The sequence below is a fragment of the Cygnus atratus genome, chromosome 1 (genome assembly GCF_013377495.2).
Source record: "Cygnus atratus isolate AKBS03 ecotype Queensland, Australia chromosome 1, CAtr_DNAZoo_HiC_assembly, whole genome shotgun sequence".
Classification (NCBI taxonomy): Eukaryota; Metazoa; Chordata; class Aves; order Anseriformes; family Anatidae; genus Cygnus; species Cygnus atratus.
This window is the reverse complement of record NC_066362.1, coordinates 176898061-177186418: the sequence shown is the minus strand read 5'-3', so window position 1 is coordinate 177186418 and position 288358 is coordinate 176898061. Positions and strand designations below refer to the sequence as shown.

Here is a 288358-nt window from a genome sequence, read left to right as displayed (position 1 = left end):
TCAAATGGACTATCTGTCCTCAGAACTATGCTTTATTGGCAGCTTCACCTGATACAGAAGGACTAAGAGTTCATGCCTGGCCTTAAAAATATCTGCTTGAAAGTTTTCTGAGGAAAGTGAAAAACTCTGCCAGGCTGGTGGCTTGGGTTCCTGCTCTACTAACAGCAACTTTGCACTAGCACATTTAATTTAAACCACTCTGCTAGCATCCTCTGTCATGGTAAATTAGGTTATTTTCAATTATTTTCGCTAGATGAATTTTCCGGCTGCTGATTGGAACAACCAAGGGGACACGAGCTAGGGCCAGTGTAAAAGAAGGTGCAGGGATGCTGAGGTGGGTCTTGCAGGAAGAGCTGAGATAGGACAAAGGACCCATACATTTGCTTCTCTTAGGGTTCCCACACCACATTGCTAGGGTCTCTGGTGCCCTCACAGCCTGCTGGGGTGCAAAAGGTCCTGATAAAAGCTCATTGCCTTTCTTCTGAGCTATGAAACTGCTTTCTCCTCCTGCAACTGTTGACCTCAATGGCCTGATCCCATAGCCACATGCAATCAGTCTTTTTGGAGATGAGAATGTCTGTCCCTCTGTCTCCCTTTCCTCCTACTCAGCCAGCCTTTCACTACAGCTGCTGCCCGGGAAGGATGGGTGAGTGCACCTAGGTAGGCTCTGCCATTGGGTGTGAAGTTGAGGCTGAAGCTGGGGTTGAAGCAAGGCCTTCCACTCTTGCTCAGGAAGACACAAGTAGGGAAAAGCTCTCCGGTAGCATACGGTGGCATGGACAGCAGGCTCCAGCTATCCACACCAGCACAACACAAGATGAGACAGGGCAATGTATGCTGCGATGTTTGCTCATAGGAGAGAAAGGTTGGGATCTAGCTGCTAGGGATCAGCCCTAAGTACCCGCACGCCTGTCATCATTTTGCTTTAGTGATAAAATACACATTTATAAATCTTCCCTTGGATTGCCTGAGTGAAAAATATGCATTAAGGCTTCGATAGGATTTTCAGCTACTGCTGTGTGCGCTACAAATGATGCCAGTGCAGGGCCCAGAGCTGAACTGGACACAGTAGTAAGAAAGTTGGAATTTGGCTACTGTAATTATTTGTGGCAGCTAAAATCTATGTAATAGTTTGTGGACTCCTTAATACAGTTGATGACTCTCTATAAAAGAGATCTTGAAAGAAAATGATTATCTTAAATTATAGGAAACTAATGGAAGTGCAAGATAATAAGAAAAAAGGAAAAGCAGTTCTGAATCACAGAAGCTCCATAGGAAAAGAAAAGAAGAATCTCTCTCTTCAGACCTAGCAAAAGCACTGGCCAGCCTGAGTGTTAACTGCGGAAGGGCAAGAGGTTGTGCTTCCTCAGAGGGGGAAAAGAAAGAAAAATATCAGCTGCAACTCTGCAGTTGTGTTTTAATTCCTCTCACCTGGTTGAGATCCACATACATACCTCTATTTGTACAAAAAGTCCAAAAAAACTCATATCAATGAAAGTATAGAAGTGCACCTGGACCAAGACATGGCCCACAGCTTCCATTTAACATGCTAAGTAGCTTCTTCATCATCTCCCCATTTAGCGAGTTTAAAAAACATGCTATACTGTGTCCTGGCATTAGCAGATGCCTGCCGGCATCAGAGATTTAATTTGTTGGAGTCAAAAAGCACTAATAAATAACTGACTTTCATTGCCCGAGCCTCAAGGTAACAGGGTTTGTTCATATTTTCAAGGCATCTTTACATAGCTTAAACATTTTTTTTTTGGAGAGTTCTTTCAAATAAAAATAATACAAAGCTATAAACCATGAACCGAAAGGTCTCTGAAAGAAAACATAGAGCCCCACGGACTGCTTGCCTGAGCAGGGAGATGAGCTGCAAGTGACTGCCCGTCCTCCTGACAGCACGCCAGGACTGGCTGTGCATCACAGGGCGGAAAACGTAACAGGAGACACGGGGAGGATGTCATGTACCGCAGACAGGGCACAGGGTTTTTAGTGGTTAAGATGACAACAAATGCGCACCTCTGTCATCAGTCCCTAGTAGAAAGCCATATCCATGGAGAAATTTAGAGAAACCAAAAAGGTCCTCAAAAACAACTGAGGTTTTGTTTTTTGAATAATGATAATGTACTGAGGAAATCCATTATCCTATTTCTGGTTTGTTGTTCAGACTCCCAGCCAACAGCGCACCATACTCAGTGAATATATACATTCTAATGACATGACAGGGCAGGACACAGATGTTACGAGTTTGTCACACAGTCCCGCATGGTTTGGCTTAAACAGCATATAATCACCAACTAGAGAAGCATTTGCAACTTTAACGAGTGCCAGGCCAGCATCTACTAATTGCTGCAAAATAATTGCAGAGGACAACAAGAGAGAGGAGTAAGAGACGGAGGGAAAGGTTTGGGGGAAGAGTCCAAGGGACAGAAAAACTGAATTCAAAACAATTCAAGTTGAAATCATGTAGCAATTTAATTCTGTTAAAGTGCAACTGTGACTAATTTGATTAATTTAAGGGTGAAGGCAGAGTTTTAACTTAAATACTGTCAAAGACCATCCACTGCTCTTCTCTAGGGATGGCCAGTGAGTAGGAAACCTGAAAGATTAGGTTTAACACTTCGCCTCTTCCCAAGAGAACCCCAAGGTGCAGATGGGTTTTTTCTGAATCACTGTTCTTGTCCTTCTTTGCTTGTTTCCTTTTGCAGCCAAAGTTTTCTGAGATTTCCAAAATTTGGGCATTTTAATGTAGCTACCTTGCCTCTCATGGCCACCCAGCATGTGACACCCTAAGCAGTGCTTTTAAAGATGGTAACTACTGAATTTGATTGTGCTTTCCTTTAAATTCTTGGTCTCTGGTCAGTCTTGAGTCCTTCAAATATTTATGCAGTGAAAATTGGAGGCCCCTGTTGTCAATTGATCTTTTTGTGAATAATCCAGGACTACACAACATGTTAAATTAGACACACTCAGAAGAGTTTGATTAGAAAACAAAGATGAATTATCGGTATAATACAAGTAGGGATTCACTTGTATTTGTGGCTGGATTTACAAAGATGATTGAATTTTGCAACATTTCAATGCTAGATTCCCAGTTCTTCTGTACAATTTAGTGTCTTAACAGATAAAAGAAGGAAGAACAGGTGCCTGATTTGGGATCTGAGGTCTGTGTCCTCACTGTACAAATCTAAGCTCCCTTTATAGAAGATTTTCCCTACAGAAAACCTCTGAGGGATGTCCAAAAGAGCATTGTACAGCAAGCCAACTCTTCGGCACTGTGGATGCTTGGGTCTCGCTGCTCAAGCTCCTTCTCCAGCCCTTTTCCATTTGGCAGCATAGACATACCCTTAGATTACATTCATGATCTATGGAAATGGACAGGAATGACCAGAAGCCAATTCAAACTTTGAGAAAGTTGCCTTGTCTTCTAGAGATGCCTCTGTCTATCCCTTGGGAATAGTGAGAGCCAAAGTAATTTGGTGACAAAATAACCGGTCAGTTATGACAGAAAAGAACAAGCTGAGATTCCCGTGGCATTTTCTAAATTATTTTTCATAAATATTTGAAGAGCCATTACATATTTGTGAAGATATTAAAAAAGTCAGCAACATTTCAAGCACTTTGGGATATTTTAGCATATATGATATTACAACCAGAAATACATTATTTGTTTTACATTATTATCTGTTTCTAAGAGTTTCTAATGATATATGTGTATATATATATATATGTATATATGTGTGTGTATATATATATATATATATATATATATGTAATATTGGTAACAAAACCTACATTGTGAATAAGCAAAATAAACAGTTTTTTCAACAATATATGAGCAGAAATGTCTTCATGCATACAGTTTCAATACAACTTATGAACACAGCTGAACAAGAAGGAATTTCTGTCCGGTGAGAAAACTGGGTATGTCTAAATCTCTTTGCCCTTCCAAATGAAACATGAAAATTGTGTCTTAGGGAAGTTACAGTTCAGGCATCTATGTATGCTATTGGGTTAGACTATAGCTCCCTGCTGTGCGACAGCCACAGACATCTGTGGTGCATCTCACAGAGAAGACAAACTGTGGCGTGCCATGAGCCTTGAATGATAACTGGAAAGCTCTGCTCTTTGAAAACAGTGAGGCTCCAGGACCTCAAATAATCCTTTTAGCATTTCAGAGGACTGGTGAATGAACTTTATTGACATTAATTTAATCAAATTGCTTTAATTTGTGTTCTGTTAAGCAACCTGCCAGTCATCCTGGTTTCTCCTAACCTGAAACAACAAATTTTACATATTGATGGAAACACTTCAGGAAAAAAAAAATGAACCATTTTCCTGTGGTAAATTTTGATTTTTACAAGAACCACATTTTCCGTTTTCAAGACTGAATTTCCAAGCAACTCTTAACTATGGCTAACAAACATATCCATAATCAGCAGGAACCACTGGTTAGCAATCGGAAAGAAATCTCAGGTTCAAAACAAACACCGTGGGTTTGCAACCTTCTGTGGTTTCATCATAGGTATCACGATAACCAGCCTTTTTCCCCTGACACCAAACAACATGAATCCATTCACTGTCTCAAAATCTTACAAAGAAAACAAAAATGTGAGAGCTGAAAGCTCAACCACCAGCAAGCAAATAAAAACAACATAAAACACATTATTTGTACGTCTCTCTGGTTGGGGTCCTGACTCATGAGTGTCGAAAGTTTGGAGTTGCCAAAACTACTTTTGTTTGTCACTAATAACCACTCATCCCAAGGAACATGTGGTTTATTGTTTCATGCCAGGCCTTCGATGCTTAAGGGCTTGAGGTTCCTTGGTGAGACAACCTCTCATAGCTCCAAGACATGTTCTTCCGCATTATCGGAATACTTTATTATTTTTTTAAGCACCAAATGTAAAATCAATAGGTCTTTCCCTTGATAGACATTATGATTTTTTTAAGAGTAACTTTGCTAGCCACAGAAGTTTTGCAATATTTTGAGACCACTGATAACTGAGCAGGATGGAAAAGAACACAAGTACATCCAAGTCTACTGTTTGTTTTTAATTACTTTCTCTGCTATGGCTAGAGACTTCTGGAATTGTCCTCTTGGTGGAAATAAAGTGAAGCACTTGGGCTTTTCTATCAAAATACTTAGCTGAGTCATAAGGGTTGGGGAAAAAGTAACACAGGATGAGCTGACAGTTACATTGAATTGCCTGGTAACCAAAGGTACGTTTTTCAAAAGTGCCCAGATAAGTTCCATTTTCTAACAAAATTTCATTCTCTACCCTCTTCCTGCTAGAACAGCCCCAAGACTGGTCAACTAGCTTTTCTATTACAAACAGATACTGGTTGTCTATAAATAGCACCTGCCCCAGGAGAAGGCAATGCAGAGTTTGTCTATGGTAGCCAGTATAACAAGTAACTCTCAGAAGACAAGACTCCAGCCCTTTTTCCACTTCATAATATCTCTGCAAGCAAGTCCACTTCATGGAATCACAGAATAGTTTGGGTTGGAAGGGACCTCAAAAACCACCCAGTTCCACCCTCCTGCCATGGGCAGGGACACCTCCCACCAGACCAGGTTGCCCAAAGCCCCATCCAGCCTGGCCTTGAACACCTCCAGGGATGGGGCAGACACAGCTTCTCTGGGCAGCCTGTCCCAACACCTCACCACCCTCTGAGTGAAGAATTTCCTCCTAACATCTAATCTAAATCTCCTCCTCTTTCAGTTTAAAGCCATTATCCCTTGTCCTATCACTACATGCCCTTGTAAAAAGTCCCCCTCCAGCTTTCTTGTAGGCCCCCTTCAGGTACTGGAAGGTTTCTCTAAGGTTTCCCCAGAGCTTTCTCTTCTCTAGGCTAAATAACCCCAACTATCTCAACCTGTCTTCATAGGAGACACTTCAACACTCTGATCCTCTTTGTGGCCCTCCTCTGGACCCGCTCTAACAGGTTCATGTCTTTTTTATGCTTGGGTAGTACTACAGGTGGGATCTCATGACAGCAGAGCAGAGGGGGAGAATCACCTCCCTCATCCTGCTGGCCATGATTCTTTTGATGTAGCCCAGGATACAGTTGGCTTTCTGGTCTGCACAGGCACACCGCCGGCTCATCTTCAGTTTTTCATCCACTAGTATCCCAAGTCCTTTGCCACAGGGCTTCTCTCTACCCACTCGTTGCTAGCCTGTATTCATGTTTGGGATTGCCCCAACACAGATTGCACTTGGCCGTGTTGAACTTCATGAGGTTCACACAGGCCCACCTCTCAAGCCTGCCCAGGTCCTTCTGGATGGCACCCCTTCCCTCCAGCATGCCAACCACACCACTCAGCTTGGTATCATCCACAAAGTGCTGAGTCTGTTCACAATCCTACTGTCTATGTCACCAACAAAGATGTTAAATGATACAGGTCCCAACAGACCCCTGAGGAACACCACTTGTCACTGGTTTCTATTTGGACATCGAGCTGTTGACCACACCTCTTTTTGTGCGACCACCCAGCCAATTCCTTATCCACTGAGTGGTCCGTCCATCAAGTCCACATCTCTCCAATGTGGAAACAAGGATGTCACATGGGACAGTGTCAAATGTGCTGGCCATTATCCATGTTCATTCCCTCTTCCCAATTTCTTTCAGGAACATGGTCAACTCCTAACTCCAAAATTATTCCTACAAGCAGGTAATATAGAGAGACATTTAGTGCAAATTTCTTATGGGACTGAGCAATTGAACCAAAGGGTCGGACTTCCTTTAGGTGTGGGCATTCATCTCTACTAATATTAAACTACTACTCTACAAACATGAACATATGAGATAGTAATTCACACTCCTCCAGAGTCAAAAGAAAAGAATAGGTGTGCCTAGTGCCCAATTCATTTGACCTATTTTCAAATGTCTACATTAGGATGAGACAAATCATGCCCTAGAAGAGACCACTTTTTCCTTCACTAACTACTATATGGAGCTTGTGGCAAGTAACTCCAACATATGCTGCGTCCCTCCAGCAAGGTGAACCCCTCCTTATGTGTCTACATTTCTCACATTCAGCATTTTAGCTCTTGTAAGACTTTCCTTTCTAAGACAGAAATCTTCTATCACATTCCAGGTTTTAGTCAGGACCTCAGCTACGGCCCAAATTTGTGCTGCAGTTCCATACCGGAGAGGAAAAGGCTCCAAAACCCTACCAAATTCACTAGGGAGGCCAAATTCATCCTTTCAGAAGACCATTCAGATGCCTTCTGCTTTTTCATACTCTTTTCTTGGTATGTCTACCGACTACTTGGCCTGTCTCATCTGAGGGGACTTAAAACCCCAGGGTCTTGCAGTCCAAGAGGTGGTCCTTATTGCCACACTCTATAGTAAAATTAGACTTAACAGTTTTAACCAAAGCTCATCTACTTGCTGTAAAATATCCCAGGACTCATGGCATGAGCAATAGAAATAATAAATAAGAGCAAGCAGACTAACCCCATAAACTGGTATCTTCCCTAAAGACAGGGAATGTCTTGGCCTCTCCTCTAGGCATGCTTAAGCAATTTTACACTTCCATTTAAGCTGCTTTAGACAAAAATGCATGAACCATTGTGATAGGGCTGCCAAAAGGGGGTCTCCAGCCTACTTCTGAAAATGCAACTTAAATGCTTTGGAAAATGTCATTCCCTGTCCCTTCTAGCAAAAAGATCTTGGCCTGACTATTCATCTGGCTGCAGCTTTACTTTTGTCATCTATGCCAAAGCAAATTAAGGGGAAACGTTATAAGAAAATAAAAACATTTATCAGCAGAACAGGTGTTTCAGGCTCTCTTCCCTTCAGAAGTTCACTGCAGAAATTTTCAATGGGAACGTCTGTCTGAAGAGACCTCCTGGCAGATCCTCAGCCTGTCCATCAACCGTCTCAAGCTGCCTTCATACCTGAGGACAAATGCTAAACTGACAGAGACTGGCAGAGATAGTCAACAGTATCCCTTGGGCTGGGATATGTCTGCCTTCCTCTAACAGGCTGATAATTCAATCTTCAGCACTAACCAGTGCATGCTACTATATTGTCAAATACTGGTATTTATACACAGGGTAAGGACGTAGTCCTGCACATTTCTGGAAAGCAATAAAGAAGTGCTATAAAATTAGCATCAAGCAGAAGGAAAAGATCCTGTCTACATAAACACGCTGCTTGTAAATTCTTCTAATATATATATTCATAAAATAAATCTAATGGCACCTCTGTATGGTTATTTCTCACTAAGAACTTCAAAAGAGACAATAATCCAGTAAGAATTCATAGCTTTTTTTCTTGGGTTTCTTGCCCATTAATGTACCAAAGTGGTCATTCCCTAAACATGCATGCATTTTGACAAATGCATTTTACTGTCCTCTCTTACAGATGTGAGATGTAGGAGGACAGATCAAATATTTCCAAAATTTCTGTAAAAAAAATTACCTCACTATTAATTAGGAAACACACTGGATGTCTCCATGTCAACCATACATGAGTCATCTTGTCAGATGCAATGACATTTAAGGAAGCTCTGGATAAGAATATCAAGATATTGAATTGAATATAAGAATATCAAATTATGATTCATGGAATAATAAGCTGTGTCATCTTCATTCTGATATGTTCTTGGTAACAGTCAACAACAGAGGTGTCATCCTCTCATAAGATTCTTGTAATTGCAAAAATCTTCCTCTATTTACATAAGGCCATGAGTCTTAAAGATTTTTCCAATAACTAAGAATGACCTGACAGCTTAAGTAATTGTCTAATTAAAACTTAGTAGTACCAAATTTTTTTGCATCCAATTTTGTCTTTGAAATACATAGAATACGACCATCTGTGATGTCTACTCAAACTCATCTCAAGTAACTCCAAAGCTTTGTGAAACTGTGAACTTGAAAATTCTGTGTTTATCTTCTTTCTCTCCTTCTAAAAAAAAAAAAAAAAAAAAAAACTACTAAAATCTGAAAAACTGGTGACACTGCACGCATTATCTAAAGAGCTAAAACCTGTGGACTCCCAAGCTTACTTCTATATGGTCTATATTGTAGTTAGATATGCAGAACCATGTTTACCCCATGTGCACATCTTCAGCTGGAATTAAGCCTGGGTATTTGCGCATTCATAGCAATATAGCAATTCTGGTGTCTAAGCATAAGCCTATGCTAATGACCAATCTGAAGAACAGAGATCAGACAGAGGTAAGCAAAATGATGCCATGTTTGATGACAATAATTGTTGCAATGTAACTGAAACAAGCATGTTCATCTTTGAAAGTCCATTATAGGGTTTTACTAGGCCTGTAGTTTTAACTTAAAACATATATCTGTACTTTTGGTGCTGGTTCTGCAAACTACAACTTTTACTTCTTTCATCGCCCTCCAGCTGGAGTTGTGCATGTACAAGTTAAAAGATCCATACTTTTCTCTGATGGTTTGTTAGTTAGCATTACACCTTACAGCAAAACTGTCTGGTTTCATTTTTGCATTACAACTCTTAACGTGTTATATTGTCTGGGTTTTTTTGTTGTTTGCTTGTTTTTCTTTCTTTTGCAGTCACTTAGATTTCCAGAGCTTCAACACCTTCCTGTCATACCAGTAATCTCCGCCTTTTTAGCATCCCATACCCCCGCCATTTGGCGCTCAGAGGCCCTATTAGGTGTGCCACTGGTGCCTGTGGGTAACCTCACCCACCTCTCAGCCAACTGCTCTTCGCGCTCCCTTGCAACACTAACCAAACCGGAAAATCCCCGTTGCAGAAACCCACCTGTGTCATCTTCACAGCTGGGTAAACGCGCATTTTCTTCTAAGTCTGGCATCGAAATCACCTCAGCCATAACATTCATAATAATTTCCTGTAATCTGGAGTTGCCACTCTTGATGCGGTGAAAGGAAGGATGACGGGGTTTTAAAGCAGGGATTTTAAAGGGAAACTTTATATGCAGTTGCGAGCCAGATTTTAGTGTTGTTTTGAGAGCAGAGTGATTAAAAGGAAGAGCAAAAGCACGTAAAGAACTAAAAGTAGGTCAATTTTAAGAGGATATGTGTTACCTGAACATTGTTTATAGGATCTTGCTGAAACTGAGTCTCTCTGGTACTGTTTGGTACAGCAAATTTCTTTAAGGTCAAGCAGACTGTATATAATCAGGGGTGGGAGGCAAGTGGAAGACACAAGATCACTTAAGGCTGCCCAGATACTGAAAATAAAGATGGTTCTTCCTCACAAACACAGTTCACATACAAGGATTTGATAGGAAGGGTTTGTTTCTTTACCTTAGACTTCCAAGGTGTATGTTCATCCTTAACGTAAGAGATATGTACTTTTGAAACTTTCTTCCGATTAAGAGATCACAACTCCAAGGAAAAATCTTGAGTACAGACATTATTTCTATAGACTTTTAGAGTCTAACTTTGTGTAATTCCTCTCCTGAAATGGCTTTTGTAATTATCATTGGTTCATGCAAAGCTTAAAGTTGAAGCTGAAGAACTGGTGTAAACCCATATACAAGGTAGAGAGGTAAAGAAAAAGAGAATAATTTAAAACAATAAAGGCCGGACCGGATGTACTCACTCATCACTAGACACATTACATGATTAATCACTTGTCCTCACTGTAACAACGAAGCCAGGAAATCCACAAAACCTCAGTATGTGTGTAATAGTGCATTTCTAGCTAACAAATTACAGCTATCAAGCTACAGAAAGAAGCATGCACTACATTTACTATAATTTAACATACTGGCCTTCCCTGAAAACCTGGCAAGGTTTGCTAGGATGCAAGCCCATCAAACTCTATATTTCAAGGAGGGTAAACATTTTAGTGCTTAGCATTTACATGAAATTCAGCCAAAAGACCACGATGGCTCTGGGCAATTTGAACAAAGCAGCTCATCGTGAAGGTGCTTTTGATGGTCCAGCTAAGCCAGCACATCCACCGCTAACCATAAAAAACAGAGCAAATGTTACAAACAGGTTGTGGTGGCGTTACCTGGAGCCAAAGCATGAGGCTGGCCGCATTTCATGTCAAACCACTGACCAGCTCTTCTGCCGCTTGGAAAGTATGGCTGACATCCGATTGCAGGCCGCCCTGCGAGGTTCACCAAACCACCAGCAGTAAAGTGGTTACACTGCTTTCTTCAAAACATTTCTGTGGCTTTCTTAAGAACACTGTATTTGCCAGGTGAGCAGCACAGCCTGGATGGGTTTATCTCTTTGTCGCCATTACCTGTGCTTTACTACCATTTCAGGGCCCCCCTGCTACTCAATCCTGTAAAAAGTGTACGAAGAACCATTCTCTGGAGGGGCTGCAAGCATCCAAACTAATTTTTAGCCTAACAAGGAACATTTTCAGTCTGAACTCCCATGCAACAAGCAGGAGTTATTTATATAACTAGTTATTTATATAATACACCTAATACACCTAGTTATTTATATAACTCTGCTGTAAGTACTTTTGATTTCAAACATAACTTAAATAGCATTTTCACCTTTTAAGCTGCAATTCTGTGGTAATCCATAACCAGTTTATGGGCTCTTAATGGGAGAGGACTGCAATCCTGAAATGCTTACTTCAGCTCTTCACAAGAGGTAGTTAATTAGCTGTTGAATTAACTACTTGCACCCCAATTAATCCATGACCAACTCCTAACATGCCTGTTAGCAAACATCTGCTGCACATCAGCTTGTGCTCCTGTACTGTTTCCCTGGTGCATCAATCAAATTCAGCTTGGGAGGAGACTCCTTTAAGTGGAGAAGAGAGGGATACAATTCCCACTGGCTGACTGCACAAAGGTATTGGTCAACTTCACAGAAGGCAAAACTAAGAAGCATAAGAGAGAAGACTCGCTCAAAAGATTTTTCCAGGGCCCCATGTCAGAGCTGAATAAGGAAATCCCTTAATCCAGCCAAAGCACAATGTTACAGGCATCATTCATCTTACTGCAGTCTTTACTGTTCTGGCTTTTATGCCAACGTTATGCCTTGGGAAACGATACAAAAATAATAATATTATATGGAACTTCAGATCCTTGTATTTCTTCTGCTGTCTCTGGAAATTCCTAGGCTTTCTGGCCATATAGCCAGTGTTTGTGCTACCTTGAAGGTAATTCATGATCTAGAACAGAAGGAGAGAGACATTTCATCCTTATCACCCACCACAGAATCATTTCCAAAACTGAGTCAGGTCCTTGTCGTAACAATGTGACCAGCTTCAAATTCCTGAGGGCTTTTCCACATGTAATCAGTTTGGGACTATCTCTGACTGATTTATGGATTTGTCGGAAGAGGGACACAATTTTCAAGCTCTATTAAAAGAGAAAAGAAATGGAAATTGTAAAATACTCATTTCATTATATTTCAGAGCATAAGTAAAATGCTAACTGTTGTAGGATACGGCAAAAACTCTTTAGAATGAGCTTAGGATCATTGTTCCACTTTATATAGAGGCAAAAACAAGGAACCTCGAAGGGCACAGGTCAAAAAGGCCTCGAAGGCCTCAGGTCAAAACAAGGCATGAGCAGAGCTAGGTACCAAACTCAAGTTCACAAGCAAACTGACAATAAAGCCCTCCAAGTCTCACATACCTTGTCTTTCTCTCCTCCTACACAGCAAGCCGGAAGGATTTTCATCATTTATGTGACCGATTTTTTCTGGTTGCATTTACTGTGCAGAGGGGAGGGCAGGCGGTTTGCTTTTTCCTGGCTGCTGTGCTCAGACTGCCTCTTCCCAGAGGAGAATTAACTTTCACTGAGGGTATCAGACCATCTTCAGGGTTGGAGCAGTTTCCAGAGTACACAGCCTGAGGTAGGGCAACCCTTACGAGCAGCAGAGAGCAGCATCGAAGCCAAGTCAGAGAAGAGAAAGACAGAAATTGCAGGAATCAGGTCCCAGGGTACCTTGTGGGGTCGGTCACTGCAATCCATAACCCGCTGGTGAAAGTTGCTAGACTGGGAAGGACTGGAGAAAGTCCTGCCCAGCAAGGACACCACAAACAAGAAGAAATCTGTGAAACCTTTACTCTTCTCAACATCACCAGATTGTTGAAATTGCTAAAAAATAAATGCAAACAGAAGTTGGATTTATAACTTGCCTGTATTTGAAAATTGGACTTCCAAATGGAAGACTGCTGGTAGGAAATTAAGTTCAAATTAACTGAGCTGCCAGAGTTAAGACTACGTTATGACCATGGACCATTCTCTTTCTTTTCCTCTTTGTTAATTAGACACAATTAGATGAGCTTTAGCTACCGTGCACTTCCAGTCTAGTTATCTAAAAAAGGTTTGTGTTTTAAGAAAGAAAATTAAAAGTGAATGGTGGTAACGAACAACCTTCTCATTGCTGATGTGTATTCAGATTAAGGGTTATATCCCTAATTAATCTAAAACACTCAGCCAGTGTAATTTGGATGACTTCAGCAATAAGGACTTCTTTACGTACTTATATTTTCTCTTTAAGTCAAGGCCAACTGAAACAAAAACACAAAGAAAAACAAAGTAAATCAAATTTTAAAACACATACTACAAGACTGGCATATACCATAAACAGTGGCATTCCTACACTTTTAAAAGAAAAAAATCTCACAGAATACTTTGAAACAGAAATCACCATTAATCCTTCTCTAAAACTGTGACTCTAAGAGCCTCCCAAGAGCATTTTGATCATGCTGATGAGGGCCCTCCAGACTCCTGGGGGAATTTCCAACACCCACCTCTTTATTTTCTCAGGCAGTCACAGGAAAAGAGGTTTTGCTGAAGATGCCAGCGCGTACTAGGCTAGTCAGGATGTCTTAGACTTAACCCTTTCAGGACCCCGACCACCCTGAAGATACGATCTTCACATTGTGCTTTACAGCATTAACTTGGCTTATGTCCCAAGGCTCTAAGATAACAGCATCAAAAAATGTTTTTTTCCTGTTGCTACAAAAATGTTAGCTAAACAACTCACAGTCCTGCAACAGTTAGCCTGGAACCTCTCTTATCCTCAGTGCCTTATAACTCCAATACATTCAGTTAACTCTAATTCTTCTCTGATATATATATGTATAGTATAATATACTGTACAGGGTTCTGCTTAAAAGGAGACCTGAGTGTTAACATTTCTCTGGAAATAATTTCTCTAAACAATTAGGTTGTGATGAGCTTCTTCCAGTTTGTTTTCCATAGAGTCACCTTCCATTTTCCAAAAGACTCATCATGCATCTCCTCTAAATCTGTGACTTTCGGGGTAAGGAAATGCTTCTCTTTTTGGTTTCTGTCAAGCATGGGACAGAAGCATTGTTGTAGGAACATGAGTAGTATTTCTGATTTTGTGTGGTTAATTAGTCCAGTTGCAACTTCTGCTCATAGAACAAAATTACAGGGCAATAATTATAAACACACATTCTTCTCAGAAACAGACACATCAAGAGTTGCGTCTGCTGTTTGTTATAAAACATTATCGTTTAAACTGAGGCGTGAGGTAGGTGGGTGAGACAACTTTTGCCAGTTTTCCAAAGGAATGCATTTTGCCCTGCACCTGGAGGCTGTTGTTATGCAGCACACTGAATATACATCCATGTGAGTAACGTAGGACATTAGATTTACACTATACTCCAGTATCAGCTTAAAAGTTGCTTTCAGATCAGCACAAAATCCACGGGTTTTGCAAGCAACAAGTTGGGTTCCAAACCAAAGCAACCACAGATTACTTTCCTACAGGAGTGAAAAACTCAGCCAAAAGCAAGTTTAGCTCTTCTTCACTGCTCGATGATTTCTGGTAGGCAGCCCTATTCCACAGCATCCCAGCTAAGGCTCTCCTTGCTGGTTTGTAACCACTTCCGCCGGCCAAGAATGAGAAGGCCAGAAGTCACATCAGGACAGCAGAGTAGGGTCAGGAGAAAAGCAGAGCACAACAGCCATAGTACAAGACTGGACGAGGGTCAGAAATAAGTAGAGGCCAGCTACAGCCACAAGGAAAGTGTGGGAGGAGACTTGGACGTTATAGGAGGTGGAGACTACAAAACAGGAGATGGGTAGTAGTGGGCTACAGGTAGATGGCAGAAAAAAAAAATACCCCTTTTCTTTCTGGGTATGTCTCATTCCTGCCCAAAGCACTGAAACTTTGGGAACCCAAGTCAAGTGACCCAGTAGGTGTGTTTTTCTTTTGACCATTCTCAATTAAAACCAAAAACACCCACATACACACACACAAAGCTCCTTCACAGGCCTAGAGGCAGCAGTGGTCACTTTTGCAGGACTGAAGGCAAGACAGATTATACATTTTGACTACATTTCAGTCATTGTAATTCCCATGGAAAGGTGATGGACTAGATAGCCAGTACCTTGACCACAGACATGGTCTCATACTTGTCATGGTTAGTTCCCCTGCCTCGAGCAGTCACACGCTTCGTGGTTTGCCTTAACGGCAGGAGAAGAGACACTTGATTAATCTGGTGTTCAATAAATAACCACTAAGGCTCAGGGCACATTTCTGCAGCCTTGGTGTGACTCACTTTCCATAGCCACCTTCCAATCAGAGGCTTGGAGCAGTAACCACCAAGAAATTCAGTCACACCAAAAGCTCAGGCTGTAGAGCTAGAGGAAGGTACGAGCAAAGGCAGCAGGAGAAGGGAGTAGTGCACATATTGGGCAAAGACTATGGATTAGCTGGAGACTCAACTCTCTATTTAATAGACCAGGGTTAAACAAAGTGCATGGATACTGTTCTGTGGTTGAATAAAGCCGGCCAGAGCCAGACTGCTGAAAGAAAAATAAAGTCCAGGCAGGAAGAAAAAAGCGCAGACTAATCTTCAACATGAGTATCCTCTTCTTTCCCTTCACAAAAATCTCTTTTTTTGTTCCCAAATTTGCCACCCATCTTTTGTGTGTGTGTGTGTGTTTTTGTTTTTTGGCTGCACAGTATTTTAAGTTAAACGTTTACTTGATTAACGTGTATTTTCTACACAGTTGAACCTGAGCCATTACTTAAAGACAAAAATCTTCCAAACACATATGGCAATGAAATAAAAGAAAGCTCCTTTTGGAATTAATCTTGTAAATACTGCACAAACTTCCTTTGAAGAACCATAGCAAAAAATACAGAATCATGGACAGCTGTGCATGCTTACTGGTTTAAAAGTAACTTCAGCAAAAGATTCCTTATTCCTGAAATGAAACCCTGCTGGAAATTTAGATTTTTAACGTGTAAAACAAAAAAAACCAACCAACCAAAAAAAAAACAAAACATTTTCGCCCATTTGCAGTAATAGCATCTTTAAAACTGTATCAGTGCACAACTTCGGTCAAAACTATTATTTTGGGGGTACGTGACAATATATTCTTCAGTAAGTTTCATAAGATATCAAAACATTTGAGGATTTTGAATAAGCCTATGAAACCTTGCATTTCATACATCACATTCATTAACAGGGCATTCCTGCATTTATCAACAAGATTCCAAAGCTGGCTTTTACACTCATTCTCCAAATCCTGTACAATGTGCCAAAGACCAATCTCAGCTCACATGGAAATATCAAACCAACCTCCCTGGCCTAGCTTTCAGGCAGGATGAGATCGAGGTAAGATTGGATATTGCACCCTACTTACATTGAGATATTACATTTGATTTCTTGCCTAATATCTCCTAACATAATCCATGCAACTGTACTTAATATGACTGGAACTTTGCGCTTACCTTTCAACCCAAAGATGGTAAAACAGCATTCTCATATTCCTCCTGGACAGCAATTTAATTCTGTAAGAAGTATGCCATCTACTGATGCACTAGCACTATTTACTATGCCGTTCGTTCTTCAAGTGCCTTCACATAACCACTGACCAAGACCAATCTTAGCTACGTTAGCTGAAAAGTAATAATGAATTTACAAGGAATGACAGATCTCTTGAAGCCAGTGAAATGTTTTATTTTAAGCCACTGCTAAAACGAGAACAAATTTAGTGCAACCTGGAGTTCATAATCTGAAAACTGAATATAGTTATTAAAATGGCAAAACTCATCACCATTATACAGTACAAGACCTTCATATTCATTGAGTACAGTTACATAAACATTTATAGTTATTCAAACTGCTTTTGGTATACAATTGCATCACTAACTGGGCTGTGAATTACCTTAACACTGCACAAATAAGCAGCAGTTCCAGCAAATTATAATAAATTGTAGTATTAAATACTATTCAGACATTACAACAGAACAAAAGCCCTCTAAAACTACAACCCCAGCTATACAACAGGAATGTACAAAGATGGTATAAAATAAAGTGTCTACAGTGGCTGGGCTTTGTACTTGCCTCTTCAGAGCTCAAGTAAAGCAAATGCTTGACAGTAGTGGCTCTTGCTGAAAAGCCGGAATTCTTGCACTAAAATCATTCCTTAATCTTTGCAAATCACCTGTGTAAAACTAATTTTTTGCGCTGGTGACAGTGTTTAGTACTTACTGTGTTCCCATCTCCAACGATATGTGGCTCTTTATAGAAAAGGTCCCAGACAAGTAGTATTTGAAAATGTTTAAAATCTGGTACCGTTCTGGGGAGACCTAATTAGTCTCGGAATGTGGGTTGCTGGGTTTGTGTGTTGTTTTTTTTTTTTTTAATTTTATTATTTTTTAAAAAGTTTATACAATCTTTTTTAACTCAAGAACGAACATACTATGCAAACTATATTCAAGTATGTGGTATTGACTCCTTTTTCACATCCTCATTTTGAGACAGTAGATCTTTAAGCTTAGCATGTGGATTTGTCTTGTTTTCTATATTTAGGCTTTATGCATACTTTTGTATTATTTATGTACTCCACTCTGAATGTTTAAATTTATGTTAAATATGGCCACTTCTATTTGCTAATTTATAGAGGGATGATTTTCAAAGTGCTTTTTCTATAGTATCTTATAAAACATCAAAAGTTCTATTTTTCAGAACACCAAATGTATTTAATGAAGTGTTTAAGAGAGAGTGCCTTATGGAACAGTAACACCATTGTATGTTTTCTTTAAAATTAAATTACTATGTCAGGTTTCCCATACAGAAAAATGCAAGAGGAAAGAAACTATACTTCATTATGTGTTTATAAAGTACATTTGTCTGGTTTAAATGGACCAAAACGTGGTCCTCTATGTTCTTACAGTTTTCATTTACACTTCTGTATTTGTGGTCAGGAGTTTTAAATGAACTTAGTAATAGCATTAAGACTCACTTTAGCAAAGAACAGCTGTGTCACTAATATGACAGACAGCGCCAGTTATACACAATCAGAGTAAGGTTTCCCCAACGGTTATTAAAATGATTCAATTATAATAATTTAGCAAGGCTGTTTTAATGCTTTTTCCAATTTCAGTAGCCAAGAAAGAAGTCAAGGCATCCAGAATACGAGTTTAAAACAATTTGTGTAGAAAATTGTGGGGGTTTTTTTGAAAGTAAAAAATGAAGTATTTTGTAACTTCTCATGTAATTTGGAAGCTGTTACTTTCCTTGCAGGCTAATAAATCAACTTCTTCATTAACACCAATCAATAGAGTTATGCAATGTATTTGATCCAGTCTGAAAAGATGACTCAATTTACAACTATTTTTAGTGCAACTATTGTCTAATTAAGTTCTGGAATAGTTTTAAGTTTTCAAATTTGCACAATCTTCTTCTACCTTTTCACCAGAAAAGGCAATTAAAAAGAAAAACTTCACCAACTTTATAAAATCCAACATACTCAATAAATCAATTAAAAGATGGCTGCTCCTGTTTTTTGTTTGTTTAAGTCCACCTGGACAGCTTTGTACATTTACAATGTCTTCAATACAATTCTCAGCTTGGCTTTTTGAACAAGTACAGAAACACTGTACTAGCCCTATTGTATCCTCACGTCATGAAATTTCACTTCAGTTGGAATACCAAAACCCAGAGCAAAAGTTAGTCCAGAGGAACTCTTTTTTTTTGTATTTGATCTTCTTGACATTTCGAATTTCAAGTTAAATTGATGCAAGTACATTAAAAGGGAAGATGTTACAGCCAGAGAATGGCTCCAAATTTTTGTCTAGAACAAAGCTGAAAGTCAACATTGTCAAAGGCTACACCTGGAAAAAAAGAAAAAGGAAAAGGAAAATTTGGGGGAGGGGGAAGAAACAAAGAAATAAATGTGCACAACCGTTCAAGTGTATTTGTCATTAGTCCCATCTTCCACATATAAAAATTAAAACAGCTTTCCCCTCTGTGCTCTAGAGAAAACAGATTCCTGTCACTTAACATCAATTACCTATAACAAGGAAAAAGAGCACAATTTTTTGTTGTTTTTTTTTTTTTTGGTCTTTGTCATATGACATATATAGATCTTTCAATCAGTGAAATGATACATGAAGTGAGGTAATAAACTATACAAATAACATGGAATTTTAAGTTAGCAGTAAAAATTTACATTGCAAGTTCATATAGGTGAGATCTAATACATATACAGATACATACACATACCTATGCGTGTGCGCGCGCGCACATGTGTGAACACACATTTGCTTAATATAAGTCTTTAACTCAGTTTGAAAGGTAAACTCTGAGATCCAAGACAGGGTCCCTTTTGAAATCCAGATGACAAATGAAGACTAAAACAAACCAGGTCTCTATAAAAAGACCTTCAATGACTAGCGGAATACCTTCCTGACACACAAAAACATTGCAAGAAAAGTGCTCTTGAGACTACCAGTGTGACACCTTAGAGTAATTTAGCAGAGCAGGAGGAATCAGTTGTCCACATTGCACTAAAATTCATGAACAGATTTAGAGACTTCATTTCTTTTCATTTAGGATCCAACCCTGAAACTCACACAACATACCAACAGTGTATTTCCCTGTGACAAAGCCATTAAGATTCTGTTGCTCATCCAAAACAAGCAAAACTCCATGATTCTCTTGCAAGTGATTTGAATTTTGAGGTGGCAGCCTTGTAATTACTAGCATGTGTCTTTTTCTAAACAAAGGATGTATAAACAAACAAAACCCAAAAAGCACTTCCAAACCACAGGATAAAGATCCAGATTTTCCTTCAGATAGGAATGCAAGTCAGCAGCACTAGTAAGAAACACGATTAGATTTGCTAAAACGACTTGATTAACAGTGCCTTGAAAAAAATCAGCAAAGGTAGTTAAGAAAAATGAAAAATCATTTTTCAACAAATTTCTCCTTTATGTTTTAATTAGCCTTCCTTGCTAACATTTAAGTGCTCAAAATGTAACAAGTCTCTTCATTACTGACAAGAAAACTCATATATGGAAGGTAAGAGATAAAGAATTAGACTCGTCAAATAGATGACCAAAATTCTCAGAGGAAAAAGATTCTATGTGCCACTTTTAACATATCTGTGTGTGAGGCTGTCCTGGTTTTGGCTTGGATAGAGTTAATTTTCTTCACAGAGTTTCACAGGGTGCTATGTTTTGGATTTGTGATGAAAACAATGTTGATAACACACTGATGTTTTTGTTGTTGCAGAGCAGTGCTTACACAGAGCCCAGAACTTTTCAGCCCCTCTTGCTGCCCTGACAGTGAGCAGGCTGGGGATGCACAAGGAGCTGGGAGAGGACACAGCCAGGACAGCTGACCCCAACTGGCCAGAGGGATATTCCATGCTATATAGATGACATAACGCTCAGGAATAAAGCTGGGGGAAAGGCAGCAAGGGGGAGATTTGGAGTCATGGCGTTTGTCCTCCCAAGCAACTATTACACATGATGGAACCCTGCTTTGTTGGAAACGGCTGAACACCTGCCTGCTGATGGGTACTACTGAATTCCTTATTTTGCTTTGTTTGCGAGTGCAACTTTACTTTACTTTTTAAGCTGTCTTTATTTCAGCCCACAAGTTCTCACACTTTCACCTTTCCAATTCTCCCCACCATCCCGCTGAGGGGGAAGTGAGCAAGCAGCTGTGGGGTGCTTATCTGCCTACTGGGGTTAAACCACAACAGAGACCAACAAACAAATTCTTCAGACTCAAAATTAATGTCTGTTGAAGTGTTCGCATACAAGAAGCTTCAGGAAGAAATTTAACAATTCAAACTTGATTGGCAAGATTCGGGAAACTTTGCCGAAGTTTTTATGAAATTATGCTCAGCTGCCCACTCTGCCCTTCCACCACAAGTTATCAGTTCTCTGGTCAACAAAAGGGAACATGTATTTGCACCTCAATTTCAGAGCAGACTCTCACATCTTTATATGCAGTTAAACCTGATAAAGGCAGCTATGAAGCCAGACTGTACTAAAGGTCTGCTTGGACAAGTCGCAATTTTCCTCCTGGTAATTCTGCCCTTGGGCACTAAACACCTGGCCAAGATTGGTAATTTTTACCGTTGTCTGCAGTAGGATTTTTTGGAACAGATTTTTCTAGAATATAGTCCTACTGCAAATACAGCACACACAAACGGGAAAGAGAGCTATCCTGGTACAGCAGGAATCCTGAATATCATGCCTGAGACTGTCTCCTCTGAACTACTGTCATGGACAAGGTATTTTTTCATAACTATTTCAATGGTCTGAACACAGCAGTAAATACAAGTTATGCATGGGTGGACAATATCGATTATGGACTGAATAAACATACCATGTGCACAGTATCACAAAGCACAGCACAGCTATTTTGACTTTCACCTCAGTCTTTTAAATGCTGACAATTACCTGAACATTCATTAATTGGATTTTACATTACATATCTGTGTTCTTCCTATCTCCTTTTCAAAGAGGAATGAAGCGAAGAGCGTTGCATCTTTGTACTTCTTCAGGCATTTTCCAGTAGCCACCCAGCCAAAGACTTATTTAGAGCTTGCTCTCCATCAGACGCCTTCTCTATCATTTCACAGTACTTCAACACTGCTTGCAAGAGATCTCCCACTTTCCAATCCCTTTCTCGCAGTCTTCTGGAAAGCTAAAGGGGGACAGGGAACACAAAATATTTTGACCAGCACATCCTGATCAGCAGTTACAAAAGTTATTCTTGAAACATTAGCTCATAAGAGATCAGTTGTAACAAGTTAATCATTATTCCCACATCTATAAAAACAAAAACTTCCTCAAGGATCAAGCACTTTTCTTTTGGGCAGTTTTCACTAAAATTTCTTCTGGAGGGAGTGACATTTTCAAATGATGTGGTGCCACAGGTATGAGGGCTGTGGTTCATCAAGACTGCAGAAAACAGGAAATTCTGAACACAAGATTAAGAAATTTGCCACCCCTCCCATGCCAATAACGCACATATAAAAAGACAAAACTCAGTCTTAATAAAAGGATGTGGATTTTCCTTTCACAACATATAGTGTGGTTTGGGTGGTACAGATGCTACCCTCAACGGAAACAGCGTCTTCAGAGCTGGGAAATTATAGCATCTTAGGGAAGAGGAAAAGGTGAGGGTTATGTTAAACTACCACTTGGGAACAGAGATCAGCGGAGCTGAAAACATTTTTTTCACCCAGGAATCCAAGCAAGAAACTTCCTTTACTGATGTGTCAAGATTAGCTATGTATGGAAGAAAGCCAATACTAAGACACAATGAATTTGTCAGTTTGCCTAGAAGCAAAAAAATCTTTTAGTTTAAAATATATATATTCTTGGTAGCTTTCAGCATAACCATCAGTGCTGCGTTTAATAAAGACAATTTAGACATTCACCTTACTTATTCTTTGGAACAGTAGGATTTTATTGCTTTTTATAGTCCTTACTATGATATTCTATAAATTACGTTTTCAAAAGTCATAAACAGTAGTCAGTGATATAGCTTCCACAGCTACCAAATGAAATATTCATAGTGTTGTTTTCTTCTTTTCTCCAAGACCTGTCAGACTGAAATATGTAAATTCTAGGAAAGAAGTGAAGACGACGACAACTTCTCCCTGGTTCTTCACCTAGGTGATATTCCGACCGCAACAAGGCAGGTGATGGAACTGGCAGGAATAGTGTGGACAGTGAACATTTTAGTCTGTATTTTTAGTTATACATGCTTTTAGGACTGGCTTGCGTACAAAACAGTTAGCTTCCTGAGCAAGCATTAATTTGAATGAGCAAAAAAGACCCCTCTAATCTTGAATTTATCCTGAAAACAAACTTTTTTCAGTTAAAAAACGCATTCTACATATAAATTCTTTATATAAAAAGAGACTGAACTCTGACATTATTTCTGTGAATTATTTGTAAAAATTAAAATACAGCACAGGAAACAAGAGTTTAATAGTCTACAATGGGCAATTTTATAAATGGTTTATAAAAGGATAGTGATTTTTCTTATGCCAGAGAGGTTTGGCTAAAGTCCAAAGACCTCCTTAAGCAAATACAGCATAAAGTTTCTGCCTAAAGAAAAAGATATCATCATGGTAAGATGAGAGCTGGCACATGACTTCGCTTATCTTTCTGTTTTAATTGAAATCAAAGTTTAATCCCACTATTTCTTTTTGACTGATGTTTCCTACTGTCACACAAATGAAACAACTGAGTTTACTCAAAATGGACACCAGAAATCCTACAACAGCTAGATACACTCTGATTAAAAATTGTGTGTTTTCGAGGCACTTGCATATCCATGCTGTTGAGGCTTCCTAAAAGGAAAAAAGAGACCGATCTACTCTAATTTACCAGCTTCTTGTGATAGCTCCTAACCAATGTATTTTGTTTCACACACAGGTAATTAACTTTTCTGCCTTATTGAGCATAATATGAACCCTTAAGAGTTCATATCCAGTTTCAGCTAGTAATACCTTGCCTGATATATACTAGTAGTACTTTTATCTTTCACACAGCCACATCACATCAGTGGCTCAATTATCCTGCTCTAATCAAACGTATGGCTTTCTTCCCTTCCAGAATCCCTCAACTGTTTATGGTGAAAATTATTTTCAATGTCATCTAAAAAGTTCAGGCTCATTCCTTATATAACTGAGGTACCTTACCAAAACAGCTATGAGATGATCAAAAAATCCCATAGCTGGGAAAGAGATTGCATGTAGAGGTCAGTTTAGTTTTCTGCTGGGCTGCAGTGCCCTCTGGAGGTGCCTGTCTAGCTTTACTAGTGACAGAACTGAGAATGACTACTAATTTAAGAACCTCAATTTGGGTCAAAGATCACCAGGATCAGCCTGGGACTAACTATAAGACTTCTTATATTGTACTGCTAAATATCTCATTTTTATTATTATAATCCTGAAAGAACAGAGGGACCTTTCTAAAGGACCTTCTTATTAAAGTTACAAGCGCCCTTTCAGAAAGTTTTCATTATTCGAATTTATAAGCTGACCAATCTTTTAAATACACTTTAATTTCAAAAACTGATCAAGTGATGTTGTATGCATCCTACTCTTTCCTATAACAGACTATTCAGAGACAGTGCTCTGAGAATTCTGTACTTTCCTTCAAACCCTACAAAACAGTGAAAGATGCTGAGCCTGACTGACAATAACAGGCGGTGTTCTGGGGTTTGGCAATTCAGCCCAGACATAAACAAGTCTGTAGACAGACTGTGATACACATTACAACTGGGAAATGGGACGGAATAAAAGCCAGGTAATCTTTCTCTGCCCCAAAAAGGAAAATCAGTATTTCAATTCATTTTAACATAACTGCAGTTGGAGAACTAAAAATTAATATGTAAAACTAAGTGAATCAATTATTAAAAAAAACAAACATTTTCAGGATTGCACTACTGCCTGCCTGAAGATCCTATGTTTTTACTTTTTAAGGGTTAATTCAGTATCATTTTATTACTTGTGTCAGGTAACAGAATATTACTTTTTTTTTTTATTTTTTTTTTTAAAGTAGTATACACACAGCAGACGCTTATTTTCCAGAGCGCTCTTTTCAGTATATTCTCTTATTAGGGTAGCTAGAATGGTTTCCAGATACACAACAAGCTACTAGTAGTATCTTTCCTAGGTGTTTTTAGAGGTTAGTTCAAATAGTGACTTGGCAGATTACAAAGTTACAATGCTAAGAGCTTGCAGAAGAATTAGAAATAGTTCTAAGCCAAACATGCCAACCTCCAGAAAAGGAGCATAGGGGATGTATTTCACCTTGCCCAAAAATATTTCCCAGATTTCTGGGTTATTTTAAATAAGAATACAAAAGTTGGGCAGATTAGAACCTCATGAAGATCAGCAAGGAGAAGTGCAGAGCCCTGCAGCTGGGGAGGAACAACCCAGGCACCAGGACAGGCTGGGAGCCACCCAGCTGGGAAGCAGCTCTGCAGCGAAGGACCTGGGTGGGGGTCCCTGGTGGACACCAAGCTCAGCGTGAGCCAGCAATGAGCCCTTGCTACAAAGAAGGCTGATGGCATCCTGGGCTGACTTAGGCTAACTATTGCCAGCAGGTCGAGAGAGGTGAACATTCCCCTCTATTCACCACTGGTGAGGGCCCCCCTGCAAGCTCCAGCCCACCCACTAAGATACAGATACATGGACATTCTGTAAGAAGTTCAACAGCCACCAAGATGAATAAAGGGCTGGAGTATCTATTCTGTGAGGACAGGCTGAGGGAGTTGGGACCATTCAGCCTGGAAAAGACAGGACTGGGGGTGGATCTATAAATCCCTGAATGGAGGGTGCAAAGGGGCCGCCTCCAGGCTCTTTTCAGTGGTGCCCAGTGGCAGGACAAGAGGCAACAAGCACAAAACTGGCAGACAGCAGGTTCCCTCTGAACATCAGGAAGCACTTCTGTGCTGTGCAGGTGACAGAGCACTTGCACAGGTTGCCCAGAGAGGTTGTAGAGCCTCCCTCCTTGGAGATCTTCAAAAGCCACCTGGATGTGGTCCTGTGTACCCTGCTCTGGGTGTCCCTGCTTGAGCAGAGGGGAAGTCGGACCAGAAAGCCTCCAGAAGTCCCTGACAACCTCAGCCCTGATGTGGTTCTGTGCCTTAGCACTCCCAGGATCACATGCATATACCACACAGTTACATACACAAAAAAGAAAGCCAGCATTATTTTCTGGACTTTCTACAGCTAGAAAGGGAGAAGCCAGTCTTAGGAAAAAATTATTAAATACATACTAATGGCATCATGTTAACTTTTCCACACAGTACCAGGTCACAAAATAAAAATAGTTGGTAAGTTATCATTCCCATCAACCTCATGCAGGTGTTGTCTCTAATGCTGTTTAGTTAGCCTTTCAGTAGCTGGGCAAAGTTGAATTAATTCCTTGGTAGAAGATTAAAAAAATAGGTAATACATAGCAAATGCTGGATTATCATGCACAGTTTGGTTTGTTATCACATGAAGGAATAAATTTTATGATTCATAGGAATACAAAGTTTCTATCACACTTGTGATGGAAATATTCTCAGGTCAGTAGGTATGCCAAAATTTTGGCCTTTTCCTAAGAAATGCAAATTCCTGAAGCTTCTCTAATTCTTTTACCTTCAGCTTTCTCTTTGGTCACATAAAATTCAATCTCTAAAACCAAAACAAAGGCACCTAAAATGAAACAGTCTTACTGAGCCTTCTTAATAGCTTTGATTGCACCTGCTTCCAGAATAAAAACATACATAGTACTTAATTAGAATCTAAATTTCATTCTGGTAAGAAAATGTGCATTTGCTGGCATAAAACCTGAGACAGCACATCAGAACATAACATTACAGATCTATTTGCATAAGCAAATTCTCAGAAATGAGAAGTTTCAAAATAGAAGTTTCAATTTATAGTCATTTAAACGCTAAGTTTAAAAAAGTGCTTGAAAAAGTATATTTTTGAGTGAACTAAAATGCTCTAATTGTACCTTCCTCAGAGTAAGCCAAGGAAAACAACTTGTGAAACAAGATAACTCAGCTTTGATTAATGCTGTTTTATTTACGGTACATGCACAGACTAAACAGCCTGTTCCACTTTGACCTATCAGGATTTAAATAATGATTTTCCTCACCAGCAAATGCCTTGTTGTTTTTGATTGGAAAAGCTCAATGATTGATGTAGCAAATAAAAACGAAGCAAATCCTGCTTTCACCACCTCTCACCTCTCCCCCAGTGTCCACCAAACCAAAGTACTTACAAGGACAAATTCTCCTGCAGCAGTGTCATGAAAGTGAAGATCGGACACGTCTGTTTCAGAAGCTGCCAGCCACTGGAGTGTTGCTCTGAGCTGGGGGTCCACTAGATTTGGTTCCAGATCAATATTTACTATGGCTAAAGTCTTTTTTACTTGCTCCAAACCTAACATTAAAAATAAAGTCATTAAATCTACAGGTTCAAATTGTTTCAAAAAGTCTCTGTAGTTCATTGATTAGACTATTATCTGAAATACATTAATACAGACAGACAGTATGAAGGGCAAAATTTTACAACTGAATACAAACATATGAGTATTAAAAGGAATCTAAGCTTTAATGCATGTTCCAAATGACAAGGAACTGAATTTAATACAGCCTTTCAAACTGAACAGTAGTAGTCTCACATCCTTCAGTTATTTCAGTTCTCCAGCTGCTGTTTTTGCTCTGCCTTCATCTAATAAATTTTCTAGTTTGCATTTCACAACTCCTTCCTGGATAAAGCTAATCAGATTGCCTGAGTTTTTCCAAACTATAGTGCTGTTCTAACTGTTTCAACCAAGTTCATACCGTTGAAGTACATGCGGTATTCACTCCTAACCAGGGAAGTTAAGCAAAGTAACTGTCAACATAACTGTGTTTTTGGTGAATAACAACGCATTTGTCTAGGAGTCCCAAAATCTAATACATTTATAGGAGAAAGAAACACTTAAAAATTAATGATACTTACTCCATGGGAAGCACTGCAGTAACATATCACTAGGAAATTTTGATACGTTTCTTAGTTTTATAAAATAAATGTACATTTGAGAATGACAAGACTTTGTGTCAAATCATTTGAGAAACAAGATACAGTCAGCTCTGAAAAAGCCAGACCTTCTAGGTACTGGCATGATTAGATATCGAGCCCTATTTTACCCAAGCAATTTGATCATTTGAGATGCCTTTTTTTTTTTTTAATTAGTCAGGAACAAAAAAAAAAGCAATAGTATACTGACAGCCTAGATGAAACCTACAGAACAGAAAATATTAATTGTAATTAATTTTTGAGGATAGAGACACTCAATGATTCAGTTAAATCTCCTTAGTACCTCACAGGAAGATCTAATTTACAGAAAAAAGTCAAGAAACATGGTTTAAATCAGTACAGTCTTCCAGAAGCTTAAAATACACATATAATCACACACCTTTCTGCTTATGTCATAATCATTTGAAGACATGCAATGTGACTCAACAACCTCTGTAAACAGGTGGCAGAGGTTTCTTGAAACCATTTCATCCTCCGACTATACCAAAAACAATGAAAACCTCTGTAATAATTTACTTTAACATCAGCCTCATACTGAGAAACCAAAACACAGAAGGCACTGTGTATTCACTTGAGTTAACAACCTTTTGCACTTAATCTGAGACTGGAACCAGTGCAAAGTTCTAAGAACAAAGAAGCTGTAACAGGAATCCGGACAGACCCTATTTTGTATTTCACTACGAAAAAGATTCAATACATTTGCTAGAATGCCTAGTTTTTTGCATTGTTTCTCATAAACATTTTTCAAAGCTTAATATGGCCAGTTTGAATGACTTTTTCAATGTCTCAAACAGTCGTGCAGATGCATTGCCACCACTCCTCATCATATATTTCACAAAGAAGATATGCTATGCATATAAATTTACACTTTCAAGAAAGCAATCAATGTTCACTACCATACATTAAATATGTGTTATCTGAAAATGAGAGACTAGCATTTCTCAAAGGCTGAATTAACAAGTGCGTTAACAAGTGTTTGTGGAGTATTAGTCTACGAATATATTCCAACGCTTGACTGACATGTAATACGATCAATATGGATAATAGGGTTGTAATTTTGTTTTAAAGATTACAAAAGCAAAGAATAAACAAAAATAACTGATGTCAAGTGCACAGGCTAAGAACAGCAGTGTATGCTGGAATTGACATTACCTTCTACAGCATCCTTGGTGTCTTCATCCTTATCGTCCGTTCCATCACTGTATTTTTAAAATATAACAAAAATATTAATATATATGCACAATAAAGATAGTCAATCTTAAGATTGTAATGAAGGTTAAACAGTAAAGGACAGGAAGATCATAGAAGAATTAAGAAATGACGATGAAAAGAAGCTTTGCTTCTCACACCATTTCACGTTGGAAATAGATTTGTCATCGAGTTCATGAGATTTGCTCTTAGGGGAAAAGAGGAAAGGAGAAACATGAGAAGAGACCTTTTAAAATAAGATGAAAACTTGTTGATTTTAATTAAGTAGGACAGTTTAGTTTTGCTTCGTATGCAAAAAAGTTGAGCCATCTTATATCACAGGTATGAACAGCTATAGGTTATTCAAAGCTGCTGCATGGTAAGTGTTCTACAAAAATCATTCACCAAGCAATTTTGAAAGTTTCCACAAGGTAAAGGAAAAACAGAAATCCTGTAGGAAGCAAGCTCTAGTTTGCATGAAAAAGTAAATCTAAAAATTTGTAAAACCGCAAGCAAAAACATGCATAAATGGGACCTTTCATTTTGCAAGCAGAACACATTCATCAGTTTTGCACAGCAACACTTAACCATTCAGTATGGATTAATGAAAAAAATCATATAGTGATTAAGTGAGAGGAGAGTAAATAATGTATAAGCATTAAAAAATGTGCCATATTCTTATTTTCCAAAAATGATGATTACATGCATTAATTATGAGGAACCCATCTGGTTTATGTTTCTCAACTCAACCAACCTGTCTGATGTTGGAAAGGATAAATTCTCGTCATATATATCTCCTTCTAAACCAAGACTGCTCCAGCTACTGCTGTTACCATTACTGCCAGGAGAAGAAGAGAACACAGCTGAACTAGAAAAGAACAATAGCTCAGACTAGAACCTTTGCTTTCCTCAGAGCTGTTTTGACAAGACATTTAACACAAGAGCACTGAAGCTTCCTAAACAGGTTTGCTGGAACTTCAGAACAGCAATTTGCATACCAATGCAAAACTGGTAAGTTTCTGTACACAGGTGAAAGTATTAATTTTGTACTCATTAACTTTCCAGATCAGTGCTAACAGTAATTCTGTCCTCAGGCCTAAGCACACTGTTTGTCATTTATACAAGCTCAAAAAATTCAGTGCTATTACTCATAGGAATATGGATTACAAATATAATATTTGTTTAAAGGCTAGCTAAAAGTTCCTGATATTATATATTGTGAAGAAAACTGCACAAATTAAATCCTTCTGTCTCATTCCAAAAGCCCAGCAGTGATCTCCAACAGCTGGACGAGAAGGAATTCTTAGAATAAATCAAAAAAATGTTTTTTAAAAAAATGAATTCTGAATACTGGTCTTTAAGCTAAATTTTTATTTTTGTTTTATAAATCAATAAAACTAAGACTGAAAAGATTACTTCACTCACAGTTCACAAGCATACTGCATTTATTCCATGACTACATTCAAGTCAATGCAAAGAACTGAAAAAATTTACAGTGTCTTTACACTGGTGTATTTTAGATGCTACAGTTAACAATTTGCTAGCCCTGTGCTCATGTACAAGATTGTGTTACTCATAGGATTATATCTCCTGCTTCCCAGTTTCATACCTCCCCTTAAGCATGTCTGGAAGTCTTCCAAGGATAAGATTGAGACCACCAGCATGTTGTAAAAAGTATGAATTATCTACTGTAGATGATATGACCAGTCACATTGCAATTCCAGGGAACTGCTGGAAGATGCTTTCTTCCAGCTCAATTTTGTGAACCTGCTAAAACTCTTTCTTCCCACTCATCCCACTCACAGCAAATAATCAAATTTAAAACAAGAAATGGTGGAAAGGAACATTTCAAGAGCCAGATACTAATTTCTTTCACGAAGCTGTCAGTAACAGCATCACCTATCAGTGTTTTTGCTTCCCCGTGTGCCTGTTTAGATACTCACTTCCACATAGTAACAGCAGGTTAGCAAGCTTGCAATATGAACACACCCTAACTGAGGGGAAAAAATAAAGAAAATTGAAGAGCAGAAGCTTCCAAATAAACCAAATTGGTCCTAGAACTGCAAGCCAACCTATTAAAATGCACAATTAAAAAAAAAAAGCACTAAAGGCAGTTACCAAGACTCTGCAATTACCGGTTTGATTTGCATGGAAAATGCAAATCTGGTCAAAAGAACATTTTTCAAGCTACTGTACTAAGAGTACCACAGTAAAAATTAATATTGATTTTGTTTCTTAATTACATATATAGAAAAGAGATTTAACACAATCCACTGGTATCAATGCTTTGCACTCGGGCTCTTTCTTTGAGGGTTTTAGCTGCTTAGCAGAAGTGGAAATAAAAGCTGTCCCAGTTCTCAGACTAAAGGAAAAAGTATTTTCAACCTAACAGAATGACCTCACGCACAGTACTATTCTGATTAGATACATTAATCTATTTTACAGAGGTCAAACTTGGTCTGAAATTACATTGTATTTAACCAGGAGATTATGATCGTATGGTTATGTACAGCAACATATGAAGGTTGTGGTGTTTTGTTGTTGGCTTTTTTTTGTAATGTGACCTTTAGTTCAGCATCTTACAACAAAATAAGTCTTGAAGATAAAGATCTGCAATGACAGAACAAGCAATAAACAGAAAAAGGCATTATAATGCTTCTATAATGCTTCATGCTGCTCTTCAAAATGAACCAGCATAAGAAGTACCAGAAAGAAAAGCTTTCAGTTATATATACAGATAAATATTCACACACACCCTATATACAGCATCATATATACTCAGTTTCATCTGCTTCAAGATTCTGTATTATGCGCATACAGCCAAAGGCTAGAGACGTCTGCTCTGACGTATAACCTCATCTGGATGCACTGATTCATCCTCTGGAAAAGCCTATGCCTATACCTGTATGTTAACTAAACAATAGTCTTGAGCTTTCTCCTATTTCTAACCTTAAGCTGCCAACATTAGACATGCAAAGTAGATGATACAAACTTTCCTTCTTGCTTCCATTCAAATAAAGCTTCTTTCCAAGCTGTCTTGCTCCCTTGCTTACAGTTAGCTTAATCCTCTGTGGGGTGCAGAAGCACAATTTTTATATTGACCTGAGACCCAGAGAGCACGGACCTTGCCAACAGAGCTCCTACAAAAAATGTCTTTTTCCCCCCCCTCCGAGAGAAGTAAAGCAAAGCAAGTTAAATTGAACCGGACTGCTGCAGATTGTACTGGGTTGTTTTCTGAGAAGTCTGAGCCTGTCTTCCACAAATTTCGAACTACCATTAATGGAATTTGTAAGTTTATTATGAAGGTAATTTAGAAAATGTTAGCTAAAGGAGTCTCAAGCACCAGTATCCCTTGAATATTGCAAATGGCCTCAAAAATATTGAGGGAAAAGGCAAGTCCTCTGCACAAATAAAACTTGCTTCCTGTTCACTATGCTACTCAATTGTAATATATTGGCACTACAAACAAATCAGTCTAAAGCTACCTAGTACCTCAAGGATGGCACAAGATCGAGGACAGCTTCTTAGATACAAGAAAACAACTTGCATTAAGAAATGTTCCCTTTGCCAAGAGAGCAAAGCTAACTGAAGTAATTTAAATATTTCAAATTGACATGGGTTACATATAATCAGCATAATATTTTAAAATAGACGGCCCTGACCACACACACACAAAAAACACACTTTCAACTATTGTAACCGCATGATGGATGGATATGTTATTTTCCTGTTTAATAAAACAGTTAAAAAAAGAGTAAAAGCAGTAAATCCTCATAACTGCCTGTAGTGGGTTTATGTGGCAAGGTTTTGGTAGCAGGGGGCCATAGGGGTGGCTTCTGTGAGAAGAATCCAGAAGCTGCCCCATGTTTGGTAAGGGCCCCACTGCTGACCAGAGCTGAGCCAATAAGTGATGTTGTTTGCGCCCCTGTGAGAGCATATTTAAGACAGGGAAAAAAAAAAAAAACGCTGCGCCACACAGCAGCTGGGAGAGTCAGAGGAGTGAGGAACAGCCTTGCAGGCACCAAGGTCAGTGAAGAAGGAGGGGGAGAGGTGCTCCAGGCGCCAGAGCAGAAGTCCCCTGCGGCCTGTGGTGAGGACCATGGTGAAGCAGGCTGTCCCCCTGCAGCCCATGCAGTACCATGGTGGAGCAGGGTTCCACGCTGCAGCCTGTGGAGGAGACCATGTTGGAGCAGGTGGACCTGCACCGACAGAGACTGCGGCCTGTGGAAGACCCCTGCCGGAGCAGATTCCGGGCCGGACCTGTAGCCCGTGGAGAGGAGCCCACGCAGGAGCAGGTGACCTGGCAGGAGCTGCTGCCCGTGGGGGATCCAGGTTGGAGCAGTTTGCCCCCGAGGGATGGACCCCGTGGTACGGACCCATATCTGGAGCAGTTCTTGAAGAGCTGCTGCCTGTGGACAGCCCACGCCGGATCAGTTCAGCAAGGACTGCATCCCGTGGGAGGATGCAGGGGACATCACACACAGGGGACGAGAGTGACCGAGAAGGAGCGGTGGAGAAGAAGTGCTATGGACTGACCACAACCCCTGTTCCCCTGCGCCGCTTGGGGGAGGAGGTGGAAGAGGGTGGATGGGGGGGAAGGTGCTTTTAGTTTCTTTCCTTTGTTTCTCACTTCTCTAGCTTGTTAGTAATAGGCAGTAAATCTTACTATCTCCCTATGCTGAGTCTGTTTTGCCCGTCACAATAATTACTGTGCGATCTCCTCGTCCTAATCTCAACCCTTGAGCCCTTTTCATCATATTTTCTCCCTGTTCCTCTTTGAGGAGGGGGAGTGAGAGAGCGGTTGTGGTGGAGCTCGGCTGCCCACCCGGTTAAAACCACCACACTGCCACACAATTCCTTATTTCCTGAGAAGATTATCAAGATACTAGTGTTCCACAAATGGTATTATTAGTGAAGCTTGGTTTGTTACAGAAGGTCTCCCCCTCCATGTTTTTTTTTTGCTCAGGGCAATAACCCCAGATCCTCTCATATCCACCTGCTAAAACCTACTCACACAAACATATGCATGCTGTTAACAATCCACGGCAGATTTTCAAAAACTAGTGGGTCAATTTGTGCATGCCTGTTTCTTCTGCCAACACCTTGCTATCCAAATTATGTCCCCCCACTTCCTCAAGTTAAACGCCAGAGTAGGTCATTCTTCTCCTAATGAACAGATATTCTTTAAAGTTGTAGAAATTAAATTCTTTTAATTTAAAGATGTTTTGGGAATGATAATAAAAACACGATGGGTACTAAAGGTCCAGAGTATTTTTTTGTACTTTTTTCCCCCCACCATTATTTAACCGATATCTATTCTGTTTCTAACTGCCAATACACTAGATCTTTTCTTCCTTACGGTCTGAATCCTATGACGTAAGTCAAATTTTTACTCATTCAACAGAAAATGCATTATTAAAATAACTTTAAGGCAATGTATTCTTTCATAAAACTATTTAGTTGTATGAGTGATAAGTTTTAGCATTGGTTTGATTACAGTATTTGGTTAAGCAAAACAAAAATACTACAAACATTTGAGTAGTTTCACTTTAGTACCAAATATTCTGGTTTTTTTGTTTGTTTTTTTAAAAAAAACCCTCTCCCATTTCTGCTGTTCTTCAAGAGAACACCTGGACATTCTATGTAAATGATATATACCTCATGCAAAACTGAACTTACTCATTCCTCATACCTTGCCTACGCAAAAGCTAGGGCCACAACTCACTATAGTTTCCTCTGGGAACAGATGTTGCAGATTTTTCAAGTTCTTGTTTTAATTTAGCTGGCTACCAACGAGCCATGGAAGTACAGAAGAAGCTCTTGTGGAAAAAGTTACTATCTCAAACAGGTAAGTTCCAATAATATGCACCTGTAAGTTCCTAGTTAGTAACACATCAATGCACAAGCAACATCAGTTACAATAGCTTAAGACGTCAACCCCTAAAAATACCTGTTTAAAATCCTCATGCAAACTAAGAGCACATTTCTTCTTTTCAAGAATAGATGAATTTACATAAAGCACATTAATTTTTAATTTCAGACCACAATAAACAACACTACTTTCAAGTTATACTTTATACGTGGTGACTGTTTTTAAAATACCTGCATCTTTTGCTAATACTTAAGCTACACACAGTGTTATTTGATGCAACACCCTGACACAAGTGAAAACGCATATTCTACGTATTCTACCCTCCATATAGTACTAACAGTCATGAACAAGAAGAAAAAACATTTGGTAAGAAAACACAGATTCAAACATATTAGAGTCATTTTTAACATAAAAGCTATTATTGAAGACAAAATAAGATCTTTTCCTTCACCCCCCTGGAGAAGACCACTTGGTACCATGTTACATGATGCCAAGATAAATGTTTAACTGTGCGAATATATTTATAGTTACCTGTCACTGAGATGAAGAAAACTGCTGCTCTCATCAAGATGTTCATCTTCAAAACTTAGATTGGACCAACTGCCAGTGCTATCATCACCGATACTAAGGCTCATCTGCTGGCTAACAATAGATTCAACAGAGTGAAATCCTTCTCTTCCAGCAGAGCTAAACAAAAATTTAAGACAAAAACATCACTACCTTTCATGCCAATCCGTGTTAATTCATTTACAGAAATTTAACACTATTTCAAAGACACTAAATTCCAAGGAGAATGAAAATAAAAGGGTGTAAGAGTATCCATTAATTTGTATCCTGTTCTCAAAGTAAGAAATGAAGCAATTAAATGAATCTGAAACTTCGACAGGCTTAGATCAGGGATTGCTATTTGTAACTCCTTTACTAGAAGGCAGAGGGAATGGCACACATAATTATCTCATTCTGAAGATTATTTGCTATAAAGCATTGAATAGTTTTACCATTTAGGCATTTTAGTCTTACAGACTGTAGATCAAGGTATGCTTTTCAAGCAGAAGAATTAACATTTTTTGGAATTGCTCACCATAGGACTGTTCAACTCTTTCCCCTCCTTGCTTTCATTGCTACCAGCAAGGTGGTCTGTTACTGTGGGCAAAATGCTTAAGAACACAATGATATTTAACAGGTTAGAATTGTTTTATTTCTGAAAAAGGGTCTTTCCACAGATAAAGATTTGTCTTCCTGTTTCAAGCATGTGCAGCAACACATGACTTCTTCCTCCCTCGGGAAATAAATTTACATTTTTAATCCAAAAAAAAAAAAAAACAACAATCAAGCAGGTATGTTCAATAAAGGTAGCCATTATAAGATCCTTCAAAAGACCCAGTTTGATAACTTTAGAGAAGTTTGAACTCCTTAGAACGAAGTTATAATATGAAAACATACAGTTATGATCTAATCTTCATGTGTAAACCGTGGTTATAGAGATGTAGATGAAGTGGTAGAAAGCTCAAGAAAAATGACCATCCTACTATCGCCACAGTCAGCGGTCACTGTAACATTCACAACTTAAAAAGCCAGCCCTAATCACATCACCGTCAATGCTTCGCTCCAGTAAACATGAATTTTTGCAGGCAAAGATATAACTCAGAGTAGTTTGACTGTTTGAATCACAGCCCATCTGGGCAACACGAAAGGTGACATTTCAAGAAACATCAATGGGTGATGCTGTAAGAAGCATTTGTAAATTTTGTCATGTTAAAACCTTAACATCTTCTCCTTGTCACAGATATTACAACAAACAATATTTATTCAAACCCTGCACTTTAGATGCTCTTGTCATATTCTAACTAAAAGTTTCAAGTAATATTTTTAAGAAGTGATTCAAAACCCAAGTGCCATCTCTGATACTGTGGGTATTAGAAAAAACATACTACTACTGTTACACACTGATTAAGGTTCCAAACTCCTCATATGCAGCACCACACTACACAGTTTATTAGCATTTCTAAACTACTGGAATTTCTAATTAAATACTTTCACTAAAACATCATAAAAATTAAAACAGAGTTTGTTTTCTGCAAAAGCTCTGTCCATCACTACTCCCAAAGAACAAAAACTTTCATTGCTGTTTACAGGCAGAAGCTTAGCATGAGTTTCATATCAAACCTTGAAAAAAATGAATTCAGATCCACTGCAGTCTTTAGCCATTGAACGTATGAAGGTCTATTTTATTATTCATCATGATGTCCCTCTAGAAACTGAAAGAAAAATCCTTTGCCACTGTGAGGAACTCTGCACCCCCTATCCCCTACAAAGTAGGAAAATAAGTGTTACGATGAACTGGAATAACCAACAAGGTAAAAATTGCTCCTGGACCCAAAAGGTAGATTTCCAGTCATTCTGATCCCTGCAGTTTAAGAAAGAGTTGCTGTTTGCCCTAAAGTTAGCAAAGGCTAATTTACCATTTCCACACTAAACATACAAAAATCTGAAACTCAGTTTCTTCTCTACTTTATTACTGTTTTATAAGTGTCTTAAGATTTTTTTTTCTTCCAATAATAAGGATACTATTTTAACAGTCATAAGCAAAGTAAACCCTTTGTACTTTAAAGCAATGTCCAGTCTGGACAGTACCAAAAGTTGGTTCTACTGATAATCCAAAATAAATTACATTTATTTTTCAGTACAGAAGATGAAATACAGGTAGGGAACAAATTTGGATTCAGTCATGGCTTATACAGCAAGAAACCCTGTAAGGTCTACTATTCTCTACTGTAGGTAAAAAATAACAGCATTTCAAGTTGAAATATTAAGTTCCAATGATTAGTTAGCTACTGGAACATATGCATACTGATATACATAGAAACCTTGGTTTAAAGCTCCCACAGGCGGAAAAAGACTTTTCTACCTATGAATCATTTATATATCACTGTAAGAATAAAAAGAAAGTACTCTGAACATAAAATTTGTACTTAGGAATTTTTTCTTCTAGAAATACATTATGTCTGCATTAACAATCCTCTTTTTTTCTGGTACAGAATGCATCAAGAAAAAATTATTATTACCTTATGTTAACTGCCTGACCAATATTAGTCATAGCTGAGGTCATTATTTCAGTAGTAAGGCTTTCAGCAAAACTGACTCCATCTTGTCCAAAACCACTGTCAGCTGTCACGCTTGTGTAACTCAGCTCTCCCTCTGCTTTCTCAGCAGCCGCAGGAGCCACCTTGTCAGGAAACACTGTCTTCTGTTCTACATCAACGTGAATTTTGGGAATATCAAGATGAAAGACTCTTGGTTTTTGGCAGACACCACCCAATCTAGGTTGAAGGAAATGCCTCACGGGAATGGAGGAACTCTGCGCAGGTAAGTGATGAGATGCACTTTCGGTACAGTACTGATGTTCCTTCATACTGCAGCATCTACAGACAGTTCCAGAAAAAGGAGACAGTTTGTCCGTATAGGAAAGCCTATCTCCATTTTTTCTGTTTTCAGCCACCTGGAGAACAGCAGATTCTAAACTCATTTCTAGAGTATCATCTGCTACCTTCCTAGCATATTGTTCTATAGCTTGAATTATGCCTTCACGGTAGCCATTTTCATTTAAACTGCCCGTACTATGATACAGTTTACGACTGGGGGAGAAAGGAAGAAGTGTTCTAGAAACTCTTGTTTTAATAAGATCTCCTGTGACTTCCTCAAGTTCAGTCTTTTCATATAGACAGGAATCTGTCAGAGATTTTGGTAAACATGCTCCTGAAATTTTCAATTTCTTCCTGACATCACTAGTTATGTTGCAAGCAAGGGATTCTGAAAAGCGTAACAATTCCGCGCAATCTGTTCTCTGCGTGCTGATACTCCTTTCGTAAGTTTGCTCTTCACAGTGATGAATGCTGCTTTTCACTTGCTGTGCTGCATCTTTATTCACTGTTTTGATCAGCTCCAGTTTACCATTTACCTGTACATTTTGCCCGGGAAATGTCATTCTGTTGCATCTCAATTTCGTTTTACGAGCAGCTTGCCGTAGGCCTGACTTGATGGACCTGTAAGCAAGTCTGCTAGCATACTGATCCATCAACAGCTCAGGGTTACCACCTTCCCTTTTCAAAATACGAATAATATGATCTGCATATTCATCCGTCACACTTTCACAGCTTGGGTACTTGGAAGTCAAACCCATCGTGCCTGAACCTTGTGGTAAAGAAAGTACAGAGGAATCTCTCTCACCAAGACACTGGTCCCTCACCGGACCACACCACTCCTTTGAACTAGAATCTTTATCGTCTTTTCTCACATAAAGACAATCCACTTGACAGTTAACCCGCTTCAACCTCAGCAGTTTACAATGCCTTGATTTCACCATTTTCTTGGCTTCGCTGATTACTTTTCCTGCCATATCACCTGCATAATTCCATAAAGAGCTGCATGTTTCTTCTGGGGCGTTTATAAAGGCAGGATATCCACATATTTTGTTTTGCGTACTTAACTGAACCTGTCTATCAGCTTCTCTTTCATTTGTTTTATCATCTAAATGGGAAGCAGCCATTTCAGTTGCTACTGAAATTATCTGACTAGCTAAGTTATCTGCATACTGAATAGTTTTTTCTGCATGTTCCTCATTCTCAATGACCTTTTCAGAATGATCTTCATCTTCACTACTTTCTACTTCTTCAGAAAGTGACCGCATGAGTTTCAGCATAAACTCCTCCTTTTCCAAAGAGCTGTGTTCAGTTTCAGACAAACCTGCAACAGACGGATTGTATGGTGTAGAAGGTGGCGTCGCGGGTGCAAATTCCTTTGCTAATTCTCCCTTGAGTTTCTTTGACAGTTTTCTCAGGTTTCTTTCTGAACTAGCTTGACACGGTATTAAAGGAGTTGGTGGGGGCGTGTCAGGCATTACACTGGTATTTCCATCTTTGATACTTGACTTATCAGCCATCTGCAAAGCATCTTCACTGCCAAACATCACTGAAGAAAAGCTATTTGCACGTGGAAAGCAATCAGCTTGCCTGTAAGTCAAAGGTCCTGATGGTGGTTTTTGAATATCGTGATTTTTTGAGTGCTTGTTTAAGAGTGTCATTGAGCAGCTTCCTGCATCAGTAAAGTCCTCTAGAACATGCCTAGCAAAAGTCACAGTGGAACAAGGCAGTGGCGATTTTGAAAACCTGTGTCCTTTTTGTTCCTGCCAACAGTCTTTAGGTTCTGAAACGCACTGAACAGAATTAGCTGGAGTAAGAAGAAATTTAGAGGGATTATTCAAAGGCATCTGTTGTTGTTCAACAACTATAGAAACATTACTTGGTTTCTCAGCATCTTGCTTCTTTATCACACATTGTTCTTTTCTACTGGTATCTGCATAAGTCTGTGAGCCCACGTTACGTGCAGAATTCTCACCAGTGTTGCATAACACAGTTTTACTTTCATCCACAGATTGTTTTATGATATATTTGGCCAAGTGATCTGCAAACATATTATTGGGGACATCTTCACCAGTACATTGCACATATGTTTTTTTATCTACTATTTTTCTTGACAAAAACTCTGTGTACTCTTCTACTGCTTTTGTTACCCGAGATGAGGTTATGGCTTCATAAGCCTCATTTACTATCATATCTACCATAGTTCCAGAGAAACTATTAATGCTTTTTGACCCACTCGTTAATTCTGAATTACTGCCTATTCCAGACATGTTAGTCACTTGTTTGGTATTGTTTAATGGATTATTTTCAGTACTTTGATTCTGATCTGAAGTTAGGTATATATTTCTGAAAGAAGAGACTTCCTCTTCTCTCTTTCTGCTTGTGAAAAATGGATGAGAGCAGTCTTTGTATACTTTCATGTTGTTATCAGAATTCAGAGCAGTGCATACTTTTGCTTTATAAGCATCAGAGGAAAACTGATGTTGACAAAGAGCTCTTCCAGCTAAGGGCACAGGTACTGAACTTACAACACCGGAGGTACAAAACAGTGCTTGTTGTACTGTGTATTCTTTCTTGAAATCTTGGATTGGATTCAGTGCTACCCTGTCATTAAAATCAGGCAAAAACATGGAAGTCCGTGTTGACTCTAACATACTTTCTGCACTCACATATTTAATGTTGTCCATGGAAACACTGATGGCTGCTTGTGTCGTGAAGGTCACATCAACCTGGGATAGCTCAATAAAAGCCTCCTGAATGACAGATTCAGACAGATCTCTGGCATAAGATCTTACTACTTTGTCTTCATAATCAAATGAAGAAGGCTGTGCAACTGTAGGTGTCGAGGGGTATGAAAACTGGCATACTTCCATGATTCCTTCAAATACAAGTTCTTCGGCAAGGTCTGCGGCAAACCGTGCAACGGTATTGGTAAATATTTGCTTCTTCACATGCCGCAGTTCTTTCAAAGCACCAGTTATAGCTTCGCTCACCAAAAAGTTTGCTAGCCCGTTAATGGCACGCTCCTTCAGGGAGATTGCTCTACGTCTTCCAATCTCATAGAAAGCCATTTGAAAGACCGAAGAAGTCAACCTAGCAGCCAAGTGACAAAGTGCATTGGTGCATGAAGAAACACCTTTTTGCAGGTCCTTAAAAGCACTGCCAAAACTTTTTTCAACTAATTCAGTTGCAAATTTTTGAATGCTATCTCGAATTATTGATGATTTATGCTTAGATTTTGCTTGTTTATCTGGCTCCTTGCTAGTTTTAATTTTGAGATCTGTAGCTTGACCTTCTTCTTTCATAGCAATCCTGTTGCATTTGGAATCATTTCCTGCACGTATTTGTTCTGATGAAGAGTCAGAATGAAAAACAGAACCCAGTATTTCAAATGAAACACTATCAGCATATTCTGAATAAGTATTATAAAGTGCATCAGGGTGGTTTTGACCTGTCTCATCTCCGCCAAGATTCATACGACATAAGCATTCAGAAGAACCACAGCTCCCTAGCGGACTGAAAGCCGATGATCTAATAGGGCTGAACAAGCCTCCGTTCTCTTCCCCTGATGTTTTAACTGGGCGAGGGGAATCTGGGACATCAAAAACGCTGCTGTACGGTGATTCTGGTTTGCGAGGAGTTGGTTTCTTTACATTGGCTGGGAGAGCAGGACGATCAAACTTGAATTTCTGAGGATTCATTGTAATGCTTGTAGAACACAGTTTTTCATGGGCAGCCCTCCTTTTCTGGGGGGGATTCCCTAGGATGGGATCCCTAATGGCTTTACCAGACTTTTCCAGGGTTTGTTCTAATTCATCAAACTGATCAAAACTATCAAAAAATTCACTAACTTCTGAGTCTGAATCCTCTATACCATCTTTCACTACTGGAATTTTTGGCAGCTGGAGCTTTGCCTTCAAGCTCTTCTGATATCCTTCTTCATCTAAGAAGATAATGGGGCTTGGGCTGGAGCAATCCGACTCAGAGGATTCAGCTGGAGAAGAGGAAAACAATGTTTTACATAAGAAATTAACACCTTGATCAGAAGGATTATATGGCTTATAGAAACTCCTTTGTATCCAGGGATCAGAAATTGAGGTTGTAACTGAATTTTTTACTGAAGACAGTTCCTTAAGTCCAAAAATATCAATCAAAGCAGAAGATCTTGCAGATGACTTTCGACGTACAGAACCCACAGAGATCTTTGAGTCAACAGCTTCTAAACATTGAGCAGGGATGGTCTGTGAAGCAGCATCTCGATGGTTTCGAGAAGTAAAGCTGCATGTACCTGAAAAGGAAAAAACAACAGCTTCAAAAACAAGAATTTATACAGAAAAGCAGAACACTTTGGACAGATTTTGATAGCAATGGCTGGACTTACTATTGTTACAATACACCAACTCATCTTTCATAATTAAAGCAATATTTTTTTCCAAATCATATTATACTAACGACTGAAATTCATGTATTTCTTTTTTTAGAACAAGGTAGAACAAGATGCTATTTTATCTGCATATCAGATATGGAGGCTAGAATTTTTGGTTTATGAATTGATAAACTGTTGTGAAAAGAACAGTCTCAAAAATTCAATTTACAGTTGCATTACACCCCTTTACAAAATGCAAATGTAAAAAAACACTATTTATTTACACTTATTTTCTCATAACATCCTGACAGCCTAAATTGCAATTAACAATTCCTACAAGTCAACAGCATGCAAGAACTTACCAACACTTTGCATCTTTGAAGGCTCATCTTCATCTAACTGCTCAAAAGCAGTGACAAAATCATCCTCAATTGAAGAGACTGATTGATTAGTATCATCATCTTCTGTACAGGATGTCTCTGGTCGATGTTTTTGCAATGACTTTTTTTCAACTGCGTATCTTACACCTGTGGTATACTTGCTTAGCAAAGTAAATACATAATCTGCTTTGATCCTTGGGAATGCAGGAGACAGTCGCATCACACAAAGCACTTCAGGAAGCTGATTCTTGAAAAAGAGCAACAAGAAAACCAATATAACAATCTTTGAATAATTTCAACTGTAGGAATAACAATGGATTCCCTCAACACATTTTATGAACAGTAAACAATTTACAAGTATTTTAAAAGATAAAAAAAAATGTGTAAAGTGATATTTAAAATCATTTAGCATTTTAATGACCTCTATATTCTGAGTAAGTCATTGCAATAAGACAAAAGAGGTTGTATAATACAACCCTGATAATATGCAGTCATGAATCTATTTAAAGAACACACGTGTTAAAAAATCCATAAAGACAGAATTTCAAAGCGTGTTTGTGCTTAACATTATTTCAGTTTATAGATTATTTGTTTCAATATATAAAAAAAACTTGTACGCAACATGATTTAATTTACCATGCAAGGCAACATTGCATAAAGTTGCTTTAACAACGTGTGACTGGAAAAGAAAAGAACCCACTGAGTTTTATGAAGACCTGACACTAATAATTTCTTGGCATCTCTGTTTCAAGGAGGGAAGTCTGGAGAAGATGGAAGGCATATCAGAACAGAGCAGAGATGGGCAATTTGACAAGCTTCACCTTCTTTCCAAATTGGCAGTAAAAGGGACTATACTTGAGCAAAAGGACTGGATCAGCATCATAATATGTTAGATATTTTGAGTTAGTAATACAGGTACTTAACTGTACATGAGAACAAGTTTATTTTGAGATTTTCTAACACACATTTTAAACAAAAACCACAGAAATGTAACGTTAATACTATCGTGGCCCAAAAATACAAACAAAACAAGGTGTGATATTATTAAACTCTTTAAGAGGCCAAACAATGCCCCTTTAAGGCAATTCTGTACTTCAGACATGCAAGACAACAAAATATTTACCTGATGTTTTGTGACACAAGGTTTTGCCAAGGTCTTCCTAACATCTTTTAGAAAAACAACCTCATTTTCTTTCAGTTTGCACAACTGAAGCGATTTCAGAACATCTGGAAGATCTGCAGAAACAGCTGCCAACTCCTGATTTTAATGTATGAAAATATTGAGAACAAAAAGTGAAAAAAATTAAGTGAAAAGTAATGAAGAGGTTTTGATCTCACATCCCCCCCCCAAATATTAACAGCAGCTACTTTTGGTAAAGCTTCTCTTTTATCCACTATTTATTACCCTATTCTTTACTTACTCTCCTGAGCTCTGATATAAAACTCTTTTCCACAAATAATTCAATCCACAAATCTTTAACTCACTCTTCTACCAAAAGAAGAATTTCCACTGCTTCTCATGGGACAGAAAAGGTTTAAACGTCACAAAGAAGAATCTTGGAAGCACCAAAAAGCAACTGCACATTGTACAAAGTACCCAGCTACATACAGAAGACTGATCTCACCTAATAACTGTTCTCAGTGGATCTCTACATGCTCTTAGCATGCTTTATTGGAATGGTACTATAGCCCCCTATTATAGGAAAAGGAACATTGGCTTTTTCTTTTTCAGCATTATCTCAGATAACTTTATATTTATTGAAAACACAGAAAAGGCCTGTGAAAGATTTATGATTTTTTTTTAAAGCAATCTAAACACTATGCATCTATATTGTATGAAGCAAGTCTTCATAAACCTACTCAGCCTAATTTTTCTATAAATGTCATCTAACTCTATACAATCAAATAACTCTCACCCATACTTGGGTGAATATTTAGCAGGACTATAATTTTATTAATTAGCAACAAAGGTACAATTCTGAACACAAACGGATTCATACGTTTCTATTGTTTAATAGATGTTTTAAACATCAGCAAACCATTACAGCAATCCCTACTGAGATCTAGACAAAGCGTGGAGTAGTACTACAAACATGTTATGGTGTTATACTGACATACAAGTTGCACAAGAGAAATCAATCCTTAACTTCTTAAAATTGTATGACAACCCCACAAATTGGCTACGCTTCCCTCTTTAAATATTTCCTCATCTAAGTCTCCAGAAATAATAGCAATTGCATGGCTAGCAGTCAATTCAGAGAACTTCTAGCTTTGCACACTGTGACTGCACTACATTAATAAGCACAAATATTAAGAAGGTCACATACAGTTTTTAACAAAACAAACAAACTACAATTTAAGTATGCCATTTCAGACCATTCCAACACAAAGACTGCTTCAGGCTGTATTTAAAATAGATATAGAAACACTAGTGATGACATTAAAATAATTATATTCAACCTCTCAACAATGTTTAAAACTGTTATGCTTTTAAATGCTGAATGCAAATATATTTCATTTCTCAAAAATCAAAACTCCTCTATCCCACAAACTGTGTACTACTTAGAAGAAAGCACCAGTGCTGAAGAACATTGTTTTCCAATCCAGACAGACATACCATACCTGCAAACGTGCAGTACCCATCTCTTCAGCAAAACCTATAAATGTAATCTGTAGAATAAACACATGAACAATATTAAAGAAACAGAACAAAACTTTGTAGATTTCCTATAGAAATTTAAAAGTTTAGCAGATTTCATCATAAAGCTTCATTCTACCACCACAAAAACCATACGTTTGGGTAGCATAACTTGCCTGAACAGTAGTGCAGAGTCTTACATATAAACAGTAACACTGTAATATTTGACTTGTAGATATCAGCTCAGACTAAAGGGCACATACAACATACAAAACCCACTACATAGAAAATTTTCTAATGGCCTATTGGCTGGTATAAATTTATCAACACATATATGTCCCATTCAGTCTGTTAAAATAAACATGATTTTGCAAAGATCAGCGCTTTAGGCTGGACACGTATAAACCAGTTCCGATCTGAAATCTGTCCATGCTAACAAACTACAACACATTTGGATATACTGAAGAGAGCACAGCGCTAACACCTAGACTATTTACCACGTAAACTGGTTATCCTCAGGCCAAAAGACAGCAGATGTGTTTTAATCCACTTGTTTGCACACAATATCCAAGTAGACAAACCCCTAAAGTAAAAGGATTAAAATATTCAACCTCAAAAAAAACTCGTCAGACTCAAGAACCTGGTATATGTCAGAAATGTCAACTGTACCTCTGGTTTTTGGGCTTGTAGACAGGGGTGATATTTTATTACACTCTCCTTCTATTCTGCCTACAGGCATCTTGTATCATTCAACACTAACAGATCAAAGGCAGCAAATATTTTGTATTATCTTCATTCTTCAGTGCCAGCTCATGATCTATGTTACATACACCTATTCAAACTTTGTTTCCAATGTCAGATTTCCTCAGTTCTCATTTAATATTTCCCTTATGACTCATCAATAGGGTAACTGCATACTACTAAAAAACCCAAAGCATTTATTTTCAAAGCAAGGTTGTAATAACTGGTACACAAAGATTAAATGCTTCCACTGATGTTTGCAGTTAAATGTGATATGGCTTGGATTCAATTATTTTAGAGCACTACGCAATAGAATGGATTTTTCATATTCAAGTCACAGCTCACGTAGAATCACAGAATGATTTGGGTTGGAAGGGACCCTAAAGATCATCTAATTCCAACCCCCTGCCATGGGCAGGGACACCTCCCACCAGACCAGGTTGCCCAAAGCCCCATCCAGCCTGGCCTTGAACACCCCCAGGGATGGGGCAGCCACAACTTCTCACATTAAATTTGTGACACCTACTCCCTGTTTATATAAAGTAGTCAAATGGTTCTCGCATCTAAAATTAGCAAAGAACACCTCTGTGCTTATCATCACTTACTGTTTCAGCAACTTGCCTGTGCGTATATAGAAACTATGAAAGAACGAGGAAAAGAAATGGCTGAAAAACAATTGCTTTGTAGTGTATTTGAGTTTCGAATAAGCGGTACGTTTTGTCACACATTGAAATGATAAGCCTCATTTCAAATTGAAATCTTACTAAAATACTAAAAATTCTGACTTGTTTATTTCAGGTGGTGTCATGTTAGGAAACTACTTTGCCCCCAGAAAGCATCTTCCTGTTTACATCCACTCATCCTTATTTCAGTTATGACAAAATCCTAAATGAAACGCTTTGTAGTAACATTCCAAAGAGCTCTTGGCAAATTACATTTCTCCAGCACCACATTCACTGTGCTAACTATGAAACAATCCTTTTCAATTGATACATCCTTCAGCTCCGACTTTTTTTTTTTTTTATCCATACAGTATCTGCAAGACACCTTTCAATTCCTTCGTCTTTTACCTGCACAATACCTACAATATGAACTGAATTCCTCCACAGAAGAGGCATAAGAGAATACCAAGCAATTTAAGGACTTAGAGGAAAACCAGTTCTCTGAAGATATTTTGGGAGGCTTTAGGGTCTGCTGATGCTCGTACACCCATTTGATGCTGGTACACCATTTCTTAGCGAGTGTATGCTCTTTTGTCTTCTTACATGTCCTTTCCTCTTCCTCAAAATAGTAATTCCAATCCCTTCCCTCTCCCACAGAATACTTCATTGTGCAAGACAGGGCAGCATGCAGGAGCTACAGCTTTGCACAGATGAGGACTAACAGGTCAGTATGAACACTGATTAGCCAGCAAACTGCCATCAGAGACCACACCACTGCTGAGTCTGCCTATTTCTGCCTCAGTGACAACATTAATTTAGATTTATTATGTCTAAACTCCAGTTTTCACAGAAACATAATCACCTTTAAGATCGCAAACATGTCTGAAAATAGCGCAGCCATTCAGAAGTTGTTGGGAGTAGGCCAGGGAGATCGAAGGGCCAACAATCAGTAAGACAAGCCTATGTTTTAAACTATATGTGACACTAGATTTGAAGGTTATCAAAATCCATGGGCACAGAGGTGCTTGACTGAAATGGCACAGGAAGCCTAAACCTGGTTTTCATACGTCTAAGCAATTACCTTCACAGTCCTAATAATTTCTTTTAGCAATATTCTGTATATAGATGTCTTTCTCTGTATTTTTATAAGAAAAAACACCTGTTCTGTGGTCCTTCTATCGACCCTCTTACATTTCAACCACAGGGCTCTTAATTGTTTGAGCTAATAAGGTAACTAAATATAGGAAGCTATCTTTGTCCATAGGGACCATCGTTATAGGCACATCAACTGTTGCCGGCTGTTTGCTGTTCAGCAATTTTTGCTAAAAAAAAAAAGTGGGGGGATGGGGGGGGGTGGAGGGTTCATCTTTCACAAGAATAGCTCCTTGCCCGCTCCCCAAACACTTGATCCAGTCACCAACCTCACTATCCAGCCAGTTCCCAACACTCTGGAGACACCCAGGCAATCCTCCCTCCCCTCTGCTGGTCACACAATCTGCGTCTTCCCTTTCTCCTGCTACTCCTTATCTAACTACCAGTCTTCCTTAATGATTTTCTGAGCTTTTTTTGCTTCATTTCCACTTCTCTCTGACCAGTTCAGGTCACCATCCCCTTCCATAAGCTCCTTTGTCAAGCCTGTCAACTACTCAGTAGCCTTCTAAAGCTCTTAATACGAGATACACAGTACATGTTGCTTCTTAGCTTTTTAATTTTCCCTTAGAGCAGCTTCTTCAGTCTTATAACTCAAACAGTTCTAGTCATCCTCCTCACAGCTCAAGATTTACCTGTATAGCCCTGATTTCTGTCCAGGCCTACTGTTTTTTATTGTTGTTTGTTCATTTGTTTTTTAACCCTTTTTCCACCACCAGACCTTGTTTAATTTTTGGCCTAAATATTCATATACGAGAAGCCCTGACCCACTTTACTGGATCCACTTTTAGTGCGGATATTCACAAGGTAAATATGAGTAATCCGCAAACGTTTATCTTCAGACCTGGATCAAAATGCTCCGCTACTTTTGTTAGGGTACTGTCCATACAACCTGATCACAGTAGTGCTCACAAATGCAGTACACCCAGTTACACAACTCTTACAAAGTCCACACGTTTTATTATTTAGTTTCACAATTCCCACAAAGCAGAGAAACGTCATCTTGAAATGTCACAGCTGTTTTCAACGCTACAGCGGCTGAATTCAAGAATGACAATTTGGGGTAGAGAGTTACCAGCCAGTAAGTTGCAATACTGCTCACATTTGCTATTCCCATTCTGCTGCAAGCTATATAATCTTCTACCATAACCAAAAATATATATATAAATAGTAAGGTTAAGCCAAACCTCAATAAAATGATCTTGTTCTTCCCGATTTACACATTCATCTGCTGATATACTGCATAACTCTTTCCTGCTGTGTAGCAGTGACTTCATAGACTGCAGAACACCTTCACCAAAACTCTGAAAAAGAATGGAAAAGAAAGGACAAATGTATTTTCAGTTTTCAATACAGGGTCTATCCCTTACACTCCCATAGTTTTCCTTACTATAAGTATTGTTTCAAACAATTTTGTATATAAACCACCACTAAAATTTTAACCACTAAATTCCACATCTTGAGTTTAAACAGATAAGGTCTTTTCTTCAAGAAAATTTTATTGCAAAATAAGTTGTCTGTATTTAAAAAAAAATAATAATAATAATATGGTGAGAACACGTAGACTTGGGAAAAAGAAACAGATGAATCCAAGAAGAAACCCAAGCCCCACCCATTCCATTCCTTGGAGCCTGTACATGGAACTTTCCATCAGCTTTTCCTTAAAGAGAATGAAAAGCAAGTTTAGCCAAGAAATGTTATAGAGGTGGCTTCACCAGTCAGAGTGGAAGAAAACAAACTAAAGAATTCAAGAACCACCCTACACATTCTTCTTCTCCATTCTGTGAAAAAATAAAGAACTTAATTCTATGTAATTATTTCTTTTAACATTTATTTAAATGTATGGTGACATGCAAGCATGACTAAAAAAGGTTTGAAAATCTAGGAATTTCTCCCAGTGTAACAAAATGCAGCAAAACAGAAGCGTTATTATCACTGCTATCTGAAATCAAATAAAACAAGATGACAGAAAAACTGAAGGTGTCCTCAGCTTGTAAGAAAACCAACCTACAATACCCTCTCACTTTTATTTTTTGAAAGTCAGCCACCTTTTTTCTTCAATTTTGTTTTTAAAATTGTCTTTTCTAGCAAGTAGAAAGGTTAAGAAGTGAAAATAAGACCACAATGTGGTTATAAATTGTCGATCTAGTTATTTATTCTCCATATGATTGCCCTGATAAAAATTAAGTGAGAAATGCATCAAGTTTACAAGTTATTTCAAACCTGCATAGCTTCGTAAACAACAGTATAAGTACTAGAAAGCGAAATTTAGTCAGAGAAGGCTTTGCATTTCTGACAATCCCACAACAAATGCAATCCCTTTATGGTAAAAACTGATCTTAGGTATCAAAATTAAACCTCAGGAAAGATGAATCTGCTCTGAAAAAAACAAAAACAGTGTTATACACTACCGCACTAGAAGCCCAATTAGCACGGCCAGTGTTACCACGCTTGTGTTCATCGTAATGCAAAACTAGGAAAGCATTTCTAGAATGGATAGACAAAAGCAAAATTCAGGATCCCTGAAATTACCAAAACATATTTCAGAACATTAGCAAACAAGGCTAGGACAGCAATGGCCAAGTGACATTAAAGCAGTCAAAACAGGCATTTTTATGGAAAAGTAAGAGATGGCAATGCAACCAAAGTACTTTGGAGTGCATTTAAGGCAGTTTGGGGGTCATTTGAAATAAATTTTAAATTGATTCAAATAATTCTGACTTCCATCTACTCCTTTGTCTCCCTATGTTTAGCTGCAATTTTCCTCTCACAACGTTGCATAAATATCTCCATACTTTCCAAAATATGCAGACAATATGCAGACTCTGACTCTAACTCATCCAGATTTACAGGTGGCTGCAATGCCAATACTGCTCAGAGACTCTCCCGCAATAGATCTAGAAGCACTAACTCTCTCCCCCACTCATCCCACAGAAAAGTAATTTCTGAAGTCAAACCAACATGTTGAAATGTCTCATTTTCAGCTTATACAATAACTTAATCAGTCACAGCACTCAAAACATTAATAAAAAAGTCAAACATGACCTGCTAATTCTCTGCAGGCCAGAAGTAATCCAGTCTGACAAGTGCTGAAGATTATTCTCTAGTTACTGGGTTTTCTAAGGCTACAAAGTATCAACATACATCTTAATTATATGTAAGTATTTTCTTCCTTAGTAAGTTTAATATTTTGAAAGGAAAGGCAGGATGGAAAACTGAACAAAAGTATGGCATTAATAATTACTATAGTTCAAGTTACTAAACTCAGATGCTTGGAGAATGCTAGGCTGAAGTACATAAGAAAGAAATGTGCAACAATCTGAAAAAAAATCTCCCTCAGGTCTGGAAGAACTGTCAAACAATACTACATGAAGGTCTGGCAGACCCCCCGCTACTAAACCCTTGCCAGGCAAACCCAATACACACACTGACAGAGGCCCTACATGACTGAAGAGATACAATATACTGACTTCAGAAGGAGTGGAAGGAGGTGATGTGTGTTTTTAAGATCATATGAATGAATATAAAAGAGCTTAGAACATGGAAAGAATAAACAGATATGGAAATTACCAGGCAGAAGATAGATCTCACCTACCTCGACCACATTATCTTCCATAGTTTACTGACACTGAACCAAAGGGAGAGTTAAAAAACGGAGAGCTTGTAGAAGAGCTGCTTCTGGAAAAGAACAGGCCTAGCCAGAGCCAGCAAAGGGGTTTTTTGATAGGATAACAGATGTGGGCCAGTAACCAAAAATCAACTTCTTCCAACTTGAGACTGAGGTCAAGTATCATCAGCATGAATAAGTGTTAAAAAAAAAAAAAAAAAAAAAGAGTAAATGTACAGACGAACGTGGTAACTCAAAGCAAGCAGGTATCATCAATTAAGAAGAGAGGTGGCATATACAGGAAGAAATTCCTCAAGGTAATAATAGTTTGAAATGTAAACGTATGAAGCACAAGGTTATGTCCTCAAAAACTAATAGCAAGCATTTAAATAGAATTCTGAATTCACAAGCTGGGAAGCAAGAGACCTGACTTTATCTTTTGATCATGATATAGCAGTGAACAATCAATATGATGCAGCACTGAAAATAGCAAACGTGACCCTTGCAGCATCCTTTACCAGAACTGACATCATTCCAGTCCTCTGTGATTGCACATACCATATCATCCACACGTAAAAAGAAGATTAACTTGCAACAAGCACAAAAAGGAGGACTATGAAGGATAATCACTGGAATGCAGAGGCTTTCATACAAAAGCACACTAAAACCTTGGCTTACAGTTTCCAAAAAATCGAAGTTAACAGAGAACAGACTTATGACTGTACATACACCACGACGGTGAACATCAGCAAAAGGAAAAAAAAAAATACTACTCAAGCTGAATACTGACACCTATGAACAGGTGTAAATTTGCTGTGAATAGTTTCAGTGTGAAATTCATAAAGTTTTTAATCATTACAGCAGTGTGGTTCAAAAAGGCTTAAAATCAGTAGTAGGGGATTTTGGAGTTTTTTTTTTGTCTGTTTTGGTTTTGTGTTTTTGTTTTAATCTCCCCTCATTAACAGTGAGACTGTATTTGAAAACTTCTTCATATTACCACAACTCTGCTTTTAACAGCAGAGGACTGGACTCAATTTCAGGGAAAACCTCTTATCCAAGAGGCACTGAAAGCAAGTTCCCTCAACTCCGGCCTGTGAGACACTCGGCTGAATTAAAAATTGAAAATCTGATAGTCTCAGGGACTCGCTGATCAGCGTAGGTAAAGACAAGGTCATCTTCAGCAGAAAGATGTTAATTTGTTCTTCTAAGTAGTACAACTACTACCAACATGCATCTACACATGGGCAAAAAAACAAGCTACCTAGAAAGCTCTACTTGCTAGGTCTGTATACTCCTTCCTCACAGCAATCTCGAATTCAGATGTCTGACAGGAAACCCTATTTCAATAGCAGGTTTGAAATCTGCGTTCACTAAGTTATAGTAGGGGAAAATACAAATATCCTAAATTGCATGCAGAGCAAGACAGACCTCAACAATCAAAAATCCTTATCACTTCTCCAGCTTAAAAGAACAATGCAGAGTTTTGCATTGTTCCCTTTGTAGACCACAAATCAAGAAGTCATTAGCTACAGATCCTTCACTGTATGACTAGCATACAGTTTCTACCAGTAAACTCAGTAACTGTTTTATACAACTGCCTCCTAAAAATTTCGAGCAACCAAACAAGCCTGCAAGATGTCTGTAACATTGGAAAAAACAACTTTGGCAAGGCTACCAGAAGGAAATTTCCAGGAACACTAACGGTATCAGAAAAAAAAATCTCATTTTTTCTTCCATTATTTGCCAAGAAATCAAGTCCAATGCTGGCAAGTAACGTTTACTCTGCTCTTAAGTAACAAAAGAGCTCTTCTTGACTTCTGCTGCTGTAAGATTTAAACGGGCTTATTATTTTGAAGTCACTTTGTAAAAATGGAAACCTGAACTTTCAGTGTGCATACCACAACCATGCACTGACTTCTACAGCTACTTTAACATTTCCTTTTGAAGTATTATGAAGACAGGACTCAGACTGCAAGCTGTGAATCAACAGCAGATGAAATACAGTGCAATTCTGACCACCCTACTGCCTGGCTCTGTGAGAAAGAACGGAAGCTCTCCACCATTTCTTAAGTAGCTACCCCTCAGGGAAAAATCAAGAGGAGACCGCTACAAATCAAAACACCAGAGTCAGTCTGAATGAAAACAGAGTTCTGTGAGACACCTGGGAAGGGCGGAATTCATGTCGCTGGAACCACACAGTCCTGACTGCTTAATGGCAATTCATAGAACTAGCATTTTAGGCAACCGTTATTATCTGTGAGGAATCACTAGTCACTGTCATTATTAGAGAGATGTTTCTGCAACGCGAAGGCCTAAAAACCTAGGGGATTTTTGTCTGTTTTTATGTTGGGGCTGTGCATGTTTAAATTGAAGAGGAAACAAAAAGGGCAGATTAAAAACATCCTCTAAAACTCACTCTATGCTCAAGCGTAAAATGACCTGAACGTTGTTAAACAAATAATTTAACTGTAGTTTATTCGTAAACCTGTAAAAAAAAGTTGTATATACATTGTGTCTTAAAGTGAAAGAATATCACCCATAATTAGAAATTGATTAATGCATGGCAGTTACCAGAAACTGGAACAAGTGATTCTCTGCCTGGCAATTCCGTAATGCTCGTATTTGCTCTCAAGCTGTTCCTACAGGACCTATACTACATACCCGGACTTTAAAAAAAAAAAAAAAAAAAAAAAGAAAAACCTGTTTTATGGAACAAAACAATGCAGTTTCCAGGTGACAAAATTTTTTCTTGCTCAGTTTCTCTTCTTTAGCACCGTACACAGTTTTAAGTCAAAAGTCAAGGAAGATCCAGAAAAATACTCATCTGCATTCAACTACTTTGAGAAATATCATTGGATAAATCAATTTGTTCCTTCAGGATAAACTGCCGTGTAATACTTTCATTTGAGGAAGCTGTAGGTTATTTCTCTAAACTGAAGGGACAAAATAAAAAGAATAAATAAATACTGTTCAAAAAATAATCTTTCACAAGTGTTAGGCAGACTTTACTTTTCACCAAAGCACCACCCAGAAGTTCACGTAAACAATAAAGATAAGCCAGGACGGAAACAAAGGTCTAAAGATACTACAGTAAGCCCGAACACAGATTTCACACAACAGTTTTCAATGAACACTATGTGTTTATATTTTAATTTGTTACATATAAATGTCAACCAACACTCAAAATAAAAGAGTTATATTCCATAAACAAGGCAAATTTTAACATATAAATACACCACAGTTATATCACATCACCTCAAAACAAAAAAGGAAGACGAGGCAAAAGCCTTCTTCCAATTATTCTTTCTCACAGTTCTACTATGCTAAATATGCCAATGCATAAAGCAAGGACAGTTTTTTGCCTCTTTGAAACATTAGTCTACCGAAGTTAAAACTTAAAAAGCAACAAACACAAACAAAAAATCCTTAGCGTTCACTTTGTTTATTATTAGACTGCTGCAAAAAAGATGCAAAATCTATGAATTTTTTTTTTTTTAAATGAGTTACCTTTTTCACAGACGTTCTTGGTTTCATTCGACTGCCCTGAGCCCTTGCGTACGTATCCATGATTTTACCAATCTTAGTATCCAATGAAAGTCAGCTCAAAATACCTACAAAAACATTTACACTTGATTATTTTTATGGTTCCCCACTTAGTTAGTAATACAATTTGAAAATGCAAGTAGACAAAACAAGAGCCTATAGAAAGAAAATACATTTTGAAACTAAGATGAAGCAGCACACCATCCAGATCGTTGCCCTTGGAAAATATACCGCCTTAACTTAAAATGATGCAGAAAATGTAAAATTAATGGTAACAATAACCCCCCACACACATATTACTGCTAGTTCATAAATGTTTATTTAACTACATTTCAGTGGTGCCTTGGTGGAAGACAACATTACGTGAAATACTGTTTCACTATCATTGAGCCTTGGGCGAAGCTCATCAGCAGGCTCTTGTACCACACAAGGCACCAGAACAACGCTTCAGCAATCCGGAGGGGAAACATGTAGCTCTTACCCACTCGACCAACTGGCCTGATTATCTCTGTCACCTACGGACAAACAGTACACGACCCCTGTTTAGGATAACACACATCCACAGGCTTCTCACACTGCCCTGAGCAGTCCTGCCTCAGCTGGCAAAACTCAGGGGACCAAGGGCGCATTCACCAGTGCTTCATCATGATCGGTCAGAAGAGCTTCTGCTTACGCCAGCTACCCTTACTGATCTCAAGCCCAATTCCAACAACAAATACATGGATCTGGGAATGAAATCTAAACAGGTTTCACAATTTTCTCTGTTTAATTCACAGCAATATAAAGAAACAAAATAATCTAATTTCACTCATCCCTATATCCCCCCAAAACAGTGATGAATAAAAGGCATTAATGAAAACAGAAAGCGTATGCTGGCCTTTTAAGTCATATAAAAGTTTTGACACTTCATCTTTCTCAATGGTCACAGAATTTAGCCAAGAAAAGACTCCTGGTAAAACAAACCAGGTAAGGAGCATATCAAATTGATTGCAAAATAAAAAATAAATACATATCAATACATCAGAGCATAGGTCTCCTTTGCACAGCTAACCAGCTTGATTTTCTTGACATCACCTCAAGCTCACACATACACTCTTTATACAGGAACAAGCATGGGTTTGTCCTTGAGTAGGTGTAATTTAAATAAGAAAAGTAGTACTGACATAAAGTTATCATATTCTTCATCTTCTCTCCCCCATCAGCAACTATAAAAACAAAGCCTCCTCACAGGTATAATAATAATGATGATTGCAGATATCTATTCACATTCCACCTTGATTTCTGCTTTCCTTCATAAAGATGAACTTGCCGGAATCTTCAAAAAAAAGTTACACCTACATAAACTGCACCATTTCCATTCCTGGAGCACAGTATCTCACTTAACTAGCTCTCTCTCAAGTTTGGAAAATTAAGACAACGACATGAAACAGATAGGCAGACAGAATATATATATATAATCTGTATATAATAAAATCAAATAAATTAAATTACAGAAAACTTCTGTGGATAGAAGATTAAAACCATAATGATGCTTCTGTTTAGACTTGCATGTTAAAAAAAAATGCCACGAAATAATAACAAGCAAGGAAAAGAAGCCCACCTTCCTTGTCCCTGCTGCTCTACCTGAAGTGGCTAACCCACTCACTGGGTTAATCTCATCACACCAGGGAACCACTCTTAACACATCCTTGCGCTCAGAACAGCCATCTCTGGGACAGCTGGTTTCTCACCTAGGCTCGAGTACTACCGCTCCAGCTCTGCCATCCACAGACCGACCATTCCCTGCAGCAATTATAACAACGCCCGACACAAAAGTCACGGAGCTGACTTCATAACCACGCGGGTTCCAACAGCGTCTAGTCAGGTACAGCGCTCCGCAGCTTCACCACCTTCAGACAGCAGGTTAAGCACTATCCTAGGGTGTCAGCGAGCACACACTGGAGACCCACGCGCCCACGCTGAACCCCCTGCAGCATCACATACCTCGTGGAACTGGCAGCCTTGTAAAGCACCATGCAAAGATGCTGGAGAATAACTCTACTGGCTTACCCCTGGTGGTGGTTTTACTCGGGTGCGCGGCTGAGCTCCACCACAACCGCTCTCTCACTCCCCCTTCCTCAAAGGGGAACGGGGAGAAAATACGATGAAAAGGGCTCAAGGGTTGAGATTAGGACAGGGAGATCACACAGTAATTATCGTGACAGGCAAAACAGACTCAGCATAGGGAGATAGTAAGATTTACTGCCTATTACTAACAAGCTAGAGAAGTGAGAAACAAAGGAAAGAAACTAAAAGCACCTTCCCCCCCATCCACCCTCTTCCACCTCCTCCCCCCGAGTGGCGCAGGGGAACGGAGGAATGGGGGTTACGGTCAGTCTATAGCGCTTCTTCTCTGCTGCTCCTTCTCAGTCACTCTCGTCCCCTGTGCTGTTGGGTCCCTCCCACAGGATGCAGTCCTTGCTGAACTGATGCGACGTGGGCTGCCCACAGGCAGCAGCTCTTCAAGAACTGCTCCAGATATGGGTCCGTACCACGGGGTCCATCCCTCGGGGGCAAACTGCTCCAACCTGGATCCCCCACGGGCAGCAGCTCCTGCCAGGTCACCTGCTCCTGCGTGGGCTCCTCTCCACGGGCTACAGGTCCGGCCTGGAATCTGCTCCGGCAGGGGTCTTCCACAGGCCGCAGGGGACTTCTGCTCCGGCGCCTGGAGGTCCACCTGCTCCACCCTGGTCCACGTAAACCCACTACACCCCTGCCTCAACTCGACACCATAGCCATTTCTTCTTGTCTGCATCCTGCCCTATACAGGTTCCCTCCACCACCTACGGTATCCCAGGTCTGTCACTCATTTCAGAGAAATCTCAGGAGTCCTGCTTGTCCAGGAATACAACACAGAACAAAAATTGAAGATGAATAAAATTATTATCTGTTTTTACAGTACCCAAACTTTCAAACTAACTGGAAAGGAAGCAAAAATACTGACAAACAAGACAGCCTGGAAATAGTTTGTACCTTGTTTAAATTAAAACCCAACATTTATGGTAACTTTTACTTCTTCATACTGTATTTGACTATTAGATTACATTTCCTCCTACTGTAAGCTCAACAAAAAAGGGGAATAAATGGCACAAATACCAGATGGAAGAGGAACAAAACTTTACTGGTACTGAAAAGCTATCAGCATTCATTAAACAAACACGGGAATAACTGATAAAAGCATCTCTGTCTTTCTAGCAAGTTTTATTATGTTTTCTTTAGCAAATCATTGGCAAAATGATTTTAAGCTTTCTCATCAAACCACATAATGAGCATTCAGCTAGCTTTCCCAATCTTGTTTGAGTGCCTGTAACTGGCAAAATTCAGGAGTGAAATCAGCTTAAGTGCATTCAAGAGGAATTTTGCCATGAACTCTAACTCTTTATACAAATTTATCCCACACAACTTCACTGAAAGTCAGCGTGCACTGACAATCATTAGCAAACGAAAAGGAAATCTTTTTTGTCAGTAAGCACAAGCGTGCGGAGCAAATCTTTTAAGTAGCTATATGGACATGTACACATGTCTATGTTGCATGGACGTGTACACGTGCACGTCTATGTTACAGGTATACAAGGGCTTGAGGCATTTGAACTGTACATGCAATAAATCTGAACTATACACACTAAGTTCTTATTAACGTAAGTTTCCTTTATGCTTTTTTATTTCTCTTTTCTAATAATTTATCACTTTCATTAATTGGGTTGGCAGTCTTGAAACAGCCTATTTATAAAAATGACAGACTGTCTTGACCACAGCCACATCCACACTAAGCAGGGTAGGTAAATACACCTCTGTTAGAAGTGCTGTATTCTTCTGTTCTTGCTTGAATCTGTGTCATTTTTTTCCCCCCTATTTCATATAGATATGACATGGATACCAAGCTTCACCAACTTCAAGAGAATCCTTCCTTTTCTCTGGCTAGATCACTGTTAAAAATCATTGCCCTTGCCTTTCCCCAGGACTGGACCTGAATTCTCAAAATACAGCCTTGGAAAAAAAACATTACTCTGGGTACCAGAAATATCCATTAGTCTAGATTTCGGGGGGACCGTGCAATTAAGTTTCTGTACTTTATTCTGTCACGTGTTTCATGCATAACTAAACCATTTAAGGGGGGTGATGTTGTTTTCCAAGCAGCAGCATTTTTTTTAAGCGAACTTACTCCCTCTTAGAAAGACCTTCACCAGAGAACACCTTGTTTAGCAGGCATTTTTTTCATTTTATAATCACACCAAATGATTAACAGGAAGAGGGAACAATCTAATTCACATTATTATGCTTCCACACTGAGTAACACGTTCCATCAATGTACTTTTTCAACTGCCCACAGATTTTAAAGAATCCACAAGGGGTAAGAAATTACGAAATTACATCAACCAAGATGGCATAATTCAATTATCACGCCTCAAAAACTCACCTTGCCTGCGGGCCTAGAAATCCACCTGGACAAATGGAACCAAACCCTCTCTAAAAACACTTGATTTCCAAAGGATTTATTATTGGCAGTATTGATGCCTTGATTCAATCGGACAATTCTGAAATAACCTTGCCAACATGAAGTGATGTAAGGCTGTTTCCTAGTGTAAGCGAACAGAATGGGGTTATTTAAGAAATATTGATTTTAATACCACTGATCCCGTCCAGGTACAACAGGAAGCTTTATTTTTCGATGCCTCTCTCTGGTAACATCACAGAGCTTCAATAACCCCGTTATAATACCAGATCTATAGTTCATAGTTACCTTATTTTCCATTCGATACGCAAGAGAACCAGCGAGCCCTACAGAAACCGCTTCAGGTGTAATAAAACCCCCCAAAATCCCCTCAGCGAGAGAGCCGGGAAACCCAACAAGCAGCACTCGCCGCTCCCCCTCCCACCTGTGGCAGCGGGCGAGGAGGAGGAGGGGAGCGGCCGGCCCGTACCTCTCGGTCTCCCTCGGCGCCCGCCGCCATTTCGCCTCCTCCAGCGCCGGCCCCGCCGCCGCCGCCGCCGCCGCCGCCACCACCGTCACGGCCGCGCGGCCCCGCCCCCCGCGCGCGACGCTCTCGCGACGCTTCCCCCTCCCCCACCCCCCCAGCCTCACCGGGGAGTCGGGCGGGGGTCACGTGGGGCTCCCTCCGCCTTCCCCATTGGCTGCGGTCGGGAACCTCGGGGGGAGGGAGGGGCTGTGAGGGGGCGCGCGCCGCCTCCGGCCCTGGGGGCCGTTACGGCTCTTACCCGCCCGTAGGGGGCGGGGCTGTGCCCGGTGAGGAGGCGGCGGGGTGCTAATCTCCTGCCGAGAGGGCACTAATGGGGAAGTTCCTCAAGCAGTACACAATGGTTAATGTTCCTCGAACAATGCACAATGGTTAATCCGACACTAATGACGCTGCCCCTCCCCGAAAGACTCCCAGTGCCCAGCCAGGTTTAGCTGAGGCTTGGCGTACCAGGGTGTCACTGTGTCTACAGTGGCAAGTTGGTTGTGACAACCTCTGGAAGACGTGAAGGAAACAGTCCCCAAACTTGTTCTCAGCAAGAATCCAAAACTTAGACAGTGGCAGGAGGTGGAAAAGAAAATATTAATTAAAAAAAAAAGAATAGCCCTGTAGCTTTTTTATTGAGGATTTCAAAGTGTGACTTACAGACAGACAGAGACTGCCTTGAGTTCTTATCATCTGCATTTCTTTCTTCTTTCCAGCACCATCTGAGCCCTATGGAAAGGCTGTGGGAATTTTTGCTAGTAGATCTCCATAGCTTTTCCACATAATTCCTGTTTCTACTTTTACTTAAGCTGTTACCTTCCTATTTAGTCCTTGATAACAGGCCATTTCTGGGTTGTATAATCGTTTTAGACACTTTAGAAGTCAGAGGATACATATTCAATTACTCATTTTGCTAACAGATAGAGAAACTACATTTTAATTTACCCTGAAAACTAACAAGCTATGGGGCAAAGCTGCAAGCCATGCACAAACGAGGAGGATAAAAGAAACAAAGAACTACTGGTTCTAAAGTATGTCACAGTGTTAGCTAAGTGGGACAAATAAAAGGTCTCATATTCCCAGCAACTGCACATCCCTATGGGGTGGGGAAAAAGTAAATGAATAATTGAATCAAATTTAACTCAAGTTTGTCATCATTTCAATGTCCATGGAGACCATCCTGGTTTGGAAATGTATTCTTTTGAGTAAAGAAATTGTAACAGTTTTGCAGATCTTTGGTTAACCCAAAAACACCTCTTTTTGACCAACTCCTACAATCCAAATACCCTTCAGTTTTCATGAAAACTAAACGGTCTGTAAGAGGGGTTTGTTGTTCTTCATATATCAAGACTTACAGTTGGTAAACATTTACCAAAACAAAATAGATCTGGAAGTAATGTAAACATGAGAAAGCAGGCTTTAAAAATAAATTCAAGCTTTTCATTCCCTTTGTTCTATAATTCCCCTTAGACTATTCAGAATAATGAGTTCCTATGGCTTCCTGCCAAACCCTTAAAAAAAATCAAGATTTACCCTCATCAGGAAACTATGAAACAAAACCCGCAGCACACCATTGTTTGTCAGAAAAAAAATGTTTTTTATACAATAATAAAAATTGAGATAGCTTTGAAATTATCTTTTCTTTTTTTCAACTGATTTAAGGTCTGCCTATGTAAATGCACAGAAAACTTGGCTGGTCAGCCAACGCTTCTTAAATGTAGATTAATTACAAAGAAATAGAGTATTTCTGGGCTCCAATATTTTGTGTCCTGTACAGCACATTTTGTACGGCTTAGTTTTATGTTTTTCAGAGCTGGGCCTCCCCAGCTGGGGCCTGTCCCATTGCCCCCAGCCAGGAGGAAGGGCAAGCTGGGAACAGCCCCAGCCCAGAGCATCAGGCTCTTCTGTGGGGACAGAAATGGGTCGAGGCCATGCAGGATGTCAGTCCATACCTGGGAGACAGGATCAGGCCTGGGGAGGGGAATCACAGCCAGCCACAGCCCCAGGACATCAGCCCACAGGTTAGGATCAGGCCCAGAAAGGAACTAGCATCAGGTGAAGCTGGCTGGAGAGAGCAATGCATCTGTAGTGTCTTCTGTCTGCTCTTCCTGTATCAACAATGTGTATCTGTAGAATGTTTTTGTCAGAAATATTATGTCATTGGCACTATCCTAAGTCACCATCTAAACCTGTCTTTTAAGCTTGATATTTTCAAGATCACTGGCTTGGAGCGACTTTTTGAAGGATCGTCTCAGACTGACTTGTATGTCATCCTGCAAAGGTATTCAAGGTGAGTTTTGTAAAAGGAGATGAAGGATTAGTTGGTGATTTTACGGTAGTTTTTCATCTGTTTTCTAACTAGTTCCTTACTAAGATTTCTTCCTCTGTACATGACTTCTACACAGCTGCATAATTGTATCAGTGGCTTGTTAGTTTTTGTTGTTGTTTGTTTGTTTTTGGATGATACTACCTGTAAAACATGCCCCTCTATAACTAAAGCTTTTTTAAGTCCAGGCAAGACATTAAATTACATCCTATAAACTATGCTGATGTAATTAATAATAAGAAGAATTTCTTTCTCAAAGGCAGATAGATAATTTATAGTCTTGCTATTCCTGCTTTAATTTGAGATAGACGCACTTTTAGTCTGAAAACCTGGGTAAGCCTTTCCACTGATGCCCTTGCAGTAGGCTGGGAAGGATCTGCCGTTCTTGATACTATTCTCAAAAAAAATAATAAAATAAAATCCAAGGCTTATTTAATGTGAACTAATGATATAATTTCATGAATGATTTTGGGTGGCTTATCTGTTTATAACATAAGTTTCTGCTTCCCAGCCCAGCTACCTACCTGCTTTTACATCTGAACTGCTTCTGGACTGTGCCAGCATGAATATTTGTGAAATCAAGCAGTAAATGAGATTGAACTGAGAAGACTAAAAAACAACCTGCTTTCCTTCCTTTTTGCTGATCCAGTTCACCAACATAATAAATGTGTCAGCATCGCACTGGGGATAGCACAGAGATGACCACGTACAGAAACAGCTTAAATTGTCTTGTTCTGCCACCAAGTGCATACCCATGTGATGACTTGCATTGCCCTTTAAACCCTGCTCGATGTCGCCTTGAAAACACTCTTGACACACCTACCAACTCCAAAACTGGAACTCTTCATCTGAGTGCGTTGTTTCATTACTCATCCTGTCAGGAATCTTTCACGTGTGCTGTGCCATGGCATTTGTCTCTGACAAATGGTTCAGTTTCGGGCATTATGGCATAATGGTTTCTTTAGGCTGTCTCACTAATCTGTTGTTTCCAGTGACATCTCTGAGAAGTAATTTTTATTTGCATGTTTTTAGATTTTTTTTGTCTTTTTTTTTTCAGTGAAACTAATAATCTTTATATAAGTATGTTGCACTATTATTATTTTTTTTCTTTCGCAGGAGTTTGATCTGTAACTTACATAAATCATCTCCCAAAACAATTTGCATGAAAGACATAATCCACAGACTATATTCAGAATTCATCACTCAGTTCACCAGTTATGTCCTGCTGACAAATGGCTTCTCAGAGCCAACCTATTAGGCCTTTTAATACAAAATGGAAAGCGTTGCAAAATAACTTTATAAAGAGATGTATTGTGCTGCATAAAGACAGCTTCAGATGCTATGAGATTCTTATCCAAGAACTCTCCAGAGTCACATCCTTTCTGTGCATTGTGTTTACTTAAAGGATGCGATAACACCGTCACTACGTTACACAAGGGTGTACAATAATAACGAGAGCTGGCTGGGAAGTGAAATTTTTATTCTACAGGAAATTCCAGCTTGTCAATATTTTGTTTCATCGAGCACTGCAACAAAACACGTTGGCTCTGCAGCCTTTCTGGCAAAAATGGAACAATCTATTTCTTTGCCAGCTGACATGCCTGTGGAGCCAAGAAACCAACTGAGCAGTCGGCGTATTGCCAGGGAGAGAGAGGGCCAGTCAGCTGAGCTAAAGTAAACAGCCAGCTTGGGTGGACTTCTGTCCAGCTGCCACAGCCATGTCATGGCTTTAGCTTCTCTCAAAAGTTGTGATGGAACCAGTACTATCCAACTTTTCCAGTGCCAATCTGTTCAATCAGAAAGTGCATAAACACCCTCCCAAAAACTGACTGCTGTCAGAAAGGAATGAAACTGTACTTCCCTTTGGATTCCTTATGGACTTCTTCAGCTTTGTCTTGTGATTTATGCACCTGTTGTTTGTTTGCTCGTTTGTTTTCCCCACTAGTGTGAGTTTATGACATCAACAAATCTTTCCTTAGAGATCACAGATGATACTTGAGCCCAGAAGGGAGTTTTTAGGGTGTCCTTCATTGCTAGTTTTGTGACTATTGTTATTCAAATGTTGTTATGTGCCAGGAGTACCTAATAATATCTGTTTGCATATGCCCACTATCCAGAAGGTACTGTTATGATAGACCATTAGATTGAAATCAACTCATGTCTGTTATCAAATATATGTCTCAATGTCTTCAGTCTATATTTATGGATGAATCTAAGTTACTATGAGCTTGTCAAAGTGCAGTCAAGAGGCAAATACATCTGAACTAGGTAAAAGATTGTGATCTTTACACCATACTGTGTAATTGGTAATGTCAAGGTCAACACTAATACAGAGAGCCCTCTTCATTTTCTGAACCAGCAGTGCATAAGTGCTAAGTTTGCTGAAGACAGCCTTAGAAATTATTGCAGAATCCTGGAATTGTTGAAATTACCTTTCTCTTTCAATGTTTTTGGAAAAGGTATTGGAAAAGTTTGTTAACAAGTACATCTTTGCCTTCCTGCAGTTTAAGATTATAGTATCATCATAGAAGTCATAAGCCGCTTTTTAAAATGTTTATATCATCTCTGTTTGAGAATAAATCTGATCATTTTTAAAATCTGCAGATACTGTATACGCTGCAAGAAGGTTTCTACAAGAAATCTCTCAGTTATTGCCAACCACTTGCTGCATATATTTGCTCTTTAAAGCCAAGAGATGTCATATACCATCATTATTTCAGCTGTGGTAACACCAGGGGATAATGAATTCCCTTGTAAAAGTTTAGGGATAATTAAATTTTCTGCAACTTCATCTATTTAAGTAGTCTCTTACACTCCTGCTGTGAAATCAGGGGAACAACAGATTTTTTGCTGAGCTACATTTCAAATCTTGTTCCTTCTACTTGTAAATAAACCTGACTCTTATTTTTGTGTCCTCTCATCCAACTACAGTGGAGGTGCTACAGCATTCTTGATGAATCCTATCCTGTTACCATCTGGTTTCCAAATTATTTTTATGGTGGTTGCTTTGCTTTTCATTGACCTTTGTCCTTTGTCTTTCCTATGCATGTCCCACTTTATTGCTGTTTTTACAGAGTATATGCTCAAACTGGAAATAATTTGTGTTGTGAGCCTTTTCCCACACTGAAGATAGTCTAATGTGCAGTTCATGGTGTATTTTCTTCTTCATTCCTGGTGGATTTGTTATGCAGTTTGCTGTGCACTGCTGCAACATATGTTAAAATGTGCTCTTTCTCTCAGCTGGTACAATAACTTCAGCATAAGTTTAAGGTTTAAGTCAGTCTCAGCCAATATGCCCATTTGGATTGCCCAATTTTATATTCCACGCACAAATAACTGCTGCTGTGAATCATTTAAGTCTCTCTGATTCTTAACTTCCTCAATTGTACCACGTACTCAGAAATTATTTCATTTCCTCCCTCGTTCGATACATAAAAGAAGAAATGCTCTTTAAACATCAGTGCATTTAAATGCATTTTACCGTCTTCTCTGTCAAAATATTGAAGGGAAACTGACAAGTTCTCACACTGATTGGTGACACCTTTTCAGCAATAATAGGAGTATTGGTAGCTTCTCAAAAAATCATTTTCACTTCTCTTAAAAAAAAAAAGAAACTAGGAGTGACAAGGAAGAAATCAGACAGTCTAGGAGTGTCACGACTAGGAGTGTCAGACTAAGACAGACTAGGAGTGTCACGCTCCTGCATGTATGTGGTTGTATAAAAGCTCATCATGATGCAAAGAATCCCTAAACCCTTATGCCACGGAAAGGCAATTATTATCCCAACGGCTGCCGTTGTGAAGAATGGCCACTGAAAGCTCTGGTCCAAGGACCTCTTTGCAAATCATGGTTTTGAGACTGAAAATCTTGGCCAGAATGAGACAAAGAATAGAAATGCCTGAAAGAAATACTGTTAGTTGTTCCCTACTGTAGTAAGATTCCTGAGTGACTGTTTCTGAGCTACGTTTACTGAATGCTATGTCATTTTCCCAATGAAGATTTCCCAGGAAAATTTCTGAGCTCAGAAATGCTACATTTACACAGCCTATTTAGAGCCAAATACATTTAATTTTTCAACTGTCACAGGAGCAGATCAGAGCAGAAATGTGGAATGTAAACAAGACTGAAATGTATTTCCAGAACAAATCTAGTTTACCTACAGAATTGGAGTGATGGTTACCGCATGTACTCCTGATATCTAAATATAGCTTTATCGTACACAGTAACTGTGGGCTAAAAACTCTAAGGAAGACAGGATCTGAAGTCTATTGTGCCAGTGATGCAATGGGCAGGGTAATGTTAAACTATGCCAAAGTAAATAGGAATGATTTTAAAATTTTCTGCATCTAGAGACATAAAGATAATGACCACAGTAATGTCTATAATATTCTGTCATTGAGTCAAGGTGCAGCTTGACAAAGAGCAAAGAAGCAGCTCCATGATTTTAGTTTGGCCAGGAAGACTGCAGGTGAATGGAACAAACTAGAATCTAAGAACAAGTCTCTGCATTTCTTTGTTGCTAAAATGTGATATGCAGAAAATAGAGTATCAGCTGCAGAGCAGCAAAAATATTCAGAAGCATTTTCAGTAGTTTCTCTTATTGCTCAGTTGACTGTGACAGTAAATTGAGTTTTCTGAGATTCAGAAATAGTGTAAAATTATACATCCTAGTAAGGCCATTTGTTGTTATATTGGACATTGTACCAATGATGTATTAGTCATTCTTTTAATTTAAAAAATATTTTCTAAAAAAATGTTTTTCATTGGTTGAAAGGGGAATAAGCAATTATCTCTTTGGTCATTTGCAAGAAACTGTGTTAGGAATATTTGGAAATGTAAACAATAATAATCATAAAAGTATATTAAAATCAAATTGTTTGAACTTTAACAGTGTATCATCATCTTCATCTGATAAGACACTGTTCTATCTATAAGTGAATAGAAAATGAGAAATGGTATTTGCTTTCAAATGATTGCCCAGGCCACATGCTGCATAATAAAACAGATGTGCTATAGATAAGTCATACTTTGATCCTGAAAGCTGTGTTGTAAAAAGTATTGCATCATTTTTTTCCTTATCTGCAGAAAAGTTTCCAGAATTACCAGCAGCTTTTCCTTTCATTGGCTTTGAAGATGTGGAAATATTGAGGCTTGTCCCTGCAAGATGGTTATCAGGAAAGACTGCAGTCAGAAGGTTTCCTAATAATTTTCCTGCTACTAAAAGTGAAATAAGGATTGACAAATTGCAATTTTGGGGGTTTTAGGGGCAATAAAGTTGTGGTACAGGAAACAAATTAGTGGCTGAAGCCTCTATAATACTCGTGTTTATTCCCCTTTATGCTAAAAAGTATACAGTAGTCATAAACAGAATTATGTGATCCTTCATGAGGATTGTATATTTGTATAATAAAGTCATTGTATATTTGTATAATAAAGTCACTGAAAGGTAAGTTATAATAATGTACAGATGATGGATTCTGTAGTAATATAACATTTAAATGCATCATACTGAAGGAGGAAAAAAAAAAGAAAAGAAAAGAAAAAAGAAATGGATTTCATTTCTCCTACAGGCCTAACTTTACCATTTTTATATCTGAAAGCAAAGTTATGTTGATCTAATTTAGTTACTTCATTGGAAAAATTATGTTGATTTTCCAGGGCTTTGAAAACATTTTTTGTTTCTGAAAATTGATTGATAAGAATAGCTTGTGTGAAGAATGTTGAGAACATCAAGGTTTGGGAAGAATCACTGCAGAGTTTGCACACATCCTTTGTCAGGAAATAGCCGAATGTTTTGTCTTCGGATCCTAATTCTGTCAGGCTCTGGCAAGGCAGGTTTGCCTGAAGATATACTTTCTCATCCTGCCTCCTTCGTCATGCACAGAAAGGAAACCCTTTGGAGCATTGCAGTTCCTCCTATTCTGGCTGGCTGATTTTCCTTATCACAGAAAATAGAGGATATTTAATGAGGTATAGCATTAGAACACACAAGTGCAGTCCTCGTAGTTGGTATATGGTGCAGGAAGAGCCAAACCTGAGAAATGGAAAATGTGCCAGGATCCATTGTAGAGATTATAGCCTTGTTTGCTTGTTTGTTTGTTTTTAATTCAGGGCATTTATTTTGTCCCCTTGTACCTAAGATGTCCAAGGAAAGGATAATTTTCTACATAGCTGCACTTGAAAAGAGAGAAGAAACCTAATCTGTATTGATTGTGTTAAGGCTGAGTTTCTAGGCAAAATGAATGTCAGTTTTATAGCTGACAAGTTTTAAGATGTCATTTAAAAATTCGAATTGCAGTTATTTCTGTAACAGTGTTCTCTGTAGCAATCCTGAAGTGCTCTATGGCTCTTTGTAAAATGTCTTGATTCATGATTCTATGATTCTATAATTAGAAAGAAAAACCTAACTTAAAATATTAATGTGCTGTGTGTACATAAAGACTGACATTTCTTGGACTACATTCATTACATAAAAATCTCTCTGACATTCAGCTGAAGTGTGATCGTGCACACCTCTTTTTTCATTCAACAGTCTTTCACCATTCAAAATTAATGAGGAGTGAACCCAAGTCAAAAGTAAAATTCTGCAAAAGGGAAAAAAAATGAGGAGCACTGTTACAGAACTGATGTCTATCTATGCACATACTATTTTACCAAGGACAAAATATTCAGTCAATTTCATATAACAGATTTCCTTTGACATAGCTGACAAACAGCTGCACAAAGTATGCATGCAGTACTATATCATACAGATCATCTTGCCACATCTCTCTTGAAGAACAGTCTTCTTTACAATTCAGAATGTTTCTGTAATTTTCTGAAATTTATGACCAAAAGAAGCTCATTTAGACTTGATCTCCTATTAAATTTCCTATCACAGCAGAAATGGCATCATCTCCATGTCAGATCCAAGAACCCAGTCTATACACCAGTAATTAACAAAAGACGTGTTAAATGAAGGTGCAATAAGTCCATTATTTGATTTAGGTCAAATATAGAAAGCATTTGTTTATAACTTCTGACATTTAATCTTTTTTTTTGAAGCATTACACTCTGAGACATAGGATTTCTACAAATGTTCTTGTTAGTAATATGGATCTGATCCCCTAACTAGTGGTTGTGTTGTTTTTTTGTTTGTTTTGTTGTTGCTTAAGTAAAACTGCTTAAGTAAGTTGCTTAAGTAAGTTTTGTTGTTGTTTAAGTAAAAGCTTTGCACTTCTTCAAAAGCCAGCCAGAATGAGGAATTTCTGATCTTTCACAAAATGGAAACAGAATTGTACCGGAAATGCTGAACTTATGAAAAAAAGGAGAATGTTGTCAAATGCATTGGCAGCCACATAGGGCTGACTTTAGCTATGCTATACCATGTGCAAGGCTGAATAGTTCAGTATTTACAGTTCTTACACATGCATTAAAAAAAAATAATAATAACAACTCACCTCTCGCTTGAGATCACTGAGATAATTTTGCTAAGGTGGAGAAGATTTATCCAATGCGAAAATCGGATTGACCATTACCAGAATTCAGACACACCATGGAAAGGACCATGGGATCTTTAATGACCACAAATGGTTGGTTTTTTTTCTGCTTCTGTCTCACTGGGAGGAGGAAGGAAAGCTCCAGCAAAATGCTGGCTTGAAGTCTCTTCCCTGGACACTGGTTACAACAGTAACTATCATCAGCAACTAATCAGGCAGCTACAGAATTAGCAACATCATTTCAAGCTGTGCTTTTCACCTTTCTTTGGAGATGTCACATTCCAGTATGGAAACTGCTTAGCTCATGATTTTTTAATAGCACTTGTAAAGGACTGGGACCTTCTTCCTCGCCTCTAATAGCAGCTCGGTGACATTCTGGAGAAGAAGGAGTTGTCAGTGTTTCTGCTGTAATTTGATTTAGCTCATTAACCCAGCAGATCCCTAGCGCGTTGTTATGGTCATTGCCTGTTCTTGACCATGTTAGGGAGTTACACTAGTTGGCAAAGAGGCCTGACAGAAAACAGTGCTGGGGCTCAGAAAATAGCAGAGAGCAAGGCAGGGAACGGGCAAGATCCGCTGATGTGAAATCACAACCCAAAATGTCTGCTCTTTAAATTTTGTTATAACATAACTCATAGTATGTGTTGAAAAGAAGCGAGCAGCTTCGTGGTTTAAATGGAGTGCAAAACAATGAGTAAAACAAGCTGTTTGCAGTGGGTTTTTCACTGTGATGTAGCTCTGTAGGCACTAGGTGGCCTACTTTTAAAGGAAATTACAAATCACCTCTAGTTAAGTAGGCAAGAGAAGATTAAAAAGTGCAATTTGCTCAAGTTATGTAAGTATTTTATAAATCATGTTATTCTGTGAAGACTTCAGGGAATATTAGTTGCTATTTATTGCAGTGCAGTGGAATCACAGAATATTGTACTCCATAAATATTAGAGGTGATTTATCAGACTGTTTAGACACAGGATCAAGTTAATAAATGAAAATATCTGTATGCAGGCTCTTGCTGTACCTTAGTTTAAATTTCTTTCATAGAGGATGAAGTTGAATTACTTCTAACTTGCTGTGACAGATGCAGAGTTACCACAACTCAGCTGAGGTGGTTTCCTGTGACATAATCATAAGCATGATCCATTGGAGACCATATTTACAACTCAACAAACAGCAATGACAGCAATTAAGGAAGAATTCTGTACACTAAAACAACATCATTTGTATTTTCAGAGGTGTATTTCCCCATTCCCGGACTCCATACAATAAAAAGTCTTCAACTCCTCTGTAAAAGGATACTCATATGCTTGAAGGAAGAGTCACCACCAATGTTGGTATTAGACACCTTCAAAGCTACCGATGGGCAAAGGAGAAGGGAAGGTGGGAAATGCAGCTGCCCTGCAAAGTGTGGTGTTGTCAACTGTCTTTTTGCTCCAGTTTTATTTTTGACTGTCAGAAAGGAAGCATGAGAGAAAAAGTAAAGATGTGATTCAAAAAGAGAAACTGCATTTTGGCTGAGGTACGTGAATGTCTTCTGGAAAAGCCCACAGAATGCATCCTACTAGGAGATGTAACTTGTGTACCTCTAAAAGAGAGTATTTTCTACTCTAGGGCAGTTAAAAAAAAAAAAAAATCATTGCAAAGAAACAATTCACCTTTTTTTTGTAGATGTCTTGAACCACCAAGTATATATATATTTTCTTCAGTGAATATCAAAAGCAGACCAAGCTCTGATGAAATAGTAAAGGACTCTAACAAGAAGTTGCAGCAGAATCATTATACATCCCTCATGTTCAAGGATGTGGTAGGTACCAGGTAGGTACTCATGCTCAAGGCAAGGCTGCAGCAGATTCTAGCATGTCATGGACCTTAACACTCTCATTTTTATCTGTTTAATATAGGAGCTGGGAACCTGACAGCAGCAACAAGTGAGTCTGGCAGCTGCAATAGGTACGTTAACAGGTTGGTGAAATGTCATGTAACAGCTTTCCAGGGGTGCTTCCTGGGGTTTCTCCCAGACAGACCTCTACCACCAACACAGAGATAGCTTAAGCCAAGTTCCTTAGCCAAGTTCCTACAAGTCATGCAGCAAGTAGGTCTACTGAGGCTAGGTGTTCTCCTTAAATTAATGAGAAATATTTTCTCTTTCCGCTTCCCCAGGAGTTAGTCTGGATATCAAAAACTAGGTACTAGATTAACAGATATAAAAGAATCACAAAGGTTGATGTTACAGATTTTTCTCCATTTAATCCATCAAGGGAAAAAATCTTTAATAATATTCTAGATAGACTGGCCACCTAAGAAAACACAGGACATTGAATCTTGTTTTCAAAATACATACATTTCGAGACAGGATTTATGTTGAGTAAATAAGATGACCTATTGTTTATCCTGCTGGCAAATAATATGGGTTAATTTAACTTCTATTTAAAATAATGTGCTTCATCAAACCTTAACTGAGCTTAGTCAGCCATTAGCTATGGTTCTTATTGACTGAGAAATAAATGGTGATTGATTGTCCTGACATAATTAACGGTTATTGTATTTTTCAGGAATTTAGGCTCATTTGCCCAGGCTACTCTTTCTATAGTGTTTGGAAGATTTAATTAATATTCCTATCAATATTTTAAATAGGCTTAAGATTCTGGGAATTACATAGTAATCATTTTCATGGCTGAGTGGCCACAGGGAGATGCAATTATATTGAAAGTGTAATACTGAAGACATTTGATTTGTAAAGCACTATTTACCTTCCTAATACAATTTAGGGAAGGTTTTGTACTAAAACTGTAAAACTTACACTGTTCATTCCTAGGTGCTGTGGTGGAGCAGGGCTGGCACAAGTATTGTCTACTCCATCTCCCCTTGTTTAGCTAATTCCTTTATAAATTCTTTAAGAAACATATTTGATTTTTATTCATATATAAACTTATTTATTTTCTTCTGGTAAGAAAACAAATGACAGATGTGACTAACTGCCATCTGGAAAAATGTTTTCAGATTTCAACTGGATTTTATGAGGCAGTCAATGCTGTCTGATGCTCTTCTATCTCTTATGTCCAGTATTCCATATGTGCGAACATTTCCTTGGGTTTATGGCATTCTCCTCGAAACTTGAACTATGGATCAAATGTGGGTTTGACCCCAGAACTCACCTGCTCCTTTCAGTGTTTGTAAAAGCTGGGAAAGGCTGGCTAGAAAGCATTACCTACTGAGCTCTTTTTACAGATATTCTGAAGTCACTTGTGAACCTACTGTGCTTAAATTTGCAGCTTCCCCTAGTCCAAACAGCATTTTGGAAACAGCTCCATGACATCTTCAACCACTTCCAAACTTTCTTCCTTCTTGTTCATCTGAAAATATTCACCTAATGTTTCTGATTGATTGACTGAATACACGCTTTTAGACAAACAGTTATCAGGGAAGTAAGTCATCAAGCATAAATTAGAAGGACATACTCTGATACTGTGTGAGATTCACCAGCTGCTTGCAGGCTCCTGTGCAAAAACTTGCTGACTCGACCTCCAGAGAACTGAATGCTCCCACAGAGGGTCAAAGAAGCTGATCCCAGAAAATCTCAGCAAAGCGAAGTTCCCTCAGCATGTGAGAAAACATGCTGTTTGTTACAGTATTAGCAGGTTATTATTACCAGGGACAGTGTGTTAGGGATTCAGAGGTGTTAAATGTTTGATTTTTTACTAATGAACTGAGTTACTCAGAGGACAGCATGATTGCCAGGAGAATGTATATCTGCTGTCACACTGAAGTAGACAGTCAGCAGATAGATTTTTTTTGGAATGAAATTGAAGAAAGGAAATTGCACTTGGCAAACTTAAATTGGGAAATGACAGTAGGTACCTGAGAACAACTGAAAGCTTTGAGACATGGGAGAAGCAAATAACAGCTAAAGGTCAGAGTGGAGGCATGAGTTCAGAGGGGTAACTGCAGGCACAGCTCTGGGCTGCTACCAGAAAAAAAAAAAAAAAAAAAAAAAAAAAAGGAAATGGAAAGTAAAGCCCCAGCAGAAATCCTGGCGTTTCAGGATGTCCCATTTCATCACTGTGAAATCTGTGAGCCTCTCCCCCTGTAAAAATAAGATGAACTTCCGTGTAGATCCTCTTAGTTCTTATCTAAAAGAAGAGGACCTGGGTCAGCTGCTGCTCTCACTCACATGTTGTGCACTTGGCTGGGTCAGAAAATACTGCATCTCCTTTATGTTCTCATGCCTAGCATACAAGTTTGATCCATGAAGTCTTCCTGCCGTTAGATGACTGTGGGGTGAACAAGGCCATAGTTCTCTCGCCCTGGATTATTTTATTTCCTAAACGTGTGCTTATAAATATGATCTGAATTGCAATTATGTAATTCAAAACCAACTTGTAGTAACTCCAAAGGAAACAGTACGACTCAACCAGACAGTTTGGGCTAACACCATACTCCTACCTCTGTTTCCAGGACAAGGGCAGATTTTAATCTAAACACAGACTTCCAGTGGCTTGAATGGCATCATCTTAAAATAGCTTTCTTTTCCACTTTTTACCACATGCATCTATGTGCATGACTAACAGACTAATGTGAAGTGAGGGAGCTGTTGATGATAGCTGCTCAGTTTTCCTTCTGTAGCCTGTCACTCCATGCCCACTAAAACTCTTCAAAAAGAATCATAGAATCATTTAGGTTGGAAAAGACCCTTAAGATCATCAAAGCCAACCACCACCTTACACTATGAAGTCCACTGCTAAACCATGTCCCTAAGCACCACATCCATACACCTCTTAAATACATTGAGGGATGGCAACACCACCACTTCCCTCAGCTGCTCCTCATAAGTCTCAATTTCTGGTCCCTTCACCAGCTTTATTGCACTTGTCTGCACACACCTGAACAGTTCGATATTCTTCTTGTAGTGAGGGGCCCAAATATGAACACAATATTTGAGGTGCAGTCTCATCAGTGCTGCACACAAAGGGACAATCACTTCCCTAGTCGATTTCTGATGCAGACCAGGATATCATTGGTCTTCTTGGCCACCTGGACATACTGAGGGCTCATGTTAAACCAGTTGTTGACCAGCAGTCCCAGGTCCTTTTTTGTTGGGCAGCTTCCCAGATGCACTTGCCCAAGCCACTGCGTTAGGTAGTTGACCCACATGCAGCACCTGACATTTAGCCTTGCTGAATGCTGTACAAGTGGATGCGGACCATTGATCTAACCTATTCAGATTCCTCTGCAGAGCTCTACTACCCTCAAGCAGATCAACAGTCACAGCTAACTCGGTGTCACCTGCAAACCTCCTGAGGGTGCGCTTGATCCCCTCATCCAGATCATTGATAAAGATACTGAAGAGAAGTGGCCCCAGTACTGAGCCCTGAGGGACTCCACTAGTGACCGGCCTCCAGCTGGATTTAACGCCATTCACCACGACTCTTTGGGCGCAGCCATGCAGCCAGTTTTTACTCAGTGAACAGTGCATCCAAGCCATTAGCAGCCAGTTTCTCCAGGTGAATGCTGTGGCAAACAGTATCAAATCCTCTGCTAAAATCCAAGTAAACAACTCCCACAGCCTTTCCATCATCTACTAAGCATGACATCTTATCACAGAAGGGGATCAGGTTAGTCAGGCAGGACCTGCCTTTGATAAACCCATGCCGACTGGGCTTGATCAGCTGGTTGCCCTGTATGCACTGTGTGCTGGCAGTCAAGATGATCTGCTTCATGATATTCCGTGGCATCAAGGGAATCTCTATTTGATTTCACGTTTTAGACAAGACATCTATATGGCCCTTTTTGATAAATTTTCCAGGCAAGAATTCTATTAGATTTGCTTCTAGGAGTTTCATGCCTTCAGGAGTTCTGATTTAAACTCTGACATGTCTATCACCTCTTGTTTTCAGAGGTGATAGACATGTCAGATAAATTCTGTCATAGGGGTTAAAAGCCCAATTTCAAAGAATTTATCATCAGGTATTCAGTGTCATTGGCATTAACAAATTGATTAAACACAAGTACTAAAATATACATTGTGGTAGGGAGTTCATCCATTTAACCAGAATCTTTTTAATGTAATTAAAAACTTCCTTAAGTACATATCCCAAGTTAAAGTTTATAACAAAACCACTTTTTCAACACTTTGAATTCTTAGTCACATAAATCTAACATACAGACACGATGAACTACATGAAACCTATTTGTGTTGTATCTTATTGCCAGAAGTAATTCTAGAGAATTCATGGTGTCAATGCACCATCATGTTCAGTCTCCTCATACAGTGCAGACACACCCCAGAAGCATCCCCTACTTTAGCTTATTGGCTATTTTTCCTAATACAGCCTGTCATTTAGTCCATGGCTGTGATTATTACAACCAACCATTTAGGATTTATTAAAGAAATGGAATACACACAAAACACCCCTAAAATTAAAGTACAAGCTTTGATCCTACAAGATTTATAAGCACCTGGAGTCCACTGTTTGCTAAAACCGCCAGCTCTGACCTTTAAACAATACGGGTTATCCATAAAAATGCCTCTCACATATACACTCACATCAGGACAACAGGAACCTGGCTCCCTAATCAACTGGCTTGAGCTCACGTACACTGTACTTTGTCTTCTGCATATGCCATTGATCGTTGTTACTTTCACATCACGTCTTGTGTTAAGTGCTAGCCTAGTAGCTCACTGACCCACAACACAGCAGATGATCATTGCCTGCAGAATTGCCCTCTGTCTTCAGCTCTTGGCGTGGAATCAGCTCCAGTGACTGTTTACCTGGGTTGGAGTTATAGAGGTTCAGCATATACTACCAGGAAAAAATGTGTTTGTTTTACTGCCACTGACCTTGGAGAAATGCATATTACGTTTTAACGACTGTTGTTACTATGGATGCAAGTGTAAATCTATTTTTACAGTTAATACGCTGTATGCCGGCAAGACCTAGCGGAAGATCCCTGCAATGTAAACACCTACATGCACAGTGACCTACTTACTAGTTACATTGGGACTCGCACGTAGCCATATAAAGGATTTTCAAAAGCTGCATTCAAAGCCTGCAATTTAAAACAATTTTAGTGCAATGTTTGGCAGACTGAATAGAAATGATGCTTGATAGTCATTCATCCACATTTTATTTAGCTTTAACATACAGAGCTTTCTTTTAAATTACAAAGGCTTACAGTGTGCCAAGAACTTAATATTGTATTGATTTCAATGGGGAATTTTGTTTTAGATTTGATGACATTGCTACCAGCCCACATTTTGAGTGGATAACATCTAAAATTCAGTGTAATGGTGTTGAAGGATCTCCATCAATTTCCAGACACAGAAAGAATTCAAGGACTTACATACATCGAATGTATTCTGTTTATTTGAGAAGGAAGATCTCATATGAGTGCCCATTATACAAGGCATCTCTTATCATGTACAATAAAATCAACCATTGCTTCCAGCAGAATACAAAAATACACATCTCAGTGACTTCCATACAATAATAAATATGTAATCATGCATTCAACAATAAAAAGGCACGGAAAACTGGTCACTTAGTAGTCATAAAAATTACTAACTATATTAACAAAGCCACCCAAATTATCTGTACAAGGAAATGTAACAATATATTCCAAAGGTGAAAACACATAAAACATCTTTAAAATAGTATATGCAATAAATACCTCAATTGTTTTAATATATTAAAAATAAAACTGTGCCATTGTAAACAGTATGTAAACAAACAAAATTCACTGTTCCTTACCATTATTACAAGTAAATAAAGCCAAAAGTTACACCCCTGCTCTGTTAGATATACTTCATTGGCAAGTTTTGTCAGGCAGTTTAAAGTTTTACTCTTTTCTGCAGCAAACAGAGCCCACTATGTGTGTAATTGTAAGTACAATAGCAATTGCTAAGCTTCAAAACTGACTACCCAGAATGTAGTAGGTCATTAAACAGCCAGAACTGAAACCAGAAAAAGCAATTTTTTTTTTCAGTGTTATGGACAAATTAACTTATTTATACTGCATACAACAGTGTCAGTAAAACTTAGCCACTCATAGACCACCACTCATCTATAGGTCTCGGGGGCTGTTCAGGCTGGTAAGCACCCTTCCTGCTCCAGGCAGAGCCAGCAAGGCATTCCAAGGGTAACCAACTTGCCCCCGGTCCTACCAACCTAGCATCAGGAAACCAAAAGCAGAACCCTGACCTCCAGCCCCTGCCTCCTCATTTCCTCTGATATCCTGTACTCGTCATGGCCTTTCAGACAAATAACATCGAGTCCTGAACCCCATTCCTGATTACAATTACAGAAAGACAATGCACATGCAAAAGGAAAGCTATCTGCTCACTTGGGCACCCACCTGCTCCCACTAATAACCATGGAGACTGACCACAGAGGGAGCACAATGGGAGCTTTTATCCCAAATCTGCAATCAGATCCCCATTACCAGACCGGCGAGCCCAGGCAGAGCCCTGTGTAGCCTTCGTAAGCCACTGCTGATCATTCTTCTGAGGTTTCTATAGCCAACAGAGACAAAATCCTGGAATGTTCAACCAGTGTGCATACTTCCTTCCTTATTAGCAAGGGGAAGAGTGTGAATTGGAATATTATCCTTTCTTAAACAAAGTTACAGCAAAAGAAGCCTAGGGGTGGGCATTCTATACAGATGTCTTCAGAAAGAGCCTCACAGGGGAATAAGGCTGGCTCCCTACTTCTTCAGCTTCTGATAACATTTGATAACATTGTTGATAACTACCTCATTTTGCAAGTCTTACTGTATCCCCAGGATGGCTACCTACAATGAATGCAAACTTACCTGTTCCAGACACATATATTTCAAAGTGCACAATAGCTCTTGTTTGAAAACAAAATTTTTAGCCTCAGATGAAAAAAAAATAATAATAATTTGTATTTATTAGGCTGTTACACAGCCTTCTGTCTCTTTACAGGAAGAATATACTTGGAGCACACAGAATTAAAAGATACCCTGGAAGGGGATTTAGGAAGCACTGCATTACAGTATTTTTCCTCCCTGGTGCTAGAAGAACTGATCCTTCTGTCTCTTAATAAGTGCTTTCTTTAATGTCAAGCAGTTGTCTGACTTACCCTACCACTTAATATTTGCATAATTGTATTCACTCATGAAATATTAAAAGAATAATTCTACAGACTGGCTCTGAAGATACCTCCATGTCTTGATTAGAAGTTTAAAACACTATATAATATAGGGTTGGGTTGTTTTTTTGTTTGTTTAGATAAGGTACTTTTGGACAAGGTTCTTTATGTTTCATTCCAGATCAACAGAGCCAGGTGAACTGTATAAATAATTCTTCACCTTCACTTACTACACTGCATGCCATCTTTGTGGAGAAAGATATGAAAAATGATCTATTTTTTGAAGATTCTATATTAAATCTTACAAAATTATTTTAGAAGCTATTTTCTTAGACACATTCAAGGACCAGAACAATGAAAAAGTCTGTACATTCAATGAGCCATGTATTCCCACCTGTGTTGTATTTTGCAGGTTCTGTAAAAAAATCCGAATAGCAACTGCAGATTTCACATTGGGAAAAATAAATACATTTCAGTCATTCAAAAAAAAAAATCACAGTAGGAAAATAGCCAGTAAACAATAGATTCAGAGCGGTTTAATCTTGGCCCCAGTGAGATCAATAGGAGTTTTGCCAAGGATTTCAACAAAGCCAAAATTTCACCCAGAATCTTGTACAATTCTTTAGCTGACAACAATCATAAACATCCTGCCACTCCATTGTATAAGTTAAATATTAATAAGCATCTGTAAACATCCTGCAATTCATCTGATATAAAAATATTATAATAAAAACAATGCATCATCTCAAGCATTGTATATATATTTAAGTTTTTTGGCTCTACACACAAGTTGTTGTCATTATACTGGGCGAAACCAGGGTATATATATATATACATATATATGTACAGGTGTGCGTGCACACGCTACCAACTAGATACTGCATATATACACACATGCACATGCAAATACTGGCAAGAGAACAACATTCATAGGTATGGCATTCAGAAGTCTACCAATGATCAGTCTGATGACGACTTTCATGTGAAGAACAATTTCTACCTATCCAAATCTCTTGTAGGCTTACACGTCAATGCTAAAACTAAAATACACGAGCAATCTCAAAGGGGGACTAAAGTGCTGTTTGAAGCCAAGCACACGTGTAAGTGCCAACAGTCTGTGGCCTTAGTCTGCATATTTGCAAAGACAACGAATTTCCCTGGGGGTAAGCAGGACCAAGGGGAAATGAACAGCAGAAGCTACTGAGCACACAGCTTGGACAAGATGACCTCCACAGCTCCTTTACAACCTAAACTATCCTTTGATTCTGTGATTTTTATTTTTTTTTCCACCTGACTAGAACAGTACAAACTACATTATGTATTTTCATCTTCTAATCGATGAAAGCGGAAAAAAAAGCAGAAAAGCAGAAATTGCTTATTTCAGCTTTTTGCTTCAGAATACATTCAGAGCCAAACATATGAGCTATGTAGAAAACTATAGTGTCACATCTCTGAATGGGATGCATCCAGCAACATTTACATGTGGACTTTATGCATTTACTCAAGCAAATAAGTGAATGTTATTGCAGAACTAATGGCTGCACTTGGCTGGAATACTACTTTAAGAGACAAGCCTGGCTAATAAGAGAAACCTCATGTTGTGCTAGGATCCTCTCAGTACCTCTGGAAGACCCTTAGAAGAAATTAGCTTTTTGAAAATGCCAGAACACCCACAGCAATTCCATAGCACTCAGATTTAAAGATAACCTACTCTGGACATCCTATGGAAACTTTCTACCCTTCCCAAGTGAAGAATACCAATGAATTTATTCTGAAAAAATAACTGTCAGTGGAGAGAGATAAAGCAAGTGCTTACTTATACTCTGAATTTTACTGGTATTTAAGACACTATATGTTTATTCTTTGGATTTTACTGGTATTTAAGACACTGTTTATTAAGATAGTTGATATGTATGTGAGTTATGGTACAACATAAAGAATATTGAAATACCTACTTCAATAGAGAGAGATGGCATCTTGTGAGAGGACAGTGCCACTGGAAACCTTCTGGGCGAGTGTCTCCACATCTATGTACTCATCATAAACATTCACAAATCATCTGAGAAGAAGCTCTGATATCTTAAAAATCTCACTAAGACCCCCCCATGTCATATCTTGTCAGCACATGTATTCTCCCTCATAGAAGAAACAAAACCAAGCAGCTTCTAAGAGTTTTCCTCAAACTCTATATTCACATAATAATTGACCACAGCTGCAATGAGAAGCAGTCCCACGCCAAGCTTACTGCAACTAATGCAGGGAGGGAGAAAAACATAGTATTACCTATAACCCTTTCCCTGTTAAAGTCATTATCAGCTTATTAATAACTAAAAAGTTTCCAATCTAATTATTCTAGTTGACTAAAAGTAGGATTTACAATGCTAATTCTCTTCAAATGTTCATAGTAGGGATTTCGGGCATTGTGGAGGTCTTTATTTGGTAAAAAATAAATAAATAAAATGGCTTTAAGCTTTGTACCATATTTTACTTTCAGTTTCTTTTCAATCCTATCACTAATCTTTCAGTCATACTACAATATTTTTCCGAAGTATTTGTTCTGTAGAATTATCACTTGCATACCTGTCCTACTAGTAGCTATCGTAAATTCTAGTAGTTTCAAAAATCTGACAGAATTGATGAAGTTACCCAAGCACTTCTCTTTCAAAGGGCATTCAAGTAGATAGTGTTAATTGTTAGCGCGATGGCAAACTAAATCACGCTTTCAGCAGGGATTGCAGGAGTACAACCTGGAGGATTTTAGCTCACCGTGGCTATAGGAGACTTAGAGGCCTGAAGCCTTGGTTAGTCTAGGAGACCTCCTGGAGCATCCTACAGATCTTTCCTAGCCTGCCTGTCCAGCTATTCTGAATGGAAAGTGGGGGAGACGTGTGAGGGTCTCATCTTGCCAAGCAGCTGGGAAGTTATCCAGTCACAGGAGCTGGGAAGCAGTGCGGGAACATGAGTACAGACACGACCTGTGTTAAATACAAATTACACACCAGCTTCTTCTGCCCTTGCTAATATAAGCAAAAGGTTACATGAACATGAACTCAAAATCCCACCCAAATGCTTACATAAAAAGTGTGTGTCAACTGGGAAACAATGTCTTCAACTATTTGAATGAGATTTTTATCGTTCTACCATGTGAATATATGAATTTTCTCTTGGCTGCTCTGAAGGTGGTAGCTCTTTAAGCACTGCAGCTAAATTCATTACAGTTTGTCCCAGGTCGGTAATTGCCAGCATTTTGCTAGTTTGCTAAAGTGTTAACAGTGCTAATATATATATACATACATACATATATATATATACACACACACACTTTTACAGATAATGAAAGGATCATGTTTTGAGTTTAGTTCTACATATTTAAAAAAAAATTCAAATGATTTTTTTTGATTATAATATTGCGGGCAATCAATTTAAGCCTACAAAAGTTACTGTGAATGGTGGTATTAACTCCAACTGGCAGCAGGAATACTCCTGGAACAATCCAGATGGTTTCCAAATGGAATACAATTTCTGAGAAACAGACTGGGCTTCTGTATGGCAGAAATGAGCATTTCAAGTACATAAGCTAACCATTAACAGAGCTATTAAACCTAATGCAACAGTAGTAGAAAAGAACTAGAAAATTTTTTTTTCCTTTTTGTAGAAAAGATCAAGTTCCACACTATGCTCTATATATAAATACATGAATTTATACAACCAGTAAAGATCTTCTATTGATAATTACCACATGATGCTTTATCAATCCTACTGACACTCATTCAGCTCTGAAGAGGCAGCAGACAGATTTAAAGTCCTGTCCAAACTCCTCTGCTTCCTTGAGTCATCAAAAACTCCTCCTTTTACCTAAGACAGCAATACAGTCATTTACAGTTCCTGCAAACATCAAATCTTTGCAGTTAGCATAAGCAGCATCAAACCTTGATGATATGAAAATCATACCACAAAACATACAATCTATGAAAACAATCAAAAAATGGGAGAGCCCATGGTATAAATGCAACACTCAGGACATGGCAGTTGAGAGGTATGTTGGGGTGAAAAAATAAAAACAAAATTAATACAGTTTTCTGGGGCTCTCACTGACATAAGTGACAAGATGATTTCCTGGTTGTACACTAAATATATTGCTCCAGCTCAGTTATCCTCAACAACATACATTGCTTGCAACTTTAACTTTCACAAATACACTTTACACTGCTAATTATTAGTTACCAGAACTCTCAAACTTGTATTCAAGAACTTAATACTCAGGGGCACAGATAGAGCAATGGAGAAAAAGCAGCAAACATTAGTAATGCAATCATTAATAGCAAGCATCAAGCAAAACGGAATCACTGTGGGTTTTGTTGTTGTTGTTGTTTTTCTTGTATGTCCTTTGTGAAATTATCTATATATAATATGTAGTTTTAAATTTATTTTAAAAGTAACACTGCTGTACTTCCTCTCCTAGTTGGTTTAAATATTACTTTTCCATTACATGTGAAGGTTTCCTGTCTAGATGCAACGAAAAATGCTGATTATTTTAGCCTTGCAACAAGATCAGTGCATTATCAGGGCATAATGAAATTTTCATTAAGTGAATGAGCATCACTGAGTTCAACTAAAAAGTAAAACCTGTCAGGTTTTGTATTTCTCTACAAAAAGAAAAAAAAAAAGGAATATATGAAATGGGACATTATAAAAAATAAAATAAAATAAAATAAATAAATTCCTCTTACTTGAATTACAATTACAAACATTACAGCCTGAATTTCCTTGGGCAGGGATGGAGATAGAAAGATGTTTTCTATTTATTATTTATAGGGCCAAGGATATTTACTCCAGTCCCAAAGTAAGAAAATACTGGATTAAAATTGTCTGGGAAGGTTTTTGATCACATGCTTTATCTTTTACTGTTCTTCCAGAGGTTTAAAATATTTTTCTTTGAAAGAAATAGGTGTTTAGGAGAAAAAATAATGGTTAGGGAGAAATACACAAAAACGTATCATAAAGAAAATTTGCAGTTGCCATCACAGTAAAAAAATCATTTTTGAACAAGTTTTTTTCTTTAAAGTATTGTAAAAAAATAAATAAAACCATGATCTTGCCTTACTTCATTCAGTTTCTAAAAAGATAAAAAGAAGGCGTTACGTATTACAAAGGCAATACATGCATCACCCAAATCAGAGGCTGCTATAACAATTGAACACAAGAAGCTGGAAAAAAAATCTACTTGAAAATGACAAAACAAACACGTGCTAAGCGATCTACTGTCATTTAAAAACCTTCTCTTCCACTTTCTGAAGCATAGCACATTAATCTACATGAATACCATCCACTTCAAAAAATGTTGATTGCTTGGCATTGCCTTCACAGATTTTAAGGTATGCTGACTGACCACAGAGGTTAAGTATATCGGACTATTGGGAGAAGAAAAATTAATCCAGTAAACACTATACAGTGTTTTTTGTCTTCATGAATCTAGCATGTTGAAGCAGGCTCCACAAAAGCTACTGGGATTAACTAGTTTTCTAGAAAATTAACTACTTCTAGGGAATTGGCTTATCTTATTTGTATTGAAATATTAGGAAGTATGCTTTAAAGCCCTTTAAACATTGGGATTAAATTATAAAGAATTCTGTTTGCTAACATACAATCTATGTATGTCTTTCAGGTCTAGGAGCTGAGATTTTGACAGTGCTAAGGAAAAAAACAATACTTGGAAATCTGCAATAATCATGAGATAGTTAACACTGTGTTAACACGTCACATAAAACAGTTATAACCCATGACCTCAGTAGCAAAATCCCATAAAATATTTTGAGCCTCCTTATCAAATGCATTTGGAATTGATATTCAAAACTATTCTAAGGCATAGAGCTGCATAAAATGTGCTCTCCTGGGCATACAGATCATGCTATTAAATATAGCATAACTGATGATTAAAATACTTTTTCTATTTGCACATTTAAAAAAAAACCTTTGCTTTAGGACAATCAAAGTTGAATTCTTTGGTGGTCACTTAAAAAAATGGAATTTTGCAAAGACAAGTTGTCCTATACTGAGGTAATCTAAGAGTGTCATAAGAAAATCGCATTACAAAACAACACTTGGTCATGTTCCCTGCCTAAAAGCACCTCTGATTTTTTAATATACTCATTTTGGCCTCTATAGCCATCATCATGTTGCCTTAAGATATCCTGCTCTATAGCCCATCTTACCACATTGCATATAGCAAGACTGAAAGTTGTGGAGAGGGTGAATCCTACAATCAGGAAAGCAAAGAAAGTTCTTTTATGAATTACATCCTTGACTTCACCAGGAATACTAACTACATTGTCTACCATAACATCGACATATTAGAATGCTGCTGCACATTAAAATATATCACAGCTTACAGAGAAAGAAAAAAAAAAAGAGAGAAAAGGAAATACTACTTGTGAAGACTTGACAGATGCCATCTGAACATCATTAAAGGGGTCAACGTCAAGTACATTAAAAAATATATCTTTCCATTGTTTGCATAACTTTCCATTGTTTACATATGCTTTTAATACAACAGCATGAAAATAATGTCACTTGACAAGCAGCTTTTGTGTTGTTTTTTACTGAAAACCTAATGGAACATAGCCCTTTACTTTTGTTTGTTGACCAGAACAATCGATTATGTCCACAAAGCTCCCAGAGTGGTGCTGGTTTAACCTACAGCAGCAAGAGCACATAGTACTCCAACTCGATATAAACGAAGACTGTTTTACTGCTTTTTAACATCGCTTGTGATAAAACAATGAAGGGAACACATCTGATTTTCCAAGGGATGATTCCCATCATCCTCATGAGAAAAGGATGACAAAGCCAGGATGTGGTACGTGACGTTGTCCCCTTTAAATGGAGAAAAGCTTTTGACCAAACAAATGAAACCTTACTCTATTGTCTACTAGGAAAACAGAAATACATATTAGCATACTCCTTAACCTGTAAGAATCAACAAAGATACTTCATAAAGCATAAGTCAAGTGTTCCTCTGGTGGGAATGCCACGTTGATCAGAACAGCAAGGAGACAAAGGTTCTGGGCGAGTTCTCTGGCATGTGATGCAATATCATCTCATCTCAAACATTTAAGTATTTTTTTTGTGTCTTAACCCCTAGATATATTTCATATTTATATAAAATATAAAGCACATTATTTTTCTACTGGATTAATACTTTGTGAGAAATTAACCAGGAAATTCAATTATGAAGCTATGTTTTGTTTAAGTAAACTGTAAATAACCTTATAAACTCTAGTCTAATGCAATTACTAAACAAAGATGTTTTTCATTTTTTAACCTGTTTACACTCATAGATTATTGGCTTGCATGTGATTCATCTTTGCATGCATAGTGTAAAACTTTAGAGTTTTTAAATTTTTTTTATGATCTACTGATGTAGGAGTGCTGACAAGAAACAAATTGATGTCTTTGTAAAGAAATGCATACATAGAAATTTTTAAATTAATAGTAAATTAGTAATGAGTAAAAGCTTTTACCCCACAAAAATCAAATCAGATGCTACATTTTAACACTTTTCTTACTTATGATAAATACTTTAAATTTTCCCATAAAAATTTTCATTAATCTTTCAACCTGCTTTTAGAACAATAGAATAAATAAAACCATTAGTTCCTACAAGTTCAAATAAGCTACAGATGTTTAAGATAACTGAATAACTACATTAAATGCACCATGAGAAAATTCTTTATAATTTTCCATGCAGGAAGCCAATTGATATTTTTGTGAGGTACCGGTCTTTCAAAAATACTCATAAGTTAGTTACCTGATACACCTTCTGTACATGGTATATTTAAAAATCTAACTGTACAGTGTTTCAATCATATATAATGCATATAATTTGCTGAATATGGCACAAATGCTAAGTTTCCACACCCACACATCCTTTGCCATAGAACACATTTAGGAATAACACAACACTGAAGAATAGAAAAGTGCCTGAAACCAAAAAAAGGACACTCAAGTAGTAATAAATTAAATTTCATTCAAACCGATATAAAAGTTGTTCAAGTGTTTAAAGTATCAGAAGTGTCATGCAACGGAATGACAGACAATTCAGGCAGGCACACCATGCATTACAGTTTGCATTCATGGTATAACAAGGTATCTTTCCCCGTCCTGCGTGGCCCGTGAGTGCGAGGTACCTGAGGTGTTGCTAGACTTGCGTGTTGAACCTCGAAAGTGGCCACCTCTCAGTCTCCTGCACGGGAGCTTTTATGGAAGCCATGCCTGGAAAGGACTACCAGACAACCTCATGCTGTATGGTGGCATCTTGCTGCGTCGTAAAGAGAGGCATACTGAGCTGCATGTAAGCAAAGCGATCATTTCTCGATTATGTTTTCCAGTCAGTGCAGTTCACCATCAACCAACTGATTTACCAAAATGTGCTTATCTGAACTGGCCAAGTTTGAACACCAAGAAAATGCCTTCATGGAACGTATAACCTTTTCCTTTTTTTTCTTTTTTTTTCTTTTTTTTTTTTGGCACAAATCCTTTTTTGCTCTTGCAACAAGCTGTTCACCGTACAATCATTCAGAGACACTAGCCTGTACAAATACACCAGTGCTTATTCTTCCATACAGTATACAAAGACAGCTAAGTGCCTGCAACAGCTCTGCTTCTCCAGCAACTTTCCCTCTCTCTCTCAGGAAAGTACCAGCATAATTACACGTCAGACAAAGGGGTGTTCTTGCCGAGCTCTTTAATTCCCTGGAGAATTCGCTTCATATGACCCACTTTCGTTATCCCCAGGTCCTACAGAAATTAAGAAAAAAGAAAAAAAAAAAAGAGAGAGAGAAAAAAAAGAAAAAGAAGAAAGTTTATTTACAAAAATGAAAAAAAGGCAACAATTATGATCTAGCCATGCAACAGATGTCTAGAAATGTGCTAACTGCAATCAGCATTAACTGGAAAAGATTCTATGGCACTAGCAAGTGTTGCTTAACAAAAACAATCCAACAACATCAAATGCTTAGAGCATACAATGAATCCCTCTCTGTCTGGCAGATGGAAAAATACTTACCTGCAACAATCATAACCGAAAGCACTGCAATATCTTTCAAAAACATATTTTGCTTGACTTCTAAGTACAAATCCTTTCACAGTTTCTGGAGAAAAAGAACAATCTCCCCCTCCTCTCTAATACAGCAATCAAATGCTCAGTAGGATGTGATAGATTGGAGCTTCTGTCCAGCAATGTCACTTGATCTGTGGCCCTATGATGCCTGTCTTAATCAACAAGCACACACATTCCCAGTTTCTCAAGGGAAAGTGGAAATAACATCTACAGGCATGTAGGACAACTTCCCTTTAGAGAGCAATAGAAAACGTAAGCATTTGTTTTTCATTCTAAAAAGGTTCAGTCTCCTAATGTGGATATCCATGATGACTAGAGAGCTGGGAGAAATATTCTCAGAGAGATGACAGTCACATCCCAAAGGAAAATATAAAAAGAAGAAATGCAAATCTCTTTGTAGCCACCACTGAAGCAATCATATCAGTTGAAATATTTCTAATACTGTTTTTTTTGGACCCAGCTCTGTGTGAGTGACAACAGACAAGAAATTTTTGCAGTAAAACTCTTCCAGCATTACTAACAGCTTTAACAACATCCTTTTTCAATTTTTACTGGTCCAATGGTCAGAGGAGCAGAATGGGATGCCCAGCTGTGCTAATGATCCCCAACTGCACTAATGAATTTTCATCTCTGTTTGGTGGAAATCTTCTTCTGTTATCTGTAAAATCCAGCTTTGAAAAACTCTAAAATCCTTGTGTTGGTCATGCCGTGCAAGTGGCATACTCAAATAGCAGTCCTTTGTAGAATAAACATTATATAAATACATTGTGATTAAGTAAAAGTCTTAGCAAAATTTGCTATCTATTCCTCTGAAATAAGAATCCTTTCATTTTAGTAGGAAAATGTTCCATTATGAAGACATAGAAAAGAGTGGAATTAAGCAGCTTGAAATAATTATTTTTATACAGATTGAAAAATGAAACCATATATAACATTCTGTGCACACTTTTCACAAAGGCTACATCTACCTTTCTACAGCCACAGAAACCTCAGAAAATCTGCACTGCATATTATTTGAAAGTGTTAGTATGAAATTCATTTGTCATTTCTCCAAAACAAGAAGGAGTTGGTAAGATGGGCATGAATTATTTTAGAGTAAATGCACGGATTGAAGAGGTGGATTAATTTTCAGAGTCAAGATTGAATTCTGGTTATGTCAGAAATGAAAAAAATGGCTAGTTTTCAGTAGAAAACCAATAATACTACAATACATCACCATCTTTTACTGAACTTTGGTACAAAAATGTCAACTTTTCAGTGAACTTTTCAGTTCACAATGTGCTCAAGAAAGTCCCCAAACCAAGTGCTATTCATAAACCTATCAGAAAAAAAAATGATTCTTTTCACATCGTATTTATATTTATATTATATTATATATATGTTTATATTTATATCTTGTTATATCTTTATATCTTGTTTTTTGCATTTATATCTTGTTTCCGTTAATGAGTGGTCATCTAAGACTAAAAAAAAAAAAAAAAAAAAAAAAGTAATACTAATTTTTAAGTTAAGAGACTTGATGTGGGCAGACTGGTTAAACTCATCCAACAATGTTATTAACCTTTTTCATTATAGGTTTGTACTTGGAAAATCTTTTCTTATTTATGTCAAACTTAATTTTCCAATTAAACAAAATTATGCATGACTATTGAAACTACTGAAATATACCAGATGCTCTGTGGCAGAAATTCTACCTAAAAAAAACCCTGTATGATACTTTCCAAACCATGAGAAATCATGTGTTAAACTTTAAGAACTTCCTTTTTTTTTCAGAAACATTTTTCATGAGTAGAACTGCTGGAAAAGCAACATAGTGAGGTACTGTCAGACTTCAAAGATAAGAAGAAAGAATCATATTAGGAAAGTCCCAAAAAACTTTGCCACTTTTTCCACCAACCTTTATAAATTATCATCAACACTAAAATTTTAGTTTTAATTCCATCCTGAGTGATATTCAGAGACTTACTGAAATCCTGGGGACCCTTTTGTTAAATCCTACCACACTATAAATACATAAATAATCATGCTTATGTAGCAGCCTGGTTTGAAGGAAATTAAGAGTTATACATTTCTGACAATAGATACTATCTAGTATTCCCAGTTTACTACTGGAAAGTCTGCAGAAGTTCTCTCATCTCAGACTAAAAGGCAAGATGTAGCAGTAGGCTGCTACAGCAGCCTACCATGCATCATTCCCAAGATTATCTCCAAAGATCTCAGTTTTGAAGACAAGACTATAGCCGGAGTTTGAGGAAGAAAACAGCCTTTTTTTTTTTTCTTTTTCTTTTTTTTTCCTTTTCCCAACTATGGCCTTAAAACTACAGGATCACCTCTCCTTATGCTCTCCCTACAAACTTTGGCATTTTTATGCCTTCAGCAGATAAGACTCAAAAAAAAAATAGGGCAAGAAGAAGATGATGAAAATTCTTGCAACAACTTTCAGGAGTTCTTCATCTGCATTACACAACTGTGATTAGCCCCATCTGCTTAGCCAACAATACGTTTATTTGAGGTTCGCCCCACGGATTTTGCTAAAATGTACCACGAGTGTAAAACTACCACGTAATTTATATAAACATTCCTTAATACTAACATCTTCCAGATTAGAAATCTACGCCACTTGCATTCCCAGTGTCAAAAGAAATCACGCATGCCTGAAGTCTAGCAAATCTTACAAACCAATTTCCATGCAAGACCTTTTCCAAAATGCACTACTACTAAAGACAGAGATGAAATGTCAGTCCTCAGCACAGATTTCAGCTTAACACTCACTCCTCCTTAAGCTGGCAAGAGACATGGAAAACCTTCAAGGAAACCAAGGTTGCTCTGGAGTTCTAAGGAGACATCACCCTAGTCCTACCAAATGTGTTGCAGTTCCAGTTATTGCCAAGTTACATGTATAGGGGCAAGCTTGTCAGTGCTAAGTACAACAGCATTTATTTCAGAAAAATCAGAGTCTAGTTTTCAGTTAGTTGCCTTGTTAAAGAAGGTTAAAGAAAATCACAGCAAGCCTTCTTTCTGTAGTTTCTACAGCACCGCTCACAATTGACTAGCCAAACTTCCATCAAGGGAAAGAAAATCACATGGATGTAAAAGTCTAAGATTCCCTTAACTAAAATCAAGCATAGGATGCCGGAGAAAGGGTATTACTGGACAGGTTGGATGGAGATAGGTATCTGGTTCCTCCTGGAGATGTCCTCCATTTGCCATCTACCATTAAAAAAGAGCTAACTCAGAATAGGATCCACAAGCTATGCAGCAATGTAACAACAGTCTTGGGACCGGTGCTGTTTAATATGTTTATCAGTGACACAGACAATGGGATTGAGTGCACCCTCAGCAAGTTTCCAGATGACACCAAGCTGAGTGGTGCAGTTGATACAAAAGAAAGAAGGGATGCCATCCAGAGGGACCTGGGCGGGCTGGAGAAGTGGGCCCACGTGAACCCAGTGAGGTTCAACAAGGCCAAGTGCAAGGTGCTGCACCTGGGTTGGGGCAATCCCAGCCATGAGCACAGACTGGGAGAAGAGCTCACTGAGAGCAGCCCTGAGGAGAAGGACTTGGGGTTCTGGTGGACAAAAAGCTGGACAGGAGCCAGCAGTGTGTGCCTGCAGCCCAGCAGGCCAACTGCGTCCTGGGCTGCACCGCCAGAGGGGTGGGCAGCAGGGGAGGGAGGGGATCGTGCCCCTCTGCTCTGCCCTCGTGAGGCCCCACCTGGAGTGCTGCATCCAGGGCTGGGCCCAGCACAAGGAGGGTGTGGGGCTGTGAGAGCAGGGCCAGAGGAGGGCCATGAGGGTGGTCAGGGGGCTGGAGCACCTATCCTAGGAAGAAAGGCTGAGAGAGCTGGGGATGTGCAACCTGGAGAAGAGAAGGCTCCGGGGAGACCTCATGGCGGCCTTTAAGTACTTCAAGGGGGCTTGAAAAAAGATGGAGAGCAACTTTTTGCTTGTGCAGACAATGACAGGACAAGGGGGAATGGTGTTAAACTAAATAATGGGAGATTTAGATTAGGCGTTAGGAGGAAATTCTTTGCTCAGAGAGTGGTGAGACCCTGGCACAGGTTGCCCAGAGAAGCTGTGGATGCCCCATCCCTGGAGGTGTTCAAGGCCAGGCTGGATGGGGCTTTGGGCAACCTGGTCTGGTGGGAGGTGTCCCTGCCCATGGCAGGGGGTTGGAACTGGGTGATCTTTAAGGTTTCTTCCAACTCAAACCATTCTGTGATTCTCCGACCCTGTGATCTAGTTCTTCATCTAGTTCAGTGATGCATGCAAAGGAAGAGAGTTTCATCAAATCCTTCTCCTTACTGCTTTTTATCTCTACTTTTGACCATAGAAAAGTGGGCCCAGAGGATTCAATTAAAATCACAGAATCACTGAATTGAAAATGGGCAACTGTTTTTCCTGTTGTACACCTGAGATGTCATAGAGGTAACTATAGCACATGGATTAAGAGACTGTGAATCAATGACTATGCCATTTAGTCTGGCAGAAGCACAAGCCTTGCACTGGAGGAGAAGCTCTAGACAGATTATCGCTCACAAAAGCACTGAAGACTCATCTGCACATCTCAATAGCCAAACACAGGACAAATTAGCAGGGCAGCTTGTGATGTGTTCCTCATTTTCTATGTATCACACTATACATCTTGACACCAGCTCAGGTCACTGGGCAGAAAACTGCAGGGTCCCTGAGCCATCCTTAATTATCTACCTGCAGAGATCAGGCCCCAGATGTAATGAACAAGATGAGTGGTCAACTCTGCTATTTAAATTTAGTGTTGCTACATGGAGTGCAAACCACACTTAGCCAAAAGCCTGGCCTACCTTACAAAAAGCACTACTTTGGAAGTTTTCAGCTCTGATAACAACCAGAAGGGACAATTTTAGTGCAAGACTTCTGCTAGCCCAGATATGCAGAGCAATTAAAACCTGCATAAATGATTCAACACAGTCGAAGTCTTTCTCTGTGTAGGCTCTAAGACAGATATTTCAGGGTGTTAGCCTTTGTGATGGGGTTTTCTTTAGGCTGAATCCACATCTGTCCTAGCAACAGAGAGAACAGGTTGATGATTACACTGCTGCAGTTATTTACTTGGTTGAAGTGCCAGTCTTCTGAGTATGCAGTCAAATTGGTACCTATTAGGGGCCTCAAACCATGCCTAGTTTAGCACTGGTCTTACTGACCATCTTTGGCAGTTGAACTTGATGATCTTTGTAGGTCCCTCTCAGCTGAACTGTTCTATTTATTCCAACAAATTTGGCATCTTATTTTTATTAAGATTCTTAACATTTTAGCAAAACTTTTTGTTATATGTTGCAGAATCTCCCAGTCAAGCTTTAAATTTGTTCAGTGACGATTCAGAACAAGAACTTGCAAAATCCATCATTGGAATGTTGTGGTGGGTTGCCTGGGAAGTTGCTTACATGGAGGGACTGCACTATCCTGAAAGAAAGGAATTTAACTTCCATGGAAAGAAGCTTAGGCGATCTAATAACAAATAACACACAACAGCTAAAGACATCCTATCAGATGCATCTATCTTGAGCAGCTACTGTAACAGTCACACAATGTAAGCACTACATTATAGTTTAAGGATTTCAAACTATGTAAGAAACTTTATGAAAAATCGAACATGTATATGAAAGTATTGCCCATATCAGGAGACTACTGCACTGTGGCTAGAGCAATGACCTGCACTCTAAACATAAATGTTTGTGATTTATACAATATCCTATTTCCTCTCTTACGTGCTAAAAGCAGTTGCAAAACACATTATCAAGAACTCATTACTACAGAGTTCCTGGAAAAAACTAATGTAATGAATCCCCAAAGATGTAGCCTCTATTACATATAATGGATGCTCTTAAGTCATTCTTGAAAAAAACCAGCGAGCTCAAATAACAATCTCATACTGCTACGTAACATTTCTCCCTGCAAAACTTACAATCTGACCTCAGAGGAAGAAAGTTTTAGGATATTTGAGACAGTCAGAAAGACAAAATAAAATGTTCTTTTTTAAGTCTATATAGTTAAAATCAGGCAGAGATTGGCTGGGGATGAGAAAACCTACTGTGAAAGTCTACTTTGACATAAAAACACCAATACCATTTAAGTTCAACACCACAGTTTATTAAGCTGCTCATCTCTCTCATATCAACTTTATCCAGTATACATACAACAAATCACTGGAAGCAGGTGAGCTGCTTGCAGCTGCTGACCTTGCAGGAGATATATTCAAAATTATTATCACCAGCTTAATAAACTGATCCATACCGATCCTGTTTAATGGAAACAGTTATCTCTTGAAGATAACATTATATTACACTGATGTCAGTAAGATATCAAACATGCTTTTCCTATGCCTTCTGACATAAACTATAATGCTATCATTCTACATAAGGTGCAAAAAAGGAAATTTCTGATAACACAGATATTTTTGGAAGCGAGTACAATTCAGCACTTAAGAAATTCAGGCCAAAGGACAGCGCATATTAGTTTATTGCATATCTGCACAGTGTAAGCCAAGCTACAAGCACATAACAAGTGCAGGGAAAGAAGAAAAGTTGGTTGTTGTTTTGTCAAAGAAAATGGTCAATAGCAGAAAAGTAGCACAAAGGAAATACCTTAAGATCTCGCCTTTCCAGATGTAAAAGCTCAGAGCCTCGGATGTCATGGCTGATGAAGATTTCTTTGTACTCTCCCAAACTGAGCAGATCCAGCCAAGCAGCAACTTCATCTGTGCCCCATTTTTGAACTACCAAAGTTAAGAGCAAAACCCCCTTAATTTCTACATGCTCAAATGCATTACAAGCAAAGGTTAGGCCAAAGAGAGTGGAAAACAGAGTAGAATTGCCGTGCTAGCAAAGGGAAAGGTTAGAGGTGTCATCTCCAGAAAAAACGACAATTTCCTTTATACATGCAGGTTACAGGTTAGCAGTTAACATGAGAAAGTATCTAAACAAAGTTGGGGTTCTTTGCTTTGCAGCCATGCTTTCAGCTTTACTACAGTTTCTTCAGTAAAGCCTTTAAAACCTCATGTCCCAACAAATTCACATTAAACCATCTTAGGATCAGTGACGCAAAGTCTAATGTTCTACTTTATACCATTAATTTATTAGTAGTCATCCAGGAAGAGGAGAAGCCTTCAAAAACTAATCAACATGTAAAATTAATATATAAACCATACCTCAGATATAGCAATGGCAGCAAGCAAGTCCAGTTTTAATCAACAGTTTCTAGTATTAATTAATGCTACAAGTATTCTTTAAACTATTGTGTTACATGGGTCATTAATAAGCTCTCTGTAAAACATTGTTCTCTAAGGTTAGTTGCCCACATTAGTCCTAATAAGAGCACATTTATTGAAAAAAAAAAATAAAAAGCTATGCTACTTATTGCTATAATTTTGCAACTTCGTTCAATGCTGCTTTAGTTTTAAAGTGAAGTCAATCTGAAGTCTAATCTGAAACTAAAGTCTAATCAACAATGGCAAGATTTTGCAGATTGTCCATTAAAAACACAAAGATGTAGAAACAGTTTTAGGGCCATCTGATCACTGATTAACTCCTGGACATAATATTAAGGAAGTAAGTTCATGGATAATGGTGGGAAGAGAGGAGAGTGGAGTTTGTTCAAATTCTACTAATTAAAATATCAATATTGACTATCGTGGCTTTTTGTTTGACTTGCCTAAATCACTGAACTTGAAAACCACCTGAAATTTAAGACTAACTGGTTAATTAAACGAGTGTGATAAAGGTATTGCACAGCTTCTGAAACTAACTTGAAAAACCTGAACTGGAGCTTCACAGGGAAATTGTGGGTCTACATATGGCTTGTATTGCTATGAGTTAATCAACTGCAACCACCAGCAAAGACACAGGTCCTGTTTCATGATAAAACAGTAGCTATCTATATATTTTTGCAGTAGTTCTTTGGTTCACCTGGAAGTCATGGGGTCCTACTGAATGCTTTCTAGACGCATTAAAGGAATGTTCATCCTAATGAAGATGCCAACTAGTTCAGTTGCCTCTCAATTTATCAGGGTCAGGACTTTACTCTTAAGTAGAGCATATAATTGCAACTCTTACTGAAAATACGAAACAAACAAACAAAAAAAACCAACCAGCCCACAGACAAACACAAAATCACATTTTCCCCAAATGTTATTATTTTTCTTGTAATTTCAAAACACATACCAGGCTGAGGGCTGGTCTTATGCTTCTGAATTTTTTCTTTTTTAAACTTTGGCACTATGCGAAACACTGTACTTCTGTTGTTTCTTTTAGCATAATCCAAAGGAGGATCCTGCATGAAAGAAAGACATAGTTACCTTTAATTAACAGAAAACAACAGTTAAATTACATACTTCAAATGGTTTTACTTCTGTAAAGAATTATGTAAGGATTTAACTCCATACAAGTTTAATTTGCTAAATAACCATCTGAAGCCTTTTAAAATCATAAGAGGGAACAGAACGCAAAAAAATGCCCTAAGCTTTGAGGCTTGCTCACAGCAGACAGAAATGATCTAGCATCATTACTGGAATTGCCTCTCCACATTATGAGTCTAACTTACTCTTCCCTCTTAAAAATAAAGTTTAATTAGAAAGTATTAATCAAACTCACCTCATCATCATTTGGTTGAAAAACATAATAAAGCCAAGGTATCTCAGCAAGTTTTCTCAACTCTGTCTCCACGCTGTGCAAAGCATCAGACAGCAGCTCTTCATGGGGAGCTTCTAACTGCTGTTTATAAATAGGCCAGAAAAATAGTACTTTTAGATTTGTTACCATATAACTTTTTATATCCGGATATGTTGTTACCACACACAAACAGATGACTACATTTCAGCAAATGTAAATGAACGGTGAAAATAAATATTCTTACCAACTTAAATTTTCCTTCAGAGGCATTTCAGACCACCCTGACATGACATTTAGTATAGACCCATTCACCACACTCATGAGCCTTCATAGAACAGAAGTTATCTGATAACACCAACACTAGACCACAACATTGGAAATGGTAATTTCCAGCACAAGTGAGTAAAAAACTGACCAGAAGGACAATAGCCTGGAAAGTCTTTGTATGAAATGTGATGTTAAAAAAAAAAAAAAAAAAAGTAGATGGTAGTAAGCCCAAGTTATTATTTGCAGATTTCTTTATATGATAGAACACTCATACGTGGTCAGGTAAGAGGAAATGGATCTTGTGCCATGGATCTCTAAGACATGCTTGCATCATGGATCTCTAAGACACTCAAGGATCTCTTGGAATGGATTTCCAAGGCATTCCATTCCCAAAGACATCCCATTCCCAAAGGCATTCCAGTGGTGATACGAGATCTGAACTACCCCTTCTTAATAGGTGAGACGTGGAGCCACTTCAGCCACTGCTACTGGCTGAAGGTGTGAAGGAACAGGCACCAGGCATGGAAGGGGAACAGGACTGCAGCCTCTGAGGGGAGACAAAAAGCCAAAGTGAAAGCCAAAGAGGAAATGAAAGTATAAAAAGCTTGGGACTTACTGACCTATAGGAATTTGGCTCTATCAACACTTTGAGAATCCTATGGATGTATCAGTTTTCCTCCGAACCTTGGTCAGAAAACCACGTTCTGCAGCTGTTGTGTGAGTGAAATTTGTGTGGAAAGGATAAGGCAAACAGCTCATCCAAGGCAAAGCTGTTTTGGGCTTATCTGGGGTTGCTGAAGCACCATTTTGAGATAAAGTGTTGAATACTGGAACGAGTTGTCTGGAATCACTAAGTAAGCAATCTGAACATCCATTTTTCTCTTTGAAGTAAAAGTAGGCCCAAAGCAGTTCAGAATATCTTTTTGAAAAGATCTAATGAAGTTATGTACAAATTAATATATTTTTAAAATGGATTTGTAAGAGCATCTTTGATCTCCAGTGCCGGAAAAAGATTTTGACTTTTTAGGTTTTTGGAGATAAATTACAAGTCCCCACTAATTTATCCTACCTAACAGAAACTTTTTTCTTTTCCTTCAATAGTTTGCTTATATTACCACTTTTCAGAGCAGAAACCATCATTAGTAAGATATCACTGTTTAGTATAGTTACATTGGAAGTATTAGTTCCTCCTTGCTATAGTGTTCTTTTTCTCTTCTGAAGTCCATAGAACCTGGGGAGAGAATTCAATCCCTATAAGCAGACTGACCTTTCTTTTGCCTTACATTTTTTTGAGTTTGAATGTTTAGATGATTTTGAGGATGACCCACTTGTCTTTGAGGAAGTTACAAATTTTCTTGTGTTTTCATTTTTAAAAATTATTTATGAAGTCTTGTATTTTTATATAAATGACTGAAGTTCTCTCTCAATAAGCACTTATCTAATTGCTTGATTCTCACAGGGAAATGTTTTGCTTAGGGCCAAGAAACTCTCACTCGATGGTGAGAAAGTTTATGCATTAGAAATATTACTCAGAAAAAAAAAAGGAAAAAAAAATAAAAACAACCTACGGTGCAATTCTGGTAAAGGAGTCATCAAATTTAGGGTAAATTCTCCTGCTAGAACATCTAGAAAAAGCTTCTTATATCCAGGTTGAAAATTAGCACTACAAATTAGATGTTTAAAATAAAGGATTTTTCAGTTTCTTCCCAAATGAAATTTTTCATATGATGATATTTGATTTCAGTGAGTTCAGATCCTTTCATTCAACTGAAATGAATGTTGTACTTATCCCTTAGTATATTCTAAAATAGTGCTCTGTTCCAAATTGGAAATGCTTTTAAAAAAGTAAAAAGCGAAACGGTGCATTCATCTACCTGGAGGTCTTTAAAATCTTTGACCCGGTCCCAATGACATCCTTTTCTCTAAATTGGTGAGATATGGATTTGAAGGGTGGACAAGGAATAGGCTGAATGGCTGTAGTCAGAGTTGCAGTCAACAGCTCAATGCCCAGGTGGAGGCCAGTGATGAGTGGTGTCCCTCAGGGGGCTACCTTAGGACTGGTGCTGTTCAGTATCTTTATCACATGGGTGACAGGCAGACAATGTTAAGCAGACAATGACAGGACAAGGGGGAATGGTTTTAAACAACATAATGGGAGATTTAGATTAGATGTTAGGAGGAAAGTCTTCACTCAGAGGGTGGTGAGGCACTGGAACAGGTTGTCCAGAGAAGTTGTGGATGCTCCACACCTGGAATTGTTTAAGGCCAAGTTCGAAAACACTCTGGGCAACCTAATGTAGTGGGTGGTATCCCCACAGATAGCAGTATCCCACAGTAGTAGAGGGGTTTGAACTAGATGATCTTTAAGGTCCCTTCCAACCCAAGCCATTTTAATGATTTGGTAGATATCTGGACAAAACATAACTACATTTCTTTTTTTTTTCCAAACCGTATTCCAGCCATAACTATCTGTGAGATTCCACAAATCAGCTAATCAGCTTCGTTGTCCCATCTTTTCATTTAACTAAAAATGGTATTTATATCTAATTCACCCTTTGATGTCACCCAGCTAATACTGTCATATGAAATTGGTTAATGTTATCTTAGAGGAGGTGGCAAGAATCACAGTCTCCTTGTGTCTGCATTTACATTTCTTGTCTCCTTATAATGGAAATACTCAGAGCTGGTAAACAGCAACCAGAGAAAAAGCTTACCAAGTAGCATATGCAAGGGAGGCATCAATTGACAGCTATAGGGAGCTTTGATCACAGATGAGAGGGTGGGGGATTATTGAAAAAAAAAAAAAAAAGATATTAAAGAAAGAATGTCTATCTGTCACGGGAGAAAGACTGGAGAACAGTGTATGATAGAACAGCAGAAGATAGATCAAGCAACACCTTACACTTCATCTGTTTCTAATCAAAGTGAGGAACCAACATACATGTAGCTTTGGCATTTATAAAATATGTGTCAATAAGGCTACAACAGTGCCTTGTTATTGTAACTGTGGAATACTATTCTGAGTAAGAAAAGTAAGAATGCTGTCAAATGAGTGTAATGGACATTTCTGGAAGATACCTAGGTAACTTCCAAACGACCTTTTTATTAAAAAAATATCTGTGATGTAGACCCATGAAGACATATGCATAGACCATAATGAGAAACAGAAATAAAATATGCAAAAATCAGACACAGACAAATGAATCAAATTACATTTAGGAGTTTGAACACTGGATCAGCTCAACAACACAATGAGAGGTAATGTTTCAGTTGGAAAGTTTCCATAATAACATTATTCCTAGATTGTCTTGATAAATTACACTAGTCCTAGTATTGCATCAGCAACTTAAACTTTTTCCTCTAATTCCTCTTCCCAAACTATTTTAAAAAATAAACAATTTCCTCTATTGATTCCTCATTCAATCTCAAATGGGGAATTAGTAATAGCTATCTGGAGAAAAAAAAAAAAAAAAAAAGAAAAACACCAGTAGATATTTTTCCCATGTCTTGAACAAAATCAACTAATGAATATTTTTCCCTTTCAAAACTTCATAAAATAGATCATATGAGCCTAATCTTTAACTATTTTATTAAATGGGGAGGTGCTCTTGACTCTCTGGACAGACAAGAGACCTTGCAGAGGGATCTAGATAGACTGGAACATTGAACAATCATCAACAGCATCAAGTTCGGCAAAGTAGGGTGATGGCTGGACCAGATGATCTTGGAGGTCTTTTCCAACCCTAATGATTCTATGATTGGAAAATGTGAGATTCTGCACCTGAGCAGACGAATGCTGGACATAGATACAGACTGGGAGACGAGTGGCTGGAAAGAAGCTGTGCAGAAGCTGGGCTTGCTGGTCGACAGTTGGCTTAACACGAGCCAGCAGTGTGCCCTGGCAAACCAGGAGGGCAAAAACGGTCAAAAGAGGTTATTATCCCACAGTAATTGGCATTGTCACAGCCTCACCTTGAATATTGTGTGCAGTTCTTGGCTACACAATATTAAAAGGGTGTTAGGGTCCTTGAATGTCCAAAGGAAGGCAACAAAGCTGGTAAAAGGGCTGGAAGGCATGAGCTGTGCCGAGAGTCTGAGGACACCTGGGGTGTCTAGTCTGGAGAAAAAGAGGCTAAGAGGCAAGATCATTGCTCCCTACAACTTCCTGAGGAGGGGAGATGGAGAGGTAGGTGCCCATCTCTTCTCTCCAGTAGCCAATGATAGGACGTGGGAACAGCACAAAGCTGCACCAGGGGAGGTTCAGACTAGACATTAGGAAACATTTATTTACTGTGAGGGTGATCAGACACTGGAACAGGCTTCCTAGAGAGGTGGTTAATGTCCCATGCCTGTCAGTGTTCAAGAACCATTTGGATAATGCCCTTAATAACATGCTTTAACTCTCGGTTAGCCCTGAAGTGGTCAGGCCTTCATGGCCTTTGTAGGTCCCTTCCAACTAACCTATTCTATTGTATTTCTAGAACTTAAGTGGTTATTATCCTTTAGGCCATATACTAACGCTTGTTACTGTAGAATGGACTTGTACCATTTTTCACATGTAAAAAGGTATCCGAACCTGCCCCAATATGTTTCACACCTGAACTCGGACAAATTGGAATATCCCTATTGATATCCATTTTTAATTATAACATTCAAATCAACAGTAAGGTACCGGTACATCTGTTTCTGAATCCAAAGAAAATATATCTGTTCCTACTGAGTAATCTTGTTACTGTAAAACTGGACCAGCATAGAAAACCTGACATCTTTCTTCTCTTCACAATTTCAGATAAATGAATTTTCTAATTATGTATCCAACTACAGCAATTCTTAAGTAGTCTTCTTCATTTTAGGGACAGAAACACTAGCCAAAAGAGATGAAGCAAAGTCTTTAAGTACCATCAGAGGTCTCTTGAACACTTACCAGTTAAAGGTTATAAAATAACTCTTCCTAGGTATTAGAACAAGGGTGAGATTTACTTTACCAAATTAGATCTGTAGAAGGTGAATGTATGAGTCTGAATAGCTGTCACCCCCGGTTCTATTTAAACTCTGAAAATAGTCCATAATAGAACTCCAGAAATTTTCTTAAATGCTAAACCTCCAGAAGATGATTTATCTTTTTCTAAGATAAGTCTCCAAGACATCTGGGGGTCAATCAGCCTCAACAGATATATTTATTTCTCTCCACTGACTACTGAAAAAAACAGCCCAGGCAATGACTTTTAGATATGTCAAGTGAGGGAAGATGGACACCAACCTAGGACAAGAATTTGTAACTCATTCTGCTTCCAGCCACAAATGCAGTGTACTATCTTCCATCCGGCCTTACAGAGCTGCTTATAGCACATCTTAAATTCTGTGTTAGTATTCTAAATCAAAGAACAGATCACATCAAGCATGAGGGAATAAAATAATGTATTTTGTCATCTTACCAAAGGAACTCTTCCTACTAGCAGGGATTCAGTTTCATTATGTAAGGCCTTCACATTGACAGCTATCTCCATGGCAGTGTTTCTGGTAAGGCTCTGGGGAATAAGAAGCATAAAAATTATTTGATAGGATGCTACTTGGTCTGAGAATAAGTACTTTGGGCTTACAGCATATACTGTGTATTCTTCTAGGAGAAATACATCAATTTAGCTCTACATTGACAACTTCTTCAGCACTGAGATCACAAAAAAAAAAAAAAGAAAAATATACTATTTATTTATTGTCTTTTCCCCAACTTTATTAAATATGATCTTATACAATCCTAAAGGTCCAGTGATAAGACACCTGTGAGAAGAATCCATGACTTTTATGGATGGCAAAGGCCAACAGAGAAGTTGTAGGCCTCTTTTAACAAACCATTGACACAAATCATTCACCTTAATCTTAGCAGAAGTAAACTGCTAGTCATATTTTAAGGAGCACAGGTTAACAAACATATTTACCACAGGTAAGCTTAGGTCAGTTAAAATTATATAGATAGACTCTACCTAATTAATCATCTTTGGCTCCAACCCCTGAAAACACACAGATTGCCTAGTAAGAAGAGAGACTTAGTGTCCCTTCTCCCCTCTCTGCATTCTCTGCATAACGTTTGGATAACAATTAAGTGTGAAAATTTCTATGAAAACATTCACGAGAATTAACCTGTGTGTAGTAATATAATTTGTTGAGCCTTCAACATGCCTCTACTCTGTGTCTGGAGATATGCCTACACTGTCGTCTGCAAGTAGATGCCATCTTACTTTGGCTATTGTTTTTGCTATTTGCTGACACGAGTTTGATTTACGTGTGCTCAGAACTACAAGAGCACACCATCTTGCTTGACTAATATACACATTGCTGCATCACTTCAGGATGAATGCCCCTCACTGTGGATTTCTACTGCAGATGGACTGAATTCTCGACTGCTTCCAAAAGACAACAGACATACTTTCACCATGCCCCTCATCCAATCTTCCTTTTGGTTACTCCCACACCACAACAAAACTCAGATGTTCCACATATTCAGTCATTAACGTCCCTTTCCAACATCCAGTAACCACAAAAGGGAACATAAACTGGGGGGGACAATGATGAATGCAGAAACTACATCATCTATTTTCTCAGATATCACATTGATCTAAGATCAGGAGGGGACTTTTCTTCCTCTTCCGAAGGAAGACAGTTTTTCTAACTCATATTCCCAGTATTATTAAGAAATTTCAGAATCTTTGAGCATTATCTCTCCCATATTTATCAGCTATGGGTTGTTTCCTTAAGCATGTGAAGAGCTGAGACTTCCTGCAGCTGTGCAGACCAGCACCTTCAGAATTGGAAGCAACCTTCCTTTTATTTTCACCTTAGAAAAAGTGACAAAAAAGGGGAGTCAATACAGCTCTGTTCGTCTGTTAAGCAATTTCATTTTAAACTTGAGTATGTGTATGTATATCTAGGAGTCTTGTTTATAAAAACTTTAAGAATTATCACCCAACTTGTTGCAATATGGGAGCAGGGAGTACAATGCAGATCGTATGTCACAACCTTATGTCCACAGATATTATAATGCATTTACTTATACATAAATGTCTGTTCTTCCTTTACCTCAGGAAACCTTGGGTTGGCTTTATTTAATGCATGTGAACATGCATTAACAGCATGAGCAAGCTCCTGCTCCAAGAGGCCATGTATTTTTGCAGCTTCACAGATTCTACAAAAACAGGAAAAAGAGAAAAATATTTCTTACCTCCTACAAAGAGTAATTCTTAACACTACACAATATTATCATGTGAGAAAATATAAAAAGTTCACAAAACATTTAAGAAACATAGTCCTTTAAAACAAAAGTTCTAATATAAGCATCGCTTTAAGCAACACAGAAACTCACATAAATGATATCCATAATACAGAAGATTTATTCTGCTATGAAACAGAGACACATTATCTGCCTTAGAACACAAATGTTATGCAAGACTTGTACCAAAAAAAATGTGGGGCTATTAACTCAAACAAACCACAAAGGAAAACTCTCACATATTAAGATAACTCGTCATGAAATTATCTTAAAATTATCTTAAAAAATATTAATGTATTCCACAAAGCATATCACAAAAAGCTTGAGAACTCCTTTAGACATGACATTCAAATTGTGTGCGATCATTAGAGATTATCTGAAGTCCAGTTGTAATTATAACCTCAGGACCATCTGCAGAACAGTAAAGAAGTTTTAAGCTGCCTCAGCTACATTTCCCTCCAGGTAAACTATAATCTAAACCATTTTTTATGTCTACTTAAGTCACCAGCACAATACAAAAAGCATTGAAGAACTACAAATAATTGTAGTTCTTGTGCTGCTAAACAGGGACTCCAAGAATTACTTTTGATTACTTTTCTCCTATCAAGACAGGCTGAGAGAGCTGGGATTGTTCAGCCTGGAGAAGAGAAGGCTCTGGGGAGACCTTACAATGGCCTTCCAGTACCTAATGGGAGCCTACAGGAAAGTTGGGGAGGGACTCTTTGTCAGGCAGTGGAGCGACAGGACAAGGAGTAGTGGATTTAAACTAAAAAGTGGTAGATTCAGATTAGATATAAGGAAGAAATTCTTTACTCAGAGAGTGGTGAGGCCCTGGAACAGAATATTAACAGAATTTAATCTGGCAATGTGGGTTCATTGAATGTTGTTTTGTTAATTGTTTGCTTCTGATATACTTTAAGAAAACTTTCTTATTTACTGAAAAGTGCTCGTCTTTTTTTTTAAAACATGAATAACAAGATTTTATGGAGAAATAAAAATGGATGAGGAAGCAGTGACGGTGGAACTGAAAGTCAAGAAAATAAAAGATTTGGATGGTCAGAGGCTGCTGGAACAGGAAAATATTTTATATACTCATAAAAAACCTACAAAGATTCAAACACCTGAGAATGATCTGTCCACAGTTATGAGACATGAGCAATGTAGATGCCTATACTTGCTGTAGTCTCTCCTGTTATACCCAATGGAGAGAAATTCCAGGACAGAGGCACCTGTTGTAGAAGGTGCAACTAAAAACAGATTCAGATGCATGGAGTTCTAACATATCTGTTAATTGACTAGCCAGGTAATGTATCTTCACTGTTGACTTCTAAAGTAGATTTCCAACGTGTTTATTTGTTTTTTCTTTTTCCCCAAAAAACACATTTTTAGTTTTGATTAAAAAAAATAAATAAATCAAGTCTCTCCACAAAAAAACTTCCCAGTTTTGTGTTTCCATTGCTTCTTCAAAAAGTCAGTTTTCACAAGACAATAAATTCTGAAGTGACATATATTAACAAGCTAAGCCTTAAAAATAGTTAAAAATAGTAATAGAAATAATAAATAAAAATAAATCAAAAGACTGATAAGAGTGGTAACTAAACATTAAACAAAAGACAGGGAAAAAAGGTGTGGCCAGCAGGTAAGGGAGGGGATTGTGCCCCTCTGCTCTGCCCTTGTGAGGCCCCACCTGGAGTGCTGCGTCCAGGGCTGGGCCCAGCACAAGGAGGGTGTGGGGCTGTGAGAGCGGGGCCAGAGGAGGCCCACCAAGATGGTCAGAGGGCTGGAGCACCTCTCCTGTGAAAAAAGGCTGAGAGAGCTGGGGACATTCAGCCTGGAGAAGGCTCCGGGGAGACCTCATTGCAGCTTTTCAGTAGTTGAAGGGGGCTTAAAAAAAGATGAAGATCAACTTTTTCCTTGTGCAGACAGTGACAGGACAAGGGGGAACAGTTTTAAACTAAAAGAGGGAAGATTTAGATTAGATGTTAGGAGGAAAGTCTTCACTGTGAGAGTGGTAAGGCACTGGCACAGGTTGCCCAGAGAAGTTGTGGCTGCCCCATCCCTGGAGGTGTTCAAGGCCAGGCTGGATGGGGCTTTGGGCAACCTGGTCTGGTGGGAGGTGTCCCTGCCTATGGCAGCGGGGGGTGGAATTGGATGATCTCTAAGGTCCCTTCCAACCCAAGCCATTCTATGATTCTGTGAAAATACACACTACTAAATCTATGTATGCACTCATATGAATAACTCAGTCTTAGTGTATAGGTTACCAATCCAAACTTACTAATTCTATTGTACCTGGTAATAAGTTCTTCTGCAGCTTGTGAACAAAGCTGTATCTGAGTGACTTCTTCTTCTGTAGCCAACTCAACAGCCTGTTGAGGGTACAAGGGAGATCGAATGACAGGTTTGCAGGAATCATACTTCTGTTTGTCTTCCCAAGACTTCAGGGTGTTTTCAAAGGCCTGATCAAAATGAATTATACAGTCAGTTCACAGCACTTGTGATATTTTTGTCGATATATGTAAAAGTTTATGGAATGACACACAATTTTATATAAATAGTACTAGCTCTCTAAATAATGAAGTGACATTTATTTGTTTAAAACTTAGTATAGAGAATAATCTGATTCTCTATAAAATAGAGAAGATAATAATTCCGTTCTGAAAGATATCTCTCTCCCTCTTATTCTCAACAAATGTCTTCCAAAATTGTAAGAATATGAAGGCAATAATAATGTAAGCATATTTTGCGAGGACAGTAGGATCCAAATCTCAAAGTAATAGAAATATCAACCCTAAACAAATGGCAGAAAAAAAAAAGTTAACTTAATAAAATACAATTCCAATGCTATGAATTCCACACTAGATTCAACATCCAGCTAGTGGCCAGAGAACTGAGGGACAATAACGCCTTTTGCATGGTAATCCTAGACAAGCATGAACTCTCTAGTGGCTTTGTGACTAGAGTATGATTGTGTCTCTTCTTTCCGAGACTGTGTTTAGTGGAAGATGGAGAACTAGTAGGACAGAGAGATGAGAGAAATCTGCACAAATTATGCCGAAAAATAGACATTATAGAACTTCACTATATCTGCAACTTGTTAAAATTTCCAGTATATGATTGTGTATATATATACATCTAGTGCCTCAAAGAAAAAAAAAAAAGAAAAAAAAGAAAAAAAAGAAAAAAAGAAAAAAAAGAAAAAAAAAAGAAAAAAAGAAGAAAATTTTGAGCATTCTTCCTCTTAGTATATATTAAATAAGAACATGGGAATAGCACTAAGATAGCTGAAAAAAGCTAGTAAAGAGCTGTGTCACTTATACAAAAGAACAGTTCTCTATCCAGCTTATTACGGAAATTAGATAACTGCAAGTAATTACTTAAGTAATATAAATAGTTATAAAACATTTTTGTAAGCACTATTTTTTCCTGTTGTAACTAAATCAAATTACTACAGAAAACAATTTTAGCAAAGGTATCTTATAACACGCTTTCTTCAACATACTCTGTCTCGTGTTAGCATCTGAGCTCTGTTTTTATGTACAATTTTAATAACTCCCGGGGGCTGGATCCATGCCTCTCCATCGACTTGCACTGGAACCCCTTCATCACCAAGTATGGTGATCTTTACTGACCGACACTGGAAAAGAACAAACATGTTATTTTACAGAGCAATAAATATTAATCAAACTGACGGACCACCTGAAATATGTTGATTACTAGGAGCTGTGGCTTTCCTCCAGATTTGCCTCAAGGGTGAAGCGCTTTTATATTTCATCCATCATTTAAGACAATTTGTTACCCGCTAACATTAAAACAATGTCAGTGCTTTAGTAATGTATAGGGCAGTGGTCATCTAGAGTACCACCACTCTCCAGCATCCCAAACTGATGCCAACTATGTCATGTGCTTTCCATCAAGAAACAGACCTGAGCTATCCGGTGGTGTTGCAGTTTGATAACTCTTGAAACTGCCATCTGCATGCTGCCAAATACTGCCACAACTTCTAAGATTTTATCATCAAAAGATGGGGCCCCAAATATCTGAAAGAGAAATAAAATATTCCATTTTCCATAGTACATTTTGTGCTTAGAGTGCATGACCAATGAAGCACAAATTCAGCCTTCTTTTCTGTAGGTTCACTTACAGATTCAATTTCAACATTTAAATGCATCTAAATGCTTTAGAATAACTACATTGTCCCTATAAATATTATACGAATGAGATATCACAGACAGCAGGCAAATGCTATGTTAAAACAGCAATGACAACAGCATTTCAAATATCTGAATGACAGGGCATATCCTTATATATACAAAGGCATGTTCCATGACTAAGAAATGCTTTTCAGTGCAAAATGAAAGGCCAGTTTAAACCTCCACTTGGTTAAGGTACTTAATATCTAAGAGGTTCTCGAAGTTAAGCGGAGCAATGGTGCTTTTTTCTCAGAAGTGCTTATGTTCCTATAATTCTCTGGAAACCAACATCTGATCCACTCTCAGCTTTGATAAATGATGCTTTAATACTGAGGAGAATCTTGTTTGAAGAGTATATAATTATCTGCCATAAACATTAAAAAAAAAAAAGTCTAGCAAATGTCCTTATCCAGCCAAGACTTTGAATTCCCATGAGCTTAGAAAAGTGCATGAAGTGGAGCGTGTGCCATTGCCATCTGGTGTCCTGGAGGAGAACTTGGCCGTGGTGGGGGGAAGTCTTAGACTGGAGTTCAGTTTGTTCAAGGGACCCAGAAGACACTGTAAGCCCTATAAGTCACTTGAAGTCACTTGAAGCCACTGTAAGTCACTTGAAGCTTGATCATTTCATACTGATATGGAATAGGGAGCAGCAAGGGAGAAAAGTCAGCAGGAGGTATCACTCCAGTAAGATTATAATGAGTAAACAGTGGGTAAATTTCTCTGAGTGGTACTCAAACAACCTCACTTGGTGAAGTAAGCTACATTGTACACCAGAGAACAGACGAGAAAATCCTGGAAAGGAGCCCAAAAGACACAACTGCCCCCTGAGAATGGAGGTGCCTCCTTCCTGGAGGTGGAGAATAAGAGGGTGAAGATCCAGGACTGCACAGTCCAGGTAGTGGCTGTGGTGATGGCTTAGTGAGGAAGAGGATGGGAAACAGGGGGAGGAACTTTGGTCCTTGCTGCCCGTCACAAGCCAATGGGAGCCTTCGCCCCAGTGCAGTGAGTGGGGCTTTGACCTGGAGACTGAGGAAGTCATCTCAGGGAAAGGGCTGCACAGCACAGTTGCCATAGTTTGCCCTCAGTTGCCGTAGTTTGCCACAGTTGCAGCACTTGCCCTCAGAGCATCCCAGGATTGCATAGGTGAGACTTGAATAAATCAGTGTCAAAGAATGAAAATGCAATTTTACTAGGCCTAGTGTGTTCTAAACCAAAAGTTTTCACTGATGGATTTTTTTCATTTACCATGGGTAAGTGAACTGCTTGAAAAGATCCAAAACAGAATTTCTGGTTTTCCAAGGTAAAAAGGTATGGACAGTCCCTGATCCAGCTTTAATAACTGACATCTACAGGGATATCTCAGCAGGGGTTAAGAAAAGTAGTTCCAAGACTTCATTTATTTTGTGCTTCCATTTTAGAAAAAGAATGGACAAACCACAGCCTAATCTACTGTGTCTCTCCACAAGTAAAACATATCTGCACTGAAAAACAACCAAGTATATATATAATTGTTTTTTCAAATGAAGCCAAACAAATCCTTACAGATCAATGCTCAGGAAACAATTCCCTCCTTTCCTGTTGCATCTCACCACAGGTCATGTTTCCAGCTTGTCTTTTGGACACCAAAACAACATGCTTAAAGAAGCCCTGCTCAACTCAATGTGCAGCTGCCCTCTTTGGCTCACCAGTAATGTTTCAGAAATACTTGCAGCCATCAAGGCAACATCTTTGTTTAGTCCAGACAAGAAGTGTTTTCAGACCACCACCATCTCTGACCATCGGTCACTCAAGATTGCAGTAAAGCAGTGACTTATGTTCCTAACTTTGTCCAGAGTAAACATGTCACTTTGCTGGCAGTTCTGATCACTAGATGACTAAAAATATCAATAAAACTGCTCCAAGACATACACATTTGCTGTATATGCCAGTATGACAGCTAGGACAGATCTTCTCTCTCAGTCAGGTGGCCCAGGGAGAAAAATAAACTCCCGAATAGGAGCTGAGCAGACATTAGAGATGCTTTCAAGCTATGAATGTGAACATGGAGAATATCAAAACATTAGATATCTGCAACCAAATATAAACATAACTGCCATTCTCCAACATATATCAAAAAAAAAAAAAAGGATATTGAAACATGTTGAAGTACTTGTTCTGACTTTAAAATATGTATAAAAACTGAGCATAGTAAGTCACAAGAAAGCAAAAGCATTTTGGTGCAAAAGTCCTAGATTGTCGAGATTAAAACCATAATCGAATTGGTGAGTACAGTTTTAGGTGAGTCAGACCTCGCAGTAAATCAGGATATTCAGAACTGGGATAGTCTGCAAGCAATTACAATGGTTGTACTGTGCATGAAGTAGACAATACGAAACAGTCTTAGTGCTGCTGTAAGACATTCAGGCATCTGTGTAGTCCAACATTTCTTAGAAGATATGAGGAGGAAGGTAAAAAAAGATATCATTACAAAATTTTTAAGAAGCTCATTGAAAATAATGTTTAAAAACCAGTTACTATCCCCACTAAATTACAAGTCATTAAATTTTCTCAATGACCATCCCTTAGTCCGAAGCTGTTTGTAGAACAGGAGGAAAATTCAAGTATAAACTGTGTGAATGATTATCTTTGTCCATCTTCCTTATTATTAGAATATAACAGAGGAATCTATGCTTTGAGAAACTTTGTTTTACAACTGCTGCAAATAATATGTAGAGAAACTAGTAGTGTCTTTAAAATTATTTTCTAAAAATATTATTTCATAGAGCCGCTTTTTTCTTTTTTAATCATTAAGCCTTATTGTGAAAATTTTGCTGGAATGTAAAGGACATGACAGAAGACAATAGACAATGCGTAACCATGGTATATATTTTCCATTAAAAAAAAATCAAATACAAGACAACACAGTTTAAACTCAAGCAGCCTCCCTGTGAGTAAGAGTTGTTATCCAGACTGTACCATTAAAATTAAACAAGAACAGCAGTTCATGGGATTTATTGTAGGTTTTGCCCAGAAGGTTATTTCTCTTCAGTATTACTCACATCATCTTCCTTGGTTCCACCCCAGAAATTAGTCCCACCAGCATAACTGGGAATGTTTAGCACAGCTATGCCCTGCAGACTTGGAAGGGGGATGTACTGTCCGTCACACTGTAATGGATAAAAGCTCATTCAGTAAATAAATAATGTGATAAAAGTAGTCAGCCGTTTTTAATACACGAAGCCTCAACGGAGCTGGCAGGGGAGGACAGAGTCATTAATAGGTTGACACAAGCCTATTCCACCCACACTGCGAAGCAGCTCTAATACAAACTTTTCCTCCCTAATCTCAGCACCAATTTTTGCAGCGATGACAAAACCTGAGTATCTACAGCAGAGGTCTTCCGTGACTCTTCCAAGAAGTATTTTCACATCCCTACCTGTGAAATTTCTCATGCACTTAAACCATGCTCTCCCTATCAAGGATTAGAAGTCTTTTAGCAATTAAAAAAGCTAAATCCCTGGGTATACACATTAAGCCAGCAAAGTTCATTGATGTTACAAAAAGCTTGATTTGCCCATCCTGTTTCTGCATTCCCAAAGTTGCAATACACTTGTTATTTAGGTAAGCCTATTAAGTGGGGGAAAAAAAAAATAAAAAAAGAATGTTTCTAGCATTGCCACAAGTGTACTTAAATACGAGTGTTGTTAGTACTTGTACAGCTGGCTTCCTGCAGAAATAATTCACTTTCCTTCCAGAAGTGCAAAGGCAAATCTAGGACTCACTGTTATGTTATCTTGGCTGTGGCTAAAATTTGTGGGGTTTTTTGCAGGTAAGAGCTTGGTCCTCTTTATCCTCCAAAAAACATAAGCAACAACTAGTGCTACTCAACACAACCAAGTAATCATGTCAGTCAGGTCAAGCTTACCTTGATTATGACCAGAGTAAATTTACAGTGAAATCACTCTTGATTTACAGCAGTACAACTGCACAGGTCAGCCAAATAATCTCAAACCATTGAACTGGGAGTCAAAAGTACAGTCCTGCAGCAGGGCCACAATGTGTATTTGAAGCAAGTAGGACATGTAAGGTCATAATTGCTGGATTCAGGTGTCACTTTGGGGATCATCAGTTTGCAAGTAAAGTTTTCTTCAAAGAACATTGCTAAATTACTGAGTTACTAGTCCTGTCAAAGTATCTTATAATTATACAAATCATAGAATCATAGAATGGCTTGGGTTGGAAGAGACCTTAAGGATCACCTAATTCTAACCCCCTGCCATGGGCAGGGACACCTCCCACCAGATCAGGTTGCCCAAAGCCCCATCCAGGCTGGCCTTGAACACCTCCAGGGATGGGGCATCCACAGCTTCTCTGGGCAGCCTGTGCCAGTGCCTCACCACCCTCTGGGTGAAGAATTTCCTCCTAGCATCTAATCTAAATCTCCCATTATTTAGTTTAAAGCCATTCCCCCTTGTCCTATCACTCCACTCCCTGACAAAGAATCCCTCCCCAGCTTTCCTGTAGGCCCCCTTTAAGTACTAGAAAGCTGCTGTAAGGTCTCCCCAGAGCCTTCTCTTCTCCAGGCTGAACAACCCCAACTCCCTCAGCCTGTCTTTGTAGGAGAGGTGCTACAGCCCTCTGATCACCCTCACAGCCCTCCTCTGGACTGCCTCTAATAGGTCCATGAGGAAATCTTCAGCAATTGTATCAGGAGGAGAAAGAGATGCAAAGTATTTCTGGAATATGCTTAGCACTTTCTTTTTATGATTTAATCTCAGCAACAAGACACAATTTAACATTTTAATCAAAATATGACAGTATCCAACATGTGCTCTGATATTAATAAATGCTACACAGCCATTTGCATTATAGTAGAGGTTTGCCTCCAATTCCTGAAATTGATCATTTTAATTTTTCAGTGCTGAGCTCCTCATCACAAGTTTTTGCATAAGGCTGATATTATGCAAGGCAACACTAAATATGAAATTTCTACTTGTTGGTTTACTTCCAGATATATTCAAAAATAATTATGGAAAGGTCAGATATGAATGCCTTATTGAATCTTATTTGAATCGTATTCAGATATCCTTAAATTAGAATTCTATCTGCAGCATACATAATGTTCTTTCCTGTCATTATATTCACTAACTACTGTATAATTCCATGATAATTATTCAATCCTTTGATAACAGCAATCTGCCTCTACCATACAAATTCCTCCTAAAGCTCAGTGAAGAGAAAGAGTTCCAGTAAATTAAAATTATTATTTTATCTTATAAAATATCTTCATATACATATCATGAACTTCCATATTAAATACTTAAAATGAAGAAAAAAGAGAAACCATTTAGGTTCTCTTTCAAACTCCAGCCTAGATATTCTTCAGGTGAGCACAGCTGTAACCATCCCATAGTCTTTTTCTGCATTTGGTAACCATTTATATCATCTCCTTTAAGTTCCTAGTATTGTGAAGAAGACTTAGATTTGGTGCTAGAACTTAAAAGAAAAAAAACTCTTTATGTTCAGATAATTACCATTGATTGCATTTGTTGTTGCTGTGGTAATACTTTGGTTTCTCTGTGTGACTTTCTTGAACACCTATTTGAGAAAGTCTCTGTAGGTGTAGCTAAGCTTCTTGTGATGTACACTCAGAATCTCTCCTCTTGTCAGGATTTTTTTCGTAAGACCATCTGTGTGCTCTCTTTATATGTGTAATCAAGCTGTCAGAAAGTTTAAAGTGAACCTGAAGGATTAAGACTCCTTATCCCTTTCCTTCTGTTTAGTGTATGTACATTTCTGTTATTATCCTTAAAACCTGGTCTCCCAATTTAATGTAATAGACATTAAGAATATATTTTATGTATTTTCTATACAATTATTTTTTTAATAAAACAGAACAAAACAGCAATTACAAGAAACGGGAAACCTGATATTTTGGGATATTTAAATACTGATATTTTCTCCAAGAAATCACTTGGGAAATCACCTCTTACATAACGCATTCTTAGACAGTGCATATGAGGACAGGATTTTATCAGCTTAGGCTGACACAAGAACTCTGAAAGGTTTCAAGAGGAACACTGAATTCTTCACTACATAATGCAGAAGCAAAAAACGTCATTCTACCCATGAATAAAAATTACCTCCAGTTGAACTTTTTGTTCTAAGTTCTTGTAAGTTCTCTGCAGCAGCTCTTTTGTGCCAAGAACTCCATACCACATCATGTTTTTTGTCCGACTTCTGAAAATAGAAAAAAAAACAGATTCACATACTGAAATACATATTATTATGTTTTGCATTTATAGGAAAAAGTGAAGAACTTCAAATAAAGACATAAGGAAAATAAAACTTATGGAAATGTCTTGGCTCTGTCACTGACAATTACCTGCACTTTTCAGGGTGCTCTTCTCGCTTGTTATTAAATTCAAGGGAAATTTTTGCATCTAACCCAATTCCAAAATAGTTGTTCATGACACATTTTTCTGAATATCCCTCCCTGTTAGAAGAAGAGATAATTAGGTGCACATTTTTACAGTTCCTGGACACACAGAACTTTGACCAAGATTGTGGTTGGTCTCAGAGCAGATACATCAGCAAGACATCACAAGATGGTTCCTCTGAGCCTCCCTGAGGAAATCTAATGGTAGTTGAAGAGACAGATTGGCTGTTGTCTCCTTCGCAAGTGCAAGCAGCTTCCCATAGGACAAAGAAGAAACTCTAACATACCCCACTATCTCCACCATACCCAAAATAACAGTGGCATACAAGGCAAGATCTGCCTTTGGCACAGCTCTGAGACAGCAGCACCAAAGCAGGATACATTTAGGCACGCTGGCGCTGGATGTTTGGCTGATGCTATTAGCACAGCAGTGCTTTGTTTTAGGGCTTCCATGTAGGGCTACAGCCTACAAGACAGATGATACCCATAAGACTCTGTCATCGCTACACCCTAGGATGCAGAGACAACTTAGGACACAAATTTTCCACTTCACTGTCCCAGTCCTTAGGAGGACACTCTTTGCTGTCCTCCACTTCAATACCCCACTTCAACATATTGCTGGCAGCTTAGCTTGTGTTCAGACCAGCAGTTCAGGCAGGAAAACCCAGTTCTGATGTACTGCTCTCCTTGTCCTCTCACAGCCAGTGTGCAAGGAATAAGTGAGCAGATGTCTTCCATTGTTCCTGCTGCTTGCAAGACAATTCTGCACTAATAATAACTAAGGGTTTATTCTAAAATGGCACAATCCAACGTGTTTTCAGACCTTGAAGTCTACTGAAAAATGATTGCAAAACAGAATTTTATAATGAAAAGAAAATATGACAAGCTTAAAAGGATTAAGTAAAGCAAACTAAAGCAAAACAATAAATTTGAAAAAAAAAATCTTACAGCGAATCTGGATCCGGGTCAATAAATGGTGTAGCACCAAATGGATCGATGTTTGCTAGCAACATTTTACTAATAATTGAACTTCCTGCAATAGAAGCAGCTAGGCCAGCCCTTAAACCTGATAAAAAGAAAACAAACAAACAAGAAAAAATAAACAATTTTGGTTTGTTAAACAGAGAAACATATTGTCATAACATAAACCACAAAATTTTGAGAGAGAAAATATTAATCAAATCCACATATGGAAGGACTGAGTTTCAATCTCAACTTTTACCTATACTGTTTGTCGTTTCAGGTCTCTGGCTCTCCTGAACAGAAAGACAGCTACGCTGAAGTGTGATGGCTAACTTTTCAGGTATCACCACCATAAAAAGAAAAAGAAGAAAATTCAAGATTTCAGGCCAAATTTCACTGGCTGGCAAATGATAACCAAATGAGTTATCCAATATTCAGAAACATTATTAGAGCTTTTTACTCAGTCTAATCTTCATCATCAATCTGATCATAATTTTCTTTTGGTCTTGCCCTTTAGAAGACAACTGTCATAAGATCAACAGTCATGTGGCTGGTTCTGCAACTAGCCAACTATCCTTCAGTGAATGCTTAAATATTCAGCTTGGTACGTACAAGCTGAGTGGAAGGCTCTTGAAGAATTAATGTCTTCAGAAGAAATGAGGGAAGGACAAATATCAAGACAAGATTAGGAGAAAAGCAGAAAAAAAAAGCATAGAACAAGGTAGGAATGTAAAAAAAACAAAATAAAACAAACAAACAAACAAACTAGAGAACAAATTGCAGTTGGGTAGGCCTGGTCCAAAGGAGACTGAAAAATGTAAAGAAAACAGAATGAGTAATATGAAAATAACTGACAGCTTAAGGAAGGTAACTGGCATGGTAAGAAACACACTTATCATTTTCAGAACTGGAAAAGTCATACTTTGATTGACTTAATTTAATTAGTGGAGTGGTCACAGCCTTGCCATGGCTACTTTGACTAATATGGAATTCATGACACAAAACACTGTGTAATGCATGTAAACAAAGAGAAGTACTTTCTACAAGCTTTCACCTGAATTGACCTAAAGAAAAATGTAAGTTCGGTTCCATTATGTTTTAATTATACCAATTAAGTTAATTAAAACAGTGCTTTACTGGAGTCCTCTAATATTAATTGCATTTGGATAGGAAGAAATTTTTTTCCACTGTTTTCACCACACAGCAGCTTTGTGTAGTTTCAGTTATACATTTCCTGAGAGTTATCTATAGACATCTCTTATCCAGAAGGTTGATCCTTACATGGTTCTGTCCACTGGTTAGGAGGAATGATAGAAGATTCTGAATTTTGTTTTTCATCCTCCAGAATCAAACGCAACACTTGCTATATCTGGTGCTGTGCCAAACGATCAGGAATATTTTACATTACTTTGCACTTCCTACTATATGATCCAACACAAAGATGAGTGTATCAGTTTAGACAAATTTGGAACTTTCTATGGCATTTCCAGGTAGAGTCCCTGGCATGATGTAAAAATTGTTATTTGACAGTAAGAAGGGGAACTATTAACATAGTGTAAGGAACAGCAAATTTCAAAATCATAATTACCTGGGCAGATAATCCTAGTGTTAAGCACAGGGAGGTTTTCTTTACCGGCAGCCAAAGCCGGAGCAGAGAACGAGCCTGTCTGGGAATGAATACCTCGACTTGTACGTCGATCTGGAGATCTTGGTGCAGTTTTAACTGTGCAGAAGACATAAAAGTAAGAGCACTAATTAGAGCTATTATGGCAATACCAAATACACATATTTTTTTAAAGTCCTGAAAATATTTCAAACTCATTAGTTTAATCTGTTACCCTTTAGTGAGAAATGTCCTTCCCCTCACAGTATACTTTTTCTTCTAAACACAGGAAAGAAAACTCAGAAATAAAGTTAAGTGACAAGCACAAATAAAAATGAGTGAGTGTGCATGGCATTTAGTGTGAGGATTTCTTAACTTATGCTTCAAGACACTAGCAAGAAAATAAATTATATTCACCTTGAAATGCAATAGTATTTAATACTGCAGTAAGTTTCTGATAAACCTAACACCAGGTTTCACAAAAATGCAGACTTGAGAAAAAAAAAGAAAAACAATTATTAATAAAGGATAAATGTAAATAAATTAATATGAATTTAAACTTAATTTCAACATATGTTTAATTATATATACCTAGGTATATATACCTAGGTGTAATATAGGTATATGAGATATATTATAGAGTTCATTATTATTTATAACAATTTTAATATGAACAGTTGTACTATTCAAAGGCCCAAATTAGGCCACCCGATCAACAGCCAACTATTTACTTTAAGCAACTAAAATTGACACTCTGCCTGCATCAGGTTTCCAAAAACATCAGTCAACACTGACATCTTTATCTACAGCCAAACTGAAAACTGCAAGGGAAGGGAAAGCCATGTTCAGACATTTTTGTCTTCTGTAGTTAGAGAGATCATGGGGGAGATCAGTTTACCATCATCTTTTCCTTTTCACAAAAAGCAGGAATTCCCAAAATAATAGAAATAACTTATTTGTTAAAATTCTACAGAATATGGATCAATAAAACCTTAAGACACATCGCAAAATTTAGTAGCTGATCAAATTGTTGGTGACAAAGGCAGGTAACAGCTCAGGAAAAAGAAGGGGAAGAAAAGGGGCAAGAGAAGATTTTGACAAAAACGAAATACTAGCTTGGTGAGGCCAGTTATCCCCAGGGGCTGCCTCTGTAGGTAATGGAAAAGGACAGGCTTTTCAGAGGGCTGACTTCAGGTGCTTTCCAGTTTCATACTGACTGACAGAATATCCCAGTGCCTACTCCAGCCTAGGGAAGTTAATCTTCATGAAAGTCAGCCCCATCAACAGAATCTGGTGCCCCAGGGAAGAGAGTTTGTGTATCATTGAACACTTTGCCACAGCATTTCCATGCGCATGCAGAAAGCTTTTGCACACAAGATGATCATAGGCAGATATTTCTTGTCTACTTCTGCTCCAAATTATCTCACACGTAAAAATACTTCAACTTAGGACAACTTCAACATTGACCAGGTGAAACCACTCAAAAAACGAAATGATTTCAAGGTGATCTGAAATTTTCCTCTCAACACCTGAAAACTAATTCAGCAAAAAGAAAAGATTAGGACTAGCCCCAAAATTACCACCAGGAAGTGGTGTGAAGGGGAAATATATAACCTTTTTCTTTGTGACAGAAGGGGGACAGATCAGCTTATGTCAATCATGATAACTCAGCCTGAGAGTAATGTAAGTACTCTGTATATTAATAGAAAGAAAATTCACATCAGGAAAATCTAAAGACAAAGGTAATGACATGAACCAGGGGTTATAAATTGTATTCAAATCAGTTCAGGCCATAATTTAGTCATTCACTTTTTTTCCTTTTTTTTTTTTTTTTATAAAAAAAAAAAGGTTATCTAGCATGGAACAGTCAATGAAATGGTAAATTCTTCATCTTCTTGTATCTCAGGAATAAGATTACACATCTTTCTGGATGACTTGCAAGCAGAAATTATTAGACGCAGGACTGAGATGAGTAGGTGAAATATTTTGGGTTGTTTTATATAGGTCTGACCAAGGGGTCTAACAGTGCCTTCTGACCTTAACACCTTTAAACTAGCCTTAGCAATTATCATAAAATGCTGTTGTATTGCATGATAACAATATAGCACAACTATTTGTATATGGGCAAGATAAAACACTGCAATATAATGTTAAAAAAATAAATTAAAATGGCTAGTTAGATCTAACCAGAGTTATTAAACATTTAGATGAAGGTAACTAACATATGGAAAAATATTATTTCTGGTCATTTGATGAATGTAATCTCAGAGGATAAAATATAATATTCAGAACACAATTAACTTCAATTTTTCATAATGCTACTGAAAAATTCACAATGTTATTCATACAGACTGTTCTGTCTGTACTTGGGAACAAGGCAGTTATATTAAATAGGAAAATCAACAGAGCAGCTGCTCTTTATTTGACAGATCAAACTCATGGGGATAACTGCAATAAAGATAAACTTTTGCTGTTCATGCTCTGATAAAAACAACTGAGCCCTAATGAGTAAAACTAATGTTTCATTGTGGATAATTGAATTCATGTTTCATGCTTTCTCCCTAAACACCTATTTCCCATTGACAGCATTAATATACACTTTATTTCACACATTTCAGATGTATGAAGTATAACACGCCTCCCCAATAAGCACAGAAGTTGTATCACCAAGAACCATTTTTTTTATATATATTTATATAAATGTATGTACAAACATATATTTTTATTTTATTTTACATTAATGGCAGTAGGACCGGATTATCCTTAGTGCCAGCATCCTCTGTGAGCTGCTGTTGAAATTGGACAACCAACACACACGGATTTCTATAACAAAGGTTAGAGGAAAGAGAACTATGAAGAGACAACCATTGGACAAAGTCTAAAATCCATTCCTGGAGATAAGGAAATATGAGATTTTGAATCAACAGAAGCCCCAAGGAACTAATGATGCATTTCTAAGGTAGGAGCTATGGACACAAGCACCAACTTCAGTGCAGAGCCTCAAGAAGACATCACATCTTGGCAATTTGGTGTGGCTTTGAGTAATAGAAGGAGAGGCAAATTCCAGATAACTTTGCTGGCAGCTTATTTTGCCACAGGAATTTGCTCACTAAATATCTACAGGTTGACTTTTGCTGTACACCAGCTGGCAGTGCTTCTCCATGACTCTCAGGTTCTCTCCTGAAACCTCACATGCAGTGCAACACTGCCCACTTTGGTAATGTGGCAGACTGAATTTTCCATCCCTAGCAAAAAACAGGTTTCCTGAAATTATTATGCAGCTTGAGACTCTTGAATAACCTTGGTACATGAACACAAAAAGCAGTATTGAAATTTGTGATGGGCAACTTCCAAATACAACCTCTGGCTGGTTCTGCTAGATGCCAAAACCAAGCAGAAGAAGAGGCATCACAGACAAATTGCTCCTTCTTCTTTCACTGCAGCCACTCGTTGGCAGATTTTGTAAATGAAACATGAAAGAGATATTTTTTTCCCTATCATTTGAATGTGGGAATTATTACTATGCTATTTCAGGAGACAAGTGAAAATACTATTCTATAAAAACTATTTCACACACAGCAACCAAACACTATGCAACAAAATAGGCTATTACTTTTATGAAAATGCTTCCTTCCAAGAAAGTTGTTTTGGACTCAGATCACTCAATATTCCAATTGCTTTGTACAATTATTGATACAAATATGAACGTGGGTTACTTTGAATTGCAATTTAAAACCCAGCATGGGCTACGCACACATAAATGCTGTCTTCCTTTTTTGAAAATCACCTACAAAGCCCCACGGTGAGGACACATGATGCTCCTACTGGAAAGCAGAACACCTGGGCATGAATAGCTGATACAGTTCATTTGAACCAGGACAGAGCAGGTAAGGGGCTGTACAGCTTGGAAAGCAAGCATAGCTTGATATAGTGACTTGCTATACAGCAGCCAATAGCCACAAGGAACTAGCTGGACTAACAACTTGGTTTGGGAATGAGGACCCTGGCTCAACAGAGAGTTGCGGCTTGTGCTTAGCAGAAAAAAGAGGGTTTATAATCTTTGGAAAAAAGGGCGGGCCGCTGAGGAGGACTACAAGGATGTAGCGAGGCTGTGCAGGGAGAAAATTAGAAAGGCCAAAGCTCATCTGGAGCTCAACCTGGCTACTGCCGTTAAAGACAACAAAAAATCCTTTTACAAATATATCAGTGCGAAACGGAGGACTAAGGAGAATCTCCATCCTTTACTGGATGCGAGGGGAAACCTAGTTACTAAGGATGAAGAAAAGGCTGAGGTGCTTAATGCCGCCTTTGCCTCAGTCTTTAGCGGCAATACCGGTTGTTCTCTGGATACCCAGTGCCCTGAGCTGGTGGAAGGGGATGGGGAGCAGGATGTGGCCTTTGCTATTCATGAGGAAATGGTTGGTGACCTGCTAAGGAGCTTGGATGTGCGCAAGTCGATGGGGCCGGATGGGATGCACCCGAGGGTACTGAAAGAACTGGCGGAGGAGCTGGCCGAGCCGCTTTCCATCATTTATCGGCAGTCCTGGCTATCGGGGGAGGTCCCAGTTGACTGGCGGCTAGCCAATGTGACGCCCATCTATAAGAAGGGCCGGAGGGCAGACCCGGGTAACTATAGGCCTGTCAGTTTGACCTCAGTGCCAGGAAAGCTCATGGAGCAGATTATCTTGAGGGTCATCACGCGGCACTTGCAGGGCGAGCAGGCGATCAGGCCCAGTCAGCATGGGTTTATGAAAGGCAGGTCCTGCTTGACGAACCTGATCTCCTTCTATGACAAAGTGACGCGCTTGGTGGATGAGGGAAGGGCTGTGGATGTGGTTTACCTTGACCTCAGTAAGGCTTTTGACACCGTTCCCCACAACATTCTCCTCAAGAAACTGGCTGCTCGGGGCTTGGACTGGCGTACGCTTCGCTGGGTTAGAAACTGGCTGGATAGCCAGGCCCAGAGAGTTGTGGTGAATGGAGTCAAATCTGGTTGGAGGCTGGTCACAAGTGGTGTCCCCCAGGGCTCGGTACTGGGGCCGGTCCTCTTTAATATCTTTATCGATGATCTGGATGAGGGCGTCCAGTGCACCCTCAGTAAGTTTGCAGATGACACCAAGCTAAGTGCGTGTGTCGATCTGCTCGAGGGCAGGAAGGCTCTGCAGGAGGATCTGGATAGGCTGGAGCGATGGGCTGAGGTCAACTGTATGAAGTTCAACAAGGCCAAGTGCCGGGTCCTGCACCTGGGGCGCAACAACCCCAAGCAGAGCTACAGGCTGGGAGATGAGTGGTTGGAAAGCTGCCTGGCCGAGAAGGACCTGGGAGTATTGGTTGATAGTCGGCTGAATATGAGCCAGCAGTGTGCTCAGGTGGCCAAGAAGGCCAACAGCATCCTGGCCTGTATAAGAAGCAGTGTGGCCAGCAGGTCTAGGGAGGTGATTGTCCCCCTGTACTCGGCTCTGGTGAGGCCACACCTCGAGTACTGTGTTCAGTTTTGGGCCCCTCGCTACAGGAAGGACATGGACGTGCTCGAGCGAGTCCAGAGAAGGGCGACCAAGCTGGTGAGGGGTCTGGAGAACAAGTCTTACGAGGAGCGGCTGAGGGAGCTGGGCTTGTTCAGCCTGGAGAAGAGGAGGCTCAGGGGCGACCTTATCGCTCTCTACAGTTACCTTAAAGGAAGCTGTAGTGAGGTGGGGGTTGGTCTGTTCTCCCACGTGCCTGGTGACAGGACGAGGGGGAATGGGCGAAAGTTGCGACAGGGGAGTTTTAGGTTGGATGTTAGGAAGTACTTCTTTACCGAAAGGGTTATTAAGCATTGGAACGGGCTGCCCAGGGAGGTGGTGGAGTCGCCATCCCTGGAGGTCTTTAAAAGACGTTTAGATGTAGAGCTTAGTGATATGGTTTAGTGGAGTACTTAGTGTTAGGTCAGAGGTTGGACTCGATGATCTTGAGGTCTCTTCCAACCTAGAAATCTGTGTCTGTGTCTGTGCCTGTGTCTGACCCAAGGTTTTTTTTTTTTTTTAAGGAAAAGGAGCCCTAGTAACTTCCACACAATCACTGAATGGTTAAGGTTGGAAGGGACCTTTGGAGGTCTTCTGGTCTAACCCCCCTGCTCAAGCAGGGACAGCTAGAGCAGGTTGCTGAGGATCATGTCCAAGTGGCTTTTGAAGATCTCCAAGGAGGGAGGCTCCACAACCTCTTTGGGCAACCTGTGCCACTGCTCCATCACCAATACAGTAAAGAAGTGCTTCCTGATGTTCAGATGGAAACTTCTTTCCCTTTTTGAAGATAGGAGTGACATTTACTTTCCTTCAGTCTTCAGGCACTTCTCCGATTTGCCATAACTGAGCAAAGACTATAGAGAGTTGCCTCATAATCCCATCTGCCAGCTCCCTCAGCATCTCTGGGTGCATCCCATCAGGGCCCATGGACTTGCGAATGTTCGGTTTGCTCAAGTGTTCTCTGACCCGATCCTCTTCCACCAAAGGCACATCTTCCTTGCCCCAGCCTTTCAGCTAGGCCTCTGGGACCTGCGATTCCTGAAGGCCAGTCTTGCTGGTAAAGGCTGAGGCAAAGAAGTGATTCAGTGCCTCGGCCTTTTCAGTGTCTTGGGTAACCAGGTCCCCCGTTTCCTTCAGGAGAGGGCCCACATTTCCAATAGTCTTCCTTTTGTCACTGAGGTACTTGTAAAAGCCCTTCTTTGACAGTGGTCCTCTGCCTATGGAAGAAGCTGTGAAAGTTGCAAAAGTGTAGGTACTTAAAGATGATAGCACAGGCTACCTAGAAAGATTAATAAGATCAGGCTATTTTTCTTCATTTTCCTGATTCTTTGGCCAGTCCATTTCTAAATGACTTAACTTAGTTAATTTCTGAAGGTATTTTGTAATGGGTATTGCTGAACTATTTACGTCTGCTCCTCTGAAGGAGGATCCAGACAGTAATAAGTCATTTAATAAAAATGAAATTAAATTCTTCACTTGTTATAATTTAAACTACCTTTTAACATCCATAACCATCCTAGCCTTGGTGCCTGGAGCTGCTCAACAAACACAACAGGAACAGTGTTCCATGTTATCTTTTTTTTTTTAGTTTTCTAATTGAAATTGAACGAATGCAGAAACTCTACTATTATTTTTTAATGGTTCAATCTTGAGCAAAAGATGCATGAAGAAGAGGTGGTGACTGTAATATTACTTGCCACACAAGCCAGAAGGTTGGACACACCAAGGACGTTAAAGACTTGGTTTCATATCTCTGCTTTGGATTAGACAACTAGAGGGAATGACCTTCATACTTCCACTTCTCAGGAGGCTTCCATGTTTCTATTATATTCTTTCCTGCTTTAAGCTGTTCTACTTCATATAAAATACTTAAATATGCATTCTCTCAGTTCCAAAAAACTCTGTTTCAAGGTTAGTTCCCAGCTGAGAATCGCAGTTTTGTTGTCAGTACAATGAATAAGTATGTCAGTTTTGCACAATTTGAAGCACTTTCAACAGAAATGACCGACAGAAATTCCTGTAATATGCCCTAAAATGCCTGTGACTGAGACATGCTATTGCCACTCTTCTGTAGGTTCTAGTCGTGCCTCAGGTTCATATAAGAAGACAAGTACAAACGCTGGATTAAATGCAGGCACCTCTCTCCCCAACAAGTAACCTTTTCAGCTTCGCAAATGTGTTCCAAAAGACTGTTCATCTTCTCTGGCATTTTTCCTTCAACTGTTATTTATCCAAATCTAAAAGTTTGCGACTAGCTTCCGGTGTAACAACATGCCAGTATCTGGCAAATAACATATTCATGGAAAAATATTCTCTCAGACGAATTAGAAAGGACGATCACAGCTGTAAGCTTTCACACAAGTTCTATTCTCCTACTGCATGCAATGCAAGGCATTCCAACAACCAGAAACATTTTATAAACAAAGAAGATATTTTTCAGAAAGTGATATAAAAACAATAGAAATAATCAAACTGGTTTTAATTATGCAACCAACTATGCTGGTTTTGTAGGAAGACTACATAATTTAAAATGATTTTATTACTAATTTACTCACTTGACTGGGACTCATATTCCTTTGTATCTTCGTCTTTTTCCTCTTCTTTGGATTCATCCAATTCTTTGCTATATTCTACAGGGGACTGGTTCACTTGTTCTTCACTATGAGCATTCTGCTCATCCACAACTGCTTATTTAAAAAAAAATGACAGAAAGGTTAATGATCTTTAATGAAAATCTGAATAAATGGAATATGAGCTTCTTTTTTCCATAGCTTTAAGTTTTAAAACATTAAAAAAATATGGTTCTATTGCCATTTCAGTGGAAAAGATTCTAGTAATTGCCTTTGCCTATTGATGTTTTTCTGCCAGAAATTTTCATTTTGTGGAGAATAATAGTTACCAAAGAAACACACTTGTATATGGGCACACACATGCACAAATATATAATCATATATACAGATTGTCATCAGCATCTAAACCAAAACACATTTCTTGTCTTTGCAACTTGTAATAGGCATATGATTTTATCGATGTAAGAATTCAGAAATCAAGTTTAATTATTAAAATTCATGGAGGGGAAGGGAGGGGAGGGGAGGGGAGGAAAAAGCATCATAATCAGTAAAGATGAATGCGCACCTTTTTCTGCTTGTTCAATGATCTGCCTCACAGCCTTCTTCAAGCTGTTTGCCCGGAGCATTAACTGTTCTCTTGGTTTGAAGAGTTTCTGGGTGGAAGACTTTGCAACACACTCTGCTAATTGCTCTTTACTTTCAGACAAGGATTCCTCACTTGAAAACTCCTCTCCTTCTTCTTCCACAATGTGGGGAGTGATGCCTGGGAGAATAGGAGCAGCCTGGGCTTCTGTGTGAAGAGCTTGGAGCAACAGGTCTAGCTTCTCATTTAACTCTGAACACTAAGACAAAGTGGAAGAGAACATACATACACCAAATAGCAGTGAACGTCAACATTTTGAGGAAATTAAGTACCATGTTATAGGGACGGATCTAAATTCTCCATGTGGTATGATTTAAAGTTGTATCTACATGTCTACGTAATTGTGTAAAATCCAAACTCAGGTTCAACATTTTGTATATCAAATTATGAGTCAGTTTGCATGATTTTTTGTAGACAGACCCTGCAACACCCAGCCAGTTTGCAGCAATTATAACCACAAAAGCTACACTCTAAAATAACACATTGTGCTAAACTCAGCCTGCCTCTTAATTAGGGTGCGGATTAGATCTTACTCCTCTTTGGAAGTCCAACACTACAGACAGAACTACCACAGATTTCTCCATACCAAGCAATATAACAAGTTATGGACGTTCAGTACTCAAATTTGGACAAATGATGGGGACATGCCCAGCAGTTAGACTGAGAATACATACTATTGTTTTTTTTTTTTGTTGTTGTTGTTGTTTTGTACACACCTGTACATTTAAGCAAGTGAATTGGCACTGAGCAAACACTGTCAAACATCTCTACCCCTCACCAAGCAGTACCTCTCTGTAAGTACACTGGAAAAGAGGGAATTTGCTGTGCTTAAAAGAAAGGAAACCAATACTGTTTTGCCCTGGCACACTGAAAAAGAAGATACATTTTCTAAAACATACACAGAATAGTACAGAAACGAGACTCACGAAGTAATTACCATTTGGCAAGTACATTTCCTGACTCTGGGATTATTAGTGATTTTGTTCTTTTCTTTTCTTTTCAGCTCTTATAAGCTTTGTGCCTCAAACCAGATCCCTTCTGTCTTTTTCAATGTTTTTGCAACATGATCTCTACAATTTGCATCTTAATCTGTTATTTTTAACATTATAACTTCTCTTCCCTTCATTCTCCCAGCATACTCTTGGTCCACTGTTTTTCTGTAGGTAACTTAATCCACTTCAGACAAAAAGTAAGAATCCTAATGCAAAATATTTCCATTTTTCTCTATGTATGTTATTGTGTGTTTTATGAAGGCAAAAAAAAAAAAGTAACTAAAATTTATAGAGATCTTACATTGAAAAGATGTTTTGGAAATAACTGTTCTATGCACTAAGAGAAGAATTTTACAGTCACTGGCTGAAATGTAAGCCAAGCTGGGTGTCTTGAAGCCATTTGAAAATTAAACACCCATAGAAACCAAAACCAAAACAAACAAAAACAAACAAACAACCCACACCTTTAACCCTGAGAATAGTCATAGTCTTACTTTAATGGCCATGGCATCAGCTTCATCTGCATTTTCCACTGGTTTTTCGTAAGTCTTCCCTATTTTAGCAACAAAGTCCTTTACAGTTTCACATAATATTCTTGGCAATAATAGGAGAGAGGAGAAATCAAATGAGATAAAATAAATATGTTTTGAATATTGAATTCTTATGGCAATTGATTTATATGCATACTGTTAAACACCATTCATGTTTTGAACTGTTTTCATACTTGCAAAGTAAATGATACTCTTCTCCAAAGCTTGCAAAATCAAAGTGATAAAACAAAACCTTTCTCCCTTTATATTTAAGCCTTTGCACACATTGTATTTAAGTCAGTTTCTTATTTCTAAGAACTGAAATGAACATGACTAATATTATCAATTCCCATGCTTGTAAACCTTCCATACCAGAGTTGTTATCAAACTTGCATTCACTTTATTAACTTCAAACAGTCTTGCAAACTCCCATCTGAAGATGAAGCCTAGAATCCATGGAGAAAATCTAATGACTTTAATGGAGTACTTCTGAGATGAAAACGGATGGCCACACACATCCTGCCGCCCAGCTCATACTGGTGAACCACAGCTGACCCGGAGGCATGTCTACATAAACTACAGGGGCTGAAATGAATTTTCATTGTGTAAATCAGAGACAGACTTGGTTCTTATTACCTACACTGCAGACAGACTGCAACCTTACTAACAGTGTGGATAATTGGTTAGTACTGTTCATTTGGTTGAAATTTACTTTACATAATCTAAATAGTGAGATTTGACAAGATACAGACAGTTTATAATTTGGAGCAATAATAAAATTCTGCAGTTTAATTTTCAACATGCACTATGTATGATTTTTAAATGAAATTTTATTAACTTAATTAACAATAAAATTTTATTAACTTAAGCAGAAGGAAAAAAAATGTAATGGCAGATGTATTTTTGAAGATTCTAGGAGGAAGTACACACAGAATACTTCTGATTTCAGATGATATCCATGATTTGTAGAGCAATTCTCTCTAATTTTTAAGTGTTCCAGGTTGCAGAAAAAACACCCTGTTGTCTGAGACCACTGTTTATTGAATTGATACAGACAGCTATAGCAAAGCGACCAATTTGAAATTCTGCTTCTCAATGGTGAAGTTGTTTGTCCTCTTAATTATACAGATATGCATAAAACAAAACAAAAAAAATGTAACATGAAGTAAGTCACATATTTGCATTAGTAACAGTTTCATATTTAAGCTGCATGCTGATTTTGAGTGTATTAAAATAACTTTATATAATTTTTTTTTAAACACTAACATGTTTAGTATTAAGATATCCATTACAATTGTACCATATAGAACTTTTGCAAAGAAAACATCCACTCAAAAGCATATAAATCGACATGTATTAAGCCAAACCAGCTGGGCCAACCACGAGAAAATTGGGCTTATACAGAAGGTTATTATGGCTGTAACGTTTCACAGGGATTCATCCCATACATTGTACATTAAAACAACCAACTCACTTGGCAGATGATATGACAACTGAGTGCTGATCAGAATTGAGAATTTTTGCAAGATGAGCAGCAACTGAATCCTCATAAGCAGATATCTGAAAACAGAGAGGAAAGAAGATTTCCATTTCCACACTTTTCAGCATTTTAACACCAACCAGTGAGTTAAAACACCTCCAAAAATAGCAGGATTTCCATGGCATAACTACAGCAAGGGCAAGCAGCTGGCAGTGCTGCTCCTATCTGCATACTATATTTTATATACCAAATTTTTAATATTCAAAATAACACTGTATCTGATAACTTGATTGACAACTCTTTTTCTCCTGTAGATGAAAGAGTAATTTATTTCTAGGCTAAAAATAGCCCATGAGATAGAAACAATCTACCTTCTTTTCAGATTTATAACATACTATATTATTATAATTTAATTCCCCTTTTTTCCAAAACAAGCAATTTTTCCCTGAAACTAAGCAACTTGTCTAAGAAGAAGTCAAATATCTGTGGTTATAATCTTGAATTTTCTTTTTACTGTCAAATAGCAACTTACTCCCCACAGTAGCCCTACTGACAAAGGCTGCAAAGTCTTTGATGTTATCAAAGACAATCCTTTAAAGGTTAATACTTATTTTTTTTTACAAAACTGTTTGAGAGAACAAAATCTGTGCATTTTCCTTCTCACCCACAAGAGTTAAATTCTGTAATGCTAAAGAAAAGATTCAGAATGGATCAGAATCACATCCTCACACACTACTATATCCTGCCTCAAAATAGGCATGGATCCAGATCTCATTTTTAAGAGAAAATTCCAACCACATTCCAGAGTTAAAGCTACAAATAACTCCAGTTCTGAAACCTTTTGATGGCTTCCTTTAAGAATCTCTTAAAATCTCATAGTGTGTTTTTTGCCCTTGATATGTATAGATATATGTCTCTTTTTTTATATTTACCAGGCAGATATATCAATCTTTTTTTTTCTTTTTTTTTTTTCCTCCTGAAAACCAGCCTTAGTTGTAGAATCAAGGGAGGAAAAACAATACCTAAACACCTAATCTCTAAGAATGAACATACTGATGTTTAAACAACAGTAGTCTTCTGTACCAAACCAAGTGAAAGAATTCTCTTGAAACTCAAGGAAAGAGAAGGAAAAGGATTGGATGTATATTTTTATTTGCTTTTTGAACCACTTTTTAATACATTACTTACTGTAAAGGTTAATCATTATTTTCTTAAATATCATAAATCAATAAATTATGCAAAAAACATTAAAATAGGAAACAAACAGGGTACTCAAAAGAAAACACCTTTCTCCAATTCAGATTAATAGATTGCAGAACCAATCTTCCAACAAGAGGTTTTGGATAACCATTTACTTTTATTTTCAGGAGGGGCTAAACATAATTTCAAAGCCGGAACAAATGAGAACATGTATTTTTTTTCTTTTTTTGTACTTTACGAGATAAAGATACGCTTGTAAATGTTAAGAGTCTTGCAACACTAGAGAAGATAAAGCCTCAAATCCACATTGCTGACACTGTAAACAACCCACAACCACATTAGAATCACAGCCAGTAGGACCCCAGTCTTTTTGCATCTCTATATCCAGCAAGCTGTCAAAGGTTATAACCTCCCTGCCAATTAAAACAGCCTGAATCATTAAATTATTCACGAACTTGCTGATTAATTATTGCTTCTCAAGTAATTTTGAGCTAAAGTTGATATGCATTAAATTTCTCAGGAATATATTATTTTGTCATTTTTAATCAGTCTTTCTATGCCAATTAATTTGATTAAAGCATCTCGCTCTCCCTCAAAATCGAATCCTCATCAGATAGTACAAACACAAATCTAGTTTTAAAGATATACCAAGCTTTTCTTTGAGGTCGCACATGATTTCAAGCTCTCCAAAAGAACAAAGAGAACATTAGGTGGTATTGCCTGATCTAACTCACTTGTACAAGCTCTCTCTTTCTTACAACATTTTCTTTCTTTCAGAATAACAATCACTGCCTTCAAAATGTTTTTCTCAAAGCTTACTCCAAATTCAAGGTAAGTAGAAAACATTTTGCTTTTTCAGTACATGTCTACAGGAAGAAAATTTTTTTGACTGCTCTGCTGAGGACTCCGTTGCTTTGTTCTTTTTTCGCAAATAATACAGAACTAAAAACCCTAATTATTTGATACACACGCAGTGCAGATATGAATTCAATTGAGTTAGCAGATCAGAAAATATCTTTCTATTTTTTTACACAAGTACTTCAATTATATTTCAAATATTGCCATCCCAACAGCTCAAAGTTAAGTACACGAAGAAAAAATAATAATAATCAAAAGTAAAACTTCACCTGGCATTCCTCTGACTCTTCTTCTGCAGTGACTGAAGGAATAGAAGGCTTTGCTGGTAATTTCAGTTCGTATGACATTATACTCCACCTAAAAGGAACATAACAGCTTTTATGTTTCCAGATTATTGGAGTATTATCTTTTCTCCAACATATCAACAAAAAGCAAATTCATTGTCACACCACAGAACAACTTCTTAAACAAACAAACAAACAAAAACTTACATTTTAGTTATAAGCTGAATGAACAAGGGTGAAATATTTAAAACCAATGACAATTTATTATTCTTATTTTTTGTTAGTGATTTGATAATAAATCTTATTTGTGAAGAAATCATGGGACATTCAATGAACCTAATGGAGACTCCAGGAAATGAAAGAATTCATGCAAAATAACCATGGAAGTCAAAAGAAAATATATATAGCTCCTGCAGAAAAGGCTCTAACTTATCATCAGCTTTTCATCTCAACTATGGGGTGAAGGCATGAGAACAAAGCAAATGGTGAAGTATTTTCATTGACATATGTACTTTTTCCCCCTGGTAAAGGACAGTACTCTACAGCATGGGTAGTATGAAACTACTAATATCAACATCCTTCTAAGCATGCTGAAAAAAAAAAAAAGAAATCACTGCAGATGGCCTTGGGAGCCAATCTACTTAAGTTAGAGCAAAAAAAATGACACTAAGCATTTTCAGTACAGAAGACACACATGACTTAATCTATGTACACTCCAGAATGCCCAGGCCAATGATTATTTCTAAAGATAAGTTACAAGCACTTTATATATTTTGCTGTAAAATGATCTAATAGCCTGCAGAACTGTTTAAAATAAAAAATGACTTGATTCTCTATTTAATTAAAAATAAATAAATAAGCAATTGTTTGATAAGACTCAAGTTTTTTGTAGCTAGAATAAGAACAGAAATACCCATGCAGGAAACTAACTGAGCAAAAGATACCAAACACACATATGTGTACTCATCCCAAAAGCAGAGCATTACATCTCCATTAGAATGACACGACCACCAGCTTCTCAGACCTTTTTTTAAATCAGGATTGTTCCTTTGCTTTATAGATGGAAATAGATAGCCTGGAATTACCATACAAAACCAGGAGTGGGAAGATCACTTTTTTTTGACTAAGAAAATGCCACAACAAATAGAAATAGCAGCACTGGATCAAGCCAAAGATCTTCTTAGCCCAGCTTCTTCTCTACCGCTGCAATGCCTCAGGCATACAAGAGTGAAGGCGCATCATGCGAATTGTCCTCACACCCAAGGAAACAAAGCTCAGGTATTTCCAAAATAAAGATGCTACCTTTAATAGTATTTAATAGCATGCAGGGAGTTGGTAAAACTGCCCACAATGGTTTTGAATCTATGCAATTTCTTAATGCTTATAAATTCTACTAACAGACAGTTGTGCAGCTTCATCAGCTATATAAAAAAAAGTCTCTTTTTGTTCATCTTTGGGCAAAACACTTTCAAGTCTCATCAGCCACCCTCCTCCCTGACTTTTCGATTTGAAACAGACAGTGAAGATCTGTCCCAATTACTGTTTCAACCTCCCTCATCGTTAGTATCTGTACCCTCATATAGACAAGGACTTTTCAACATGGTCCTGGGCAACCTCGGTGTCCCTGCTTGAGCAGAAGACCAGAAGGACCAGAAGACCTCCAGAGGTCCCTTCTGACCTTAACCATTCTGTGCTTCTGTGATTAAGTTTCCATCCATTAAGATGGATTTAGACCATCAGAAAACCAAACAAATATAATTTGAATCTCATGGTAAATCAGGTATATACACATTTCAGTTTACCTGTCTAACATTTTCGTACTGGCTCGTTCCAATTTCTCCAAAATCTGAGGAAGTTGTGTATCATCATCACAGGATCCTCCCCAACCAAGGACACGAGCAAGGTCATTTCCAGTACCAAGGGGTAACACTCCTAACTGACACTGAAACACAACACAGGAGCAAATCTACTATTGAAAACTAGAAAGAAAAAGTGCAAACTATTACAAATGCTTGTTATTTCAAGCAACCAATGTCAATTACATAGCTGATGTCTAAAGCCTGTAAATCAAAATGTGTAATCAAGGTAAAACTTACCCTGTTTACTTCCCAGAAAATTTTCATTTAACAGAACTGCTGAGTTTGGTCCATATAAACATGAGAATGAACAAAGTTAAGGAAGATCAAGCATACAAAAGTATAGTGAAGGAAATAAGTATACACACTTGCCTGTTTGTGCAAGCTGAGTTTATCAATTTCTGACAACACCCAACCCACGCTTCCATCTCCACCACATACAAGAATCCGGAAGTTGTCGAACTTCTGAAATAACCGCAAACTGGAGAGAAAATGTGGCCTGTTAGAATCAGCTATGTTTGTTACTGACAGACCAATTATACTAATGAGCAACCATTAAATGAAAATAGGGTACATGGCACCTTTATGTTGAGTCTTGTATTGTTCTGAGGTATGTGGATACAACCAACTACTGTAATAAACATATCTGCATCCCATCTATCACTGACCACTTCTACTAACATTTCTGATAAATAACATGCAGAGTTTTACTTTAAAAAATTCCCTTGATATTGTTTTCAGGATTTTATTATTATTATTCAAAAAATTTCTGAGCTTTGAAATGACAACTGCTCTGTGCTTCCCACTTAGGTCAGAAGCACAAGGCACCACCAGGAATTTTTCACAAGAAAAGGTTACGACACGACAACAGGATGTGCTCCACAATACAGGTGGGCTTTTGCCAACTTGTGACTAACGAAATGCAAGGACAGTTCGAGGCAATTATTACACACAAGGTGATGACAACAATGTAAAACAAAGAATACCGTATTTTATATTAGATCCTTAAAGCAGTATCCTGCTCTCACTTCCTATGGCTCATTCTGTTCTACAAAATACAATACTCTTCACCAGTACAGAAAACGGGGACAAGAAAGATAGAACAAGCAGAAAGGCGAGACACAGAGGAAAGGGGAATGAGATATGAGGAAACAGCCAAGAGGTAAAAACAACAGGGATTTAAACTTAAAATAAATAAATAAATAAATAAATAAATAATAATAATAAAGAATTTGAAAGTGTTAAGTTTTAAAATAATAAAAATAAAGATGTTTATTTTTAATGCATGTTATTTTCCAGAACATGTATAATCTCAGAACTGTTTCTAAAAAGCAACATATTAAGATCACAAATTTTAGATGCGTTCAGATTTTTCTAAAGAAAATAACGTCTCTTGTACATGATAGGTAGATACCTATTCAGAACAAAAGATGCAGATATTAGAGAAAAAAATACAGATACCAGAATTTCTACTACCCCTGACAAAAGGGAGAAAGGCCCCTAGAAATATACTCTCTCCAATGAGTGCAACTATGCTTTTTAGGTCAACTAGAAAAAAAAGAAAACATCATTCAATCTGATAGAATAACTGCTAAGGACCTCTCTTTGGAAACTGATAGAGAAAAAATATTTAAAAGCAACCAATCTGACCTACAATTACTGTGCAAATCCAAAGTGAATGTCTTGAATCATACTAATTTCAGATAAAACTATATGAAGCAAGAGAGCTTTCAAACAGGCATATTTTTTCAGATTGTCTCTCAAAAACTCTCTCCAGTTAAGACAAGCCTTCCTTAGTTTTATGTGATTATAATTACATGTACATAATGTTAGCTGAAGGGGACTTAGATTAATCTCAAATTTAAATCATAATGGATTATAATGAAAAGAATATTACAACTTAGAGTTAATACATTTCCGTAACACAGTACTAACTATAAAAACCCATAGCTGTATTCCCCTATATTTGTATTATTTGCCCACTGCTTTAACTTATTTTTTTTCATTTACTATGTCTCAATTTTTATCATGCAAGCAAAATACTGCATCTTTAAGATTACCAAAATTGTGTTTCCAGTTGGTGTTACTGATATTAATAGGGCACTTAACCATAAGGCTACATCTGAGTAGAATTACGTTAGCTAACAGAAAAATGTGCATGAATTTAATCTTCATGAATGTGCAAAGATGATTGGGTTGTGGCCACCACTCTGCAAATTTCACCCCTCTCTCCAATGATCTACTTCTAGATTTTGTAGAATGCCTGATTGTTTTAATTGTGGTCTTACTCCAAATTTCGTGAGATGCTCATCTTCATGACCACTCACATATGTTGCCTAAATCATATTTTGATTTTACAATGAAACAAGTTTAAGTATATTCACGATCACCCATTGCAGAAGAGTTTTTCTAAAATGAAAATGTTATCCTGAAATCCCTTCAACCACCAGAATTCATACTAAGACTGTTATCTATTTCAAATTTTAAATAGGAAGATATTGGTGACAGAATTATAGCAATGAGGGGACAATACAATACTGTACTTTGCACTATATTCCCTTGCAGAAAGGATTGCTTGAGATTTCCGAGGTCATTACCCTAAGTGAGGTCCTCCATTCATTAAATCGAACACCTGAGCTGGATTTAACGACTGTTTGAATCGACGAAGAAACTTTACTCCCTGATTGTCTCCACTCTTTGAGTTAACAAAAACTAAAAGAGGACTGGCACAGGATGGCGGGCATGTGGCTTTCCAGAAACCTGTGAACATAGTTAGAAAGAATGAAATAAATAAGGCTTTCTAATATGAACAACACAAAAAGAAATCATGGGAAAGAGGAAGAAAGGAATGAAAGACAAAAGGAGTACATCTTATCATGCATTACATAAACACTAAACTGAAAAGTAGCCCTTTAAGGAAAACATAATTGCTCAAAATTTACCAGTTCATTTTTCTCTCAAGTATTTTCAGGGCCTAGATTTAGTAAAATCCTGAAGACAATAGCTTTATTGTTTTTCTACAGTGAACAAGGTTAGCTTTTTAGAATACTGCTCAAATCTCTTCTTCACAGATTATCACATAATTAAATACAAATTTCAGCTGGAAATGTTTGTTTTTTAATCTGATTTTTCTTTAACCTTACTGGGTTGAACTTGCTTATCCAAGACTGAACGTTCTACGAATAAGTTATCATACTCAGTTGCTCTTTACATGAGATTTTTTTTTCAGGCTTAAGTTATACTATTGAATATAATAGAATTATTGAACAACAGACCTTCAGTTGTGATCCAAAGCTCATTAACGTCAATGAAGGTCTTAACTGATTATAGCAGGCTCTCTATAAGGCCCTCAGTAAATAGCACTAATGGACACTGCTGTCGGTAACATTACCACTTCATGAAAGTAGTGCTTTCTCATCAAAACCTGACATCATAAGTATAGGTGTTGACATTTACCTCAGGCAATATTAAAATAATTATGCCATTTTTATTGCCTAGAACAAATAGTAAAACTACATATAAAAATTGGTTTTAAAGGATGCTACTACAATTCCACATTATAATAATGCATAATTTAAAATAAGGTTTGTTTAATTTATTCAAGTGTGAGGAAAAATAATTTCACATATGAAACAATCTTCTTAGCATGAATGAGAGATAGCAGCATGATGCTCTGGTCTGAGACACCAAAGAGCAAGTAAATAGAAAAGACCAAATATATACAGTATAAACAATGACTTTTATTAGCTGCATACAATAAAAGTCATTAAACTGTGTTAAAGTTGTTGGTCTACATTTGTCATCAACAGGAACTATAAAAAGAAAGCTGTTAGATTTCGTGATAGTCCATATTAATTCCACTCCCTGCCTTCAAATAAAGTCTCCCACTGCTCACGTACCTCTATCCTGAGCCACAAAAGAGCATGTCTGAGTTGTGAACATTTGCTGGGTTTCTTTATCAGTGTGTTGCAGGATTCTTACACTGCTTATATTTAAAAGAAATTCAGAGAGACTGTATAACCAATTCTGCTCTTTAGCCTGGTAAGACAGCTTTTGGATCTGAGCCATTCAGCTAGCTTACTTTAGCCAGCATTTAGCATAAAGCAAAGTTATCCAGAATTTGAGAGCTCATTCTGCAAGTGATGCATGTCAGGCAGACATCAGACCACTTTGTCTAAAGACTCTGATCATTCAGTTGAAAAGTTTCCAAGAGTCATAAATAAAAATGGGAAAAAAAATAATCTAGTGGGGTAACTTTCAAAAGCATTTAAAAAATCTTGTTGGTTAAATAGCCCTCTAAAAAGCTATATGGAAAATTCTACTATTCTCTAAATTTGAAGACTGCATTTGCCTGTTTAGCTGAGGGATTTTACGCTTGTTTAGTAATACAGATATCACTAGACACTGCAAGTCCAGAGCTACCACTGAACACACTACAATACTACGTACCATCAGAGTCTATACTGTTTAGTGCTGTTGGAGGTATGATCGATACCTTACATTGGCCGAGTGGACATTTACGAGGATACAGATCTTTACAGGCAGTGTGAACCTAAAAAAGAAAGAAAAAATGATTTCCCTACCCTACAGTGGAATTTCTGCGTCAAACTATAACTTATACAATATCTATGTAATAACAACACATTTAACATTTAGGTGTAGATTGAAGAGTGGAACTGCACAAAAACATATGAACATTCAACCACAGAGGCTGGTTACTTGTTCCACAAGATCTAACTTTGGAGAACTTCATCTTTGGCTACCCCTATAGCAGGTGTGAATTGTCCTTTCAAGGGAATCACTTACCTCCATCCCCTGTCAAGGTATGACCAAATTCCCAGCAGCCAGCATCTGTGCTGAGGGGAGAAGGCACCCTGTACACATGCAAAGCTACAGTTCTATACTTGCCCAGTCCACCTGGATACTCAGGAAGATCTACTGCAGGAAAGCTAGCATACCTATCAAGCTAGACAAACCAGCTGAAGGTACAGCTAGTGTCCCATAAACTATGTGTTGTATTGGCCTCTTCCATAGTTACTAGAAAACCAGACACATGCAGAGGGTGCTGCACTTCACCTAAATTTCAGATCACCTGGATTTGAAATTCATCACTGGAGATTTCAATAACTTTCCGCTGCCTACACACAGAGATTTAGACATCTATATGCTGAAAGCCTCAACCATAAAAAGTCTGCTGGCTTTCCACTTCTATACTCCAGCATATATACGCTAACATATACTCTAGCATTCTTTTTAGACAAGCTAAAAAAAATAAAGAATAAAATATATTTTGGGGAAAGAGCAATTGTGCATTACAGAATTTCAATGAGCAACCTACGGACCATACTGAAGAAGAGAACTTCATGAGTCCTGCAGTAATATTTTTAAAGATGAATGCAAATTATCCATTATAAAAGAGACAAGAAAGTTAACATATGATTATCAAGCATATAGAACAGGCAGCAGAATCTTCAGTTATCAGTTAGGAGAAGGCAGAGAAACCACGTTGGATGTCAACACCTTTTAAAGAAAAGCTGCATCTGTGGGTGTATTAAAAATTAAACAAAGCAAGTACGACAGTCATGAGAAATGATTAACATTAGAGAGACCTGAGTTTGCACAAGCTGCCTGCTCCTACTTAATCCAAAAGCAAGGTTATGAAATGAAAAAGAAAAAAAAAATGGCAAGGTATAAAGCTGGCAGAATCTTAGGCACTTGGATGCAGGTTCATTGCACCTACCATAGCTTTACACCAAAGGCACTTCCAATCTTGCAGGCGTAAAACACTGCCACAGGTCTTGTCGCAGACTGCACATTTGGCACTGACAGGCAAATTACCCTCTAACCACTGGTGAGGCATAGCTACCTGTGAAGAAGTAGTCATAAAAGTTAAACACTCAGAAATAGAAATTACAGGCTTTTGTGTCTCAATTACAGGTAGATTTTAACTGCTTCCCATAGCTCTTCCCTTTGATCAAAAAAGCAGGTACAGCAAACTAGCATGAGTGACACCGATTCTTGCAAGGCAATGGCTATCAAGATATGCTATGGTGCTGTTTCACACGCTAGGCAGAAAATGTGACATCTGAAGAAAGGATAGACATCTCACTCAACTATTCATGACACTGTGGTAGCAACTAACCACAAAACAGCACGACAGTTAAATCTAGAGACTCCCTAAAATACATAAGTACCCATTCACTTAATGCTGACTACTTAGCACAAACCAATCAAAATAACTAAAACTCAGAATGGGCAGGACAGCAGAGTATATCTGTGGCTTTATGTACCACCTCAGTCATCCACAACTGATATGTCACAGCTCTATACGCAGTCCCTAAACTGAGTACGAAGCTTTTCTTAGTGCACTCACTGTAATAATTTAAAGAGAATAGCTATCAATAAGGAGGACACAAAACAGATTGTCAAAAGAACTCAGTAATGGCATAAAATACCACTTTTGCATAAGAGCAATCAGAAATTCTCGGAGCAATTCTCCAGCTTCAGAGTTTCTCTGCGTATGGTCTTTGAAATCTTGTACCACAGGGACAATCAAGAGCCCACAAATACTAAACTTGTCTTGTAAGATAGAAACATAACTTTTTGTTTTAAATACCATGTTAATCTTTGAAAAGCGTTCAGGAATACATACCATTAACTTCAACAGGTCTCATGACAACATTTCTATGCTTAGCCATTTTTTTCCATTAAGAAGAAACAGCTGTTTGAAAGTACTGTAAATAAAAGTAGTACTTACACCATCTTCATCTTCAATGATATCTTTTCCAATGGAGGCTAATGTAGTCCACTTGCAGTTATTTGTTGCTCTGACAGCACATCTTTTATGTGCTTTAAACTTACACACTGCAATACACACATAAACATGTAAACTATGTTATTTGTTGTATTTCGGTGATACATATCTTAGAAAAATAAATATATTCCATAAAACAGCCAAGCACTTGTTACTTAGTGTTGCACACAAACTAACTAAAAGCAAATTCAGCTTATAATCACTCCAGTTTAAAATCAGTGAACTGGATTTAGGGGCAACAGATCCTGCATGCAGCCTTTGCAGTTTTTCATACACTCTTTGAAAGAGTTCAGCATTTGCAAACCTTCGGGGCTTGAGTATCTCTGCAACCTTACAGCTGAATGATTAGCCAGGCTAAGAGCATCTGCTAGAAAAATGGTTAGAAAACTCAGCAGCTGAGAAATACCGTTTTGTTTGCTTAGCTGTAGCCCATGTTAACTGTGTCCTCAAATTCACATCACTCCCCATTTTTCAAGTGCAATGCAATGTATAATATACCTCTAATATGCCTTTATGCTTTTGCATTTTCTATTCCTACAGTGACACAACTCAGATATCTGGTTTAAATTTACAGGATGCAATGGGAGAGTGTTTTAGAGATGAGTTTTGCTTCAGGAGCTCTGCTTCTTTGGTTAAAGTATCCCTTTTACACACTGTACTATGTTGGTTTTCCCAGACTCTGAGAAAGTGAAGGATTAGGTGATGATATATTTATTCAGGCAACTAGTGGTTACAGTATTTTCCGAGAGGTTACAGTAAGTGAGGAAGAGCCTGACTTCTTACAGGATTATTTATGAAAAAATGCAGTAATCATAATAATCAACACAGACGTCTAATACAGGCAATCTAATAACTATTTGTATTTTGTTCGATTTAATTAGTATTACTATTTAATTATACCACTCTAAACCAAGCAGACTGACGCATACAACTGTGGGTATTTCTGTTATTGAAAGTGCATGAGATCATTCTATTTGGAGTGCATTATATAAATTATTTTGGCAAAGATCATTAAAGGTTTATGAGAACTAGCCAGCAGACCAGAAATGGTAGTCTTTTTTTCGAACAAATATTTGACAGGAAACTATCAAAAGGTTTGGCTCATCGCTTGTCCGCCGTTAAAAACATTAAGCCATGGTAGAAAAGGTCTTGTGAATCATAAATTTCTCATTTTAATTCCACTGATCCATTGCCAGATCAATTTAAAAAGTGAACAGAAACTATGGAAGCAACATTTGACAGCCATTATCTGTATTCTGGGAGATGTGTGACAGCATGTGTTTAGTTCAAAGAAAGAAAAGGAAACAGAAAAAGGAGTATTGCTGCTTTACAGCAACTCCCCTGGTCATTTCAAAAAGCAGTGTTCACAGACTCAACGTGTGCAAATATCCCATATTCCTCAACTAACAGGATAGGCTCGCATTTTCAAAATAGCTCAGCATCATGTTGTTGTGAGTTTGCCAATGCAAGCTGGTTCCACATGTCTAAAAACTCAGCTGTCAGAGAAGCATAGAAACAGAAGCTGTATTTTCAAATGTGTTGGGCCTTGAGCAGTTTTGCCACTTGAATGTTTTGGAGAAGACATGCAATCAAATTCAGCCTTGAACTCAAAAATGATATGCATTTGTCTTTGCTGTGCAGATCAAAATAGAACACATCAAGAATGAGGGGCAGTAGAAAAATCCAAATGACTAAGGCATGCAAAAATAACAGAATTTTAAAATCCTCTTGACCTTCAAATAGATCTCAGTGCCCTGTATTCACCTTCTGCCCTCTCAGCCACAAAAGGATGTGAAGACCTGCAGCAAGCCACATTATGGACAATATTCTGGCAAGAGACAGCTAAAGTTCGCTTTGTGGGCACAATATAATTTAACAAATCTCAAACTAGACTTTCTGTAAGTCACCCCCTGCAGCCCCAATATCATCTAACAACAATTCAAATTATTTTGAGCATTGAACAAACATTACTAGAAACAACGATCTTAAGACACAAATGGAATTTTCCATCAAAACACACAGTGGAACAGAAAAGAGCGGTATAAGGGAAATTTTAAGTCAAATCTCAACCTTAGTTACCACTAGCCCCTAACGTCTTTTGTCTCAGATGATATTGGATTCCATTCACAAATTTGTCTGATATCTGAAATCTTTTGGAAATATGCAAACATGTTGCTAAGCCACTACTTTGCCAATGAAATTTAAATTATGAGAAAAGAAAAAAAAAAAAAAACAGCCAATCCAAATCTAGACTATTTGTAGAACATTATTTTAAATTTTAATTTCCTGTGTAAATGTTTCTAGCTGGAATATAAAGTTGATCTCTCTGAAAGCCAACCAACAGAATGACTTAATTAGCAAACAGTTGTCACAGTTACACCAACATCTGCTGTCAGAGAGTGATTAAATCTGCTGCTATTATTATCTATAATGGAGAAAAGTCAACATTATAGAATGTCATCAAATAAGCTCTTGCATTCAAAATATAGATCTTTGCTATAAAATACTTCTGCCTCAAAGGCCTTTCATTCTATCCACCCATCAATACGACTACGTTGGGGAAAAGACATTGAGTGTCCTGCCAACCTTACCACTCTAACACCTATTTTATGAGTACTGTCTTCTGCGTTCTTCAAAGAACAAGACACTGAGGCTGTTCTTTTCCAACTTTAAAGGCCAAATCCAAAGTTCTGAAACTGATCTGACGACCCCTGAGTTTACGTTGTCCAGATAGAAGGATTTGTCTTGGGGTATTCCAAGAAACCTGCTGTTTTGTTTCCAAGAATACTATCACACATAGGATTGACAAACCACAGTGAAAATGGAGTGACTTGAATGAAAACAGCAACCTAACTTCACTCCAATTTGCAGTCTATGCCTATGTTTTATAGGATAAAATTCAGTAGTTTCTTGGTAGCTTTTAGTATTTTCATTTCAGTAACTAAGTTGATTTATACTTCAGAGTGCTAAAAATACTTGTATTACAAAGATAAGGACTACAAAATCAAGTTAGTCATGCAACTTTAATTAGTTTCTGTATGCATGTGTGAAATCTTCAGTTACTTGATAATGCTCTTTTTGAGAAGAGGACCCTCATTGCCTCATGAATGGGTGGTTCTTGATAAGTATGCACCTGTGCCGTACTCTGATTCATAGTAATTTTCAACAGCTATTTGCCTCATTTACCAAAAGCTAGTGAAATACTGCTTTTTAGACACAAATATTCATTTCTTCCTGGTCTTTTTTTTTTTTTTTAATTATTGTGTTCAGCATGACAATTTTTGAAAAAATGCACCTTTGTTTTCTCTGTACTGGGCAAATGGGCAAATATGGGTTTGATTTAACACCCATTTTAACAAAGGGGTAAGTGAAGCATACAGAGATAAAGGACAATGTTGTCCACTAATTTGGGGTATCAAAAAGGCAACGAAGACCTGTTCATTCAATACTAGATATCTTGTATCAGTCTCTTCAAAATGCAGCTTCAGCTGAGTTCAGCAGTTATAGAACACTCAGCACTTCCATGATATAGGCCCCAGATTATCAATCTAGGTGCCCAGAAAACAAACAAGTAACTACGGATTTGATCAGAAATATCAGTTAAATGGTTTTCCCAGGATTGCAAAGGGGTACAGTGTGATACAAAGTCCCAGAACACAGTTTTCTATAGTCTAATTTAACTACAAACATCCTTTCTCTTCCAAGTGGCTTCACTCACTATTCATTCTCCAGTCTTTGAAAAAAATGTGACAAAAGTCCTGGAGACAATGAGTACCCAACCAATGTATGTGCAATGCCCTGGGCAATGGGTAAGAGGATGAGAGTTTTGTGTGAAAAAAAAAAAAAAAAAAAAAAAGCAGTTGTAATGAAAAAAGATCAAGTGCACAAAGTGCATTTGCTGAGACAATTTAACCCTAGTATTTTCTTATTGCTTGACTTTATGATCCTAAACTGTTCTTTCAACATTGTTTTGTCTGTGCAATTCATCACAGTAGAGAGCATCTCATTTAAACTGCAATTTCCATCTTATTAGGAATACTCAGTCATCAAGACTCAGTCATGATAACGAAAACACAACATAGAGAAATACATCTTCGAGAATAATCAAAAAGGCTGCATTCACTGTCAATGACTTGGATAGAAATGCAGTATTAATACAGAGAAATTGAGGCTAAAGAGCTTTGAAAGAGCTTCTGTAGATAGCAATCTGTAGATCTTTAGGATTCTTTGTCTAAATATTCAATATATCTCCATATTTCCTGACAACCTCTTGATTCCTGAGCATATAGCAAGCTAAATTCCGAATAAGAGAAATATCTGAGGAGCATAAAGAACAAAAGCCTTACTTTATTCAGCTTGCTTGTGAAAATTTCCAAAGCAAGATAAAAATATGTAATTTCTCTGTCCTACTAAAGACTGTGGATGAATGTAGGGGAGATCATTCCTTTAGAGTTAGCTAGAGGAAAATCTTCATTTATCAACACCACACACAAAAACCACTTAAAAAGTACATTATCTTTTGAGAAGACACAGAAGAAGAAACCAGTGGGGGGAATAGCACTGCACAATTGCATACAATTAACTTTTTTAAAAGTCAACTGCTTTTTGAGCAGTAAAAAGAATGCAGCATGGTTTGATATGTATTTATGCCTTCATTTTGACATTTCATATTGATTCTTTGACTTCTAAAGAGATGCAAGTTCACACTATAGTCTTTCCCCTAGTAAAGGCATTAACATGCCCCCTTTTCCAACACTAGCTTTCACAAAACTTACAGAAGTATCCTCAGGGTGCCTGTATTTAATTTGGTCAACCTTTGCCAAAGGTTACTGGCAGAGAAGAGGCCCCCAAAAAGAAGGCACCCAGCTTACTCTCAAAATAAATGAGGCTCGTGCTATCAGGCTAAAAAAACTGTTGTGTAGTACTATTGGAGACCAGCAGGTCTAAGAGAATAAAATATTACGAGTGATCTTCTAAAGTATTGTGAGCTGCAGAATGTCAGCAAAGGGATTTATTTTTATTTTTGCCTACAGCTAGCAGTCCAGAATCAGACCACAAAGAGTACAAAGGCTCTAAGCTACTTTCAAGATAACTTGGTGTGCCAGTAACCCAAACCACTGAAAGGAGGAAGAGTTCCAATATCTCCTGAGAAGAAGCCTCTCATGCTGCTTAATACATGAGATAATAGAGAAGCTTGGGATCAACGACCACACAAATAATTGAATTTAGTATAGATATAAATGGATTCCCAGAGTAAAGCAGCACTAGAGGCTTCAGATGTCAGGCATGAATATTTAAACATTTTTTTTAAAGCTGCAATGAGAAAAAGTAGAACAGAACATGTCTGGGGAATGTGAAGACTCCATACCTACACTGCATCATCTCTTAAAACAGTATATATTGCTAACTCAGGGTAAGTCAAAAAATAGATGGTAAAATGCATTAGAAGTGCAAATGACAGAAGCAAGTAAATATGAACCCAGTCACATAAGAATTTCAGAGAAAGAACTTGTATCAAACCAATATACACTTTTTACATGAAGAAATTCAGGATGGTTACTGTGGCTTTTACAGAATGGCGGAAGAAGTAAGAGTATTTCAATACAAAAGTCAACCTGCAACTGGTTTAGATTAGATGCATAATTAAGGCACTCCTTTTATTTTTTTAAAAATACTGAAAAGAAAAGAAAAGAAAAGAAAAGAAAAGAAAAGAAAAGAAAAGAAAAGAAAAGAAAAGAAAAGAAAAGAAAAGAGAAAATACGTGTAAGCTAGCAGCTAAAGAGTAAGAGGAGGCGAACTTCTTTACAGGTAAATGAACATCATAATATCTACGTTTAAACCAATCCAGGTCATATATGTTTATGAAACTGTGACAGAGGAAGCTAATCCTGTCTACCATTAATAGTAATTTGTAAAAAAAAAAAATGGTGAAAGATCAATTGGCACCAGAGACGTGGATAAAAGTAGCATTAGTTTATAATAAATTATGCAGGAAGTTGACAAAGTCCAAATCTGGAAATTAAGGAAACTACCTTCATGTAAATTTAACGCCAACTCCTTGAAAATTAAAACCTTACTTAGAAGCACTGCAACCATACCTAGAAGGAAAAGAGCTTTTCCTTTCCTTTGCCTGAGCAAATATAACTGTATTTGAACATAGATGCAATAAAACTGCATTTTAGTTAAGCACATGACACTTCCATCTGCCAATATCAGGCACTGAAAATACCGTGTCCAAGTGACTTATACACAGTGGAAAACATATACCAGAGAAGTTGGATGTAAATATGCTACCTTAATTCCTATGAAGTGGGTTTGCCCTGTTCCTTGACAATTGCACTATTAGCTACTTTAAAAGCACAGGTAATACAGGACGGTGAGTTAATGCCTCTTTTGCAGGACTTCCTTAATACACATTATCATACACAGACCTTCAGCATCATAACAGCATTGATAAGAGAAATGCATTTGCAGTTGGGTAACATGCATCCAGAACTGAAGTCTTGAATGGTGTCAGTAAAAGTAACTCTTATCTGGACAGTTAGCTATTTTGTAATTAAATATTTCATACATAAGCAATAAAGTGATACCTGTGTCTAAATTTCTTATATATCATAAGGTCACAATAAGACTTTTCTTCTTTATTCTAACACAAGCAGACTTGTTACTGCTTTTTCACAGAACTCACACTAGAAAATACATAAGCTGCTTCAGGTTTATCACAAATATTTATTTGCAAAAGATCATTTCTCCAGATAAGCTAAATGCTGAAGTTTTAGACGTCTCCTTTTTGTTTCTGATGGATTTCATCTGTTTTTTTCATCCATCCAAATGCAAAGGCATTTAAATCCCCATTCCCTCAATGAATGACAGAATCTTTAAAGCAAGAAAACTCTCAGCAGCAAAGTGTTAATAATTTTTATAGACTTGGGGCAGAAAGTATCAGTATGACTTCTTTTTTTCTGAGGAATGCTGATTCTGCAAACAAGTAAGACTATTTTGTTACGCATCTGCATTTTTCAAGTACATATCAAAGAAATCCTGTCTTTCCTTGCAAGCCCTCCACTCCGGCAAGCACATTCCAAACCTAGTAGCTGCTTCAGAATGAAACATTTTTACTGAACTGAGTTAGAAAAAGGCACCCAGAGCACGAAGAAGGCGAGCCATATCATTAGCAGTCACTCTCTCCAAGAGAAAGCCACTCACGTGAACAGATTTCTCCCTTCAGGCTTTTTTCCTTACTCATTATTTTCAGAATCATTACTTGCCTTAAACTGTCAGTAATTTATACACAGCATTATAAACAGGGGGAAGAAAGCGTTTATTTTACCTTCACAAGACAGGCCGTGAGAAGTGACTCCAGAGAGGCTCTCTCTACACACGTTACAGAAGGTAGGTCGGGCATGGGAGCAGGCGTACCAGTTATGCATCCCTGAGAAATGTTCCACATTAAACTGTGCGGTCTAGTAAAGGAGAAGTTAAGACAAATTTGCAAGTACAGAACACAGCTACGGTGACTGAAATTACCTATGGTTCCACATTACAGGGGGACAGTGCAATGTTCATGAAAAGCATTTTCAAAAGGATACTCAGCTTGCTTTCCCTCCAAACTTCTAAACAAAAGTATCATAAAAAGCTTTCATTCTGCTAGTAAAGCTCTTAACATGAAGCTTCATTCTGATATCAAATACGCTTTTCACACTTAAAAGGGTGGACTACTCTAGTTCTGTGTCCTGTAGCTTGATCTGTTGAGCTAGAACAGGTTGCACCAACAGGGTTATCAACTTACCTCATAGTGTTCCCTGGACTGTACGGACTTTAAAGAGCTTATCCAGTCCTCCATTTCTTTTCTGTTCTCAGCACACAATATTAGCCTCCTAAATGGAGTGATTATCTGGAAAAGATTTGCACTCTGATGATTCCAAATAGTAAAGCTCATGATAGAATACAGTATTTAATGTAAACTGTGAGATGAAGCTAAAGGAAAAAACATCCTAGACCACAAGTTATTCAATGTTTAAAAGTAACATTTTCTTTAATACACTACCAACAATGAAAAAGTTTGCTTTTCCTTCTGCAGTTCCCAAGATTCAAATTGGGCTTCAATACAGTTTTTTACAATGTACATTGATTATGCCTCCTTCACGGCTCTTTGTTGATGCACTAAGGCTTAAATACTCAAGCAGAAGACACTGAAACCAGTAAAAGAAATGTTCTAGAAATTACTAATTTGCTATGATTGCAATCCTAGTTCATAACAGCATTATAGCAACCGCAAGATCCATTCAAATTACTATAAACAAACAAACAAAAACCTCCAAGTCTTAAAAACTACAAAAGCTTTCACCATATTTCTCTAACTTATATATTGACATTACATTTACAGAGTTTTACACATATATACATTTAAACACGAACTTTCTGTATAAAGTCTCAGTCTAGGAACACAAACAAATCTTTATAGGAAGACATGGAAAACAAAAGTAAACAGCTGAAAACAAATCCTACAGTCCTTCTAGAGCAGCTGAAGGAATTCCTGAAGCAAGTTGATGCTGAGGAGTTTTCAGTGGTCTGGATTTAGATTCTAGAAATCTGAAAATGCTTTACCTAGGAGGTTCAGAGAGTGGACGCTGTTTCCCCCTTTCCCTCACTAGTAGAAAAATAATTAAAATAACAGTAAAGCACCAGAAACTATCAGCTAACTCCCACTGAAATTATTTTGAGCAATGCACTAAAATAGATGAAGCAGTTACTTTCACAGCAAAGAATTTAAAACAAAATAACTACAAGAAATTACAGGGAAATTATTTGTGATTTTTTTTGGAGGAAGTCTGAAAAAAATAAAATTAAATCTTTATCACTCATATATAAATCCATTGCATTGCATGTACCACCCACACCTGCTTATTGCTTAAATAAAACAAAGAAAGGACCAAGAAAGGACCACCAAAAAACATCAGCTCTGAATATTTTTTAAATGCTACAGGCTAGATATTAAAACATTTGCACAATATTAGTAAGCACTTATCTACATCTGCATTTACTTACCTAGTCTCTGCTGTAAATAGTCTCTAGCCTTGATTTGTCCTACCCGCTTCTTCATTAAACTGAGCTGCACTTTAACATATCTCAGAGGCAACGTAACTGAAGTGCAGCAAGCTGCAAGTCACATGGAGGAGAGGCAAAAACCCTTTGGGCTTGCCTTTCTTTTTTTTTTTTTTTTTTTTGATGTACGCACTTCACATCGAAGTGAATAGTTTCTCTGTTTTCTATTTCCCTCAATCATGCTTAAGCTTTTTAATAAGGTTTATTAGTAGCTATCCATGACTCTTCCTAAAGAACAGTTAATGCAAAGAGCAATGCTTCTCTCATTAGTTTGGAGCCAAACAGACGCTTTATTACTTCAAAATGTTTTTCTAGGCCAGGTCATCAAATGAAGCCCAGAAAAGCCATTAAATCATAATATAACCCTGGCTCCAACAACAATCAGCATTCTGCAGGAATTTCCAGGTTTCAGTAGACTCAGAAATCTTATTTGCACAAAAACACCCAACCAGATTATTTCCTATTAGCTAGCATGACATTATAACATGGATTAAGTAAGGGCAAAGTCCACCCAAAATCCTGCACTTCACGTCTGTCCTTCCTCCCTGCTCATTACTGATTCTAACCTGTAACGAGATGCTGTGAAATGCCACTAAGCAACAACTGCCGCATTTACTGCTGAAGACTCTTAGAAATCTTGATCTTGATAAATGTAACATTTATTTTTATTACTCATTTCTTTAATATTACCAACCACAGAAATCCCCTGCCCATTCTCTCACTCTCCCCTCCCAAAATCAAGACCTTGGGTTGTTACCTATGCTGAATTATCTAGTGCCAGCTGAGATGCCCTTTGGTAATCCAAGGCATCTGCACAGGGCTGGTAGACACAATAGAGGGCCATAGCACCTAGAGAAGTAGGTATGAAAAAGGCAGGTGGGACACCCAAGGGCATCCCTAAAGGTCCTACACACAAATGTACAGGCAACCAAATCATGTCACCAAACACTGCTAACTAATGCATACAAACATACCAGAAATTCCTATATCCCATTATATATATATATATAATATTATATTATATATTATAATATTATAATATTAATGGGAGCGGGCCCATTATATATATAATAATACATATATATAATATTATGTTATCTGTTGAGAGTATTTCAGCAGCCTAAGAGTTAAATTATATACTGATGATGGCACGAATGTAGGATTACTTATCAGTGCTATAAAAATAAAAATGAAATTTGGAAGATACATTTCTGTAAATATACAGCATCTATATAATTGATGATTAATCTACATATTCCCTTTAAATTACATGTTTCTAACAACTTCAAGAAGGAATATGATACATAAAAGAAGACAAAATGCATTATATGCAAAAATACTGATAATTCCAAGGGGGAGGGGAGAGAGAGAAAGAATCTAAGCAGTCCATTTAGGTTTTCATCCATTTCAGACTCTACAAAATCATGGAGAAGATGTATTATTAGATAGTTCATGTAACATAAGAACTCAGGGAATCAAGGAACTGATTATCAAACAAAAAGAAGTGTTTTTTATCTAAATGTAACACATCATTAAGATTTGAAAGTATTCCCAAAGGCTGCTTAGAAGACCAAAAGTATAAATGTCTAAGAAGGTATTTGACAAATTCATCAAGAACAGATGCATCATATACTGTAAAACAGTATCCCAAACCTTCAGCTTAGGAAGTCCTTAAAGTCCAACAGCTACTGAATATTATGAAATTATGCAAGAGGAAGAATCACTATACATGTCCTATGTCCTAAACTCCTTTCATGAATATCTGCTACTGCTGCTATATGACTCCAATTCAGCATACATTTATGAGCTTTACAGTAACTCAGTATAGCTGTTCTTGGTTGTCCTAAACTGAGAATAATTTCCTTGATCATCTTATCTGTGTTTACACAAAAGGCAGGCTTTCTGTGCGAGCCTCATGAAGTTCAACAAGGCCAAGTGCAAGGTGCTGCATATGGGTCAGGACAATCCCAAGCCCAAATACAGGCTGGGCAGAGAATGGATTGAGAGCAGCCCTGAGGACCTGGGGGTGTTGGCTGATGAGAAGCTCACCATGAGCTGGCAATGTGCACCTGTAGCCCGAAAAGCCAGCCGTATCCTGCGCTGCACCAAAACAGCGTGGCCAGCAGGTTGAGGGAGGTGATTGTCCCCCTTTGCTCTGCTCTCGTGAGACCCCATCTGGAGCACTGTGTTCAGCTCTGGGGCCCCTGGCACAAGAAGGATGTGGACCTATTAGAGCGAGTCCAGAGGAGGGTCATGAAGATGATCAGAGGGCAAGAGGTAATGACCTTAAACTACAAAAGGGTAGGTTTAGATTAGATATGAGGAAGAAATTCTTCACTCAGAGAGTGGTGAGACCCTGGCACAGGTTGCCCAGAGAAGCTGTGGCTGCCCCATCCCTGGAGGTGTTCAAGGCCAGGCTGGATCGGGCTTTGGGCAACCTGGTCTGGTGGGAGGTGTCCGTGCTCAGGGCAGGGGGTTTGGAACTGGGTGATCTTTAAGGTCCCTTCCAACCCAAACCATTCTGTGATTCTTATTAATGCTCACAGAATGTTATGATAAATTAACCTCAGTGATATGTTTAGAGTGCATTTATTAAAGACAGTTAAACTTGCAAGCAGATATGATCAAAATTTAAATGCTTTTAATTGTCCTTAGAACTAATTTCTAACCATGTAAATTGGATTTTGCTCGTTATCTCATCTCATTGCATGTACCCATATTCAGATTCTTGTAGTCAGTATCTTTTCTTCTATTACATATCTCATTTTTTTTCCTTTATTACTGCTCACTGCCCCAAATATGACTATTTATATATCACTCTGAATATGCTAAACTCTCAATAGACAAGAAGAAATCATAAAATGCAATGACAAAGAAGTATCACAGGAACCACTGGAAGACCACTGAGGGAACATAAGAATGAGAAAATTCTTAAATCTTAGGGGGAGTCAGGTGCTAATGGTTCACACGCTGACAAAGCAGCAGACAAATCTAAAAGGACGAAGCAGCAGACAAAAGGCCTTAAAAATAAATAAATCAAGCAGATTTAATTTAGAAGATTAAGTTGCACTGAAAATTTTCACCCTTGCCAAGTAGCCAGGAAGAAGTCATTGCTGATTTTGGAAGAGTGAGATACCAAAGCCAGATACTGCAGTATATTGGAAAGTAATGAAATTGAGGTAGTGGGAATAAAAAACACTTTTAACGCAGTAGGGATAGAGAGAACATGCACAGTCTCAAAAGTCAATGGGAAACAATGCAAATCCTAAAACATCAGAGAGAATAAAAAATGTCTGAATAGCAAGAAAGGTGGTCCACTGTTGCAATAATGTTCCTGTCATGTTCAGGAAAATAACGGGCTTTTTCAGTGGGGGAATGAAGGAGAGAAGAGGACATTTTTCGGTCTGTCACAATACAACGTCTTGCCATAAACTGGGATTTTCACACATGTTGAAACTAAAATAATCTGGTTCTAAAAAAATATAAATACTTGTATACATATACATATACAGATGTACATCCAGAAATTATTTTGATGAAAACGACAGAGTCAAGTTTTGGGCCACTACTGCAATTTTTATTTCAAAGAGCACTTATTAGGAAAAAGCTTAAAACCTTGAAGAGAAATAAAATTACCATTAATTTCACTGCAAATTTGAAAGCAACTTTTGCTTTCATGGGGGCTAACTTTACCAACAACATTCTATATAAATATAAACCCATTGGGTTGAAGGCATAACTTTTAAAATTAAATCATTAAGAACCAAAGTTCAGTTAGAGCACATTTTCTAGATGTCAACATTTTATCACATCAGCAGTATTTCAGAAGATACAGGTCCTACAGTTTGGTGGCTAAAGTTCACGGTTCCTTTATGTGGAAGTCCTGTGCACTACAAAGGGTGTTGATTTAGTCAGGTTACAGGCTGGCAATGTGATGAATTCATTCTCTTTACTGCAATACAGGAACAAAGATGCTGCCATAAACATCTCCCTTGCACATTTACGAGGTAAAATACTTAATCTGTCTTCCAAACAATCACTGTTCATCTTACCAGCAAGTCAAAGCAAGGTAAATCAAAAATAAATTAATGCCAGGGTATTTCAACTAAGCAGTCTTTTATAGACAACAGCAGTTATTGATAGGTACTTCAACTAATATAAATATTATGCGCTGTCTCGAATACTTATACATTATCAAAAAGAAAACAGCAGCGTAAAATTGCAAAATCAATGCTGTCAACAATACAGTAAAATGGTGGCTTCTTTGTGGATGTTCTGGAATACACCTTTTCTGCTTCCCTTCTCATTGTAACTACATCAAAACCAAATTCTTATGGTTTTTGTGCACACATGAACGTCCCTAAAACCACAATTCACCATTAAAAACTGCATTAATTATTTGGAAAAAAAAAGATATTTCACAGCAATATTGTAATTTGCTATCAAAAACAAAGCCAAAACATCAATTCAAAGAAAAATGCACACACTACATTTGCTAATCAAGAAAATAATGGTCTGCATTCAGCAGCAATAGAGCAGCTATTGTAAAGCACCCCACTTCCTGCAACATGATATTTGCATTAAAGTAACTTGTGCTGCTCTGAACTATTATCAGGCATTAGACTAATAGCACTTAGTATGACAGATCTTGAATTGGCTTAGTAATGTAGAAACATCACTTAGAAGCGGGTGGGGAAATGGTTTTCCTGTTCTTTGAACAGATATTTTTAAAATATCTTTCTGGAACAAATGAAGAGAGGGCAATATAACAAGAGAGCACTCCCCACCTTTCCTGTTAGGGACAGCACCTAACATCTGGGGCGTGTACATAAGAGAATCAATGCTTTGTAACTTATCTGTCCTGTAAGAAGTTGGGGAGTGAGTTCTGGCAAATAATACTGTGGCAGGATAGCAGTCCTCCCTTGCTATCTGTTTGCCCCTTCATTTTCTTGTCCTCATGGAAATGAGGACCCCACCACATTCACAAGGACCTTGGAGGATGGATGAATGCATCTTTGTCATAGACATGGGTGTAGGCTGCTTGGGTCATTGATGCATATGAATCTACCTGAACCTGTCTGCAAAAATCACAAAGATTAACAGTTGGGTACTTTTATTTTTTTTGTGTTAAGAATACTAAATAAATTATACAGAGCTATCACTACCAAACATGTAACTAGTGCTTTACAGTGAATAGTCAGTATTATTTTTCAAGACAAGCCAGACAAAAGTATAAATTACCACACAGAGGGAGTTGAGAACTTAAAAGCAAGGTGAGTAATAAATGGCTATTGTATTTGCCTGAGAACAATACAGAATTTATTATCAGACCAATTAGTTCTGTCTACTCCACTAAAATGTTGCTTCCCTCTTTTTGCTGGCATTCTCCCATTTCACTGTTGCCATTCTCACAAGTAACAAAACAATGTGTGTTTTTGGCCCCCATGGTAAGAATTTTGATTCTTAGGAGAGGGAAGGAAAGGTCCCATGATGCATATCCCACACCAGCACACCAGGACAAATGGGCTGAACTAAAAGGCAGGACCCACGTACAAGGTCTGCACTGATTTCACTTTGCAGTCGAATCCAGGCCAGGCAACTTAGGTGTCTTTGGTGGACCACATCCCTAGCAAAAATGAAGGAGCATCTCCCAGAATATGAAGGACAAGAAGATGACACAGAGTCACCTTCAGCATGTATTCACCAACAGGAAGTCATGCTTGACCAACCTGATAACCTTCTATGATGAAATGACTGTCTAAGGTGGATGAAGGGAAAGAGGTGGATATTACTTAACTTCAGTAAGGCTTTCAGCACTATCCCATAAGCTCCTCATATAAAAATTGATGCAGTATGGGCTGGATGAGGGCACAATAAGGTAGATTGAAAACTAGCTCCCAGAGAGAGTTGTGGTCTATGTCACAAAGTTTAATTGGAGGCCAGTAACTAGCAGTGCACCCCAGGGGTCAATAGTCAGGTCCAGTCCTGTTCACCATCTTCATTCATGATCTAGACCATGGGGCAGCGTACCCTCAGCAAGTCTGCAGATGACACAAAACTGGGGGGAGTAGTGCATACAGCAAAAGGTAGAGCTGCTATCCAGAGGCACCTCGAAGGGGGAAGAGAAATGGGCTGACAGGAACCTCATGGACAAGAAGCGCATTGTTCTGTACCTTGGGAGAAATAATCCCAGGCATCAGCAAATGCTGCGGGCAGTCCATTTGTAAAAGAGCTTTGCAGAAAAGGAACAGGAGTCAATGACATGTCCTTGTGGCAAAGGTGTCCAGCAGTATCCTGGACTGTGTTAGACAAACTATTGCCAGCAGGGAGGTGATCCTTCCCATCTACTCAGCACTGGTGAGGCCACACCTGGAGTACTGGGTCCAGTCCTGGGTACTCCAGTACAAGAGAGACACAAACATGCTGTAGAGAATCCAACAAAGGGCCACCAAGATGATCAGAGGGATGGAGCACCTCTCCTATGAAGAGAGGCTGAGAGAGCTGGGAGTGCTCAGCCTAGAGAAGAGGAGGCTTGGGGGGGATCTTATCAATGTCTGAATGAGGGTGCAGAGAAGACGGAGCCAGGCTTTTTTCAGTGGTGCCCCATGACAGGATAAGATGCGGTAGGCACAAACTGAAACACAAAAGGCTCCATCTGAACATCAGCAAACACTTCTGTTTTTTACTCTGCAGGTGCATGAGCACAGGTCCAGGTTGCTCAGAGAGGTTGAGGAGTCTCCCTCTTTGAAAATATTCAAAAGCCACTTGTACGCTGTCCTGGACAGCCAGCTCTAGATGGCCCTGCTTGAGTAGCAGGGTTGGCCCAGGTGATTTCCTTCCAACCTCAGCTCTGCTGTCATTCTGTGAAAACAGAATCCAGGTAAATCAAGAAATCCAGCTACAACATGTCCTGTCGGGAACAATAAAACAGATGCACAAAGTAACCAGCAAAGATGAGTTTGTCAGAAACCAACAGTTTCTCTGTTTTGACCTCATGTATCCAACATAAACCAACTGTAAAAATAAAAATATCATTCCTTCAGAAGTACAAGCTTATAGCAAGACATTTACAAGAACCAGCGTAGGAAAGCGTCATCAATTTGGACTGGAGAATCAGAAATTTATCTTAAATCAGTACTTAAATATAGTAAAAACAACCAACCATTCTTGTAAACGTAAACTGGAAACTGCTATATATAGTTCAAGGCCTGCAAGTTCTTTGAAGTTTTTACATAAAATGTTGTTAAGTCACTTCGCAGGGCTGTGCTCTTAGTGCCTGCCTCACAAGCTCATTACATGTCTAGCAGATGGGACGGCTTCAGTGCTTCAAGGAAGACATTTAGTTATATATTTAATGGCATTAGGTGTAAAGTTAGATAAAATAGAACAGCAGCTGACTGTTTTCTTCTGTAACAACAGACTCCTGTTTAAACATAATCCAGCTGCTTGAAGTTAAGGATCCTTGCTCACTTGAAGCAGGAAATTTATTCAAAGCTTACGCCAACAGCACTGTTTATAAAATTGTTTTGTATACAGGAACTGCACTGAGGGATACTTTTTAAGGTTTATCCAGGTATTTCAACTACTTTTAAAGCAAGAACAGAAAGAAACAACAGAGAACAGCAAAGCTCAAAACTGCAGGAAGAATGTAATCTGGCAATCCTCTTTCGCTAATTCATAGAACAGTGCTTGTACTCCAAATATCCCAGTGGTTCCATTGGTGCCATGCTATGAGTTCAGAGCAGTAAGTAAAAGATTTATTTATTTACTTATATGCAAGTCTACCTATTGTGTTTCACCAATTAGATAAACTCTTTGAAAACTAAAGGAAGAAAAAGAAACTTGCATTTTCTGTGACTTATTTTTTAAAACTTTCTGCTTAAGCTCAAAACTGCGGAAAGCTCCAGGTAAATGTAACCAGAACCAAAATATACAATATAGCCCAGAACATTGACATTTGAACGATCCCATTTTTTTCCTCTTCTGAAAACTGTTCAGCTTTCTTGTAATAGCTCAATCCCAAGTGATTTATCTACGGATTTTAGCCTCACAACTGAAAGGCTTTATTGCTTTTTCATAATGAAACTTAAAGCTTCAGTGTCTCCAGACACTCTAGGGAAAGGGAGACAGTGCATCATTCAGAGATAAGGAGCTTAAAACTTGAAAGCCACACCCAAAGCTACCCAAAGAGCTCTCAGCGTCATTACCTTTTCTTGTCACTGTCAGAGGGCAGGGGAAAATGGGCAAACGCTAAATGGAGGAAAAAACCTAAGTGCATCACAACTGCAAACTAATTGCTTTTGTCTCTCCTTTTTTTTTCCAGCATAATTAATTTGCTATTTCAGTTTTGTTTTGTTTCTAAGCTGCCTGTATATAGAAAAAAAATGGACAAGAAAATTGAACAAAATGGAATAAAAAGCACTTTCCCTTTGTTTCTGTGGTTTGGGTATTGCTCCGGCTAGGAGTAGCAAAAAGCCGACACCATTTAGAGGCTAATCAGTATCTGTATGAAGCAGCAGATAGCTCACAACTAGGGAAAAGCTAAATACATCCAAATAGTTAGCTACCCATTCAAAGCTGAGTCACATTGGTGAGGCTAGGAGAGAACTTGATCTGTTTCCAGCCATACTGCACCTTCCTAAGATATCGAGAGGACCTGATAACTTCAAGGATGTTACTCCAGGACCTCTGTCCACCTTGTACATGACTGCAAATAGGCACATGGGCAACGTCTGGATATGCCATCCCTGGACCTTGAAACTGTGGCATGCACTGCCCCTTGTGAGAAAACCAAAGCCAGAATTTGAAAAGCAATGTTTCTGGGAGTGGTATTCAGCTCACAGATAAGACACTTTAAGTAAAGACATCTACAAATGCATCTGAACTCCCACCATCCCCAGTATGTGCTGGGTAGAGCCATGTTCATACTGAACTTGAACTCAAAGGAAATTTAAGTGTATCCAAACCCAGGAAATTATTACACAACTAAAGGATAAATCTGATGTAAAGTATGCTGAGAGGAAACCTAAGGATAGCACCACACACAGTATATAGCACTTTACTGTTCTTTATTTTTTTCCTTCATGCAGATAATTTCATAATACCATGTCATTAATCTCCCAGGCTAAGAACAAGGCAATGATATTGAATTGTTTCATCTGTCACCCTACAAAACAGTGAGGACAGCTACTCTAAATCTCAGCTGTATGACAGAAAACGAGGTCTGTCTGAAACAGGCAATGCCAACACCTGTGGGATGCCAGTGGGAAAAACAAGTCCCATCATCGGAAGTGTTCAAAGTCAGGTTGGATGTGGCTTTAAACAACCTGATCTAGTGAAAGATGTCCCTGCTCATGGCAGGGGAGCTGGACTGGATGATCTTAAAGGTCCCTAACAACCCAAACAATTCTGTGATCCTATGATTATAAGGCTGTGAAGCAACTGTACTTTCTGGGCAGGCTGTGGAGCAGTAAGCACCTCAAGAAAAAATTTTGCTTCACAGTAGCTGAAACCAGGGGAAACCACCCGAAGTCTGGAAGAAGCCAAAGTCAGTCAGACCCAGGAGTGTCCCAAAACAGGAGCAGCAAGTTGATTTCACCAAACTACAGAAAAAAGAAGGAAAGTAAAGGAGAAACAGCAGAAAGCCCAGGAAAGGTCAACACACCTTTTAGGCCAGCAGAAACTGCCTAAAGAAAAAAATGACCGAGGTCAACATCTCGTATGTTCATTGAGAGTAAACTACAGCAAAATGGATTTTGTAAGCAGGCAGGACAGCATCAGAGAAATCCACTGGCATCCGTAAGCACTTCGGCACTTTATAAATAAAGCTAAAGAACCTGAACTTTGGGCTAGTCATTTTCAACAATTGTCAATACTAAAATTGAATTGGTGTTAGATTATCCAAATAGGAAAAAAATAGTATCAGGATAATTATTCCCAGCTTTGAGACTATCTCTGATTTCCAAAAAGACAGAAGTCTACAGTGTTCAAACCTAAAGAAAAGATGAAATGTTTAAAACTCCTCTGGGAAAATGCTGTTCTCATTTCCTCTTGATGTGGCTTGGGGAAAGTTAAGTATTTCTCCTATTCCCTGAAGAATTCCCTGAAGTTCCCATAGCCCCTGAAGAAAAGCCTCAGCTGGAACTCAGAAAAAAATCTGGGTGGCAAGAAAGGAAGCAAAGTGTGTCCAAGTCTCTAAGAAATTCACACCATCTACCCCGACACACTGCAAAGGTCTGGCAACACATTCTGTTTTAAAAGCCCATAGTTAATATTAAAATTTAATTTTCTAAAATCAATTAGAAGCAGCTAATCTCAACAATGAGCACAGAACTAAGTGACATCAGAAGAAGCAGTGCTGAAATAAACTGCTAAAAAGCAATGTGCCTTCAGGTCTAATTGTAATTTTCAACTTGAAATTCTGCTGAATGGCATGAATTTTTAGTACAACTGGGCAATCTCCCATTAAAACCAGTAAGTGTACAGTAGGATTCAAAGACAAGCAGAACTGTTTTGTGCTTTAAACTGGTTCCGCACAAATTATATACTGCTAAACTTTAAATCCATAGCTAAGATGTAAGATCCACTACAGCCAAAAACATAGATAGGAAACACTTTAAGCAGTACAGTTGCTGCAATGGAGTATATGGTCTCACAAATCTATAAAAAGGAGCTAACTATCTCAAACTAATTGGTGAAAGAAAATATAATCAGCAAATATACATGTTTAGCTTTTCAAAGTCTACCCATATGTACAGCAAATCAAGGGAATCACAGCCAGCTGGATAAATATATTTTCTTTAAAAACTTGTTATATAGAACCCTCTGCTTTCAAGTCAAAATGAATTGATAAATCTGACCAAAACAAGTGGAATTGGGGGAAAAAATCTTCAACTTTTTGGGACAAAATTGTGTTCAGGTTCTAACTTTAATGAAATACCATATGTGTTTGGTTTTTTTCCCCTTTTTTAAATAGGGAAAAATGTTTTGAAACAAAACTTATTGCCTTTAAGTTGAAATAAATTATTTCTGCTCAAAAAAGTTCAAACATCAGGTTGACCCATAATGGTTTTCAGTTCAGTCATTGAACCAAGAAGACTAATTATTTTCATGACCCAATCATGAGATGAGATGACAAGCTAATTGAGAGATGTTTAAAGATAAAAAGGAGTAATAGGTATTTTTAACATGGCAAAAAAATAACAGATAATAAACACCTTATTATTTTGTCACAAAATTTTGTGATGAAATTCTTACAGTAGAAAAGGAGTGTAAAGTAGTGTGGTGATATGGAAATGTTTACAGACAAAAAATTATCTGTAATAATAATTATTACAATGCATACAGCCAAGCAAGGTATTAAACAGACAGTACATTGGCTTAAAAAAAAAATCATTAAAAACTGAGACACACATACCAGAGGGGAAAAAAAACAAACAACAATACACGGAAACAGAAAAATAAGTATTTATGAATCACAGACAGCACCAAATTAACAGGAAAAGGACCTTGGTTTTGTCACACAGGATAAAAAATGCATAATGTGTGGCTGCTGCAGAAAACAGGCAAAACATGGAATCCACAAAGAATGCTAAAGGCTGTAACTTAGAAAATATTCTCAAACCGAAATGTCTTTGACTTGTGTTCACTTGGAAACCTTAGTGTAAAACCGGTCCACTTCCATGAAAATACTGCAGAAAAAGAGCTCGAAGAACAACAAGAATGGATAAGAGTACAGAAGAATATTTACAAAGAATATTTACATCAGAAAACAGGCAAATGAAAAGGAGGCAATAACAAAGATAAAATAAAGAACAGTTTATGGGTTTCTGCTGCCTTTCCCTCATCGTACTAGGTGAGAATTCTTAAAACCCCACTTCCTATCTAAGGAAATATTTTTCCACAGAATAAATGGACTCCCATATGATGTATAGCATCACTAAAACCAAAAAAATCAGCAAAAAAATGATATTAGACATTTCTGCAAGCATATCCAGAGTCACAGTAATCAATGTTATTGGCTGGAATACAAAGTCTCATTTCCAGCCAGTTTCCAATTACTAAGAACTGCAGCAGGCTTTCCAGGACAGCAGATCTGCCCACTGCAGCTCCTGCCCTCTCAAGATGACCATTCTCAGAAGCTGCATATTCAACAAAAAAGATTAGATTCGGAAGGCTGAAAGTCAGAGTCTACATTTTTGGTTGTCTGGATGACAAAGCTCCTATCACAGCTACAGGAGATTTAGTTAATCATCAGTGGAGTCTATAATGAATAGAGTAAATGCAGGAATCTACTTTAAATAGATATCAATCTTATCCTAGATACCTATATTTAGGGGTCTCTAAACCCATCACTGAATCCCAAACTGAAGTTAGGGCAATCTGAATCTCTATCCTGAGTAACATTGAGTACACTAGTTCCCATGTTCCTACAGGACACCTTCCAGAACAATAGTGAAATTGTTTCTTCTGTTACTCTCAGACACAATTAGATAAGATTTTATCTAGTCAGAATTTTCCCTTTTCTGAATATAAGAAAGTATGAAAGAAAGAAGATATAAGTAAGAAATTGAGTGTCCATGGCTTTTTGTAAAGTCTTAAATGGACTAGAAGTTGGCCTAACCTAAACTAAAGGTCTAACGGCAGCTATACAAAATAATACCTCAAAGCCAGAAATCCTACCTTGAAATTACTCTCTCTTCATATTTATCACAGAAGAGCATATCTGAATTATGTATTTTCAACACCAATTTGGATGGACTAACTACAGGTGCAGCCACAGGGTGCCTGTGCATAACCCAGGACATTTTCCCCATACACGTGTATCAACAATTGAAAGGCAGCATGGTTAACATCTACTGCTTGTTTCTTGTTGATGTGCATTAAAAATTCTTAATTATCTAAAGCAGGACAGAGGCTTAAGCCAAAAGCTAGCCTGTCAAAATCTCTTTTCAAATGACAATTCATAATCACTTTCCTTGCCCTAAAGAACTTCATTAATTGAATATGCCTGTTCAAGAAACATCTTAGTGTTTAAAAATCCCATTCCTTATAGCTTCCAAAACAAAAGCACACCACCAACAGTGCACGTGCCTAAGATCCCCATGCTTGCATGCTGGAGATCATCTATTCAGTCTCATTCAGCCTCAGCCTTGTTAAGGTAACAATAAGGATATTTTTCTAAAGGTGCTTGAGATATTAACAAGTCATCTTCTATCCCTGCAAACGAAAATGCATGAGGATTAAAGCTCTTGACAAAATTGGTCATTGTCCCATCTGCTTTTGTACAATAACATGGGAGACCGATTCATCCTAATCGTGTCCCCAAAGAGGTGGCACGCTGTGCAGCTATGCTCCTCAGGAACTGCAGAGGAAAATAAACAATCCATGGAGGCAGAAGCAAAGTGGAAAAAACATTCAGTAGAGTACTCAAAAACATCACAAGGACTCAATGCCACCCACCCACCCACAAAACTGTATTCACATGGAGAACAGAAGCCCTAGGTAGGCTCCTGATGTGGCTAATGGATAGGGCAAAGCAGATCTTTGATGGGCTCAATTGACTTGTTGAACTGGGTTTCTCTCTTCCCACAGACTTAGGAAACCCACACACAACACACAAGTGAGAAGAATTTGGCCTTCAGAGTAGAATTTAAAGCCTTCTGAAGTCAAGGGACACCGTTTGCTCTATTTCCTCTATTAGTAAGACAGTGGTCTACGCATTCCAGTAATACAAAATGTCTATAACCCATGAGAAGCTGCCCTAGCACAAGCTTGTTCACTAGGAATTATTTGCTAGAAATGAGATTGCTTTTCATTGAAAAGTAATAAAGAATAAAGCAATAAAGAAAAAAATGAAGAAGATAAGCTGTTTTAAATTTAGCAGCTCCTCATTTTAATTAGCAGATATTTATTTATCTCAACTTTCTCCTTAGCCTCTATTTGTTTGTAGTAAGAAAGAAGAAGTAATTCCGGTGAATAAACACTGATATTTAGTTACATAAAATAGTCTACAGGCATGTGCATTACAAATAAACTCAACCTTAAATGTGTGTGTTATGTCTAATTTTAGGACTCGAGCTTTATCCAAAAAACAGCATGGAAAATCTTGACATGCACACCTCTGTCTCCAAACAGACAAACTAGAAGGGGCAAAAGAAGGCAAAACAGTAGCTTCCACAAGCTGAGGGGTGATAAATGGGGGGGGTGGAGGGGGCAGGGAGGAATTAAAGTGAAATGACAAAATGATTTGTAAAAAAAATAAATTCGGTTTAATGAAACTTTTTAAAAATGTGTTTTTCTAGAAATATGGTCACTTGGTGGACATTCCATCTACGGACATTTGTGTTAAAAATACTCTCTATGTGGGCGACAAAGAAACAGGAGGAGGAAGAGCACATTAATTACAGGAGGCAAGACTCAAGGATTTTATTTTTGCCTCTTTAACAAAGAGAATGCTAATAGACCACTTGCAACATAAAGAAAAAAAATGGAATTTTAAAAAGATAATCTGGCCTTTCTTAAAGATGGGAGAAAAAAATAAAAGCATTTTGTTTTATGTATAAGGAGTACTGCTGGGAAGCTAATGCCACCACCCCCTCAAAACCAGTGCAAGCAAGGCCAGAGATGTCTGTCTTTACTGAGTTGTGTTGCTGGGAGACTGAGTTAGGAAAACACAAAGGAAGAAGCCAAAAGATTAAGCGAGATGATGACTATTACCATATTTTACAGTCAAATCAGATGGTACTTCAGCCCAGGAGACCTCTAAACCCAAATAATTTTTCAAAAATGAATTTAGGACTCCTTAGAGAAAGCACTGTTTGTTCTAAATTACCCAGGACATGTAAATAAAGTGTCTCCAAAGCTGCTAAAGCTGTAGCCCTCTAAGCTTCTTTTTCACTACTGTCTTCCCCAGGAATCTTGATACTAATTACAAAACATGTCTTTGGTGAACAGTGGGTGTGCTTACAGGATTCCACATGAACCCAAAACACCAAATGTTTTAAGAAATTGTGAGGGGAAAAAACAAGTAAAAAATAAAAAAAAATACCAAAACCATATTACCTTTCTCCCCCCCAAAAAATTTTCACCAAGATGAATGTCTTCTTTCCTGACTCAGCAATCAGCAACTTTAAGCCAGAGTCTTCTTAATTTTCTTTTTCCCCATAATAGAAACTACAGCAAGGGAAGTGTAGAAGTGTTCAGGGGATGCTGAGTCCTATATCGCTTCTTGGATAAGAAGTGACAGTCGTAACTACCAGGAACCTCAGCCCATGATCTTTGTATGCCTCATTATTCCTTAGCTATCCTGATGCCCACATGACAGCTTTAATTCTGGCTAGGAGACAGACAGAAACAGAGCTCCCCAGCAACAGAAAGGACCTTTTCCAAAGGCGAGCTAGTACATCACACAGTCACCCCTCAGAGACCTTCAGTCAAATTAGTCTCTCATCTCATTAGTAGTCAGTAAAGAAACTGTTATTGACATAACACGCCTGCCCGTCCAGGCCAATGCGAGCACATATTTGACATGCTCTGACAGCTTGGGTAGCTGCCTGGGAAGTACCAGGACAAGGGAGACCTGACAAAGCTTCTAGGAGGCTTGCATTGGACTATCTTGGAGATGAACAATAATAGCACGGTAATTATCACTTAGTTCCAGCAATGCAATTGAACGATAGATAGCAAGACCTGTGTGTAAAACACACTTGTGAACTTAGAAAAACAGGGATTTGTGAAGACCCTTATTTCTTATACCACTATCAGAATCAAGGTACAACTGTGAAGACAGTTCTTCATATGAACTTAGAAACAACTAATGTGAGTATATGATCAGCAGTGTAAAAACCATAAAATACACTTCCATATTACAGAAAACCAAGAATATGATTATAGGAAATTTGAACAGTAACACAATTACATTTGAATCAATTCAGCCTGTCAGTTCAGAGACAAACTACAACATAAAACCAAGCTGAAAGCACTAATACCAAAGCTTGCTAAATTTTTAATGCCTCATATCAGCATCTTTTGAAGTAAATGTTACCTAACCTTCTAAATTCTGCTCAAAAAAAAATAAAAACAAGAATCAGAGACAAAATTATCAATAACTGATGTGATATTGCTGTGATATATTTAGCAATTTTCAAATAGAGGACTTTTTATTTCCAAAGAGAAAAATGAGGCTTTATTCAGAGGATTCGTGATTTTCTTAGTAACAGTCTCCCTACAGCTTTTAAGACCAGTATTATAATGGTTCCATACCGTGAAGCTGTTGTTGACATTTTTTGTGCTTGATTCAGCTACACTGGCATCTGACAGGTCAACTTCATCAAATATTAGAGACTGTGAATGGAAAAGAACACAAAAACATTAAATATAGCCTGAGTCTGCTCTCAAGTATGCTCACATTTGGTCCTTTCATTTCCTCCTGTCCACTCCAATTGGAAAATAAAAACAGAAAAAAAGAGAGGGTGAAAAAATAGAAAACACTGATGAGGTGATAGAACTTTCTATTCCACCGCTAAACACAGTCTTATTTGCTATCTAATCAGATGAGAGTGTAAAACAGTGGTTCCAAAAATACATGCTGCTTTTAAATCTTTTAAGGATTTGTTTTTATTTATTTTTTTTAATAGATGCAGCTTTGGGGTGTCTACTGTGTACCATAAATGCGGTATCAGAAGAAAGAGATTCACACACAGTAACATACAAATATATTAATGAGCTTTAGTATGGAATTCTAAATTCATGAAAGGGAATCTATGATATGGTATCTGTAAGAAAAGAAAATGGAGCTCAAGAGACTGAAGAGATTCCTCTTTCCACTCCTTTGTTTGATGTTCCCATAAGAGAAATACGTATCTTCATTAAACACCCCAGCTTCTGGCGAAGGGTTTCAGCCCGGTTGAACTCACAATGGGTCACAAAGCAAAGGAAAGACCACCTAAAACATCTCACCTTATTTTAGCCATACCTTGCTCTTTCTCCTCTATGCCATGGAAAGGAGAAATAAAAAAAAAAAAAAAAAAAAGTGTGTTGTATGCCGCAGCATACAATCAATGTTTGGGGATTGTGGAAGGATTCAGTGCTGCAGAGTATTTGTGCAACTGCCTACTCACTACTCCTTCTTTTCTCATCTTTATGACACAGATTACATTGCCATTCTCATAGCTCTCGTCTGTCATGTTTATTAAGACTTCGTATAAACTGCTCAGGGTAGCAACAGGCGTAGAAAAGTGTGATAACAGAGGTACTTCAGTGCTGGGATCCCTGAAGAGACATCTTCCTTGATTCACCACAGCCGTACAACTACGTACCACGCAATTACAGTCATGTAATCATAGAAAAAGAGGTTTCTGTGCCTCAGTAATAGTTTTATTAAGAAACCCAAGCTAGAGAAGATGATGGGGACCTGAAGCACCTCACCTACAGCTCCCATCGGTAGCTGCAACACTACAGGATATAGAAAAGTAATGCCCATCACTATGAAACAGCGCAGTCCAAGCTGCCTCAACAAGCCGAAATGTTCTCTCTTCCAGTCTTGAGGGGGAGGGAGGAAATGCCTTTCAGAAAGTAAAGAGGTATTCCCCTCTGCCCACCCCCAAATTTCCCACTAAAAGTTTCAATTGATGGGAAACAGCCTTTCCCCATACAAATCAGTTTTGGCAGAAAATCATCCCATCTTGATTTCGTGTAACCATTTCCATCCCTTTTAGGGCAATATGGGCATTGGACTAGAAGAGCTTTAACGAAATTCAGTTTGTGAGATAACTTCTGAGCATTATCCAATGAGCCAACACCCCCCAAAAAAACAACTATTTAAGACAAACTTATTATTTGTCTGAATAGTCCAAGGGGTTAAAAGAACTGAGATAAACTTGACTTAAAAATAGAAAAATCAAGAGATAGCACCAGACTTCCTTAGATAAAGTTAATTGAGCATACTACATCTTACATACTGTAGTTTTTAGTAAGACAATCACTAATAAATCATTAAATTATCATGATTACAATTATAAATTAAGCAAAATTGAGGTACATGGCACTAGATGTTAGTATTATAGAATTACCTTTGAATCCTTAGCATAGTAAAGGGTACGACCTCGAAGCTTGAAATAACGCTTTTTCCACCTCTGAAAAGAACTGGTTTGCTTCAGTAGTAATCCTTCTTTTATACTTGTCTGAAAAAGATTAAAACACAGTAGACAACGTAAATACGTATCTAAATAGCTAAGTATATAGATCAAAGTTACTGGGTTTTATTATTATTTATGTTACATTTCATCTATTGTATAAATTTCTATTAAGTTGAGACTAATTCTCTGGGCAGCCAGACTCTACATAGCTATTTTTTTTAACAATGCCAATGCTGGCAAAATGCTAATTTTACATATAAAACAAAAAAGCAGTCAAGAGGCTGTGAAGATTACCACAGCGTAATTCAAGTGTTTGGATAGCTACGAAACCACAAAGATTAAAGCAAGCAATGGTTTACGGTAGCACAATGCAAAGAAAAAAAGATAAAAAACAATCTACACAAGGTCATTTCTAGTTCCAGAATCTGATTATACTGAGCAGAAAAACAATCTCCACATGGACCCTAATAGAGCAAGGTACTTAAAGGTGTGTCTAATTCAAGCATGGGAATTATGCCTTTAAAGTAGATCTAGGATGATGCAAGTTTTGCCTGACTTTAAGTACCTCACTGAACCAAGGTCTTCAGCATGCACTCAGCTTACAAATAGGAATAATTATGTTACGGGAAGTGTGAGAACAGTAACTGCTAGGGATATTTTTGCCAGGCAAATATTTCTAGTCAAAAACCTATTTGCCGATCCAAAGCATTCTGCTGCAAACCAAATCCTGCCTACATACAGCCCGTTTTTTGAAATTCAAAAAACACGAATCAGTGTATTTTAAATGTGTACACTGCTTTTGCCAGCATGTGTGGGATTCATCAACCTGATTACATAAATTCTCCACTTAATCTGATGGAATGACAAGACACAGCTTCCTAATTGCATGAATCTTGAAATCCATTTTCTTCAGCTTTGAAGCACAGAAATGATATGAGAAAAAGCAAGTGCATTTGGATATTATATTCCAACATAGTCTCCAATGCATAATATTTCCAATTTGTACTGCAACACTGGGATGCAAATCTTATAATACAATTTCTAGACAATGTGATATAAACATCATTTGTAGTTATTCTAGACCTTTTAAAGGCTTAATCAGACCTGACTTGAAGTTCATAAATATTTTCATCTGTTATCAGATGTACAATTGTCCTTAACTTCAATGCAAGTAATAAAAATACAGAAAAAGCAGAAAGCACTTTAATGTTCCTACCATTTCCTTTAAATGAGAGACATTATTGCTATGAACATCGCACCCTTCATTTAGACATTCCTAACGTAATAAACTCAGAATACAGCCCAACGATGACAAAGCAATTGAATTAATGCTCTCTAAAAAGCAACCCTCTCAGATGAAACACGGTGGATGAAAGTTTTGATTTATCTCACTTTACTTCACATGACAGCGAACCAGAACAACACGTTCGGTCAGCTGTCCTGTTCTAGCTGAGGGGTAGCAATTCCCAGCTGAAAGGGAGTGGAGAGCATGCACAACACACACAACTTCATGATTGCCTGCAATTTTCTGACCAGACCCTATGATAAGCTATTTTTACATGATATAAATAGATTTAATCAGCAATTCAGCCCGAAGCAAGTGCAAGTGCATATTCAAAGCTATTTGTTATAGCCATGCAGCCCTTCTGTTTCGCATTGATTGCTCCTTGAGATTTCCAAAGTTATCGCACAGGATGGGAGTAGATAGCTTGAGTGTTTGTCAAGGTTTGAAAGAAGTAAAACCATAGAAAACCAGTTCCAAAGGAAACAGTACTCCTCATGCATAGCAGGCATTGACTTAGTGGAAAAATTTCCCAAGTGGAAGGAAATCTATGCCCATAGAAACACACTGCAGATACTAGGAGACTCAGAACATACACATCACACTGAATTCCATTTCAGGAATTTTAAAAATCCAATGAAAGAATATAAACCTCTCTAAACCCTGAGTTATTACTTGCTAAACTTTAAAATAATTATTCCATGCCATTTTTAAACCTACACAAGCCATTTCTCCTTATTTCTGCTCACACCTTAGAACACTCCTATCCCTAAAATCAAACCAAGGACTTGAAAATTAAATCCATTTTGCAAGTTAATCCCTTAAAATTAACTCTCTGCAGTTAAATAACCGTACAGGCTCTACAGAATGCGTTTTTGTATCAAAATGTTAGAAAAATAGTAGATTCATAAACATCTTCCCAAAAAACATAAGCACTTCATGAAGCATAAACCTGAATTTCATGTTTTGCCACAAATATGTATTCTGAGCTAAGGTTTAAGCATGTCAAGCAGTCAGTTCCAAAACTGCAGACACCAAACTTGAGCCCAGTATGTTTAATTAGCTTTGTTTAGCCTTTAAAATGTGCAGAAGAGGCCCAGCTGCCAACTGAGTCATTAGCTAATCTGCTAATAACACTTTCCTGCATCTACACACAAGTCACAACACTTACAGGAATTTACAACTGGAAGGGACCTCCCAGGGTACTGAATTTGGGTCTCCGTTATTACATACAGCCAGGTCTTGTAAAGTTTTTTTTTTGAAAACATTCATCAGGATATGGCTACACCTTAAGAAAGCAATCGGTACCTTTTCTCTCTGCAATTAAGACAGTACTCCAAGATCTCACTCTTTGGAGAAACTTTCCTCTAATTAATCTCAGCTGGACATCAAATCTGAAGCATAAGCAATAATCATTGCCAATTATATTAACTACTTTCCTACAGCAATTTAGGAGAAACAAAAAAACGCACATCCCACAATCTTATTTCACACATTTTCAGGATCACCTCTCATCTGCTGACAAAAATCTCCAACCTCCCCATGCAGCCAGTTGTATAATTTAGTAATACAACCTCCCTCCAGATGTATGCGGCTATAATAAAAGCAAAGGTTTAATGGGTACAACAAAGATTTGCAATTAACATAAATAATATCACAATAAAGGTTTCCTTTAGTTATCAAAGAGCTTGACTGTGTTTTCAACACAGGACCAAATTAATCACTAACAATCTTTACTACATTAGCCATTAACAATTAGGAAAATGATTCACGGTATTACAATCACCACACCACAGTACTCCACAGTCATATATTTTCCTAAAGACCTGTAATTAAAAAAATCAGAGCCACATTTTATAAAACTAAGAAGTTGTAAATTTACGTTCAGTGATCCAAAAATTTTGAATTCAACTCTACACCACAAAAATCAGAATGACAAAAATAAATGGGATTTGTGGGCATTTAAATCTCTACAAAATGAGAGGCATCCTCTTCTATATCAGCAGATTTTTAAATATTCTGTATATAACATTTGTAATTTAAAAAACAATTGGTTTTGTTTCAACAAGAATTAACCACACTACCTTACTTCTGACTAATTCAGTTTGTGAAGTCCCACATTTGTGCAAAAATCAAAATTTGTACTTCTGTTGCTCCAAGAAAAACCCAAAGAAAGGGGAAATTTTTCTGATCCTAGAAAAGAATATAGTAAACTACTGATATATGCTTTACTGGCAGCTGCAAATGAAACTAATGAATAATTAATAACAAAACTCTGCCTTCATTTTCAGGTATATAATTGCATGTGCTGCTCAAAATGTGTCATGAGAGTGAAGAAAATGTCAGGAAATTTGTAAAACTGAAGAGAATGAAAATGAGAACAGGAAAGGCCATAAAACAGGCCAGGTCAAATGTAAGCAGGAAATTAAGAGGATAAAGAAGAATTTTAAGACCACCTTGCAACAGATGCTCACGCTGAGACTAAAATGTTCTTTAAATACTTTGAAAGATGAAAGGCAGCCAAGCGGCTGCCAGGATCATTTTTCATCAGAGGCATGAAATGAGTACTAAAGGATGAGAAGATCATACCAAAGAAGCTCAGCAAATTCTTGGCATCTGTCTTTACTGATGAAGATGATGAGATGGTTTCTCATACAACATGATCTTTGTAACATCAGAATAGCTACATCAACATGAAGCACATATATGGGAAATATTAAACTAGTCAAATTGCTAAGTCATGTGGATCAGATGGCACTGACCCAAGAGTCCTGAAGAGCCTGAGAGGACCACTGATACTAAATTCCATTCCTGGTAACACAGTATACTGAGTCCACATGAAAGAATAAGATTGCTGAGCCCATACAAAAAAAAAAAAAAAGGTGGTGGGGTGACATACTTTCAAAAGAAAATATTGCCTTATTACCTGCAGGTGGAGAGAAAGCATGTGGATAAATCAAGACCCAGTGGACTTGGATTTTCAGAAAACCTTTGACAAGGCTTCCTACCAAAGAGTACTGAAAAAATTAACTTAGAATGGAATTAGAAAAAAGGGGCTTTTTATGGACTGAAATTTGCTCAAAGGATAGGAAGCATGAGTATGACTTAGTAGTCACTCTATTGAATGAAAACGTCTTAACAGTAGGGTTCCCAAGGAATCAGGACTGGGACCAGGTATATTCAACTTCATCGGCCCAAAGAAGGATCGCAGAGTAAAATCTTCAGATTTGCAGCAGATATTAAGGTATTTTTTTGAGTAGTCAAATTCTATGTCAGTGTTCATGAATTCAGTGTTCAATCAAGCCAGAAGAGACAACAAAATATTGGGTGTCATCAAGAAAAGTACCAAGTAAAGACCAGCTTAGGAAAGATATAAAGCGGCACTTCTTTATATAGCAGGTAGTGACTTTGTGAAATCTTCTGCCATGAGAGACTGTAGAGGCAGATGGTGTCAGCAATTATAAAAAAAGAATCAGATAAATTCAAAAATGATACCTTCGTATATGGCCCCTTTAATACGCCATGGGGAAGTACCAGGGGAACGGACCACGGAAGAGACAAACTTGTGTGCTGCTCCTAAGCAGCCTTTCCTACACCCTTGTTGATGGAATATGGTCTGACCCCATAGTAAACATTTCTAAGGCTGGATTCTTCCTGCCACATTGAAAGCACCACTTTTGCTTTGAATTCTGATGTTAGTGTTTGTGAGTGTCTCTAAGCCCTCATTTACCAAAATAATTAATATTTTGATTGATGACAGACCAGACCATTAAAGAAGGGGGGGAAAAGACAGCATTTGATGTTGTTTATCTTCCTCCTGTGATGCTTCCCACGAAGTACTGAAATAAAACCATCCCTCTTCCTTTTAGTATCGTGGAGGCTTTGGTACATTTTCAGGCTGCACAGGTATGGCTGTAGGCAGACAGAATCTTCATTATGTTGCAAAGTAAAGTCTCACAGCTCCTATTAACTCAGAGCCCCTTAAGACATTCCAAGTGTTCAGTAGATCAAAATTGACTTCTATTATTAACAAAATGTGACAATCAACCTCTTAATTTTGATTAAAATTATGACCTGAGTATTCCAAGCTTGTGGTTTTCTTGACAATCTCTGCACAGCAGCTTCCATTACTGACACTTATGCTGACAGATATTTCATTAATTTTGTCAAAATAAAAATAGATTTTATCTACAGAGAATAAAAACTTCATAAGCTGCTCAGTGCAAGGTTACATTTTTATTGAGGATTCCTTATCATTAAAAAGAGAGCCTGACATCTGAAAACTAAAACCAAACCAAGAGCTATGTTATACCTATGAATTTATGCAACTAAAAATGGTCAAAATAAAAATTAAATTGAAAACCACTGTGACCATGTTGACTAAAAAACATTGCTTTAATTTCAAGAATATCTTGATAAAAAGATGTACCATCAAGAACTGATCACTCAGTGTAACCTGTGAAGAAATTTCATGGCAACCTAAAGCACCATGCTTGCCTGAACCAAGCTGCCCCAGACTGCTGCTGCTAAACCATCTTCCAAGTTACAAGCAAACACTGTTAGTGACAGACAAATCACAGAAAGTGGCAAGTTGCATATGCTTTGTCTGTTGTTGTTGATGAGAGTTATTCCAGCACATAATAAATAAATAAGAAAAATGAGAAAAAAATAAGAAAAATAAGAAAATGGTTTTCCAAAATCTCAGAGGGAAAGCCAGCCCCACTCCCCACCACACAACTAACCTATGATTAAGCATCACGATTTTTGTGTAATAACAAAATGGTATGTTCCACCAACATTATTCCTATAGCCCATATTTTTGGGGTCATTTATGTGGATGGACTCTAGCATACGTGAAGCTGTAGCACAAACTCAAATAAATGTAATTAAACAGCTTATGCAGTCCCTCAACCGTGTTCTTTCCTCACATTCCCTTCCAGCTGCACCGAGGACACAAATTTTGCCATTACTGCTAAACTGAAAAAATCTGACTTTCAGATTCCTCTACTTGGTATGCGCAGTAAAACATGAAGCAATCTGAAATTGTGGAGAAACTGCCATAATAAAAATATATTGGTATTAAGATGAAATTCAATTAGCAGACTGATTTAAAAATAGAGGTTATAGAATGTATCAAAAATTAGCAGGATATTGCCAGACTAGGATGAAACAGTACACTGAGAATTAAAAACAAAACTAAACAAAACAGAACTATCTTATTTATAAACTTAATACCAGACTGAGAATCACAGAATAAACTTTATTGGCAGTTCAAGTATTTAAACTCCTAACTTCCACCCCTATACCACATGTTGATCTCAGTCTGTGTGCTCGTTAATCACAGAATGAAACAGCTGTAATATACTGAAAGAGGATAAAGCACTTTGTAGGATTGAGATTTGGTGCCAAACATCTAAGGGTCTGGGCTTTATTTCACAACTGATCTAACTTAGAGTAATATTTTACAGCTACTGTTTGGAGCTTCAATAGCCATTCCTTTTAAATTACACATGCCCTGGGCAGAAAGATTTAAAACAACTAAGTTTAACTGTTTTTGAGTCTGAAGAATATAAATGACATGTATTTTAGAGAAAGAAAAAAGAAAAAAAAAGAAAAGGAGATAATACAAAACAAAAAGGCAGGGTACTCAGCTGGCAAGATCTTTTTCTTTACTGGAGTTATGTAGATCTCGGTCTTGGTCTCAGCTAAATGGAAGTGCTCAACACATTGGCCAGTCTGTAAAGTCTATGTAGTATAGTTCCAAAATAAACCATTAGAAAGAAGATGGCTCACACAGCAAAATGAAAAAAAATAAAAATATAAAATAAAAAATCCCATTACATTTCCACAGAGAAGAGCAAACTCTTTCCATAGTTCTATCTAGCGTTAATATGCAAATAACAGTTGATCAATTACTTGAGGAAATTACAAAAGCATCATATAACAAAAATATATTAAACACTGTTACAAACTTCAAGCGATCCTTTCTTGCAAATGAATTACAAGTTAAACTTGTCATAACAAACCTTCTGCGTTTTACTTATTGCAGTTTTAATTTTTTTCCCCTCGGAGAATGTTTAAACAAATTCCAGTGATGATGTCAGACTTCCTAGGAGCTATGCTCAGTAGAAAAGAGCCTACACAAAACAATTTAAAGTTTGTGACACTCTAGGGAAAGCTGGGGAAAAACTCTGTTCTTTCTGGTGGGCATTTTCCACACCTATATCTGACTTTCACCAATCAAGTTAGGAAGGAGAAAAAGTAAAGAAAAAATCACAGGATCAGGAAGTTGTAAACATATAGTTTCAGAAAATCTCAGCATTACATAAATGTGTTCAAAAAGATTGGTCTCTTAGAATCCTTATAATTATTCCCATCTTTGAAGAGATGAAAAATCTACAAATATCATTCCCAGTGTTCATTCTTAAATGTTTTCTAAATTACTAGTTATTTTAGAAAGTGATCAGTCATTGCAGTTGATATCTTACTAAATACTCAAGTCTATACAGACAAATAGCCAACAATTTGACAGATGCTGCAGCCCTGAGACCAACAGATTCCTGATAGGTTTATAATTATAAACCAAGAAGTTTGTTTACTGAATACCCAAGCATTCCTGATTTTTATGCAGTATTTCCTATTGCTGCAGATATAGAGATTATATGTTTTAATCTAATTCAGTGGTTGTGCTGTGTTTCAAGTTTATATTGGCCTCAATTTTGTTTTACTGGATGGCACATAAAATCCTGGATACACATTAATCCTGCTTTGAATTACATTTTCTAGTATTTTTCCATTAACAGTCTTAGATTAATAATCTACTTCTAGAACAGTTACCTCAATAAAACCTTTAATTCCATAATAACTCACGAGCATGGACCTCTTGCTTACCTACAGATCTCTTCAGGCATGGGGAGAAAAACAGTAATATATTATTGAGAAAGTCATCTTTAAGTAAATAGGCTGGGAATATAATTTTAGTGACCGCAGTAAAATCCATAGGTAAGGATCACCTCCCCAGATCTGCTGGTGATCTTTGTAATGCAGCTGGGGAAGCTGCTGGCCTTCTTTGCTGCAAGGACACATTGCAGACTCATGGTCAGCTTGTTGCCCAACACAAGCCCCATGGCCTGTCCTGTGAATTTGCTTTCCAACCCATCAGTCCCCAGATTGTACCAGTGCATGGGGTTATTCCTACCCAGGGGCACAACATAGCAATTACCTTTGCTGAGCTTCTTAAGGTTTCCATTGTCCCGTTTTTTCAGTCTATCCCTCTGAAGGGCAGCACAACCAGCTGCTTATCGTCTACTCCCTATTTTGTATGATCTGAAAACTTGCTGAGGGTACACCCTATATTAACATTCTGGCAATTAGTTAAGATGTTATACTATATTGACCCCAGTAACAACCCCTGGCATATACCATTAGTGACTGACATCCAGCTGGACTTTGTGCCAGTGGTCACAACCCTTTGAACCTGGCAGCTCAGCCAGCTTTCAGTCCACCTCACCATCTATTCATCTAGCCTGTACTTCATAAGTTTGTTTATGAGAGTGTTTTGGGAGTCAGTGTCAAAAGTCTTACTAAATTCAAAGTAAACAGTGTCCACTGCTCTCCCTTCACCCACTGAGCTAGTTGTGTTGCTGTAGAATGCTACCAGGCTGGTTGGGGATGACTTCCCCTTCATAAAACCATGCTGACTACTCCCAATCACCTTCTTGCCCTTCACTCATTTGGAAATGGCTTTCAGGATTACTTTGTTCCATCACCTTCCCAGGGATTGAAGTGAGGCCTGATCCTCCTTCTTGCTCTTCATGACATAAGACTGGTATTTCCTTTCTTCCAGCCCTCAGGAACCTCCCCCAGTGGTTATGACCTTCGAAAGGTGATGGAGAATGGCTTTGCAATACCATCAACCGGTTACCTCTGCACTAGGGGGTATAAACCATCAGTTTCAGTGGGCTGGTGAGCATCCATTTCATTCCAATGTTCCCCAACTTGATCTTTCTCCACCTAAGGTAAGTTCTTATTGCTCCTAGCTTTTGCACTGGTCTCAGGGACCTAGGATTGCTGAAGGCTGGTCTCTTATCAGTGAAGAACAAGGTGAAGAAGTCATGGAGTATCTTGGCTTTCTCCTTGTCCTTTGTTGCCAGGTCCCCTACCTCAATCAGCAGCAGGCACATATTTGCTCCATTCTTCCTTTCGCTGCTGTTGCACTTGCAGACGACCTTCTTGTTGGCCTTCACTTACCTTGCTAGATTCACCTTCAGATGGGCTTTAGTTCTAAAAGTGATTTTTTTTTGTAGCAGAGAGACATCTTTTTGTAAGTTTGCTTTTCTTTTAATTCTTTACAAATGATATTGAGTTACCCCTTGCATAATTTCTCCCAATCAGGAATTTCTTATACAAAAGTCTAGCAGTCTAGACAATGTCTGGAGCCTGATTTGGCACCAAAAATCCCAGTTCCAGTTACTACATTTTACATAATATGGACTTATTAAATTTAGTAGGTAAATATTTTATGGCTTGGTGTATTTTGGAGGAAAATAAAGAACAGTCTGTGATGGAGAATAGAATGAGTGCCAAATGGATTTGCAGTTTACTGTCCAGGCCACAGATAATCCTCTGGTAGGTAGCTTGTTCAATGCACTTCACCTCGAGGAGGTGTTATGCTGATGCATTCACTTGTTTGCACAGCTACATATAAATATTACATGTGTACCTACTGAACCACTGTGCATTCAGGGAACAGATTACTACTGCAAGAGTACTGGTGAATTCCTCCAGACTGCAAAGCACTTTGTAAAGAAGAGGGTCTGAGTTGTTTCTAGCTTTTTCTAGGACTTCCCATGGTAAAATCGTATTTTACTTCACAGTCTTTAGCAGCAACCACAGTGGAAGCAGATCGCTCATATTACACTCAGAGGAGGAAATTCTCTCTTTTGAGACCATGAGATTGGAAAGCAGAAGAATAACATATATCGGATCCTCCCTTCCCCTCTGTTTACTGACAGGAAATACAGGCCTGTAATTACTTGTGAATTCACATTCCCTCTGTGCCCAGGCTCATTCATGTGCATGCTATTTTCTCTCATTCAGAAAACACAGTAAAGCTGCTTCTCCCAAAACACGTCTCTGGAAAGGGGCAGATCAGCACTTCCCAGAGTTTTACACAGCACGGCTCGTGCTCATCTCTCCACCAAGGAGTGCAGCCTCAGGCTCTGATGATGCATTCAAAGCCTTGAGTTGTGAAACCCAACTCAAACCCCACTTCACTCCATGGGAAAATCAGGGGGTGAGGAGTCCTCTCGAAGCATATTCCTTGGCACATGAAGGAGTAGAAGGTGACTGGGAACAGTTGGTATGGATTTATCAAAGGCAAACCATGCCTGAACACTAGCAAATCTTTTTGGAGACCCTACATCATCAAATAACATAGCACCTCCCACTCCAATTGCTAATCAACCACTCTTGCTGCTAAAATATAATACATGGAATAGTTATTCACTTTTCTTCTGTCACTGAGTTAAGCAGTTAAGTATGGACTTTGCCTTTTCAATTTTAAACAGTTTAATGGTAATTTTTTTCCACTTAATTCAAACTGCTATTAAAAAAATAGTCCTAGTATAAAAGCAAGTGAAACTACAAACAGGGAAATAAATGTGCTAGAATAGAGCAATGTGAAACTTTAACTTGAGTATGTGGTGCTGGGTTGTCATTGTTGTTGGGTTGGTTTTTTGTTTTATTTTTTTTCCCATGATTGAGGAAAGAACTTCCATATAAATAAGTTCTTGGTTTTATAAAACCTGTCATTTTACATATCCATTGTGTAAGAGGATTTAGCACCTTGAAGGTAAGAGCATTTATGTGTTTTACAGCGTGCTTGTTTTCAGTTGTTACACAAAAGCTGCTTTTCAGGTGAGCTAAAAAAAGGAAAATTCTATTTCAGCTTTAATAAAACCTCGAACATATTCTTAAATCTTTGTTTAGCAATGTATCTTCTATATCCACTAACAAAATCAGAGACTCATAAAAGACCTAAACGAGGCATACAAAAGATCTTTTAGTCCACACTGTCCTCCAAGGTATACAGATTGGCAAAAACTGTATCAATCATTGTATTCAGGGGTCTCATTTTTTCACTTTAAAATTTTTCCTGTCCCTTTTATTGGTAAAATGGCCACTATCATCCAACATCTGCAGCAGAAGACAGCAACACATGCACGACAGAGGCATTGTATCTCATAACCCTGCATTCACTGCTTCTGTAGAGTTAATCTTCACATGTCCAGCTCCCAACTGCAGAATCCCTAGCCAGAACTATGGGGGTCTAAAATCTGGCTTTTCACATGACCTGACAATCACTACAAAAATATACCATCCTCCTTTCCCTTCTATTAAAATGAGCTCCGCATCTGCCTTTGTCAGCCATACTTAGACTATTCCCACAAGACATTTATCTAAAATGTTCTTAAAGCCCCCAGTTACAGAGATCTTCTACCACTTGTTTCCCCTGGTGTAAACCTCCCTTTTTGCACTTTACACTCCCACAGTACTGTTGCAGGACAATGATATCGACATAAAATGTCAAAAAATTAACTACAAACTCAAAGGTCATTCCTAATTCATAAAGGTCATTCCTAACTCATAGTACTTTGTAAGAAGAACAGAGAGAACAACAATCACTTGATAAGGCAATTGTAATTACTCTTCACTTGGCATGTCCTGATTATCTTCGTTCAAATCACAAACTTTTCAACAAGAGAAAATATTACACACATGCAGTTATTACATGAGTCACAAGGTTGCTTTGCTTTCTTGACCAAATTAATGAATTTAGATACAGGAGTATTTTTAACAAACAAACCAGCCCTGAACAGAGGTGGAGAACTGCAAATGTTTTTCCACTGAGGATATAGGTTATGAAAGTCTTACATCCTGCTGTAATATTAGGTTTAGCATACAGCCCGTGAGGTAGATATGATTATGCTGTATGAACCCTCTCAATGAAGTGTTGTCTTCAAGAGCATTTATGAGCAAGAAACTCTGCTAGCCTCTGGGATGAGGATCGAGTGTCCTATTTATTTCACTGGCCTCTCACATAAAAGTGGAAAGCATGGAAAATATTTTTTAAAAATAGATGTGGTTAATCAGATTTCCTCTTACGTTTCCTGATCACGTTTCTCTGGTATCTACTCTCTTCTACTTAAAATGCTTGTTTTCTCATAATTGCTTGCTTGTGTTTAATATAGGTACCGTAAACTTTTGAGATTCATCCAATTTCTAAGCAATTAAGTACTTGAGGAATGTCTGAGGTCTATCTTTTCCCTGTAATGACAATTTGAGGAGTTTGCCAGACAAACCTTACAAAATCATGCCCGTGCCACCTGGTTCTCCCCCGTGCGGTGACACTCACAGAAGGGAACAGGCAGCCACCCTTGGGGCGCTGTGCAGCATTACAGATTAAGCAGCCATCAATATTCAGTATTTCTGAGCTGAGACAATGTATTATGAGCTTCATTGGCTGAGGCTCAGGCGTGCGTGTTTCAGGACCAGTAATTCAGAGCAGAAAGGCAGGGCAAGTGCTTCTTTGCACTGAAATCACTGAACCCACCAAAACTTCCAAGCCCGAGCAACCCATTTTCTTTGCACACTTGTGCTGGAGGCTGAGTTATGTCAGAACATTCTCCATGCACAAAGTCATAGAAAACAAGCTGAAAAAAAATTAAAAACGTATTAAACAGATCTAAGGTGTATGATGAAAATTTTAAATCTACAGGATGATCTTCAATCTCCTTTCAGCTAGCTAGGCTTCAAAGAAAAGCTTTATAAGTACATGTTAGGCTATCTTAATTACAACAAGAGTAATTCTAGCTATTCCACACATTGGTAATACTTTAAGAAAATATGATTAGTCCAAAATCTCATTTGCACAAAGATACTGTTTATTATTTGGTTCCAGACAGTAGTTAGTTGAAGGTGCTGAAGGCACCTGGATGAGAGAAAGGCTTCAGTAAAGCAAAAGCTCCTACATCAAGAGTAATTTTCAAGTCACCTACACATAACACTCTTCTTTCAGCCAGATTACTGATATGGCCATATACTAGCAAGAAGTCTGGCAATAAAAGTCATTAATACTACTTTTTCTTTTCTTCCTTTTTTTTTTTATTTCCCCTCTTTTTTGTTTTTAATTTTACACCAGAGATCCTCCTCAGGCAGTTAAACCACGTTCACACTTTGCATCCTGCTACTGTAGCCCTGCTGATTCAACTGTGAAAACAGAAGAAAAACTACACTTGTCTTTTTATACATATGATACACTGGCTTCATTCATCTGGGCTGAAATTCCCATCACTAGCAATTCTAGAGACACAGCAGTTAGCACCCCCAAAAAAGGATGTTTCCTACAAGCTACGACAAGCTCAAAATCAGTTGTGCTGATTTAAAAGCGGTTCCATCGATTTATCCCACCAGCTGCAGAGGCCCTCACCATTTTTCTCTAATACCACAGCTCCTAGCCATTTTTTTAGGTTGCTAACTGAAAGGCGATCAATCAGACAAGCTGGTTAACGACATCCAGAGATTTCAAGGGAGCATTTGACCAAGCTTCACTGAGCAGCAGCCTCTAAGTGCGCTCATTTGTTCTAAAGTTGTGCAGAGTACTAGAGGACTATTCATCTAATGAGGTTGTAGTTGCTGCTTTCAAAGTATCGCCACAACTTCAAATTAGTTTTCCATACACAAATATGAGCATACAGCAAATGCATTAGGTGTTTTAACTACAAAACAGAAATTAGTTCTCACCAGAGTTTTCTCTCTGAACTACAGATCAGAATTGCAGAGCCTTCAAAGGCTTTCACTTGTATGTCAAAATGTAGCTCCCTTGCCCTCAGAAGAGGCAGAACCTGTACAAAAGACTGGGCTTATATTTCCTTTCATTAACTGGAGTGGTAAACGGCCGATGGATGAATGTGCTGTCAACATAGTGCCATGGGTGCAGTCACAAACAATGTCCTTAAGCCCCGTTATGCTCCACTGGCAGTCACGGTTTAATTTATATACCTGTTAGTTAATGAAGGTCTTAAAACTCACAAGAGAAGCCCACAGGGGAAAAAGTGCGGACAGGCACTGACAAGCTAATACATGATGAGAATGGCAGGAAGCCTTGAGGTAGGTTGGTTATTGAGATCTAATGGGCTCCTCCATCCTCCCTGTGACCACCCCATCCATCTGGAGCGCTGCACCAAGCCCCAGAAGCCTATTTGATTAATGGGTCCTGCTAGGCACCAGGCTTTTTGCTTTTTATCTGCATTAGGAAGGAGTTTGAGGTTATAATTCAGAAGGCAGGTGATTCCTTCTTCTTTTTTTTTTTTTTTTAAGATTGATGGAATGTCAATATTCATTTTCTATATGCAAAACAAATTTGTCTGTCCAAGTTCAAGACACCGGTCAGTGATGTGTTTTTTACATTTCCAGTACAGACAGTCTATTTTTTCTATACTCCTCTATTTTAAGACCTGGCTTCAATGGAGGGAAGGTTAATGAAAAACATAACTAAAAATATTCTCTCAAATAAAGCACGGAAAATGGAGGGGGGAAGTGTTTTTTTCACAGGTTTTGAGATATTTTTTAAAGACACTTTAGGGTAGTTTTACTTCCTGCTGTTTTAATCACTAAAGTTGAATGCCGAACCTGCTGTACCTTGAAGCATCCCTTTGGTGCTATTTATATTTGGACCAAAAATGGACTGAATACGGTCCAGGGCACAAAACAAGAAGTTACTGCCCCAAAGAGCCTGCAGTTTTAAACAATCAAGGTACAAAAAGGATGCACTATGACCGCCCAAGGAAGAAATACATCAGTTTTTAACTGAGAAACAACTATTTTCATATTACTATTTGAATCCCAAAAGCAGATTAAAGACTTTCAATGGAAACAGACAAGTGGCATGATGTGTGAAATGAGAAAGAGGGTCTTTATAGCAGCATTGGCACACAAGAAAGGACAATATAAAGAAAAAAGGATTATAAAGTCTGGCATCTTTGCCAATACTGAGAAAATCCACACACAAATTAGAAAGGGTCTCCTGCAGTATGAGCTTACATCCTCTGATTTACAGTAACCATTCACATATTTTATGAATAATCAAGCACTGAGAACAACTACACTTTGGAGATTCAGCTTAAATTTGTTAATAACATTTATTGTCATTTGATACACGGTGTCACTGAAATCATACAATTGAGTTTAGCTGTTTAATTTGGAAGCCTTTTCAATGAGCACATAGAATCAATATCAAAACAAACCTTTGTTGAGAGAATGTGCATTAGCATTGTTATGAAGAGATGAGATGTCTTTTTGGATAAGAAAGCTCCAGCTGTATTAAACAGGAGAGTGACATAAAGTATATCTCCATACCTATTCATACACAAAGTAAAATATTCTTGTTCTAAATATATTTGGTAGCTGGTTCCAACCACTTGTCTGAAGAGCCACAAAAAAAAGAATAAATATAATCAATTTTAAAATTACACTAACATTTATCTAGTATGGAAGAGAAATACTCAATGAACAGAGTCCAACTAGAGTACAAGTGGATATGTTAGCAGCAAAAACTGAAAAGAAAAAAGAAAAAAAAAGTGGAAACCACTTCTATTCCAGAAGAGAGGTTTATTAGTACAGATTTTTTTTTTCTGTCTTGTAAGAAAGATTCATCTATTATAGTCTACAAATTAGGATTTGAATAAGAAATGATGACCACCAACGACCCTTTTTTATATTCAGAAGATTGAGGCAGGTTCTTGAAATGGAAGAAAGAGCCCTCTTAACCATGAACCACCCCAGCATACCCTGTGATGCTAAGCTACAGAGACCAGATGGAACAGAGTTACTCTGGGTCTTGATGTTTGGCAAAGACTGCCAATTAAACGATCCTAGAAATGGCTTGCTATAATTGAACCAATGGTGAGGAGGAAGACTACATGGAAGCTATCTGTATGAAGATGTCACAATTTACACGGAACCCACATGTAACTGAGAATATACAATCCCAATACCCAAGTGCCAAGTTTACAAGGCAAGATGCAAAGACAGCTCTACTACCAACACTAATTATAAGGAATTCTGGTTTAGACAGAATTTAGAATTTAGATATTATAGTGCTCATTTTGACTTTAAAGGTATATAATTAGCCTGCATGAATATAATTTAATCCTCTATTGGTTCTAAGAGATATCGTTATGAAGCAATAACACATTATGAGGCTAATGTTTCCTGAAGTGTTTCAACAAATACATCATTATTATTTCTACAAATGTATCACATATTGCAATGATAAAAAATATTAGGTAAAATAAAAAATATTTTTAATTTAGTGTCAGCATTTCACAATCCACATAATTAATACCTGCCTATTATTTCCTAGAAAGAGATGATAAACATGCTTATAATTACTAATTCTGCTTTCTACAATAAATAGACAAGTCACACAGACGAACACTATTTCCACACCTTGCTAGAGGTTATTCTTTCCTTTGAACCAAGCATTTATTTCATTAATGTCTCTTGTGATCATACTTGCTCTTTTACAAAGCAGGATGTCAGGGGCACTTCTAATACATATACTGCTTCTGAGCATAAAAACTACTTTGGAGGTAGATACCAATATTTTAATATTTGTAATATTTTAATGCAACAAAATAGCTGTTGCCAGTGAAATTTCTTGTTAATCTTCTTTAGATATGTTTCATTTTATGTTTTACAGTATATTAAAATGTTTGTATTGATTCTATAGCTGAAATTTCCAGGTGTTATTTCTTTAGGCAATCCATAAAAGTTGTTGGAAAAGCCAGTTCTTATAGCAACTTAAGTGTAACACTGACTCTGTGACAAAATGGTGCGAAACAAAGAACCCATGCTGATTTTTACAATCTCTCAGTAACCTCTATCTAATGTCTTAAACAAATATTTAGACAAAACACAAGCAGCATCCTGCTAAAAATAGTAACTTACTTTTAAATGAGATGAATCCATAGATGAAGCTTTTATTCCGTTTTTTTAAAGTTGAATTCTAGCTCCTGACCACTGGGTGGTAGCAGTGTGATGGCAATGCCCATGCAGTGTTTTCTGACGAGCAGAGCACAGCGACACTAGCACTTGCTTGGCAGTGCATTACTACGGTGGGGTTTGGACATCTTTGATTCTTTATAGCACACATACTTTAACGATAGGGGTGTACATACACGTGGCTGATTGCATTGTCAAAATCTGAGTTATGGGAGAATCAGAAAAGAGGTGGTGTAACCTCCTTCTACAAAAAATTTGCAATGGAAGTGTCACAAATTCACATCTAGTGAAGAATATATGAAAGAGGTTTTGGCAATCATTTACTGAAAACTGACATTTTCGATCACTAAGTTACAAAAGAGTAAACATGTTTTCTAAGAGAAGTTAGTAATTTATCAGTGGTTTTTATAATTATGGCTTTAAATATAGATTTGAATATTATATACATAATAGAGAATGCTTGGTCTTTACTCTTATCAAAAGAAACATTAAGTCCTATTCTCTTTTTCAGTGTAAATAGAGTCAATCTTTTTTTCTGATAGTTACATCGGCCTGTGGTATATTTAACTCGTAAGTCAGTCCTGTGAAAGCCACTTACCTTTTTTTAAGTATATAAATATTTATTAGATTTGTACTGAAAGCAAACACAATAGAGGAGAAAAATGACAAAAGCGGTTACCTGCTATATAAGTAGCTATAAGTACATACAAGATCCTACAGTGCAGCTAAGCATTGTAGCAAATTGGTTGTGCATTATGAGTTGTTCTTATCCAGCTATGATGATTCACAGACTTTATATATATAATCATGTACATTGCAAATATATATTATTTTTACTAATATAACAGTTCAAAGTTTATGTGGTAGTGTTGCTATATGTGGTTAGAGACAAATTTTCAGAAGTATACAGGCAGAAAAAGAAGTCTTTCAGTTGACAAGCCCAGCTGAGCCACAGTCCACTGATTTGTTCCTCTTCAATCTTTCTTTCCTAATGCTACTGCAAGCAATACGTTGCAAAGTCAATAAACACCAGCCTTCCTACAAGCTGTGTACAGGCAGCGTTTGTACTAAAATCTAAATGAGTATTGTTAAGGGCTTGCCCAGACTCGAAAGTGAATGCAGATTATGGGAGTGTTTGACGCTAAAGCGCAATAGCTGGTCCGTAACCCAATGCGCAGTCACTCTTACCCACAAGCGAAAGCATCACATTCCTGCTTTGCTTAATCCCCAGCTCAAGAACTTCTTTGCTGACAGGATGATTCATTAAATCAGCAGCTACATCTGAAATAATTCTTCAGCAGAATGAATTCAGCTCTGACAACCCATGAAAAACACAGGAAGGAGAAACAGAATGGGGCAAGGCGTTTCATGGTAAAAGTAGAAAAAGTTGTGATGGACAAGCGAGGGCTGTATCATCTTCAGCAGTTACTGCAAAACCTGACACAGTTCAAGAGCACGAAACTTCCTTCACCATGCCAGTGCTGTCTGAAGAAGATGAGGTTGCTTTTAAAAAGGAGTTTCAGCTGATTAAATACAATGCCATCTTGCTTTACCAGAATGCTTTTACCTACTATTGTAATACCTAAGGGCTTCCTTTGTTAGCTGATACCCTTCTTCCTAAGCCAAACAAGGCTGGACAGGTTGTGCTGGCAAAACTACTTTGGCAACTAAAATGCCTGTTTTAATCAGGTTTACAATTACCACAATCAAGGGACATTAGAAAAGTTACTCTTGTTTTTACTTTGCATGTTTGCTAAATCTTTTATAATACAGTTGCTTTAATTTTAAAATAGAGAGTCAATTCTTCCTCTTTGTAAAGCTTTCCTCAGAGCAGCAGAGAAAGACATTGCAAAACAGCAATAAAACCAGGAAAAAAAGCAACTTAAAAAAATCAGTGTTTCAGAAATATGGCAAGTATTGAAAAAATGTTGAAATTATTTAAAGTACTTCTGCCCTTTCATTTGCCAGTCAAAGCCTGCAGTCATTAAAAGAAGGTATGGGGGATAGCGTATTTTTAGGCTGAGCTGCTGATACGTAGAAAACTGAAATTACTTGCGTAAAGCCATGGTGAGTCAGCACCAACAGAATAGCAAACCTAAATCCTAATCCCATTCTCAGACTACTGGATTGACTCATTTCCCACATCTAGTTACTCTGTTGGTACTTTATGCAATGTTTCGCTCAAACTATGAAGTTGCTTTTGTAAATGGAATTTTTCATGTTACAGTCTCCCCTTGAAAATCAATCGAGGATTTCATTCCTTTTTTAATGAACTTCTGTGATCTCATTTCCCATGTCATACTGTATATCCTTGCTTAATGCTAGATAAATGAGTCAAGTTCAGCATTCACAGATGACTGATATTAAATAGTTTTAAGGCATCTTAAGAACACATACAGGAATATGTCTCTACAAAACCCCTCAATGATACACTAAATGAGCTACAACTTAGATATCAACATATCTGTAAATATGACACAGAATATTCTTCAGGAATCAGCTGTTCCATATTAAAGAAAAAATTAACATAAGATTTTTTTCACACAAAATGACTTCATCATCTCAAAAAGCCGAAAGGTACTAATAAATGATGCCAAAGGTCCCAAGAAAATTTGCTCTCCCAGTTCTCATGAAAGGTCCCATACAGAAAAAAGCACTTAAGAAGAAGACCAAAAGAAAACCAACATAGCCTGCCACTGAGCACTGAATTTCTAGTTATCTGCTTAAAAAAGAATAGTGTCTAAATCGCACATTGCCTGCAACTGTTATGGACAACGTGGATAAAAAGTCTATGTAAATACCAAGGGCTTCTCCTCTGCACTTCATCTAAATCTGTAAACCTGCAGACAGGAGTAAGAGCTGCTTCCCTTGTCAAAGCTGAAAGCTTTGATGAAGCCAAAGAAAGTGTCATAAATGCAGCTAATCCATCACTGCTCAGCAGAATCCCTGTAGGTCTCAGGACTAGGTGAAGGCAATACAGATTGTTTTTTAGGTATCCAAAGTATTTCCCCAGCAAGGTTAAGGAAGAAACCAAACCTTCACCCTGAAGGGTGACGTGGAATAAGCATTACCTTAAATGTTGGCATTTATCAGCTACATCCCAATTTCAAAATTCTGTTTCATCTCCTCATTCACCAGCAAAACCAAAAGGAAGGGACAGAGAACTTGGTTGTTAATATATTAACTGCTGCACATAGGAAATTGTTGAATTTCTTATCACTCTGTTGCAATTTCCTCATACCTTCCAAGTTTGCAGCAGCACAGACTATCAGTCACATTATGGGAAGTGGGAAAGATGTGACATCCTGCCCAGAGACAGGCATCTCACAAAGACTCCTTAGGCCATGTGTTCTATTTCCAGAGCAAAACTCTGGAAATAGCATCACACACCTGGTTGTGTGAAGCAGTCTGGAGGCTACTGTGAAATGGTTCGTTCATTGACCCTGTTTAAAGAACATCCTTATGGATGTGAAACCCTCTAAAGTACCTGAAAGACAACAATAAAACATTTTTAATATATATATTTTTAAATATCTTTCAAAATATTGAAAGCAAACCTAGTAACTGAGGAAATGTTAAAATAAAAGCAAAGAAGGTTAAGAACACAAACTTCAAACAGAAAAGAGCAGACAGTTGTGATGGTGCCACTACAAGCACTTCCTACAGATCTTTTCACTCCCCTAAAGCTACCAAAGTGAAACTTTCTGTTACCAATTGCTCAAGACTTGAAAAACGGTGCATTAGCTTACTCCTTCAACAAAGCTGTGAACACATGGGTGCTACCCTAGAAGAAAACTATCTGTTCAAATACCAGAAGAAAGAAGAGAAACAAACAAACAAACAAACAAAAAATTAAAAAAAAAAAAATCTACTGACAACTTCCAGCAAGGTTTTTAAGACAGCAGTCTCAAAAACACTGCATTTTAACTGCATGAGAAATATTGCCTCCATAAAGCTGTAATGGCACACACGTCTGTATGACAACAGACTTTCACAGATGCTGTGAAAGTCAGACTGATCTATTAGCAAACTGAATTTTTGCCAACATATCAGTTGTCTGAAAAATTATAAGCTGTACTAGAAAAGAATTAAACAAACTCTACTAGAAAAGCTCTTGGTGTTTTTTGACACAGTTTGTTTAGATTCCTGATGCAAAAATAAGAATAATCATATCCTGACCCCATGCAGACCATGACCAATGCTTCTCTTGGGTTGCATCTAACCAGAGGTTCAGGTTCTGTGAAAAAACACTGGCTGAGCAGATCTGCAAGAGCACGTGTCTAAAACTAATCCTCGAAGGAATCGAGTCTAAAAGGTTGTTATTAACTGTCAAATTAATTCATCAATAGTAAAGAGATGATCAGATTGCATCCTTCAATCACTTCATAATTTTAAAGCTGGACAGAACAAGGAGGTTCACTTAGTTGGAGCTGGTGTCAAAATCCAGGACCTTTACATTTCATTTTCAGGAGAACAATTCAACTACCTGCTGGCCCCAAATCTTTACCAAATACAATGTGTTTAAGATGAGAACATGAAAATAAACTCAGTAAAATTCCAGCACAGACTGTGCTCTTCCACCCTGCTTTCTGACACACAGACAGCAAACACTTCTGAATTAAACAGGAAAACGTGAAGAAGTCAAGAGCACAACAGCAAATAAAGAGAACTATTCTGGCCAGCATCATGCTTTTGGAAACAAAGTCAAGCTTCACGGAGTTAAAGATTGCATTATTTAATACAGTGGTAAAAGTACTCTTGCTCATTAGAAAATATATACCTGTTTTAAAAAATAAAGTTGCTCAGAGCTCCAAATACCATAGACCAGTAAACAGAAGAGTCATCATTCTTGATTGATATATTTACTGGCCGGGCAGGTGTGATTTTTAAACAAGTTTTAAAAAAACCACTTAGTTCCAAACATTTATCTTGGAGTAAAGAAATGAGGTATTTTAGGCAAAGAAGACTGGGATCAAGCTTTCCAAATTCAAAACCCCTCCCCTCTGATTCATTAACTAACCTTGGAAAGCCTTTACCATCTTCCAGCACTCCAGTTTCCCAGGATATAAAGTACAGATAATGCCTCTACCATCAGAGAAGGCGAGGAAGTATTTATTTAGCCTTTGGACACAGTTTGATCTCCGAGCATTTTGCAGTGTGCCAGGTTATTTTCAATGCATCCTGCAATGGATATAAACCAAATGATCACAATTCACACAGAAAGCACGACTTTTTGCTTACTAGAAGCTCTAGCTTTATAGTGATGACCTCCAGAAGCATAAGTATTCTCTTTATACCTTCTCTTTCTATATCTTTCCAACAAAGATTACCGTACTTAAAAAAATTAATAAATAAATAAGACCCACAGTTTACCACAACATGTGAGTTATTCATGTTGGTTAAAAAATATTTAAGATCAAATGTTCTAAAAATGGGAGTATTCATACCACAAGATTGGCCTGTTTCACAAATGCCAATGGAAAATCAGTTTCATGAGCAGAAAAAAATCTGAAAACTTTACGGGAAGTGTGATACTTAAATCTGAGATGCAATAATTTTCAGAATGCAGTGGTGTACAGAATGGACAGAATGCAGAGGTGTACAGTCATCCTTCAATAATTTTAATATTTCACTTGTGCAAAATCTGCATATTCTGGCATATGTGAAGAATCAGGTTTTTTGTACAATTTTTTCTCTATTACCCCAATAAAGCGGGGGATAGTAAAAGTCTTCAAGCATGTAGAGAACAGGTTTTTTTTCTTCCACTGATGTGTCACGTCTCTACCAGTGGAATATACAAATCAGCCTATTCTATTTACTGCCATCAGAAATTTGCATCTCCAGAGCCACAACAAAAATAGGGGTGCGACAGCTTCTTTCCCCAGCAAGCTAAATAACTTTGTCCTGCTTTGCTTCAGTGCTGCTTGATCCAGAGCAGGGCTAAATCTACCATTCACTGCTGAAAGAACACATTTACAGGTTATCCATCCTCCCCTTCTGCGAGTAAAAGCGATGCCGTTTGCAAGGGAAGGGCAGAGGACAGCTTTAAGTAAATCACTTCTTGTGAAGCACTTCTTATGAAGTTTGCTGAAAGTATTTTTCAGTAAAGAAAATCCAAGAAAGGAAAGAATGAGGAGGAAGCCCACTTGAAGCAGTATCACTTTCTTACATTGCTATGTCACTTGTTACAATAATTTGGATTTTTGGTCCCCTAACACTGCTTTGGGGAGTTTTATACAACCATATAGAAGATCTTTGCTCATCTCCCTGCCTATGGCACACAAGGAACCTGAAAAAAAAAATAAAAAATAGGTGCCTACAAATTACGGTCACACTGCAATGCAAAATACACGTGGTAATCACATTCACTGAGCCCTCTCCCATGGCCGGAAAAAAAACAGAGAGAAAAAAAAGATGCAAGTAGTTCCTCTCCTCACGCAAAAAGTAACACGGAACCACTCCCTGTTTTACAAACATTTTTTTTTCTGATTAGTTCAGACGGAGCACACCCAACCTGCAGCCGCTCTCTCCCCGGCAGCATGACCTCCCACAACCTTCCTGGTAGGCTTATGCAACCAGGAAACCAAAAGCAATTCAGCGCGAGTTGGCTAATTGTGACCAATCGGGCCTTTTTAAATTAAAAACAAATAGCTGTCACCCAATTTAGAACCAGCAGTAAAAATTCACTTGAAAAAAAAACAATGAGCACAAAGGCACAGTGCAGATTCAGAAGGCTCTGAACACTCTTCCCATTTTTCAAGCAATGCCACAGAAGCGTTTTACTTGAATTAAATGCTCCTTCCCAGTTGTGATATAGAGACTACTAGTATTCAGTAACCTGTTAGAAATGTCAGGGGATGCCAGGTGTGCATTGCCATCAAAGTTTTAAACATACCTTTCACCCCACATTTGCATTAATCAGATGCATGATGCCAAATTATCACTCTAATAAACCCCCATAAATTGCATTTCATTAGTTCTACTTCAACTTAATAATAACCCTCATTAGAAGACCACTTTAAAATTAATGTTACGGTAGCTTTCTAAGGAAATACAGCCTCTTTGAATATTTACACCCAGACTAAAAGGCTTATGTATAATTCTCGTAAATATGTGTGAACAGAGAGAATAGTTTCCAGTGTTACCAAACGACGGAAGAAGAACATGTTTGCACATTGAAACCTGAGTGTGAGCACCAGTGATGGACATGATGCTTACAGAAATCTTTTCCACTACAAGTATATCTGCATACAGAGGGGCCCCATCTCAAATCTTCTCCTCTGTAGGTGGCATCAGGCTACCAGATTTTTTCTGTCATGCTGATAGAGCATCTTCTCCTGGTGGAAGATGATATTCCTCCTGGTCTTTGTCTGGGATCAACGGGTTCAAACCAATTAACAACAAAGCAGCAGTAGGAATTGGGACAAAAATCACCATCTGTAGACAACTTCATGGGAAGTCTGAGGAACTAGAGACCCTCTCAAAGAGCAGGGTTTTAGGGAAGGGATGGAGGGAAAATCAGAGCCAAAACAGTCCCCATTATATCACACGCACTGACCCAAAAACATGACTTCCAAAAACATGGTTAAAGGAGCAGGTGAGGACAGAGAGTTTTCTACACAGCCAAAGAGAAGAAGCATGAAAAGAAGAAGAAAGGTCGTCATCTAATTGATTCTAGCTAAGTGATCTCACCACAGCAAAAGATAAGCTCTCAGGCAAACAGCTACATTTTGCTATATTTTGCTAAAAATAGCCACTCATCTGAAGCACTGGACTGCTGAAAATGAAAACATACTTTTTGTTTTAAGCATAGGTGACTTCAGATATGAGAAACTTGCCTTCCCCACAGTCTGGTTAACTTTCTGTCTCCATCTGCTGGTACATCACATCGCTGTGGTAGGTAACTGGATATTTTAAAACATTTTTAAAGTCTAAAAGGGTCATGCAGCTGCCATTAGCGCCAGCAGAATTACAGCTGGAAGTTGATGAGAAGACAAGCCCATTAAAAGTTTCACCTCTACAACTGCATCCAGCATCACTCCACGTAGGACACAGTGACGGATGCCTGGAGCTGAAACAGATACACAGAGTGCCCGAACGGTTCATCTTTACCACATTTAAGTAGTGATTTACTGTAAAAAGAGTAATGAACATGCTTTCCTTTGGCCTTAAGAAAAGCTTTCCCTTTCACCATCGTTACTAATTTACTCTTATTTTCTCACACAGCTAAAAATGATTTCAAGAAAATCCTCAAGTTTATACACAGAATTTTCAAATAATAACAAAAGTGAAACTTTTATACACACATACAAAGTAATCGTTTGAAGAGTGATTATAAAGCACCACTGCTCACCACTTTCCCATCACTTTCATACCCGAAGACAAACAGAAATCACTGGCTGATCCCCAAATTGGTCTGTACTCCCACTCAAGCTTGCCGAGATAAAACCTAGGTCATAAACCAGTTCATAAGCCAGCTCCTGATTATGTTAAACTAACCCTAGGCTCATTGCATCTGAGTTTATTGAGTACCTATTTTTGTCATGACCACACTTAGAATAATCATACCGGGTTACAGGAGGACAATACAGACAGGAGGAAAAAAAAAAAAAAAAAAGGAAAAAGAAATCAATATACTCAATAGATCCACATTAATATATCCAAGGTAGCCGCTGTAAGAGATGCCAGCTTGCCGTAAGCTTTCAGTTGAAGCTGCAACTGTGAAGTTACTAAAAATAATTTTTTCCCTCGGAAAATTGATTTTCATTTGCAAGCCAGTCATTGTAGTTTTGCATTAATCCAATTATTTCACTTCAAATTACTAAAAGACAATATAGAAAGATAATTGTTGGGAAATAGATAGGAAGCAAGGCAATTTGTGCTTAATATAGTGAAATAATTGCAAATTAAAAATATAGTTTATCAAAATTTACCTATATTCAGCTTCTTGTCAGGGTATAAGATTTGGTTCAGTAATTTTCATATTAAACAAGAACTGCAGAGAGGGAAGGATTTTTAAAAGTCTCCATCCTTTCAATGTAAGAAGAAAAACATCTGGTAAAGATAATTATACATAATCATTTCTAACAACACCAAGTGACAAAGAAGAAAAACAAACTAATACTGACTCTGTGATCCTGATAGACAAGTAGAGCACCCCTTTTTATATTTTTAAATAAAATGCCTCATTTTAGTTTTCTCTTCAAATATCCAAGGAAGGGTAAAGCCTTTGGAAAGGTAGAATACATTTCATTGAATGCATTCTTCTCAACGCACAGTCCAGAGAGAAGTCCAGAGAGAGAAGGATGCAAAAAACTATTTTCTTCTGTCATTTAATAGCATTTTGAAAGAAACTGAGGAAGGAGGCAGTTGGCTGTTTTTTGTTTGTTTGTTTTAGATCTGGACAGGGTAAATTGCTCGGTGGGTGACCCAATATTTAGCAAAACATGAGCTCAGCCAGTCCATGTGCTGGCTGCCCGCTCTGTCAGCCAGACCCCACCTGCTCAAGCAGTGATGCTCCCTGAACTTTGATTAGGGGAAGGTATTTATGTTCAGAGAGAAAAATATATCTTAGCTGTTCGGGTGTCCTCCCCTGTAGGACCGAGAGAGGGAAACGGGTTGTGGCCACCTCTCACTAACATCCTGGTAACACATCTCTGAATTGGGTCTTGGAGGAAAAGAGGCTTCTGAAGACTAAATGCTTTCCTTGTTAAACGGCGGTTGGAACTGAAAGCCAGGCAAAAACACTTCTTCCATCACAAGTAAAAGCCATGTTACTGAATTTTTGCAATGCAAATTTTTTTCATTTCCATCCTACATACCCAGGAAAAATAACCCGCAAGGAAAACTTGGCTGTATCACATTTATACAGCTCTCAGTATTCAAATCAGATGGTCAACAGCCTTCCACCTTCCCACCTGTGATGGGAAACTTGAAAATTGCCTCTTGCTTCCTACATCTAAATTCAGAGGGCTTTGCTTAGTGTGAGCTATAGGAAAATCAACACAAGAAGGAGTAAAGTTCCATCAATTCCTACTCAACCCAACTGTGTAACCTCTGGTAGTTTCACATTAAAGATGTGTAATGCCAAAACACGTAGAACCTATCTAGGGTCAGATTCTTCAAACCTGACTTCCCCTTCTGCAGATATATCTGAGAGCATAGCAAATTCACATTTTTCATTCGTGACTGCAATATGATAAATACAAAAAAAAAAAAAAAGAAAAGAAAAAAATCACGTTTACTCTGTGTGTTAAAGCATCAGATATCTGGTGGTTTAAGGGAAAATGCAAAAATTTCCAAGTAATTTCTGAAGAGATTCTCACAAGTAATAACCTTAGCAAATAAAGCATTATTCCTGAGTAAGCATAATGACTTGGTAAAATTAATTACTTTCCCTTTTAACCCGTTAGTCATCCAGCTTTCATTCTGGAGGAAGCGCAGAGTTTCATCTGCCTTTGTACTGCAACATTAAACCAACAAAATTGCCAGTGGCAAAATAAACATAATAATACTTCATGTAAGGTTTCCAAGATTCTGGTGGGAGCTCTGTACAGAAGAAGTATTTCTGTACTCTGGGTTACGACATTCTGTTATTTAAATATTAATAAAACAGTGATGTAAACCACATTAGAAAAGAAAACAAATCTTTTCAATTAAGTTTATTTTTAGAACAAGTCCTAGGATTCCGAATACAGCAGCATTTTCTGAACACAGTGTTTTTCCCTTAAGATTTCTAAGTGGCAAGACTCCATAATCTGCTCGGTGGTGGGAGGCGAACTTCTGCAGAAAGAACAGAGGCAGTTTAAAGGGCACCTCCGAACATTTCCAAATGGACAGGCGACGCTCTGAATAGCTGCTACAAACATTGAACGCAATAGCCAGGCAAGGATTAAAAAAAAAGCAAAATTTCAAATTTTTAATGGCATGAAACGCCTAGTTATGAGAATATTTTTCCAAGAGAAGTTAGTAAACTGAACCCTAAGGGATACAACAGAGAATATTAGCTCACAGCTCAAGGGAAACGGGGCTAAGCAGTGCTATAACAAACTTAATTTATTCACCAGACTGATGCAATCTGGCCTCGACCAGATTGTATTGTCACATCTCTACATGGAAAAAAAAATTCAAAAGCTGTTATTTTTAGGGGAAAAAATATTTCTTTAATGTTGCTGGACAAAAGCCAGCAGCACAGGGCTATGTCAAGATGATGGAATAACCCAACCTTACATCTCTAAGCATCACGGTCACAGGAAACAGAGGCCAAGGCTAAAATGTGACCTGTGGTGGGAGGATTTAGTTAAATCTCAGACTTTAAGAGAAGTGATTTCTTTCCAAAAAAAAAAAAAAAAAAGACATAAATAGTTAAGTACATGGGTCATACTATATTTGTTTAGCAACCATAAAACAACCACTTGCACTCTCCATGCCACGCTTCCACGAGGGAGGTGATGTGCAACTCTCTTGCCTGCATCCTCTGGACAGATCAGCCAGAAGCAAGACTGAGCTCTGAACTTTGCTACTCAATCACAGCAAACGCTACCAAGAAACCGCCGCTCATCCCACGGCTGACTGGCAAAGGTTCTGCTGTGGATTTCTTGGAAACTGGATTTTTTCATTCCAATGAAAACACCTGCTGCTGATGGACAGATGGCATTTTAACAGAAGTATTTGTAATGCCTAAAGTTTAATGCCAAACTTTTCAACGGAAGACCTGAAAGGGTCCGCTTGCACACATTTACAAATTCATTTATACCAAGACATAGGAGGAGCAGGAAGCCCTCTGTGTATTTAGGGGGAAAAAAAAAAAAAAGCAGAGTTTGTGCCTAGTATAGGGTTAAGGAGGGAGGCTGGCAGCCAGGAGCAGAAGCCAGGTGCCAGCCCCCCCACTTGTGGACTTTAAGAAAACCATTCCTCCTCCCAGCGCCCCGCTCACTGAACGTGCATCTGCGGGCAAGCACGAACAGAACGTGGCTCGGTCAAGTGAATCATAAATACTGCCCTTGCAAAGAATGTGCAGCATTTGTAAATACTCCAAAAGAAAAGCAATCTGTAACTGGTGATAAAGAGAGGTTTCCTAACAGGCAAACCTCTGTCACTGTTAGGGTCAAGCAGGCAAAATGCCAGGGGCAAAGAGGAAAAAAGGAAAATAATAAAAAAATACCCTCCCCCCCCAAATCCCTAAACACCTCTTAAGTCTATGTTATGCTCATGATTCACAGAATCATGCTTCTGATTAGACTGATGTGCCAAGGTTTTCTTTCTCAAGTGATAAACTGGGAAAATTACTGGTTCCATTTACTGTGTATTGGGAAATCCAATCAGGAAAAACATACCCCAGGACCTATCAGAAGGATTCAGTGTTTAAAACAGAACTTTTATTTTTGTGGGTGTGCCAGTAAAAGGGGGTTTGAGCAAAGAGTTTAATTTTTCACACAGAGGTTATTATATATTTAGGTCCATCACTAATGACCACTTTTTCCAGGAATTCTAGCTGTCCCATACAAAGGTATCTGGAAGCATCACATCAGCAAACAAACAAGGTATTTCAAAAGAATAACAGTAGTAACAGCAATCACATTTAGTAAAGATCAAATACAGGGATAAATGTCAAAAATAATCATAATAAAAGCTTAGTTTTTACTCATAGGAACTATAATAGCAGCAGGATACAGGCTACGTCCTTTACAAGCATAAATCTCTCAAAGGGGAGGGAAAATAGCAGCAGACATCATATTGGACTTCATCATAGGTCTGGAAGAAAAGCAAGCAGCTAACAAACATGGGGAAATACATGAAAGAAGGAGAATTAATACAAAAAACAAATCCCAAAGGCAAAGTTTTTGTAGGCACTCTGAAGAAGTCTGGAACATACTTGAAGAAAAACCTCATTCATGTACATCTGCTTCCTAAATATGAAAAACTTCTTTAGTAAAATCACTGACTCTCAGCCATCAACTAACTTCAAGAAATCCTTGTAGTAATTTTCCACTTAAAACAACTCTGAAAACATAATCTAGCGGATCTGAATTTTATACAAGACTTCAACCTGCAGGTGAGTAATAGCCTGAATAGATGTTAACAAACAAACAAACAAAAACCCACCACAATTACAGTTTCTTGAGTAGAAAAGATTCTGTGACTTGCTTTTCTTTAGGTACATCTAAACACAAAATTTCAAGCAGATCTAGCTCAAGTATTTAATGTGAATAAAGTAAATTATCTCTACCCTAGCGGGAGTGGAGACAGGAGGGGCTCTTGACTGAGCCAGTGCTCAGCTTCAGTGAACACATCAAAACTGTGGGTGCAGACCTAGTCTACTACTTCGCTCTAGTATCTGAGCAAACTTGTGAAAATCGTAAAGCTTCAAGGGGAGGACAAAAGAAGAAATAGTACAGAAGGGTTTAAGTCCACCGTAAAGGTCTTTAGTGCTCCCATTACGATGATGCCTGATTGCTCACCACAGCACGAGAGCAATTAATGGGGACATGAAAAATCAGCGGTTTCATTACAAACTAGGGAACCATTCTGCAAGGCAAAGAGTTTAAGTTCCCAAAGTTTTAGCTGTGTATTGTTCTTTCTAATTTTTACCGTCCATGAGAATGTACCCACTACCTTATTTTTAAATACAACTGATGTAGTTTTGGTTTCACACTTTCAAAAGTACTCTGACTAATAGCACTGCACCCTGTCGATCAGCACTGAAGACAAATTATTACAGATTTTTAATCCTCTTACCCTATATACCACACATTTCTAAAATTTGTGTTCATTAAAACACATTGTCTAACGTGTTTTAATACATGCCCACCTTCTGCTCTCTTCGTCACTGCCTGCAAGTTTTGTATAGGGGGCTAAAGGTCTGTTTTTGTAATTGCTTGGATTGGCCCCCACTTTGCCAGCACTGATCACTCCTGATCCTCTCTCACATCAAAGCATGGTTGGGACTCTCTGAATATCACAGAGATATCTGATCTGGCAGGTGATGTCAACATAAATGTGCACAAAACCCACGCCATACCACCAGGAAGGAGGTTTTCACAGAAGAACAATCACAATCACTTCTATTCAGGAGCATACAAAAGGATGTCTGATGGTCTGGCAGTTTAAACTATTGGCCCACAATGCAAGAAATTGGACCAGATGATCTTGAAGGTCTTTTCCAACCTTAATGGTTCTATAAATCTAATGTTTGCACTCCGTTCCTCAGCTGCAGGGGGCTCAAACCCCCATGTCCCTTTTGAAGACAATAACTTCACCAGAAGCTGCTTAGCCATGAAGCAATGCTGTACTCATCCTGCTGACAACTTAGCACTTTGCAAAAAATAATTAGCAACATCCTAAAGGCTTCTAAAAAGGCAGCACGACTCCATGTGCTGACAGAAACTTTCCCAGAAAGCAGAAGACCAAGGTTCTGACCTCTGCCCCATCAACTGTTCATGCAGTTTATCTTATACAGTCACTGGAAAACTCAGTTATGGGTATGTTTTTTTGTTTGTTGTTGTTTGCCTGTTTCATTTGATGCATCACTCTGTGGATTTAATACTATGATTTTCCAGACATAAATTCTGGAATTACACAATTACATCTTTTGCCACTCAACTCGTAAGTGAAATGAGCAAACTTTTATCCAAAATATGGTTTCTACCTTGGACTGTATCATATCAGAGAAGTGGTGGGACAGTGCTATAGTACCTCCAAAAATGCTACTTGACCTCTATTCAATCCACAAACTTTGACTGAGTCTACAAAAGGAAGCACAGTTTTATTTCCAGAATGAAACAATCAAAATCTGGTTTCATAGATCTATTTAGACCACAAAATCTTGTAAATATTTAGGTTAGCATCTCAGTCTTACATTTGTACCTTTTCAAATCCCCTGTCACTATGGTGCTTACTCTATCAACACATCAATTACCTTAATTGCCAGTACCCCAAAATAACTCTTTTTGAATGTCAGCTGCTATATTTTTCACTCCTTTGCCAACTAATACTCTGGTTTTAGCAAGTCAGTTTACAACTTTTCAGGACTATTTTAATCTCTACGAGTACTTTGGTTGCTGAAATTTTGATTTGTTTAAAACAAACTATCACAGAAAAAAACAACACCCTTCTATCACATTAACGCTCTACTGTCTAGGCTGCAGATTATCCCAAATAGAGGTTTTCACAAGTTACAGTCATTTACTGTGATGGCCTTTGAGAGGATAAAATTCAAGGCACAACAAAAACACATGATATCCTGTGCTATGCATCCAGATACCACTGTCATGAACAACGTATACAGGGAAGTACTTCTGAATACAGCTGCCAAATTGCTTTTCTTCCAGCATGAGTTCTCAACAGGGAGCACAGCTTCTATGTTTTTGCATTGATACAGCAGTCCCAGAAGCAGACGTGGCAACCTGTAATGCATGGATCTGATTCAAGGTCCTCTCAAAGTCAACAGCAAAAATTATTTTGTTTTCTATGAGAGGAGGATTACGTTCTCCAGGAACTCACAGTTCAGCATCTCCTGCAAATACCTTCACACCCCAGGACCTCCATGGCTTTTCATCACAGCATCCTATCGCATTTTCCCCCTTCTTATTTTCAGCTCAACTGTACAAACAGAAAAATCTCCATGGATGTTTGTAATCAAATAGGATGCATATTCCACTTAGATGTAAATTTCAGAGCACTCCAGAATTTTATGCTAACTCAGACACACATGAAGAATTAACCGTCTGTGTTGCCCCATCTGTTCCTACTGTACTTTAGATCAACCCACAAGACAGTTTGGCTTGTTTCATTTTCTTACCACCTAAAGGCAGAATGATTTTGTGTTATGAAAAACAATGCGTGAGACTAAAATCATACATCTTTCTATACTTTGGGATAAGGACTGTTTCAGCCAACAATGCAAACGTTTTCTTTGGCAACTTACTGGTGTTCAGTTTGTGTTCATTAAAATATTTGTAGTCTGCAAGTACTGAATAAAAAGGCAGTTTTATACATTAGACAAATTAATATATGTGAAAATAATTGCATTATAGAAGAATTCTTATTTTTACTCTTTCTTTCAATAAACAGAGATAACAGACCTACAGCAATGCATATGTAATAGCAATTTACATGTGTTAACTCTTAAGAAGTGAAGTAATATCTACCTCCCAAAATACATTACTTCTAAACAGTAAACAACCAAGACTGAAATGCCAATCATAAATAATTAGTAAACACAATTACCCATTACATTTTTATTTCATTAACATTTCTTTCAGAAAAAAATTGGCACTGAAACATGGTGACATTGTTTAGAACAATGAAGTCTTGGCTTTTACTTATACTGTATATAATAAAATGCTTATATATTTATGGAAAATTTATCCTCAATAGAATCAGACCTGATCCAAGAATCCATGTGAATGTCAAGTGTTGATATTCTATGACATTTAGACTTAGAGAACAAAAATTTCAAAACCAGCCTGCACAACCTACATGAAGGTTTCAAATTTTGCATCAAAAACTGACTCCAAGTATAAAAACACATTTTCTGTGTTTCACACATTTGTTTTTCTTTTTAGGTTATATTTACCATACTATGTCTAAAAACAACACTTCTTACAAACTTTCACATCAGCCAATGTGTTAAGAATCAGCTTAGATGTCTTGGTGACTCTTTGCTAATGTCATCTCACAAGAGAGGAGCCTGAGAGATGCAGTGGATAGAATTATACTTTATATCCTGTGTAGTTTCATGTCACAACTGAAAATAAATTAACAAGTACAGAGTTCTTTTGGAATATAGGCAGTATTGAAAAATTATTAGTTTTATAAAACACTGTAAGAAGCCCAGGAAAAACAGAGCTGCAAAGGCATTACTTGTGAATTGGGGATGGGGACTCAATTACCACTTGTCTCAGCCTTCCTGATTGCTGCACTAGGCAACTTTTCACTTTTCTTCTTCACCTTCATTTCACAGTTGGAAATAGCAAAAATACTTTCTTATTCATAGACGAGGGAAAAGAAAAATTTACGCAATACCAAATTACACTGCAGTCTATCAAGTGATCAGAAGTGAACCTTCTATTATTTTAAAAAGCATTCATACAAGATTTCCAGAGAAGTGAAAAGACTGTACAGCATTGCATGATGAATTTAACTGCATTATAGCAGTGTTAAATAGTACGTTGTCCTATTAAGTGTTTTTAATATACATCTTCCAAGAAAGTGGTTTTATAATTATATTTTCTGGAAGCATCCAGAGTCAGTTCAATGCCTGCATAGATGACAACAGCCTCTTAATTTACCTCATTAGCCTACAAATGCAGGAGAGTTGCTTACCTTTACACAAGGGAGAAAGCTCTAACTGGAGACTTTCTAGAGTAGAATACAGAGTTTATTTTTAAATATAAAACCTTTCTCTCTGTATGTTTAAAAATCTTTACACAAAGCAGACAATTTTCATATGAACTGTTTAGATGAAGAGGATGATTTTAGCTGCAGGAATCCTAAAAAGAATGTTTCAAGAGTGTTCAAATTCATACCTGCAAAGTTGCTCTAGTTTAGTCAGGAATTGAAAACAATAACAAAGGCAGGTACTCTAACCTAGGTAACAGAATGAATCTCAGATAGACAGAATCTCAGGTCTGACTTTTAATCAGAGCAAAGCATCAAGATCAAGTATCTCACTTAGGGACGTTCCCAGTAGTACTTATGGCTTAAGTTATAATTATCCACACTTTAAAAGTAAAATAACTCGAGTTAACCTGCAACACAGTGCTCTGAATTTACAATTTTACTATAAAATGTCTGATTTTTTAGACATGTCATTATATCAATTTTAAAGCTGTGTGTATTTTGACACTGAAATACCTTTGCTGACAACTTCAGCAGTGTATGTATAATTGTCCTAAAGCAATGGTTGATTACCTGCCAAGTTTTCCAATTATTACTCCTCATGCTCTTCTGACTACATGGACATTCTGGCTTTTTATCTGAGTATCATAAAATCTAGAGAATTTTTGCACCGTATCAGGTCATCACGGACCCAACATTAGCTTCCTACTTAAGAGTGAGTACACAGTCAGTGAATATTTAGAATAAAGAATTCAGATGCACATGTTATATCCGTTATTAGCTGAGTATCAAAATGGCCTCTTAACCACCGTGCCATTGAGAAGAAGTGTTTTAAGGTCCATCTGCACTCTGTCCTGCTTTGTTCATAAACCTCTGATCACTATGTAGGACCAGAGTACTCAACCATAGCTCTACCTCAGTAGTTTTCAACTTTTTTTACTTGAAGACCCCCAAAAAGCAAGGTACAGACCTCTGAATAGAGGCTTTACACTCTCAGACAATAGGCCTGCCCTTCTCTATGACTTTTTGGAAGCCTGTATCCCCAGACACTAACTAAAAAATGCTGTCTTTTGAGAAACACACTCCAGCAAGTTAGAAGATAACATTCCAGTTTCCAATATAGCTCTTGGGGCTGTGGTATCTATGAGACTATTTACTGTAAAAACATCACAGTGCTCAAACAGTTCATTTTCTGGGAAATTCCCCATCAGTGACAACAACAATAATAAAATTCCTGGATCTTATCACCAAGAAAAACAAGAGACATAAATTCATGAAAGCCATGAATCTGAATTAAAATGCTGGATGATACAACACAATATGAAAGGATGAAACTGTGAGGCAGACCATTCATAAAGCTCACACATCTGGCCTACTTCTTACAGGTCACCAGACAAGTGCAGCGGGATCCAGATTCTATTTTTTTTAATGCAATCAGCTCACGATGTTAGATAATCTTCTGTGAGACAGCAGTTGTGTCACCCTAAAACAGGTGAGTGCAAGTTGAATTGGTCTCTTACTCTCTTTTTTCCCTACAGCCGATGACATTCCTTAATAGCAGGTAAAGCATTGATGAAGAATCAAATGTGTCTAAGAAATTCTTGTGATCTCTGGGTAAGGAGAGAAACTTTCAAGGGTTGGTTTCCCAAAGGAAAGACAAAAAATCAGGTCAGGAGAGACAAAATTGAGAAGAGACAAAAGAACTGAAAATTCTCACAGATGTATTTTGGAAATGGAGGAGTTTGAACAGCAATGCTGGATGATAACAAGAAGGCCATGCAGTTAATGATTATCACATACTTTATATGTATTCTTGCAGTCTTCAGTATTTCAACACACTAGACATGCCCTTTAATGCTCTTCAATCAAGTCCTCTTCTAAGTATTGTAAAATGGCTGAGAACAACAAGAGATTCTCTTTCCTCCCTTAATCCCCTCCCACATTGCTTTAATGCTCATATTTTAACAGTAAGATCTGCCACCATGGATCTTAACAGGTACTGTATTAATATATTGATGTAATCTCATGCAAAGCATTCAGCTTTGCACAATGCACACACCAGCATGGGCTGTGCTGCCAATAAGGCTTCACAGACAAACAAAGCAAGATGTTTCCTGACATGCAATCCTTGGAAAGAGTCCCTCTGACTGCTCAAAACATTCATTAAGCAGCTCATTATGTTACCCATTTATCCCAATACATCCACACGCCTGGATTCCTTGCTCTCAGAAAAGTCTTAACAAAACAAAACAAATCAAAAAAAAAAAAAAAGGTATCCAGAGAAGGCAGGTATTTTTCCTCTCCTTTGAGCTTGGCCATTAGATATCTCAACTCACCTTTTGGTTTCCCAAATGAACATTCCATTCTAACTCTGTAGCTACTCAGAAAATAGCTGCAGCAGCTTTCTTTCACCCATGTGTCCTTCCAAAAAAGACCGCAGAAGCACAATTTTCTTTGTCATTACAAAAGCAAGCTAAGTCATTCAAAAATTTCCACAATGATGTTCATAAAAAAGACATGCCAATGGTGCCAGTACCATCAGCAAAAATGCCTGTATGGTACTCCACCTTGTGAGCAGCAAAGAAAAGTACTCTGAGCAGCACAGACTTCCCCGGTATGGAATTCCCCTGAGTTTCCACCTACCCACTTCAACCTGGTCAACTATTCATCAGAAGAACACAGGAAGTAAACAAGAATTTTGAAGGTGAACAGTTTTATGCTCCTTGCCTTCCTCAGAGAACTAGCAGATAGCCTGCTTCTGGATTTACAAGGCATATTCAGAAAAAACTGTTTCTTATATCTGTGAAAGTCTTCTCATATTTTTAGGATGATCCAGCCACTGCTAGTAGAAAAACTCCGAAGCAGCATCCACCAACAAAGCTGCATACTTGCTGCTCTGGTTCTCATTGCAAAAGTTCATTTAGGACTTGCAGCAGACTGCTTAAAATCAACACTGAGGAAATTAATGTCGGGCAATTTGTCAGCCCTGTTGTTTTTTTACCCACTCTAGGGCCTTCCTCTACCAGACAACATATGTGACATTGATGTCCTGAGCATTTATTGGAGTTTTTAAAAGTTGGAGTTTCATCTAAACAGGGTAACCCCTATTTTGGATGTCGCTGATACATACTAGTTTAAAGGATATCAGTCCTATTCTTCTTTTCAAGCACAAAAGAAAAACAATCTGGGAGTCATATTTGGTTTTAATGGAGGTATACTGAAAAATTAGAGTATATTAGGAATTGGATTTGTTTGATGTGTTGAATTAACTTAGACCAAAATATTCCTACAGTGTTCAAACTGTGCAGCATTCAGAGAATTAACAGATCAAAACTGTGCTGGATGTTGACAGGCTGCAGAGGTGGGCTGACAAAAATCTCATGAAGACCAACAAGGAGAAATACAGAGCCCTGCAACTGGGGAGGAACAAGCCCAGGCACCAGGACAGGCTGGGGGGAACCCAGCTGGAAAGCAGCTCTGCAGAAAAGGGCCCAGGAGTCCTGGTAGACACCAAGTTGAACAGGAGCCAGCAACATACCCTTAACCCTAGGGAGGGTAATGGTATTCTGGGCCACATTAGGCAAAGCATCAGCAGTAGGTCAACAGAGGTGGTCCTTCCCCTCTGCTCAGCAGTGGTGAGGCCATACCTGAAGTACTGTGTCCAGTTCTGGGTTCCCCAGTACAAGAGAGACCAGAACATACCAGAGAGAGTCCAACAAGAGCAATTGAGATGACTGGAGTACCTCTCGGGTGAGGAGAGGCAGGGATATCTGGGACTGCTCAGCCTGGAGAAGAGGAAGGTCAAGGAGGATCTCACCAAGGTCTATAAATACATAAGGGAGGGTGCAAAGAAGATGAAGATGGAACCAGGCTCTTTTCAGTGCTGCGCAGTACCAGGACAAGAGGCAGTGGACACAAACAGGAATGCAAGACATTGCTTGTGAACATCAAGAAGTACTTCACTGTGCGGGTGACGGAGCACTTGAATAGGTTGCCCAGAGAGGTTGCGGAATCTCCCTCCCGGGAGATCTTCAAAAGCCACATGGACATGGTCCTGGGCACCCTGCTCTGGGTGTCCCTGCTTGAGCAGGAGGGTGTTGATCTAGATGACCTCCAGAGGTCTCTTCTAACCTCAACCATTCTGTGACTCTGGTTGAAGCCCTGCCCAACTTCCCCAGGACATATTCCCCTGGGGGCTGCCAATGGATGCTGAGCTAATGCAGTTCTGGGGAGAGTAAAGTGAGAAGGGAAAAAGGCAAAAATCAGGCCAAGCAGTCTTACAGACCTGAGAACACATTCTGAAGTTCCCCAAGCAAAATGTTTGTAAGGTTTTACTGGATTCACCTATCATTTCAAAGACTGATGGAAAAAGAGATGAGCCCAAATTTGACGTTTTCTCTTAAAAGCCTTGACAAATTTTCTTCAAAATACAGTAGAAAATTGAGCTACATTCCAACAACATAGACTGAGTCTACAGAAAGAAACATTAATACGAAGCAGCATATAAGGCTGTTTACAGTTACCTGAACAATGTGTAGATTCCTATAAAAAGCAATCAATTCCTTTCAAGGAGTGACAAGTTTTCTTCCCATATTTTTATCAAAACTTTTTTTTTTTTAACAAACTACTTTTTTTTATGAAAACTTCCCACATTTTTATCAAAATCTCTTCCTGTATTTTTAACAAAACACAAGATTATTTGCATTTGGAGTACAGAGGTGGACTGCATGTGACTACCCTTCCTACATGCTCCAGAATATCATACGAAACACCTCAAGATTTGGTGCTCACCACATTAGTGCTGAACATGAAATAGGAAGTTTCTGTGTTGCAGAGCAAGCACAGTCATTCTGTATCTAAGAACGACACACAACCCTCCAGAATAATTCACACAGCTTGATGTGGGTCAGCTCTGTGTTAAGCCACTGTCTAGCCACCACCCTCACTATGGGAAGGACTTTTACTTTCTTCCAGGGATGAGTTATTTTGAGAACAAGGCAGTAATACATGGCAGCCAAAAAAAATAAAAATAAAAATAAAAATAAAAATACCCTCAGCAGGCTCTGGATACCCATAGTGGGCTGTAAGAGTGACTGCTCTCTCTGAAAAACTTATGCCCTTCTGAGGTGCAGCAAATTTAGCATTGACCCAGAAAAAGGAAAAATAATAATCTAGAAGAAAAGAGGCACTGGTTATTTCTAAAGTCTAGTCCAGAACAATATTTGAAATTAACAAGGGCCTCTTTGTACACGTCATTTGTCACCATTTCATAATATCAGAACTTTGTTAGCATCCTGCAGCAACCCTGATATATAAAACCTTCCTCCCCAAACCTGTACCTAGTAAGTGAGCTCTGACAATGTGTGTCAGATTTACACTACCAACAACCCTCTCTTGCTACTCAAGACCAGACAATTGGAAAGGTCTACTTAGAGTCTACACACTGACACTACCAAGAAATTCAGGTAAAACGGTGTTTTTCAGTGTTCAGCACTATCAAGGTGAAATCCATTACAAGGGAGGCACTCCATATATATACTATGGGCTTGAAGGCATTTGTTTCCAACTCAGTTAGCTACCAGTATCTCCATTTTCAAATATTTGTCTGCCACTACCCTTTTTCATATACTTCTGAGGAAAATCTATTTTAGTGATATTTATCCTAGTTAAAAATAAGTGGGCACTTACTTTTTGGCTGTTTCAACCTCTAATTAAAACCAATTCTACAGCCGGACACAGATACTATGCTAAAAAGAAATAGCCTTGAGCAACACAATTTTCATTGTTAAAGAAAGTGGTTCATAAGCAATTATATCTTGTCAGCTCTAACAGTTAATCTAACCTCTTCAATGACACACAGTTATTTCACACTCAACATCCTGCCACGAACCAGTAATTATGGCCCATACTTGCTATCTCTACTGACACTGATTTCCAGACTACAGAGACATAGGCAAATGAGCTTATAACCTTAAGATAACCAAAGGACACTGAAGAGGTTATTTTTTGCAACATGACATTTATTCCTGAAATTGTTTGACCATTAAACAACAATCATTTCATCGTTTAATCTGATCCTAAAGGAGACTGCCTCAAATGGAAAGCTTTTCCACTGTATCTTTTTTTTTTTATCTGCAGCAAGTCATTAAAACAAAATTAATACATGATGAATATAGTGCAATAAAGGAAAAAAAAATCTGTAGATCTTATTTTGCTCCAGGGAGATTGAGATTTCTCTTGCTGGAGAAGGGGGAGGAGGGAGAATGAATGTTGTCAAGCAGCAGTTGCACAAGTAGGGACTCCAAGCACCTTCTTTCACCTTCCCAGAAATGACTGGCAAGAGACATCAGTTCTCAAAGTTTGTTTGCATCTGACAGAAGTAATGTTAGAACATCGCCAATAACCTTTGAGAAGTCAGGGACTTGGGGAAGTACAGTTCAGAAAAACCTAAGAGAAAAACACTGTCTTTAAAAGAAAAGAGAGAGAGAGAGATTAAAAGAAGAGACAAAAAATAATGACTGAAGTATTTTACTAGTAAAATGTTGAAAAATATGTTAAATCACAGTCATTTTCTCATGTGATAACATAACAAACCTGTGGAGATAGCAAAAGTAACATTTTCTATATCTTTACATCAGCAAGAATTTTGACAATTCCTTATGATGTTCTCATTGAAAGATAAGAAGTTAGTCTTGGGTGGTAGTAAAACTGACTGGGCAACTTTATTTAGGGAAAGTGAAAATAGAAACATGACATTAAACAGGCAATGTGGGTTATTTACAAACTTCATGAGTTTGAAGGCCATAATGGAAAGATATACTCTCATAATAGCAAGTATGAGTGGATATCTGAATAGATTTTTCAATTAAACATTGCAATGTCAATAGTAAGCATAATCAAAATATACTATAGGCTATCGTTCTACAGGTTGGCCTGAGAACACAAAGTATAATCTGTTCCTGTAGAGTCTGCAAATGAATTTAAGCACTTCAGTTAAGCACTAAAAGAAGGGACTGAAGAGATGGCATGATCCTATTTACTTGCTATGCACAGTTGATTGTTAAAAAACAGAGACTTAATATATTACATCAAAAAAATAAGTGGTACATCATCTGTGATTTAAACTGTTTTCTTCAGTGTCCTCTGCTATTTATAGTTGATAACCCAAGCCACCAGACAGCTGATTTTACAAAGAATGATACCTTTAATAGTTACTTAAGGAGGAGATTGCCAAAACTAGTGCATTTTATGTCTGGTCTAGCAATTTTGTTAAAATAGAATATATCTTTTAAAAGTTTTGCTTTATCTTATTGGCTTAAAGTTTATGTACATATATCATGTATATCTAATTTAATGTATGTAACTTCTATCAACAGTAGTCTGAAATCCGTACACTGGAAAAATTAAAGCACCACAAAGAAAGAAAATGTGTTCTCATGGAACAGGTCTTCCAGATCAGTTTGGTCATAAAAACACTTTTTTTTTTTTAAGAGCTTAGGAATTTGAATAAAGTCCACACAGTAGATTATAATTAGTTTAATTTTCTGATGCAGACTTCTATTCAACAGGTCAGGTGTTTAAGGAAATAACGAAAATGTAGAATATTATTGAATAAGAGCAAGCTGTAGGACATCACCCTTATCCAAGACATATTTCATTAATATACTTCTTTTCTCTGGCTCTGCATTTATGTTATCAAAAGTTCCATCCCAAAGAACCAGCTCTCTTGGTTACCAAACTGAAAGACTCAAAACTTTTATAATTCATTTATTATTTCCTTTTTCCTTCACCACATCCACATGTAGCAGTTTGCCAGCTGCCATTCAGTGCCCAGATTTCCATTGAAAGAAAGTTCTAACTCAGCCAAGAAAACCAAAAGAGTTTGGAGGCTGCACAGATGGGAAATCATCAGAAGAAAATCATTAAAGAGAAAGACATTAATTGCTCTCTCAGTTCCTCTTACAATGAGGAACTCTTCAAATGTTCAGTTAAGGTGCCATAAACAAGGACATATCTAAAGAATCAAATCAGATTTTAAATCAGATCAAAAGTCTTTGGTCCTCTCAATAACACTAAAAAAAAAAAAAATCACCAAGGAAATCAAGAGACCTAAAGACAAAATTCTTCTCCCATGGCATCTTCAGGCTCTTGGAACATTCTTGTTGTCCCTATTATGTAGTAAGTTACTGAATTATTTATATACTAATTTAGTCTCATGAACAATAAATGGTGGTTTAGCAGTCAAACAGGTTTGGACATCAATATGCAGTTTCACTGACTGGGAGAACATTCCTCCTCAGTGGGACCAGGACCATGTCCACGCAGCTTTTGAAGATCTCCAAGGAGAGAGAATCCACAACCTCTCTGGGCAGCCTGGGCCAATGCTCAGCTGCCTGCACAGCACAGAAGTGCTTCCTGATGCTCAGGGGAGACTCCTATGTGCCAGTTTGTGCCCATTGCTTCTTGTCCCAGCACTGAACACAACTGAAAAGAGCCTGTCCTATTATTCATCCTATTTGCACCCTCCCTTCAGGTATTTATACACACTGATAAGTTGCCCCTTGAGCATCCTCTTCTCCAGGCTGAGCAGTCCCAGATATCCCAGCCTCTCCTCACAGGAGAGGTGCTCCAGTCCAACGATCATCTTGATTGCCCTTGTTGGACTCTCTCTGGTATGTTCTGGTCTCTCTTATACTGGGGAACCCAGAACTGGACACAGTACTTCAGGTATGGCCTCACCACTGCTAGGCAGAGGGGAAGGACCACCTCTCTTGACCTGCTGGTGATGCTTTGTCTAACGCAGCCCAGAATACCATCAGCCTCCCTAGGGTCAAGGGTATGTTGCTGGCTCCTGTTCAACTTGGTGTCTACCAGGACTCCTGGGCCCTTTTCTGCAGAGCTGCATTCCAGCTGGGTGTCTGTCCCCCTCCCCCAGCCTGTCCTGGTACCTGGGCTTGTTCCTCCCCAGTTGCAGGGCTCTGTATTTCTCCTTGTTGGTCTTCATGAGATTTTTGCCAGCCCACTTCTCTGGCCTGACAAGCTCCCTCTGTAGGGCAGCATGGCCCTGTGGAAAGTCAGCCACTCCCTCATGTTTTGTGTGATCTGCAAATCTGCTGAGGGTGCACTCTACCCCATCAGTCAGATTGCTAATAAAGATCATAGAATCATTTAGGTTGGAAAAGACCTCTAAAATCATCTAGTCCAACCTTTAAACTAGTACTGACAACTCCACCACTAAACCATGCTACTAAGTTCTACATATACATGTTTCTTGAAGACCTCTGGGGATGGTGACTCAACCACTTCCCTGGGCAGCCTATTTCCAGCACTGCACAACCATTTCAGTAAATAAATTTCCCTAATATCCAACCTAAACCTCCCCTGGGGCAATTTGAGGCCATTTCCTCTTGTCTTATCAGATGTTAAACAGGACTGGTCCCAGTAGTGACCCCTGGGGCAATCTGCTCATAACTGGCCTCCAATCAGATGTTGCACCACTGACCACTACACTGGCCATTCAGCCAGTCTTCAGTCCACCTCACTGTCTGCTCATCCAGCCTATACTTCAACACCTTCTCTATGAGGATCTCATGGGGTCAAAGGCCTGGAAGTCCAGGAAGACAATACTCGCTGCTTCCCCTTCATCCATCAGGCTGGTGATTTCATAATAGAAGCTTATCAGGTTGGTCAGGCATGACTTCCTCTTGGTGAATCCATGCTGACTACTCCCGATGATTTTCTCCACCTGCATGTGCCTGGAAAGGGTTTCCAGGATTAACTGTTCTGTCATCTTCCCAGGGATCGAGCTGAGGCTGACCAACCTGTAGTTCCCCAGGTCTTCCTTCTTGTCCTTTTAGCAGATAGGAGTGACATTTGGTTTCCTCTAGTGTTCAAGCACATCTGCTAGCTCCCACAGCACTTGTGGGTGCACCCTACCAGGACACATGGACTTAGGAATGTCCAATTTGCTCAGGTATTCTCTGACCTGATCCTCTTCCACCAAAGGCACATCTTCCTTGCCCCAGCCTTTCAGCCAGGCCTCTGGGACCTGCGATTCCTGAAGGCCAGTCTTGCTGGTAAAGGCTGAGGCAAAAAAGGGATTCAGTACCTCGGCCTTTCCACTGTCTTGGGTAACCAGGTCCCCTGTTTCCTTCAAGAGAGGGTCCACATTTTCCATAGTCTTCTTTTTTTCTTTGAGGTACTTGCAGAAGCTCTTCTTGTTGCCCTTGATGTCCCTGGCCAGATTCAATTATGTCTGGGCTTTAGCTTTCCTAACTTGATTCCTGGCTGCTCAGACAATGTCTCTGTATTCTAATACTAATACTAAACCAGTTAATTACTAATACTGAACTAACTATTCTAATTCTAAATACTATTGCTAAACTAATGACACCAGTCACATTCTCCACAAAACTGGGAGCAACTATGTCAGGATTTTGTGACCAAAAGCTGTTCATTCCTACCAAAATTCCAAGCAAGGAATAAATAGTGCTTTTTCCTGTTGTGTTCTTACCTCAGGTAATGACAGGTAATATCATGTTCTCAAAATAAATAGGAGATGATAAGTCTGTTTAAACATTCACCATATTGTACATAGTATATTAAGCAGCTTGTATAAGGAATACTTTGGTAGATGTACTTTCTTTCATTCCTACAGCTCTCTAGGAACATAACAACAAAAAACACGGGAGTACAGAGAGCTGAACTATAAATAGAAAAATTTCCTACTAAAATTATTACTAGAATTTCTTGGTAAACAGTTTTAGTTGGAAGAAGCCTGAGAGAAAGACTCATATGATCCCCTTGCAAACTGCAAAATTTCCACTTCTGGCCAAACTTTATAGAAAACCAAACAGCAAAGATGCTGCCTGGAATAAGATATCTAATTATACTCCATAACACTTTGCTATTTACACAAAACAACAACAAGCAAAATAAAAAACCACTCCCATTTTTCATGCAGGAAATTAAAAACCCTAATTATGCAATCATCATTATCAACACAAATGTTACTATTTGGAGCAGCAGAAGCATTTTACAATCACAGGGAAAAAGAGGAACAAAGAAACAAATATTTATACTGGCTCTGTCTTTATTTCAAAAATACAATCAGATTACTTGCCGAGGCGACCGGCTCCGGGGCAGACGCGTGCTGCAGCGGAGCGCGGGATCGGGACAGGCAGGGCTATTTTTCGGGCATCGAGCCTACGTGAGGGAGCCTCCAGGCACCGGCAGCCCTCGTGAGGGAGGCTGACGAGGCGTAGGCGGAGCCAGCAGCGTCAGCGACAGCTCCTCCCCCCGGCCGTTCAAAGGCAGCCCTTAGGGAGCGCGAGCGACCAGGAGCGCGGCTCACAGGGCCGGCAAACAGGGAGTGACGCGGGGGGAGTGACGCGGCAGTTAGCGAGGCAGTTAGCGCAGGCAGGGCGGGCAGGAAGGGCGGAGCGCTCACACCCGCCCATAGGGACACCTCCTCTAACGGCACTCTCCCGTCAGCTGGGCTGCAATGGTCTCCACCAGGCACGGTGCCTGCTCTAGGAAGTCAGTACACACCCAGACCGACTGCCCGTCCAAACATGCGGCGGTTCAGGTCTCCGGGTGCGGGGAGTGTCTGAGCCTCTTGCTGCCATCGGCGGGAGGCAGAGGGACTGCTTGCGTGAGGTGCGAGCAGGTGGACGACCTGGTCCGCATGGTGGCGGAACTCAAGGAGGAGGTGCAGAGGTTGAGGGATATCAGGGAGTGCGAGCGGGAGATAGACTGGTGGAGTGACTCCCTGCAGGACCGGAGGGAGACGGACCGGGGTGAGACGCCCCAAAGGGGGGTGGACCCCCTGCCCTGTTGCCATCGGGCAGAGGGAGGGGACCTGCGAGTTGAGGAGGAATGGAGACGGGTCCCCTCTCGACCTCGCAGGAGATGCCCTCCCCTTCCGGCGCTGCCTTCCCAGGTGCCCTTGAACAATAGGTTTGAGGCCCTGGAGCTTGAGATACCGGTGGGTGAGGACGAGGTAGGAAGCCTGCCCAGGAGGATGCCTGAGGTGAGGAAGTTGACTCCATGCCTCAGGACTGCCTCCACCAAGAAAGAAAGAAGGGTGATTGTTGTGGGCGACTCCCTACTCAGGGGAACGGAGGGCCCTATTTGTCGGCCTGACCCCATACATAGGGAAGTCTGCTGCCTCCCTGGGGCCAGGGTCAGAGACGTTACCAGGAAGCTTCCAAACCTGGTTCGCCCCTCTGACTATTACCCGCTTTTGATAGTCCAGGCTGGCAGTGATGATCTTGAAAAGAGAAGCCTCAAGGCTATCAAACAGGACTATAGGGGGCTGGGACGATTGGTGGAGGGAGCGGGAGTGCAGGTGGTGTTTTCGTCTATCCCTACGGGGGGAGGGAGAGGCACGGAGAGGACATGGAAAGCTCACGTGGTTAATAGGTGGCTCAGAGGCTGGTGCCGGCACAGAAATTTTGGGTTTTTTCACCATGGGGAGCTTTACTCGGCACCCGGCCTGATGGCCTCAGATGGGTCCCTATCTCCAAGAGGAAAACGGATCCTAGGCCAGGAGCTGGCGGGGCTCATAGAGAGAGCTTTAAACTAGGCGAGAAGGGGGACGGGGCTCAAACAAGGCTTGTTGGAGCCGTGCCGGGGGAAACAATGGCTAGGCTGGGGAAGAAGGCGATGGCCCAGCTGAAGTGCATCTACGCTAATGCACGCAGCATGGGTAACAAACAGGAGGAGCTGGAAGCCATCGTGCAGCAGGAAGGCTACGACTTGGTTGCCATCACGGAGACGTGGTGGGACCGCTCCCATGACTGGAGTGCTGCAATGCCTGGCTATCGGCTCTTCAGGAGGGACAGGCAGCACAGAGGGGGTGGTGGCGTGGCTCTCTACATTAGAGAATCTTTTGATGTTGTGGAACTCCAGGCTGGGAATGATAAGGTTGAATCCCTGTGGGTTAGGATCTGTGGGAAGGCCGGCAAGGCTAGCGTCCTGGTCGGGGTCTGTTATAGACCGCCGAACCAGGATGAGGAGACGGATGAGGAGTTTTATAGGCAACTGACAGAAGTTGCAAAATCGTCGGCGCTTGTCCTCGTGGGGGACTTCAACTTCCCGGATATATCCTGGAAACACAACACGGCACGGAGAAAGCAGTCTAGGAGGTTTCTGGAGAGCGTGGGAGATAGCTTCCTGACGCAGCTGGTCAGTGAACCCACCAGGGGTGGTGCCCCACTAGACCTTCTCTTCACAAACAGAGAAGGACTGGTGGGAGATGTGGTGGTCGGAAACTGTCTTGGACAGAGTGACCACGAAATGGTAGAGTTCTCTATTCTTGGCGAGGCCAGGAAGGGGACCAGTAAAACTGCTGTATTGGACTTCCGGAGGGCTGACTTTGAGCTGCTCAGGACGCTGGTTGGCCGAGTCCCTTGGGAGGCGGTTCTGAAGGGCAGAGGAGTCCAGGAAGGCTGGGCGCTCCTCAAGAAGGAAATCTTAACGGCACAGGAGCGGTCTGTCCCCACGTGCCCAAAGACGAGCCGGCGTGGAAGAAGACCGGCCTGGCTCAACAGAGAGTTGCGGCTTGTGCTTAGCAGAAAAAAGAGGGTTTATAATCTTTGGAAAAAAGGGCGGGCCGCTGAGGAGGACTACAAGGATGTAGCGAGGCTGTGCAGGGAGAAAATTAGAAAGGCCAAAGCTCATCTGGAGCTCAACCTGGCTACTGCCGTTAAAGACAACAAAAAATCCTTTTACAAATATATCAATGCGAAACGGAGGACTAAGGAGAATCTCCATCCTTTACTGGATGCGAGGGGAAACCTAGTTACTAAGGATGAAGAAAAGGCTGAGGTGCTTAATGCCGCCTTTGCCTCAGTCTTTAGCGGCAATACCGGTTGTTCTCTGGATACCCAGTGCCCTGAGCTGGCGGAAGGGGATGGGGAGCAGGATGTGGCCTTTGCTATTCATGAGGAAATGGTTGGCGACCTGCTAAGGAGCTTGGATGTGCGCAAGTCGATGGGGCCGGATGGGATGCACCCGAGGGTACTGAAAGAACTGGCGGAGGAGCTGGCCGAGCCGCTTTCCATCATTTATCGGCAGTCCTGGCTATCGGGGGAGGTCCCAGTTGACTGGCGGCTAGCCAATGTGACGCCCATCTATAAGAAGGGCCGGAGGGCAGACCCGGGTAACTATAGGCCTGTCAGTTTGACCTCAGTGCCAGGAAAGCTCATGGAGCAGATTATCTTGAGGGTCATCACGCGGCACTTGCAGGGCGAGCAGGCGATCAGGCCCAGTCAGCATGGGTTTATGAAAGGCAGGTCCTGCTTGACGAACCTGATCTCCTTCTATGACAAAGTGACGCGCTTGGTGGATGAGGGAAGGGCTGTGGATGTGGTTTACCTTGACCTCAGTAAGGCTTTTGACACCGTTCCCCACAACATTCTCCTCAAGAAACTGGCTGCTCGGGGCTTGGACTGGCGTACGCTTCGCTGGGTTAGAAACTGGCTGGATAGCCGGGCCCAGAGAGTTGTGGTGAATGGAGTCAAATCTGGTTGGAGGCTGGTCACAAGTGGTGTCCCCCAGGGCTCGGTACTGGGGCCGGTCCTCTTTAATATCTTTATCGATGATCTGGATGAGGGCGTCCAGTGCACCCTCAGTAAGTTTGCAGATGACACCAAGCTAAGTGCGTGTGTCGATCTGCTCGAGGGCAGGAAGGCTCTGCAGGAGGATCTGGATAGGCTGGAGCGATGGGCTGAGGTCAACTGTATGAAGTTCAACAAGGCCAAGTGCCGGGTCCTGCACCTGGGGCGCAACAACCCCAAGCAGAGCTACAGGCTGGGAGATGAGTGGCTGGAAAGCTGCCTGGCCGAGAAGGACCTGGGAGTATTGGTTGATAGTCGGCTGAATATGAGCCAGCAGTGTGCTCAGGTGGCCAAGAAGGCCAACAGCATCCTGGCCTGTATAAGAAGCAGTGTGGCCAGCAGGTCTAGGGAGGTGATTGTCCCCCTGTACTCGGCTCTGGTGAGGCCACACCTCGAGTACTGTGTTCAGTTTTGGGCCCCTCGCTACAGGAAGGACATGGACGTGCTCGAGCGAGTCCAGAGAAGGGCGACCAAGCTGGTGAGGGGTCTGGAGAACAAGTCTTACGAGGAGCGGCTGAGGGAGCTGGGCTTGTTCAGCCTGGAAAAGAGGAGGCTCAGGGGCGACCTTATCGCTCTCTACAGTTACCTTAAAGGAAGCTGTAGTGAGGTGGGGGTTGGTCTGTTCTCCCACGTGCCTGGTGACAGGACGAGGGGGAATGGGCGAAAGTTGCGACAGGGGAGTTTTAGGTTGGATGTTAGGAAGTACTTCTTTACCGAAAGGGTTATTAAGCATTGGAACGGGCTGCCCAGGGAGGTGGTGGAGTCGCCATCCCTGGAGGTCTTTAAAAGACGTTTAGATGTACAGCTTAGTGATATGGTTTAGTGGAGTACTTAGTGTTAGGTCGGAGGTTGGACTCGATGATCTTGAGGTCTCTTCCAACCTAGAAATCTGTGTCTGTGTCTGTGTCTGTGTCTACTTTTATCAAAAACTTTTTAAGTGACCAAGTCAAGCAGTCAAAAGCTAACTAAAATCAGATTAGTTTGGCTCAGCAATCATGATTTAGATCTGTAAAGCATTTATTTTTTTTCAGTCCTGTAAGTACAAAATGACACTATTTATTCTCACTGGAGCCTCACTCAAGTCAGTGAGCAGGACATAAGGTGCTCAAAAAGCAAGAAAATGGTGTATTCATTTTTATCCTGACCATCTGGATATGCCATGCCATCCAGTCTTTATGTTGGGTTCAGAATTATTAATTTCCTTTCAGTAAGACACTTCTCACCATCATGCCATTCAAGTATCAGTCCACGTTATCTTCTTATCTACCCTGTGGATCAGAATATGATACTTTTCTCCTTTTATAAATACAGACAGTGAATCACTGATAGAGCTGAGGGCAGAACTTCAGAACTTGTCACCAGTCACTTCGCAGATCGCTCATTCCTGTGGATCACAAATGTACTTAGCATTTAATGTTCTCATGGACTTCAGAAGTGATAAGAACCCAGTTCTGCCATAAATAGCATCCAAAGCCAGATGACTTACAATTAGTGGCTATACATCCCAAAATGGCTTTAAGTAATCCTTTAAAAGCAAAGAAGAAGCAAGGCTTATACACAGTGTCTCCTGTATATCATTCATCTATCTCCTAAGAACTGCCCACCTGTCCTCGTACTCTTCAGCTTCATTCTCCACACACATGATGATCTGTCAGGTGAGACATGGGACCTACAGACTACAGCCTTCGTAGCTACCTCCTACCCTTGCTGAATGCCTGGAGCACTGTCCATCTTCTGTTTGCCATTTCTTATGAAATAAAAACCTGTCCCTCTTGCAGTTTCTTCTTCCCCAGTGTTACTACTCCCTCCCTCCTTCCCAGTAGTGCACTGTGTGCTGCTGACAGCAGTGTGGGACCAGATTTTGATAAGAATATTTGTGCTCAGGCATTATTTTGACAAGCTGCCAAAATTCTGCAGGCAACAAAAGCAACAAGAGAAAAAAAGAGTATCTGTTTTCAATCTTTTGTAACTGAGCTAAAATAACACTATAGGATTTCAGGCAACAAAGAGAAAGCACTTTTTTGGCTTTGTGGTTATCTCTGCTGAATTCCAAAGACCTGCAGTAAATAATAGAGTTAATAGAATGTTCTTTAAAAAAATAATAGAGTACAAAAAGCTTTTATAATGAAAAGCATTAGACAACCTAACCTAGAATAAAAGGACGTCAACCGCAGACTCTTGGTGCCCTTGAAAAAATAATTAGAAGTGTAGTTCATCAGTCAGCAGCAGTAGCCAGAGACCAGATAAATGCACAAATCTCACATTCACCTCAGAGATATGATACTTCCACATCTGGGCAAAGTTGACCTCATTTCTTCCTTTTCCATCCCACACTCTTCCTGGTCTACAAACTATGTGCAATCAAAATAATGTTGCCTGAGGCTGTATCATTTTTTTCATACGTCCTTTTTCCCAATGATATAGCATGGAAACAAGAGGGAACCAGATTAGAGCTGGAGAGAAGAAAGATCTTCTGCAATGGTAGATACCAAAAGCACAGCCCTTGTCAGAGAAAACCATCACAATTTCGATCTTAAGTATTGAACTACAAAGTAAGCTGTATAAAGAAATCTTCATGGAGGTTTCTGTGGAAAATATCTTACACTGCAGCTTCAAACAACTGTGGGGAAAAAAAAAAAAAAGAAAAAAGTCCCCACACTCTCTAACTTACGACACTGAAATCTCCTTGTTTTGGGGCTCAAAATATTAAACCCAGTGAAAAAGCAGCCCCTCTTTTTCAACAGAACAACATCAGGAATGTTTTAAAAGTTTAAAAATGTAGACTATACAGGATTATGACTAATTTTTTCAAAGTTGAGTGAATGGTTTGGTTTTCACTGATCTTGCCAAATCATCCTTTTAGCATTGTAGCATCCACACAGAGGAGTATTCCTTCAAAACATTCATTATTGAAATGCATTCAACAGGTCTGATTTGGTTCTTAATTGCAGATTAATTGCCCTGAAACATCAATATACCATTAGATTGTCCTAAAACATCCAGCACTGTATTGTTAATGACTGAAAAGGGAAAGTACATCTGCATTCCTCCACACATCCAGTATTCTCTTGGGACCAGGACAAAATGCACATCCTTAGCCTATAAAGTCCTGCTTGAAATTTGAATACTTTTCCCCTACTGTCTGATTAGCTACAGGAATTAAATTATTTTTCTAAGTACAGACAGAAGGCAGTCTCTGTCACAGCTATGTCTTGGACCATTAATGTCTTTGAAAACCACAATCAAGCTCTCAGTTGTCACTAAAATCCAATCTGGGATGTAATAGGAAGTGCAGAGGTGACGCCAGGATGCAGATACAACGTGGGTGTGGAGGACTGCTATATCTCTTCTCCTACATGGTGCCCAGATATATATGCACTAATAGGGGCAAAAGAGAGGACTTGCATGTTCTTTGCCCCCCTTGTAAATCTGCCCCGGCAGAACTGAATGCTATGCAAGAGGAAACCACCTGCTATCCTTCAAATCGAGCACGAGAATAAGTTAGTCAGTGGATTATTCAGTCATGGAAAAGGCGCAGGCTCTTTCTCTAGCATAACACACACAAGAAAAAAAAAAAAAAACTGCCCGAAGTTTAACTGTGCTTTCAGCATGGGCTTAGTAAACACATGGAAGAGTACAGCTGGATCCTCTTTTGGACGGATGGAATGAACTCTATGAAAAAGATGAAGTTGGAAAATGTTATTTCACCCTCTGTCATCACTTCATTAGGTTTCTCCCTATTGTTGGAGGCTAGAAGACTTTTCCCTGTAATGAGTTTCATTTTGTGAGTCATTAGGCTGTTTCCTTCGCAATTCAGAGCCCTATCTGTGATTATACTACACGCTTGGCTTTAGCAATGCAACAAAAACGCTGTGTAAGTGAAGTATTTTTTTTGATACCCTTTTGTTATCCTTGCAGGCTGATGCAGGTAGGAGACACCACTGGGGGTTTCATCTCAGCCAGTTCCTAGCCCACCTGTGCAGACAGTGGGAAAATAGGCTTTTTTACCATTTGATGCACTTTATCCTAAAGCAGGCACCGAAAACAGGTCACACATCAGCCTAAGAGTGTTCCCTTCTCTCCACTGGTTATAAAGTGCAAATGACCTGCTCAATATTAGGTAAGATGAATATTACCTGTCTGTCATTTTTCCTCTCTGTTCTGTTCTAGACTCATTTCTATGTTGTCTTTTTTCCCTGTTACTAAATAGCATAACCTGTACACTTCTCATTTTTCTGTGCACTTCTTTGCCAATTTTCTCTGTGTTACAACTCCAATATATATTTTCTACTACTGGAGACTTATTCTTAACCAAATTTCTGGTGGATTTTCTGCCTGAAAAACACTATCTTAGTTGAAAAACAAAACAAAACAAAACAAAACAAAACAGCAGTAATGAACACAAAAGCTAATTATAAATGTCATGTTTGGATCCAGGGTTTTGGTTACAGGTAAACTTAGGGATTTACTTTGATCAAAGCAGATGAAAGTCAATCCTGACTGCAAGAATCCAAGTGGATGACTTGTTTTTGCAGAATTCTGTCCACATATGAATTGCAAATGACGTTTGGTTATGCACCCAGTGCAGGCATAAGAGTCACTACAAAAGGGGCTGAATAAAGACCTAGGCTCTATCTATTACTATCCACTGTAGTTTTTCATACTCGTGGGATTTTTGCATGTATACATTATTATATCAATATATCCACTCATCTTTTCTTCTAACTTGCCCAGCTGGTTTCTCCCTTTGGAAAGAAATAAGGAATATACTCCATAATCTAAATAGGGAACAGCAGGCTCAAAGCACTTATTTCTCACATTCTGCTTCTTTATTAAAGTGTTTTAAGATTGGGACTCAAGCTGCTGAAATAGTACTTATATATCTTAGCAGTCAGGTCTCAGCAGATTGCCAACAACAGCTGTGAGCTGTTTTCTATCTTAGGCATTTACAGTTTCAGAAGGAAGGACCTATGTTAATTCACACATTTTAGGGTTAATGGAAAATACGGAAAGAGCAAGAAGAGGAAAAGATCATGGTCACCCACAAAAACATACACACACACAATTAGCAGAACTAACTTAGACCTTTCTGAAGAAAGGAGCATTTTATGCTGTTCTATATGAGCTTCAGTACTTAAATTAAATAAATGTGAATTATGGTTAAGAAAAAAATCATTAGCATTTATCTGGCATCTATAAAATATCCACATTGATTATTTCTGAAGAGTTGGAAATCTCAGGTTAACTTGGTCAACAACAACAACAACAACAAACAGATCCACTGATTTCTTACACTTTTTCTTCATTGGAAATATTACACAGGCTGAGCAAATAAGCTGATGGATTGACTATTTAAAGCAACACAATTTAAATCTCTTTTCAAAATGTACAGTCTTCAGTCACATGTCTAATGAAGTCAAGAAAGTCAAATGCTCCTTCTGTTGGAGACATTCAGCCTTTAATCTCATGCTCCAGATCACTTCAGGCAAGTTTATGAAATATGTCATCCTTCCCATACCCTCACAACATAGAAATATGGTTGCATCCTGTAAAGAGAAGGTATGTGTACAGTCAGCATACAAGAGCAATGAGGAGATGCACAAAAAGAGTTACAGACTAGCTTTTTGGACTGTAAAAAACTAGTAAGTTTTGGTAAAAGTTGCATCTAGCAGGATGTTTAAAAATGAAGTGTTTGTTCCTCAAAGTAAATCATTGAAACATTAAAGCAGCATTTTTTAAAAATAGTTTTTTCTATCATTCTAGAATTTACATTTTTATGTCTCTCTCTATTTACAAGCAGCTTCTCTACCCAAACATCAATCTGACATTTAAAAAAAAACATGCATATCAGAGGAATGATATGCAAAATAATCACCGATCATCAGTGAGCAGAAATGAATTTTAAAAATACGCCTGTTTGAATAGATTATTTCAGCAATTTAAACATGCACTCTTCCTAAGGAAAAAATGTCATGTTAATATTATATGGATGACTTTTCTGCAGATGCTACCTATCATTTGTTAGGTTAAAGTATCTGTTGCTTGTATAAATGTAAGATAGAAGAAAGACACAAGACTAATACAGGAGACAACTGAGAAGCAGATCGTTTCTTAAACTCTTGTACCCAAGGACTGTTTTCAAGTTTCCAAAGCAGTTGAAAATTCATATATGAACAGATTTATGGCAAACATTTTAGGCGTCCGAAGTTCTGTTTAATTCATTTTTTGACTACCAATTTCAGATAACACAAATCATTTTTTTCAAGTTTTTAAGTATCTACAAATCCCATGAATTACAACTGATATTGTGGGTCCCTGGGCTTCTAGGGTGTATGAGAGATATAAGAAATTATGTATTGATGAAAGTGTTAACTTGAGCTCTCTCCAAGTAATCACTCTGCTTAGTAACAAACAGCTTTATTGCTTGTTAACTCTTTTCCACTGCTAAAACTGAAGATAACTAGCAATGCAGCCCTACATTGGAAAAAGTCTCTGAGGCAGGAGACCAAGCAGAGGCAGAAAAACTCACTTTCACTTTAATTAAGATGTACTAACTACTAATGGGAAGAAATTTTTACATTGAACTTGTCTGTTTTTAATAGGTTGGTTTTCCTTCTATAGAAAAGAGAAAACGAGGGAGATGTTCAAGTTTAGTTTTCAGTTAATTTTCTACTGGGCTTTAGTATATCTGTCCTCTGCTAAAGAAGTAGAGGTAACAGACTGATGCCTGAACTTTTATGTTAAAATGTTCTAAAGCCTATAGCAAGTAGTAATACCTCCTGATTAAACAAAGTTTTTTAATCCCTAAAAGTTTTCAATTACATTTCAGCAGCACATTTCAATTTAAGTAAGAGATTAAACTGAAAAACAAGTAATACATAAATAATACATAATAATACAAAAAACAAATAATACATAATTTCAAAATTTATGGTTATTAAAGATAAACCTCTTTTTGACCTAAGACTAATATGCCTTAATTGCAATCTCAGTGCATAAAAACCCTGCAGCAAGTTAAAAAGAGAATTATATAGCTCCATTAGCTTTTCAGACAAAATTTAAATTATGGGACAGATATACAGATATAAAGTTGCAAAAACAAGGTGAACCATCTCTAACTACTGCTAAAGGCTTGTGTACTTACAGTTCCTAACATAACATCACAAAAATCAAACAAAAATATGCACATATAAAACCATGTTTTTAAATTTTTCTCTCTAAAAATTATTAGTGTAACAATTAAGCAAACTATGAGCAAAATAAAATTAAATTAGATGATGGAAAATGTACAACAAAAATGATCTTCTCACACTATCCAGAATATATTGCAAAGCAAATTTAAATTTGAAAAAATCCCAAGAGCAATTGATTATAGTGATCAGATCAAGTTTTACATATATTTTTTTAACTTCATGCACAACCAGTTTTGGAGAGGATTGAGGGCTGGAGGTAAAGGTATTGTAAAGGAAAACAGGCATAATGCAAAACTATGAAGAATAGTTAAGGCGGATGGATCATGGTGGAGCACTGCATTAGCAACCAGGCAACTATACTACATTAAAAGTCTTACATTTTCTAACATCGTATGTCATAAAATTATTTGAGATGCCTAAATCAAGCATGAAAAGGAAACATTCTCTTACCAGTCTGATTACTCCACTGACTCCTTCACTGGATCTTTTATATGTATTCATCAGCAGATTGTTTAAGAAAAGGCATTTGCTCTCAGACCCTCTTTAATGGTTTTAATATTTTCTTACAATGAATTGACAGCATCACAGTTCTCACAGTAACGCCATTTAAATCCATGATACTGTTCACTCTTTCCCTACCAGTCTCGAGGGAAAAGTTAGCCCTGTACTCTCAAAGTCTCTTAAGTAACTAGATATGCCCCCAACAAAAAGAACTGGGGGGAAATGAGTTATTACTGAGTACTAAGCAGAAGAATTAATGTACCAAAATACATGCACCTACAAGCAAAACTAAGAAACTTAGGGGGAAGCTCCACTGGTACTAACTTGGTCCTAACCACACACGCACACACAGAAAGCCAAATTAAATTAAATTAAAAGAAAGGACACTGGAAATGGATAATTAGAAAACAACCACGATGCAGAAGATACTGCCAGCTAGCAGCTGGGGTAACTAACAGAATATTGACAGAAAGCAGCCAGCCCTATCCACCAATTACACGTCTGTTTAAAAGCTGCAATGAAGACATGGCCTTTAAAACCAGCATTAATGTCCAAACAATTTTCTTCTCTTTGAGATAAAGCAGGGATGCCACTGCATGCTGATTCACCTCAATGGCTTTTGGGGTGAAAAAACAGTGGGGAAAACACAACATCAAAACTACCTCCAACTGTGCATGTGTCGAAAACTCCTAAAAATTTCCGTGTATGAAAGTTACATACCTAGTGTGTACAGATATACATATGCACACATATATGCATCTGTGTAAAGAGTGTATATGTATAAAAATGTATAAATGCTATGTATGTATATATATAAACAAGATATCAAAAATATGCAGATATATCCAAAAAGTATGTACATTTGTATGCATGTTGTGTATATATTAACACACATATATGTCTGTATATATATTTGTATATGTGTACACAAAATCTCAGATACGTGTTTTACTCAAAATTTGCATCCCAGAAGTAAGATTAAGTTTGCCTGAAGAGAATCAGATATACAGGAAAAAAATTGGACTGTTAGCTGTTACTGCAGTAGAGGACAGTCACCAACTCTTATTTCCAGTCCCCTTTTCCAGATAGCTGCTCCATAGTGACTCTGAAGTGTAGAAATAAAGAGAGCTACTCCACTGTTTTCCTGCCTCCAAAGACCCTGATTAATTCCAAAATCATGGCTTAGAAATTTATGGAAGTGAGTATTTGCAAATCAGTTGAAGCAAAGGAAAACCCTTCCTCTTGTGACTTACTGGGATTACTCATTGGCCTCTGTTTCTCTCTCAATTGCTATACCCTATTACTTTATTCAATTGTTAAATATATTTAAAGCAAAAATTTAAAACCATATATTTAATTAAAAACATATGACAAAAATGTCAAAACTAAAGTGCTTACAAATACAAGGAATATCAGCTTTAAGTATTACTTATGCTTGAAGAAAATGGAGCACTCGGATGCTACCCCTGCATCACACTACTCACCCTATCCTTTAAAATCACCTATTTCTTTGAAAACATTGTCTTTTTATTCCATGTGTCATAAGATGACAACAGTGAACCCTTACTACTCATCACAGACAGTAGGTGGAGGAAGATGAGAAGAAAAAAAAATAGGGTATAAATAAACATATAACTAAAATAAAGGTAAATAACCAGTGGATCTGGGGAAAGGGTACAGTAGTATCAGGTTATCTCAAATTCACTACACGATCTGATGAATTCAGCAGCATTCCCACACCAGAAGTGTGGGAGAAAGAGAAAGAAAGGGAGACAGAAGGGCTACCATCAACATCTCCTAGATGCAGAATTTCACACATCGGTATCGTGCGTTCAGGAAAGTCAAGTGCAGTCTGGGGGCTTAATCTCAGCTCTACCAACTCAGTTGATCTCAGTTTCCACCAACTGCACTGGGACTTACTTGCAAAAGTTGAACAAAAAATTTGCAAGAGAACTGGCAAAACATAACAATGGCTTATTTCTCATCATTTTAACATCTGTTTTCTGAATTAACATGGAAACAGTCATAATTATCAAATCAGAGTAATCACAACAAATAGCAAGAGTTCCCTGTCTCGCTGTATTTCCTAAAAGATATTGGTTTTCAATAGCATCCATTTATCACATTTTTTACAATTTGTAAACACTCTCAATTCTATAACTCTATCCTAAGAGATTTGTTTCTTTTTTTCTTTTTCTTTTTTTTTAATTGATCAGTGCTATCAAATAGTTGAGTTTGGTTCATCAGAATGTCATAAATGGCAAAATGCTTGGACACGACATGAATTTTAAGGTACAGTTACCATATATATGGTCCCATGCATGCAGGTGTTTTCCTTCTGGATGAATAAGCAAACAGTCCTTGGTAATCTGGTTAGGACAGATTTTAAATTTGGAAAAAAAAAAATCACATTAGAAATAAAACATCCCGGTCCCCAAACATCTTCTGCTCAATGTGTAAGTGTTATCTAATCTGCATTTTTTTTCTCAATTTACAAAATAAACTTCCTCATGTTTTATGTCACATGCAAGCTGAAAACGTTCCACTGAAGGCACATATGTCAATATCCTACGAAAAGCTTTCAAAAATAGGTTTCTGAAAGAATGGGGATATTAAAACTGCAGAAAAAAAAATATTTTCTCTTGTTTCTCCAAATCTGTCTGCCTTTATACATGCTGAACTGAACCTAGTGATGAAGAATACTTATATTATCAGGAGTCCTGAAATAAGAAGGTATGCTTATTAAACCATGTATTAAATTAGCAGCAAAATTCAAGATATTGGAAACTACGCCCTTGCCTAAATAGTGTATTATTTTGATGGAAATTTTAACCTCACCATTGCTCAAGTGACAGACCAGTTAAACCAGGCCTTTGTACAAATTTCAGTGCTTGGAATAAATGAAGCAGAAAGATTGGACTCCGTTCCCCTTCCCACACAACTCTTGCTCTCCAAATAATTGTTTGCACTTCCTGGTGCAGTGCCTTTCTGTCAGCGCTCGCCCGGCTGCAATAACCAACAGCGCGAGGTCAGCTCGTGCCTTCCCCTCTTACTCACTTCTAGCCCATTTTATCTACTTTTACCTATTCTTTTTCACAACCCAATTTCAAAACAGATCATTTCCTGATCTGAACATTCATAATTAGATTTAATAATCCAAAAAATTACTTCTACTCATGAGTGGGCAAAAAATGCTATATATAGATGAAAATATTTGGACCAAAAAAAAAAAAAAGGATCAAAAAAAGTGTGCAAAAACCATACGAAGGGGAACTGAAGTATTTGCTCTGACGGTGCAGTTGTACAGGCATCATGAAATCTTAACTTTATTTCCCATTTACCAAATTCACATCACTCGACTGGAGCTCCACCGTTTAAGCCATGCACTTTGGGCTGAGACTGCATGAAAATGAGAGCGATAGAGGAACAGCCAAGGGGGCTTACAGAATCCCTGAGCAAACATCGCGGGTTTTTTCTGACTTGTCTCTGTTTTCCCAAGTTTTCCCAGATTATTTCTGAGCCAGATCATGTTCACCATGCGGGCTGCACAAACCTCCCTTTTCCTCTCCTGATTTCCTTTCTAGTTTTAGAACTACCAGGCTGACGTCGCTCTCCTCTTCTGTTAAAAGGCTGTGTTTATCCCCAGTTTAACATATTTCTTTTTTAGTAAAACTAATCTCCAGCATGCTCAACGGAAGTTTTCCACATGTTCTATTTGGATGAGCGTGTATTAGTTAGTGGTTCCTATTTTTAGCTGTTTTGCCTTACTTTACAGTTTATTTCCTTAAATAGCAATCTGGATATCGACACAGAGCTGCGCAGATGAAAAATAAAACATATTCCCTGTTTCGCATACATTTAGGGACATGGAATTTGGAGTTTATAAATAGGAATATCTGAATTTGAGAAGCAGTGAAATATTGCATCATAACGTTACACTAGGTGTTCTTATTTGATTATTAGGATTTGGTACCTTATACACATTTTTTCATAGGAAATCAATGAATGTAATTTTAGACTTTTTTTCTGGGAAATGATGGAGCTGCAGTAGCTGCTACAGGATTTAATGGTAATCTTAATTACTGTAAACTAATACTATAAACTTTATTCTGAATTCTCTTTAAAGCTGAGGCACCTAACCGTAGGTGGATAGCATCTCCCTCTGGAGGCCTTCAGAGGCATCTTCCTCTCTCTTCTGACAGGGCAGGAGACTTCATCATGCAGCAGGTTGGCTCTGGCATGCAAACCCAGCCTAAGGTGCTCATCTCTCCCTCCCCTTCACAGCCCCTCCTTCCAGTCACTGCTCTGTATTTCACCCCCCAGTCAACTATGCTGATGAAATGATTCAGGTCAAGTTTTTATTTTATTTTAAAGGAGTTATTTTCATCTTTGAAAGCCTCACACCAGTGTAACTAAGAGGGGCAAACGGCAACACAAGACCAAGGATCCACTGAAAGGGACCGTGATGGGAAAAAATACATTTATTAACAGGGTTTCATCATTGAAAGGTAATATGAATGGTGAATAGTATCAGTACGGTTTGACCATACTGGTAGCTTGGATGCAAAATACTGTGATAAAAACACAGGAGAAAAATAGCTTGCAAAACCTCACTCCGAGTCAGAGGAAGGTGTAAAAGGTACAAAGCTCTGTCCACATTAGGGAAAAATGGTAAAGTTTGTGATTAAAACATCCTGTTCGGTGAAGCTGAGAAGAGGCAAAATCAGATGGTATTTTCAAACATGCTAGCAAGTCAGGTAATCTGGTTAGTTAGCAACAGTAGAGTAGGTTCTTTTGCATGGCAGACGTTTCAACCACAGGACCAGGAGGGGAAAAAAAAGATCTCCTTTTTCATACAGTGGACTTTGCTAGTTTTCATAGCTTTGATATGAGTTTGAATTAACCAAAATCCCCTTCTGCAAACAATGAAAAGCATTTACCCATGCTCTTTTTTGGCTGGTTCCTTTCAGGTTTTCCTCTTCTTTTCTTTATCTGCATTTCCATTGCACATCCTAGGAAGGCAATCTTTCCTAGCCACCCAAGCAGCCTAGTGACAACCCTTGCATTTAATCTCCCTCGATCTTTGAGAAATCAGTCATATCATCTATATGATAATATATGTAACAATATACGATAATATTTAATAAACCTGTTCTCCTGTGGGGATGCATCTCTGCTGCCAGCAACTTCCAGAACATACTCACTGACTCCAAACAGCCTTCCCATTTCTACAGTACTTTTTATAGTACTGAAGTTGGAAACTTACTTAGTCATGACTGAGGTTGGATTTTTTTTTTTAATATTATTTTTAGTATTTTACAGCTTTTACTAGAACAATATAATGAAATGAACAGTTTAAGGAAGATATTTTTGATGACAACAATAACAACAGCACCTCTGCTTCACAGCAACGCAGACAGTGCAATACAGATTATAACAGAAACATCAATAAATCAAGTACATGAAATTGTTTAATACTACACAATACTAAAAGTTGCCATTTAGTACATTTACAAGTAACTGAAGTGAAAGACGAAAGCAGCTGTGTGTTCAACAGGCAACCATTACCTTGCTGCTCGGTGCTTTGAAAATAAAGCATTTTAAAATAGCAAATCTACTAATATGCTACTGCATATCAGTAAGCGTTCAGCAACACAGTGTAATGCTCTCCTTGTTAGGTTCTAAATACCTGCTCCTTCAGTGTCAAATAAGTACTTATTTTGGTAAAGAAAGACTCCAAACTATCTGTCTTTTGAGCAAAAAGAGAAAGCTGATCAACTAGCTTTGCCAAAATGCATTTTTTAAAATTGACATTATAATTAAGAAAATTAGTATGAAAGCAGTCACAAACTGCCAAGCATTTGTATTGTATTAACTCATTATGCGAAGTTTTACCTAAAGTGTTCATAACTAATCATTTTCATCTTTACAGTAATGGGGACCAAAATAAACCTAGGATAATATTTTTATGCCTCCAGGAGCAACATGAAGTCAAATTCAATTCCTGCACAGCAATATTCTGGATATTTGCTATTGTCAGTGAACATGAAAATTTTAAGAAGAAAATATTATGAGGAATGGAAAAAGACAGTTTCAAGTAAATGAAACGTATATACCCCAAATTACAGAAAAATTAAACAGACACGCTGCACCGAAGAACCAGGTATCCACTGCATATTACTAAATTAAGCCAGTTGTAGATAAGAGCATATATTACAAAGAGAAAGAGAGGTAGCTGTAGATTAATAAAATTGTAATTAAAATAAAAATGAAACAACAGATAAAGCATACATAGACACAGGACCAGGAAGGTCTGAGAAATACTGAGACCAACGTGATTTCCTCCAATATACTGATGATTAAAAAACAAATCTGTTTTAGAAGAAACAGTACTTATTCCACAAGTTTACTGAAGATATAACTACTACTGCTGAAATTAGCTTGGTTAAAATACATTATTCTTAGATATTTGCCTTTACACAGAAGTCTGTATTTACAGATATACGCTTCAATTTGCAGTCTTAATTTCCTTACAATACTTACTGCTTCACTGATTCCCAAGAACCATGTCTTCTACAAAATCAAGGCTCTAGCCCAAGCCTACCTCCCAGGAGTATCCTCACAAATCTGCTAAGATTTCCAGTATGTACAGTGGATATTATGTCTCTCAAGGTTTTTATATGCCACTACCCTCAGTTATATTTATTACTCCTAGCATAATCTAATATAGAAAGAATTCATCCGATTGGCTAAAGTGCACAGCTGGGCTGGGAGTGAAATGTTTCTATATAAAGCAATATTTTTAGCTTCCAGTTTTGGATGTTCCATGAGCACGAAACTTTGAAGGAAAAGAAAATTTCCATCTACAAGTAAATAATAAGCTGGCCTAAAAGCACTGTCAGTTATTTAAGATATTTTTAAACATCTGCATTTCTTATCAGCATCCGTCGGTTTCAAAGTGAAGAGCAACGGGAGGCTGCACCAGCGTGCAGCTCGAAGCAAGCGGCCTCTCCTTCTGCTCGTCGCTGAAGAGGTGGGGGCTAGAAAGAGGAGAAAGGAGGCACAAAAAGGAAAGCACTCCTGCCCATCTCCCAGTGTGCTTCATCTTCCCACAAAAGCCTCCTTGCACTGGATGACCTCACTCTTACAGGCAATTTAAGGACTGAAGTATGAAAAGCACAAGCGAGGAGGGCAGGAACCTAGAATATAAGGAGGGGGGCAGAAATAATAAAGGGGGGTGGATACAGTGGGACAGGAGACCCAAGTGTGGAAGCACTGTAATGAAAGCTGGGGGAGAAAAAGCATGAAAAACACATGAAGAAGTGCAAATAGAGGAACTTTTAAGGAACAAAAGCCCTCTGTCTTCCAAGGACACCTCATCAGTTGACACCTTGATTAGTCTACATGCTCTAAAACCTTATATAAAAATCTTTAAACTTTTTTTTTTTGAATTCTTTTTCCCCAGTCTAAAGTAGCAGTTGATTGAAGCAGTCTTCTAATAAAGAAAAATCTGGTATTTATATTCTAGCATCAAAGAGCTGCACTTGCCTTTCTTCTCAGGAAAAGTGCCTGATCTACACGTATCATCTATTTACTTATCTATAAGGAAATTTAAACAGCTTAGGTGTTCATTACAAGATGCATTTCTCCTGTTTTGCGAGCATCCTTTTGAAATGCTTATCATACAGTGTTTGCAGTACTGTAAAAATTAGCTGAGCTCCTAAGCCTTGTGCAAATTCAACCCACCACTATACTCAGTGAATTAAAATACAATCCTATTTCCCATGCTATTCTGATTCATACTTTCCATAAAGATATTAACAAAATCAATCACAAAACGCCTGACACTTTGTACTTCTGCAGAACGGTCTTAAACTGGTAGGACTGCCCTATCGAAAGTCATTTTCATGTAGTGGAAAAGGGCATGGGAAAGATTAGATCTGCGCAGCTTAGATTTGCCTTGCACAGTGAGTGAAATCATCAGCAGGACCATTCAGAAAGTTATTTGTGAGTGAATTGTTCTTGTTACCCAAACACACTGCTACCTTGCTCAGGTTTCTCACTGAACTTATTTAAACTACTCTTTGAGTGTAATTAATAGAGCTTCTCACAGATGACCTAAATGCTAGCTATGGCTTGGTAACTCCCTCCCAGCCAAGCCCCAACACAATTGCCCCTTTGGGAGCCCAGCAGCTCACCTCAAACTATCTGAACAAATTATGTACATTACAGCAGAAGAGGATGAATATAACCCCAGAATGACTAACACACAGATGAAAACTACATTACTGGGAAGACAGGTGAAGGGAAGCAGCAATATCCCACAGAAACCTCTGGCATCAACAGCAAACTGCTCCATCAGGCTTTGTGTTAGCAAATCTCATTGTCTATAGACATCATGGGGGCAAAGTAAAAACTGACTAGATAATATGAAGTGATAAAAAAAAGAATAGGGACACACAAAAGATGGGGAGAAATTGGATAAATTGCTTTGCAGAGGCACTTTTTCCCTTCTGCTAATTACACAGGCAGTTTGGATGACAAAGCAGATGACTAACCTTGGTATCAGTGAAATGAAGTGAAATGAATTCCACCTTAACTACTCCTTTTAGAGTTTATTAAAAAGTTATTATATTCACAATATGAAGGTTGGATTTCCCTCTATTATGTCCTGATAACTATGTTTATTTCATATATTTTCTGTAAAACAATTCAGTTGAGCAAAGTAGCTTTTTAATCAATTATTCATATAGCTTTTCCAACTTAATCTATTTTCACTTCAAAAAGCACTATGGTCATATTCAAATTGATGGTTAAAAGCATTTCAGATGACGGATGTCGTCTATATTTATTTGCATCATGAAGTGGTTTCTTAAATGCAAGACATAACAAAAGGAGTATGAATCCTCTAATGAAAGAGATGCTAATATTTGTATTTATGAAATTATAAGTATTTGAAGGTAATAATTCAAAGATTTCTTGAGAAATGCTGCATGAATGTGGTACGTCGGTGTTGCAAACCTACATGGAAAGGTCTAGCTAAAAAATTATATTGATGTCAAAAAGCTAAAAGATCCCTTTTCCTTAAAAAAATAAAATAAATAAATAAGTTTTAGACTGTTTCCATGTTGTCTATAACAAAAGAGATGAAGATCAGTCCATTATCGCCAGACACTTTTCCAGATACATCTGCTGTACCTCAACTCTGAAGTTTATTAGTTTGTGACTTTATTAGGGAAGCCTAGGAGTAAGCAGGTAAATGGAACGTAGTTCATTAGCAGCTATGAACAAAATACACCCTAATTCAGTGTTGCAACATGTAAAGTGAATGGAATTAAGGAAAGCAATTTTAGATAATGAAATTTTAAATACTTTATATTCTATTAAGTTGCTTCCAGACTCCATCAGACAAAAGACAGACAGACAGAATCAGCAACAGAGCTAATTATCCTTCTTTTAGATCTTTCAAGTGAAATAGCCTGTTCTATTGATAAATTGATTCACCAAAACTTATACTAAGGTTTAAAAACAAGTTCGTTGAGCTGCTATATTATGGCTGCATGTCATTTTTTTCTGAGAAAACTTAAGAGAAAACTGGCTTTGATAAAATCGTTGGACACTACAAAGCTGCAAAGTGTAAAACATAAGTGTGGTGCAGTTGTCAAAAATGTGCATCTTATTTTGAGATCATAGATGAGTTTTTGTTTCCATCCAGTCTCCGCAACCATTGACATGTTCACTGGAAAAAAATGCTCAGCACTGCCAAGGTATATTGTTTATTGGCATAGAGACCAAGTACTCAAATGAGTAGTTACATCAGGTATGCATTCAGCATAAACCAAACATCACTCGCAATGAGATGATGTAACAAATTTAAAACTGGAGAAAAAAAAAGGAAAAAAGAAATAGAAAAAAGCTGTGAAATAGAAGCAAGCACAGTGCTCCCAACAACCCCGCAAGGGGAGGAGGGCAGGAATGCAAGACACAGCAATAAAAAAAAAAAACAATTGCGGAGTGGGCTGCTGCTCCTGGAATCATTATTTTTTGACACTGTTGAAGGTTGGCTGACAGATGCTATTAACAGGTGCGGGACCGCCACAGCAGATGCCAGCCGAGCCCTGCTGACTCATTGTGGCAGGTGCTGCCCATCAATTCACCCTGGGGGGGGGGGCAAGGGAAGGTGACCCCTCCAGCCGTGCCACCCATAGCCAGCAAACAGAGAGAAACCTTACGCGTAAACCCAGTGAACCAGCTGTATCCAAAGGTCGCTCTCTGGGATCACCTTCTTGAGCATGGATCTACTCACCGATGTTTTCTGTACATCCTCTTCTAGCCAAGCACATGCGTGCCAGGCAGCGGTCAGAGGAGGCAGGTGCCTGTGGATGTGTAACCAGGACTGCCGACATTTCACAACCCTCACAGAAAAGAACTGCTTCAGAAACTGAAAATAAGCTTGCAAAAAGGATGGCGAGTCCCTGCGCTGGTAAAATAAAATGTTTAGTCCTACCAAGGTTTGTTTGCAAAATCAAAGTTCTCTTAGATGTAGTTACACTCATATAATAGATATGATCTTTTTAAAATTGGTTGCTAAAGCTTTCCACGCTTCCTGAGTGGATAAAAGGGCCATATTCTCATCCTTTACAGTAACTTCCCAGAGTTTGCATAGTCTTTAACCTTTGCTTGCATTTTGACAAGAACAAGCACTCCCATTTACTTCATGCACTAAACCCAAGAGAAGCTGTTCCTGACCCATGATGAAAGCTTCAGGATTTGAATCCCCGAGGCAGACGTCCTAAGGCCTTTCACCAAGAGCTCAGAACAAAACAGAAACTGTCCTGACACCCTTCCCAGCAAAAGGACTTTTAATCTCTCTTCTGTGTAGCAGCTCGGAGGCAAAGGGGACTTCTGTTTATTACATGCCAAAACTCTCCCCCCTTCAGAGGGTTTTTGTCCTGCCTTTAGCTTCTTCCACAAATCATGAGACGAGCTAGGCCTATCCCTGCGCTGAGGGGAAGACAGACGGTTCTTCCACATAATGACTTTTTAACAGCCTCTCCAGATATGTTATTCTCTTTTGGAGAATACATTTCTCTCTAGAAGCAGATCCAAGTGGCCCTTCGGAACTCACGAGTTTGTTACAGCTGCTTCCCTTTGCCTGGAAATTGTGAGGCTTTTCATCCAAGCCTTTACAGTTATAAATTTATGTTGGGTGGTGTGGCAGAAGAACCATCAGCCAGCCAGCCTCCGCCCTCCTTCCCTTGAGGTATGCTTAGCAAAAGACAACAAACAACTCCAAACCCTGAAACTAATACTACATTGTAACATAATTAATGAACTATATCACTATACTATCAGTAGAGAAGATTCAGAACTGCCAGGTGAAATATTTAAGAACTGCCCACAAACCTCTCCCTTATTATCCATGGCCTCAGAAGCCAAGTCCCATCTTTGAACTCTTTTTTGTAGACCAGCGACCAGCAGTTCTCAGTGCTTTCCTCAACTGAGCATGCTCTGAGCTTCTAAAAACTCTCTGCATTTATCTCCTTCCACCACTTCTGCAGCTCCCCTGTTCTGCAAATTCCCAAAAGCTGAAGGTGCGAAGTACCCTTCCCTCCTCCCTTCTCCTTTCCAGACAGCAGGAGGCAGAAAATAGAAGAAAGCTGTCTTTTACCCCACTTCCCACACTCACATTCTCCTGAATAAAAACTATACAACATTTGTACAGTTAACTATGAATAAATCAATTTAAATACTTCTACCATCTGTCATGGTCAGTGTTTCTTGTTTCCTAAAGCAATGAACAACTTGAAAACCTAGAATGAGGTATGGCTGGATCTTCTTGAAGGTCCAGAAACTACTCATGAGAACAGAGTAGAAAGCATGCAGAAGAGGCATTAACATGGATGTTAAGCCTCCCAAAGCAGCAAGCCTCATACCTTCATCTTCACAGCAATCAAAACCTCAGCTCCTATGAAACTGCTGGGTTTTGGCAACCTATGTATTAGCAGGTTGATTAGCCTCATCCTTGAATTCAGATTTCTGTTTAAGAGAAAACAAAGTTACCCATGCCCTTTGTTTTATTCTCCTACTTCAGCTCCATTCATAATAAGAGACCACTTTAACCACCATCAGATTTTCAAGAACAGTCAGCATTAACAACACCCATTTAGGCATGTAAATAAGTCACTTTGGATTTGCTGGATGCTGAGTGCTCTTAAAGAGCTGCCTGATCTACTACTTCTGTGCCACTTACTGTACCATTCACTACGACTGAAGACGGACTGACTGCCCACTACCCAGGAGTAACTTCCATCGTTCTGCACACATGGAAAACAGTTCTGTTGTGTAACAGAAATGAATTTCATAATGATGCACTATTCCTTACAGCTCTGAACTTAAGTGTTTAAATTACACATTTTGTACACACTGAAAATAAAGTGAACTTCCAAAGTACCTTCATTTTTACCATCACAATTCATACTGGGTTGTAGCAGGTGAAACAGAGGCTCACTCTTCTCCCAATGCATGTGAATACACACATTTTAGTTTTGTTCTTTTGGTACTTCCTGATACTAAAGCACTTGGGAGAGGCCACTATTTAATGGCTGAAGGGAATCCGGCCTGATTAAAATTGCACGGCTTTTTCTTGCAGGCATTTCATTAGGAAGGTAAGAACTCATATTCTTCTGAAAACTAAAGAGGAGGCATGGACATTCCCAGTTGTTGTCATGGATACAGCTGCTGAGAAAAATGTCATTGTACCCCTGCAGATAAATGCATGTGCCAACTGCTTTGAATATATGGTGGTAAAACCACTGCAGATGTTAAACATTCTCACGTGGCAAGCAGTTTCCTCTCAAAATATGCACTAAATACAAAGCAAAAGAAGTTATTTTTAAGCATAAAGGTTATGCCATGAAGGAAGAAAAGGCTAGGCAGCTTGAAAAAAAAATGTTGGCACTTTCATAGCTCATGATGTCATGGAGGAAAAAATATTATGGAACAATAGTATGAGTAAAGGATCAAGTGTCAGCCCAACTTTGAGTTATCTGGATTTTGTCAGTGTGTGTTATAACAGTATTGTTAACTACAATAACTATATTTCTTAGGTCAATGGGCGATTAAAAAAAAAAAAACACAACAAAAACAAATAAAGAAAGCAACAAACACACATTGGAAAATTTTGAAACAGGGAAGCTCTGATCTTGATTAGACCATCTCATAGTGTAGGCATTTTTATTTGGACTAGGGCAGTTCCAATCTCTTTCTGCTTCAGTTTTATGTAACTCTTTGCTGACAACAAAAACCTAAGGGGTTGAAAACATGAGACAGCTCTTACTCGTACCATTTTTCACATCCACTGACCTAGGTTGTTCACCTGAAGTGAAGTAAGGCAGTTAACAAGATGCTCCTGGAGTTGCACCATTCAGGTGAGGAAAAAAAATCAAATGACGGCCCTACAGAGAACAGGCAAGATTTTGGATTTTCCTCTCCTCAGACAGGGGAATCATACAACTCCCTTTCCCTCCTCACACAATCCTTCAAATATCACGCTTCTAAATAAGCCCACAGAGAACCATAGCAGGCTGCTCCTACAGCTATTGTTACCTTGAGTAGGTGAAGCAGCGAGGGCTGTTCTAGATGTGGAAAGGTGAGTGCAGTGGTTAGCCACACGAAGACAAAAGAGAAAAGATTTGCTCCCTTCAGCAGCATGGAAGAAATCATCCCAGTCTGAGGAGTTCATTCACCACTGTACAAAGAGTGAAGAAATAAGGAAGTAGGATTGAGTACCCTGCTATAAATCTCTCCTCGTATTTTGGGACAGGCCTGAACAATACAATGCAGTGTTTTGCAGAGATATGTGAGCTATCGCTAAATGAAGTACATTGGAACTGGAAGCAAGATAACTGCTGTAGCATGATGTAACACCCCAGCTAATTAGCTCCTTTGGGAACAAAGCACAACATGGCTATGCTGGATCCAGAAGGCAAGCAAGTTCACTTGGGGCCAGCTAGGGCGCCTCTGTACAGCACCGCTGTCTTCCAGGTAGGTGGGTCCTCAGTATACCAGCTGAAAATAAAGCTGATACAAAAAAAAAAAAAAAAAGGAAAAAAAGAGAAAGAAACGCATAATATGAAGAGGCACATTTTTTTTCATTGAAAAGTAGCTCTGAAGTGCACACTAAAAAAATGAAGCTCTTAACATACAATTACACACTAAAGCTTTGACTGTTTTACCACCATTCAAGGGGTCTCCTGTGTTTGACATGTGGATAGGCAGTGCATGGATCCTGCTTTAGCACAGATTCCTACATGGCTGCTTTCACAACAAGTAATTGCTTGTACCTCAGCCAAGAATATAGCTGTTGACCGTTGGTCTCCCATATCTGATGATCACCATGGCCCAATACCCTGCCCCAGTGTCCACTGATACACGTAAATCCTTTGAACTCATCCAGTTGTTTTAGAAAACAAAAAACACAAGAATAAAAAAAATGAGTTTCGTGTAACAGCTCATTCATGGCCATTCCCACTCCCCACGAGGGCAATCAACAGGCCTCACAGACATGCGACATAACAGCTAAGTGGTACACAGTTAACTAAGGAAAAAATTAAAAGGCTTTTTGAACAGGTGTTCAACAAATCCTGTAGTATCTGTCTCAGCTTAGGAGTTGCAAATTTCCCCTCAGAAATTCACTCATTCACTTATGGAGGGAGGGGGGCAGAATCTAGCCTTTCTGGTTTGGCAGATAAGCTTTAAATATAATCTCGTGTCGTAAGTACAGTCATCAGCCACACAGATAATTACAGCAGGGAAACACATGTTTCAGAACACACGAGGCTTGAAAAATGAAAACTTCATAATTACAGAAGGGTTTCCAGAACCTGCTTCCACATCCCAGCCCTTTGATCCCACTAGCCTACACCACCTTCCACATTTGTCTAGCAGACAATCAGGGAAAAAACTATCCTCAAATTAAAATAGGTTCTCATCCTCAGAAGACAGAAAAGACTGAGAAAATCAACATTTCACTCCTCAAAGAGGGAATGGGTTAGCTGGGTTTCTAAGAAGACAGGCAGTCATGTTTTACTATTTGGGCTCTGATAACAGCAATTAAAAACACACTCTTAAGCGAAACGACATCACAAATTCATGGATACGAACTCACCTGAGGAGAAGTAAGGCAAACAAAGAATAGAGTGCCTCAGGAGCTACAGATTGTGGAAAAATAATGAGCACTTTCATAGGCTGAATGCTGCCCTCCAGGCAACATCTTCCCTTTTAAGATCCACCCACAGAATTAAGCTTGTCCCATAAGCATCAACCAGTCACGTACACTAGCTTCTGGGAGAAAAGCTGTTACAAAGCCATTAGGTCAGGCAATAGCTGACACGGTGCTACAGATGTAAGACCCACAGATCACCTTACCGACCAAGCTGCCCTACAGTACTTTTAGGGGCTTGCATGCATCAGCGAGCACAACCTAGAGGCACTTAAATCCTGTTTCTTGTTTGCTATAAATGTCCTCGGTGTGATCTGCTTACTATGAACACAGAAGGTAAGGTGGGTACTGAGCATAGTGCACAAAGCAGTAAATCACACACAGTCACTCCTACTCCAGTGTTACTCCATATTTCTTCACATCGGGTTTGAGTGGATGAAGTACTACACCCTCCTTGCTGATGCACTGCCCGCACCCTCCTCCACTGGGCTTTCACTTGAGCTTCTGTTGGCCATGATGACAGTGAAGATGCCCTAAAAGCTGATTAAAATAAATAAATAAATAGATTCATTGGCAAATTTATGCCCAAGTCCAGGTGGGGAAAAAAAAAAAAAAAAAAAAAAAACCTTTTGGGTCACTGAAAGAGACAGTCAAGTTAAGCTTTTTACTGTGACATGTAGTTCCAGGTCTCCAAGACACTGCCCAAAAAGCTCTTCCCAAGTTATTTTGCTGTTTGCACACAATCCTCTACCTATGCTTTGATCTTGCTTCAGAAGGAAGCTGTCCCACACGTTACGTTACATTTAAATTGCACTGACGAAATGTGCTGGCTGCCCTCTCCATTCTTCACTCTTCCACGGAAGCTTTTAGGAACACTAAGCATATCCATCCCCATTGTCAAAATCCCAGGATGCTGACATTTCAAATTGTACTCTTCTCTATGCAACTTGTGAAAATAACAAAGAAGACAAAAACCTCCCACCAATGCTCAGACAGCTGCTTGCCTGTGTGCAATAAACCCAGCCCAGGTTGCCAAGAGAGACTGTAATGAGGAGCAGCATTTACTCTTGAATACTCTCAAATGGGCTTTCACTGTATATTAACTCCAAGCAATAAAACATCAAGACTACATTCTTGTTTCAGTTTAGAATTAGGTTTTATAGCCGACATATAAAAGGAGATAGTTGTAATAGACATGCTATGATGTTCTTAACTGGAACAATATAAACAGTGCTTCTATAATAGGCACTACTCTGAACTTTGTCAGGGAACTGCCTGAACTTCAGGCTTCACGCCTGGCACTGCTTTTCCCAAATTTTAAACCTGAAAGAAACATCTGCAAAGATGGGAATAACCGAGCTATATGTAGTGCTGAAATATAGAAGAGAATAAGCAATTCTCACATAGCATGTATAGAAATTCTCACTGTAAGCTCCATTCCCTAGGGTAAAAATTAAGTGTAGATTCTGTCAAATTTAGGAGGCTGTAAAGGAAAGAACAATTCAGCCTATTATACCACTTAACAAGATACTGCTAGTGATTTTCTACCTTTCCACCTAAAAATAAGGTAATTTTGCAATTAAAACAAAAGCAACCATTAAATGTTAGAAATGCTAGAAGTGCCAGAACATTTTTCCTTCTTTATACCTATTGGATGAATAATAAGTTGGTACACCATGTATCTACCTGTAAGTTCTATTACAAGTGTTTCTAAGACAGCAGTACTACAGACTTGCACATATTCTTAGGTTTTAATCATTGATCAAATGTTTCAAGAAAAATTCAGCATGACCTACAACTATTTTTTCCTATGGATATTACATATTAATTTTATTTTAAACATTTCTTGTTCTATAAATTACATTACATACCTCTCCAATGAAAGAAAAACACAGAAAACCTTTTTTTTTTTTTTTTGTACACTACAAAACTCTGTGCACATAATGAATCACAAGCTCAGTATTGCTTAGCACCTTGGGAAGAAGAGCTGGAATCAGTATTTCTCCATAGCCATATGCTGTAGTAAAACCGATTAGTGGTATTAGCAACAACTCAAGACCCACAAAGTTTAAGTGGTTCAAGGTCAAGTAAAAGGGAAGATCAAGTTTGGGCTCAAAGAGAAGACAGACAGCCTTTCAAATAAACTGCATAGCTTGAAAAGTATTATAATCACATTGACGACAAAGTATTTTGCAGAGGGAAAACACTAAAAGTATATCATGGACATGAAGGGCCAAGAAGCCTACTTTCAACAAGTTCCTGTGCCAATTATTTCTTTGCTGCATTTAGATGGATGTGCTATTCTGTACCACACTCATGACATGTGAGTCACCCCTCAGCACTCACAAGAGGTGAAGGATCACCTCTGCTGATGAGACCCAGTGATGTGGGAGGAACTGTGAAGATGGTGCAGCGCTATCCAGACACTCTCCATGGCATTTTTCTGCATCTTGGTCAAACCCTAGGTCATACAGAATGACAAAAAAAGAAAAGAGTAAAAGAAAAAAAAAAGACAAAATATGGAAATAACTTAAGATTTTGTAGTTTCCTCTTGCCAAAAAGGAGTTTAGTTCTCAGCTCCTCTGACTGGATCTTAAATTGTAGTCTTAAAATTTTAACTAAAGCAGCATACAGTCTTATGGCAAATCAGCCAATGCTATTGTAGACAGAAATCTGTCCAGGGAGGTTTAGAAAAATGAGAAAGGTTTTAGAACTTGACATGGCTTCATACCATTGATCTGCATTCACATAGCTTTATCTGTAATGCAAACAAAGTTATTTAAAATACTCCTAATTAGGTACAGTGAGTGTACACTTGCAGTCTGCTGAATAGACAGAAAACCCAGTGTTTCACTCCTATTCTATGTTAGGAAGTATGGGAGGGAAGCAAAGCCACTTTTACCTTCTATGACCTTTCTTAAAGTTGTAGCTTTGAAAAGAAGTAATTTTATTTTTTGCCTCTGGCGGTATTTAAACAAGCCTTTAAATACTGACACATCCTCCTTAGCAGATACAAGTTATCCTTGACACTTGTGTGTAAGGGAGACAGAGAATACCTCATTTAAAACATATCAGGAAACACATTTCAGTGATCTGTAAGACATTATTTGCAAAGAATGACTCTGAGCAACCTAACGTTGTTTTGAAAATGTCTCTCCTTTAAGCATGGGGTTGGGAGTCCAGAAGTCCTTTCCAGCCCAAATAATTATTATGATTCTGTATCAACCCCATAAATATTTTTTCCCTACAAAAAGCCCCTCTCTATAACCTCTCACACCTACACACAGTAATTTAAACTGTGGATTAGCTATAAATAACCTTAGTCTATATTTCAAAGAAAAGGTATAATCATCCTTTATTTTATTACTCAAATAGAAAAATAGAAAATTTCTCGGTCATTTCCAACTCCTTGCTGTGAGACAGCCTCCCAGCGACACAGGTTTATCACGGGCTCAAAGGGTAATTTGAAATAGCAGCCCTTTGTAAAACTGCTGAGGAAGGGTGGGGAAAGAGCAGAACCTATGATGTTAACTCCTTTTATCTCCTCCTCGATGGTGGAGGCACCAACCAAGTGAAAAACTGAGTTGCTTTTTCCCTAAATGGTGTAAGCAAAAAGGAAAAAATATATATATTAGTATGTAGTCATACACACATGCACAGAACTACTGGTTTCTTTATGCAAGAATTAAGATCTCCTGAAGTGTACGTATAATCAGGACTATGCAAAGGTTAAAGAAACTGAAATAAAGATTAGGTATTCTTTCAAAAACCACAGCTATTCACTGCAGTCGCATTTACCTGGTAGCACCAGGTAACATGAGATAATATGCAAAAGTACCAATGGGGTTTTTTTACGTGCAGCTTGACACTGCCAGCACATTTAATAACTTCCTTTTGACAAGAGCCCATCAGAAGTTCTGTACTTATTAATATCTCCTTTTCCTTTGAAATGCTGAGGAAGCAGCAGAACACAGTTTTTCAGTGCAGCATCAGGGACACAGACAGAAACCTGACAGCCCTCTGAAGCCCTGAGTACTTCTCTTTCATGTATTTTATAAAATTAGCAAGTGGGGCAAGGGAGGAAGCTTGCCATCTAGTAGACAGGATAGAAGCACCAGCCCTAATTTGTTTAACTGCTTTTGAGTTTTTGAAACCGTATTTGCTAGTGGATCAGGGTAGCTTGGAGACTACTGGCCTAAGCAGTGAAGTGTCCCAGGTGTAAATTTTACCTTGCCTGCACTGAGTTTTGAGGCACATTGTTCAAATTATTCTCTCTAAAAGAAGTTAAGCAGTGGACTCAGTACAGGTAAAAGTCCCTTCTTTTCCAGAAGCAGGCAAGAAGCTGCACAGAAATGTGTATTAGCCCAGGATTCATTCATAGTTCATTCGTCATAACAAAAAACAAATACAAAACAAACGATACACACCAAAAAAACCACCCTCAAGTTGCAGTTAACTGAGCTACATAAGAAAGCTCTCTGAAATTGTTTCCTCCCCCCCATATAATGCAAACTTCCAGATTACGTGCAAAGTTTGCTCAGACAGGTTAACTCACTCAGGGGGAAGAAAATCAAGTTTAACAACATCAGATAGGACTTTGGGCTTCAAAGCTCTGAAGGGTATTCCTGTTTATTTTGCTTTTAATGAGAAGCTGTGTAATGATAAAAATATTTTTTTTAAATTTCCTTAAAAGCTCTGGTTTAATCAGAAACATTTGCTCTTCATCTCAAACCCAGGTAAATCAGTTTTCCTAGCTCCCCACCACAGGCCTGCACCCTCTCAGAATTCTTCCCAGGCAGAATCCATGGCTTATAAATACATCCAGTTAAGATCCAATATTAGGAATTAGTGTACACACCAAGAACTACATCATATTCTTTCAGTGATGGGATCCTTGACTCACCACAACCCCTTTTACCCTTTTCACTCTCTTTTTTCACTTTGACTCGAACAGAAGGCTGAGACAGAGGCCAGTCAATGTTTGTTAATACAGTAACTCATGAAGCTCCCCACAATATCAGGCAAAAATGGCAATAGCAGCTGAAAAATCAGCAAAAAGGGTGCAGTAGTTATCAAGTCAATAGCTCCCCAGTGAACTGTGTGCTCCCAAGATACATCAGTACCCCTGCAGCAGGCAGCGCGGAGTGAAATGATCCAAAGGAGCAACCTCATATCTGCAGCTTCTGTGAGACTCCATGCCCAGCAAACTTTTGAGGTTTTGGCAGCTCCTGTCTTCATGGGGATGACTGGGAGAAGCCTCGCAGAGTCACAGGCTGCAGGGAAGCCACCCTTCCTCAGCTGCAGTTAGTTCCTGAAGAAACAGTGACAGCAGCAGGAAGGAAAGAAGAGACAGATCAAGCAGTGAGATGTCTCTATGGGAGCATTAAAACAAACACAGAAGTATGTGCCTGTCCTCACAATCAACGCAAAGCATGGACTGGGAGGGAAGAGGTCTGCCTGATGGGCAGCCGGGACCGCTGGTGAGCCACGCTGACGTCCTTGGCTGCTTCCACCAGAGAAAGCCACCCTTCCCACCAAGAGCTGGGAAGATGCTGACCTCCCTCTTGCTCCTGAGCATTTACAGCAGCTATCAGGACTACCAGCTGTCAAACTGAAGACAGCCAAACTGAGTTGCTAAATTTAAGCAACCACACAACGGGACATAACTGACCAGAGCAGCATGACAGCCCTTTAGATCCACTTAAATCTCCACAGGCACGAAAGACCTCGGCAGATCTTCGCAGCACGAAACGATGCCAGAAGTGCAAAACGACACCAACGGCACGGCCAGCTTCCTTCAGCACAAAGAGACCTCGAAAGACCTCGGCACTGGCTGGCCAGGAGCCCTCCCGGTGGCTCCCCACAGAGGGGTTCCTCTTCTTTCCCACCCTGCGGATGCATGGGAGGCTCACCACCAGCGCTACTACTTTGCTCCAAAAACCTATTAGGGTTGCTAAGTGACAATAATGTAACGCTCTCTCACACCATTTACAAAACCCAAACATTTAAAGGCAGGGAAATGAACGGTTCGGAGCATCGTAAATCTCACGCCGCCCATCTAATAAACAAATAAATTCTCATCAAGTAGAAAGTCTTGCCGATTTCATTACAATAATCCTAACTCTCCCAAGGGGCATAGCTCAGTTATCGTGCTTTCAGTATCTAAGCGGTGAAATATTTCCAAACGGGAACATTAGTCAAACGAGGAGAAAAAAAAATAGCTGGAAAAAAAAATTATTTGCTATTTCTTCATACTTGTGCAATATATCAGCATAATTCCTACACGGTAAAAGTTTTATAAGTCAACCATGCTCTGACTTTGCGTACAAAATTTTGATGGCCCACATCCAGCAAGCACTTAAGCACCGGCTTAATTTTAAGAAGTAATTAATCATATAAAAGTGTACAGGACGACTGAAGTATTTCAGTATGTGCTTAACTGTTTTACTAGAATAAATCTCTGATTTCATTTTAAATACCATCTAATGCTGTGTTCTTATTTTTAGCATATCAATGAAATAATATTTATTTGGGGTCAGTGTTAAGCTTGTTTGTTGTGATAAATGCAATGTTTACATTAAGAAAGAATGATTTTTTTATTATTATAATGTGGAGGATGTAAATTATGGATGCCCCCAAGCTAGGCTTTTTGCCATTGCTAGCAAAATGAGTGTTGCGGCTTGAACTTAGTATAATAGAGCTATTGCTACTGCACTGGTATTTAAGTAGCCTGATCCTTGTTTCTTGTTGTTATTTTTTTTAAAGAAGATTTTGGAGAGTGAAACTTACATTTTGTAGATAGGATGAGAAAGTATAAAACAGTAAGGGCAACAAAGCAAACAAAGGTGAAAGCATGAGTTATTTTTTTCATTAAAGACAAGGTCTAGGTATCAGAGCATAAAAATTAAAAAAAATAAGCTAGCCATGTTATCAATAACTTTATAGTATCATATCCACCTGTGTTAGAAATAATAATGAAGACCATTATGTGAAAAAACAGAAGAATCTCAAAAAAATAATGGCCAACTAGACAAAATACAGCTCTTGCGGCTCCTCCACTAGTAGCATCAGTCTAGGTGAGCTACTGAACCACCTTCACAAGACATGAGCCATGTATTAATCATCACTATCAGAAGAGCAAAAAAAAAAAACACCAAAACATGGAAATGAATACAGAAACATTCTTTTATACCCAACACTCCATATTTGAAGCTTCAATGAAACCACATACAAATACACACTTAATATAACCTGCTTGCTGTACTTAGATTTTGAAGCCTCCAGTCTATACATGCTGCTCTGTGGAGCCCTTACAGAAGCATAGTTGGTCAGAGTTCAAAGAAAATGAAAGTAACACCATTGAGAAAAAAAAAAAAAAAAGGAAAAAAAAAAAACTTAGGCCTTTGTAGCTCCAGAGCAAGAACACTGGTCTAAGCTACCTTTTATCGTCTTCAGCTAGTCAAGAGGATTCAATACTTCCTTTCAGATAAAGGCTTTGTGATAGCCAGACAGACTATCCTTTTGATCACTACTTCAATTACAAAATCACTGTAATTCTGTGTGTTCTGTTACCCATATCCAAACTAAACTGGATAGCCCAGCTAGCCATACAGCAGTCCTGTATCATGGATTCTGATGTAATTTTTGGAAACAATTTAAAATGTCCACAAATTATCTATATAGCCTTACATGGATAAAGATCCAGCTATAGAAAAGTCCTTTCTTGATCTCTGGCTCGACTGTTATATGTCTTCAGGACTGTGCATATGAAGCTCACAAGATAAGACACCTCAGAAAAGGATTCCCAGTTGTCATTTATTCTTCAATTAGTCTCTTCTCATGCTTCTTAAAACCAGAAATGCCCTCTAAATTGCAGAATAAGCTCAATGTGTTTCACCTGATCATCTTGAGAGAAAAGCATTCCCCAACTCCTTAGAACAAAACACAAAACAATCCAAATCTCTTATGTTAAAGATGAGTGTGATTATCTTGTCTTTTTTTTCACATTCACAGCTCACCAGCTGGCTGAGGGGAAAAAAAAACAGTATGATTTGTGTTATTTTTCAATACAAAATAGCATTAATCCTTTAATGATTCTAGAAAGAAAAAGAAAAAAAAAAAGCAACATTTTCTTTGAAGACCCTCTTGCAAATATCCACTGAAAAATGTTTCAAGCTTCTGATACTTCACTAGCAATTTAAGCTTTGCCAATACACGCATCACTAAAATGCCTTAGCAGATTTCATTTCAGTTTTATACAAACATGTGTCAGAATTTGGAGTGGTAATGACCACTATGCTTTAAATAGTGTAACTCTTTCCAGGCTAACCCTACTCCCTTCAACAGAGCATGTTCAGTCATTTTTAACTTCCTCAAACTCCCATGGTTTTGGCTGAAACTTTCCATTAATCGACCCTTTTTTTGAAACCTTACGTAGAGATGTATCAAGTACAGGAAGCAACAAATATTGCACACCATTTCACGCTGAAAACTATTTTAATTCTTCCAGGCACTCTCTAGAACTGCATAATACATGTATGTATATGAAAACTTACTTTATTACTCTGTGCTTTAGTATGTGTGTCTGCGTGTATCAGTGGCATGCACTGGTGCCTGATTCCAAATATCTCACTTGGAAATGAGGTTAAAGAACTCCACGATGTAAGGAGGGAATAAAATTTGCCAGAGATTTTGCGACAGTTGTGAAAAACAGTTGGTGGAACACTTGACAAGGATGTATATACAATGCATGCGGTGGACAAGTAATTCAACTGCAGGATGAAAATCATGGGAAATATAATACTGACGACAGATACCCTGCAGCACCCTTCAATCGTTTCAGCAGACGCCGTCAGGTGCCAAGAGGGCGAGGGTGATTGCTATGCACTGGGTCACCTTAGTTCTGCCCCACGCTGTGTAAACACGATGATAAAGTTTAGTGACGCTACTTACGTTACCGCAGTGGCAAAATAAATGGCAAATTACAATGCATTTTGAAGTCATGCGGACTCAGGCAATCCTAATGCACATACAGAACCCACAGGAGGGTTAGATTTGCTACCATGGCATTCTCTTGAGAAATTCTGGTACATAAAATCACATTTCCTTAATCAGAAAGGAATCAACCACTATTTAGCTGAGCAAATCAGGACCTACCAAATAGTAAAAGCTAGATAAAGCAGATTACATTACAGAGAATGACGTTCACGAAGCCTAGCACCAACACCAACAACAGCACTTTACATTTAGGTGAATTAACAAACTATAGCAATTGGAGAGAAATGTATACCAGAAACAAACAGGAAGTGACTACTGGGACTTGGCACTGCGAAATGTCACCATATGGAAGAGTTTAAAAACTTTTTGAAGGCTCAGTTCCTAAATGGCTGGTGTTATCCACTAAGGCCAATAAAAACACAGTGGGAATTTAATTAATTTAGTTTTATTACTCCATAATGATTTAGGATATCTAAAAAAATATATTAAGACCCCAGACAAGTTAATTCTGGTAGCAACTCTTGCAATTGAACTAAATAGCACTGTATCATTTCCACTAATTATAACATAGCCGTACTTCAGAAAAGCTCCCACACTACAGTAATTTCATTATTTCAAACAAACAAGCAAACAAAAACACTTAGGGTGAAGGAGGTGAAGAAAGCATTCTCCCTGATATGCTGCAAGTGTATTTATCTCACTAAATACACCCTATTTTCTTACATTTCCTGATTCATGCTTTCTGCTCCAGAATGTCTGCTTCATCCAAAAATAAACACAGGCCAGATACCCAATCACAGATTCAAGAGCAAAACACGTATCCAGCAGAGCTTTCCCATTAACTGCACATGGACCCATCTCAGTAGGAAGCCAGGTCAGCAATGAAAGTGCTATTCTTCATACCCACTTTTTAGCAGAGAGTACTCAAGACAGGAGTAGGAGCTATAACCATACTCTTCTAACTGCTCTGCTTCCAAGCATCAGGGACCACTTCATCTATTTTCTTGTACTTGCCCCCAAGATGAGCAGGGAGGGGAAAAAAAGTGTCAGCTCTAATTTGAACCTTCCTGTCTCGACAGGTTCCAGCGATAAAGAACTAAAACAAGACCATCTTTTTAAGAAGTGTACTTTGCACTACAGCATTAACTTTAAAGAAATTATAACCTAGCTGATGACAGGCAGAGTTTTCATACTGCAGCCCAAAAAAAAATGAAATCTGTTTCATTTAAGAAAGGCACCAGCACTGTCTTAACCAGCATCTTTAAAACTTAAAAAGACATATTTAATGCAGATGCAAGGAGAACTTTCACAATTTAAATCCCCAATATAACACTGCTTGTACATCATTATATATACTGCTTCAAAATCAACTACAGTTTTCCAACATCCTCATAAAAATAAAACATACATTTCAAAAGCAGTTTTTACCAAGACACTTCTTACATACTAAACATTGAGGTATCGCAGAAGGGAAGAAGTTGTGGGTAGACACAATGAAATCAAGAATTGTTTCAACACTCTCCATTTGGGATTTCAGCTCAAAACTGCTCAGCTTCACAGGGTACTTGCCACCTGTTTATTCTGTTGCACTTCCTCCAGGGAACACGTATGTGCTCCACAGATGCAACAGCTTCCAGGATAAAGTTCAAAGATGCTGGCTTTAATCTTGTAGAAGTGCTAATTAATTTCGGTCCTGGCTCCCCTACTGCTACAGTATCACTCCATAAACACGGATGCAGCTGGAGTGAACAGCTCTTAGATACAAGCAAGGTGTTGTCCCACAGAACAGTTTAGTCCCTTGTGCTGCAACTGATCGTCTCCTCCTTGGTTTTGCAGAAAAAAAAAAAAAAACACGTTGATCTTCAGGTTTTCTGTATAGGGGAAATAAATAATGGCCATATTTTGACACAAGACATGCCTCTAGAAATGTGAGGAATAAGTATAGATAAATTAAAGTACAACAAGAATAGAAGTTACATAAATGTCCAGCCTACCATCCATCCCTTTCTAGCAATGATTTACTGTAAAAACAGTTACACTGAAATCAACCAAGCCATTTGCAGAGGAACTAACTGTTCAATTTGAGCAAGTGGTGGCAAAATTAGACTACAGATTTCTAAGCAGAACAGTAAGCATGCGATTAGCATATCATATACAAGCAATGAACTTCAGTGTAATTACATATTCTTTCTTTCCATTTTCCCATTCTGTTTTTCACCCTCTCCCCACCCCCTTGGCCAAGTAATTAATTGTTTGCACTTAGGAAGAAGAGGGCAAAGCTTCAAAACTCACTTTGAGCGCTACAGGTGTTAGAGATCAACATACCTATTTTTACACCAGGGAAAAGGTTTTGCTCTTCTACATGCTTTTGCTAAATCTTATTATATAGATGCTAAAAAAAAAAATCCACTACTGAAGGGTTCTGTCTGCAAAGAATCACCATATGGTAGCTTTCACAAATGATCAACTGTACCAAAACATCTAAAAATAACATCTTCCTTAAGTAAAATAAAAACAATTACCAGCAGAGACTTTTGGGTACTGTTCTACGCTAAGGAATCAATACCACGTTGCTGAAATGTTTCAAGCAAGTATATAAGCAACCTCCAGAGAAAAATAGTGCTGTGTTAAATGGCCCACGAACATCAATGATAAATGTAATATACATGTTTTGGGTTCTTTCAAAAGTCTATTCTTAGCCGTAAGACAAACCCCATCCATTTAATTAAAACCTTAGCTTACAAACACATTCACAGAGTAAGTGAAGCTTAACAAATCTAATTTGAATGAAAGGGACTAGCTGGGTAAAAGAGCAGTTCCCTGATGTTCCTTGCTCTAGTGGTTTCATGTAACCACTGATCACCAACTACTACAACAGCAAACATACAACACCCTTAAACTAAATGGGAGTTGTCTGTCTAAATATAGCTACTTTTAAATAATGCATCGTGAGTTATAAAATAAAGTGCTACTGAATTATTTAACCCAGATCTCATCTTTAACAAAGATATATCACTTTTAATTAAATGGAAAGTTATTTATAGTCTTGGTTGCATATTATTGTAAATTGCAACCAGTAAAGCAACATTTTACAAAGAGGTACTAACCAGTTATGCCAGTAGCCAGTTTTTCCTATACAAATCCAACTCACAGAAATAGAACTAAGATAAGCAAAATCATCACTTTCAGAGTTGCCTTAAAACTTCAGAAGATGACAGTTTGGCATTCATTCACAGCCCTCAGTTACAGAACATCCCACCAACCCATAACACTTGGCAAGAATTCATCGGGACTTCACGCTCACAAAACTGTTTCAATAACATTCATAATCCCCACGTTTTCTTTACACAAGCTTCAATCTCTAAGAGAGCAAACCCTTGAATACACTTAACACTACTACAGTTGAAAAAGCATCCTGCTCTGTCACTTTTAAAACATTTTGAAGACCGGCACACAGAAGCAGTGTTAAAGATGAAAGTTGGTGCCTGGCTGTGTTTTCAACACAATGTAACAGTTGCATATTATTTACTATAGTAACCCTTCAGCCAGGCCTAACATCTGCAACTGCAAAATTAACATTTAGCAATCAAAGGGGGATGACACGTTGTGTTTAGAAGGTTTCTGGAAAAAATTGCTTTCCACCTTACATAATGGGATAATGCTACTATTAAACAACAAATGTTTCTTGTTTAAAGGTGCCAGCACTTGGGATGCAGTGTGTGAAGCAGGGTGAAAGAACAGCAACAAACCGGCAGGAATCCACGAGCAGAGCCTTAGTGACTGTAACGGGTAAAGGAAATAACACATGACCTGTAGAAATCAAACCCTAAGTGCGATCTGTCTGGGCCTGTATGGAGTCACTCTGCCCCTAAAAACAGGCTCCACTGATACTTAGGAAAAAAACCACCCGTGTTCCTGAGCTAACCCCAACAGGGCACCAAGAGAACGTGGACCACGGGTTGCAGAAGGTTATGGGATCCTCCCGTGCAAGTTAGGTCTCGTAACTTTTCTACTTCTAAGCACGTGTGTGTTAATCTCACGGGGGTGGGGGGGTGGAAAGCGATGTAAGCGTGCCAGCCACCGAAAAGTTAAGCAGGCGACTCCCCCGGGACGTCTTGAGCAGCCCGAGCCAGCCCCAGAGCGCAGCGCCGTGCAACTTTGACAGCTGCTGGGCGCCCTCGCACCTAAAGCCCGGAGGCAGCGCAGCCTCCCCCTGCCTCGCACGGCGGCTTTCAAACCCCTGGCGGGCCGTCCCGTGCCTCCGCCGCCCCTCTCCTGCTCCCAAACCGGGCTGGGACCGGGCTCCGAGGGTGCAGGAGCAGGCGGGCAGGGCGGGATGCCGCCGAGGAAGAGGAGCTGGAGGGAGGCAGCCGCCGCTTCCCCCACACCCCGGAGGCAGGCGGGGCGGCTGCCGGCCGCCTTTTGGCAGGCGGTTTCCCCTCCGGCCCCGCGGCCCCGCCGCCCCGGGGGGCTTCCTGCCAGCCGGGGACAGATGTGGCCAAAACAGCTGGCCGGGGAGGAGGGGAGAGGGAAGGAAGGAAGAGGCGCAGCTGCCTCGCCCCCGCCGCTCCGGGGGGCAGAGGGATGCGCTTGGGATGCGGCGGCCGCCCCCGGGCTGCCCCGAGGCGGACAAAGTGGCCCCCGGGGCGGCGGGGCTCCCCGGCTGCCGCCCCCCTTTACCTTGCTGCGGATCTGCCCCGAGGTGGACACTTTGCGGATGAGTTTTTGGGGGCCCTCGTGCTCCCCGTCGCTGTCCGACGACTCGTCCGCTGCCCCCACCGCCGCTCCCACCGCCGCCGGGTGCTGGGGCTGCTGCTGGATGCCGGCGCCGCTCATCCCCGCCTCGGCCCCGGCCATCTTCCCGGACTCCTGCCGAGAGAGAGCACACGAGCCCGGCTCAGCCAGGGCAGCCGCTGCCGCTCCCCTCCCCGGGGAGGAGGAGGAGGAGGAGGAGGAGGAGGAGGAGGAGGAGGGACGGGAGGGTGGGGAAGGAGGCGGTGCAGAGGGGAGGGGACGGAGGCGGCCGCGGGGACCGAGCCGAGGAAGAGCCGGGCGCCGACAGCCCGGCCGCCATCTTCCGCCGGCCCGGCCCCCCGCGCCCTCACCGCCGCTGCGAGCCCTCAGGGGCGAAGGTGGCGGCGGCCACCGCGTCCGGCCGCCTTCGTGTGGGGGCCGCCGCCGGGCCTCGCCCCCCAGCCCGCAGCCGGGTGGCCCCAGGGCCCCTTTTCCCCCTGGGACACCCCTTGTGGGTGTCCCTCATGGCTCAGGGGTGAGCCGAGGTGGGCTGAGGCACCTGCCCAGGTGTGTGGAGCAGAGGTGTGCCAGAAGGAGAGCAGCTACCTGCTATCACTCTGCCAAGAAGGCAGCAGGCGTAATGGGGATACGTCGCCTCAAAGTGGGATGTGGTGACCATCCTGCCTCCTTGCACGAGTAGAGGGAACCGTCCTGCTCCGAATTTGGGGACAGTATGGGGCAAGCTGCAGGGAGCACAGGCAGCAACCTGGAACGGGGTGTACAGCCTCTGGCACAACGGGCTCCTCATCCGCTCAGTGGCATGGAGGTGTGTGATCTCCACCAGTATCTTTCAAGCATTGGACAAACGCATGGATTGCTTTCCAGTTGTTCCCTCATAACCCTTTAATTTTCTTATTACTTTGTTACAGTTACTGTTGTCTTTAAGAGTAGCCTTTTGGGGGGAATAAACAAAGGGTCACTTTTCCCTTTTCATCTCCAGTCTGGCAGCTCGCACGATCTAGCATTGTCACCACATGTTCTAAATTGTGGGACTTGGAAATTATTGTGGCTTGCATGTAGTCAGTGTTCAAAATAAGCACTTAAATCACAGCAATGCTAAATAAAATACACAGATCTCGAGTGCACGGAGTGGATTAAACATAAGAAAGCAATCAATACTTGCGGCTTCTATATTCCCACAATTCTATTTATATTTCTAGAAAGGGAACTGACATCTCTAATATGCTAGTACAAGTGCCGCAGTACCTAAACACAAAGCAATTGATGAGAAACAAAACCAAAACGTAGAACCTATACTACAGTGCAAACACTTTGCCGCGAGCTTAATATCATACACTGGAACATCCCGTTTCCTTTATTGGGACTCCTATTTATAGCAGGTGAAATTAAATGTTTTCAAGAAGCCTTGCTGGTTTTGTGTCTTGGTTCTGTGTTACTGCATCAGGTACTTCCAACGAGGTCCTACTCCCCTTCTCTATGTAGGATCGCTTCTATTAAGGTATATTTTAGAGTTTTAATAGTATTACTTACATTTATTACTAGAATATAATAGGACCTGAGTCTTACCACTGACATTATAACTCAAACTAGATGAAGTTTTCCTTATGGGTTAATGGTGAAACTAAAGTGTGACTGTCTTGTCTCATTCTTCACCTGAGAGAGAGTTCTCCTTTTTTGAAACCATGAGATCAAACTTTGGCAAGAGCAGGGGTGCAACTGAATTCATTTAGGATGCAGCTCAGAAGAAAGGTTGAGAGAGAAGTTTACAGACACTTGTTCAGTCCATCTACCTTTCTTCCTCTTCTTTCTCCACCTTAACTTCAGGAATAACGAATTGCACCAGAACATGGCTCACTCACTGCAAATACCGGAGCCTTTTGAAGGTAAATGACAATTGAATGTTGCAAGTAGATGACGAGACCGGGTTTGCTAATTAATGCTAATACGTATTGCATAGGACTGAGACTGTGATTTGAGGAACACTTAGTGCTAATAGGATGCCTGCAACACTCACTAGCTCCATTTAATCCAACTGAATTAAGCAGCACTTAGATGAACAACACTATCACTGTTAAATTTGTTCCCATACTAAAACAGCATTTGAAATTATGGTGTATGTGACGGCTGTGTATCTCTTTCATAAGGCTAATATCCTATGCAAAGTTGCATGCAAAATTGTATACAAGTAGACATTTCACCTACCTTCCAAAATTAAGGTGAAAAGGAGAGATATATGTAATTTTGGATTAGTACCTTTGAACTTGGGATGATCATAAAGTTGACCCTATTGGTGACCCCAAATTTGCACCTTTGGGTGATTTTTTTTTTAAACGAATGAATAAAACGTAATTCGAATGCTTTTTCCTTCAATATTTACACCTTGATCCTTCAAACAGTGAGTGGTTTAAGTGTATTTGCAAAAACAGCTTTCCACTGGAGTTTTCTAATAAAAAGTACATGGCACCGCTATTTTCCTGAACAAGACTAATCTGGTTTGTTTTCAAACCAGTTTTACATTTTGTTATGCTGCAAGCTAATTCAAAAACTCATCTCGAATTTTATAAAACATTGGGCAATTCAGCAATGCATGTAAATGCATTATTTTCTCATACAGTAGATAATACACTGGGAAAATAGAAACAAGTTAATAATTTGCATTTTTTAATATAACAGTACCTGCCACACTCAATCGAGTGGTGCTGCAACTGGAGGAGCTGCAGATCTCCTTAAATATCTGTATAGACAGCTCAAATTCTTCCCTCAGATACCTAAAACCTGTTGAATGAATATCTGTAGGTGAAATGGGCAATAAATACAGTTCTCCAGCTTCTGTTCACGTTCTTAAGTAACAACCCTAGCTCCTGCACCGTGCAGGGGGCATCACGTGTCCTTGCCTGTGCTACCCCATTGTCGTGTTCCTCTCCACTGGCTGGAGAAAAAAATTCAGTTACAAGGGGGAGGGCACCAGCCTTTCGCTTCAAAGTGAGTCTCTTTCATCCTATCTTGCTAAACTTCAGAACTGAAGTACTGGAAATGTTCTCTCGTCACTTCATATGGAGAGTTGAGTAGTAACAACCCAAATCTGAAGATGTAGGAAATGTCCCACAAGTACAGTTTGGTTTCTACATATGGTTTCTGCAAGATATGTAGTGGAATTTGTAAAATTCTAGGTGCTAAAATCTGCCAGTGTTTTCAGAGTGCCTCAAAACAGAGAAAACCAAGCAAGTGTGGGGAAAAGTACTCAAGTTATTCACTCACATTAGTGTAGAAAGGTGTTTCTACAAATCTGTGTATTGTCTGTGCACAGGGACAGCTTTAAAGATCTCATTGTTTTCACCAGTTCTGCTTTTCAAAGGCATTAATACATCCTCAGGGTCTAGTTCCAGTCGTTACCCAGGTGAAGTTGCCTGAGATATCCATAGGACTTTGCCTGAATAAGGACTGCCAACTTGACTTCTATCACTTGCATCTCTCAGCAGTGACTTACCCAAGTGATTGATGTCAGACTCAATATGAGAAATAGCATATAGCAGATTTCAGCTCAGGGAATATAGCTGTGAGTACTGTGGTACAAATGGCACCAGTAAAATCCTCTAGACTTCTGTAAGCACTGAATCAGGCTCTTGAAGAATACAGGGCTAGATGTAGCCTTTAAAAACACATGCAATAATTGCACATTATGTCTTTCATTTAACATACTCAGTTTCACGCTTCTTAATGATTTCCTTGAATGTCCTGCCTAAAGCAAATGAAAAGAGTCAAGAAAGGTTGGCATTTAAAGGGAGATTCTCAACTGATACAAAACAGCTCCACTGACATCATTTGGGCTACGGCAATTGATATCAGCAGATGATCTGCCCTTTATATTCAACGAATTCCAAAGTGCTGGGTAAATACATGCACTGTGAGAATGTTTTAACTGAACAGCTTCCAGTGCTGATAATAGCATATGCGTCGCTAAAAAGCATATGCAATGTACAAAAAATCCAAATGCACATACGCTCCAGCTGCACTGGAGATTATAGTTTCTAATGCAGATTAACGCATCACTTGATTCCAGGAACAAAAAATGATTCCAGCTCTAATATTGATTCCTGGTATAATAGGCATATTTACCTCTTTTTCTCTAGGTCACTTTGGCATCTATAAACTGAAGGGCAATATGTTTTTTTTCTCCACCTCAAAAGGTTGTTCTGAGGGGGTCTGGACAAATGATGGTATATGTGCCAGGTTGACAATGCATTACTTACCCTGTTTAAAAGATTTTATTGAATCTTTCCTAATTTTGATGGTTAATGAAAACTATAGTTTTTAACCGGGCTCACCATACTGAGCAAATTAATTTCAGATCTGCCTGTCTGCACTCCCTCTGCAGATCAAGTTAGCTATGTTATTCTTACTTGGCTTCCTTACTTACCAAAGAGGAAGCCAAAATATAACGAAATGTATGCATACCATTGTTGAAGAGAGTAACTACTTTGCTCGTATTACAGCAGTGTCTATGTTTCAGGAGTAGCTGAAACCATTCTGTAACCTCTACGTTACAAAACTGTTTTGTATGCTCCAGACTGAAAAGGTGTAAAACAGCAGAGGTCAGCACAGTAAAGAGCTGCTTTGAAAATGTGTTAGGACGCACCTATGGATTTCAAGGTGAAAGGTAAAGTCAAGACTCAGGTCCCATATAAAATATGAAAGCAGGGTATAGAACTTCGTAACATATATTATGTATATTTTGAGTACAAAACTGAATCTCCCTTTGAAGAGTTCAGGATGATACACTTAAATTTTCTGTTACTTCTATTTAGCTATATCATGGAGGGCCTGATGCAACTCTTACTGAAGTCTGGAGGAGGTTGTCCATTCAAAAGTGAGCCGTGAATTAAGGAGAGGATTTTATAGATGTCTGAAATTTCACACAGACAATTTCAACGTGACATTTTCAAAGGAGAAGTTGCAGCTCCATTTGATGTAGGTCAGTTATTTCTCAGGACAGCTGTAGGAACAGTGCTTCCAAATGACTTTTGACAATTTGCATAGGTAATTACCATGCACAGATTCAAAAACTGCAATCAAAAGTTTCAACTCTCCTGTTGCTCTTTTTCTGTATTTTGAGAGCTAGGGAGAGGTCCGGGCACTTTCTTTTTCTTCATGATGCAGTTCTTCACCTAAATCTCCCTTTGTCCCTATTATAATGAAAAGCACACTTAAAAGCAGATAATCTATACAAAGAAGAATGATGTGGCTTTTGCCACGAAGACTATGTATTTTACCAGCAGGTTACCAGGTAGAGGATTGAGTGCTTTAGCTGAAATTTGAGGCTTGTAAAGGAAATTAGTGCAGTGGTTAACCTTAAAACTGCATTCATGTGTGTACTCTGAACAAATGCAGCAATGAAATGATAAACATGACCCAAATCCTGTCCTTTACTGGGGGAGGGGGAGACTGCGAGCAAGAAAAACAAAAAACAAAAAAGGAAAGAAAAAAGATGTGCTCCTTGTTTATCTGAGCCCTGTGCACAGAAGGAAGCGGGCTTGGATGCTTCAGCCAGGACTCCGCATTTCCAAGCGGAGGGGCTGCAATCCATCTGCCTCCCGAGTTTCATCTGAGTTTCATATGACGGCAGCCAATTTAAATGTCACTGCTTAATAGGATAACGCGTTCGCGGGGAATCAGATTCGCCGCCTTCCTCCCACAGTGTCTTCATCTCTCCAGGCAAAAATCTCAGGTTTGCCTTCGCGTGATCCTTTTGGTGTCAGCTCCATATTACCGGAACACACATACAGCTGTTTTCCCTATCACAGCTGCATCTCCAGCAGCAGCTTCAGGGGCTGAGGACTGCAGAGGGCAGTGAAGGGGGATGTTCAACTTCACAACAAGAATGAGGCCAGTAAAAATGTATTTGGGAGGGCACGGGGCTACGGGGCTACAGATCCTAGTGCAGAAAGGGGTGATCTTAGTTCCCCAGGTTTGGGAGCGAGCAGGCTGGGCCAGCCAAACTGTGGCTCTCCCACAGCTGCGGTTTAAAATTGGGTTTACAAGTAAACCCAGGAGCCCTGGACTCACAGACAGCAAAAAAAAAAAAAGGCACAGCCATCCAAAAGGGAGCTTGGCAGTGGCATGGGTGCATGCTTCACGCCATCTCCCCAAGTTCAGGGCCAGAGACAGCCTAGCCTTGACCTCTCGGATAGCCTGGAATCTCCCGAGTGGCCACCCAAAGACTATTTTCAGCCCTCCCTGCCTGGTGAGTGTGTGCGTGTGTTTGCACAATGGAGAAAAACCCAATGGCGGGACCAGATGACACCGAGAAGGGAAATCTGATTTTATCGCCCACTGAGGATGCCGGTGACATGATTTCCTTCGGGCTGGGAGGAGGGTCTCCGAGTTGCTCAAACAAACCCAAAAGCCTCCCCAGCTCCCTCCCGGCCAGTTTGGGGACCCCCCCCCTTGGTGGCACCCGCTTCGCCTGTGCCCTTCGAGGTGAGGTGACCCCGGGGCACCCCAGCCCGGCTCCACTTCCCCGTAAGCGAGCGCAAGCTCGGCCGATACACGACAATTGTACGATTGCCATGGCCTGGCTGCAAAAATTTAATAATAACGATAATAAAAGAGAATTTTTAAAAGTGTCTCTTTCTGGAAACCTCCTCCCTTTCCCTTCACGGGGTGCTTTTGCCGTGCTAAGGAGGCGGCGAGCGGTGCCCCCCCCCTGCCCCGTTTCCCCCGGTAAAGTTGAGGGAAGGCTCTGGACGCCCCGATGAGCTCCCTGAGCGCCGGCAGGGCTCCGGGCCGGCAGGAGGGAAGACGGGGGAAGCGGGGACAGGGCTGACAGCCCTGCTGAACAATAGGGAAGCGGGCAGGAAGGCGGGTAGGAAATGCCTGTGCGCTGCGAGGCATGCATGTACCTACCAGTTCCTCCCAGGCGGGGCTGCGGGCGCCGTACGGGTGGCCGTGCTCCTCCATCCCCCCCGCAGCAGGTAGCCCAAACCTCGCCGGGGAGAGCCCTTCCCTCCTCCCTCCGCAGCTCCGGCTCCCTGCACGTCCCCACCGCCACTCTTCCTCCTCCTCCCCCCCGCTTTTTCCCCCCTCCTTTCCCCGCTCCTCCCTTTTCTCCCCCGGCCCCCCCTCAGGCCCCAGGCGCCGCCCCGGGCTCCTCGCCCCCTCCCCGGGGAAGAGCCGAGGATTAGGGGCAGGTCGCCTCGGGTGTAAGCCGGTTTGAGGCCGCTCCGGCCGTCGGAGATGGCGACAGCCCCCCCAAGGGGAGCTGGGGGGTGCTGGGTGCCCGGAGCCCTCCGACGGGCCGACCCTCGGACCGCGCCCCCAGCCCAAGGGGGGCCCGGGGACATCATGGGGGGAGGCTGCCGGGGCTGGGGGCAGCCCCTTGGCCATGTAGGATGGAAGGGGACACACATTTTAGCCCCCCATGGGCAGCCCCTTGCCCACGGAGGGGCTCTATGGGCATAGAGGCCAGGGCCAGAGGCATCTGTGGTGGCCCCCGTGCTAAAACAGGCCATGAGGTGGCTGGCACTGCACGCCGCCCGTGTGGGGGGCCACCATGCCTCGTGGAGCAGCAGCATTTCTCTGCCCTCCACCGAGCCTGTTGTTAATACACAGTGTGTACGCTCCTAGACTTCTCAGTTTACTAGTTACCAGCGTACCCTTGAACACCAGCCAATGTATTACGGCTCTTCAAGTGGAGCTCGTACCTCCTACAAACTCAACGCTTTCGCTTATTTCTTTCTTCCCCTCTTTGCAGAAGGCCGGGAGATGTGAAAGAGGAGGATTGCAGAGAAGTTAGGAAATGAAGCTCAGTCACCATCTGAAACGATGCCTTTCCCTCCAGCTTTTCTACATTTCTTTTCATTCCAGCCTGCCCTTTTGAATTTGCAGCTATCAGGCTCAATCACAAAACAGTCTCTGGGTCATCTGCTTGATAAGTGCCAACATCAGAAAAGCAGTCAGAATTCGCAAGAAAGAAGAAAGGAAATTGTATATCGTGTATTTAGAGAAGCATTCATTTTCTTCACGACTTAACAGCTTTTGTACAGAAAATTGGGACGCTGCCACCTGAGCTCTAACTTTTGCAAAATACATTGGCAGTTTAGAAAAAGTAGCATGTGCACTATTGCCAAAAAAAGGTGAAGTGCTATCTGTATTTTACTAAGCCTATAGAAAATCCCATTAATCCTGTGGTGCACCCCTAAGCCAGGCCCAAAGAAGTGCCGCAGTGGTATAGCTCATTTGGGGAAGTGAGATTGCTGCCTTTCTTCCAGCAGTAGAAAAAGGAACTATTTGTGTTGATAATAAGTTTATCAGTGGTCTGTTGATGAACTGCCCTCATTGTAAGACTAACCTCAGAAGGAAGCAAACAAGATGACTTCAAATATGTTGCTTTTTGGAAGACAGCTTTCTAAAGCTGATGGTGAGAAATTGTACATGGTTGTCCAAAGATGATTTGTTCTCCTTCCCTTTACCCCTGAGTGTGAGGTACTGCTAAGGAATGTCATCCTACATGGGGCTGTGTGCTAAGAAGTGGTGTTAAAGTAATATTACCCAGCTCCCCTCCTTTCCTTATGATGTGGTGCAGGATCTCACCTGGTGGTGGTTTGTACCTCTTGACATCTAGTCTCTTTGGCTGTGGCCACACTGAGGGCTTTGAGGCAAAAGTGGCCTAATATTAAGTGTATGTCATCCTAGCACCTTGTAAAAGCATGAAAACTGAAAATTCGTATTTAGGAACACGTCACTTCCAACTTCTTCTTCAGCTCCAGCGCTGTACGTACCCTTCTAACTTGAAGTACAGACAGGTTCTTGCTGTGCCCTCAGCCCCATTTTTGGTTTCATATGCCTGAAAACTTATACATGTGACTAAATAGATAGACAATTGCATTCACCTCATTTCATCCCCTGGTGTTCAAAATTTGGTTTCTATTAGTGGAAAGCTAGTACAGGCCCCCAAAGATTACAACAACCTACTTAAGTTTAAGGTCTTGTTGGATAAGGAAGACAGAAATCAGATCCTACGTGCTCTAAATGAAAGCTGCAATGCAATTTCAGATCAGGCCTGTCCTTTGGGGCTACAAAATGCCAAATTTGGTTTCTGTGACGGGGACAGATTCATGCCTGTTGATGAGCTCTACCCTACATGATTTCCCTTTGTGGAGCTCTGCTCACCAGGTTGAAGAGCCCAGTTTTACCGACGTCTCTGTGCTGCTTGGCTGAACTGGTTGAAAATCACAGGCAAAGTATTTCTCTGAAAAATGTAATTCTGTCAAAGCTGATATGGAATTTGAGGATGAGTGTCAGAATCAGAGAGTTTATATATATATATATTTCAGCAGCAGGCTGCCACATTTACAGGGGGCAAGGGAACTGCAGGCAGGCCCAAGGCAAGGATAAGCTTAGAGAGTAGGTAGAGGAGCAGCCCACTAAAATGAGCTGTGGTCAGCTGGCCCCTTGGAGAAGGGGACAGTGGTCTGGGAGAAGGCTTTACCAGAGGCAGGTCTTCACAACTGGCTTGGGAACAGGCATCAAAACATCTCCAACACAGCCTGGGGGTGTGTTTCATTTCATCCTGACTTTGACTTTGTTCCAAGTTGTGTGCTTATTTTTTCTTCAGGTTTTTCCACTTAGTCTAGACATTTGGGTTTGAATTTCTCAGTAGTCTGCTGTATACGCTGTGTTCAAAGATGCCTCATATCCCTCTGTCTCTTCTGTTCCCTGCCCTTAATGACTCAGTGAAAACTGGTTCAACAAAGTGAATGTTTCATTATTGACATTTTTTACATGAAGTGCATTGAAAATAGCAACACATGCCTTCCTTTTCTAAGCAAAATATTTTGGCTATGTTGGACACACTGAAACATACAGATTCTGATTCAAATGCTTTGTTTAGACATGCACAAGAGAAAGCCTCCACCTCCTTAAATATTTCCATTCCTTGCAGGTGGGAGGTTGAATTGAACCTTCAATTTTTTTCCCTAATTTGATGTAGAAAGACTTTAAAATGATGATTTTTTTTTCTGCATTTTTTTTCTGTATCGTTTGGCCATCATTCCTTTAGCATATACCACATAAAGAGCATATACTAATTGTCATCAATTTAGGCTAACATGAAACTTCCTTCTTTTCTCCACACAGAATATGCAAGCCTACTTTGAGTAAACTCTTCAAGGAAATGTTGTTGCTCATTCTCCTCATAGTAAACATGCCTGTTGGATTTTTTTTTTTCAGTTAAGTAATTTTGCATAACATCTGAAGGTAGGGTTTGATCAACGTGGTAATTGGGTTGTCCCTGCCAGACAGATAGGTGGTAGCAACCCACAGTAGATCATTAAAATGATACATATATTAATAGCAGAGCAAAATGCACATACTTTTCAATCTGGGAACCTTTCAGATAGAGCTAAAGTAACAGAATGGTTTAAGAAACACATTTTAAAATGAGCATATTTTTTTTAATAACATTCATTATTGGCAAAGTCCTGATACCTGCCTTTAAGCCCTCTCCTTTCTGTCTGTGAGGGTGTTTAGACAAAAAGTTGTAGAAGTTCTGGATTTCTCCCAGTTTACAATGTCTGTTGCTTGGGACTGTTTTGCACATGGCACCTGAAAAAATGCTCTTGGCCTACAGTTTTTGTTCACAGACTTTCTCCATGGTGTGCCTTTTCTCTTCATTCTTCTTCTTCTTCTTGCTCTAATTGCTGCTTCTGTGTGTACCTGTATGAGACAGGACACTTTTAAACAATTTCCCAGAGATTCGGGTGTCAAAAGGTGGAATTATTTCTGCAGTTGGCAGAAATGTGTCTATTGCCTTAGCAAAGAGCTTCGCGAAGAAAGAAATCAATGTGAGGAGAAAGCCCTGGGAAAAGTTTTACCAAAGGACCAGCAGAGCTGTAGAGGGATAATCCACCTGCCACTTCCTTGCCTTCCACCAGTTTTTTTTCCACTTCTCAGTATGTTTTCCCAGATGTCAGCATCTCCTGCTTGCTCTGTTTTCCTATTGACTTCATCCAGAGACATCTAGGGAGGGTGAGGTGTTTCTCATTCAGTATTCTTAATCGCATTAGGTGAAGTACTGCCAGCAGGTCAAGGGAGGTGATCCTACCCCTATGCTCAGCATTGGAGTATTGGGCCCAGTTTTGGCCCCCCAGTGCAAGGGAGATGTAATGACCATGCTTCATGGCTGATCATCCATGTTAATAAGGACATTGAAACATTCTTCCAGTTTGTACATGAACTAGCGCTTACTGCCGATGGGTTGTCATCTTCTCTGTAGCCTGCTGGGGATACTTCAGCTGAAACGTGGTTTCCTAGAAAAATGTCACATGGATATCAAAAGCCTTAGTAAATTGATGCACATGGTATATAACCAACCTACAGGTCTGTTGCCTCATCATGGAAAGAAGTTAGGTTATTTGACTTTGTCCTTCAAACAGTTGTATTTGTTATTCCCCTCCATATTGTCTTCTAAGTACTCACATTATAATTTTGGAGAGAGTTGAAGCTTATTGAATGGATCAGTAACTCCTCGGTTCTTCCTTTCTCTCCTTTTTTTTAAAGTTTGACTTCACAAGACAAGAAGAAGTGAACTGACTAAACACAGGCTGTATCTTCCCCTCATCTTTACCTATGAGACAAACACCTCTGACAAGGTTTTGCATTTGTGGTTTCAGAGTTTGAGAAGCCTGGCACAAAATCGAGCATTTGCTTCTTTGAGTTCATTCAGGCTCTGCAGATGGAACTTTCTGATAAACATTTATTCTAAAAGAAAAAGAAAAGAGAAACAGATAGGAAAGCATATGGGTTACTGATGTGATACTTTAAAGTCACATAAAAATTAATAGAGAATTATATTACTTCTGAAGCATTCAGCACAAAAATAAACGTTTTATTTAAACAACCTATAAAACACTAAAGGTTTATAGCAGAAAAATTGAGGAGGGGGGAAAGAACTTTGCCTCCCTCATAACACTTAAAAAGGAAAAAACAGGTGGCAAAATGATTTGTTTGGAAAATGGAAAGAATTTAGCCCACCCAACAACTTGGCACTCAGCGGAGCCATCCCTTTTATCTTTTTATGTGTTCTACCAAGCACAATATTTGGGAGCTTTCCAACTACAGCAAATCAATATGTAAAACTCCTATTTTGGTCAGATCATTTCTTGCAATCCATTATGGTATACATTCAAACAAAAATTTAAACAGATCTTTTTTTTCCCAAAAACAAACAAACAAAAAACCTTTTCTGGTTGTTGAGCAGCGGAGACCCAGGGAGACAGACTTATCCCAGCGGAGGGTTCTTTTGCTAGTATACGTGAGGGGAAGAAGCAGCAAGATGTATGTGAAGTGGCAGGGTGTATAAATGCTGGTGTGAGGTCATCCAGAACAAGTAAGAGGGACTCGTGACCGGGGTCCTGATTTTTTTTAAGGTAAGATAGAGCATAATGAGTCAATATGGTTGTCATTGCAAAAAAAAAAAAAAAAAAAAATTTACTAGAGTTCACAGTCACAGTGCTGTATACTGAAGAGCCTTTTTTTGGCTGGTACAGTGAGGTACGCTTACTTCTAAGCACACAGCTTGTCCCATTTATTTCACTTCCAGCACATGCTGAAAGCACACACTCTCTGTGGGGAGCATTGCAAATTGACAGATTTGAGAAGAGAAACATTTGATGTATAGAGAAAGCATGGAAGGAAGGAAGAGAGACAGCAATGTGAAACAGGAGGATGAAGGATGTGCCTGTTTACTTTTCTAAGATGATACATTTTTCTGACAACAATAATTCCACAAATACCAACATTAAGGAAAACCGATGCTTTTAGTGATTGCGACAAGTATAAGAAGATTAAATTAATTCTTACCATAATTCCTGTGATTTAAATTCAATTAGCTCGGGGACAAATTGCTCCACAAAGTTTTTCATAGATTCTATTAACTTACTTAATGTGGAGTTGAAATTCTGTCATTGCTCTAATAGCATAACCACATTATTTTCAAGGGATCCCATCTGACGGTTTGCACAGCTATTTTTACGTTTTAACAGGGAGAGGATGTCACACAATTTACCAGAAAAGAAAATATGTTCTTGATGCTTTAACCTTGTTTAAGTTTCTTAATTTGCATTTGAAATTTAAAGAAATAGTCTTAATTCATGGAACAACCATGGTGTATGTGAGAGTGCCGAATTAAATGTGGCTAGATACAGACAAGCCTAGTTCAGATAAATTAAAAAAGCAAATAAAAGCATCATTTCTGTGTCTTTTAGATCAATAAAGATCAAATGTACGGGAGTGAATATTAAAAATACTTTTATTAAATACTCATATTAAAAAAAAAAATCCTGAAGTTGACTGTCATCTTGTTATTTACCATGGAAATCATAAGTAAATAATAACATTAATCTTTTTTCTTTTTTTCTAGGGAAAAAAATATTTTACTGTCTTACTGGATATTTGCAGTTAAAATGTTGACATTGATAGCACTACAGTGAGGTGTAATGAATGAGTATGTATTGCTACTAGGGTTTACAGGTGTGATTAGTTTATTACCAGAATTTACCAACCTGTAATATTGCTGCAAAATACATATCCAGGTGTACAAACTTCTTCCTCTTCCTAGTTGTTTTAGGAACAGCCAAATTCTAAGAAAACACAGCCAGGCGGCTTCTTCTCTGATCCAGATTTTGCACTTCCACGAGACTTGCCCTTTGAAGTGACACCAATATTTGGTGGTAAGATTTATTGTGCTTCCTGCACATTTGGGGAAGAAAAGTCAGTGACACAGGCTAATTTCTGAAAAAGTACAGTCCCCCTTATGCTTATTATTGATGTTATCAGTCTCATTTTAAGTACTTGCTATCTGTTAAGCATCTGGAAGAAAGTATAACAGTGAAACAGATGGTCCATTGGCTAACACAGCAACCTGGTGAAGGACATTGACTTCCACTGGTACAAGGAGGTCAGGTAAGATATGTAAGACTTTTCCTACAGTAATGGAAATCCCTCATCACTGGATGGAATAGGAAGCATTGCCTTATAGGTGAGGTCTGCCCAGCATGTGCATGGAGGTCATAAGATGGTGGGGAAGGTGTTTTGGGCCTCCCTGTTGGCTGGGAGCATTGTATAGCTGGTATCCTGAGGAGGGTGGAAGACAGGTCTGTTTGCCTGTAGCATGCATCTCATCTGCCCATCTGTGAAATACCTCAGAAGTTAATTTTTCCTTTGTCAGGAAGGGTGGAACAAGGCACTTGGGGATTAGCAAACACTTTTTGACCAGATGAATAGCAAAAGGGTAAATTAAAGACAAAGCTTGGAGATCCTTTTTGCTTTATGCATTTCTACAGTCTTACAGTGTAGGAATAGGCATATGAGTTGCAACCAACCTCTTTTCCTTCATGAGTTTTGAGAAATTTAGAGGTGTTTTTTCATTCGTTTGTTTGTTTGTTTGTTTGTTTTTCCTTTTGTGACCAGTGGGTAAAGCTATAAGAGAAGGAAATTTTTGTAGTTTCAATGGAAAAGTACCAGCCTGATGAACATAAAAGCTACTGACCAGTTCCTGGTCAACCAGATTTATTAGGTATCAGATTCTAAGATGAAAGCAACTGAATCCCATGGAAACAAGCAGAGAAGAAATAAGAGACGGGCAGGCTTTAACTGACAATATTTGCAGGTGTCAGGAAGACAGAAAAAATAAGGAATTGAAGGTAAATCACAAAAAGGGCAAAACACTGAAATAATTTGAATTGGCTGGTGAGACGAACATAAGCAAACATAGTTCTAAACAGCCAAATGCAGAGCAGTGCACTTAAAAACAAAGTCTGTAGGAAACACTTATCTTTATGGGGATGCCTTAATTTTCAGGTGTCTTCAGGATCATGGTGATTAACCAGGTGTGTAAAAGTTATAGCCAGAATCAAAATGGCAAATTGAATTTCTGAATAGGATTGGATTTATAAGCAGAAGAATCTCTGGTGCTAGTAAGTGAGTTATATTGCCTCTGTGCTTGGTACTCGGGTAAACATTGTTGTGCATCTGATGCTGTTGTCCACAGTTCAAGACAGATGACTATTATTTTGGAAGGGTGCAAGGAAGCACCTGCAAAGCACCTGAAAGGTCAGAAAACATTTTTTATAGTTAAAGACTCAAGAAGTTTGTTTTGATTAACAAAAGAAGTTGAGAAGTGACTTAATTAAAACACACTGTAAGTCTCAAAATAGGAAAGAGGTGAAGGTGTTTCTTCACTCTACGTACAAGCTATCAGAAGCTCTACCTACTATAAGTTTAAAATTAGGTTGAGAAAAAGGACAGATTTTTAAGCATGGATAAATTACTCATTGGAACAACATGTCAAGGTTTGAGATATTCACCAAATTCTTCAATAGTTTAACATTTTTAACAAAAGACTGCGTGTTCTTTTCAAAGATGTTTTATTCAAACTCACCCTGCTTCATGTGTATCTTATAACTTGCTCTACACAGGACTAAATAATCAACCACTGTTCTATGCGTGTAAAATCATATATACCATATATAATGTGTAATCAATCTCTACTGACTAGATAATCACCAGGGAACCTTATGAGTTCATGGAAATATTGTATGTCCTCTGTGGACAAGAAAAAAATATCAATTTTATTAGACCAAATAGGGCCATACAAATATCCTCATCCTGCCCCAAAAGCAATATTTATTTGTCACTGGAGGAGGTTTGGGTCACTATAAAAAATAGCATTAAGAACCCTACAGCTGAGGCACATCATCTGCATCTTCCATCTTGTGCTCCCGATGACATCCTAGATAGTAATGATTGAAACTGTCTATTTATTAGATATGACAGCTTCCACTGATGAGGGTGTTTGTAATTCTAAGAGAAGAGCAGATGCTAAGATGAAATGTCTTCAATTTTCTAACCACAGAGTTGTTGCTTTGGTAGACTACTGAGACAGTGGCTCTGTAATCATTTAATACCAGCTCTATGTGGTTGTACATCATGCAGCAGTACAAATTTGATCAAAATCAGGCAAGAGCATATGATTCTGTTTCTGTTGGTTTAGCCAGAGCACACAGAACAGTATTTATGTTCAATTTTATGCTGGCTTTATGGATTTTATGGCTTCAGGAAGACAGCAGGAAGTTAGAGATGCCTAGACAGAGAATACTTGCTCTATATTAAATCTGCTAGGACAAAATCTTCTCTTCAAAACATTGTTAACCAATTTGTATCACTGGAATGACTCTGTACCAGTGTATTGCATTCTTATGATTACAATACTTCTAAGATCTGACACTAAATGTCCTAAAAAACAGATTTACTGTCTTGTCAAAACACAGCTTGAGAGCCAAGCTGAACTTAGAGTTGAAACAGTGACACCAGAGTAATCTCATTGCGCCTGCTCTCCAACAACAAACAGTACTGCAAAGCCCCGTGATACCTTTAAAATTGCCAATGATTCCTGAAAAGAAAAAAAAAAAAAGTCTCCAGTCAAAACAGGAACACTTTCAGGAAAATAGATGCAGGAAAGGATGGATTACTTTGAAACTCCTGTTTTGTCTCTTTAGATGTAGACCATTATTTGGAAGAGTTTAAATTCCCTCATGTCTGACCTACATTGAGTTCTGGGCTTGGGGAGGGTGCTGTGTGAGCTGGGCATGCCAATTAATTTTAAACATGGTAATAGTTGTAGTAAATGAATGATCTGCAAGAGTGAGTAGCTTCTTTGTCAACTGGATGAATAATTTTGGAAACCATAAAGGTGAGTTGGTCGGAGATTGGGTCACAATGGTTATATTAATTTTCAAAGCTGAAAGGAGGCATAGTGACAAAGATGAACTTTGAAATTAGCTTGGGAGCAAATATTCCATACAAAACAACAATATAGGCATTAGGACTTTCACTATAGGAAAGAGCCATGGTGGGCTGACTTTTAAGGATGAATGCCTTGTACAGCATGGAATTAAAATATCAAAATTTTCCATGGAGGTAGCATGAGAATCAATGACTTCAAGAAGTCCGGACAGACAGCAAACTCGGTCTTTGTGGTGAAAATCTGGAATGACACTACTGATCTTCATGGTGGTAGATGAACTTGCCTGTGTGAAAGCAAGATCAGGATCTACCTCATTACTCTATGTTTTGAAAACGTAGAATGAATTTTTAATACACACACTATAGGGCATGGAGCAGCCAATCCTCCCATACAAGGAAGGGTCACCGGATCTGCTGAATTTCACATGGCTTTGCATATGTGAATCCACAAAGGCTCAAGCCTTTATGAAGAGGCATTAACCACCACGTAGCTAGATCTGTTGCATGCTAATTCCTCAAAGCAGAAAAAAATCACAATATCACAGGGTAGTTTTTGGAGCATCATTTTGAAAACCCATGAAAGCACCACTCAAAAGTATGCAATAAGTCTGATGGTCTTTTTCTTCTTTTACTATGAGGTCACATTCTTGTGTAGTTTTAGAGTTGAGAATTTCTCATACAGCCATACAGTACATAAGACGTATGCGGCCCATTTTTTTGCTTATTTTCATCGCATGTTGAGAAAATACATAGCTAAAAATACTTCAGGATGTTTTCCATGGAATATCATCCATGGCTCCCTCAAGATATTCTTCTTTAACATTCTTTAAGCCACGTGGTATTCAGTATTTCCAATGACAGACTGTCCCTCCAGAAATAAGCTGCGTTAGTTCCTATTATGAGCTGTGCATTGCACACGGTGGAATAATTGCTTTCAAAGAATGTTGAGGCTACAAAAGCAAGCAGTCATAAAGGTAAGAAATACCAAAATTAAGGTAGTCTGTGCAAATTCAATATGGTTGTGCAAATGCCCAGCCTGAGCCAGTCTCATTACATGACAGCCTAGTTTTTCCCTCCTCATTCATTCCAATGACAACATACCTGGTGTTTACCAGATGAAAGCTACTTGATAATTTCTTTTTATTCTTCATGTGTAGTAAGCCTTCTTCATGGCTTGACATGTTACCTTTTACCTTGCGTCCACATGAACTAAAAGTACAGCAGTCAAGCAGTCAGTCAGCCTGAAGGTTGCTTAGCTAACCAGCCATGCTGACTCCAATCCTCTGACCTCTGCATACCTTCCTTCTCTGGTGTGGCAAAGCCATGTACAGAACTTCATGGGACAAGTCACACATATGGATTAACATATCAGTTTTAGGAAATTTCCCTGTTGTGTTTCCAAATGCCTCCTTTCAAACAAGGCCCGAGTATCCCTAATAACGGAAAGCATTATGCAAGCCTGGCCTAGAAATTGCTACCAGCTCTGTTTCTAACTCAAAACTGCCAAAGGAAGGAAAATGTCAACCATACCTCAGCAGTGTCTGTTCAAGAGCCATACACCACTGAACTATTGGGTGGAGCAATTTTCTCTAGGGAAGTATGAAATCATGCTTCGCTATGCACAGAAGCTCTTCAGTGAGAATCCCTCCTTCCATTGTCCTTGGTTTCACAAGACAGAATCCTACAGCGTTGTTCCCAGGAAGAAGCAGACTTTCACCCAACTGCCAGGTCTGCATTTTTTCCAAGAGGAAGCACCTATCTGTACCAGGCTGTAGAGAAAAACCCCACCACCCAAACCATTTGAACATGGAAGAAACCTCTTTCTGTTTGGTAAATAATCGGAAAAAATGGATCTCTGAAAGGGTGCAAAGCATTGCTGCAGCTACTAATGACGCAATGATTGATGACGCCAAGTATTTGAGATACAGTCAATCCCTTTCATCACCTCATTTGTAGGTATACAGATAAATGTTGTAAATCATGTGGCTTGACCTCTTCCTAAAAGTCATACAAATAGCCTATTTTGCATTGGGTTACAACAACAGATTCAGGGATAAATATAATGTTGACACACAGAACTTTGCAGAACTGCCCTAACCTCTTAAAACTGGGAAAACAAACAAAAAAAACAACAACAACAACAACAAAACTCAATCTTACTAGGCTAATGGGAACAAACAAAGCATCATACATCAGAGCAGCCCTCAGGCTCTCTGCTCGGGTTGCAGAAATCTTTCTGACGAGCCTGTTTGGCCTCTGGAAGGGTGCCGGAGCCCTTACTCACACCTTCCAGGAAGGAGTGAAGAAGACAAGCCCTAACAGGCTTCTCCAAATCCAGTGCCTCAGAGAGAGGGGTGGCTTCTCAGGGCAGGGAAGGAGAACTGCCACCTTTGCCTTGAGCCAATGTTTTCTACATTATGTTACCAACAGAGTCTTAGTAATCCTCAGTTTCAGGGATAAGATCGGCTCCCTCCTAGATCACAGGCTAAAAACATGCACAGCCTGCCTAGTGCTGATATCAATTTTACACGTTGAATCGTTGAAGCTGAGGAAGCTGCAGCTGCCAAAAAATGGGAACATTTTTAAATTAAGGCACCACGTGGACCCAGCAAAATTCTTGTTTAGGAAATGAAATGAGGACAAACAGCAAGAGAGGTACTTCATTACTGATTTTAACAAATAACTTTCCCTTAAAAGTGCATCAAGCTCCTTTTTTGTTTGTTTGTTTGTTTGTTTCTCTCTCTCTTTCTCTCTCTCTCTAATTCAGCTGCTATGCTGAGTGTAGAAGGGAGAAGTCCAAGACCTCAATCCTGCTTTCAAAGCTGGTTCACACCATAGGTGTTCATGGAGAGATCAGCTCCAGCACAGCAAGAACTATGGTGACCCACCAGTTCCTGCTTCACAATGGGAAAGAAGACTTTGGCAACTCTTCACCTTCTGTGCTTGAGTAGAGTGGCATCTCCTTCCACACTTCTTTTTGCTTACATGTAGCCAGTGGTTTTGAATTCCCAGGAGCAAACTCTACGTCCAAGCTGTTGAGAGTTGTCACAGGGAATGTAACTACAAAGTTATTCAGCTATATTCATCCATTATGGGGAGGGAAGAGGAAGTAATAAGGAGATGTATGGTGGTGGAACTGAGCAGCAGAAAGATGACATTTCAAAGGAGTGAAAATGCAAATAGGAATCTAATGAAGGCTAGTAATAGGGCTGAAGAGAGGAGGAGTGTATATACTCAACAGTCATCGAGCTGTCTATTCACATTAGAGTTGCAGTTGTTTTCTATATGCCTGTGCACAGCCTTCCCATCGGCAGAAGTGAAAAGAGTATATAGGTTTCTTCTTCACATATACCCTTCTAATTTACTCAGGCACACTGATTACATATTCCTTTCCACCTCAGATAAGCAAGGGGATACAAGAAGACAGAGATAAATGAGAATGTAAGACACACTCTTTCACACTCTTACAATCATCAGGCTAAATGTATAATTTCTGCAGCTCCATGGAAGGCAGTGAAGCTGAAATTAGTTCTTCATGCATGGATTATGGTATTGCATAGTAATTTTTAGGAATCTGTAAAGTGCAGTATGAATGGTTTATGCTCAGTCCTAAGGGTGAGGTGTTTTATTTGTTTACTTCAGCTAGGTCACAGTTATATTAAAAGCTCAAGGAAATATTTTTTTGAAAGTCTCAGTATAAATGAGAGAATTATTTTGAAAGGAAGGGTCAAAAAGAGTTGCAGAGTCCTAAGAGTCAAAAAGTCAGTTGAAGAAAGCAGAAAAAAAAGTCTAGAAAAACACAGTAGAGGTGAGTAAACCTAGAAACTGCAGAAAATAAAAAAATGTATCCATTTTTATTTGTTAAAGCCAGGGGGAAATTAGAGAGACATGAAAGGCAGCAGAAGCACCATGACAGACAAATTTCTGATGGACAATGGGCAATCCAAACTTGGTATTTTGTGTTCTTTCTTTGCCTATGTTTAGCATTCATCCATTTGCTTTTGCTGTACATCACATCCACATCCACACAAACTCAGATGGACTGAATTCTTAGATTTTCTTCCTGAAGGAATAGAAAGTTCATTGAGGTGGAGGAGAGTTGGAAGTCAGTAACCTTTAATATAGAACAGACTCCAAGACCAGGTTGTTTCATAAAAAGGAAACAAAGCAAAGAAATCTGAAAAATCAGATTAGCAGGATAGAAACATAAACATCAAATGCAATAATAACTGATTTAAATTAAACGCAAGTACCTAACCAGGCTAAACCTTTCAGTCACAATCTGTTGTATTAGTGCTCAGATACGCAGACTAGAGAATTCTGTTGTTTCTGGTTCTTAAGGAATAAATGTCACTTTGTGTCTGCTGACTGCATCATGTCAATAAATCCATCTGCTGCCTTTCACGCATGTAGAATGCATTTACATCCCCTCCAAGCCATGTTCATTGGCTGGCTTGATATAATTAAATGGGCTGCATGGCATTTTCAGATCCTGTTGAATCCAAACTATCAATTTAAGTACGTATATTTCAGTCTCTCCCAGCTACAAGAGGAAAGGGGAGCACAAATAGCAATAGTCCTAAAGTGTGTTCCTTGCTGTTATATGTTGTCAGATATGATGGTAAGGTATTTGACAAATAATAAATGAAGATAGCAGCTAATTTCAACAAGTCCAGCCAATTCTAATTGAGTTTAGGAAAACCCTTTATCAGTGTTCTTGGTAGTGCCTCTGTGGACTGAAGGGAGTACAGAGAATAAGTTATATCTCTTCCCATTAAATGAATATAACACCTTTATTAAATGGCAATATGTTAGCTTGTCAAAACTCATCATCCTCATGCTGCGCAATAAAACATTCCTTAATGTAATGCAGCACTATGTTGTTACCTAGCTCACCTAGAAGGAAAATTCCACATAAACTGTTTGGTGCCATCTGTTGCTTTGCCTCAGCAAGTTTTTCCTTTAGGAAATAACCCCTCTGAGATATTTAGTTGACATCATCTTTGGAAAAAGTCTGAATAAACCTCTTGCACTGAACCAATCTTAACATACTGATTTTTTTTTCCTGCAAGTCAACCAGCTATACATAGAGATTGTCTCATCTTATTAAAGACTAAAACTAAACAGAATTAGCAGTCTTCTATTTTGCTCCCACAAATAGTATGGTTTCTTTTCATTAGTTCGTGTGCACAAGTCTTTTTTCTGAGTAACTCTATTTCTAAAGTATCTACACAACTGCATTTCTGACTTGCTAATCCATTACTTACATCAGGTTGTTTGGCATAGAAGTAGAATGAAAAATTAAGAAGAGATAGGAAGAGAGAATGTTTCAGAGAGAAAATGAGCTTTTCTCAATTAGGCAAATAAGAGCAATCTAGATAAATTTGTGCTACATGACTGAAGTTTAGCCTCGCTGTTCACATTTTTTTTGCTAGATTTGACATATGCCTCACAAGAAACTGTGGTTGTTGAGAAAGAGAAAAAGCAAAGAGACTGCAACCTACTATTCACCTGGATGTTATAAAAATATCTTTCATGTGTCAAATGGTACAGTGTAGGTGGTATAATTTGGCATTATCTTGCATTGCTACTCATCTATCACCACACTTTTTAAAACTATCCTTGTCATTGGTATGGTGTCTATACACAGTGATTGCGCTTTTTACCTTGCTGCAAAAACAGATTTCAAAATACTAGTAGCTCAGAAGAAGACTGACTATTTACTAACATTTAGATACCTTTATATAAATACACTTATAAAATATGAATTCAAAGATTTAATTATCTAATAGTTTATAGAAAGAGAGGTTGCTATTTTACAGCTTGTTTTATTAACCAAAAGAATAAGCTTGCAAATTTCTGCAACAAGGATTTAAAGCAAAAACATAACTAATAGGGACCTGAATTCTGAGGTTTAAGTTAGATCATTAGCAGAACTGACTATTTTACAATCTACTTGGGAAAATACTAGGCAAAATGCTTTTACAGCACTTCACCTTTACATGACCAATGTAGCAATGTGGGCTCTGGTTACTTGGGCAACTGATCAACTTCACCTTGGCTGTAAATGCAACGTGGGAAAGAGATTACAGAAAGGAAACATGAAGGAAAGAGTTAATTTGAATAGAAAAAGAATAATGCCTAGAATCATGAGCAGGGAAGTAGTTTTAGGACTCTGAGCTGTTCCTAAGTACAAGACAAAGGAAAGTTGATTGTTGGCCAACCACTGATTCTGACATAGTGACATTATAAAGAAGAGGGGCTGAGGGAATTTCAGATCACTTTACCCACTGTGTCTTATCAAAAGTGCCAGATTCTAGTCATATAGAGTATGAAGAATGAAGGAAATATTTTGTACAAGTACAAAATAAAATATGCAAACACTATTCACTTCTTGCAATGGGGAAATCCTGAACTTTAGAAGTCTGCATTTCTTATCTGGGGCACACCTCACTATTATGAAAATACATAGTATTTATACATAGTATTTATTCTAAAACTACTTGATAGCACTGGGCTAAGACCCGGGATTTTTCCGTCTTATAATTGTGACTATATGATTCAAAGAGACTGGATACACATATATATTTGAATATTATCAAAATTATACAGACTAGGGATGCGATTCTCCCTTTTTTCATTTCTCATTCTCTTTTCTCTACAATCCACAAAGTTTGGATTTTTTTTCCTTTTCTTTTTTCTTTTTTTTGGGTGTGGGGTAGGGGATACTGTTTTCAGCAAGCCTTTGGGAACCTGCTTTTCAGCTAGCACCTTAGAAAGAAGTGGTATTAGATGCAGTTTTCAAACAGAAAAATCATACAGAAAGTGTGGATACTCTATAAGGCATCTTATCTGGCACCTCTTGGCAATCGGGCTAAGAATTTATAGCAATCAAAAATTAAGACACTGATCAGTGGTTTAAAAATCCACTAACTGAAAGATGCCTTATTATCATTAAAAGGTTTCTTTATTGGGTCCTGAAGGGATTTGCTCTTTTTCTGCAGTACATTATCATCAGTAATTCCAAAGCAAACATGCATACCAAATGACAACCATTTCCGTATGACATGAGGTTTGCAGGAGTGGCAAATAGTACAAAACACAGGTGACTGAGCCCTCTTGATCATTTGATAAGCTACCTATCAAAGTTTTAGGGCAGCCACCTATGAAACAATACTTTGAAGAAGAAAGCAAAGCATCTGAGGTCATGGAAGCTAGAGAGCTGAACATATGCTCTCAGCCTGATCCTCTTAGTAAGGGTGATCACTATTTTTACCATATAATAAGAATCTAAATAGGAAATTATACTTTTTTTTTTTTTTTTTGTATACTGCAATGCCTATTTTTTAATCTTTTGTTAAATCTAGGCTCCTGCCATATGCTCTTAGTGTTTTTCTGGGAGCTGGAAGGATTGAAAGGCCCTTTTCTGATATTTGTGTTTTGCCTATAAGTTAATGCAAAAGGAACTCCTGTCCTGAGTGAGAAGGAAAACTGTTCATGTCTGTGACAAAAGGGTGGGGCTTGTTGCTCAAAATACTGATTAAGTTTTTGTCTCCATTGAAAATACTGGTATCAGCTCTCAAAAGCTTGCAATATCTCAGTGAGATATACCCCTTCTGTGAAGACCAGTTAGGGAGTTTTTTCTTGGTTTTCTTTGTTTTCTTTGTTTATTTTACAACTAAATAGTGTAGACAAAACTCACTCCTTTGAGAAGCCCAAAGCATGGATTTTACTTCTGCTGATCGCAGCTATGAAGGTGAGGAAACCTCAGTGCATGGGCAGAAACCATTTTCATCTGTGAGCTCATCAGCAGGATTGTCTCTCCTTTTTAACTTTGCTTAATACTGTGACTGAAATAAGGACAACAGAGTCTATTTTTGTTTTTACATGGAATTTATTATGTCATTGTAGCTCAGTAATTGAGTTTATGTGGAATAAAACAATACAGAATTTCAACCATACTTTAAAGTCTGTCTTGCAAATCAGTGTCATGTTGCTACTGGTTTAAGATCAGTGCTGTCAAATATAAAGAAAACACAGGAAATATATCCTTCTTTTTCAGGAAATACTTGTATCATTGAGTCGGTAAAACTGTTTCAGTTTCAGAGAATCAGATTTAAATGCTACTTACAGACATGCATAACATCTTAGAGCAGCAATAAATATTATGGGTATATTAAGTGATTGCTTAAATTCAGAAGCTAGCAGATGAACTGTGTTAGTTTTCCTCTTCCTGTACATAAGATAATATAACAGCTTGAGGAAGCATTTGCTTTTAAAATAAAATTCTGAGAAGATTTTCTGGAAATCTACTTTCTTGACAATATACCAAGTTTGAGTCTTGTGCTCTATTGCTCAGAATATTTGTATTCTCTTTATATATTAGATATATTTATTAAATGTTAGTCGAAGTGAGGAAAACGGAGATAACTGTGTTTCTTTTTAATGCAGATAAAGAACACTTTTTAATTTTCACAAACAGAATTGCTGCTATACAATTTTGAATCCTGAAACATTATTTTAAATATATATCTAAGTCAAAACATATGTTGTATCACTAAACTGATGAAACTACTGATCATAACCTTACAGCTCAACTTTTACTCTCTTCTCTTGTCCTATAACTGGGGACAGGTTACAAGATACAGGCTGGATTCCTCATTACAGCTTGCTGTAATGTAAACATTCAGCCTTGCTGAAAGGAAGAGGATAATGGGAATGTCACACTTTTAGCTTCTGCCATTAAACCCACGTGTTGTTTAACTCTAACAGTTCTGCTTTGTCCTTCTTGCCGTGGTTTAAAGGATGATCCTGGTCCCACTTACCACTGCCAGCACTCAGCCCCCTTATACATAGCAAACTAAGAGAAAAAGAAATAAAGAACAATCACGCTGGATCTATGACAGCCAGGGAGCTTTCTTTACGTACCAGTATTCTCAGTATAATCACCTTTATTGTCCCATCAGGACTTTTCCAAATCTACCCTAAAACATCGTTCTCCTGCTTTGTAGAACCTCAACGGTAAGCTTCCAAACATTATTTTCTGCTTGCATCTGTCTGCCGTTTTGCCTCTCTCTCTTCCAGTTTATTTCACATATTCTGACACAATCCAAGAAAACAACAGATGGCAACTTCATCCAAGTGGGTGTTATCCACTAGGGACTGCAAAACAAGAGCTTGTTTTCCATTAACTTCCTGCCTTTCAGGTTAAAAGTTTCAGATGAACCTACTAAAATTTTCCAACTGTGAGTCTCAACTCTTCAACATGAGTCTCAAAAGCAAGTTAGGATAGCGTGGCTGGTTTAGTCAGAGAAAGATCTGCCTTTAACTTCAGTAAACTGGTATTGACACCTGCCCTCAAACAAAATTTTGAGTCTAACCTGTATTGACAAGATTTATATTTGGGATTTCTAACATGCAATGTATGAGTAGTAGCATTGACAATACACTCCACCACGAGAAACAGACATAGTGTAAAAGAAAACTAGATGAATGAGGAGGTAGGAAACATCTGGTAAAAGACAGCTGGCGGATTAAAAGGCTTGGGAAAGATGGGGAAGAGGAATGGAAGAATTAAGGACAGATGGAGCAAAAAGGAAAGGGAAAAGGAACCAAGGAGTAAAGAGGGAGGGAGGGAGGGAAGGAAGGAAGGAAGGAAGGAAGGAAGGAAGGAAGGAAGGAAGGAAGGAAGGAGGGAAGGAAGGAAGGAAGGAAGGAAGGAAGGAAGGAAGGAAGGAAGGAAGGAAGGAAGGAAAGGAGGGTACAGAGTGTAGATGGGAGTACTTATTCACACAGTGGTTTTGCTGAATTCCTATTCCTGATCCCATTTTCAATTCTTTAAAATTCAGGGCTTCCAACTGTTCCAAAAAATATTGAAAATAAATGCTGTAAAAGAGTTACAAACAATAAGACAGACTTTTACTGGATTTCTTTGGGTGGAAGTGGGGTAATACCAGTATATTGTCCTTACAAGAAAGTAGGGAAAACTTCCCCTTCCATTCCTCAGCAAAAAATAACTTTTTAATGAGCGAAGAAAGAGAAGTGCAAATGCTTCAGGATAAATATGGTGATTAGCTGTGAAATGGGGAAGTAAGCATATGAAGCACTAGAAAATTTAGCTCAGGTCACAGATGACGTTTCGGCTTTTTCTTATTTTGCTAGCTCTGCTCAGCCTACAGCTTAATCAGTACAGCATGCTACAAGTGATATAATTAATAGCTGTTACTGAAGACATATTATTAGAAATAGTGTCAGAACACAGAAAAATTACTGACATTATAAAAGCAAAGGTAGGTGATCATCTTTAATGCTGGGAAAAAGGGAGAACACAACTGAACTGGAATACGGGACAGTTACATTGACAATGCTGTTGACATCACACCAAGAGGTTTCAAAAGGCATACAAAAGGGAGCAATTCAAATCAGATAAAGAATTAAGTAGTTGGGTTTATCTCGCTTACATTTGGATGTCTTAAGTAACCCATTCAGATACTGAGGCAAAGTTCCCACTAGAAAAACGTGGATGTTCTGAGAAAACAATTCATCCGAACAATTCATCCGAATGCAGATGCCTGCCTTAGGTCAAAATGAATTGCCCTTTCACGGTATCTATTTTTTTTCTCTGGCTATAAGACGGACCTTTGGTTGACTGCTCACGCTGAGATGACTAACTTCTATTTGCTCACGTTAGGACAGATCAAGCCCACCCAGAATATGAACTGTCACTGAGTAACACATCAAGAACATGACTGACATGAGGAAGACTTTTGTTCTGGGTCTGAAAGGATTGTAGTGGGTTGACCCCAGCCAACAGCTATACACACATGTTGGTCACTCTTGTTCTAAAATCCTTTATTTTGTCTGTCCATTAGGAAGACTTTAAGTAACGGTCAATCCTGTAGAATTAGAATATTGCTAAACAATTGTTTACATACCCCTGGAGACATAAAAGCAATCTGAAATCTGCTATAATTAAACTTATTTTGCACTGCACATTCCTTCTGTCCAGAAACAGTAGGAATATAAATGATGGCTCTTTCACATTGACTTGTTAATAATGAGAAATCCTTCCAGTACCAAGAAGTAGGGTTTATGAAACACAGATGTGATACTTTTAGTAGAGTCATTTTGCCTGAAATAACATAATTAGCAAGAAATTAAAAAATTAAAACAGATATCTGGATTTCCTGATACGAACAACAAAGTAAGATAGTAAGAAAGTTGAGTAAATCAATCATTAAAAGCAATAGGAATTACTGTGTTTAATTTTACACGCTCTCCTGTGTTCCACTTCATTTTTTTCTGTGATTTCAGGGCAATGGTTCTTCAGTTTGTCTCCCCCTGGTGGAATACCCCTTCTGTGTCTCAGCAAAATCTTTAATCTTCAATTTTTCTTTTCCTTCTTCATTTTTACTATGTGGTTCCATTGTTATTACCATAATGGAATAATCTATACACAGCAGTGCCTCTATTCCAGCCCTGATGACTACATCTTTCAAGTTTATGTGTGTTCCTATTGCCCCAGGTATCGGCTGTCTGGGCTACAATTTATGCAAAGTGTTCTCAATTCTCCTCAGCTTAAATAAACATAATTATAACATATTGTTTTTCAGTGATTCTTCTGTCTCCCAGATCAGTTCAGAGACTGGCTCAGCATGAAGCAGATTCTTCAGTGGTCTGAACTGGACCTGGTGAAACAAAGAAGACTTAAAGCTAGTCACAATTAAATCACATCACAAATTTGGAACACCTTTTCTAAGCCTCCAGCAAGTATAATCTTTCAGTGGCATAGATATATTCTAGTTCTTGATGGATTAAAGATAACGTGGCCTACTCTATTTTTCAAAGGATCCCTCCATAAATTTGGGTGAAAATATATATTTATTAATAACAAGCACAGAATCTGTCTTGGGTTTATTTGCACTGACAGTGGTTGCTGAATATTATTAGCATTAGCGTGGGCTGCCAAGTGTCTTTGTGACTGCAGTATTTTATGGGCAGAGGGAAGTTTTCAGGTTTATACATGCAGGTCTGAAGAAGGAAAAACCCATGATTAACCGCCACTTCGGTGTCTGAGGGGGCACACCTCTTCCACAGCATGAGTTTTTGTCCTGTGAATACATTCAGACTGTACTGTTGATTTTCCTTCCTTTTGTGCTCTTTCCAGAGGGCACAGCTATTCAAATAGGACATTAAATAGAATCTGTTGTAATTAAGCAATTAACTACACAATTAAGTATTGAAATTAGATAAATGCTGCACCCAGTAACTGCTTGTGAAGTGACAGCCAGGTCACTTGTTCACTGGGCCCCCACCTTCTCTTCTTCAAATGCCCTCTAGTACTAATGGTAATGATAATTTAAAAATGAGAGCAACTAAAACTCACAGAACTGTTAAGTTCCTGCATACTGAGTTACTGAGCCAAAGTGCGTTTACTTGGACACATTGGCTCCCATGGGAGTGTGCTGGTTCATTTTCCACCAGCTCAGAGTAGACAGAGGAACTCATACCTACCCCTGCTTACCTGTGGTGACCTAGGAAGAGATTTCAGATGTTGATTTACCACAAGGAATAGCATAAGAAGGCATTAATACATTGCTCTCCTTACCTTTACCTACAGTATTACCTCCTTCCATACAACACCCTGCAACTGGCTGCGCTGTCAGACGCTCCTTGTGCAATGTAAGTCAAGGCCAAGCACGCTCAGGTCTTGCAAAACAAATCCTTCCTCCCGTGAACTCATTTATTGTGCTGCATGGACCAATTCTGCTAACGCCTACCCACAGGAATAACTACTTAGTCTTTGAAATCAAAGTATGACTGACTAGTTGTATGCAAACTGGGTTAAGCCCTTGAATTCTGAGCTTTTGAAGACAAAACTGCATCTGACATGCTTTGCAATGCTCTTGAACTACTTTAACATATTATGAAGTTAAGAAAATAAATGTAGGAATGAATGTGAGGCTTTTGGGAAGTCCTTAAACTGACCTTCAGCCCAAACGGATGGTGAGCACTGAGAAAGGAATGATGAATGAATAACAGTGTCCTGAGCGTGAATGAAAGCTCCACAATCCCGTTTAAGCATCCTTAGAACATTAATCCATTTAAGATATTAGGACAGCAAAAGGCCGTTGTTCAGGACAGCAAGTGAAAGTCGAGATGGGCTGGGTTGCTCCTTCCAACACAGAGAGATACCATATTTCAATTTTGAAAACATGTTCAGAGAAATTTGAGATCTTTTATTGTTTAGGGGGCTCTGTTGGGGGCTTTAAAAGTGTTTGTTTCAAAAAGAAAAAATCCTACAGCCACTTATAAAAGAAAGAAAAAATACAGCTCTGAATGTATGAGCTCAACTTGTACTGCATTACTTTAATCTCCTCATAATTACCATTATCACATCTATTTCACTTGTCATAAAATTGAATCTTCCCAGGCTGTCTGATAAAATTATATAGTTAGCTACTGTACATCAAAGACAGCAAGTGAAAGCAAGTTGCATATTCACACACTGAAACTCTGGTTGACCTAAAAAGAAAGAGATTTTTTTTTTATTTCCTGCCTTTTCTTTTGGAAGCTATCCTCACTCGTTGCAGTTAATGTTTCTACTTTCCAATTTAAGCTGTTTCATCTGAACATAACCGAGAAGGAAAACAAATAGCTGAAACAACAATCAGATTGTGTAAGGTTTGTCTTTGTCTAGTTTATAAAAGACAATGCTGCATTACTGCAAATACTAAGAGAATTCTAGGATCTGTGCAAAATAATCTTGTTCAGAGAAATAAAAGATTGTACATCACTTCAGATACAGCCTTTATGAGAAATGAATTATCAAACATATTTAAGGTCTTTTCTTTTAGAACGAAAATCCCACCGTGGCATCATGACAGCTTTTTTTTTTTTTTTAATTTATTTATTTTTTATCTTGTTTATTAATTCTTAAAGATTTTTAGTTTATTCTTAAAATACAGATTTAACCAATTTTCATTTTAAAATTCCTGGAAAAATAATCATCTCCTTCATCTTAATTTATATTAAAACCAAGAGATTATATCAATGCAACTCTGTGTGGGATTTCAAATCTCAGACCAGGTCACTTAGATCTGTTTCATACCTGCACTTGTGTGCATGCACGGTCTGTGAAGGTTTTCATTTGGTGTTCATGCAATGCTAATGCAGTTGTGATGCGCAGGCCAGAACGGTTTTTCCCACAGACGACAGGACATAAGGCACAATTTTGTGCATTTTTTTTTTACTTCGACAAGGTCGAGGGGTCAGGCAGCTGATTACTGTTGTATGGACCCAGAACATATGCCAGCAGGGTATTCACTGGCAGCTCCTTTCAGCAAGGATTTAGGATATTTGTGTGGCACAGTTGGGTGCTCACCTCAGCCTTCGTTCTGGGCTAAATCTTACACTGTGTGGCACTCACAGCTCTACCCCATGGTCAGCCTGGCAGGTTGATGATTTTTTTTTGTGAAAGTAGTGCCTACAGAGAGTTCAAAGGTTCAGGAATGAGGCAACAACTATTTTCATCTTTGGGATTGTGTAACCCCCACAAATGGCCTCAGGCCCTACCGAACTAATGTTGCAAGTTCCGCAGCCACAGTAAAGTTAAGTTTTGTTCGTTAACAGCAAACGTAAGCTTGTGAGATTGCCTCAGAATTGCTGTAAATTTAAATAACCTTTGTGATGCACAGAATTAGCCTGAACAGAACAGGGACAACGCTGAATTATATGGGAGTAAGATTAATTCTGTCTTCGGGAACTTTGGCATTTTGCTTGATGATGTTATCTCACCAGCACATGTTGTCTGTGACCCTTTGCAGATTATTCTGTGCAATATTCTGGAGATAGCAAAATGCAATCTATCAAGACATAAATGTTAGGGAAAGCCAAGGTGTTTATAACTTAAAAAAAAAAAAAAGGCAATCTATCACTTCAATATGAAAATAGATAAAGATTTATTTCAGGTAATTTTGGATGAAATATTTTGCTTAGCTCTTAATGTGACAGCTCTATCAATATTTTGTGGCTACCTTTGAGCTGTGGGCTTAGGAAAAGCTTTAGGGTATGGGTACGTGGGATTGTGAGGGAACTACAACATTTTACCAAGCTACTACCCATCCACTTGACTAACCCACTTTTTGTACAGTTGTAGCCCACCCCAGTAACAAATTAAAATACTAAATACAAACCAGTGACATTTATTTAGCTTTTATTTTATATCGGCGTTGGGAGCATACCGTTACAAAAGTTGTTTTATGGAATTAAGACAACATGAAGGACACAAGGAAGGACATTGGAAATCTTTGCTAATGAACATATGTTTTATGCAAGTACAGCTAAACAGAGTAAGCCACAAATGATCTGATAACCCACACCGGTGATTAAAACACGCATTCATGAGTTCCCTAAATGGAAGTAGTCACTGCCTGTGTTGCTCTCCAGCAGGAGAGAGAGGATCTTGATGTGTGTTTTTTCCTTCTCTCTCTTCTTGAAGGAGTCTTTGTCTTTTCTCATCTTAGTGCTATGCTACCTACTCACTAATTCCGTCAGCTCCCATATACACATTGTTAATGCACGCTAGACTTTAACAGCATATGGATATCTGTGAAGACAATGAAATCATAGTTTCTAATCATCTAAATGAAAGTTTTCATGTCTTCAGCAGCTTAACTTCAATAATCTAAGAATATGCTTAAATCCTACATATCAGCAAAAGATTTGTTCCATAGCTGCAACTACCAGCAAAATAAAAGCTTAAACATTTATGCTGCATATGGATAAATGATGAAGAAGTCTGTGCATTATCCTAGGCTAACGTGTATGTCTGAACAGGCCTGAGTATACCCATGGTAAGGGCTTAGGCAATGTTATATATATTTAAACAGCACTTATAACTGGAGTATCAACACATAATTGTAGCTCAGACCCTAGGCTGCAGTCGGTAAGCCCTTGTAATTCCAGCATCACATATGCTAACGCATAGCCTTGCCCCTAGGCAGCCTGCTCCATTTGCTGCAGAGCAATGCCCGAGATATTGCACGTTGCACGTATGGCTACTCCTCCACTTGCCTTATCGCTCAGTCACGAGTCACAGCAGGGCTCCCTTAGGCATGGTGGCACCTTGGCAAATTATGGAGTATTTTGGTACTGACGCTAAAAGGTATTCGTCATCATCTCCACCACCACCATCACCATTTCGGACACAGCTTCTGGGATTCCTTTGGGGATGATGCACATGGTCCAGGGTTCTCTGATCACCATTTGCCTCTGAATCCCTTCTGTTGGATCTCTAACTGTAAACTCATACATGTTGCCCATTCTGTTTATTACTTTTCCCTCAGTGCCTGGTCTTGTGGCCTAAAAAAATACGTGCCTCCCTTTATACATAAACACATGTTAACTATTCTCCAGTGTTTCTGCCATGTCCACAGATTTTCAAAGTTTCCTAACAGGTGGAACGTAAATCCTAAATAGCCAACTGTTTCCTTCGCTGTACAACCTTTATTCGTGCCCACCGCAGGTTCATCATGTGCACTGAGTGAGGCAGGATTGCAGTTGGGAAAGAAAAGGGTCTGTAACCATATAATTAAAGGTGATGTGTTAATGCAAAGGAGCCACATTAAGAACACTGAATAAACTCAATTTTTGCATTTCATTCCTGAACATCAGACTTCATGCAGTTATGAAATTACTGAACTGCTGTTTTAGTTTAACAGAATATTTTGTATTTTTCTAGAGTTAAACAACTATGGATATGAAACAGAAACAACTCTCCCACCCCAGAGGCCCAACAATGCATTGGCAAGATAGCGCAGATCCCCCTACTACTCAAACTAACAGCATGAGTGAAGCAGACAGTCTATCTTCGCTGGATTTCTCCACTGTTTCTGTCAGCAGCAGAATACTGGGAGCTCCAGTGTTGCCCAGGACTTGCAAAATATAATGGTCATGGTACTTCCAGCCCGTCTTAACCTCATCCTTCATGACTTTAGTTCTGCTCTCAGTCTACATGGATGTGACATCTAGCAGTTTCACACACTCCTTCCCATTTGGGCTTCTTGTGCTCAACTCACCACTCTTTAACCATCCCTTCAGGCTTAGCTCCTTACCCCTCTGCTTCCCCAGCCTTGGGAAAGGAGGAGGAAGACCACCAAAAGCACATGAGAGTCTCTTTGTCTGCAGTGCTCCCTGGCTTTGAAGGAGAAACAAGAGGAACAAAACCAGTTTTCAGAAATTCAGGATTCAGCAAAAATTGGGGTCATCAAAGAGCAGCTTTCTGAATGACTGCCTGAGCAGAATTCTAGCCCTGGTTCTATGGCAGAGAAATAGCAAAGCTTCTAGTGCAAGAAATAAAACTACATTCAGGCAGGATGGAGGTTTTCTTCTTCTCTAGTCTCCCCTTTGTCCTCCAATAGCACCAGAAAAGGTAGTATGCATTTCCCTCATGAGATGTGGCTGCTGAGTTGTGTAGCCTTCCCAGACATATAGGGGTTACAGCTGCTATTGAGCAAAATACTTTTTTTTTTTTTCCTTTCTGAAAAGTGGCTAAGCTATTTTTGTTCAAGTTTTCAAAAGAAGTCTTCAGCCTCAGGCTGAAATTCAGCATGAGAAATTTCTGCCCAAATTATTAAAGAATGGTGGAGTTACAAACTACTGAAAACAGATGGAGTTGGGCATAAGAAATTACAGATGCCATCACTTACGGCCTTTATACTCTGAGCATTTATATTGTAACACATATATGGATGTGAATATGCAGTAGTATTCTGCATAATATTTGCTTTTCTTACATTCTACGTTGCTTTTAAAAAAATGTGCAGGTTTTATGACTGCAGTAATGATCTTCAAGAAATGCACTTCTACATATAATGTATCTCCAAGTCCA

The 288358-nt window shown here is 38.8% G+C and overlaps 2 protein-coding genes across 15 annotated transcripts; both read right to left on the bottom strand.

Moving 5' to 3' along the window:
• Nucleotides 1-16869: 16869 nt before the first annotated feature.
• Nucleotides 16870-60411, bottom strand: AKAP11 (A-kinase anchoring protein 11). Of its 9 annotated transcripts, none has more exons than XM_035553380.2 (12): nt 60305-60411; nt 55308-55411; nt 49381-49497; nt 45626-45673; nt 44127-44261; nt 42986-43250; nt 37904-42545; nt 35370-35525; nt 29721-29834; nt 28931-28977; nt 26976-27136; nt 16870-21879 (listed from the first exon to the last, which is right to left on the bottom strand). In XM_035553380.2, the coding sequence occupies exons 2-12, from the start codon at nt 55365-55367 to the stop codon at nt 21733-21735; spliced, it is 5892 nt and encodes a 1963-aa protein (XP_035409273.1). In that variant the 5' UTR covers nt 55368-55411; nt 60305-60411; the 3' UTR covers nt 16870-21732. The 9 variants fall into 9 exon arrangements, with proteins under 9 accessions (XP_035409273.1, XP_035409278.1, XP_035409279.1 ...); XM_035553385.2 differs by having other exon boundaries at nt 29721-29804; nt 60305-60410; XM_035553386.2 differs by having other exon boundaries at nt 29721-29804; nt 60260-60404.
• A 17075-nt stretch (nt 60412-77486) lies between these two features.
• Nucleotides 77487-260712, bottom strand: DGKH (diacylglycerol kinase eta). 6 transcript variants are annotated; one of them, XM_035553390.2, is made up of 31 exons: nt 260572-260712; nt 253594-253782; nt 167626-167736; nt 165818-165898; nt 148239-148343; nt 147780-147912; nt 140393-140499; nt 139376-139501; nt 138085-138187; nt 136233-136395; nt 134008-134116; nt 133582-133721; nt 131765-131852; nt 129432-129517; nt 127922-128021; nt 126358-126634; nt 125778-125906; nt 117707-117841; nt 116104-116221; nt 115102-115212; nt 114860-114956; nt 111776-111883; nt 108471-108584; nt 108047-108181; nt 106837-107003; nt 104355-104460; nt 102716-102808; nt 96996-97115; nt 96567-96675; nt 94992-95122; nt 77487-88047 (listed from the first exon to the last, which is right to left on the bottom strand). In XM_035553390.2, the coding sequence occupies exons 1-31, from the start codon at nt 260623-260625 to the stop codon at nt 87958-87960; spliced, it is 3735 nt and encodes a 1244-aa protein (XP_035409283.1). In that variant the 5' UTR covers nt 260626-260712; the 3' UTR covers nt 77487-87957. The 6 variants fall into 6 exon arrangements, with proteins under 6 accessions (XP_035409283.1, XP_035409284.1, XP_035409285.1 ...); XM_035553391.2 differs by lacking the exon at nt 165818-165898; XM_035553392.2 differs by lacking the exon at nt 94992-95122 and having other exon boundaries at nt 260572-260710.
• Nucleotides 260713-288358: the final 27646 nt, after the last annotated feature.

Coding starts and splice junctions, on each gene's coding strand:
- AKAP11 (XM_035553380.2), bottom strand. CDS start 55,367: ATGGATACGTACGCAAGGGCTCAGGGCAGTCGAATGAAACCAAGAACG. Junction 42,546..42,985: donor TTCAAAGATGCAAAGTGTTG/GTAAGTTCTTGC, acceptor TTTCCTTTTCAG/GTACATGCAGCTTTACTTCT. Junction 28,978..29,720: donor TCCTTTCCAACATCAGACAG/GTTGGTTGAGTT, acceptor TTAAAAATACAG/TGATGGAACGGACGATAAGG.
- DGKH (XM_035553390.2), bottom strand. CDS start 260,625: ATGGAGGAGCACGGCCACCCGTACGGCGCCCGCAGCCCCGCCTGGGAG. Junction 148,344..165,817: donor ATGTCAACAACAGCTTCACG/GTATGGAACCAT, acceptor AATCTTTTCCAG/ATAATCACTCCATTTAGGAG. Junction 138,188..139,375: donor GCCTTTGGTGTAAAGCTATG/GTAGGTGCAATG, acceptor TTTCTTTTTTAG/GTTCACACTGCCTGTAAAGA.